The sequence below is a fragment of the Bufo gargarizans genome, chromosome 6, assembly GCF_014858855.1.
Source record: "Bufo gargarizans isolate SCDJY-AF-19 chromosome 6, ASM1485885v1, whole genome shotgun sequence".
In the NCBI taxonomy this organism is placed as follows: Eukaryota; Metazoa; Chordata; class Amphibia; order Anura; family Bufonidae; genus Bufo; species Bufo gargarizans.
The window spans coordinates 323,941,770-324,230,127 of record NC_058085.1 but is presented as its reverse complement, the minus strand read 5'-3'; the positions used below and the strand labels follow the sequence as shown (position 1 = coordinate 324,230,127).

General features: G+C 45.6%; 3 protein-coding genes across 3 annotated transcripts; 1 reads left to right on the top strand and 2 right to left on the bottom strand.

The window, feature by feature from the left end:
- Nucleotides 1-32,181: 32,181 nt before the first annotated feature.
- On the bottom strand, nt 32,182-33,693 carry LOC122942187 (E3 SUMO-protein ligase ZBED1-like). The gene has a single exon (XM_044299687.1). It carries the CDS (start codon nt 33,691-33,693, stop codon nt 32,182-32,184), a length of 1,512 nt encoding a protein of 503 aa, XP_044155622.1.
- An 11,864-nt stretch (nt 33,694-45,557) lies between these two features.
- Nucleotides 45,558-171,793, top strand: LOC122941471 (DNA replication ATP-dependent helicase/nuclease DNA2-like). Its single transcript, XM_044298768.1, has 22 exons — nt 45,558-45,686; nt 51,122-51,289; nt 55,725-55,911; nt 71,375-71,520; nt 83,658-83,751; nt 87,698-87,749; nt 108,366-108,556; nt 110,684-110,801; nt 112,395-112,560; nt 114,711-114,905; nt 131,419-131,649; nt 131,741-131,857; nt 134,720-134,829; nt 135,826-135,935; nt 137,713-137,937; nt 146,363-146,556; nt 148,697-148,786; nt 148,880-149,081; nt 149,295-149,384; nt 160,311-160,493; nt 168,049-168,195; nt 171,004-171,793. Exons 1-22 carry the CDS (start codon nt 45,604-45,606, stop codon nt 171,046-171,048), a joined length of 3,144 nt encoding a protein of 1,047 aa, XP_044154703.1. The 5' UTR covers nt 45,558-45,603; the 3' UTR covers nt 171,049-171,793.
- A 26,226-nt stretch (nt 171,794-198,019) lies between these two features.
- On the bottom strand, nt 198,020-288,123 carry LOC122942186 (polycystic kidney disease 2-like 1 protein). The gene is made up of 15 exons (XM_044299686.1): nt 287,850-288,123; nt 276,034-276,147; nt 232,259-232,386; nt 230,391-230,644; nt 228,747-228,971; nt 225,228-225,456; nt 219,565-219,735; nt 217,926-218,107; nt 215,888-216,008; nt 215,072-215,170; nt 213,370-213,491; nt 207,058-207,175; nt 204,737-204,873; nt 201,995-202,142; nt 198,020-198,190 (listed from the first exon to the last, which is right to left on the bottom strand). The coding sequence occupies exons 1-15, from the start codon at nt 288,121-288,123 to the stop codon at nt 198,020-198,022; spliced, it is 2,493 nt and encodes an 830-aa protein (XP_044155621.1).
- Between the last annotated feature and the right edge of the window lie 235 nt (nt 288,124-288,358).

Genomic DNA, 288,358 nt, shown 5'->3' with positions numbered 1-288,358 from the left:
ATTGTGACATCATAATGGAATCCTAGATACTATTATCTGCTGACCATACATTGTGACATCATAATGGAATCCTGGATACTATTATCTGCTGAGTAAACATTGTGACATCATAATGGAATACTGGATATTATTAACTGATTACTATTTATTGTGACATCATAATGGAAGCGTGGATACTATTATCTGCTGACTATATATTGTGACATCATAATGGAATCCTGGATACTATTATCTGCTGACTATATGTTGTGACATCATAATGGAAATCTGGATACTATTATCTGCTGACCATATATTGTGACATCATAATGGAATTCTGGATACTATTATCTGCTGACCATATATTATGACATCATAATAGAATACTGGATACTATTATCTGCTGACCATACATTGTGACATCATAATGGAATTCTGGATACTATTATCTGGTGACAATACACTGTGACATCATAATGGAATCCCGGATACATTATGACATCATAATGGAATCCTGGATACTATCATCTGATTACTATACATTATGACATCATTATGAAATCCTGGATACTAATATCTGCTGAACATACATTGTGACATCATAATGTAATCCTGGATACTATTATCTGCTGACCATACATTTTGACATCATAATGGAATCCTGGATACTATTATCTGGTGACAATACATTGTGACATCATAATGGAATCCCGGATACATTATGACATCATAATGGAATCCTGGATACTATCATCTGATTACTATACATTATGACATCATAATGTAATCCTGGATACTATTATCTGCTGACCATACATTGTGACATCATAATGTAATCCTGGATACTATTATCTGCTGACCATATATTGTGACATCATAATGGAATCCTGGATACTATTATCTGATGACTATACATTGTGACATCATAATGGAATCCCGGATACATTATGACATCATAATGGAATACTAAATACTATTATCTGATTACTATACATTATGACATCATAATGAAATCCTGGATACTAATATCTGCTGAACATACATTGTGACATCATAATGGAATCCTGGATACTATCATCTGATTAATATACATTGTGACATCATAATGGAATCCTGGATACATTATGACATCATAATGTAATACTGGATATTATCATCTGATTACTATTCATTGTGACATCATAATGGAAGCGTGGATACAATTATCTGCTGACTATACATTGTGACATCATAATGGCATCCCAGATACATTATGACATCATAATGTAATACTAATTATTATCATCTGATTACTATTCATTGTGACATCATAATGGAAGCGTGGATACTATTATCTGCTGACTAAACATTGTGACATCATAATGGAATCCTGGATACTATTATCTGCTGACCATACATTGTGACATCATAATGGAATCCTGGATACTATTATCTGCTGACCATACATCGTGACATCATAATTGAATCCTGGATACTATTATCTGCTGACCATATATTGTGACATCATAATTGAATACTGAATAATATTATCTACTGACCATACATCGTGAGATCATAAAGGAATCCTGGATACTATTATTTGCTGACCATATATTGTGACATCATAATGGAATCCTGGATACTATTATCTGTTGACCATACATTGTGACTTCATAATGGAATTCTGGATACTATAATCTGCTGACAATACATTGTGACATCATAATAGAATCCTGAATACTATTATCTGCTGACCATACATTGTGATATCATAATGGAATCCGGGATACTATTATCTGCTGAGTATACACTGTGACATCATAATGGAATCCCGGATACATTATGACATCATAATGTAATACTGGATATTATCATCTGATTACTATTCATTGTGACATCATAATGGAAGCGTGGTTACTATTATTTGCTGACTATATATTGTGACATCATAATGGAATCCTGGATACTATTATCTGCTGACCATACATTGTGACATCATAATGGAATTCTAGATACTATTATCTGCTGACAATACATTGTGACATCATAATGGAATCCCAGATACTTTTATCTGCTGACCATACATTGTGACATCATAATGGAATCCTGGATACTATTATCTGCTGACAATACAATGTAACATCATAATGGAATTCTGGATACTATTATCTGCTGACCATACATTGTGACATCTTAATGGAATTCTGGATACTATTATCTGCTGACCATACATTGTGACATCATAATGGAATCCTGGATATTATTATATGCTAACTTTACATTGTGACATCATAATGTAAACCTAGATGCTATCACCTGCTGACCATACATTGTGACATCATAATGGAACGGTGGATACTATTATCTGCTGACTATACATTGTGACATCATAATGGAATCCTGAATACTACTATCTGCTGAGTATAGATTGTGACATCATAATGGAATCCCGGATACATTATGACATCATAATATAATACTGGATATTATCATCTGATTACTATTCATTGTGACATCATAATGGAAGCGTGGATACTATTATCTGCTGACAATACATTGTGACATCATAAAGGAATCCTGGATACTATTATCTGCTGACCATACATTGTGACATCATAATGGAATCCTGGATACTATTATCTGCTGACCATACATCGTGACATCATAATTGAATCCTGGATACTATTATCTGCTGACCATATATTGTGACATCATAATTGAATACTGAATAATATTATCTACTGACCATACATCGTGAGATCATAAAGGAATCCTGGATACTATTATTTGCTGACCATATATTGTGACATCATAATGGAATCCTGGATACTATTATCTGTTGACCATACATTGTGACATCATAATGGAATTCTGGATACTATAATCTGCTGACAATACATTGTGACATCATAATAGAATCCTGAATACTATTATCTGCTGACCATACATTGTGACATCATAATGGAATCCGGGATACTATTATCTGCTGAGTATACACTGTGACATCATAATGGAATCCCGGATACTATTATCTACTGACCATACATTGTGACATCATAATGGAATACTGGATATTATCATCTGATTACTATTCATTGTGACATCATAATGGAAGCGTGGTTACTATTATTTGCTGACTATATATTGTGACATCATAATGGAATCCTGGATACTATTATCTGCTGACCATACATTGTGACATCATAATGGAATCCTGGATACTATTATCTACTGACCATACATTGTGACATCATAATGGAATTCTGGATACTATTATCTGCTGACCATATATTGTGACATCATAATGGAATACTGGATACTATTATCTGCTGACCATACATCGTGACATCATAATTGAATCCTGGATACTATTATCTGCTGACCATATATGGTGACATCATAATTGAATACTGAATAATATTATCTACTGACCATACATCGTGACATCATAAAGGAATCCTGGATACTATTATCTGCTGACAATACATTGTGACATCATAATGGATTCCTGAATACTATTATCTGCTGACCATATATTGTGACATCATAATGGAATCCTGGATACTATTATTTGATTACCATACATTGTGACATCATAAAGGAATCCCGGATAAATTATGACATCATAATGGAACCGTGGATACTATTATCTGATGACTATACATTGTGACATCATAATGGAATCCCGGATACATTATGACATCATAATGGAATACTAAATACTATTATCTGATTACTATACATTATGACATCATAATGAAATCCTGGATACTAATATCTGCTGAACATACATTGTGATATCATAATGGAATCCTGGATACTATCATCTGATTAATATACATTGTGACATCATAATGGAATCCTGGATACATTATGACATAATGTAATACTGGATATTATCATCTGATTACTATTCATTGTGACATCATAATGGAATCCTGGATACTATTATCTGCTGACCATACATTGTGACATCATAATTGAATCCTGGATACTACAGGGAGTGCAGAATTATTAGGCAAGTTGTATTTTTGAGGATTAATTTTATTATTGAACAACAACCATGTTCTCAATGAACCCAAAAAACTCATTAATATCAAAGCTGAATATTTTTGGAAGTAGTTTTTAGTTTGTTTTTAGTTTTAGCTATTTTAGGGGGATATCTGTGTGTGCAGGTGACTATTACTGTACATAATTATTAGGCAACTTAACAAAAAACAAATATATACCCATTTCAATTATTTATTTTTACCAGTGAAACCAATATAACATCTCAACATTCACAAATATACATTTCTGACATTCAAAAACAAAACAAAAACAAATCAGTGACCAATATAGCCACCTTTCTTTGCAAGGACACTCAAAAGCCTGCCATCCATGGATTCTGTCAGTGTTTTGATCTGTTCACCATCAACATTGCGTGCAGCAGCAACCACAGCCTCCCAGACACTGTTCAGAGAGGTGTACTGTTTTCCCTCCTTGTAAATCTCACATTTGATGATGGACCACAGGTTCTCAATGGGGTTCAGATCAGGTGAACAAGGAGGCCATGTCATTAGATTTTCTTCTTTTATACCCTTTCTTGCCAGCCACGTTGTGGAGTACTTGGACGCGTGTGATGGAGCATTGTCCTGCATGAAAATCATGTTTTTCTTACCTTGCAGACTTCTTCCTGTACCACTGCTTGAAGAAGGTGTCTTCCAGAAACTGGCAGTAGGACTGGGAGTTGAGCTTGACTCCATCCTCAACCCAAAAAGGCCCCACAAGCTCATCTTTGATGATACCAGCCCAAACCAGTACTCCACCTCCACCTTGCTGGCGTCTGAGTCGGACTGGAGCTCTCTGCCCTTTACCAATCCAGCCATCTGGCCCATCAAGACTCCCTCTCATTTCATCAGTCCATAAAACCTTAGAAAAATCAGTCTTGAGATATTTCTTGGCCCAGTCTTGACGTTTCAGCTTGTGTGTCTTGTTCAGTGGTGGTCGTCTTTCAGCCTTTCTTACCTTGGCCATGTCTCTGAGTATTGCACACCTTGTGCTTTTGGGCACTCCAGTGATGTTGCAGCTCTGAAATATGGCCAAACTGGTGGCAAGTGGCATCTTGGCAGCTGCACGCTTGACTTTTCTCAGTTCATGGGCAGTTATTTTGCGCCTTGGTTTTTCCACACGCTTCTTGCGACCCTGTTGACTATTTTGAATGAAACGCTTGATTGTTCGATGATCACGCTTCAGAAGCTTTGCAATTTTAAGAGTGCTGCATCCCTCTGCAAGATATCTCACTATTTTTGACTTTTCTGAGCCTGTCAAGTCCTTCTTTTGACCCATTTTGCCAAAGGAAAGGAAGTTGCCTAATAATTATGCACACCTGATATAGGGTGTTGATGTCATTAGACCACACCCCTTCTCATTACAGAGATGCACATCACCTAACATGCTTAATTGGTAGTAGGCTTTCGAGCCTATACAGCTTGGAGTAAGACAACATGCATAAAGAGGATGATGTGGTCAAAATACTCATTTGCCTAATAATTCTGCACGTAGTGTATTATCTGCTGACCATACATTGTGACATCATAATGGAATTCTGGATACTATAATCTGCTGACAATACATTGTGACATCATAATAGAATCCTGAATACTATTATCTGCTGACCATACATTGTGATATCATAATGGAATCCTGGATACTATTATCTGCTGAGTATACACTGTGACATCATAATGGAATCCCGGATACATTATGACATCATAATGTAATACTGGATATTATCATCTGATTACTATTCATTGTGACATCATAATGGAAGCGTGGTTACTATTATTTGCTGACTATATATTGTGACATCATAATGGAATCCTGGATACTATTATCTGCTGACCATACATTGTGACATCATAATGGAATCCTGGATACTATTATCTACTGACCATACATTGTGACATCATAATGGAATTCTGGATACTATTATCTGCTGACCATATATTGTGACATCATAATGGAATACTGGATACCATTATCTGCTGACCATACATCGTGACATCATAATTGAATCCTGGATACTATTATCTGCTGACCATATATTGTGACATCATAATTGAATACTGAATAATATTATCTACTGACCATACATCGTGACATCATAAAGGAATCCTGGATACTATTATCTGCTGACCATATATTCTGACATCATAAAGGAATCCTGGATACTATAATCTGCTGACTATACATTGTGACATCATAATGGAATCCTGGATACTATTATCTGCTGACCATACATTGTGACATCATAATGGAATCCTGGATACTATTATCTGCTAGACCATACATTGTGACATCATAAAGGAATCCCTGATACATTATGACCTCATAATGGAATACTGGATACTATCATCTGTTTACTTTACATTGTGACATCATAATGTAAACCTAGATGCCATCACCAGCTGACCATATATTGTGACATCATAATTGAATCCCGGATACATAAGGACATCATAATGTAATCCTATATACTATCATCTGATTAATATACATTGTGACATAATAATGGAATCCTGGATACTATCATTTTATTACTATACATTGTGAAATCATAGTGGAATCCTGGATACTATTATCTGCTGACCATACATTGTGACATCATTATGGAACCGTGGATACTATTATCTGCTGACTATACATTGTGACATCATAATGGAATCCTGAATACTATTATCTGCTGACCATACATTGTGACATCATAATGGAATCCTGGATACTATTATCTGCTGAGTATACATTGTGACATCATAATGGAATCCCGGATACATTATGACATCATAATGTAATACTGGATATTATTATCTGATTACTATTCATTGTGACATCATAATGGAAGCGTGGATACTATTATCTGCTGACTATATATTGTGACATCATAATGGAATCCTGGATACTATTATCTGCTGACTATACATTGTGACATCATAATGGAAATCTGGATACTATTATCTGCTGACCATATATTATGACATCATAATGGAATACTGGATACTATTATCTGCTGACCATACATTGTGACATCATAATGGAATTCTGGATACTATTATCTGCTGACAACACATTGTGACATCATAATGGAATCCTGGATACTATTATCTGGTGACAATACATTGTGACATCATAATGGAATCCCGGATACATTATGACATCATAATGGAATCCTGGATACTATCATCTGACTACTATACATTATGACATCATAATGAAATCCTGGATACTATTATCTGCTGACCATACATTTTGACATCATAATGGAATCTTGGATACTATTATCTGGTGACAATACACTGTGACATCATAATGGAATCCCGGATACATTATGACATCATAATGAAATCCTGGATACTAATATCTGCTGAACATACATTGTGACATCATAATGTAATCCTGGATACTTTTATCTGCTGACAATACATTGTGACATCATAATGGATTCCTGGATACTATTATTTGTTGACCATACGTTGTGACATCATAAAGGAATCCCGGATACATTATGACATCATAATGAAATCCTGGATACTATCATCTGATTACTATACATTGTGACATCATAATGTAAACCTAGTTGCCATCACCAGCTGACCATACATTGTGACATCATAATGGAACCGTGGATACTATTATCTGCTGACTATACATTGTGACATCATAATGGAATCCCGGATACATTATGACATCATAATGGAATCCTGGATACTATCATCTGATTAATATACATTGTGACATCATAATGGATCCCTGGATATTATTATCTGCTGACCATACATTGTGACATCATAATGGAATCCTTGATACTATTATCTGCTGACCATACATTGTGACATCATAATGGAATTCTGGATAATATTATCCGCTGACGATACATCGTGACATCATAATGGAATCCTGGATACTATCGTCTGCTGACAATACACTGGGACATCATAATGGAATCATGGATACTATCATCTGCTGACCATACATTATGACTTCATAAGAGAATCCTAGATACTATCATCAAAATTTCATTCATTATGAAATCATAATGGAATTCTGTTATCTATTGCTGCAGCTATTGACTATTTTTGTAATCGATTATTTTATTGATTAATCCAACGTAGGGGTGGGCGATATGGCCTAAAATCTATATTGCGATATAATTTTAAGCATCTGCGATATGCGATATATATCGCGATATATTGTTTTCTATATTTGGGGGGGCGTGTTAAAACTTTTTTTTTTTTTTTTTACTTTTTATTTAATAACTATTAGCCTCCTTAAGGGCTAGAACGTAGAACCCTTGTCATATTCACCCTAATAGAGCTCTATTAGGGTGAATAGGACTTTACCCTCTCCCTGCTGCCCTGTGCACACAACAGCAGGGAGCCCCCTCCCCTAAACGGTGCCATCCACAGATCCCCCCCCCTCCCCTAAACTGTGCCATCCACAGATCCTCCCCCCTCCCCTAAACTGTGCCATCCACAGATCCCCTCCTCCCCTAAACTGTGCCATCCACAGATCCCCCCCTCCCCTAAACTGTGCCATCCTCAGATCCCCCCCTCCCCTAAACGGTGCCATCCACAGATCCCCCCTCCCCTAAACGGTGCCATCCACAGATCCCCCCCTCCACTAAACGGTGCCATCCACAGATCCCCCCCTCCCCTAAACGGTACCATCCACAGATTCCCCCTCCCCTAAACTGTGCCATCCACAGATCCCCCCCCTCCCCTAAACGGTGCCATCCACAGATCCCCCCCCTCCCCTAAACGGTGCCATCCACAGATCCCCCCCTCCCCTAAACTGTGCCATCCACAGATCCCCCCCTCCCCTAAACGGTGCCATCCACAGATCCCCCCCTCCCCTAAACGGTGCCATCCACAGATCCCCCCTCCCCTAAACGGTGCCATCCAAAGATCCCCCCCTCCTCTAAACGGTGCCATCCACAGATCCCCCCCCTCCCCTAAACGGTGCCATCCACAGACCCCCCCCTCCCCTAAACAGTGCCATCCACAGACCCCCCCCCCCACCTCCCCTAAACAGTGCCATCCACAGATCCCCCCGACGCTCACAGGAATACATTTAAAAACTAATCAGTAACTTTATTAATTGGTGATGTCTTTACTGTATACCTTACTAGGTCTTAGCTCCGGTAACAGCAGGCAGTGCAGGGGGCGGCGCTCACTCACTGAAGTCACGGGCCTGTGTCGCCTAGTGGGAGGAGCAGGCGCGTGACGTCAGTGAGTGAGCGCCGCCCGCCCGCACTGCCTGCTGTTACCGGAGCTAAGACCTAGTAAGGTATAAAGAGATCACCAATTAATAAAGTTACTTATTAGTTTTTAAATGTTCTACTGTCAGCGGCGTGGCCTTGTATATTCTAACCCCCAGGCAAGCGTCCCTGTCACCATGGGAACGCCTGGGGGTTAGAATATACTATTGGATTTGAGTTTTCACGCGCTCACTTAAATCGTGAAAACTCAATGATTTACTGTCAGTCCCTCCCCTCCTCTTTTCTCATTGGTTGTCAGCGGTAGCCGCGCATAGTGGGGAGGGAGGGACTCTCTCCTTCTCCACTGTGCCGGCTCAGGAGAAGATGGTGCGCGCAGAGAGCGCGATCATGGCGATATGCTCAAAAGTCATATCGTGGCACAAATTTATATCGCATATCGGCTATATCGTCTACCCCTAATCCAACGATTAATTTAGTACTGTAATAACAACAAAAAAATTAAAAGTATGTTTTTCTAAAAACTCATCAGCCCCCCCATGCCACCAGCTGCCCTTTCAGTGCCATCAGCTTCCTTCCCAGTGCCATTAGGCTCCCCCCCCCAGTGCCATCAGCTGCCGCCCAGTGCCATCAGCTGTCCCACCAGCTTGCCACCCCAGTTCTATAATCTCCCCCTCATAACCATGTCCCCAGCTCCAGTGAAATAAAATACTTACCTCTCCCGTAGGGGCGCCGCCCCACAGCTCGTCCATCTTCTCCGCATGCTGCAATGTCGCCCTGACGTCACACAGCGTCAGGTCATAGTGCACTCTTATGTGCACTACGTCCTGACGATGTTTCAGGAGGAAGGTGCAATGCGTTTTGGGCCGGCGGATGACCGCGGTGAGTAATAGCAAGCGCTTCAATCAAGCTCCGTGGTCACATAACACAAACGAATACTTGATGCAAAAAATTTGCATCAAAGATTTGTTGTGTTGAATTACTCGGCTCAATCGTGTAATCATTTCAGCCCTACTATCATCTACCAACAATACATAGTAACATCATAATAGAATCCTGGATACTATCCCCTGCTGACCTTACATTGTGACATCATAATGGAATCCTGGATACTATTATCTGCTGACCATACTTTGTGACATCATAATGGAATCCTGGATACTATTATCCGCTGACCATAGATTGTGACATCATAATGGAATCCTGGATACTATTATCTGCTGACCATAGATTGTGACATCATAATGGAATCCTGGATAGTATCACCTGTAGACCATACATTATGACAGTGATGGAGAACCTTTTAGAGACTGAGTGCCCAAACTGCAACCCAAAACCTACTTATTTATCACAAAGTGTCAACACGGCAATGTAACCTGAATACTACAGTCCAATATAGTATATCTTCCATGTACTTTATCATTTAGCTATAATAGCCTGCCTGCATTCAGTGCGCTGCCTGTGCTGTTCATAGTGCGCCCTGCCCTGATGAATAGTAGGAAAAGTCTAAGGCATACTGGTACACCATATAATTTTTCCAGGGGGTGGGTGCCCACAGAGAAGGCTCTAAGTGCCACTTCTGGCACCCGTGCCATAGGTCCACCATCACTACTCTAAAGGAACAACATTTAGCAAATTAGGCAGTTTTCGCCTCAGGCAGCAGAATGGCTAGGTGCACCCCTCTTCTACTGGAGATGAAAACTTGGACAGGACTCTACCGTCTAAAGGAACAACTTTTAGCAAAAGAGGCAGTGGAAAAATGGCCCAAGGGTCATTGAAAAGGGTTTAGGCAGAAACCCTACTGTCCTATGTGGGGGGCCTGAATTGATCCTTGCTATGGGGCCCTTACTTCTCTAGGTACGTCACTGACAATCATGTCTCCTTTCAATGATGGCCACATTCACCACTCACCATCACAGCGCAGGCTCTTCCCTAGGATACTCTATTGTCGCCCTATGTGATGATTTTCTGATCTAAACTGTATTATTGAAACCAACACCAATTACGAGACATAAAGGTTTATTGATAACACAAGTCTCAATGGGGGAGGGAAATCTCATCCTCAGCTCATGGTTTTACTAATTGGTATGTGAGAAGTGTCGGACTGGGGTACCTAGGGCCCACCAGTAAAATTAATTTTGGGGGCCTACAGTACGTATTCATTAAAATATAATAAATAATCTAACAAGTTTTTTATATGAACATAGGCTGGTTGAGGTGGTGTACATTGAATATATGTATGTAGTGCAGTAAGTCTACTGTGTTATTTGCCACTTGTGCAGGGGGTGGGAGACTAAGGGCCCACCTTGCTCAGGGGCAACTGGGGGAATCACCCGTACCCCTGTGGGCCAGTAGGAGCCTGTACGTGAGGTACACGTACAGACAGAATATGTGGCAAAGAAGGGGGAGAGGAGCTCATAGGGTAGTAAGTTCTTTTGATAAGTTGGTTGAAAACAAAAACCGTTCACAGGCACAACACTCATGAAGACAAGTGGTCGGTGCTGCCGGTATTGTTCAGTCCTCACTTGTGTAGTTGCCAGTTCTCCGGTGGAGGGATAAAGTGAACAATGGAGAGATGTGGACTAGAAAGACAAGTCCATTTATTGAGATGTAGGTCACCTACATCTCAATAAATGGAATTGTCTTCAATACATCGAGGTAGAGTTTTTGCGCCAAGCTATATCAAAATTTGTGGCTTCTCCTAGTCCACATCCCTCCATTGTTCACGTACAGACAGAGGACGTATCCTGTCAGGGTTTTCATAGACATGGCCGACCAGTGGCCGAGCTCAGATATCACAAGCATAGAGGTCACTGTCAGGAGAATGGCCAACAGAACTGGAGTGATGGCACATATAAAAGAAACTACCACTAATCCTCTCCCCCCGCGTCTGTGCAGCGTTCTGGGGAGATAGACGTTTTCTGTGTCTCTCACTAGGTGGCAACCAATGAACACTGCATCCGCACTGCGGCAGTTCTTGGAAACCGTCAGAATGTGCAGAATTAAATGTCCCAGGGAAATAAGTACAATCAGAGTGAAGCTGTCGGGATATGAGGAGCTGGGAAGAGCCGGGATACACAGGCCAAGGGTGGAAACTGAAGAAAGCAAGCACAGGACCCAGAAAAACATCTGCGGGAGGTTTATTATCCAATAGCCACTAGGTTTCCTCCACATGATCAGCCGGGAAAGGATTTTCAGGCGCTTGAGAATCTTCAGAAGTAAAGAATAAAATCCTGTTGAAGAAGAGATGCCTCAGAAGAGTCTGGTACATCTCACAAATCAACAAGTACTGGTGGGTTATGAACTAGGCAATTGCTGGTTGTTTCATTGTATGTAACCCACGTGACTTAATATAGTCACATGACCATGTGGTTTCAAAAGGTCCTTAACCCCTTAAGGACCCATAACGTACATTTACGTCATTTCTTTCTGGGACTTAAAGACCCGTGACGTACATGTACTTCATGGGGATCGGGCGGGTGCAGGAGCTGCGCCACTCGATCTGCAGCAGGTGTCTGGCTGTCACTGATAGCCGGACCCCTGCTGCATGCCGGCGCATTAACCCTTCATGTGCCGCGGTCAGCGCTGACCGCGGCACGTGAGATGTCGGGCAGGGATCTGAGCTGCCATCAGGTCCCCGTGCTGCTGTGACGGGGACCTGATGGCATGGAAGGCAACCCGATGCCTTCCTTAGGCATCGGGGCTGCCTTCCGGTGAAGAGTCTGTGAGATCCAGCCCCCTAGATCTCACAGGCAGGAAGCTGTATGAGTAATACACACTGTACAGCCAATGCATTCCAATACAGAAGTATTGGAATGCATTGTAAAGGGGATCAGACCCCCAAAAGTTGAAGTTCCAAAGTGGGACAAAAATTAAGTGAAAAAAAAGTTGAAAAAATAAGGTTTCCCCCCCCCAAAAAAATTAAAAGTTTCAAGTAAAAAACAAAACGTCATTTTCCCCAAATAAAGTTAAAAAAAATTTGTAGAAAATAGGGAAAATGAGAAAAGTAGACATATTAGGTCTGTATCGACCAGCTCTATATAAACATATCACATGAACACCGTAATAAATAAAAAAAACCTAAAAACTGTGCTAAATAAACCATTTTTTTTGTCACCTTACATCACTAAAAGTACAACACCAAGCGATCAAAAAGGCATATGCCCGCCAAAATAGTACCAATCTAACCATCACCTCATCCTGCAAAAAATAAGCCCCTACCTAAGACAATCGCCCAAAAAATAAAAAAATATGGCTCAGAATATGGAGACACTGAAACATATTATTATTATTTTTTTTAAATGCAGTTATTGTGTAAAACTTAAGTAAATAAAAAAAGTATACATATTAGGTATCGCCACATCTGTAAGAACCTGCTCTATATAAATATCACATGACCTAACCCCTCAGATGAACACCGTATAAAAAAATTAAAACAGTGTGAAAAAACCAAGCGATCAAAAAGTCATACGCACCCCAAAATAGTGCCAAATCAAACCGTCATCTCATCCCGCAAAAATCATACCCTACCTAAGATAATCGCCCAAAAAATGAAAAAACTATGGCGCTTAGACTATGGAGAACTAAAACATGATTTTTTTTTTGTTTCAAAAATGAAATCATTGTGTAAAACTTACATAAACAAAAAAAAAGTTGACATATTAGGTATCGCTACGTCCATAATAACCTGATAACCACATGACCTAACCCCTCAGGTGAATACCGCCTCAAATTTTTTTGACACCTTACATCACAAAAAGTGTAATAGCAAGCGATCAAAAAGTCTATAATAGTACCTATAATAGTACCAATCAAACCGTCATCTCATCCCGAAAAAAAATGAGCCCCTACACAAGACAGTCGCCCAAAAAATAAATAAAACTACGGCTTTCAGAATGTGGAGACACTAAAAAATCATTTTTTTTCAAAACAAACAAATAAACCGAAAAAAGTTGTCATATTTGGTATTGTCGCATCCGTAACAATCTGCTCTATAAAAATACCAATGATCTAACCTGTCAGATGAATGTTGTTAATAACAAAAAATAAAAATAGTGCCAAAACAGCTATTTATTTGTTACCTTGCCTCACAAAAAGTGTAATATAGAGCAACCAAAAATCATATGTACCCTAAAATAGTACCAACAAAACTGTCACCTTATCCCGTAGTTTCCAAAATAGGGTAACTTTTTTGGAGTTTCTACTCTAGGGGTGCATCAGGGCGGCTTCAAATAGGACATGGTGTCAAAAAAACAGTCCAGCAAAATCTGCCTTCCAAAAACCGTATGGCGTTTCTTTCCTTCTGTGCAATGCCGTGTGCCCGTACAGCAGTTTACGACCACATATGGGGTGTTTCTGTAAACTACAGAATCAGGGCCATAAATATATATTTATTTTCTTTATTCATCTCAAAAAAACACTTACAGAATTAGGAAAGAGAAAATCCATACATTCCCACCCCCCCATCCAGCTCCCTCCCCCCACAATGCCGCCATCCCTGAAGGAAAAAATAAATATATATATATATATCTATAAAAAATAAGTCACCGTAAGGTCTTTTCCAATTATTCTTTCACCCATTCCATACTGCCCAAACCCTAAGCCATTTATCATATGAACCGCTCTGCCTGTACAAGATGGCCTCATAGTCTTTGATTTTATTGACTAGTTTCAGGCACTGGTTGACGTAAGGAGGGGTGGCTGCAAACCAGGACCTGGAGACCAGGAGACGGGCCAAAAACATCACCCTAGTGAAAAAGCACTGCTTTGGCTTCTGGCAGTTTAAAGCCGACAGATCCCCAAGGATCCACAGCTCCATCTGCAGTCGCCGAGCAAGAAGTTCTTGTATTGCTCCCCAATAACCATCTAGAAGGGGGCAATCGTATGCAGTTGGAGTTATCTCGTAATCCGTGCCTCTGAAGCCACACCGGTGTTACATGTGCATAATATTAAACTGAACAACCATGTGGTTAAAACTAAAAGAAACTAAACCCATATTCTTCAATACACTTTCCCAAACCTCAGAAGATAAGTTAGGGTAAGTAAGTCTCCAGGACTTTTGTCCAGACGAGAGACAATCCAAAAAGCGTGCCCTGATTAGGTGTTTATAACAATAAGCTATCTTAACCTTTACGTGGTTCTTTTTCTTTATTACACTGTGCAAAAAACTAGACGTGTCTATACTTAATAAAGTTCTATCCACAATACTACAAAGTGCCAATCGTAACTAAAAATATCTAAACCAAACAATGTATATATTTTTGTGTATAGTTTTGCCCTTGTTACTTGATGACCTGATCTATGCTAAGAACTCTGTCCTCAGAAGACATACTACCAAATAGTTTTATTTTTATAAATTGTTAATGTACTAGCTAGGTTGCAAATAACCGTTTCGTCCCTTTAGGATTAGCTAGCCGGGGTCTCTTCGCCCCGATTCAATACGAAGAGTGGTGGCAGCAAATTAATTTGTGATTGCATCCTGTCTGGGCCCACCAACCAATCTTAAACGTCTTCTGTGCTCACAGTGGATTCGCCTCCAGAAGTCTCTAGTGGAGACCTGTATGCAGGGGCGTACATAGAAATCATGGGGCCCCATAGCAAAACTCAGAATTGGGCCCCCCCCCAATAAAAAGTACAATTATTAAAGCTGATAGTTGTTGCTGGGTGTTGCAGTGATATTGATGAAAAAAAATGGAATAAATGCTTATGCACACGACCGTTTGTATTTTGCGGTCTGCTAAATGCGAATCCGCAAAAAATACGGATGATATCCGTGTAACATTTGTCTTTTTTGGGGGGGAACCATTGTAACAATGCCTATTCTTGTTCACAAAACAGTGCGATACTATTAGACATACGGATGCAGAGAGCACACTGTGTGCAGTCCGCATTTTTTGCAGACCCATTGAAATGAATGGGTCAGCATTCTATCCGTAAAAAAAAGGAATGGACACGGAAACAAAATACATTCATGTGCATGAGCCCTAATTGAGAAAAAATTATTTTGTGGTTATTTTTGCTTTTTTAACATTTTTAAAATTTTTATGTGTATTATATATTATGTTTGCAATTTTCAAACAGAGCATCGTAAGTGTTAAAATGGTGTAATTGGAACTAGCTCCAGTCCTGACAGTTAAAGCAGTGTGTTATACCAGCATCTGATGGCGCAGGCTCAATTTTTGAGTCTTCGCCATCACAATGCTGTTTATGTACATAGCAGAGCAGGGAGGGGAAAAAATAAAAATATATACATACATAGAGATATGTATGCTTCAAGTTCTCTGGGGGGATCCAGCCCATTTTTAAAATAGGATATTTCTAATAGGGCAGGGAATGGATCGTCCCTCAGAACTTTAAGCATACCAGGATGGTGGGTTGTATATCTATGGGGGTGCTGGGTCTATGAGGGAAGGGTTGTATGTCTATGCCAGAGATGCTGTGTGTCTTGCACTTATAGTAAGCTATTACTAATAGTGCAAGCTACACAGACCTCCCCATATTCCTCCCTCCATATTGCAGCGCAGTCACTCACACAGATGCCGACTGCTGCACTTTCGTCTGCTGTTTAAATCCGTCCATACTCTCCCGTCTCTCCTGCAGGTAACTAGGATTTAGGACCTCGGCCAGGGGCTGCATGGAAGAAGGATGAGCTGAGGGGCTCTAACATTGCCCTCATTCCAAAGGCACTGGACTGTAACAGCTCACGCCGGCAGAGCACAGAGCAGAGGTCAGGTGTCAGCTGGCCAATAAGCGGCGCGGGTAGCACAGCATCTCCCTGATTATTGGCCAGCTGTACTTGACTTGTTCTGGCAGACAGGGGCCAATTCCATTCATCAGCAGAGGCAAGGAGGAGGGGGAGGAATCAGGAGGGAAACACAGGACTGGGGCCGATATTTATTTCTCTACTTACTGTTATGCAGCGTGTATTCAGGTCGGAAAGGGGGCGGAGCCATGCAGCCTGGCCGGGCCCCCTAATCTCGCGGGCCCCATAGCCAGTGCGTGGTCTGCCTATATTGACGGTACGCCACTGCCTGTATGGCAACTGTGGCTTAGTACGACGGGATTGGCGGGTGGTTGTCACAGGGAGGTTCAAACCCCCCCGTTCCAGCGGCATTGAAAAATAGTCCAGTTTCAGCCTTACCCGCTTTCTCCCCCATAGCAAATCATTAATCATCTTCTCTATCAGTTTAAAGAATTTGTCCTCTATCCAGACCGGAGAGTTTCGGAGAACATAAAGCAGTTGGGGAAGAACTATCATTTTCACCAAGGAGACCCTATCTCCTCTCGAAAGGGTGAACCGATGCCATTTTTTTATTTTAGACCTAATCTTCATAATGACCGGGAGTAGATTAAGTTGAACATAGTCCTAAATATTACAGAGATAGCTATCCCCAAGTACTTCATGGAATCCTTGACCCCCCAGGTCCAGAGGTAGATTCTCCACTGACCATTGTGGCTTATCTATAGGGGGAGGGGGGTGGTTTTGGACCAGTTTACCTCCAGGCCCGAAAACCTGGAGTACAATTCTACAATCTCCATAACTTTTGGCAGGGTAGTATTAGTCTGTTGCATGAAGAACAGAATATCGTCTGCATATAGAGAAATCCGATCATAATCTCCCGCAATCCCAAATCCAAGAACACCCGAGTCCTGTCTGATTTTTATACCCAAAAGCTCAATATAAATGTTAAATAGGAGTGGCGAGAGAGGACATTCTTGGCAGGTGCCTCTCTCCAACATCAGACTCCTGGTCAGGGTCCCATTGATCCTGAGTTTGGCTGAAGGGGATTTGTAAAGCAGACGAACCATGGCTATGAACCTCGGACCAAATCCCATTCTTCCCATCACCCTCCAGAGGAAGCTCCACTCGACCCTGTCAAAGGCCATTGTGGCATCTAACGACAGGATCGAGCGGGCAGTCCCCCTGTTAGCAAACAAGCGATGTATATTATAATGGGTACCCCTCCCAGGCATAAATCCATTTTGGTCTGGGTGAATTAACGATGTGATCACCTTGGAAAGTATATTGGCCAGGACCTTGGAGAGCAGTTTAATATCAGTGTTAAGTAAAGAAATAGGTCTATAAGCACCCATCTCCAAAATATCTTTATCTTTTTTTAGAATTAGAACTATCAGTGCTTCATACATGGAGGTCGGGAGGCCCTCTCCCTGCAGCCCCTTTGTAAATACTTCTGAAAGATACGGGAGGACTATATTTGCGTATTTCCTGTAGAATTCATATGGAAGGCCATCCAGCCCCCGGGGACGAACTACCCGATATTGACCCAATGGCCAAATGGATTTCCTGGACGGTAATCTCCCTCTGCAGGAAGATCCTCTGGCTTTCTGACAGAACCGAAAAAGAGAGACCATTCAGATACCCGTCCACGAGGCTGTCCGGCACAGGAGGAGCCGCCCTGTAGACCGCTGCAAAGTATTCCCAAAAGACCTCAGTTGTACCCTCCAAATCTCGCACGATCCTACCGTCAGGCCCACGAATGCCAGTTATTTCCTTCCTCCTATTCTCTTGTTGCTTAACTATCCTAGCTAAGAGCCTGCCTGGTCGTCCTGACTCAGAGAAATATTTATGTCTCTTAACCACTTCAGCCCCGCTAGGTGAAACCCCCTTCATGACCAGAGCACTTTTTACACTTCGGCACTACACTACTTTCACCGTTTATCGCTCGGTCATGCAACTTACCATACAAATGAATTTTACCTCCTTTTCTTCTCACTAATAGAGCTTTCATTTGGTGGTATTTCATTGCTGCTGGCATTTTTACTTTTTTTGTTATTAATCAAAATGTAACGATTTTTTTGCAAAAAAATGACATTTTTCACTTTCAGCTGTAAAATTTTGCAAAAAAAACGACATCCATATATAAATTTTTCGCCAAATTTATTGTTCTACATGTCTTTGATTAAAAAAAAATGTTTGGGCAAAAAAAAAAATGGTTTGGGTAAAAGTTATAGCATTTACAAACTATGGTACAAAAATGTGAATTTCCGCTTTTTGAAACAGCTCTGACTTTCTGAGCACCTGTCATGATTCCTGAGGTTCTACAATGCCCAAACAGTAGAAAACCCCCACAAATGACCCCATTTCGGAAAGTAGACACCCTAAGGTATTCGCTGATGGGCATAGTGAGTTCATAGAACTTTTTATTTTTTGTCACAAGTTAGCGGAAAATGATGATGATTTTATTTTTTTAATTTTTTCTTACAAAGTCTCATATTCCACTAACTTGCGACAAAAAATAAAAAATTCTAGGAACTCGCCATGCCCCTCACGGAATACCTTGGGGTGTCTTCTTTCCAAAATGGGGTCACTTGTCGGGTAGTTATACTGCCCTGGCAATTTAGGGGCCCAAATGTGTGAGAAGAAGTTTGCAATCAAAATGTGTAAAAAATGACCGGTGAAATCCGAAAGGTGCACTTTGGAATATGTGCCCCTTTGCCCACCTTGGCAGCAAAAAAGTGTGACACATCTGGTATCGCCGTACTCAGGAGAAGTTGGGGAATGTGTTTTGGGGTGTCATTTTACATATACCCATGCTGGGTGAGAAAAATATCTTGGTCAAATGCCAACTTTGTATAAAAAAAATGGGAAAAGTTGTCTTTTGCCAAGATATTTCTCTCATCCAGCATGGGTATATGTAAAATGACACCCCAAAACACATTCCCCAACTTCTCCTGAGTACGGCGATACCAGATGTGTCGCACTTTTTTGCTGCCAAGGTGGGCAAAGGGGCACATATTCCAAAGTGCACCTTTCAGATTTTGCAGGCCATTTTTTACACATTTTGATTGCAAGGTACTTCTCACACATTTGGGCCCCTAAATTGCCAGGGCAGTATAACTACGCCACAAGTGACCCCATTTTGGAAAGAAGACACCCCAAGGTATTCCGTGAGGGGCACTGCGAGTTCTTAGAATTTTTTATTTTTTGTCACAAGTTAGCGGAAAATGATGATTTATTTTTTTTTCTCTTTTTTCCTTACAAAGTCTCATATTCCACTAACTTGCGACAAAAAATAAAAAATTCTAGGAACTCGCCATGCCCCTCACGGAATACCTTGGGGTGTCTTCTTTCCAAAATGGGGTCACTTGTGGCGTAGTTATACTGCCCTGGCAATTTAGGGGCCCATATGTGTGAGAAGTACTTTGCAATCAAAATCTGTAAAAAATGACCGGTGAAATCCGAAAGGTGCACTTTGGAATATGTGCCCCTTTGCCCACCTTGGCATAAAAAAAGTGTCACACATCTGGTATCGCCGTACTCAGGAGAAGTTGGGGAATGTGTTTTGGGGTGTCATTTTACATATACCCATGCTGGGTGAGAGAAATATCTTGGCAAAAGACAACTTTTCCCATTTTTTTATACAAAGTTGGCATTTGACCAAGATATTTTTCTCACCCAGCATGGGTATATGTAAAATGACACCCCGAAACACATTCCCCAACTTCTCCTGAGTACGGCGATACCAGATGTGTGACACTTTTTTGCAGCCTAGATGCGCAAAGGGGCCCAAATTCCTTTTAGGAGGGCATTTTTAGACATTTGGATCCCAGACTTCTTCTCACGCTTTAGGGCCCCTAAAAAGCCAGGGCAGTATAAATACCCCACATGTGACCCCACTTTGGAAAGAAGACACCCCAAGGTATCCAATCAGGGGCCTGGCAAGTTCATAGAATTTTTTATTTTTTTTGCATAAGTTAGCGGAAATTGATTATTATTTTTTTTTCTCACAAAGTCTCACTTTCCGCTAACTTAGGACAAAAATTTAAATCTTTCATGGACTCAATATGCCCCTCAGCAAATACCTTGGGGTGTCTTCTTTCCAAAATGGGGTCAGTTGTGGGGTGTTTGTACTGCCCTGGCATTTGAGGGTCTCCGCAATCATTACATGTATGGCCAGCATTAGGAGTTTCTGCTATTCTCCTTATATTGAGCATACAGGTAATGAGATTTTTTTTTTCCGTTCAGCCTCTGGGCTGAAAGAAAAAAATGAACGGCACAGATTTCTTCATTCGCATCGATCAATGTGGATGAAAAAATCTCTGGCAAAAAAAAAAAATGGAGGGGAAAGGCGTCTGCCAGGACATAGGAGCTCCGCCCAACATCCATACCCACTTAGCTCGTATGCCCTGGCAAACCAGATTTCTCCATTCACATCAATCGATGTGGATGAATAAATCATTGCCGGGATTTTTTTATTTATATATATATATATATACAAAGGGCTTGCCAAAGCATAGGAACGCCGCCTCCTCCTCAGCTCGTATGCCTCGGCAAACGTATCTGTCACTGCAGAGGAGAAAATCCCGTCTTGCAGCGCCGCATACACCGACTTGCGTGTAATCTGACAGCAGCGCAATGCTTCTGTCAGAATGCACATCGGTGCTGCAGCTGGTCGATCGGTTGGTCCACCTGGAAGGTAAAAAAACAAAAAAAAAAAAAAAAGAAAAAACCAGGCCACAACGCAATAATTTTATTAACTTTGGAACAGAACATGTAACTTTAACTTTTGGAACTAAACATTAACCTGTTTGCTTACCTGTTTTTTTTTTTTGTTTTTTTACCTTTATAGAACAAACCTCTCCTTCCCCATGGGACAATGTGCAAAGCGCAAATCGCCCAAAGATGTGGCGAAGTGCGTTATGCACTTTGTCCCATGTGAAAGGAGACGTTTGCAGCAGCAGTGAGTGAATGGGCCCTAATAGCCCTGTGTGCCTATCCTGGTGAGATGATCCCTATGCTAATAGTGTACCTGTGAGTGGTACTTCCGGAAACACTCTCCAAAGCATAGGGCAGGGTGGTCCGGACAGTCAGGACAGAAATAGCGGGTGTCACGCCTTATTCCACTCCTGCTACAGACACGACATCTTTTTCGGGGTGACGGTTGGGTTGAGGTACCAGGAACGACATTGGGGAAATGTCGCTCGTGTAGACGGCTAACTACACTGGTGGTTGGGGCCACGGAACCTCCTGGATACAGGAGGTTCTCGATGATCTCTTCCTGAAATTTGAGGAAGGATCCAGTTCTCCCAGCCTTACTGTAGAGAACAAAACTATTGTACAGAGCCAATTGAATTAAATATACAGACACCTTCTTATACCAGCGTCTGGTGCGTCGGGAAACTAAATACGGAGACAACATCTGGTCATTGAAGTCGACCCCTCCCATGTGGAGGTTATAGTCGTGGACTGAGAGGGGCTTTTCAATGACACGGGTTGCTCGCTCAATTTGTATTGTCGTGTCTGCGTGAATGGAGGAGAGCATGTAAACGTCACGCTTGTCTCTCCATTTCACCGCGAGCAGTTCTTCGTTACACAGTGCGGCCCTCTGCCCCCTTGCAAGACAGGTGGTAACGAGCCGTTGGGGGAAGCCCGCGCGACTAGTTCGCGCGGTACCACAGGCGCCAATCCGTTCTAGAAACAAATGCCTAAAGAGGGCCACACTTGTGTAAAAATTGTCCACATAAAGATGGTACCCCTTGCCGAATAAGGGTGACACCAAGTCCCAAACTGTCTTCCCACTGCTCCCCAGGTAGTCAGGGCAACCGACCGGCTCCAGGGTCTGATCTTTTCCCTCATAGACCCGAAATTTGTGGGTATAGCCTGTGGCCCTTTCACAGAGCTTATACAATTTGACCCCATACCGGGCGCGCTTGCTTGGGATGTATTGTTTGAAGCCAAGGCGCCCGGTAAAATGTATCAGGGACTCGTCTATGCAGATGTTTTGCTCTGGGGTATAAATATCTGCAAATTTCTGGTTGAAATGGTCTATGAGGGGCCGAATTTTGTGGAGCCGGTCAAAAGCAGGGTGGCCCCTGGGACGGGAGGCGGGGTTGTCACTAAAGTGCAGGAACCGCAGGATGGCCTCAAAACGTGCCCTGGACATGGCAGCAGAGAACATGGGCATGTGATGAATCGGGTTCGTGGACCAATATGACCGCAATTCATGCTTTTTTGTCAGGCCCATGTTGAGGAGGAGGCCCAGAAAAGTTTTAAGTTCGGAAACTTGGACTGGTTTCCACCGGAAAGGCTGGGCATAAAAGCTTCCCGGGTTAGCGGTGATAAATTGTGTGGCATACCTGTTTGTTTCGGCCACAACTATGTCTAAAAGCTCCGCAGTCAAGAACAGCTCAAAAAATCCCAGGGCCGAACCGATCTGAGCCGTCTCAACCCGAACTCCAGACTGGGCAGTGAAAGGGAAAACTACAGGTGCGGCTGAAGTTGGGGACTGCCAATCAGGGTTTGCCAGCACCTCTGGGATTCTAGGGGCTCTACGGGCACGTCTTTGCGGTGGCTGCGACGGGGTCACTACTGCACGTGCCACCGTACCAGCTTCAACTGCCCTTCTGGTGCTCGCTACTTCACCAAGTTGTACGGCAGTGCTGGTACTAGGTCCAGGGAGGGCTGGGCTGCTGGTGTATGCCTCACCACGTAATCCGACAGCACCAGCCCCACTCTGCTGCTCTTGAAGCGGATCCTGCGCAACCTGCGGTCTAGCGACACGGGGCCGGGTACGCCTGGTGGTATCAGGGACCTCAGCCTCCTCGTCCGAACTTTGGGTCAGAGAGCCACTGCTTTCTACAGGTTCGTATTCTGACCCGCTGGATTCATCAGATGAGGGTTCCCACTCCTCATCCGACTGGGTCAGAAGCCTGTAGGCCTCTTCAGAGGAATACCCCCTGTTAGACATGTGGGCAACTAAATTTAGGGGTATTCCCTGAGACTACCCAAGAAAAAAAAAGCAAGCCTGTCTTACAAAGGGGAGGCTAGCGAAGTACCGGAGGCCGCTGCGGTTGATAAAAAATATCAAAACTGATTTTTTTTATCGCCGCAGTGCGTGTAAAGTGAATGTGCAGTGATCAAAAAAAAATTTTTTTTTTGTCACTGCGGTGGGGCGGGTGTGGGTGAACGCACGTGTGGGCGACCGATCAGGCCTGATCGGGCAAACACTGCGTTTTGGGTGGAGGGCGAACTAAAGTGACACTAGTACTATTATAGATCTGACCGTGATCAGTTTTGATCACTTCCAGATACTATAAAAGTACAAATGCTGATTAGCGATACGCTAATCAGCGAATAACGGACTGCGGTGCGGTGGGCTGGGCGCTAACTGATCGCTAACTACCTAACCAAGGGACCTAAACTATACCTAAAACCTAACGGTCAATAACAGTGAAAAAAAAAAGTGACAGTTTGCACTGATCACTTTTTTCTTTTCACTTGTGATTGACAGGGGTGATCAAAGGGGTGATCAAAGGGTTAATTGGGGTTCAGGGGGGTGATCAGGGGCTATAGTGTAGTGTTGGTGTACTCACTGTGATGCCTGCTCCTCTGCTGGATCCAACCGACGAAAAGAACCAGCAGAGGAGCAGGCAGCCATATAACAGATCATATTTACAAATATGATCTGCTATATGGCTCTGTGATTGGCTTTTTTAAAAATCAGCAACCTGCCAGCCACGATCATTGGCTGGCAGGTTGCTGACGAAATGGTCCTGAACGAAATGCCGGCGCGAACTGCGCACGCGCGGGCGCATACTCGCGTCATCTCGCGTCTCGCGAGATGACGCGTATATGCGTGACTGTGCGCAGCGCTGCCACCTCCGGAACGCACATGTGCGTTAGGCGGTCCGGAGGTGGTTAAAAAACAAGCTATGGTGGACCTTATCAAAGAGAAAAATTTTAAAGGTCCTGACTGGCTTTCTGTATTTTTTCTCTATTTTGTTTCGTCTTCTCAGGGCTCCAGATGGTGACCAAAACGGTCGCCAATGCGCCTTAAAATTTGCAGATGGCGACAAGACTTTTTAGTCTTGTCGTCATTTGCGACTGTACCGCCGCGATCCTGCGCAGCCCAAGTTCTCTTCAGTAGCACAGTCAGTGGAGAAGGAAGGAGTCCCTCCCTCTCCACTGTGACGCGGCCGCCACTACCACCAATGGGGAGATGGAGGGGAGGAGCTGTCGCCACTGCGCCGCCGATGAATGTAAAACATAAGTATAGGCAGCGGTATCACAGACCCGGCACCCGGCCTCAATAACAGGGCATGACGCGGCAATTAACCCCTCAGGTGCCACAGATCGCATGCCCTGTTATTGAGGCCGGGTGCCGGGTCTGTGATACCGCTGCAGACAATTGTATAAAGGAGTTAGAGGACCTTTCATGGGTCCAAAGAATATGAACTTAGTAGCAGGCTGCATAGAGCGGCGCCCAGGGATCTAAGTGCACTTACTATTAGTCCTGGGCGCCGCTCCGTTCACCCGCTGTGGCCCCCGGTATTTTCAACATTCAGAGCAAGGAGGAGGAGACGCCAGTGTCTGTCCTTCCCCCTGACAGCAGCGCTGTCCAATCACAGCGCAGAGCTCAGAGCCAGGGAGAAAGAAAAACTCCCTGGGTCTGAGCTCTGCGCTGTGATTGGACAGCGCTGCTGTCAGGGGGAAGGACAGACACTGGCGTCTCCTCCTCCTTGCTCTGAATGTTGAAAATACCGGGGGCCACAGCGGACGAAAGGAGCGGCGCCCAGGACTAATAGTAAGTGCACTTAGATCCCTGGGCACCGCTCTATGCAGCCTGCTACTAAGTTCATATTATTTGGACCCACGAAAGGTCCTCTTTAATTACATTAATTGCTGATGCAGTGCGCCCTCCCAAAGCCTCATCACCCCCCATTATCACTGGGCACAAGTCCCGTGCCTCTTCCCCCCCCCCCCATTGTATTATGGTGGCCACAGGGTCCCATCCCCTCCATTGGTGGCAGTGGCAGATTACACTGCTGGGGCTCAGATCGTTACCATGGCAGCCAGGACACTACTGAATCCCTGGCTGCCATGGTAACCTCCTTGCTGCTGTGTGCACAAAGCACAGGGAGATGTGTGAGATCCTATTCACCCTGATAGATCTCTATCAGGGTGAATAGCATAAGGGATGAAAAGATCCAGGTTCTAGTCCCCAAGGGTAGAAATGGTTATTAAATACAAAGTTAAAAAAAACAAAAAAAATACCAAAATACTAAAAGTTTAAATGGCCCCCTTCCCAGTTTTACATATAAAATTTACAAACAATAAAGAATAAACATATTACATATCGCCACGTCCCAAAAAGTGTGAGCTATTAAAATATAAAAAAATATTTCCGCTCGGTGAAGGCCGTAACAGAATAAAAAACTAAAAAAACTCTAAACCACGCAATTCGTCATTTTTAGTCACCTTGTCCTCTAGAAGCTGTCCCTGGATGTGAGAGCTATGTGGTTTTCTCCTATATGTAGTGCTGGCTCACTACTGTGACCTGCGTCTCATCTTCTCAAAGTCCTTTTTTTTTAAATTATATGCATTTTAAATTTGGCGACTAAAAATGTAATTTGGCTCCTAAATTTTTTAGTTTAGGAGCCAATGGCTCCTGGTCATTTTTTTTTGTCTGGAGCACTGCTTCTGGGTACTAGCTACTAAATTAATTAATTCCTTCTCTCTTCTCTTGAATGATCCTCTCAGTGCAGAGATATTGCTGATAAACAGCCCCCTCATATAGGCCTTCAAAGTATCTTATACACATCCAATACCAGCTTAGGGGTAGTTGATCTCGGCAGAATCGTGACAGCAGCGTCTCAGTCCCACTAATTGTGGTGCTGGGATCTGCAGTCAACCTGTCTCTACTGGGATCCATCACATTGTTAAAGTCTCTGTCACAACCAGACAGCTGAGAAGCTCTGACAGAGGCCTTTCAGAACCTCCTCCTTGAGTTCTCTTTGTTGTGCTGTTCAGTTCCTCATCTCGTTAGCCTCTCTCAGCTGTCATGGAGTTGGACTGATTGCATCCCTTTAAATTCTGCCCCATAATGCATTACTAGGCGGCTTATACTTCTTCCTGGAGTGTGTGTGCATGCTGATCTTGTTTTCCAGTCTGCTACAAAAGTTAAGTGCTGAACATTTATCTGTTATTTTCTGTTTGCTGGATCCCAGGTGACCCTGACTCCCTCCGTGTCTGGTGTAGGGAGCCGGTGGTCGTGTCCTCTCACTATTGTAGGGTGTTCAGGGGTTATATAGTCGAGGTACGTGGCTATGCAACCTTCCACCTCTGGGGTCGTTGCATAGGCTGAGCAGCCAGGGAAAGTCTCAGGTCTTGTGCAGGGGTCTCCCTTTTAGTTCCTTAGCTTTGGATCCACTCAGTCATATATGCATGTTGCTTTGTCTTGTTTCCTGTACACCGTCCGTGACAGTCGCCTGTCAGAACAACCCGACAGTCTGGCCACCGTTCCACAAAGGACAACAGGCAATTGAGGGGGTGAATGGAGAATGAAGGGGGGGGGGGGAGGGGGTATGTAAAAAAAAAAAAGCAAGGATATATGGCTGACCTAAAAAACAAATCTTCCCTGGGGGGGGGGGGGGGGGGGGGGGGTCACCGTCCCTGAAAAATTAGTTTCAACTAAACAGACTATTGCACGGAGATAGCTCCGAATTGCATCCATCACTGCTTGTCTCTTAGCTCTCTCTCCAAGGCCCCTGACGTTCCAGGATAAAATCGTAACCATTAATCAACGACGACCAAAAAAAAAAAAAAAAACGGGCAGACAGCATACCCCCATGTTCCTCCCCCCTCCCTCCCAAAACCCTGTGACCCTCTTGCTCCATCACTACCAGTGACATACCTTAACCACCTCCGGACCGCCTAACGCAGATGTGCGGTCCGGAGGTGGCAGCCCTGCGCAGAGTCACGCATATATGCGTCATCTCGCGAGGGCCGGGATTTCCTGTGAACGCGCGCACACAGGCGCGCGCGCTCACAGGAACGGAAGGTAAGCGAGTGGATCTCCAGCCTGCCAGCAGCGATCGCTCGCTGGCAGGCTGGAGATCTGATTTTTTTAACCCCTAACAGGTATATTAGACGCTGTTTTGATAACAGCGTCTAATATACCTGCTACCTGGTCCTCTGGTGGTCCCTTTTGTTAGGATCGACCACCAGAGGACTCAGGTAGCTCAGTACAGTCGCACCAAACACCACACTACACTACACCCCCCCCCCGTCACTTATTAACCCCTGATCACCCCATATAAACTCCCTGATCATCCCCCTGTCATTGATCACCCCCCGTCATGCTCCGTTCAGACGTCCGTATGATTTTTACGGATCCACGGATACATGGATCGGATCCGCAAAACGCATACGGATGTCTGAATGGAGCCTTACAGGGGGGTGATCAATGACAAGTGGGTGATCACGCATATAGACTTCCTGATCACTTCCCTGTCATTGATCACCCCTCTGTCATTGATCACCCCCCCTGTAAGGCTCCATTCAGACATCCGCATGATTTTTACGGATCCACTGATACATGGATCGGATCCGCAAAACACATGCGGACGTCTGAATGGAGCCTTACAGGGGGGTGATCAATGACAAGGGGGTGATCACGCCTATAGACTTCCTGATCACTTCCCTTTTATTGATCACCCCTCTGTCATTGATCACCCCCCTGTAAGGCTCCATTCAGACATCCGCATGATTTTTACGGATCCACTGATACATGGATCGGATCCGCAAAACACATGCGGACCTCTGAATGGAGCCTTACAGGGGGGTGATCAATGACAAGGGGGTGATCACGCATATAGACTTCCTGATCACTTCCCTGTCATTGATCACCCCTCTGTCATTGATCACCCCCCTGTAAGGCTCCATTCAGACGTCCGTATGATTTTTACGGATCCACGGATACATGGATCGGATCCGCAAAACGCATGTCTGAATGGAGCCTTACAGGGGGGTGATCAATGACAGGCGGGTGATCACCCATATAGATTCCCTGATCACCCCCTGCATTGATCACCCCTCTGTCATTGATCATCCCCCTGTAAGGCTCCATTCAGACGTCCGCATGATTTTTACGGATCCACTGATACATGGATCGGATCCGCAAAACACATGCGGACCTTTGAATGGAGCCTTACAGGGGGGTGATCAATGACAAGGGGGTGATCACGCATATAGACTTCCTGATCACTTCCCTGTCATTGATCACCCCTCTGTCATTGATCACCCCCCGTAAGGCTCCATTCAGACGTCCGTATGATTTTTACGGATCCACGGATACATGGATCGGATCCGCAAAACGCATACGGACGTCTGAATGGAGCCTTACAGGGGGGTGATCAATGACAGGCGGGTGATCACCCATATAGATTCCCTGATCACCCCCTGCATTGATCACCCCTCTGTCATTGATCACCCCCCTGTAAGGCTCCATTCAGACGTCCGCATGATTTTTACGGATCCACTGATACATGGATCGGATCCGCAAAACACATGCGGACGTCTGAATGGAGCCTTACAGGGGGGTGATCAATGACAGGGGGTTGATCACCCCATATAGACTCCCTGATCACCCCCCTGTCATTGATCACTCCCCTGTAAGGCTCCATTCAGACGTCCGCATGTGTTTTGCGGATCCGATCCATGTATCCGTGGATCCGTAAAAAATCATACGGACGTCTGAATGGAGCCTTACAGGGGGGTGATCAGGGAGTCTATATGGGTGATCACCCCTCTGTCATTGATCACCCCCCCTGTAAGGCTCCATTCAGACGTCCGCATGTGTTTTGCGGATCCGATCCTTGGATCCGTAAAAATCATACGGACGTCTGAATGGAGCCTTACAGGGGGGGTGATCAGTGACAGGGGGGTGATCACCCTGATCACCCCCTGTCATTGATAACCCCCCTGTAAGGCTCCATTCAGACGTCCGCATGTGTTTTGCGGATCCGATCCATGTATCCATGGATCCGTAAAAATCATACGGACGTCTGAATGGAGCCTTACCAGGGGGGTGATCAGGGAGTCTATATGGGTGATCACCCCCCTGTCATTGATCACCCCCCTGTCATTGATCACTCCCCCTGTAAGGCTCCATTCAGACATTTTTTGGGCCCAAGTTAGCGGAAATTTTTTGTTTGTTTTTTCTTACAAAGTCTCATATTCCACTAACTTGTGTCAAAAAATAAAATCTCACATGAACTCACCATACCCCTCACGGAATCCAAATGCGTAAACATTTTTAGACATTTATATTCCAGACTTCTTCTCACGCTTTAGGGCCCCTAAAAAGCCAGGGCAGTATAAATACCCCACATGTGACCCCATTTCGGAAAGAAGACACCCCAAGGTATTCACTGAGGAGCATATTGAGTCCATGAAAGATTAAAATTTTTGTCCTAAGTTAGCGGAAAGTGAGACTTTGTGAGAAAAAAATAAATAAATAAAAATTTCCGCTAACTTATGCCAAAAAAAAATTTTTCTATGAACTTGCCAGGCCCCTCATTGAATACCTTGGGGTGTCTTCTTTCCAAAGTGGGGTCACATGTGGGGTATTTATACTGCCCTGGCTTTTTAGGGGCCCTAAAGCGTGAGAAGAAGTCTGGGATCCAAATGTCTAAAAATGCCCTCCTAAAAGGAATTTGGGCACCTTTGCGCATCTAGGCTGCAAAAAAGTGTCACACATCTGGTATCGCCGTACTCAGGAGAAGTTGGGGAATGTGTTTTGGGGTGTCATTTTACATATACCCATGCTGGGTGAGAAAAATATCTTGGTCAAATGCCAACTTTGTATAAAAAAATGGGAAAAGTTGTCTTTTGCCAAGATATTTCTCTCACCCAACATGGGTATATGTAAAATGACACCCCAAAACACATTCCCCAACTTCTATTGAGTACGGCGATACCAGATGTGTGACAATTTTTTGCAGCCTAGGTGGGCAAAGGGACCCACATTCCAAAGTGCACCTTTCGGATTTCACCGGTCATTTTTTACAGATTTTGATTGCAAAGTTCTTCTCACACATATGGGCCCCTAAATTGCCAGGGCAGTATAACTACCCCACAAGTGACCCCATTTTGGAAAGAAGACACCCCAAGGTATTCTGTGAGGGGCATGGCGAGTTCCTAGAATTTTTTATTTTTTGTCGCAAGTTAGTGGAATATGAGACTTTGTAAGAAAAAAATAAAATCATCATCATTTTCCGCTAACTTGTGACAAAAAATAAAAAGTTCTATGAACTCACTATGCCCATCAGCGAATACCTTAGGGTGTCTACTTTCCGAAATGGGGTCATTTGTGGGGTTTTTCTACTGTCTGGGCATTGTAGAACCTCAGGAAACATGACAGGTGCTCAGAAAGTCAGAGCTGCTTCAAAAAGCGGAAATTCACATTTTTGTACCATAGTTTGTAAATGCTATAACTTTTACCCAAACCATTTTATTTTTTTTGCCCAAACATTTTTTTTTTATCAAAGACATGTAGAACTATAAATTTAGCGAAAAATTTATATATGGATGTCGTTTTTTTTGCAAAATTTTACAGCTGAAAGTGAAAAATGTCATTTTTTTGCAAAAAAATTGTTACATTTTGATTAATAACAAAAAAAGTAAAAATGTCAGCAGCAATAAAATACCACCAAATGAAAGCTCTATTAGTGAGAAGAAAAGGAGGTAAAATTCATTTGGGTGGTAAGTTGCATGACCGAGCGATAAACTGTGAAAGTAGTGTAGTGCAAAAGTGTAAAAAGTGGCCTGGTCATGAAGGGGGTTTCAGCTAGCGGGGTTGAAGTGGTTAATGCACTTGTTCGGGCAGCCTGGCTTCTCTTTTCTTCTTCTTTGCTGTGCAGGAGGAAAAGGACCTGTGGTGAAGTCACTGCACTCATCACATGGTCCATCACATGATTCATCTCACATGGTCCGTCACATGATCCATCACTATGGTGATGGATCATGTGATGGACCACGTGATGAGCGCAGTGACGCCACTACAGGTCTAGGGCTGCAGCTAACGATTATTTGAATAATCGATTAGTTGCCGATTAATATCTACGATTAATCGGAAAAACGACAAAAACTCAAAGTAATGGGATTATGTCATTTTACTTGTAAAAATATGTATAAAAGCCATATTAAAACAATTTTAAGAGTTACATAATTATAAAAATTTGGCATTGCAATGTAAAAAAGACAACATATCCACATGGTCAGGGCTGAGGCTAGCTCTCTTCTTACACGCTATGTTGCCCGTTGCTGAGAAGAGGCGTTCCGATGGTGTGGATGTACTTGGGATACACAAGTATGATCTTGCAAGTTTAACCAATGTAGGATACCTGTCTTCGTTAGACTTCCACCAGCTCAAAGGGTTGCCATCATTGTGGAGAGGCTTCTCCGCAAAATAGGACTGTACTTCATTTCGGATGACTGTGTTAATATCCTCCTCCATGTGTTGTGCCTCGGTGTCCTCTTCACTGCTGCCACCAGACTCGAAGAGACTCTCCAGTATTGATGTTCTTGATGTTGAAGGTCCTGGCTCAGCGTCAGCTGTCGCAGTAGACGTGCTAGTTTCCTGCTGCTCTCCCAGGAGCTGGGTTCTTCTTAGCGCAAGCAGCTCTGTCTGCACTTTTGCCTGCACATTTATAATTTGTTCAGGTGTCAGAAACTTCAGCTTCCTAAATCTTGGGTCCAGTGCAGCGGAAAATATGACAGGATTTAGAACCTGTTCTGATAGGATATCATGCCATCTGCTGTGAAGCTGGTCCTTTACTGTAGCTTGGAAGCTCCTCATGGCTGCAGTTTCAAAGGAAGCACGCTCAGTGGACCTCAACAACCCCTTGACAATTGCAGGAAGTGAAGATAGAGATGGATACTCTTGCCCACTCATGAACACAGTGGCACACTCAAAAGGCTTAAGTGCCGTACAAAGCTCCTCAAGAACAGTCCACTGTTCTGGCTTTAGATCACGATAATGTTTGGCCTTTAAAGTAACTGATGGGTCTGACAGGGTTGCAGTAACTGGCCACCTTTGCTCAAGGAGTCTGTCAGCCATATAGTAAGTGCTGTTCCATCTGGTGCTGACATCTTGCACAAGCTTATGATCTGCTGTACCCATCTGCTTCTGCTTCTCTTTCAACTTGGTGCTGGCTAATTCACTTTTTTTAAAGTGTTCAACCAGTCCTCTGGCAGCACTGACAGCTCTATCAATAACTGCATTTTTCATTGCACCATTAATAACAAGCTGCAAAGTGTGGCCAGTGCACCGGATACTGGACCATCCATGCTTCTCCTCCAGGATGTTCGCAGCAGCCACCATGTTTGCAGCATTGTCATGGACAAGGGCAATAATTTTTTTAGGTGGAATTTGAAATCTCTCCAAAACCTCCTCTAACCATTCTGCAATGTGTGCAGCTGTGTGTCTCTCCTCCAGGGGCATGGTTGTCAGACAGATGGAATTCATCTTCCAATCATCCCCTATGTAGTGGCATGTTATGCCAAGGTAAGCCTCAGTTGCTACGCTGGTCCATATGTCTGCAGTCAACGCTATTCTGCTCTCATTATGGTTAATGGTATCTGTCACATGCTGAAAGGTCTCCCTGTACTTCCTCTCCATTAGTGTGGTGAAATGGGTTCTTGATGGGAGCTTGTATGAAGGATTTAGTGCACTGACCATGCTCTGGAATCCTTTGTCTTCAACCACTGGACAGTGGTCGCATGTCAGTGACTAACATTTTTAATACAGCATCTGTGAGAACAGAAGCTTGTGCTGGTGTACATGGGGGATTTACATGCAGAAATTCACTTATGGAGCGCTGCTTCTTACTGAAAATGATTGAAAAAGAAATATATTAGTAAAAATCTATTTCTGTCTAACTTACTCACATAAATGAGTAGGTTTGACAGAAAGAGCTTTTTACCTGCATAAATTAATACAGATCATATTATTACTTACGGGGTTATTCCTTCCTCTGTGACTCCAACGTGTTTCCTCCTCAAGTGCTCGTTCATCACGGTTGTGCTTCCGTGCCACGCCAGCGCTGCTTTGCAGATTTTGCAGACAACCAACTTGTTAGACGGATGTTGAGTGAAGTGCTCCCATGCCTTGCATGACTTTGTCCGCCTGCTTTTCTCAGGGGTCACAGTCTCACCAGCATCAGCCATAATGCAGTTCCTAAGGACAGAAAAAAGAGCAGCAGCATATTAACAAAAATGTATGATCCACTTCTGACTCCCCACACCTGACCCACCACAGCCCTGCCTCACCTTGAAGTGTCTCTCTCAGGGGAATTCTCGTACTGCACCGCACCACTGTTCTCTGGCACAGTAGACCTTACTAGACCGTCGCCTATAGGGACAGAAAAAAAGAGCAGTAGCAGCATATTAACAAAAATGTATCCACTACTGCTTCCCACACCTGACCCACCACAGCCCTGTCTCACCTTGCAGTGTCTCTTTCAGGGGAATTACTGCACAGTAGACCGCAGTCCGCACCACTGTTCTCTGGAAGTAGTAGACCAGGTAGACCTGACCTTACTAGATCGTCGCCTAATAGGGGCAGAAAAAAGAGCATCAGCATATTAACAAAAATGTATCCACTACTGCTCCCCACACCTGACCCACCACAGCCCTGCCTCACCTTGCAATGTCTCTCTCAGGTGAATTACTGCACCGTAGACCGCAGTCCGACTCCGCACCACTGTTCTCTGGAAGTAGACGTAGTAGACCTAAGTTACTAGACCGTCACCTAATAGGGACAGAAAAAGCAGCAGTGACATAATGAGCCCTAAGCAGGGCACATTATACAGCGGGCAACTGGCCTACCGAAGGCAGCGAGGGGCTTCGAGACAACAACATTACATTACTGTATATGGGGGACACAAGGAAACATGGAGAGTGGGTCAGCAGACACGCACAGACTGCTACTGCTGCCCTCATAATATGTCTCCTTGTGGCCCCCCACACAGTATACAGTAGACCGTCTGCGTGGCTGCTGGCCTGCTGCCCCCACCGTCTCCTATTGTGGCTGCTGCGCTTATGCCTCATGTGTGCAGTCCTTTTGCTCCCCCCATACAGTAACTGCAGAGTGCACTGTTCATGGCAGTCACTTGTCTGACGAGACTCATCCCCATTCCCACTGCCTGCTATTTCAAATTTGTGGTGGCTAGTTGCAGGCAGGCAGGGAGCATGGACGACAGGGCGGACATCACATAATCATTCATAATTGGGGCCACGTGCAGCCCGTCATAATACATGTAGAGTTGCACCAGGACAATTACCTTGAGAGCTAGTCCGAAGGGAGTGGGACTGAGCTGAAGGAGCCTAGTTTCGCGCCCTGAGCTGAGGAGAAGAGACTTTCGCGCCGCTCAACACACTGCGCTCAGAGGCTCTGTGACACGTGACTTCAGCGTCGGTGGGCGGAGTCTGCAGCGAGCGAGGAGGAAGAGGCTGAGCCTGGGTGGCTGAGGACGGCGATGATGTGTATGAAATTTATGCAAGTCTGATGAAGGGGCGGGCGAAAGCGGGTAAACGGCGCCGACAACGAATCGGACGATTATTCGATAACTGGATTCGTCGGCAACGAATCCAGTTATCGAATATTATCGATTAATCGTTGCAGCCCTATACAGGTCCTTTTCCTCCTGCACAGCAAAGAAGAAGAAAGAAGAGAAGCCGGGTTGCGCGAACAAGTGGATTAAGGTGAGTTAAATTATTTTTAATTTTTTTTAACCACACGCATCTTATCCGGCCCAAATCCATGACGCCCGTGTGAAAGAGGCATTAGACTTCCATCTACCCATCGTTTTAATCTCCCCTTCAGACATGCCTGACAGGAATTCTATAGTGACAGCTCCTATCCAGAAAGAGTGTGTAGTAAAAGAGGGTTTTGACAAACTTGCCAGGTAACGACTGGAGACCAAAATGTGACAGAAAGTTTTTAATGAGAGGCATGAACTGCTTGTGAATGTACAGAGAGCCCTGTCTATCAGGCCTAACTTCCAGATAAAGGCTGAGGTTTAAAATGGGCAAGAGAGGCCGTTAATGGTGTATAAAGGTAGACCCGACCGTGTCCCTCTTGATCAGTTTAGATTTGGGCAGCCAGGTCAGCATGGCGTTGGCTCCTTTGGAAAATGAAAGGCGGAATCTGATTGCTTGCTATGGACAACTAAGTCAGTTTTCCTTTACACCAGTTTTGATAAATCGCCCTCATTGTCTTTTAACAAACTGCCCGAAGAGTCTGTTCTTCTGCCTACTAATTCGCTGATGTGAAAGGTCCCAAAAAAAAGGATAAAGGGCAAACGGAAGAGGGGTGTTTCAAAGGAGTCCGAGCACTCTGACGGGAGGGTGTCCAGTCATTTTTCCGGGATGGCTGGAGAAATGGTCCTTCTTTTGTCTTTGGTAGCATGAGCAGACCTTCTCCAACCTTGAACAATCTTTTTAGCGAGGAAATTCTCCAGTCCATCAACTGACCTTAATGGCCTTCAATAAAGCAAGGGTGGCAATCAATCTGGACACAAGTCTCAATGGGGGATGTCATCCTCGGCTCATGGCTTTACTAATTGGTATGGGAGGTACACGTACAGACAGTGGACGTATCCTATCAGGGTTTTTATAGACATGGCAGACCAGTGGCCGAGCTCAGATATCACGAGCATGGAGGTCACTGCCAGGAGAATGGCCAAAAGAACTGGAGTGATGACACATATAAAAGAAATCACAACTAATCCTCTCCCCCATGGTTGTGCAGAGTTCTGGGGAGATAGACGTTTTCTGTGTCTCTCACTGGGTGGCAATCAATGAACACTGCATCCGTACTGCGGCAGTTCTTGGAAACCGTCAGAATGTGCAGAATCAAATGTCCCAGGAAAATAAGTCCAATCAGAGTAAGGCCGGCGGGATATGAGAAGCTGGGAAGAGCCGGGATACACAGTCCAAGGGTGGAAACTGAAGAAAACAGGCACAGGACCCAGAAGAACATCTGTTGGGGGCTCATCATCAGACGGCCACTAGGTTTCCTCCACATGATCGCTCTGGGGATGTCCTGCTGCTCCATTATAGCAACAACTTCCTTTACCAGCCGGCAAAGGGTTGTCAGGCGCTTGAGAATCTTCAGAAGTGAAGAACAAAATCCTACTGAAGAAGAGATTCCAGACAGAAGAGTCTGATGCTTCTCCCCAATCAACAAGTAATGGTGAGGCAAGTCATCTCCCAGTACATGAGCACCACCTATTAAGATGCGGTTGCTTCTATGGATTATGAGGCGGCCGGGTTCCATCAGGAGGCCAGGTTCCATCAGGCGGGCGGGCCCTACGGTTATGATGCAGCAGGTTCTATAGTTCTAATATGGCAGGTTCTACATTCACTGAGTATGATACGGCCATGCTGAAAGAGAGTGAAACTTAGTAAGCTGTGCTGTGCCTAGAGGAGAATACATTTACTTCTGCTGCATCTTTTCAGGGGAACATAAATGAGCAGAAATAAAAAAAAAAAGGAGGGCAGATTTATTGGTTTTATGTCGGTGATCTGGCATAAACATGCAAGTGGGGAAGGAGACCTCTTGGAACGCTTTGCTAAATTATGAATGGGGATGTCCTTTCTACCTCTGGAGGAATTGTTCGGCGTGTGTCCATGTAATTACATCACCCATGCTGGATTCCTCTAAAGGTGGGGAGTGAAGGCTGAGCGTGCCCCAAGCAGTATCTGTCAGGGACGGTCGGGAGCTCCCTATATACTTTAGACTGTTGGCTGAACCGCAGAAAAAGGCTGGTACAGCCAACAATAGTAGCCATAACAACCAGAGCCATAACTTTTTTATTTTTCTATTTACATAGCCGTAGCCGTAAATAGCTTTATTTGCCACCAGCAGGCCTCCATAGGAACTGCAGCTCTGTTACGTTGGGTTGCTTCAGAGAGAAGGACGAGCTCGTAGAGACACCCAGTGCTTCAGAGAGAAGGAGCGGCTCGCTGATCGCTGCATGGAGGAACTAGTCCTAATCCAGAAGCACGCTTCTGGTTTTTGGATGCCGCAGTCACGCTGGACCACGGCATCTTAAGAGTTAAATGTATGCAATCGGCATTATTGCCAGTCACAGACATTATCCCAGAGCCTCTGCCGTTTGAAACAACAGAGACCCGTCAGCTATGGCGCCCACTGCTTGAGAGCAGGCACTATATTTAAAACATCTACTTCTACTATACATGTACGGCGGTGGTACTCAAGGCGTCATCTGGGAATTCATAAAATAAAATTACTGAAAATAGATAAATATTACTTAATTATAAATACATTCCCGAATACCTTTCATTGGTTATAACTGGCTTGTTTATTCATACGGAGCAATCATCAGGAGAAATAAAATGGCCGCCGTCCTATTAGTACACACAAAACCTGTCCTAATCACACAGGAGGACAAGTTATTTCTGAACACTGAGGTAAAGAGCTGCCTCATCCTCCTCTCTGCTCTACTTGTCAGGGATTATGATCCTGAACACAGCTGATAAGACCTTTAGCTGAATCTCTATAGGAATGGAGAAGACATGAAGTACAGAGAGGACGACAGGACAGACTGTGGTAATGTTGGGCTGTGGTAAGGGAGACTGTATACAAGTGCTGCTGCTGCTCATTACCCACATCCCCAGCTCCCCTCTGTACTTTATGTCTCCTCATGGACTCCAATCCTACAGAGATTCAGCTGATATCCGTCATAGGGGCTCAATATCGGGAAATAAAACGCTTCAGTTTTGTCCCCATTCATTGTCAATGGGGACAAAACTGAACAGAGCGGAATGCTCCAAAATATTTAGTCGTGTTCTCATACAGGAGAGCAAACCGCAACATGTTGTAGTTTGCTTTCCTTCCTGGGATGCGGAGCAAGACGGATCCGGCATGACCCCTAATGCAAGTCAATGGGGACGGATCCGTTTTCTCTGCCACAATAGATAACGGTTCCATCCCCCATTTTTAATGGAGTTCATGACGGATCCATCTTGGCAATGTTAAAGATAATACAACCGGATCCGTTCATAACGGATGCAGATGGTTGTATTATCAGTAACGGAAGCATTTTTGCTGAACCCTGCCATATCAGGCAACATTTATTTATCATCTGTATTCAGGATCAGTATAGCAGAGAGGAGGATTAGGCCACTTTTTAGCTGAATGTTGTGATAATTCCCGCTTATGAAATTCGTTTGCGATTCGTTTACTCGGAAAAAGCAGAATTGCGTTATGGATTGCATTACCACCGACCATAACGCAATTCTATGACGGAATGCATTTAGAGGCATTCCATTATTTATTCCGTCATAATGGAAGTCTATGGGCTGCATAACGGATCCGTCCCGTTTCTGTTATGCAGGGCAGTAGAGTTGTTGCGATACCAAATTTTTTATTCGATGTTGATACCATAAAATGTATTGCGATACTCGATACCACGTGAAAAAAATAAACCATAAAAGCCACGTGCATTCCACATTTTTTTTAAATGGCGAATCGCGCGTTTTTTTTTTTTTCTGTTCCGGCATTCACTGCATATATTTTTTTCTATTTTAATAGTTTGGAGTTTTCAGACGTGGCGATGTGTTTATTTATTTATTGGTTATATATTTTATATGTAATTTATACTTAGGGCTCTTTCACACTTGCGTTCTTTTCTTCCGGCATAGAGTTCCGTCGTCGGGGCTCTATGCCGGAAGAATCCTGATCAGTTTTATCCTAATGCATTCTGAATGGAGTGCAATCCGTTCAGGATGCATCAGGATGTCTTCAGTTCCGGAACAGAACGTTTTTTGGCCGGAGAAAATACCGCAGCATGCTGCGCTTTTTGCTCCGGCCAAAAATCCTGAAGACTTGCCGCAAGGCCGGATCCGGAATTAATGCCCATTGAAAGGCATTGATCCGGATCCGGCCTTAAGCTAAACGTCGTTTCGGCGCATTGCCGGATCCGACGTTTAGCTTTTTCTGAATGGTTACCATGGCTGCCGGGACGCTAAAGTCCTGGCAGCCATGGTAAAGTGTAGTGGGGAGCGGGGGAGCAGCATACTTACCGTCCGTGCGGCTCCCGGGGCGCTCCAGAGTGACGTCAGGGCACCCCACGCGCATGGATGACGTGATCGCATGGCTTGTCATCCATGCGCATGGGGCGCTCTGACGTCACTCTGGAGCGCCCCGGGAGCCGCGCGGACTGTAAGTATACCGCTTCCCGCTCCTACTATGGCAACCAGGACTTTAATAGCGTCCTGGATGCCATAGAAACACTGAAAGCATTTTAAAGACGGATCCGTCTTCAAATGCTTTCAGTATACTTGCGTTTTTCCGGATCCGGCGTGTAATTCCGGCAAGTGGAGTACACGCCGGATCCGGACAACGCAAGTGTGAAAGAGGCCTTAATATTTTGGTGGTGTTTCTTTTTTACTTTTTATTTAATAACTATTTCCCCCCTTAGGGGCTAAAACCTGGGATTTTTTCATCCCTTGTCCAATTCACTCTCCCTGCTGCCCTGTGAATAGTACACAAAGCAGCAGGGAGCCGACTATGGCAGCCAGGGCTTCAGGAGCGTCCCGGCTGCCATGGTAACTGATCGGAGCCCCAGGCTTACACTGCTGGGGCTCCGATCAGAACTGCCACTGCCACCAATGAGGAGGGGCGGGAGGGACCCTGTGGCCACTGCCACCAATGATTTTAATACTGGGGGGGTTGAGGGGGGAGGGGGCACTGAGCCACCAATGATTTTTTATTTTTTTTGGTTAAAGCACTTTCCAGAAAAATAACGGAAGGGGAGGTACTGGTAAGAGCCGATCCACCAATGATTTTAAAGGGCTTCTGTCACCCCACTAAACAGTTTTTTTTTATTTGGTTTACTTATAATCCCTATAGTGCGATTTCTGCATACATAAGCTAAATAATCATTTCGGTTCAGTAGAATTTGTTAAAAACGTAATTTTAAAATATGCAAATTACCTTTCTACCAGCAAGTAGGGCGGCTACTTGCTGGTAGCAGCCGCATCCTCCGATCCTAAAGACGCCCCCTCCGCATGTTGATCGACAGGGCCAGGGAACGGGATTGTTCTCTGCTGGCCCTGTTTGAATTCAAAATCTCGCGCCTGCGCCGTACCTGTCTTCAATCGGCGCAGGCGCACTGAGAGGCGGCCGCTCCATCCTCAATGCGCCGGGTGTAAATGTGACGTCATCGGCGCAGGCGCATTGAGGATGGAGCGGCCGCCTCTCAGTGCGCCTGCGCAGACTGAATACCGTTACGGCGCAGGCGCGAGATCTTGATAGCAGTCAGGGCCAGCAGAGGACGATCCCGTTCCCTGGCCCTGTCAATCAACATGCGGAGGGGGCGTCTTTAGGATCGGAGGATGCGGCTGCTACCAGCAAGTAGGGGTGGGCGGTATAGGCAATATAGGCGATATGAATTTGGGCCACGATATGGATTTTCGCCATATCGCCGAACCGCGATATGATCGCGCGCACCATTTTCTCCTGAGCCGGCCGGCACAGCGAAGGGAGGAGTCCCTCCCTCCCCACTGTGCGCGGCTGCCGCTGAACACCAATGAGGACAGAGTAGGAGGAGGAGAGGGACTGTGGCCACTGCGCCACCAATGATTGCGCCGGCCATATCCCACAGGGTCCCCCTCTTCCCCCCCATCATTGGTGGCAGTTTGCAGTTCCGATCGGAGCCCCAGCAGTGTAATGCTAGTGCTCCGATCGGTTACCATGGCAGCCAGGAGTCACGCTACTGAAGCCCTGGCTGTCATGGTATGTTAGTGAGCAGAGAGCAGCGCATTATACTCACGTGCGCTGTGGCCGCCGGTCGCTCCTTCTTCTGTCTGTGCGGCGGATTGCTAATGCTTACATCATTAGCAATGCGCCGCACAGACCTATGAGAAGAAGGAGCGACCGGCGGCCACGGCGCACGTGAGTATAATGCTGCTCACTAACATACCATGGCAGCCAGGGCTTCAGTAGCGCGACTCCTGGCTGCCATGGTAACCGATCGAAACGGCACCAGTGATGGGGGGGAGGAGGGGGACCCTGTGGCCACTGCCACCAATGATTATTACTGGGGGGTGAGGGAGAAGGGGGGGGGTTGCGTTACCAGAGGGGGCAGATCAGAGGATGAGGGGGCAGATTAGAGGCTGGGGGGAGGCAGATCAGAGGCTGGGGGGAGGCAGATCAGAGGCTGGGGGGAGGCAGATCAGAGGCTGGGGGAGGCAGATCAGAGGCTGGGGGAGGCAGATCAGAGGCTGGGGGAGGCAGATCAGAGGCTGGGGGGGGGCGGATCAGAGGCTGGGGGGGGGCGGATCAGAGGCGGGGGGGCAGATCAGAGGCGGGGGGGGGGGCAGATCAGAGGCTGGGGGGGGGCAGATCAGAGGCTGGGGGGGGGGCAGATCAGAGGCTGGGGGGGGGCACATCAGAGGCTGGGGGGGGCACATGAGAGACTGGGGGGCACATGAGAGGCTGGCGCCATGGTCAGCTCCCTGCTGCTGTGTGCACAAAGCACACGGCAGCAGGGAGAGTGTAAAGTCCTATTCACCCTAATAGAGCTCTATTAGGGTGAATATGACAAGGGTTCTAGCCCTTAAGGAGGCCAATAGTTAATAAATAAAAAGTAAAAAAAAAAAAAAAAAAAAGTTTAAACACCCTCCCAATATAGAAAACAATATATCGCAATATATATCGCATATCGCACATGCTTAAAATTATATCGCAATATAGATTTTAGGCCATATCTCCCACCCCTACCAGCAAGTAGCCGCCCAACTTGCTGGTAGCAAGGTAATTTGCATATTTTAAAATTACGTTTTTAACAAATTCTACTGAACCGAAATGATTATTTAGCTTATGTATGCAGAAATCGCACTATAGGGATTATAAGTAAACCAAAAAAAAAAAAATGTTTAGTGGGGTGACAGAAGCCCTTTAATACTGGGGGGGGGCGCACTGCGCCACCAATGATAATTAACCTTTAATACAGGAGGCGGGTACTGGCAGCAAATCAGCGGCAGTTAACCCCTCAGGTGCCGCACCTGAGGGGTTAACTGCCACTGATGGCAGTTCCCTGTGAAAGGCAGGGTGCCGGCACCTGCCTCCTGTATTAAAACTTTTTGGAACACCCAGGAGAGAAGCTGATGTCTCCTGTCCATCGCTCCGATAGTAGTAATAAGTATACGGAGCAGGAGACTGTAACTGGGGCACCGCGGGCGAATGGAGCGGCACCCAGGAATAATAGTAGGTGCAGGGAGATCCCTGGGCGCCGCTCTATGTAGCCTGGTAACTTAAAGAGGACCTTTCACTAGTATACAAACTAACTCTATCTGTGGGCAGAGCGGCGCCCAGGGGTCCCCCTGCACTTACTAGTATGCCTGGGCGCCGCTCCGGTCGCCCGGTATAGGCTCCGGTGTCTCAGCTCCGTCTGTTGTATTGGACTGATTTTTTGTAGGAGGCGTGTCCCTTGCTGCAGCACTGGCCAATCGCAGCGCTCAGCTCATAGCCAGGCTATTAGTTGTGCGCTGCGATTGGCCAGCACTGCAGCAAGGGACACGCCTCCTACAAAAAATCAGTCCAGTACAACAGACGGAGCTGAGACACCGGAGCCTATACCGGGCGACCGGAGCGGCGCCCAGGCATACTAGTAAGTGCAGGGGGACCCCTGGGCGCCGCTCTGCCCACAGATAGAGTTAGTTTTTAGTTTGTATACGAGTGAAAGGTCCTCTTTAACTAAGTCCGAACCCATAAAAAAGGTTGTCCTATCATTGGTAGTGCAGTGCACCCTCCCCTCCTCTGCCCCTCTCTCCCCATTGGTGGCAGCTGCAGCAGCGGCACAGGGGGAGGGAGAGACTGCTTTCTTCTCCCCTGTGCTGCTGAGGGAACATGAGCGCACTGACAGCAGCGCGCTCATGTTTAGAGATCCTAGACTGCGCAGCAGTGCAGGCCAGTATGGAAAAAAAAATGGAAATCCCGGTATCGTATCGATACCGGGACAAAAGTATCGATTAGGCATCGAAATTTCGATACCCGCAACAACCCTACAGGGGAGTCCTCTCCTCTAAAGGCATTCCGTCATAGAATTGCGTTATGGTCCATGGTAACGGAATCTATAATGCAATTCTGCTTTTACCAGTAAATGAATCGCAAAATATAAAATTCGCTCATCTTTTGTCCTCCTGTGTGATCAGGACAGGTTCTGTGTGCACTAATAGGACGGCGGCCATTTTGTTTCCCCTGATGATTGCTCCCCAGACAAAACGAGCCATTATAACTAATGAAAGGTATTTGGGAATATATTTATAATAAAGTAATATTTAAGTATTATTTTATTTTCTTAATTCCCCTTTAAGGAGAATCTGCACCAATCTGTGCTTCCTCGGAGGACCTATCTCAGAAATGTTGCATCAAACTGTGTCAGTGCCATTTTCCTAAAACTGCAACTCTCTTGCGCCAAACTTCTACATGGGGATGTCCCAGGGGGATATGTGGGTCCCAGAGGTGGGACTCACACCTAGCAGACACTGGACTGCTAGGATATGCCACCAATTTCTGAGGCGATAACCTCTTAGGGGGCATTATACTGTGTGTGTGTGGCACCATATTATGTTGGGGGCACTAAACGGGCATCATGCTGTGGGGGCAATAAGAGAGCATTACTGTGTGTCACAGCACTGAAGGGGCATCATAATCTCTGAGGGGCACTATGATGGTCTCATTACTACCTAGAGAGCACTTTTAGGGCTCATGCACACGGCCGTATGCATTTTGCGATCTTCAAAAAATACAGATGACGTCCGTGTGCATTCCGTATTTTGCGGAACGGAACAGCCGGCCCCTAATAGAACAGTCCTATCCTTGTACGTAATGCGGACAATAATAGGACAAGTTCTATTTTTTTGTGGAACGGATATACGGAAACTGAATGCACACGGAGTAATCTCAATTAATTTTTTTTGTGGACCCCTTGGAATGAATAGTTACGCATACGGTCCGCAAATAAACCAGAACGGACGCGGAAAGAAAATACCCTTTTTTATGGTGGGATTGCTTACAATCTCATCCACTTCGCCGGTAATGTACAACGCTGGGATTTGCAGTTATAGCCGCCACGTGTGAATTACCCGCAAAATTTCGTGTTCATGTCCAATTAGTGCATGTCTTATTAACCCTATAGGTCTCACGAAGACAAGCTCTATGTGTAATTGGAAGCAGTGCAATAATAACATTTCCCCCCGATGGCACATTGGTCAACACATGCAGCGGGGCCAAAGATCGCAGAATACTCAAAATGAATGGGGCCACATTCAGACTGACACGTTTCCTGAAATCCAGCAGCTTTACGTGCCTGGCAAGTGACCAACACACCGCAGCCTCACAAACACTAACCATATTCCAGTCAGTGCACAACAGTGCAGTACTCCTTCCCATTTCCCGCGCTGAATCCTACCTTCGCGTTTTCAGTTTTGGACCCTGCAGGCCGCCGTCTCTGACAGCGCGGGATGGTTGAATGGGCGGTCGCTAAGTGACAGCCTGTGTGCGGGAACGACTAGAGCACAGCCGGCTTCTTGTCTCGGCGTACACAGTGCATGAGCCATGGAGACTCCCGGCGAGGACGAGCTGCTGGAGATGATGATGGAGAGAAGCTTCACAGACTTAGACGAGAAGGCCAGGGACAGGTAATGGTCTCGCTCCCTCCTTATGTACAGAGACCCCAAATAACTATAGACAGCCGACTCCTTATACAGAGAGAGACCCCCAGAATAACTATAGACAGCCCACTCCTTCTTATACAGAGAGAGACCCCCCAGAATAACTATAGACAGCCGACTCCTTATACAGAGAGAGACCCCCAGAATAACTATAGACAGCCGACTCCTTATACAGAGAGAGACCCCCAGAATAACTATAGACAGCCGACTCCTCATGTACAGCGAGACCCCCAGAATAACTATAGACAGCCGACTCCTCATGTACAGCGAGACCCCCAGAATAACTATAGACAGCCCACTCCTTATACAGAGAGAGACCCCCAGAATAACTATAGACAGCCCACTCCTTATACAGAGAGAGACCCCCAGAATAACTATAGACAGCCGACTCCTTATACAGAGAGAGACCCCCAGAATAACTATAGACAGCCGACTCCTTATACAGAGAGAGACCCCCAGAATAACTATAGACAGCCGACTCCTTATACAGAGAGAGACCCCCAGAATAACTATAGACAGCCCACTCCTTCTTATACAGAGAGAGACCCCCAGAATAACTATAGACAGCCGACTCCTTATACAGAGAGAGACCTCCAGAATAACTATAGACAGCCCACTCCTTATATACAGAGACCCCCAAATAACTATAGAGAGCCGACTCCTTATACAGTGAGACCTCCAGAATAACTATAGACAGCCCACTCCTTATATACAGAGACCCCCAAATACCTATAGACAGCCCACTCCTCATGTAAAGCGAGACCCCCAGAATAACTATAGACAGCCAACTCCTCATGTACAGCGAGACCCCCAGAATAACTATAGACAGCCGACTCCTTATACAGAGAGAGACCCCCAGAATAACTATAGACAGCCCACTCCTTCTTATACAGAGAGAGACCCCCAGAATAAATATAGACAGCCGACTCCTTATACAGAGAGAGACCTCCAGAATAACTATAGACAGCCCACTCCTTATATACAGAGACCCCCAAATAACTATAGAGAGCCGACTCCTTATACAGTGAGACCTCCAGAATAACTATAGACAGCCCACTCCTTATATACAGAGACCCCCAAATACCTATAGACAGCCCACTCCTCATGTACAGCGAGACCCCCAGAATAACTATAGACAGCCAACTCCTCATGTACAGCGAGACCCCCAGAATAACTATAGACAGCCGACTCCTTATACAGAGAGAGACCCCCAGAATAACTATAGACAGCCGACTCCTTATACAGAGAGACCCCCAGAATAACTATAGAGCCGACTCCTTATACAGTGAGAGACCTCCAGAATAAGTATAGACAGCCCACTCCTTATACAGAGAGAGACCCCCAAATAACTATAGACAGCCCACTCCTTATACAGAGAGACCCCCAAATAACTATAGACAGCCCACTCCTTATACAGAGAGAGACCCCCAGAATAACTATAGACAGCCCACTCCTTATACAGAGAGAGACCCCCAGAATAACTATAGACAGCCCACTCCTTATACAGAGAGAGACCCCCAGAATAACTATAGACAGCCAACTCCTCATGTACAGCGAGACCCCAGAACAACTATAGACAGCCGACTCCTCGTGTACAGCGAGACCCCCAGAATAACTATAGACAGCCGACTCCTCATGTACAGCGAGACCCCCAGAACAACTACAGACAGCCGACTCCTCATGTACAGCGAGACCCCCAGAACAACTACAGACAGCCGACTCCTCATGTACAGACAGACTTCCCTTCCCCCCCCCCCCCAAAAAAAAAAAAAAATAATACCGTGCGGCCATACCCTTCGATTGGCGTGGAGACACCGCTGCGCACTGCACTGCACAGCACAGTAGTGCAGCCTGATACCAGCGAGTATTGGGTCTGGTTTCCTTCACATGGTTTTTTTTTTTTCTTTCTTTCTTTTCAGTCATAAATTGTACGGGGGGTTTTTTGGTCATGTTTTTTCCCCCAGCTTTTTTCATTCAGTGTGCTGACACTTCAAAAACTGCAGTTTTTTTCCTTAAACGCCGCATGTAACCACCTTTAGGCCAGCTTTACTTCTGCCGCGAAATCCCCTCTTTCTGTTCAGTATGTAGCTGTAATCTGCGATGGAGCCCCCCTACCAGAACCCAGCAGTAATGGGGTCCTTGGCTGCTGTCCCACTCAGCATGACGTGGTGTCTCTCCATGTCTTACTTATTGTGTGGGGGGGGGTCTACGTGGACAAGACCTGCATCAGTAAATTATCTATGCCGGTGACCAGGAGTGCAAGGGCTGGCTGGAATTTAACCCCTTAAGGATGCTGTCTTCCTTGCACTTTCTTTTATTGGCATGACCAACTTGGGTCTGTGACTCAGTACCGTTACAGCATTGCCAGATTTATAGTCCCCTTTCTTTTTTTTTAACTTGTGATACATATGACTTTGGTCACTTTTTATTGCATTATTCAAGAGGTGAAATGAACAAAATAACAGCAGTTTTGTCTTTTATTATTATTTTTTTTTCCCCAGTGTTTACAGATGGGGAAAAATAAACAGATAATTTTACTGTAGGGGTCGTTACAGACGTGATGACACCAATTATGTGTTGTTCTGCAGGACGTTAAAGGCCTTGGTCCACTGCAGGTCTGGAGGCCATTGGCAGACCCCCGTGCTGCCATGACAATCCCTCGGCACCCTGCGATTGCCTCACAGGGGGTCTGATGGGGTGAGATGGAGCTCTCTCCCTCTAATCACATGGATGTCGCAGTCAGCATTGATAACTCCGTTCCTGGACGTTAGAACAGGGTAACACAGCTGGCACCTGCAGGAAATGAGACGGACACAGCTCCCAAGCCAGCAATAACTTCCTTACCACTCAGCCAGAAGGTCCTAAAGTGAGCTGGTGCTGGCACTGGTCTTCCCATACACACACAGCACTTGCCTGGGCTTATGAGATTGTACAGAAAGGTGCTAGGAGACACAAAGGGCTTCTGTCAAATGTAGTTTTCTCAGTGGGAAGCAGCAGTCACCTGCTGTGAACAGGAGCATCGGCCTGCTGAAGCCGAGACCACCAACAGCATTGCTGACACAACAGTGCTCCAGACTAAAAAAAAATACCTAGTTGTCATTGGCTCCTGAACTGAAAAATGTAGGAGCCAAATCGAATTTTTTGTCACCGAATCCAAATTTTGGTATTGTGACAACGCTACGCCGATCAGATCGGCGTAGGGTTGTTTTGATACCAAAATTTTGTTTCGCTTTCATCACCATAAAAAAGTATTGCGATACTCAATACCGCGAAAAAAAATAATTAAAACACCAAAAAAAGCCGTGTGCATTTTGCATTTTATGAAACGTTTGGCCCATAATAGAACAGTCTTATCCTATTTTTTGGGGTGACAAGGTGACTAAAAAATGGCAAATGCTCACCGCATAAGGGATATTTTTTAATAGTTTGAACTTTTTGGACGCAGCACTATGTAATATGTTTATTTATTGTTTATATATTTTATATGTAAAATTGGGAAAGGGGGGATTTAAACGTAATATTTTAGGGTACTTTCACACTAGCGTTTTTCTTTTCCGGCATAGAGTTCTGTCCTAGGGGCTCAATACTGGAAACAAACTGATCAGGCATATCCCCATGCTTTCTGAAGGAGAGTAATCCGTTCAGGATGTCTTCAGTTCAGTCATTTTGACTGATCAGGCAAAAGATAAAACTGCAGCATGCTACGGTTTTATCTCCGGCGAAAAAAACTGAAGATTTGCCTGAATGCCAGATCCAGCATTTTCCCCCATAGGAATGTATTAGTGCTAGATCCGGCATTCAAAATACCGGAATGCACCCGCACTAAATCCGGACCCATTCACTTCTGTGGGGCTGTGCACATGAGCGGTGATTTTCACGCGTCACTTGTGCGTTGCGTGAAAATCGCAGCATGCTCTATGTTGTGCGTTTTTCACGCAACGCAGGCCCCATAGAAGTTAATGGGGCTGCGTGAAAATCGCAAGCAAGTGCGGATGTGGTGCGATTTTTTTCACGCATGGTTGCTAGGATGAAAGTCTATTCACTGTATTATTTTTCCTTATAACCAATAGCATTCTTTAATACAGAATGCTTAGTACAAGGTCAATATAATAAACATTATATACACCCCAGTATAATAAACATTGGTGGCGCAGTGCACCCCCCCCCCCAAATATAATAAACATTGGTGGTGCAGTGCGCCCCCCCCCCCAACACCCCAGTATAAACAACATTGGTGGCGCAATGTGCCTCCCCCTCAATATAATAAACATTGGTGGCGCAGTGGGCAGTGCCAATGAGGGTTAAAAAATAATTGGCTACTTTCACATTAGCGGTTTTCTTTTCCGGCATAGAGTTCCGTCACAGGGGCTCTATACCGGAAAATAACGGATCAGTTTTATCCCCATGCATTCTGAATGGAGAGTAATCCATTCAGGATGTCTTCAGTTCAGTCATTTTGACTTAACAGGCAAAAGAGAAAACCGTAGCATGCTACGGTTTTATCTCCGGTGAAAAAACTGAAGACTTGCCTGAATGCCGGCTCCGTCCTTCCGGGCTGCGCATGCACAGACCTTTTAAAAATGAGAAGGAAAAAAAAACTGATTCGTTTTGCCTGATTACACCGGAAAAACGGATCCGGTATTGCAATGCATTTTTCTGACTGATCAGGCATTTTTCAGACTGATCAGGATCCTGATCAGTCTGAAAAATGCCTGATCAGTCAGAAAAAATGACATCCGTTTGCATACAGTTTGCCTGATCAGGCAGTCAGTTCAGGCAACGGAACTGCCTGCCGGAATCAAACAACGCAAGTGTGAAAGTACCTTAACTCGCCTCCTCCAATTGATCGTCTCCTGTTCTTCTCATCAAATAGCCGGCACCCGACCTCTATGACAGGGAGCTGCGATCCGCTGCAGTTAACCCCTCAGGTACCGCACCTGTCGGATGCCGGCTATTTGATTCCGGCACCCGCCTCCTGTATTTGTATTAACTGGTCAGTTATATAAGTTATATATAAGTAACAGGTCAGTTATCTTTATTGGTGGCGCAGTGGCCACATCCCCTCCTCCTCCTCCCGTCTCTCTCCTTATTGGCGGAGGCGGCGGCAGCAGCACAGGGGGGGAGGGAGAGACTCCTTCTCCACTGCGCTGCTGAGAACAACATCGGCGGCGGGGCAGAGAACTATTAGCTCCTGTGCCCCGCCGCTGTATTCGACTGCAGAGCAGCGGCGGCGGGTATAGTCGCAAATGGCTACAAGACTAAAAAGTAAATTTGTAAATTTTAAGTCGCATTGGCGAAAGTGTACCCCTTTAAGTTAATCTCTAGTGTAACATCAGAGGCCGCTTTGTGCTGGGTTTTTCTATATGATTTGTGTGAACACTTTTTCTATTTCTCTTCTGTAGGCCTCCTAAGAAAATTATTCCCAGGACTAAACTGTGCAGAGGTCTGCACAATAGATATTGTGTTCTGGATGTGAAGGAGGTGTATGCGCCCAGAGAGGAGAAGCACCTCACTATTACAGCTCACCAGGAGGGAGAAGACACAGAACTCTGCATTCTTAAGGATGACTGGTAAAAAAAAAAATACATCCTCAAAGGGAATGTGCCATCCGAAAATGACCTGCTGTTTTAAATAACTTTTTTATGTCTAACATATTATTTATAAGCATTTTTTATTTCCTTTTTTAATTTTCTAAATCAATATCTATATTTAAACAATAAAAAATTGGCTGGCTCACAGAAATTTGTTCACGGAAAGAAAGGGAAAGTGAGGTGTATAAAAGAGTAATTTATTGATATACACTAAAAACAGGGGAAACAGGAGTGGAAACCTAATAAAACATTCCCCGTGTGGAGTGATGCAACACTTGAGCGCTCAGAGGACTAAGGCTGGGTTCACACCTGAGCGTATTTGATAAGCGATTTTTGCATGGCGTTTTTTATCGGGTGTTTTTAATGGGCGGAAACAAGCAAACGCCCATTTAGACTCATACCCGCTGAAGTCTATGGGCGGGAACGCACGACAATACGCCCCAAAGAAGCTCCTGTACTTCTTGGGGCGTAAGGCGTTTTACAGCGCGTAGGAACGCGCTGTAAAATGCTCAGGTGTGAACCTAGTCTTAAACAAAAAGGTCACAAGCAGCAGGGGTAGGCTGGAGATGGATATAAGCAAAAACCTACACCACCTGCTATCGCCCATGCTCAACTAGTGAGAAATGACCCCCACTTCGTTCAGATGGGTGTGATACTATAGGCACACCACTTGACGTGTACTGAGCTAAGGGGGTAACAACACCAGTGATGCACATATATATATATAACACTGCAGCCAACTTCACTCCCCCCGTGTATCAGGGGAGGGAACTGGACAGAGTTACCACAGTGCAATGTTGAGTCCCCCAGTAAGGTGTGTGTGTGTATATATACACACGTACCCACAAGTATATTGTCACTGTGGGGCACTGTACATGCAGACCATACTCGGGATGCTCCCTAACCACCTGCCTGGTATATAATATTGGACGCAGATGGAGGGAAACACCCCAGGCCTAAGGGACTCACAAGCTAAATAGCTAATCAGGCAGGTAGCTAAGCTTCATCGGAAGCAGCAATTGCCAAGGTGTAACATCTCAAAATCTATCATCAGTAAGTAACTCTGCTCACAGAAATTTGCATCAACTTTTACTAATTGGTAAAAACATTTCACATAGTATATTCACATAAAAAACCCTTATAAAGCAGAAATAGACAAAAATAAACTTCAATTTTATATACTGTCCCTTTAAATTCGGAGCTCATGCTAAAATAATAAAAATATATAAAATAGCAGCTTCCTTATAGTTTGTTCGTTCTGGGCGTGTGATTAGTAATGTTACTTAGTATATTGTTGTACTGGCTTTCCTATGCTCGCAGTACGCTCTGTTGAATAATTAGGTTGTGTCCATACTGCGGGGCTGATTGTTATTAGTTTGCGGTTGGATAAAAATGCATACACGTATGCTCAGTTGATCCCAAGTTTGGTTGGTCCGCAACTTGTTTCACAGTTAGACACTATCGTGTGTTGCTCACGGCTGGTATGTACGCTCCCTCTATGGCTTGCCTCCTGTACTGCCAGTTTGGCTATGCCGCTTCTCAGAGCATGTTTCCTGGCGCATGTGCAGTTTGCCCAATGGGACGCCAACCTTGTACTCGTGTCTTTATTCGCCAAAGTATATCTTTGTTCACACTGCCCGTTCCTCAGCTGCTAAGCAGACGCGTTTCTGAACCATATAGTTCCTTCCTCAGTGGTATAAAAATTCATTATTATTTTTTTAAATCACTGAGGAAGGAACTGAATGGTTTTGAAACGCTTCTGGTGAGCAGCTGAGGAACGGGCAGTGTGAACAAAGATACTTTGGCAAATAAAGACACGAGTACAAGGTTGGCGTCCCTGCGGGCAAACTGCGCATGCGTCAGGAAACGCGCTCTGAGAAGCGGCATAGCCGAACTGGCAGTACAGGAGGCAAGCCTTAGAAGGAGCGTACATACCAGCCGTAACTGGCTAACGGTGAAACAAGTTGCGGACCAATCAAATCTGGGATCAACTGAGCATAAGTTTATGCATTTTTATCTAACCGCAAACTAATAACAATTAGCCCCGCAGTATGGACACAAACTAACCATCTAACCGAGCATGCTACGAGCATATGTGCATGTATTTCTATTTAACCGCAAACTAATACAACAATTAGCCCCGCAACATGGACACAATCTAATTATCCAACAGAGCGTGCTACGAGCATATTAACAGAAGATTGCATAAGAAAGCCAGTACAACAATATACTAAGTAACATTACTAATCACACACCCAGAACAAACTATAAGGAAGCTGCTATTTTGTATATTTTTATTATTTTTGCGTGAGCCGCGCACTTAAAGGGACAATATATAAAATGTATGTTTATTTTTGTCTATTTTTATGTGAAATGTTTTTACCAATTAGTAAAAGTTGATGCAAATTACTGTGAGCCGGACAATTTTTCATTGTTTTATATTTGTAATTTTACTGGGGGGTGGACAGTGGGCTGGGCTCCAGTGTCACCGGTGAGTATCCCCTATACTGTACAATATCTATATGTAAACAAAAACCATAAAATCCTGCAGTTTTTTTTAGCACTGGCCGCTAAGCCTAAGGCCAGTTTTCCGCGCGGGTGCAATGCGTGAGGTGAACGCATTGCACCCGCACTGAATTTGGACCCATTCATTTCTATGGGGCTGTGCACATGAGCGGTGATTTTCACGCATCACTTGTGCGTTGCGTGAAAATCACAGCATGCTCCTCGTTGTGCGTTTTGCATGCAATGCAGGCCCCATAGAAATGAATGGGGCTGCGTGAAAATCGCAAGCAAGTGCGGATGCGGTGCGATTTTTCACGCACGGTTGCTAGGAGACGATCGGGACCCGATCATTATTATTTTCCCTTATAACATGGTTATAAGGGAAAATAGCATTCTGAATACAGAATGCATAGTGAAATGGGGCTGGAGGGGTTAAAAAAATAAAAATAAAATTTAACTCTCCTTAATCCACTTGTTCGCGTAGCCCGACTGCTTCTCTTCTGTCTTCATCTGTGAGGAAAAGGACCTTTTGATGACGTCACTACGCTCATCACATGGTCAGTCACATGATCCATCACCATGGTAAAAGGTCATGTGATGAGTGTAGTGACGTCATCAAAGGTCCTATTCCTCAAAGAAGAGATGCCGGCTGCGCGAACAAGTGGATTAAGGTGAGTTAAATTATATATATATATATATATATATATATATATATATATATATATATATTTTTTAACCCCTCCAGCCCTATTTCACTATGCATTCTGTATTCAGAATGCTATTATTTTCCCTTATAACCATGTTATAAGGGGAAATGATACAATCTACACAACCTTGAACCCAAACCTGCACGTCTGTGAAGAAGTTTGGGTCTGGGTACCACATTCAGTTTTTTATCACGCGCGTGCAAAACACACCTTATCCGGACACGCTTGTCTGCAGGGGGCCTAACAGTCTTGGATTGCATGGATTTTCCTCAGCATTTCCGAGCCAAATATCTCCTAAAGACATATGAATCAAGCACCTTTATAGGTGCTATTAAGTGAAGTTGTTCAGTTGAGACAATATCACACTGTGATGCAGCCTTTAGTGTCCATAAGCCATAAATCAATCACCAATAATTTTATATAGTGGAAATAACGAGTGACACAAGAAAGATTATATCACTTACTTAGTCCAGTGAGAGATGCATTTGCACTCTACTAAGATACAGGGGTTTTCTCAGGACAACCTCTATCACCGTGGACATAGATTTGAAACCTATTGGAGTCCATTTTGGGGGAGTAAGGCCAGTTCCACATGAGGGTGTTCAGTCCAGGAAACACGCCCCATGTGGCAGCAGTATTTCCTAGTCCGAACACTGCTCCTCTGTAGTGAACTAAAAGTATCATGAGGATTTAATGCTGTGAATTCCGCTCTCACCCCAAGTCTACTTAACAGTTCTGACATAATGCCGTCACTACAGTTCAGTAGACCTGCGGTGCCACAGAGATTCACAGCATTCCAAATTATGATGCTGCGAGTTTACTTCAGAGGATACGATTTGGATTTTTTGTGATTCAGGGATCACGGTTGCGGCAGACTTGCGCCTCGTCTTCTATGAGATCACCGGTACACTGTGATGCCCTTGCAATCCTGGCAGTGGTCGTTGTGTAGCCCAAACCTCTAATTCGGCCTTGTTTCACGGTGTAATAAGAGGGCCACTTTAATTTTTCCAGAGCAGACATTAAAGCTGAGCTCACAGAGTGAGTTCCCGGACCGAATACACTTATGTGAAACTGGCCTAAGAAGTGAGAGCCGCTGATAATCAATGACTCTCGATCTGCTAGACTCTGGTAAATTACTTTACTTTATTGGCGTCACGGCCATGTTTTGAATGTTTGGTCTGATACATTCTTCTTCCATACAGGGTTGGAATTCAAGTGAAACCGGGAGATGTTATTCACCTGGAGGGTAATGCAGCACTGCCAAATACATGGACTGTGGACAAGGATTCTGGATATATCGTATTATTCCCTGACCTTCTCATATCTGGGACCAGCATAGCAAATGGTATTCGATGCTTACGGAGATCAGTGCTGAGTGAGAAATTCAAGGTTTGTTTCTTTAGTATGGATATGTATATAAAATTATTAACAAACAGGATAGGTGATAAATAACGGATGGCGGGGTCCAATTTTGGGGACCCTCTGCAATCCTGGGAAGGAGAGATCTGCTGGTCCCCTTTTCTCAATGGAGCGATAGTGCTCCTCTTTGTCCACCACTCCATTCTATTTTATGAGGCTGCATGATTTAAATAGACTGTGGTAGAGCTGAACAATTTTGCCAAAAAATAATTTTTCCCTTACGCACATGATAGCACCCTTGAGAGACCGCCTCCATCCAGGACAGGAAACAGGAACTTTCGTGGAGAGCTCTTAAAGAGGACCTTTCACTAGTTTACAAACTAAAAACTAACTATATCAGTGGGCAGAGCGGCGCCCAGGGGTCCCCCTGCACTTATTAGTATGTCTGGGCGCCGCTCCGTTCGCCCGGTATAGGCTCCGGTGTCTGCAGCTCCGTCTGTTGTACTGGACTGATTTTTTTGTATGAGGCGTGTCCCTTGCTGCAGCGCTGGCCAATCACAGCGCACAGCTCATAGCCAGTCTATGAGCTGTCAGCGAACGGAGCGGCGCCCAGACATACTAGTAAGTGCAGGGGGACCCCTGGGCGCCGCTCTGCCCACTGATATAGTTAGTTTTTAGTTTGTAAACTAGTGAAAGGTCCTCTTTAAGGAAGGAGTTCCTGTTTCTTGTCCTATGGATAGGACTTCTATGTGGAAAGCTAGGATCAGGCTGCAGGCGCCCCTGAGGTGCAACATTCATAGTGGTTACCTGGTGCGTCATAAGACTCCACTAGGAGCCGCCTGCTAAGTCTGGGGCCAATCCTTCTGGGTCCTGGATGTGTTCTGTCGGGCCAGTGTTCCTGGGCAGTCCCACCATAACCGGGAGGTGATGCTGGCACGATGGATCCTCCTGGCGATGTTCAGGAGGTCCGGAGCCTTTTCTTTGCCTTCCTCCCGGCCTGAGCAACTTGCAGAGGCAGGGGTATTTGGAACGCATGTGGTACAGTGAAGGAGCGTTCCAGAAGTAAGGGACGATACATCCTCTGCTGCAAGGGCCGCATGGGAACGCCAGCAGGGACCCGACCTAGGGTTATTAAACCCTTCAGCGCACGGCTAGAAGGATCCCAGCCAGCCTGCAAGCATCTGTGGAACCACTTATGGAAAACACTCTATCCTGGTCTGGTACAATGGATGAAGAGGCTAGTTAGCGTGCTGATGTCCAGGAGGGTCATGATGCCAGACCGGTATTCCTGGTGGGGTAAGGGAGTCAATCCTCACCTTTTTATTTCTTCCTTCAGTGTCTAATAGGGGCTTATTCTCTTATTTTAGAATATCAAAGAGGGCCCTAGGAAAGCTACCGCTAAATCTAAAGGAAGAGAGTGCTGTATGCAAGAAAAAACTCGCTCCTTCCTGGTCTGTTATGTCAGCATTTTGTGAACAAGGTGGTAGAGGAGGAATCCCTGTCACTACTTCAGGGTATCAAAGGTGTTGTCAATTCTGAAGTTTCCGATTCAATGAAAATGTTTAAAAAGTGCCTCACTTCCTCGGGCAAGCAGGGTCACTCTAATATAGTATCCAATTCGGAGTCTTCAAATGAGAATGAGCAAGGACAAATCCTAGAAGATTCTAACTCTTCCTCAGATGAAGAAACCACGGGTAGACCTTTTATTTTCTCCTGAGGATACGGATTCTCTGCTCAGGGCTATTAGAGCCACTATGAGGGTGGATGAATCTAGGGAACAAAAATCTATTCAAGATATAATGTTTGGTGACCTGGGGCACAAAAGATCAAGTCTTTCTGTTAAAACGAAAATATAAAATATTTAAATCAGAAAAAGTGGGAAAAAAACCACGCCTGCGCCGAATACTGAACGGCGTGAGATTTCACCAGAGCACAGGGCTGGCAGACAGATGCGAGCGCTGCCTGGCCCTGTCAATCAGGACTTGGAGGGAGGCGACAAAGGTGGGAGAACGGAGCCTCTAGGAGCAGGAACAAAGCCCCCCCCCCCTTTGCTCCTAGAGGCTAATTAGCATATTATAAAAGTTTGTTTTCTGGCGTAACGAGGGCATAGATAAAAGTAGGAATAGGCTAGTTAGGTTTATTTGACACTGGCACATCGCTAATGTGAGCTAGCTTAACCACTTCAGCCCCGCTAGGTGAAACCCCCTTCATGACCAGAGCACTTTTTACACTTCGGCACTACACTCCTTTCACCGTTTATCGCTCGGTCATGCAACTTAACACCCAATTGAATTTTACCTCCTTTTCTTCTCACTAATGGAGCTTTCATTTGGTGGTATTTTATTGCTGCTGACATTTTTACTTTTTTTGTTATTAATCAAAATGTAACGATTTTTTTGCAAAAAAATGACATTTTTCACTTTCAGCTGTAAAATTTTGCAAAAAAAAACAACATCCATATATACATTTTTCGCCAAATTTATTGTTCTACATGTCTTTGATAAAAAAAAAATGTTTGGGCAAAAAAAAAATGGTTTGGGTAAAAGTTATAGCATTTACAAACTATGGTACAAAAATGTGAATTTCCGCTTTTTGAAACAGCTCTGACTTTCTGAGCACCTGTCATGGTTCCTGAGGTTCTACAATACCCAAACAGTAGAAAACCCCCACAAATGACCCCATTTCGGAAAGTAGACACCCTAAGGTATTCGCTGATGGGCATAGTGAGTTCATAGAACTTTTTATTTTTTGTCACAAGTTAGCGGAAAATGATGATGATTTTTATTTTTATTTTTTTTCTTACAAAGTCTCATATTCCACTAACTTGCGACAAAAAATAAAAAATTCTAGGAACTCGCCATGCCCCTCACGGAATACCTTGGGGGGTCATTTGTGGGGTAGTTATACTGCCCTGGCAATTTAGGGGCCCATATGTGTGAGAAGTACTTTGCAATCAAAATGTGTAAAAAAAAATGGCCTGCAAAATCCGAAAGGTGCACTTTGGAATATGTGCCCCTTTGCCCACCTTGGCAGCAAAAAAGTGTCACACATCTGGTATCGCCGTACTCAGGAGAAGTTGGGGAATGTGTTTTGGGGTGCTATTTTACATATACCCATGCTGGGTGAGAGAAATATCTTGGCAAAAGACAACTTTTCCCATTTTTTTATACAAAGTTGGCATTTGACCAAGATATTTATCTCACCCAGCATGGGTATATGTAAAATGACACCCCAAAACACATTCCCCAACTTCTCCTGAGTACGGCGATACCAGATGTGTCACACTTTTTTGCAGCCTAGATGCGCAAAGGTGCCCAAATTCCTTTTTGGAGGGCATTTTTAGACATTTGGATCCCAGACTTCTTCTCACGCTTTAGGGCCCCTAAAAAGCCAGGGCAGTATAAATACCCCACATGTGACCCCACTTTGGAAAGAAGACACCCCAAGGTATCCAATGAGGGGCCTGGCAAGTTCATAGAAATTTTTTTTTTTCCGCAAAAGTTAGCGGAAATTGAATTTTTTTTTATTTATTTTTTTTCCTCACAGTCTCACTTTCTGCTAACTTAAAACAAAAATTTCAATCTTTCATGGACTCAATATGCCCCTCAGCAAATACCTTGGGGTGTCTTCTTTCCAAAATGGGGTCAGTTGTGGGGTGTTTGTACTGCCCTGGCATTTGAGGGTCTCCGCAATCATTACATGTATGGCCAGCATTAGGAGTTTCTGCTATTCTCCTTATATTGAGCATACAGGTAATGAGATTTTTTTTTTCCGTTCAGCCTCTGGGCTGAAAGAAAAAAATGAACGGCACAGATTTCTTCATTCGCATTGATCAATGTGGATGAAAAAATCTCTGCCAAAAAAAAAAAATTGAGGGGAAAGGCGTCTGCCAGGACATAGGAGCTCCGCCCTACATCCATACCCACTTAGCTCGTATGCCCTGGCAAACCAGATTTCTCCATTCACATCAATCGATGTGGATGAATAAATCATTGCCGGGATTAATTTTTTATTATATATATATATATATATATATATATATATATATATATATATATATATATATATATATATATATATATATATATATATATATAATATAATATATATATATATACAAAGTGCTTGCCAAAGCATAGGAACGCCGCCTCCTCCTCAGCTCGTATGCCTCGGCAAACGTATCTGTCACTGCAGAGGAGAAAATCCCGTCTTGCAGCGCCGCATACACCGACTTGCGTGTAATCTGACAGCAGCGCAATGCTTCTGTCAGAATGCACATCGGTGCTGCAGCTGGTCGATCGGTTGGTCCACCTGGAAGGTAAAAAGACAAAAAAAAAAAACAGGCCGCAACGCAATAATTTTATTAACTTTGCAACAGAACATGTAACTTGAACTTTTTGAACTGAACATTAACGTGTTTGCTTACTGGTGTTTTTTTTTTTTTTTTTTTTTTTTTTACCTTTATAGAACAAACCTCTCCTTCCCCATGGGTCAATGTGCAAAGCGCAAATCGCCCAAAGATGTGGCGAAGTGCGTTATGCACTTTGTCCCATGTGAAAGGAGACGTTTGCAGCAGCAGTGAGTGAATGGGCCCTAATAGCCCTGTGTGCCTATCCTGGTGAGATGATCCCTATGCTAATAGTGTACCTGTGAGTGGTACTTCCGGAAACACTCTCCAAAGCATAGGGCAGGGTGGTCAGGACAGTCAGGACAGAAATAGCGGGTGTCACGCCTTATTCCACTCCTGCTACAGACACAACATCTTTTTCGGGGTGACGGTTGGGTTGAGGTACCAGGAACGACATTGGGGAAATGTCGCTCGTGTAGACGGCTAACTACACTGGTGGATGGGGCCACGGAACCTCCTGGGTACAGGAGGTTCTCGATGATCTCTTCCTGAAATTTGAGGAAGGATCCAGTTCTCCCAGCCTTACTGTAGAGAACAAAACTATTGTACAGAGCCAATTGAATTAAATATACAGACACCTTCTTATACCAGCGTCTGGTTCTGCGGGAAACTAAATACGGAGACAACATCTGGTCATTGAAGTCCACCCCTCCCATGTGGAGGTTATAGTCGTGGACTGAGAGGGGCTTTTCAATGACACGGGTTGCTCGCTCAATTTGTATTGTCGTGTCTGCGTGAATGGAGGAGAGCATGTAAACGTCACGCTTGTCTCTCCATTTCACCGCGAGCAGTTCTTCATTACACAGTGCGGCCCTCTGCCCCCTTGCAAGACGGGTGGTAACGAGCCGTTGGGGGAAGCCCGCGCGACTAGTTCGCGCGGTACCACAGGCGCCAATCCGTTCTAGAAACAAATGCCTAAAGAGGGCCACACTTGTGTAAAAATTGTCCACATAAAGATGGTACCCCTTGCCGAATAAGGGTGACACCAAGTCCCAAACTGTCTTCCCACTGCTCCCCAGGTAGTCAGGGCAACCGACCGGCTCCAGGGTCTGATCTTTTCCCTCATAGATCCGAAATTTGTGGGTATAGCCTGTGGCCCTTTCACAGAGCTTATACAATTTGACCCCATACCGGGCGCGCTTGCTTGGGATGTATTGTTTGAAGCCAAGGCGCCCGGTAAAATGTATAAGGGACTCGTCTACGCAGATGTTTTGCTCTGGGGTATAAATATCTGCAAATTTCAGGTTGAAATGGTCTATGAGGGGCCGAATTTTGTGGAGCCGGTCAAAAGCAGGGTGGCCCCTGGGACGGGAGGCGGTGTTGTCACTAAAGTGCAGGAAACGCAGGATGACCTCAAATCGTGTCCTGGACATAGCAGCAGAGAACATGGGCATGTGATGAATCGGGTTCGTGGACCAATATGACCGCAATTCATGCTTTTTTGTCAGGCCCATGTTGAGGAGGAGGCCCAGAAAAGTTTTAATTTCGGAAACTTGGACTGGTTTCCACCGGAAAGGCTGGGCATAATAGCTTCCCGGGTTAGCGGTTATAAATTGTGTGGCATACCGATTTGTTTCTGCCACAACTAAGTCTAAAAGCTCCGCAGTCAAGAACAGCTCAAAAAAATCCCAGGGCCGAACCGATCTGAGCTGTCTCAACCCGAACTCCAGACTGGGCGGTGAAAGGGAAAACTACAGGTGCGTCTGAAGTTGGGGACTGCCAATCAGGGTTTGCCAGCACCTCTGGGATTCTAGGGGCTCTACGGGCACGTCTTTGCGGTGGCTGCGACGGGGTCACTACTGCACGTGCCACCGTACCAGCTTCAACTGCCCTTCTGGTGCTCGCTACTTCACCAGGTTGTACGGCAGTGCTGGTACTAGGTCCAGGAAGGGCTGGGCTGCTGGTGTATGCCTCACCACGTAATCCGACAGCACCAGCCCCACTCTGCTGCTCTTGAAGCGGATCCTGCGCAACCTGCGGTCTAGCGACACGGGGCCGGGTACGCCTGGTGCTATCAGGGACCTCAGCCTCCTCGTCCGAACTTTGGGTCAGAGAGCCACTGCTTTCTACAGGTTCGTATTCTGACCCGCTGGATTCATCAGATGAGGGTTCCCACTCCTCATCCGACTGGGTCAGAAGCCTGTAGGCCTCTTCAGAGGAATACCCCGTTAGACATGTGGGCAACTAAATTTAGGGGTATTCCCTGAGACTACCCAAGAAAAAAAAAGCAAGCCTGTCTTACAAAGGGGAGCCTAGCGAAGTACCGGAGGCCGCTGCGGTTGATAAAAAAAATATCAAAACTGATTTTTTTATCGCCGCAGTGCGCGTAAATAGAATGTGCAGCGATCAAAAAAAAATTTTTTTTTTGTCACTGCGGTGGGGCGGGTGTGGGCGAACGCACGTGTGGGCGAGCGATCAGGCCTGATCGGGCAAACACTGCGTTTTGGGTGGAGGGCGAACTAAAGTGACACTAATACAATTATAGATCTGACCGTGATCAGTTTTGATCACTTCCAGATACTATAAAAGTACAAATGCTGATTAGCGATACGCTAATCAGCGAATAACGGACTGCGGTGCGGTGGGCTGGGCGCTAACTGATCGCTAACTACCTAACCAAGGGACCTAAACTATACCTAAAACCTAACGGTCAATAACAGTGAAAAAAAAAAAGTGACAGTTTGCACTGATCACTTTTTTCTTTTCACTTGTGATTGACAGGGGTGATCAAAGGGTTAATTGGGGTTCAGGGGGGTGATCTGGGGCTAAGTGTGATGTTTGGTGTACTCACTGTGAAGCCTGCTCCTCTGCTGGATCCAACCGACGAAAAAAACCAGCAGAGGAGCAGGCAGCCATATAACAGATCATATTTACAAATATGATCTGCTATCTGGCACTTTGATTGGATTTTTTAAAAATCAGCAACCTGCCAGCCACGATCATTGGCTGGCAGGTTGCTGACGAAATGGTCCTGAACGAAATGCCGGCGCGAACTGCGCACGTGCGGGCGCATACTCGCGTCATCTCGCGTCTCGCGAGATGACGCGTATATGCGTGACTCTGCGCAGCGCTGCCACCTCCGGACCGCACATCTGCGTTAGGCGGTCCGGAGGTGGTTAATAGGGTTAAATCTGGTGACAGAAATCCTTTAAAAGCTCTCCACGAAAGTTCCTGTCCTGGATGGAGGCGGTCTCTCAAGGGTGCTGTCATGGGCTCATGGAAAAAGGATTACCGGTAAGTGTAATCCTGTTTTTTTTTTTTTTGTTTTTTTTTGTTCCCCCTCCCCCCAAAAACCCTATTGGCGATTTGAATCTTCATTTTCCTATTTTTGGTAATTAAACTATAATGACAAGACTATATAGACTTACAGTGCAGGGTTACTGTACGTAGACCGGCGGTACAGGGGTGTGTGTGTGTGTGTGTGTGTGTAATAAATACCATATATAAAGGCAGTCCCCGGTGTGACAAATCCCCCTCTTTTGAGTTTGCCACGAGTACTTGGAGAGGACTACTTGCCAGCCTCTTACCATGTGATTACGGTCCCATGTTGAATGTACCTGTTTTATGTACTAGCTGCATAGTTATATAAGTACAGGTATTTTGCTACCATGTGGCTAATGGAGTCTGGCCTCTGTCCCCTGTCCCTGGGAGATGTGGATCACTTCTTAATTGTCTCCAGGACAAAAGACTGTGTAGGACCGGTTTTGGGCAGAAAAGCCATCAGTACAGCCAGGCCAAAGAGACTTTTACAAACTTTTGAACCCCTGGTCTAATTCGTGCCATTTTGGGATGTTAAATGTCTGTGTACTATAAAGGGTGGGACATTGTATATTTAAGTAGTGATGTCTTTCCTATTGTCTCCCCGTGTGTATTGGTGAATTTCCCTTTGTCCTGAGAGATAATTGAATTACACCTCGGTTGTCTCCAGGACAAAAGACATTGTGCATGTTCCTGCCTGTGGTAATTATGTTAACCATTGTGTGCCATAATTATATCACAGGCAGAGGGGAGGATTCTATGTGGGTTGTACCTTTGTGTTATTGGTTAATGTTTTGTCGGTGTCTCCCTTGCATGGGAGCAGGGCATAAAAGAAAGTGTAGTTCTGAATGCCTGTGTTGCTTCCAGTAAAGGCTTGTTCCAGCATTCAGGTTTGGCTCATGTATGGTCTTATTTGGCGATACTAGCGATTTATTGCTCTGTGGATTATTTGGCTGTGCTATTTCAAGGGAAGAAGGGAATACTAGACGGTGACACGGATGATACCGTCACACCCGGGTTAAGTACATTTGAGTTAAGTACAACTCGTACTTGCGTACACTGCCTCATGGGACCGAAAGTGTACTCCCCCATCAAGCTCTCTGCAAGCCGTTTAGAGACATCCAGAACTCCCCTGCCTGTTCTCTGCAGCTGGGAGTTGAAAACCACATAAGAGGCTGATACACGTGGGGCCAACAGTGTCTGTCCCACCACCCACCATCTCCAGACAGTGATCAGTGACCCTCTGTCTGTGTTTCCAGGGGAGCGAGTGGCTGTCACGCTGCTCTGTGCAGCAGCACCCGAGCCTCCGTCTGTGTTTGCAAGAGGGAGGGAAGGGGCAGCGTGTGCTGTGTAAAGCAGAGCAGAGCTCACTTAACACCTTCTATCGCGGGCCTGTTTTCACCTTCCTGCCCAGGCCATTTTTTGCAAATCTGAAGTGTCACTTTATACTTTATGTGGTGATACGCCTTTTTTTTTTCAGTTTTTTATTATAAATATAGGGGAAAGGGGCGGGTGTTTTTTTTTTTTATTTTTTCTTTATAAATTTTATTAGACTTTTTTTTTTTTTTTTACTTTATGACATTCACTTTTGGGGGTCTGATCCCCTCGGCAATGCATTACAATACATCTGTATTGTAATGCATTGCCTGTTAGTGTATGAGTCAGTGTCCTACACTAACAGGTTGCCTCGGAGACCCAGCCTGAGGCTGGATCTCCTCGGCACCTGTAGAAGGCAGTTCCCGATGCCGTGCAAGGCATTAGGCAGCCTCTGCACGGCATTGGGCTGCCTTGTGTCGCATCGGGTCCCCGCCACAGCAGCGCGGGGACTCGATGCTCTCCCTCGCCTGACACAAACCTCTTCTATGTCGCGGACCGCGGCATAGAAGGGGTTAATCTGCCGGCATCGGCTTTTACAGCAATACCAGCGGATACAGCAGGGGCCCAGCTACCACGAACTGCCGGGCCCCTGCAGTGATCGTGCTCGCACCGCTCCGGTGCCCGCGCGATCACTATGACGTACTATTAAGTCAAATTGCGGGAACTCGTGGGTCCCATGACGTTACAGTACGTCAAAGGTCGGGAAGGGGTTAAAGAGTAAAAAACATTCCAGAGCAGACAATCAGACTGCTTTAGGGACAAGTTTTATTAGCCTGAGCAACAGTTTAATTATTCATTAAAGGAAATCATCACAGGGTTCTCTGACAACTGTACCCTGTTTTGAATATTGAATTTGATATTTAAGCATTTACATGCAAAGAAAAAAAAAATATATATATTAAAGGGGTTGTCCCACTTTGCTTTTTTAATCTTACCAGCAGTAGATGTCCTGATAACTTCCTGGTTTGGCTCCTGTAGTTGAGTGAAGGCCGGCCACGCCTCCTCATGACTCACCCTGAGAGCTCAGTCCTTGCGTGCTCGTTCATGTGGATGAGTCATCCACATGGAGCCGTATGTGAGGTCCCCCCCCCCCCCAGTATAATAAACAGAGTGTGGCCCCCCCCAGTATAATATACATTTAGTGCGCCCCCCCAGTATAATATACATTGAGTGCGTCCACCCCCCCCAGTATAATATACATTGAGTGCGGCCACCCCCCCCCCCCCAGTATAATATACATTGAGTGCGCCCCCCCCAGTATAATATACATTGAGTGCGTCCACCCCCCCCAGTATAATATACATTGAGTGCGCCCCCCCAGTATAATATACATTGAGTGCGGCCACCCCCCCCCCCCCAGTATAATATACGTTGAGTGCGGCCACCACCCCCCCCCCCCCCCCCCCAGTATAATATACATTGAGTGCGGCCCCCTCCCAGTATAATAAACATTGGTGGCGCAGTGGGAAGTGCCAATGAGGGTTAAAAAAATAAATAAAAAATTAACTCACCTCCACCTATTGATCGCGCAGCTGCCGGTCTCCTGTTCTTGCTTCAGGACCTGTGGTGACGTCACTGAGCTAATCACATGGTCCATTACCATGGTGATGGATCATATGATGTACCATGTGATGACCACAGTGATGTCACCACAGGTCCTTTCACAGGTCCTAAAGAAAGAACAGGAGACCGGCATCTACGCGATCAATTGGAGGAGGTGAGTTAATTTTTTATTTATTTTTTTAACCCTCATTGGTACTTCCCACTGCGCCACCAATGTTTATTATACTGGGGGGGGGGGGGGCGCACTGCGCCACCAATGTTAATACAAATGCAGGAGGTGGTTGCCGGAGTGAAATAGCCGGCACCCGACCTCTATGATAGGGGGCTGCGATCAGCGCCAGTTAACCCCTAAGGTCCCGCTCCCTGTCATAGAGGTCGGGTGCCGGCTATTTGATTCCGGCACCCGCCTCCTGTATTTGCGCATGCGCGGACGTGCGCGTACTTGTAGGAATGGAGAGGCGGCCCGAGTACTTGTTCAGCTGTTGTGCGCAGGCGCGGCACAGCGATGCGGCCGGACGAAAGAGGCCGTATCCATGGGATACAGAAAACAACAAAGGAATCGCTTTACATGATTTTTTTAATGAAAGGTAGCTTTTGGATAATAACATGGATAGGAAGATATGTTGTGTGTGGGTAAATAGATTAGATAAAACCTATTTTATGAAGTGGGACAACCCCTTTAAGACAAACGTGTCCAAGTTGCATTTCCTATGTAGAACACCATGCAATTTAGTTTTAAGGAGTATGGAATGAGTTTAGAGCCACTTGAGATTTTACTGCTTTCTGTAACCTTATTAGAAAGATGTAATCTAATATCCTGTCCTTTGGCTAGTGGTTAGTACTTTAAAAAAAAGTGCCCGATTTGACTTATGAACAAATTCAACTTATGAACAAACCTACAGTCCCTATCTTGTACGTAACCCGGGAACTGCATGTATACAGTGGATATAAAAAGTCTATACACCCCTGTTAAAATGTCAGGTTCCTGTGCTGTAAAAAAAAAATGAGACAAAGATATAAATAATTTCAGAATTTTTTCCACCTTTAATGTGACCTATAAACTATACAACTCAATTGAAAAACAAACTGAAATCTTTTAGGTAGAGGTAAGAAAACAAATAAAACTAAAATAATGTGGCTGCATAAAGTGTGCACACCCTCTTATAACTGGGGATGTAGCTGTGTTCAGCAATCACATTCAAAATCATGTTAAATAGGAGTCGGCATACACCTGCCATCATCTAAAGTAGGGGTGCACCGAAATTCCGGCGGCCGAAAATGCACCTAATCCGTTTCGGCCGATATTGATACATATCGGCAGAAAATAGCGGGGAGGGACTGGGAGGAGGAGCTGGGGGCCGGTGCGTTCACTGTGCTCCGGCCCCCAGCTCCAGTAGTTATAAAATGTGTACAATTAATAAGGATTCTATTCATGAGGCCCCCTCTGCAGTAGAACATTCAATATAGCCACATCCTACTCACAGGGCTGTTATCTTAATGCTGGCCGGCCGGGCAGAGGAGCTGCAGCGTCACGACTGACGTCATGTGCCCGGCCTACTTTCTGAATGAAGGAGGCGGCGCAGGCATGTGGCATCCAAGCCAGGCTACATTTTGCAAAAACACATCTGAAGTCTCCCAAAAGCATGTGGGAAAAGGTGTTATGGTCCGATAAAACCAAGGTTGAACTTTTTGGCCATAATTCCAAAAGATATGTTTGGTGCAAAAACAACACTGCACATCACCAAAAGAACACCATACCCACAGTGAAGCATGGTGGTGGCAGCATCATGCTCTGGGCTGTTTTTCTTCAGCTGGAACTGGGGCCTTAGTTAAGCTAGAGGGAATTATGAACAGTTCCAAATACCAGTCAATTTTGGCACAAAACCTTCAGGCTTCTGCTAGAAAGCTGAACATCAGCATGACAACGACCCAAAGCATACATCCAAATCAAGACAGAAATGGCTTCACCAGAAGAAGATTAAAGTTTTGGAATGGCCTAGCCAGAGCCCAGACCTGAATCTGATTGAAATACTGTGGGGTGATCTGAAGAGGGCTGTGCACAGGAGATGCCCTCACAATCTGACAGATTTGGAGTGTTTTTTCAAAGAGTGGGCAAATCTTGCCAAGTCAAAATGTGCCATGCTGATAGACTCCTACCCAAAAAGACTGAGTGCTGTAATAAAATCAAAAGGTGCTTCAACAAAGTATTAGTTTAAGGGTGTGCACACTTATGCAACCATATTTTATTTATGTTTTTTCTTCCCTCTACCTAAAAGATTTGTTTGTTTTTCAATTGAGTTGTACAGTTTATAGGTCACATTAGAGGTGGAAAAAGGTCTGAAATGATTTCTTTGTCTCATTTTTTTGCATCACAGAAAGCTGACATTTTAACAGGGGTGTGTAGACTTTTTATATCCACTGTATATTAACTTCTTACGGACACAGGGCGTACAGGTATGCCCTGATGTCCCTGTACTTAAGGACACAGGGCCTACCTGTACGCCCTGTGTATTTCCGATCACCGCTGCGTGGCGGGTGGTGATCGGAACTGGGTGCCTTCTGAGATCGGAACTGGGTGCCTTCTGAAATCAATCAGCAGGCACCCTGGGTCAATGCCAAGGGGGGTCCTGTGCCCCCCCCCCCCATCCCGTATCGGCGATCATTGGGGTTTGTGTTTGAGGGAGCCAATCGAGTCCCCGCGCTGCTGTCTCAGAAGGCAGCCCGATGCTGTGCAGAGGCTGCCCAATGCCTTGCACGGCTTCGGGAACTGCCTTCTACGGGAGCCGAGGAGCTCTACCCTCAGGCTGGGTCTCCTAGGCAACCTGTTAGTGTATTACTTTGTGTAATACAGTAACAGTTAATGCATTGCAATACAGATGCATTGCAGAGGGGATCAGACCCCCAAAAGTGAACATCAGAAAAAAAAAACGCCCCTTTCCCCTTATTTTATAATAAAAAAACTGAAAAAAACCCCACACATATTAGGTATCGCCGTGTCCGTAATGACCGGCTCTATAAATATATCACATTATCCACCCTGTCCGATAAATACCATTAAAAAAAACACAAACACCAAGTGATCAAAAAGTTGTATGCCCCCTAAAATAGTACCAGTCACCTCATCCTGCAAAAAATGAGCCCCTATCTAAGCCAATCGCCCCAAAAATGAAAAAACTATGGCTCAGAATATGGAGACACTAAAACATGATATTTTTTTGTTTCAAAAATGAAATAATTGTGTAAAACTTACATAAATAAAAAAAAGTTGACATATTGGGTATTGCCGCATCCGTAATAACCTGCTCTATAAAAATATCGCATGACCTAACCCCTCAGTTGAAAACTGTAAAAAAAAAAATATAATTTAAATAAAGCCATTTTTTGTCACCTTACATCACAAAAAGTGTAATGGCAAGCAATCAAAAAGTCATACGCCCCCTAAAATAGTGCCAATCAAACCGTCATCTCATCCCAAAAAAAATTAGCCCCTACACAGGACAGGCGCCCAAAAAATAAATAAAACTATGGTTTTCAGAATGTGGAGAATCATTTTTTATTTTTATTTTTTTATGCTTTATGTAAAACAAACAAATAAGTCATATTTGGTATTGTCGTGTCCGTGACAACCTGCTCTATGAAAATACCACATGATCTAACCTGTCAGATGAATGTTTTTAAATAGCAAAAAATTTAAACTGTGCCAAACAGCCATTTCTTGTTACCTTGCCTCACAAAAAGTGTAATATAGAGCAACCAAAAATCATATGTACCCTAAAATAGTACCAACAAAACTGCCACCCTATCTCGTAGTTTCCAAAATTGGGTCACTTTTATGGAGTTTCTACTCTAGGGGTGCATCAGGGGGGCTTCAAATGTGACATATTGTCAAAAAAACAGTCCAGCAAAATCTGCCTTCCAAAAACCGCATGGCATTCCTTTCCTTCTTAGCCCTGCCATGTGCCCATACAGCAGTTTACCACCACATATGGGATGTTTCTGTAAACTACAGAATCGGGTCCATAAATATTGAGTTTTGTTTGGCTGTTAACCCTTGCTTTGGAACTGGGAAAAAAATTTATTCAAATGGAAAAGTGAAATTTTGAAATTTTAGCTCTATTTTCCATTAATTCTTGTGGAACGCCTAAAGGGTTAACAAAGTTTTGAATACCTTGAGGGGTGTAGTTTATAAAACGGGGTCATTTTTGGGTGGTTTCTAATATGTAAGCCTCACAAATTGACTACAGACCTGAACTGGTCCTGAAAAAGTGGGTTTTAGAAATTTTCTAGATTTGCTTCTAAACTTGTAAGCTTTGTAACGTCCCCAAAAATTCCCCAAATGATCCAAACATGAAGTAGACATGGGGAATGTAAAGTAATAACATTTGGAGGTATTACTATGTATTATAGAAGTAGAGAAATAGAAATTTGCTAATATTTCCAAATTTTTGGTAAATTTGGGCATTTTTATTTTTTTTTTGACATAAAAATGATTTTTATTTTTTTTTACTCCATTTTACCAGTGTCATGAAGTACAATATGTGACGAAAAAACAATCTCAGAATGGCCTGGATAAGTAAAAGCGTTTTTAAAGTTATTCACACATGGTGACACTGGTCAGATTTGCAAAAATTGGCCTGGTCCTTAAGGGGTTAAACCTCTGCACTCCTGGTCTGTGTACAGTAACCCCTGCTAGTGTGTGTCTCTATGGCAGTTTGGGGGTTACTACAGAATCGTCAAATTGATTTGCCTGGTCTGTGTAGTAACCTCTGCATTATATATTTTTTTATTATAGTGTGTGTGTATGTATATATACATATAGCCCTAGACTGTGACATTGTATGAGGCAGAAGACATGACACATAATGATGCTTCACTCATTGCTTTTAGGTTTGTGAAAAAGGTTCAAGGCAAATGTTGATCGGTACAATGTTGCATGACGTCTTCCAGAAAGCAACAACTTGTGGTTTTGGGGAGGAAGTTTTGCAAAACCTCGCTGTCCAGACTGTTTATGGACCCAAATATCTGAAAGAAATGTAAGTAGTGGATTAGATTCCTGTGTGATGAGTGACCCCATCTTAATAGGTAGGGAATGCTCATATAAGCAGTTCTGCAGATGTGTGGTACATTTATAGCACATGATCAGCAGATGGCCTCCCTTTGGCTGCATATACAGTTTAAACGTGTGAGAAAATGGAGTGACCCTTAAAGCAGCTACTTTGATGTAAGCTGGTTCACACTTGCAGCCGATTTATTTATTTTTTAAATTTTTTTTTTTTTTTTTTTTTTGCAATTCAGAGTTCACAGTTGCCTCACACTTGTGGCCCACGCTGCGACCCCATTAATTTCTATGGGAGTTCTGGAGATAGCTAAGTACAGCGCTTGGCTAGCTTTAGAATCCCCATAGAGGTGAATGGAGTGGCTGCACGCATGCCCGACCGGCCACTCCCTTCATTTCAATGGGGCTGCAGGGGATACGGTTCTTATCATGGCGGACCCAGCTGTCTGATAGCTCCTATCCTGTGGATAGGGGATAACCTCTAATTACCGGAATACCCCTTTAAGGCTGAGCTCTGATTAGATGCTAAGGGCACAAAGGCCTTTTTTCTATTGGACAGTTTCCATGAATGAGGCCCAATGTAACCCTATTTAACTGGCATATAGGTACTGCAAAAATGGCTGATCAGTTAGGCTCCAACTGCTGGGACCCACATATCTGCCTCTTTTATGACACTGAACACACCCTACCAAGGCAGTGTTAAGCTTCATTCACACGTGTCCGTGCTCAAATTTGTGAAAAGGTGGTCAGTGATGTCCATGAAGGATCAGTGTTTGGTCCATGTGTCCCTTTTTTTGCTGTCCGTGTGTCATCTGTGTTTCACTGACACTGAACAGCTGAAAAATTATTATTTTCAGTGCATCTCTTCCTAATGATCCTCGAAACACAGATGGCATCTGTGGTTTTCATGGACCCATAGACTATAATGAGCATAAAGGATCCGTGAACACAGACAAAATAGATCATGCTTCCTTGCTAAAAACACGGACCCACAGACTGTAGTAAAAATCTAATGTGGGAATACGCACATTAAAATGAATGGGTACATGTGCCGTCCGTGGAGAACACGTACAGCACATGTCTGTGGAATACTGATGTGTGAATGAGGCTTTACAGTTCCTAATGCAGTATTTGGTTGGGAATGGCAGTTTGTCTAACTGGTGGTGGAGATCTCGATAATGCGTCGTGTGGAACACATTGGGGGGGGGGGGGGATCAATAGTTTGTACATTACAGGTGAAACTCGAAAAATTAGAATATCGTGCTAAATTCATTTATTTCAGTAATGCAAATTAAAAGGTGAAACTAACATATGAGACTCATTACATGCAAAGCGAGATATTTCAAGCCTTTATTTGGTATAATTCGGATGATTATGGCTTACAGCTTATGAAACCCCCAAAGTCACAATCTCGGGTCCCCTTTGCTCAGGGGCTATGGATTAAAGAGGACCTTTCACCGATTATGACAATGTGAACTAACTATACAGACGGGGATCTCACTGCACTTACTATTATCCCTGGGTGCCGCTCTGTTCTCCTGCTATGCCCTCCGGTATCTTCACTCACTAAGTTATAGTAGGCAGAGATTTCAGTCACTAAGTTATGGTAGGCAGAGCCTGCCCTTGTTCTGCTGTAGCGCTGGCCAATCGCATTGCAGAGCTCACAGCCTGGGAGAAAATAACCCAGCGATTGGCCAGCGCTACAGCAGACAAGGGCAGACTCCGCCTACCATAACTTTGTGACTGAAGATACCGGAGGGCATAGCGGGAGAACGGAGCGGCGCCCAGGGATAATAGTAAGTGCAGTGAGATCCCCGGGCGCCGCTCTACATGTCTGTATTCTTAGTTCACAGTGTCATAATCGGTGAAAAGTCCTCTTTAACCACCTCCGGACCGCCTAACGCAGATGTGCGGTCCGGAGGCGGCGGCCCTGCGCAGTGTCACGCATATACGCGTCATCTCGCGAGGGCCGGGATTTCCTGTGAACGCGCGCACGCTCACAGGAACGGAAGGTAAGCGAGTGGATCTCCAGCCTGCCAGCGGCGATCGTTCGCTGGCAGGCTGGAGATCTGATTTTTTTAACCCCTAACAGGTATATTAGACGCTGTTTTGATAACAGCGTCTAATATACCTGGTCCTCTGGTGGTCCCTTTTGTTAGGATCGACCACCAGAGGACACAGGTAGGTCAGTAAAGTCGCACCAAACACTACACTACACCCCCCCCGTCACTTATTAACCCTTTATGAACCCCTGATCACCCATGATCACCCCATATAAACTCCCTGATCACCCCCCTGTCATTGATCACCCCCCTGTCAGGCTCCGTTCAGACGTCCGTATGATTTTTACGGTCCATGGATCGGATCCGCAAAACACATGCGGACGTCTGAATGGAGCCTGACAGGGGGGTGATCACCCATATAGACTCCCTGATCACCCCCCTGTCAGGCTCCGTTCAGACGTCCGTATGATTTTTACGGATCCACGGATACATGGATCGGATCCGCAAAACACATGCGGACGTCTGAATGGAGCCTTACAGGGGGGTGATCAATGACAGGCGGGTGATCACCCATATACACTCCCTGATCACCCCCTGTCATTGATCACCCCCCTGTAAGGCTCCATTCAGACGTCCGCATGTGTTTTGCGGATCCGATCCATGTATCCATGGATCCGTAAAAATCATACGGACGTCTGAATGGAGCCTTACAGGGGGGGTGATCAGTAACAGGGGGGTGATCATCCTGATCACCCCGTCATTGATAACCCCCTGTAAGGCTCCATTCAGACGTCCGCATGTGTTTTGCGGATCCGATCCATGGATCCGTAAAAATCATACGGACGTCTGAATGGAGCCTTACAGGGGGGGTGATCATCCTGATCACCCCCTGTCATTGATAACCCCCCTGTAAGGCTCCATTCAGACGTCCGCATGTGTTTTGCGGATCCGATCCATGTATCCATGGATCCGTAAAAATCATACGGACGTCTGAATGGAGCCTTACAGGGGGGTGATCAGGGAGTCTATATGGGTGATCACCCCCCTGTCAGGCTCCATTCAGACGTCCGCATGTGTTTTGCGGATCCGATCCATGGACCGTAAAAATCATACGGACGTCTGAATGGAGCCTTACCAGGGGGGTGATCAATGACAGGCTCCATTCAGACATTTTTTTTGGCCCAAGTTAGCGGAAATTTTTTGTTTGTTTTTTGTTTTTTCTTACAAAGTCTCATATTCCACTAACTTGTGTAAAAAAAATAAAATCTCACATGAACTCACCATACCCCTCACGGAATCCAAATGCGTAAACATTTTTAGACATTTATATTCCAGACTTCTTCTCACGCTTTAGGGCCCCTAAAAAGCCAGGGCAGTATAAATACCCCACATGTGACCCCATTTCGGAAAGAAGACACCCCAAGGTACTCCGTGAGGGGCAAATTGAGTCCATGAAAGATTGAAATTTTTGTCCTAAGTTAGCGGAAAGTGAGACTTTGTGAGAAAAAAACAAAAAAAAATCAATATCCGCTAACTTATGCAAAAAAAAAAATAATTTCTATGAACTCGCCAGGCCCCTCATTGAATACCTTGGGGTGTCTTCTTTCCAAAGTGGGGTCACATGTGGGGTATTTATACTGCCCTGGCTTTTTAGGGGCCCGAAAGTGTGAGAAGAAGTCTGGGATCCAAATGTCTAAAAATGCCCTCCTAAAAGGAATTTGGGCACCTTTGCGCATCTAGGCTGCAAAAAAGTGTCGCACATCTGGTATCGCCGTACTCAGGAGAAGTTGGGCAATGTGTTTTGGGGTGTCATTTTACATATACCCATGCTGGGTGAGAAAAATATCTTGGTCAAATGCCAACTTTGTATAAAAAAAATGGAAAAAGTTATCTTTTGCCAAGATATTTCTCTCACCCAGCATGGTTATATGTAAAATGACACCCCAAAACACATTCCCCAACTTCTCCTGAGTACGGCGATACCAGATGTGTCACACTTTTTTGCAGCCAAGGTGGGCAAAGGGGCACATATTCCAAAGTGCACCTTTCGGATTTCACTGGCAATTTTTTACACATTTTGATTGCAAGGTACTTCTTACACATTTTGCCCCTAAATTGCCAGGGCAGTATAACTACCCCACAAGTGACCCCATTTTGGAAAGAAGACACCCCAAGGTATTCCGTGAGGGGCACGGCGAGTTCCTAGAATTTTTTTATTTTTTGTCACAAGTTAGCGGAAAATGATGATTTCTCGCCCAATTTCCTTGGGGGACACAGAAGACCTTGGGTATAGCTCATCTCCATAGGAGGCATGACACTAAGTGAAAGCTGTTAAGCCCCTCCTCCATCAGCTATACCCTCAGCCTGGAGAGAGAGACTGACAGTTTTTTTCTTAGTGTCCAAGGAGGCAAGACACTCCCTGCTCTGCAGGGCTGTTTTCTCCTTGTTTAAATTTTGATTTTTACATTTTTTTTTTTTTTTTCTTTTCTTTTTGTTCCAGATCATCAGGGACAACAGAGACGCACTAGACCTCTCTGTTTCTCCCGGGGTTGAGCTGCGCCAGTGCCGGTCACCCACTCTGCTGCCTCCCCCCACAGAAGGCAAGGTGGATCAGGGCAGCCCAGCTCCCCTACATCCCGCCAGCGCAAGGGTCGCCCGCACGCCAAGTCCTTCTTCCAGCGTCCTGCCACTACGGTGCCAGTAGCTGAAGGGGCGACCCTGCTGGAATCGACCGAGGGTGAAGACGACTATGGTGAGAGAGTGGCTTCTCCAGCCCTACGTCCCCCACCCCCCACCCTGGTCTCCTGCGTGCCTGACCCCCATACTCCCTTCTGTCACTGCTGGACCTAGGCTGGCCCCTGAGGTGCTGCAGGGCGACAATCTACTCCCTGCTTCCTCTCCTCCCTTTCTGGCCTTCATGGGACATTGCAGCTCCCACGCTAGCTGCAGAATGCTGCGAATAGGTTCAGCCACATCGCCTCCCTTCACCTATCAGCGTCCCTCCTGGGAACGCTGTACTCGCATCCGCACGGGCACCCGGTCTCGGGGTCCCCCCCATTCCCTTACCGATGCGCTGCTCTGGGCCGGGGGCCCGTTCCTGACGGCAGTGCCGTAAATTTTGCAGGCTTCCCGGCCTGCTGGGCCGCACCTCCGGCGCTCCTTCCCGGCCTGCTGGGCCGCACCTCCGGCGCTCCTTCCCGGCCTGCTGGGCCGCACCTCCGGCGCTCCTTCCCGGCCTGCTGGGCCGCACCTCCGGCGCTCCTTCCCGGCCTGCTGGGCCGCACCTCCGGCGCTCCTTCCCGGCCTGCTGGGCCGCACCTCCGGCGCTCCTTCCCGGCCTGCTGGGCCGCACCTCCGGCGCTCCTTCCCGGCCTGCTGGGCCGCACCTCCGGCGCTCCTTCCCGGCCTGCTGGGCCGCACCTCCGGCGCTCCTTCCCGGCCTGCTGGGCCGCACCTCCGGCGCTCCTTCCCGGCCTGCTGGGCCGCACCTCCGGCGCTCCTTCCCGGCCTGCTGGGCCGCACCTCCGGCGCTCCTTCCCGGCCTGCTGGGCCGCACCTCCGGCGCTCCTTCCCGGCCTGCTGGGCCGCACCTCCGGCGCTCCTTCCCGGCCTGCTGGGCCGCACCTCCGGCGCTCCTTCCCGGCCTGCTGGGCCGCACCTCCGGCGCTCCTTCCCGGCCTGCTGGGCCGCACCTCCGGCGCTCCTTCCCGGCCTGCTGGGCCGCACCTCCGGCGCTCCTTCCCGGCCTGCTGGGCCGCACCTCCGGCGCTCCTTCCCGGCCCCCGACTGTTTTGGCCTGCGGGGTAGACTCCCGCGGCCGGCATTTGGCTTGAGCACGATGCTCCAACGATTCCGGCCGGCTGTCGGCGAATTCCGGTCGGCCGGGCGCCGCAAATTTTGGCCCAGGCTTCGGGCCTACTGGCCGCATTCCGGCGCTCCACCCGGGCCCCTGACTCTCCGGTCCGCGGGGTGGGCTTCCGCGGCCGGTATGTACAAGCAGTCTGCTCCGGTTTCCTGTGCGGCCCCGGTCAGCCGGGTGCCGCAAAAAATTTAGGCCCCGGCTTCACGGCCTACTAGGCCACAAAATTCCGGCCTCTTTGGAGGGGGCGGGAACTTCTCCAGGCGCGAATTCTTCCCGCCTGGAGGTTTCCCCGCCCCCAGGGGATCGCGGCGCCGCCTCCTCCCCCCTCCCCAGGTCGGATGTCTGTTAACCCTTCGGGTACCGGCGGCTCCCGATGGGCCTGTATGGCTGCCCCCCCCAAGATGCTGTGCACCTGTATGGTGGCCCCTCTTTCTGCCTCAGAGAGGCTGTTTTATTTAAAAATAAATAAAATGGATAACTAACGGATTTCTTGTGGCGCAGGACGCTGCAGCCTTATCTCAGTAGTGCTGCCTGTATGCATGCTCCTTCCATAGGCGGCATGGTGTCGCACTCCCCGGCTGGTGCATGATTCCCTTCTAAGTGGTTCTTGCCCTCTCCGGGATACAGCGCTGGCCAAGTGCATGCGGACCCCTTTTTTTCTGTAGGCAGAATTCGTCACCCTCCAGCTATGGTGCCTGCCATGTGCATGACAACCCCTTCCTAGGCGGGATACTGCACTCTCTCTGGCTGCAGGCTTGCCTGGTGCATGACCCCCTGCTTAGGCGGAATACTGCACTCTCACCGAATACGGTGCTGGCCATGTGCACGAGAACGCTGCACTCACTGGATTCGCTGCAGGCCATGTGCACAACCCCCTTCCATAGGCAGAACGCTGCACTCACTGGATTCGCTGCAGGCCATGTGCACAACCCCCTTCCATAGGCGGAATGCTGCACTCACTGGATTCGTTGCCGGTCTTGTGCATGACCTCCTTCCATAGGTGGAATCTGCACTCTCACCAGATACGGTGCTGGTCTGGTGCACGACCCCCTCCCATAGGGGAACGCTGCACTTTCACTGGATTCGCTGCCGGCCATGTGCGTGATCCCCTTCCATAGGCGAAACGCTGCACTCACTGGATTTGATACCGGCCATGTGCATGACCCCCTTCCATAGGCGGAATGCTGCACTCACTGGATTCGCTGCCGGTCTTGTGCATGACCCCCTTCCATAGGCGGAATACTGCACTTCATCGGTTATGGTGCTGGGCATGTGCTCGACCTCCTTCCATAGGGAAAAGCTGCACCCACACTGGATTCGTTGCCGGCCAGAAAGCATGACTCCTTTCCGTAGGCAAAATTCTGCACTCTCACTGGATTTGCTGCCGGCCATGTGCATGACCCCCTTCGATAGGCGGTATGCTGCATTCTCATTGGATTCGCTGCTGGCCTTGGGCATGCCTTCTTCCCTCAGGCGCCATGCATACGCCCTCAATGACTGGGGTCGTTCTCTCGCCGGTAAGTTGCTGGCCATGTGCATGACCCCCTTCCATGGTGGGGTGCTTGCAACTCACCGAATCCGCTGCCGGCCATATACATGTTCCCCCTTCCGTGGGCGGTGTACGGCACTCTCACTGGATTCGCTGCCGGCCATGGGCATGTCTCCTTTCCTCAGGCAACATACACACACTCTCACTGACTGTTTGTTCTCTCGCCAGTATGCTGCTGGCCAGGTGCATGACCCCCATCCATGGCGGGGTGCTCGCATTCTCCCTGGTTGCAATACTGGCCATGGGCATGGCTCCCCCTTCTGGGCAGCATACTGCACTCTCACCAGATACGTTGCTGGCCTCTGAGATGGGTGGAGTACTTGCACTCCCATTGGATACGGTGCTGGCCTTGTGCGTGACCACCCCTCATTCCATGGGTGGAATTTTGTACGCTCACAGGACTCACAACTGTCCTTGTATATGCTGTGCTGGACTTGTACTTGTCCCCATTCATTGGCGGAGTAGTTGTACTCTCACGAAATTCGGTGTTTGGTGGATTATTGCACACTCACTCAATGCTAGGATAACCCTGTGCATGTCCCCATTTCACTAGGTGGACGTCCTGCTGGATGCTGTGTGGCCATGTGCATGGCCCTCTTCTGGGCGGAATATGGTATGTCCTACTTCTCTGAAGTAGGTACTGGTCTTGAGCATCACCCCCTTGTGGGGCGGGCTTTGCACGCTTGATGTTTGCCAAGTACATTTCCCTCTCTTCTGGGCGGACTGCTTGCGTTCCATCGCATGCAATACTAGTCTTGTGTATATCCCCCCTTCCGGTTGCACTTTGAACTTCCGTGGATTCTGTGGGACTCTGTGGCTGGCCCTCTTCGTTGAGTGACTGTTTTGCAGTGAGCGGACGCTCTTGTGCACTCTGTGCGTTGTTGGGCCGTGTATGCCTTCTCCTTCCGTAGGTGGGTTGGCTTTCTCACTGCTTACGGGGCTGCTTGTACGTATGCCTCCATTCTTCCTGCGACATACCGTTTTCTCTTGGGATACGATGATTGCCGCAAGCCTGGCACTCTTCTCTGAAGAGATCTTTCTGTTCACCTGACCTGGACGGGCTCTATTTGCTCTCTACTGCAGCGAGCTGGGTGGTATCCATTCTCTGTTCGGAGGGTATATTGTGTTTCCGTTGTGACGGTATCCACCACGTTCGTTGGCCCTTCCGCCTGGGGAGTGTTCGTGGTTCCTAGATGCGTACCCATTAGTTCCCCTGTGGCGTTGCTTCCCAGCGCAAGCGGTCACATGGTCGAGAGTGCTGTCTCCAGCGTCCCTCGAAGTCTACGTTGGCTCTGGCGGGATTACGGTTCCCTCGCCTATTGCCATTCCTCCTCTTTGGATGCATTTTGGTATGACCAGTTTTACCAACCTTTTTGCCCGTGTCACTGATCTGCGCCTACTCGCATTGGGTTTCCTCCCGCCTGCCCAGACGAGTCCAGCGAGCACACTAGTGTTCGCTCCCGGCCGTGCTTCGTCCAGGTTCTGTTGTCTGACTTAGGATCTTACCTGGGGTTCTTTAGGAAGCTGGGCATTCCCCCACTCTGCCTTTCTCTTCCAATGATTCTGTCTTCTCCAGTCTGGCCTGGACCTGCGACTGGGACTCTGTTACTTGAAGTGTCATGTGTCGGCGCTGTCCTTCCTATTCCGGCATTCCCTGGCCGTGGAGTGGCTCTTTGGTTCCTCTGTACCGTCCCCCGGTACCGCCCTGGGAACTACATACTGAGCTCTTGGCGCCTCACTCTTTCCAAGTTCTCTCTCTACTCCTTCTATCCTGTACGGTTGTGTTTCTGTAGCCATCGTGTCTGCAGTTTTTTACTTGGACATCTCCGACTCGTATCGACGCTCGGTCTCTTGTGTTTCCAGGAGGTCCGTGCAAAGGTTGACGGCTCCTGGGTGGCTTTCCTCCGCTTTAACCAAATGGCTATTGCTGAGGTTACTGCATCAAGGGCAGGGTTCTGTTTTTGGTGTCACCGTTCATTTCACCAGAGCGGTTGGTGCCTCCGGGGCCGGAGGCATTGGGCTTCAGCCATGCAATTGTGCAGGGTGGCCACGGTCTTCCTTGCACTCCTTACCAATTTCTACAGGGTGCGTACTCTGGCTTCGGCGGCTGCTGCCTTGGGCCGCCTGGTTTTGCAGGCGGCATTTCCTTGCTGCCTACGGGTGCTTCGCCTTGGTGCTGTGGTCCCTCCCCTCTTGGACTGCTTTTGAACGTCCCAAGGTCTTCTGTGTCCCCCAAGGAAATTGGGCGAGAAAACGATATTTTTGTATAACTTACCAGTAAAATCTTTCTCGCTCTTTCCTTGGGGGACACAGCACCCACCCATTCATTGTTTTTTTCTGCACGGTTTCCGAGTTTTTGTTTACCCGTTGGGTAGTTGGCTTGTTGTTTCCACTTGTTGGACTTTGCCTTTTCTCACTACTTGGACACGCAACTGGCAGTCTCTCTCTCCAGGCTGAGGGTATAGCTGATGGAGGAGGGGCTTAACAGCTTTCACTTAGTGTCACGCCTCCTATGGAGATGAGCTATACCCAAGGTCTTCTGTGTCCCCCAAGGAAAGAGCGAGAAAGAGATTTTACTGGTAAGTTATACAAAAATCTCGTTTTTTCATTTTTTTTTCTTTTTTCCTTACAAAGTCTCATATTCCACTAACTTGCGACAAAAAATAAAAAATTCTAGGAACTCGCCGTGCCCCTCACAGAATACCTTGGGGTGTCTTCTTTCCAAAATGGGGTCACTTGTGGCGTAGTTATACTGCCCTGGCAATTTAGGGGCCCAAATGTGTGAGAAGAACTTTGCAATCAAAATGTGTAAAAAATGGCCTGCGAAATCCGAAAGGTGCACTTTGGAATATGTGCCCCTTTGCCCACCTTGGCTGCAAAAAAGTGTCACACATCTGGTATCGCCGTACTCAGGAGAAGTTGGGCAATGTGTTTTGGGGTGTCATTTTACATATACCCATGCTGGGTGAAAAAAATATCTTGGTCAAATGCCAACTTTGTATAAAAAAATTGGAAAAGTTGTCTTTTGCCAAGATATTTCTCTCACCCAGCATGGGTATATGTAAAATGACACCCCAAAACACATTCCCCAACTTCTCCTGAGTATGGCGATACCAGATGTGACACTTTTTTGCAGCCAAGGTGGGCAAAGGGGCACATATTCCAAAGTGCACCTTTTGGATTTCACCGGTCATTTTTTACACATTTTGATTGCAAAGTTCTTCTCACACATTTGGGCCCCTAAATTGCCAGGGCAGTATAACTACGCCACAAGTGACCCCATTTTGGAAAGAAGACACCCCAAGGTATTCCGTGAGAGGCATGGCGAGTTCCTAGAATTTTTTATTTTTTGTCGCAAGTTAGTGGAATATGAGACTTTGTAAGAAAAAAAGAAAAAGAAAAAATCATCATCATTTTCCGCTAACTTGTGACAAAAAATAAAAAGTTCTATGAACTCACTATGCCCATCAGCGAATACCTTAGGGCAGTGATGGCTAACCTTGGCACTCCAGCTGTGGTAAAACTACAACTCCCAAGATGCCCCCCTTGCTTGGCTGCTCTCAGAACTCTATAGAAATAAATGGAGCATGCTGGGAGTCGTAGTTTCACCACAGCTGGAGTGCCAAGGTTAGCCATCACTGCCTTAGGGTGTCTACTTTCCGAAATGGGGTCATTTGTGGGGGGTTTCTACTGTTTGGGCATTGTAGAACCTCAGAAAACATGACAGGTGCTCAGAAAGTCAGAGCTGCTTCAAAAAGCGGAAATTCACATTTTTGTACCATAGTTTGTAAACGCTATAACTTTTACCCAAACCATTTTTTTTTTTTTTTGCCCAAACATTTTTTTTTTTATCAAAGACATGTAGAACTATAAATTTAGTGAAAAATGTATATATGGATGTCGTTTTTTTGCAAAATTTTACAGCTGAAAGTGAAAAATGTCATTTTTTTGCAAAAAAATCGTTACATTTCGATTAATAACAAAAAATTTAAAAATGTCAGCAGCAATAAAATACCACCAAATGAAAGCTCTATTAGTGAGAAGAAAAGGAGGTAAAATTAATTTGGGTGGTAAGTTGCATGACCGAGCGATAAACGGTGAAAGTAGTGTAGTGCAGAAGTGTAAAAAGTGCTCTGGTCATGAAGGGGGTTTCAGCTAGCGGGGTTGAAGTGGTTAATTAGCTGACTAGAGTGTGACACTTTGAGCCTAGAATATTGAACCTTTTCACAATGTTCTAATTTTAAGTTGCATTACTGAAATAAATGGACTTTTGCACAATATTCAAATTTTTCGAGTTTCACCTGTATATGTGGTGTGTTTTTTTTCTGTATAATGAATTTTTTATAGTCTTTTATGTGCACCTTTTCTTTTTTGTAATCTGCTAAAGTATGGATATACAGGAAGAAGAAAAAAAATCTCAATGCTGTAGGTGAATATTTAGGATGTACCACATTTGGGGAGATTAATCAAAACCGGTGTAAAGGAAAATTAGCTCAGTTGCCCATAGCAACCAATCAGACTCCACCTTTCATTGTTCAGAGCTCCTTTGGTGGAATCTGATTAGTTGCTATGGTCAACTGAGCCAATTTTCCTTTACACCAGTTTTGATAAATCTCCTGAACTTTGCAGCAAATTTGTTCCTGGAAAATTTCTATTTATTTATTAATTATTTTTTTATGCATGTTTTTCTTTTTCACCAGGTACCAATTAAACTTAAATCAAGCTGACGTTTTCCAAGAAATTGAGGAATATCTTCCATCATTTCAAAGATGGACAAATGACTATATGACACCTGTGTCACAAACGAAGAGGACACTTGGCAAGTAAGCCCACCAGAAATATTTTCACAAGCCGTTTTTAAGCTTCGTTCACACTTGCATCATGGCTTCAGCTTTTAATGTAATCCAAGATGCTATTTCAAAATTGTCACACAGTGAATCCAAACAATGGTCACCAGACACCATTGACTTTTTAACAAATCTCTTTTTATTGGAGTTTTGTGACAATAATAAATGAGCTTGCACTTACAGTATACAGACGGTCCAGATATGAACAGGAGACAAGTGACAATGTATTGACATAAAGCAAAAATCAATTTCCATGCAAGGAATGGGCAAAGTAAACAATGACTTCAGAGGCTATATGCCTGACAACACAGGAGGCATGGAGTACATGCCATCTCTGACAATACACATAGCAAACATGCTGGACATCTGAATAACCAGGCCTTATAAGAGCAAGAAATAATGATTAGACTTTAGAGGGGGTGGGGGAATGTCGACTAAGAGCTTACTCTAATCTGAGGTAGTGATCCCTAGTAAAACATAGTCACTTGGGTACCCCTAATTCACCACTTGACTTAAACCTGTGCATCCAACTCCATTTTCCTTTTGATATGTGCTAACCATGGTTGCCATACTTGAAGGAAATTCTTTCTAGCTTTGTTCTCCCAACCAATCATTTCTTCCATACGACCTAAATGCGTCATATTTTCATACCACATTGGTAGCGACGGAGGACTGTCATCTTTCCACCTTAGCGGGATTAATAGTTTAGCTGCAGTAATCATATGAGTGGCTAAATTCGATTTATTTGGTTTAAAACCCTCTTCCGGTAACCAAAGCAGTATTAATGAGGCAGTAAGCTTTACCTTCTCAGGGCATACATTATTAATTATATCCTCAATTCCTGACCAGAACTCTCTCATTTTGGGGCAAGACCACCAAATGTGAGAGATGTTACCAACACATGATGAGCATCTCCAACACTTTGTCTCAGGGGGATAGGTTTATTCGGTGAAGGAATTCTGGAGTATACCACCTCGATAGTATTTTATAGGAATTTTCTTGGACTCTGATACAGGTGGAGAACCCATGGGAGTTGGCCAAAATACATGCTCTGCTACTATCATCTAATTTTATATTCAACTCTCGTTCCCAGTTATTTAGGTAGTTGGGGTCCTGAGAACTCCTATAACTGGACACCTGTCTGTATATCATGGATAGGCATTTAGCTGGCAGAGTGGTGAGCATTGTATAGTTCTCTAACCATGTAGGGTCTGGCAGAGGTAGGTGGTTGGATCTCTTAAATCTGGCACATGATTTCTCAAAGTCCCAGATTTGCAGGATATTGCCTGGTATGTCACTACTGCCTGTGATATCATTGTAAAAACCTCTATTAGCCTTGGAACGACTCGGGTCCCCTAATCGAAGGTGAGCCACAGATGACCAAATTTTTGTGACTTCTAAAGGGCGTTTGGCCAGTATCTGTGGAAGAATATGGAGGGGCATCAGGGGTGACCATTTATCCTTCCCCATGTTGAGCTCATCTGAGTTTTGGCATCTATAGATCGTACTTCTGATTGGGTCAAATGGCAAATCCTGTTTACTCGGTAATGGTGATTTATACTAAAGCAAGAATTCCCTATGCCCCCCCCCCCCCCCCCCCCCCCCAGTAGGGATTTTTCCATGTCAACATGAATAGGGACTGGTTCAGGTTGCGTCAAGGTTAACCATCTCTCTAAGTGTATAGCCTGTAGGTACAGGTTAGTGTCTGGTAGAGAGATGCCCCCCTGTTTCCTTTTCCTAGTAAGGAGTGAATAGGGAAGTCTTGCCTTTTTTCCATCCCATAATAACTTACCAAAGACTGAATTCAATTTAGTTTGAAATGCACCAGGAATTGAGATCGGGAGACGTCTAAATAAATACAACTGGGGAAGGATGAATGTGACCAATGCATTTTTTCTACCTAGCCAAGAGAGCATCTTCTTTGAAAATCCTGCTAAGGTAGTTTGTATTCTAGCTAGTAAGGGGGCATAATTGAGTTGGTATAGTAGGTTCAGGTTGGCAGGTATCATGATCCCTAAATACTTAAAGGGAGTCTGTGACCTCCATATGGCTATATACAGTGCTTACATGGCTCTGTAGCACACCTATACAGGATTGTAATGGTACCTTTGTCTTAGTTTTTCCTGCTGGTGCAAGTCTAAAGACAAAGTTTAATTCGTATGCAAATGAGCACTCGCAAGTGCCCAGGGGCGGCGTTCAGTGTGTAGGTGCCCAGGCTGCTCTGCCTTCATTTCTTTACTCCTCCCCAGCCTCTGCCTTTGCAAGCCCTCAAAGTCTGGACCTATCGATGAGGCAAGAGACTTGGAGGGTGGGCAAAGGCAGAGACTGGGGAGGAGTAAAGGGAAAAGAAGGCAGAGCAGCCTGGGCACTTGCGAGTGCTCATTTGCATATTAATTAAACTTCGTTTTTCCTGCTGGTGCAAGTCTAAAGACAAAGGTACCATTACAATCCTGTATAGGTGTGCTACAGAGCCATGTAAGCACTGTATATGGCCATATGGAGGTGACAGACTCTCTTTTAATGGCCATGGTAGGCCATTTAAAGGGAGTCATATCTCTAATTCTTCTCATCTGGGGAGGAGAGATAGAAATCCCTAAAGCTTCTGACTTGTCAAAGTTATTCTTGAAATCAGACGTCTTCCCAAATGCCTCAAAAATATTCATATGTGGCATAGCTTCTTCTGGGTTCGAGATGAACATCAACAAATCATCGGCAAACGCTGCCATTTCTCGCCCAATTTCCTTGGGGGACACAGAAGACCTTGGGTATAGCTCATCTCCATAGGAGGCGTGACACTAAGTGAGAACTGTTAAGCCCCTCCTCCACAGCTATACCCTCAGCCTGGAGAGAGAGGCTGCCAGTTTTTTGCTTAGTGTCCAAGGAGGCAAGACACTCCCTGCTCTGCAGGGCTGTTTTTCTCCTGTTTGGTTTTTAGTTTTGATTTTTGCTTTTGTCTTTTTCTTCAGATCATCAGGGACAACAGAGACGCACTAGACCTCTCTGCTTCTCCCGGGGTTGAGCTGCGCCAGTGCCGGTCACCCGCACTGCTGCCTCCCCCACAGAAGGCAAGGTGGACCAGGGCAGCCCAGCTCCCCTGCATCCCGCCAGCGCAAGGGTCGTCCGCACGCCAAGTCCCTCTTCCAGCGTCCTACCACTACGGTGCCAGTAGCTGAAGGGGCGACCCTGCTGGAACGGACCGAGGGTGAAGACGGCTGTGGTAAGAGAGAGGCTTCTCCAGCCCTACGTTCCCCTCATTCCCTCCCTGGTCTCCTGCGTGCTGGACCCCCATACTGGTCCCTGCTGGACCTAGGCTGGCCCCTGAGGTGTCGTTGGTGAACAGCCATTTTTCTGGCTCCAGGGCTGTCTCTCATATTCAGCTGTTGCCCAATAATCATATAGCCCCACACCACCACCATACTGGTGACCGCGGGGCGACTATACACTGCCCCTCCATGGGGCATTGCACAGGGGTGAGCATGGGATTGCTGTGGAGGAATTCTGCTTTAGGGCCGGAGACCCGCTCCTAGCTGCCCCTGACACAGGGGTTATGCCGGCCCTCCCCCTTACCGGTCGCAGATTCAGTACAGGGGGCCCGCGCTGGCTGCCCTGTCCCTCCTCCTCGGGCGCCTGGTCCGTTAGGGCAGGTGGTGCAGTGCTGGACTTCAGGGTCCCCCCCGCCCTCCTTACCGGTGTCTAGGGCCAGGGGCCCGCTCCAGAAGCTGCCGGATGCAAGGCCCTCACGGCCTGCATGTACTGAGTGCGATGCTCCAGCAGGCCCCGGCTGACCGTTGAGGCTTCCGGTCGGCCAGGTGCCTCAAACTTTTGACCCAGGCTTCGGCCTGCTCGGCCGTTTGTCTCTGCCGGCCCGCGGGGTGGGCACCCGCGGCCGTTAGTACATGCGTCAGCCGGCTCCCTCCCGGTCCCGGCCGACTGCCGGTACTCCCGGTCGGCCGGGCGCCGCAAAAATCTAGGCCCCGGCTTCACGGCCTACTAGGCCGCAAACTTCCAGCCTCGGTTGGAGGGGGCGGGAACTTCACGCGGCGCAAATTCTTCCCGTCTGGAGGTCCCCCACCCCCAGGGGATCGCAGCGCCGCCCCCTAGGCCGGATGTTTGTTAACCTGTTGGGTACCGGCCATCTCCAGGGGCCGGCTCCCATCTAGAGGACACCCTCTATGTTCTGGGCTTCCTAGTAGGCCTGTACGAGACTGTGCCCCTGTATGGTGGCCCCTTTTTTGCCTCAGAGTGGCTGTGTTTTAAAAAAAATAAAATATATAATAATAAAATAAATAAAGTTAATAAATAACGGAATGGCTGCGCAGGACGCTGCAGCCTGATGCAGTAGTGCTGGCCCCACGCTATGCCCCCCTTCCGTAGGCGGCATGTTGCGCTCCTCGGCTGCGGTTCTGGCCAGCTACATGTTCCCCTTCTAGGCGGACACTTGCCATCTCCCGGGATACGGCGCTGACCAAAGGTAGGCGCCCCGTCTATAGGCAGAACGTCGCCTCTCCAGTTACAGGCTGGCCATGTGCATGACCCCCTTCTTTAGGCGGAGTGCTACATTCACCAGATCGGTGCTGACCATGTGCTCGCCCCCCTTCCATAGGCGGAACGCTGCACTCTCACTGGATTTAATGCCGGACAGGTGCATGACCCCCTTCTGGGGCAGAATAATTGCACTCTCACCGGATACGGTGCTGGCTATGTGCACGACCCCCCTCCTTGAGGAGCGCGGCACTCTCACTGGATTCCTGCCGGCCATGTGTGTAACCCCCTTCTATGGCGGTACGCTGCACTCTCACTGGGTTCGCTGTCGGCCATGGGTATGAAACATGTGCACGTCCCCCTTCCATATGCGGAACACTGCACTCACTGGATTCACTGCCGGCCATGTGCACGTCCCCCTTCCATAAGCGGAACGCTGCACTCTCACTGGATTCGCTGCCGGCCTTGTGCATGACTCCCTTCCATAAGCGGTAGGCTGCACTCTCATTGGTTTCGCTGCCGGCCTTGAGCATACCTCCTCAGGCGGCATACATACTCTTCCTGGCTGGGGTTGTTCTCTCGTGGTAGGTTGCTGGCCACGTGCTTGACCCCCTTCCATGGCGGGGTGCTTGCACTCTCACCGGATCCGCTGCCAGCCATATGCATGGCCCCCCCCTTCCTTGGGCGGTGTACCGCACTCTCGCTGGCTTTGCTGCCGGCGTGGGCATGCCTCCTCTCCTCAGGCGACATACATGCACCTTCACTGACGGTGTTTGTTCTTGCGCTAGTACGTTGCTGGCCATGTGCATGGCCCCATCCGTGGCGGGGTGCTCGCGCTCTCCTGGGATGCGATGCTGCCGTGTGCGGTTCATTGCACCCTCACCGAATACGTTGCTGGCCAGGAGCATGGCCCTCTAAACATGGGTGCGCTGCTTGCACTTCCTTTGGAAACGGTGCTGGCCTTGTGCATGACCACTTCTCATTCCATGGGCGGTAATTTGCGCGCTCATGAGATTCACGGCTGTCCTTCTATATGCTGTACTGGACGTTCCCCTTTCATTGGCGAACTACTCGTTGCACTCTCACAAAATTCGGTGTTGGGTGGATTATTGCACAATCATTTAATGCTAGGATAATCCTGTGCATGCCCTTCCCCCTTCACTAGGTCCTTTTGGTGCGGGCCTTTGCACTCTTGCCGTCTGCAGAGTTTGCCAGGTGCCTTTCTCTCCCCTTTTCTGGGCGGACTGCTTGCGTTCCATAGCATGCCTCCTGTACTAGCCTTGTGCATAACTCCCTTTCGGGTTGCACTTTGCACTTCCATGGATACTGTGGGATGCTGTGGCTGTGCGCTCTGTGCGTTGTTTGGGCCGTGTTTGCCTTCTCCTCCCGTGGGTGGGTTGGCCTTCTCGCTGCCTGCGGTTTGCTAGTACGTATGCCTCCCTTCCTCCTGCGACATACTTTTTTCTCTTGGGGTGAGGCTGCTTGTCGCTAGCTTTGCACTCTTTTCTGAAGAGGTCATTCTGTCCACCTGTATGAGCCTAAGGTGTTGTCCAACACACAACAAAGGAATGCCCAATGTATTCACCGCTGTATACCTTGTATATATGTAGACGGGCTCTGCTAGCTCGCTACTGCACCGAGCTGGGTGGCACTCATTCTCTGGTGTGGTCCCGTTGTGACTGCACCAGCCATGTTCATTGGCCCTTCCACCTGGGGAGTGTTCGGGGTCCCTTGATGTGTACCCGTTCGTCCTCCCGTGACATTGCTTCCCCGCGCAAACCGTCGGGGTCGAGAGTGTTGTCTTTGGCGCCTTCTGCACTTCAGTCTGATCTGCTACCAGGAACAGACCGCTCCTCTCGGGTAGGTCACCCAACTTCTCTTGGGTGCTCGTCTATCCAGGTCTGAGGGACCTCCACTTTGGGTTCTTCAGGGTATTCGCCTTCTGCGAGGCGATGTGCAGGTCGTCTCACAGAGTAGCAGGTATTCGGCTTTTGAACTGTCCTGTGGCTTCCCTGTTTGCCATTCCTCCTTTCGGTTTGGAGGGTGTTATGCCGGCCTCTGTCTCGACTGCTTTTCCTCGCCGGCCCGGTTTTTTGGCTTCCTCTCTGAGTTTGTCACTCCGAGGTGGCGTCTGCACCGGCCAGGCCTCAGAGGCTGTTTCGTCATTGCCCCCTCCCCCTCGGGGGTGAGCATGGTTGTTCACTTGGATGGTTCCGGTGTTACTTGTGGTCTCGTACCGTCTCCCTCGTTTTCGCTGGCAGTACTAGCTGTGTGCCTGTTTGCCGGGCCTATTGCGGTCTGTCCTCCCGCTGGGTGCAGATTGCCTTTCCATTCTGGGCATATGGTCCTGCTGGACTTACCTTTTCGCTAACTTGGGAGGACTACCCTTCGGTCACTATTGTCCTTGGATCTCCCTCACCAGGACTGTAGAACTCCTTCCTGTGGTGGCTATGTCGACTTGGACTTTGGCCTGTCTTGTCCTGGCATCTGTCGGCTGCTGGGCGGACCCTTCCGGTTTCTTCCGTCTGTCCTTCTGCTCCCCCACTCCGGTTGGATACGGGACTATGTTGTTCGGGGGCCGACGAGACAGTTTTTTTTTCTGACCCTTGGGCCGTGTTACTGGTCTGCGCCTGATCACGTTGGGTTTTCTCCCGCTTGCCAGGCGATTCCTGCGAGCGCGCTAGTGTTCGCTCCCGACTGTGCTTCGTCCAGGTTCGGTTGTCGGACTTGGGGTTCTTGCCTGGGTTTTGTGGTAAGCGGGGCATTCCCCCACTCTGCTTTTCTCTCCCTTGGTTCTGTCTTTCTCTAGTCCGGCCTGACCCTGGGACTGGGACTCTGTTACTTGAAGTGTCAAGTGTCGGCGCTGTCCTTCCCCTTGCAGCGTTTTCTGGCCCTCCTGGGCCTGTCATGACCTTCTTCCACAGAGTGGCTCTTTGGTTCCTCTGTACCGTTCCCTGGTACCGCCCTGGGAACTACACACTGAGCTCTTGGCGCTCCACTCTTTCCCTTGGTGCCGTTGTAGAAGTTCTCCCTACTCCTTCTGTCCTGTACAGTTGTGTTTTCTGTTGCCATCATGTCTGATGGGTGGCCCTTCGTGTTCTGTGCCTTCTGTCCTTTTCCAGGACAGGGCTGTTTCTCCATCCCGTCCCTTCCTTCTGAGGGTGGTATCTGCCTTCTTATCTACGAGGCTTTGGTCATCCCCTTCCCGTCTCCGGGAACGGGCGCTTCACCGCTTGGAGATTGTTTGGGTTTGCAGTTGTTACTTGGAGATCTCCGACTCTTGTGCTTTTGGTGTCACCGTTCATTTCACCAGAGCGGTCGGTGCCTCCTGGGCCGGAGGCATAAGGCTTCGGCCATGCATTTGTGCAAGGCGGTCACTGGTCTTCCTTGCACACCTTACCGAGTTCTACAGGGTGCGCACTGGGGCTTCGGTGTATGCTGCCTTGGGCCGCCTGGTCTGCAGGCGACTGTTTCTTGATGCCTTCGGGTGCTTTGCCTTGGTGCTGTGGTCCCTCCCCTCTTGGACTGCTATTGAACGTCCCAAGGTCTTCTGTGTCCCCCAAGGAAATTGGGCGAGAAAACGAGATTTTTGTATAACTTACCAGTAAAATCTCTTTCTCGCTCTTTCCTTGGGGGACACAGCACCCATCCATTCTTTGTTTTTCTCTACACGGTTTCCGAGTTTGTTTTACCCGTTGGGTAGTTGGCTTGTTGGTTCCACTTTTGGACTTTGCCTTTTCTCACTACTTGGACACGCAACTGGCAGTCTCTCTCTCCAGGCTGAGGGTATAGCTGATGGAGGAGGGGCTTAACAGCTTTCACTTAGTGTCACGCCTCCTATGGAGATGAGCTATACCCAAGGTCTTCTGTGTCCCCCAAGGAAAGAGCGAGAGAGATTTTACTGGTAAGTTATACAAAAATCTCGTTTTTGTGTTCAGTTTTGTCTATTCTCAAGCCTCTAATATCAGGGGTCTGTCTAAATTTAAGCAGCAGCGTTTCCATGGCCAAAATGAAAAGTGAAGGAGAAAGCGGGCAACCCTGTCTGGTACCATTTCCAATGCCAAAGGAGTCCGACAGTGTGTTGTTAACCAATATACGTACTGAGGGAGAGGAGTACATCGCAAATATTGCCTGTACAAATCTATCTGGGAACCCAAACGCTTCCAAGGTTTTCCACATAAACTTCCAGTTAACTCTATCGAATGCTTTTTCTGCGTCTGTCCCCAGTAGAACTAGGGGCATTTTTTGGGAGTGAGCATGAGCAACCGCACATACGACTCTACTAACATTGTGTCTACCCTCCCTGCCCAATACAAATCCCACCTGTTCTTCACCAATCAGGCTAGGAAGCAAGGAGGCAATCCTATGGCTTAGCAGCTTGGCCCACCACTTTAATTCTGTGTTTAGGAGAGATATGGGTCTGTAGCTACCGCACAGCTCCTGATCTTTCCCTTCCTTATGGATGATGGTAATATGTGCTTCTTGTGTTTGGGCAGGGAGGGTAGAGCCCTGCAGCAGGTCATTACAGAGTCTCACAAAGTACGGGGATAAGATATGTTAAAATTTCTTGTAGTAATAAATGGGATACCCATCTGGACCTGGGCTCTTACCCGTTGGTATAGACCCAAGGATTTTATCAACCTCCTCAGTGGTAACGGGCCTCATCAGTGCAGATCTATTTTCCTCTGATAAAGTGGGGATTGTGATGGATTCAAGGAAGAGGGAGTCTATGTATCCGCTTAAGAGGCTCTGATCAGACACTGCTGTCTGTTTCTCTCGTTCAAGGTCATATAGTGAGGAATAGTTGAATTGAGTTTTTTCCCCTCCTTATTTTTAATAGCCTGTATAAAAGTTTTACTCCTTTGAGCTCTTAAAAGATTAGTCATTACCTTAGATCCCTTATCTGCATGACAGAAATACTTAAATCGTAGCAATTGCAATATCTTGGCTGTTTTAATATTTAACAGATCTTTAACCTGATGGAGCAGCGCCTTAAGCGTACATTGCACTTTTTCTGACTTTCTAGTTTTATGTAAGGTTTACAGGGTAGAAATCTGCGTCAGCAGAGAGTTTAACTGTTGGGATCTTTCTTTCTTTACTCTGGAGCCTAAGCTGATCAGTTCACCTCTAATAACCGCCTTTTGAGCCTCCCAAATCATGGGCATGGAGGTTTGAGGACTATCATTTTACATTGAAATAGTTTTGGATCTTCTGCTCTATCTGGGTCTTATTAACCTCATCCTCAAGAAGCGTGGTGTTGAGCCGCCACGTCCATAATTTTGGGGGTAGGTCTTTCAATTTCCATTTAACTTTGACCAGAGCATGGTCAGAGACAGTGGAATTTCCAATTTCTGCCTTTGTAACAGAGGTAAGTGAACTGTTAAACATAAAGATGTAGTCTAACCTCTGGTAGGTGCCATGTACCTGCGAGAAAAACGTGTAGTCCCTCCCCTCCGGGTTGAGAATCCTCCAAACATCAGAAATTCGCAAGTTCGAGAGAGATAACTGGAGTCTACGTATCTGTCTCTTAGAGATGGGGTTTTTGAGGTGGAGTCTATGTTGTGGTCTAAAGCAAGATTAAAGTCACCCCCCTAATATCAATAAGCCTTCCACAAACTCCCTGAGAGTGTCTAACATCTGCATGAACCACGGGACCTGTTTAACATTCGGGGCGTATACATTTGCCATAGTGATGGTACTGTTAAGGACTTTCCCCATAACAAATAAATACCTTCCAAGAGGGTCCTCCATCTTAGCCGTTAGGGTAAATGGTACATTTTTGCTTATACCAATAGAGACACCTCGTGCAGCTGAGGGATAGGTAGAATGGTACCAGACAGGGAAGCTTCTGCTGTTCATATTAGGAACATGTTGATGCCGAAAGTGAGTCTCCTGTAAAAAGAGAGTGTCAGCGTATTCTCTTTTAAGGGTGTGATACACCTGGCTTCTTTTCTGGGGTACATTCATCCAATTAACATTAAGTGTGCAAACAGTTATTTCCATAGCATCATCACGACTGCATACAAGGAGATTGACCCCTGACCTCTGTAGGGGCAGGAACAGAGAAAGGTTAAATACCCCCCTCCCACCACCAACACCAGTGTTTCCTGTTCCTACAAAAGACAGGGCAGAGAAAGGTCTCCCTGTATGCAGGGAGATGAAGCTAAGGTTGATTCCTCCTTATTTTTTGTTCAGTTACCTTGGGAAAATCGCCGGCATCTTGCAGGCGTCCCCCTGCCCTCCCACGGTCCAGTACTAACGCTGGGCAGGGGGTGTGGGGTTTTGTCTCGTCCCGGTAAATCTGGGGCCTGTTCCCTCGGCGTCGACTCCCTCCTGGCCTACTGAGGCTTCAGCTGGGTTGCGCGCCAGCGTCCCCGAAGTGACGTGGACGGCGTTCAGCGTGGGGCCCGGCTTAAAGACGAGGCCTGAACTCTAGGAAAGCGGCCCTGTCCTGGATGCTTCAGAGGATCGGCAACGGAACCCTTACCGCCCGGGAAAAGTACGAAGCATCCGGCTACAATGTCTGGGACAGAGCGGTCCCCTAGAGAGCCTGAACCGTCACTGCCTCCATCCGTGAGTCCCCTTTGGGGGTATTAGTTTGTCAGGGAGTCTCCTTTGATCCCCCTCTCTTGCTGTGAGGAAATGGAGGGGGGGGGGGGGGGTTAGATCACCGTCCCCTTCTGACTTGGTGGCTATAGCAGACGAGAGTGTCCACTCCGCCAGATCATGGGAAGAGGGGGGAAAGATTCTCTGATTCGGACTCAGTGGATAGTGGTCGTAGATATTTTTCTACTGAGGATATGTCCGACCTATTAAGGGCGGTCAGGTCTACCATGGGAGTTGAGGAGGTACAACGAACCCATTCCGTACAAGAGGAAATGTTTGGGGGTTTGAGAGTTAAAAAAAACTCGTGTGTTTCCAATAAATGAGAAGAATTAAGAATATGGTCCTTGATGAATGGGCAGACCCGGAAAGACGATTGGGAGTCTCAGCTTCGTTTAAAAATAGATTATTTGATTCTGAGGAGTCCAAAATTTTCAATGAGATCCCCAAAATTAATGTTCAAGTTGCTAAAGTGAACAAAAAAACATCCCTTCCTTTTGAGGATGCCTCCCAACTCAAGGATTCTATGGATCGTAAAGCTGACAGCCTTCTCAGGAAGTCTTGGGAAGCTACCATGTTTAATATTAAAACCAATATTGCGGCTACCTCAGTCGCCAGATCCATGTATCTTTGGTTGGGAGAATTAGAAGCCCATATAAAGGATAAAACATCTAGAGAAGAGATCCTCAATTCTCTCCCTCTTTTAAAATCTGCCACGGCCTTTCTGGCGGATGCCTCGGCCGAGTCGGTCTGATTCTCCGCCAGAGATGCAGCACTTTCCAATTTGGCCAGACGAGCCCTTTGGATGAAGTGCTGGTCTGGGGACAAGACTTCTAAATTGAAACTCTGCTCTATACCCTTTTCTGGAGAATATGTGTTTGGCCCGGTCCTAGATAAAATTCTAGAGAAGGCCGCGGACAAAAAAAAGGGGTTTCCGGAAGATCGTCCCTTCAGGCGCCGGTTTCCTTTTCGCTCCTCCTCGAATCAAGAGAAAAGCTACAGGGGGAAAGGGAAATCGGGGCGCTGGAGTTATCCAAAAGGGGGAAGAGGCCAATCCTCCTCCCACCAAAAATCCTCCGATAAGCAATGACGCCGGAGTGGGGGGGAAGACTCCTCAGAATTCCTGGGGACATGCAGTGCTCCAGGCTAAAAAAAATACCTAGTAGCCATTGGCTCCTGAACTGAAAATTTTTTGTCGCCAAATCGAAACCGAATCAAAATTTTGGTATCCTCACAACGCTACGCCGATCAGATCGGCATAGGGTTGTTTTGATACCAAAATTTTGATTCGCTTTCGTCACCATAAAAAAGTATTGTGATACTCAAGACCGCGCAAAAAAAAAACACCAAAAAAAGCTGCGTGCATTTCGCATTTTATGAAACATTCAGCCCAAAATAGAACAGTCCTATCCTATTTTTTGGGGTGACAAGTTGACTAAAAAATGGCGAATGCTCACCACATAGGAGATATTTTTTAATAATTTAATAGTTTGGACAGCGCTATGTAATATGTTTATTTATTTATTGTTTATATATTTTATATGTAAAATTGGGAAAGGGGGGATTTAAACTTAATATTTTAGGGTACTTTCACACTAGTGTTTTTCTTTTCTGGCACGGAGTTCAGTCCTAGGGGCTGAATATCGGAAAAGAACTGATCAGGCATATCCCCATGCATTCTGAATAGAGTAATCCGTTCAGGATGCATCAGGAGGTCTTCAGTTCAGTCATTTTGACTGTTCAGGCAAAAGATAAAACCGCAGCATGCTACGGTTTTATCTCCGGCGAAAAAAACCCTGAAGATTTGCCTGAATGCCGGATCCAGAATTTTTTCCCATAGGAATGTATTAGTGCCGGATCTGGCATTCAAAATACCGGAATGCACCCGCACTAAATCCGGACCCATTCACTTCTATAGGGCTGTGCACATGAGGGGTGATTTTCACACATCACTTGTGCGTTGCGTGAAAATCGCAGCATGCTCTATGGGGCTGCGTGAAAATTGCAAGCATCCGCAAGCAAGTGCGGATGCGGTGCGATTTTCACTCATGGTTGCTAGGATGAAAGTCTATTCTCTGTATTATTTTCCCTTATAACATGGTTCTAAGGGAAAATAATAGCATTCTTAATACAGAATGCATAGTAGAAGGTCAATATAACAAACATTGGTGGCGCAGTGCGCCCCCCCCCCACACCCCAGTATAATAAACATTGGTGGCGCAGTGTGCCCCCCTCAATATAACAAACATTGGTGGCGCAGTGCGCCCCCCCCCCCTCAATATAATGAACATTGGTGGCGCAGTGGGCAGTGCCAATGAGGGTTAAAAAAAATAAAATAAATTAACACCTCCTCCAATTGATCGTCTCCTGTTCTGTTCTTTCTTCGGGACCTTTCAAAGGTCCTGTGGTGACATCACTGTGCTCATCACATGATACATCACGATTCATCACCATGGTAATGGACCATGTGATGAGCATCACCACAGGTCCTGAAGAAAGAACAGGAGACCGGGAGCTACGCGATCAACTGGAGGAGGTGAGTTAATTTTTTAAAATTATTTTTTAACCCTCATTGGCACTTCCCACTGAGCCACCAATGTTTCTTATACTGGGGTGTTGGGGGGGCACACTGTGCCACCAATGTTTCTTATACTGGGGTGTTGGGGGGGGGGGGGGGCACACTGTGCCACCAATGTTTCTTATACTGGGGTGTTGGGGGGGGGGGCACACTGTACAGGGAGTCTAAGAAAGAATTAAATGAGTCACTAAGTCGGATCTTTAGTTCTTTTCACCTGTGACTCATTCGATTCTTTCTCCCTGTACTTGTCAGTGACTCAGAGCTGCTAGTGCTTGCCTTGCCTTGCCTCAGCTCTGATTGGTTGGTGGGCGGGGAGGGGAGGGGCTGGCAGAAGCAGCTTCCACTCTAGGATCAGATTACACTCCTCCCGAGCCCCTCCCCTCCCTGCTGCCAGTGTCTCTGCTGTTGTGTGCTGTGACCGAGCTGACTCAGACTGAGAAGAACATCGGCGGCGGCGGGGCAGAGAACTATCATTTCCTGTGCCCGTCGCTGTTCTACTGCAGAGCTGCCGCGGAGGGTCTAGTCGCAAATGGCGACAAGACTAAAAAGTCTTGTCGCCATTTGTAAATTCTAAGTCGCATTGGCGACCATTTTGGTCGCCATCTGGAGCCCTGGACATGGGAATCTATTTCCCAAAATCCCTGGATCTCCAAAGTAGTCGGCTCAGGCTATCAAATAGAGTGGTCTTCAAAACCCCCAAACAAATTTTCACTGACACTGTTCCAAACCAACCTTTGGCAGGGAGTCAAGAAACTTCATCAGATGAATGTAATCTCCCCAGTTCCACCTCCAGAAAGAGGCAGGGGCTACTATTCAACATTATTTCCCCTCACCCATGACGGCACCCAGTGCGACTCAGGACCTCCCATCATGACAGGAAACCTGAGAAGATAAAAAGGACACACCTCCACCCAACACCAGTTCAGGTTTCCTGTCCTCCGGATGGGAGATCCTGAGAAGCACACAGCTGATGCTGAAGACGTACCTCCAAGACACCGGTGAAGCTGGGGAAGGTCTGTGGCTGTATGCCGTGGGAAGGCCTATCCCTGGGGAGCGGTAGTTCTGTGGCCGTGCCGGAAGCCGCTCCCCATAAGTGTGCCTGCGCCTGCCCTCTCTCCGGCCCTGCGGGGAGCCGCTGTGGCCGTGTTCAGGCGGCTCCCCATGCTGTTCCTCGTCTCCCCGGTCCCAAGATGGCGTTCATGCGCTTATGCGCATGCGCGGGGCCGTCTCCTGTGGATGACGTCGGCGGGGAGGCGGAGCTTCAGGCAGGACCCGGAAGTAGAGGCCGGAGCGCGTTTTTTTAAATACAAGTCACGGCGGCAGGTTCAGGCAGCCAGCTGGGGCACAAAAGTGGATGTGCTGCGTAGCGATCCCAGTTTGCAGCATGTCGGAGCCTACAGAAGGACGCGCTGAACCCCAGGAACCCTTGAGGCCTCCAAGTCCGGTATTGGTCTGAGGGTGGGGAAAAAAGGAAGAAGCTTCAATGGGTGAGAGCGTTCCTTTTTATTTCTAATGTGGTGTTTCATATGATTGTCTCCCTTTAGATCCCTAAGCCACCTAAAAAATCGGCTTCCAAGACAAAGCACAGGGAATGTGCGGAATGTAAAACATCCCTATCTGCATCTTATCAGAAGGCGTTATGCTCAACATGTATAGATAAGTTGGTAGCGGAACAATCCCAGACCCTCACTAAGTCCATGAAGTCTATTATCAAAGCATCCTTTAAAGCATTCAGTAAAGGCCGTGCTAGGTCCCCAGATAGACCAGGGAGGGATACGGAGTGTGACAGTATTGAATTTGATTATCGGACTCTTCGGATGAGGATTATTCAGGGAGATCTTTCTTTTCCCCTGAGGATACGCAACCATTACTAAAAGCGGTCAGGGCAACTATGCAGTTGGAAGACGTTAAGCAGACTAGATCAGTTGCGGACCAGGCATTAGGCCCTAAAAAACCAAAAGACAAGCAATGACGCCAGACTCCAGGTTGGGGGAAGACTCTCTGCCTTTCTCCCGACTTGGGCGAACGTCACCCAGAACAAGTGGGTTTTGGGGGGGATAGCGGAGGGATTCAGGTTGGAGTTCCGCTCCTATCCCCAAGTTTTTTTCACCCATACTCCAACTCCAAAGGATCCTCTAAAGTCCACAGTTCTGGAGAGAGAGGTTCAGTTATTGTTGGACAAAGGGGTTGTTTGCCAAGTCCCAAAGAAGGAGGGCAGGGGGTTCTACTCCCCACTCTTTTTAGTAAAAAAAAACCAACGGTTCCTTTCGAATGATTCTGAACCTAAAACGGCTAAACAAATTCCTGAGATACAAGAAGTTCCGGATGGAAACTATAAAGTCAACTTTAGACCTGTTATACCAAGGTTGCTGGATGGCAAGTATAGACTTAGAGGATGCCTATTATCACATCTCAATTCACTCTTCCTCCCAAAAGTATTTAAGGACGGCTGTTCAAGTAAAGGGCCAGCTTCTACACCTACAATACAGGGCACTTCCGTTTGGGGTCTCTCAAGCCCCGAGAATTTTCACCAAGGTCGTGGCGGAGATGGTGGCATTCCTTCGATCGTCTGGGATAGTAGTTGTACCTTATTTGGACGATTTTTTGTTCATGGCCCAAACAAGGGAGCAGTTACAAACAGAGCTCGTCCTGGTGTGCTCTCTGTTGAAGGATCTGGGATGGAAAATGAATCAGGAGAAGTCTTGTCTAACCCCTTCTCAAACTTGCACCTTTTTAGGAATGCAGCTAGATTCCACGGCTCAGAAGACATTCCTCCCTCAGAAGAAAGTGTCCTCAACAATAGAGCATGTGTGGTTCCTTTTCCGGTCCTTCCGATGTTCCATCAGAGAGGCGATGACAGTACTGGGGCACCTGACGGCTACAATTCCAGCCGTACCATTTGCACAGATCCACACAAGACCGTTACAGTCGGACATCTTGAAGAATTGGAATGGTCTTCCTCAAACACTAGAGGAAAAATTTCATCTCTCCTCCAGAGCAAGGTACTCCCTTCTGTGGTGGACGTCCGAGAAGAACCTCTCGGTAGGAATGCCTTGGTCCTTCATGGAACCCATGTTGATTACGACAGATGCCAGCCCGTGGGGTTGGGGAGCTCATTCAGGGGGAAAATTCTGGCAGGGAAGATGGGATTTAAGAACCAGAGACTGCATGTCAAATTACAAGGAGCTCAAGGCGGTAGAAAGAGTACTAAAGGCGGCAGTTCCAGAGGTCTCCAACAGGAAGTTGGTCTTCTACTCAGACAATTCAACGACAGTGGCCTACGTAAATCATCAGGGCGGAACAAAAGTACCATCCCTAATCTTCCTCTGCCAGGAAATTTTCAAAATAGCGGAAGACAGGAACCTGACCTTATCCGCAATACATTTTGAAAGGGAAAGAGAATACGGTGGCCGACTTTCTAAGCCGAGTACAGCTCAGTCAGGCACAGTGGAGTCTGAACGAGGAGATTTTTTCCCAGATTGTAACAAAGTTTGGGACCCCATCTATAGACCTCTTTGCCACCCAGAAAAACAGGAAGACAAAGAGATTCTTCTCCCTAAATTATACAGAGAATCCTACAGCGGTGGACAGTCTGGCTCAGGATTGGAGCCAGGAACTCGGCTATGCCTTCCCACCTATTTCCCTAATTCCGCAGGTTCTGAAGAAAGTGCGGAGGGAGGCAGCCACCATAATCATGGTAGCCCCCAAGTGGCCCAAGAGAGTCTGGTACTCCACCCTCTTAAGCCTAGCCAGAAGCCCTCCCTGGGTGATCCCTCCAAGGGAGGATCTACTCTCCCAGGGGCCCGTATGGCATCCCAATCCGGGGATTCTTCAATTGGCAGTATGGAGATTGACAGGGACATCTGGTTGAAGAGAGGGCTTTCTAGCAAAGTTGTTTCCACCCTTCTAGGTAGTAAAAAAACTTCAACAGCTAGGAAGTATAATAGGGTTTGGAATGTCTTTTCTTCCTTTCTAGGTTCTAGCCCTGATCCATTTAGTCCTCCAGAGATCCCTAAGATCTTAGACTTTTTACAGGCAGGCTTAGACAAGGGGCTCAAGGCCTCCACCTTAAAGGTCCAGGTGTCGGCCTTGAGCTACTTTTTTGACTCCCAATTAGCAATCCATCCGTGGGTCAAGCGTTTCCTTTCTGCCGCTGCCAGAATCCGTCCTTCTGTTAGACCTCTTTCCCCTCCTTGGGACCTGAACAGGGTCTTGACGGCCCTAACCGATAGACCCTTTGAGCCCTTATTAGAGGTCCCTATTGACGTCTTATCCATTAAAATGGCATTCCTCCTGGCCATTACCTCTGCTAGGAGGATCTCGGAGATCCAGGCCTTCTCGGCATTTCCACCCTATACGATTATCCAGGATAACCAAATAGTTATCAGGCCCCTGCCTTCTTTCCTTCCCAAGGTTGTCTCCGATTTTCATAGGAGCCAAGACATTGTGTTGCCTTCTTTTTTTCCTAACCCCTCCAATAGCTTGGAGGAGAAGTTTCATTGCTTGGACGTTAAGAGATGCCTGTTAGTCTACTTAGATGTTACAGCTCCTTGGAGAAAGGATGAGAACCTCCTGGTCCAGTTTTTAGGAGGAAATAGGGGGAAAAAAGCATCCCGCGGGGTTATTGCTAGATGGGTGAAGAAGGCCATAGCTAGAGCTTACATTTCCCTGGGTCTCCCCCCTCCTTCAGGTTTTGGGGCCCATTCTACTAGGGCAGTGTCTACCTCGTGGGCTGAAAGAGCGGATGTTTCTTTAGCCCAGATTTGCAGGGCGGCTACCTGGAGCTCCCCGCATACCTTTCTTAAACATTAGATTGCAGCTCCATTCTGACGCCCTTTTTGGGGGAAAAAGTCCTTCAGGCTGTTGCCCCCCCAGGTTCTACTTATAGTTTATCTCGCACTGGGTGCCGTCATGGGTGAGGGGAAAACAACATTGCTTACCGGTAATCGTTTTTCTCGATACCCATGACGGCACCCGATATTTCCCTTCCCAGGTAGGTAGGTAGATAGAGAGAGATATTTATTTATTTCTAATAAATATATATATATTTCTAATAAATATATATTTATTTCTAATAAATATATATTTATTTCTAATAAATATATATTTATTTCTAATAAATATATATTTATTTCTAATAAATATATTTATTTCTAATAAATATATATTTATTTCTAATAAATATATATTTATTTCTAATAATAATATTTATTTCTAATAAATATATTTTATTTCTAATAAATATATATTTATTTCTAATAAATATATATTTATTTCTAATAAATATATATTTATTTCTAATAAATATATATTTATTTCTAATAAATATATATTTATTTCTAATAAATATATATTTATTTCTAATAAATATATATTTATTTCTAATAAATATATATTTATTTCTAATAAATATATATTATTTCTAATAAATATATATTTCTAATAAATATATATTTCTAATAAATATATATTTCTAATAAATATATATTTCTAATAAATATATATTTCTAATAAATATATATTTCTAATAAATATATATTTCTAATAAATATATATTTCTAATAAATATATATTTCTAATAAATATATATTTCTAATAAATATATATTTCTAATAAATATATATTTATAATAATATATATTCTAATAAATATATATTATATATATATATATATATTATATATATATATATATATATATTATATATATATATATATATATATATTATATATATATATATATATATATATATATATATATATATATATATATATATATATATATATATATATATATATATAGCATTTTGCCAGATCTGTATGAAGTAATATAGATATAAGCAGCAAAAAAAAAAAAAAAAAAGGGGGTCTTTAACCCTTTGCTACTTCTCTCCGGAGAACAATTTATTTCTTCCACTGGTGTTGGGTGGAGGTGTGTCCTTTTTATCTTCTCAGGTTTCCTGTCCTGATGGGAGGTCATGGGTATCGAGAAAAACGATTAACGGTAAGCAATGTTTTCTAATAAAGAAAAAAAGGCACGTTTCGAACTATCATAAACCTGAAACCATTAAGCAAGTTTATTCGTTATCAGAAATTCAGGATGGAATCCCTGGTATCTACAATCCCACTTCTAAGCAAAAACGTCTTCATGTGTACAATAGACCTGCGAGACGCTTACTACCACATTCCCATTCACACCGATTCACAGAGTTTTCTCCGGTTTGCAATCCAGGACATATCGGAGAAGATCCATCACTACCAGTTCAGAGCCCTTCCCTTCGGGATTTCATCAGCCCCGAGAATATTTGCCAAGGTAGTGGTAGAGATGGTCGCCTTCGTCCGGAGGAAGGGACTTATGGTAATTCCCTATTTGGACGACTTCCTTCTGATCAGCGAAGACCTCAGTCAAATCAACTCAGATCTGAGGTATTTTCTCTCCATCCTAGACGACCTCGGGTGGATCGTAAACAAAGAAAAGTCCGTCCTCATCCCCTCGAGGAAAGTTCGTTTTTTAGGCATGATTCTGGACTCCCGAAAGCAAGCGGTATTCCTACCCCTAGACAAAATATCGGTTCTTCAACAGAAAATCAGATCCTTTCAGAGAAGATGATCTTGCTCTATCAGAGAGGCGATGAGTATGCTAGGTCTATTAACATCCTGTATTCCGGCGGTTCCCTGGTGTCAAATCCACTTCAGACCTCTTCAGTCCTGGATCCTGAGTGTCTGGAACAGGTGCCAATCCTCCCTAGATCGTCAAGTGATCCCACCAACCCGGATACTGCAGTCTGCAGTGGAAAAACCACAAAAACTTATCCCGGGGAACTCCCTGGCAGAAAACTCCCCTATTACAAGTAGTAACAGACGCAAGTCTGTCCGGCTGGGGTGCAAAGGTGGGGGGGGTCATCTAGTCTCATCATGATATAAAAGTGCTATCGGACAACACTACGGCCATTGCCTACCTTTCCCATCAAGGGGGAACACGGTCAACAACCCTTCAAGCACTGACAACAAAAATCTTTGCATGGGCAGAGCAGAAGGTGGCCTCTATATCTGCAGTCCATCTGAAAGGAATGCTGAATCGGGAGGCGGATTTTCTCAGCCACCACAGGATCGATCATACGGAATGGTCCCTAAACCCAGAAACATTCAGGCTAGTGGTAGGAAAGTGGGGGATGCCCGACGTGGACCTATTCGCCACCAGGGCAAACTCAAAGGTAGAGACATTCTGTTCTTTAAACCCCAGGGACAGACCTCATGCATTGGACCCCTTCGCCATCCGTTGGCATTGGAAACTGTGCTATGCCTTCCCTCCACTTCCCTTAATTCCGAAGGTGATACAAAAAATTCACCAGGACAAGGCCACGGTAATTGATCGCTCCCCTATGGCCGAAGAGGAGTTGGTTCTCATCTCTCCAGAAATACTCCCTCCAGGATCCTTGGCCCCTTCCTGTGCGGGGGGGGGAAATCTACTCCAGCAGGGTCCGGTTCTGCACCCAAACCCGCAGTTTTTGAAATTAGCAGCATGGATCCTGAGTCCCAAACCCTGAAACTTCAGGGCCTGTCTGACAAAGTTATTACTACCTTGAAAGCCTCCAGAAAGAATATAACTTCAGCAATCTATCTTAAAATCTGGAAACGCTTCTGTTCCTGGAGTGGGGACAAGTCTCCACATTTACATAGACCCAACATCGAAAGAATTCTGGATTTCCTACAACAGGGTTTAGACCTGGGGCTTAGACCCTCTACCCTGAAGGTCCAAATCTCAGCCCTAAGTTGTTTTTTTGACCAAGATATAGCTAGTCATCGTTGGATCAAAAGATTCATTAGGGCAGCTACCAGGCTCCGCCCAACAATCACCGCGTGTCCCTTCCTGGGATTTGAACATCGTTCTTACAGGTCTTACTCTAGCACCTTTTGAGCCCATGTCTGATTGTCCAATAAAATTATTGTCCCTAAAGACTGCCTTCCTAATTGCAATAACTTCGGCCCGCAGAATAGGCGAGTTGCAAGCTCTTTCGATCAGGGAACCCTACCTCCGTGTTCTAGATGATAGAACCATTCTCCGACTGGACCCCGGTTTTCTCCCTAAAGTTGTATCCAATTTTCATCGGAGCCAGGAAATTACCCTACCTTCCTTTTGTCAACAGCCCTCTAATGACAAAGAATCCTCCTTCCACTCTCTGGATGTTAGACGGGCAGTCCTAAACTTTATTGCTGTGACTGAAAAGTTTAGAAAATCCGACAACTTGCTAGTTCTCTTTGGAGGAAGGTTTAAGGGCCAGAAAGCCTCCCGATCCTCTATAGCTAGATGGCTAAAAGAAACCATTGGTCTGTGTTACCAAATACAAGATCTTGCGTGTCCAGTCAACATTGGGGCCCATTCCACTAGGGCCATGTCTTCCTCTCAGGCAGAGAGAGCTGGGGCTTCCCTGGAAGAAATCTGTCGTGCTGCCACTTGGTCCAGAACCCATACGTTTATAAAACACTATCGCCTGGATCTTTCCAGATCCTCTGATCTGTCCTTCAGACGGAAAGTCCTCCAATCTGTAGCCCCCCCTTAACTGATATATTTTTTTATATCTCCTTGTATGCCGTCGTGATGATGCTATGGAAAAACCGGAAGTAGTCTTACCGGTAATTCTGTTTCCATGAGATCATCACGACGGCACGTTATTCCCTCCCTATTGTTTGTTTAAAATTTTACTTTAGAGGGTCTCTAGAAGGTATGAAGCAATTCCTTTTTTCACAGTTTGTCACCACCGGCCATATTACTTTTAAAGACTATATCTAACAAGACCACCTCAATGATATCATCTTGTAGGTCGACATATGGGGGGGACAGGGAAAAACAGTAATATAAACAGAAGAAGAAAAAGAGCCCTGAGGCTCTAACAGCGCGCCTCTGCGCAATAGTGCAATGACTATCGAATAATATAGGACCGGGAGGGGGAACATCAGTGGTAGAGCCCGATAGGACCAGGGACTCCGCACACCTCCGGCCAGTATAAGGGCCTTTCCAGACCTACTCGATTCAGAGAACATATAGAAACATATGGAAAACACATTAAAGCATATGAGAACACAGGAAGACAAATGCCTAGACTATTGCAGGGTCCGAGGGAGAGCACCGCCCCATGATGGTTAAATAAAGACTATTCGGAGGGTCTAGCCTAGCTAGTCAGACTCTCCCTCTCACCCAGCAATCTTTGTCTGCGTTCGGTTTTGCATTCCATATTTTCGCATGATACCTGTCCAGGTAAAGCAAATTTGCTCATAACAATTCTAACAGGAACTCAGCGGTTCGCAGACACATGGGCCAGAAGCCCAAGAAGGAGATCTTAATGCTACAACTGGTAGCTTTTTACTCCCTTCAAAATTAAACTTCAGTCCACGGAGGTCTGTTTCTTTCTTGTCGGCTTGGACTTAGATGAAAGTGCCCAAGGCTCAGATGAGGGCAGACGAGGGAGATCTTCTGCTGCAGACACTGGTAGCCACGATGGAATGTCCAAAGGCGATATCTCTAGGGCTTCCCAAATCTTCGGCAGGTCACCCGGGTGCCGCACTGTGTATTGCCGGCCCTTAATTGAAGTGCTCAGGCCAAAGGGGAAAAGCCATCTCATAGGCAATTTCTTTGCTCTTAAAGGAAACCTGTCACCAGGATTTTGCGCATAGATCTGGGGACATGGGCTGCTAGATGACCGCTATCACATCTTCAGTACCCAGGTCCCATAGCTCTCTGCGCTTTTATTGTGTTTAAAAAACTGTTTTGATTCTGGTCTTCCAGGTTAAGGTAGGCATTAATCAGCTGCGTGCGTAGCGATTTCATTTGAGTGTGCAGCCCTCTGCTGTGTTCAGTGATGGCTAACTGGGAGCTTTCGAGTGATTCAACTCAGGACCCCATTTGGTGTACCTCCATCTTTATGTCCGCCAGCTCCTTCATCACCGGAGATAGGGCCTGCGCCAGAGTGCTTCAGGAAGGACCTTGTGATCGGTAGCGTGTTGATAGCCCCTTGCGCTTCGGAGAAGGTGCATGAACTGCCTCCGTCCGAATCATCTTCCTGTGTCTCAGAGCGGGCAGCGGGCGCCGCCATTTTCTTCACTCTGGCTGTGGAAGGCATCGGCTTATTTAGGAATCTTGTCAGGTCCCCCTGCGATTTCTGGGGTCTCAGTGTACCCTCCGTATCTTTGCTTCTCTCCTTGGACAATTTGCCCTTGTTTCGAGTAAGCTGGGTGCTGTAAAAAGCTATTTGGCCGGGAGATGCGGTGAGGAGCTCAAGGTTAAGCGTCCACCACCATGCTCGGCTAGCTCCGCCCCCAGACACCATTGACTTTTAATGGGGGTTCCATTATTTTGACACTAAGAATCCTTTAAAAATGACAAAATTTGTCTGCGGTTCTAAACACTAGTTACATCTGGCATAAATACAGGTTGACAGCAAGGTCGGTACAGACATTGGACCAACAAGGAATGCTGGAGGATCTCAAGTCTTTGGCTTAAGGATTGTGAATGCAGCTCTGGCCTTAAATACAGACTGTAACTCTGGGTCCTTTAAACTTATTTCCAGTATTTGGATATTGAAGACTTATCCTCAGGATAAGTCATCAGTATCAAGTCGTGGGGGTCTGATACCCCCCACGATCAGCTGTTTTTGTTTAATGGTCTGCTGGCATACTTGCACATTTTGTTGCAGAGTCATAGATATTAATATTGGATATTCCAATTGTTTCGTATTTGACCATCATAATGCTAGATGAGTGGATTACCTGGGTTATGGGACTTTTTATTAGACTTATTTCTGGTTTCTAGATGCATGAATGTCAGGATAAATAACACTGCCTATATAAAATGATTTACATTCTTGGCGTTCTTATTTTTATTAGATCTACTGGAAGCATTACAGATACAAGAGCTGTTCAGGTGTCTGAGTTCCTGGACATTGAGGAAAATGTTTGGTCACCTAGATTTGGCCTAAAGGGAAAAATTGATGTAACTGCCAAAGTGAAGATACATCAGAAATCAAAATCTGTTAAAATAATGCCGCTTGAACTGAAGACTGGTAAAGAATCAAACTCCATAGAACACAGGAGCCAGGTGGGTTGTAATTAAAGTTAAGGATCTGCTGTCATAGATGTGCTGTCTGACTGTGTATAGTTATTCACAGTTCGGTGAAACTAAATTTCTGAAAGGGTTTTCCAGTTATATATCACCTCTGAACCAAACCCCCCCTCCCCCAAATGCCATTATTTGTAAATAGTTTTACATTAAAAGCTTCTGATTCCGAATCAATAATACAGGGGTGGCCAACCTTACAGACACAAAGAGCCCAAAAAAAAAAAAGGATGACTATTAGGAGCCACAAGCTATACATTTACACACAAGTCACCATATTTTTCGGCCTTCACGATGCACCTAGGTTTTAACTAAGAAAAATAAGAAAAAATATATTTTTCATCTGATCTGAGGTCTGCTAAAAATATATTTTTTCTTATTTTTCATTAGCAGAGAAAAAAAGAAAATATATATTTTTCCTCAGACCTCCAAAATAAGACCGCCCCCCCAATGCTCGAATCGGACAACACAAATCAGACTCCCAGTGCCAGACCCTCAGTGCTCAGATCCCACTTCTCAGATCTGACCCCCCCCCCCCCCCCCCCCATGCTCAGACCTGACAAACCTATGCTCAAACAAGGTCCCCCATGCTGAGATCAGACCCCCATTGCTCAGATCAGCCCCCCCCCCTCCTCCATGCTCAGATCAGAACCTGCCATGCTTAGATCTATAATTAAAAAAAGATCTCTTCCCTCTCCTGTTCAGGCGCTGGGCTCCTGCTCGGGCACCTGCTACTCTGCAGGTCTGACACGCTCTCCACTGTGACCTGATGAGCGCAACGTACTACGTTCTCACACTGTGTGCATCAGGACGTAGTGGAGAGTGAGCTGGAGCTGCAAAGTAGGAACAGTGCCCGATCAGGAAAAGAGAACTGAGCATGAGGTGGAGAGTGAGTCGGCCTGACTGCTTCCCGGCTCCACAGCTAGAGCCGCACTTGAAGAAGCAAAGAGCCGCATGAGGCTGAAGAGCTACGGTTTGGCCACCCCTGCTATAATATATATATATTTTTTTTTCTAACCACTTGCATTCCCCTTCCTGTGTGCCGTATAGCGGGCCGTGCATGCTGGTGAATGAGCCTTAGGACTGTTCATGATTATATTGTGAAAGCTTAGGAGACATCTTTACATAACTGCAAGCGCCACGTGACCCATTTGTAGGCAAATAGCAGAGGTATGCAAGTGATAGGAAGTAGAAAATGGTGTATTAGGTATAGGCATATTTTAAACTGTTTACCGATTATTGCAGTTTAGGGGGTTTCAAAGGTGAAAGAGTCTCTTTTAAAGTTAACCTGTCACTATGAGGGGGTGAGAACACTAGAGACATTTAGACATTAGACATTTAAGGCAATCCACAGGATTTGTAAAAATGTCTTGTAGATATTGGTCCCTCCTCTTCAGAACCCATGGGTGGCTTTCTACATTCTCTGCCAAGAGGCAGCAGGATGGTAGTCAGGGGATCATGTGCCAAAAAGTGTAAGTTGGGATTACTTAGAGTGGTAAGTTACAAAGATGTCCTTTTCTGTTTAGTGGGTGTTATGGTAATTATTAATGTACCTCTGGGAAGATGTGTTACTAATATCCTTTAACACCTGAACAAGTTCCCACCATCTTCTGATGGTGCAGGACGTCTTTTACCATTGCTATATTAAAAAGGGATTTTCAATATCTAATAAGCTGTTTCAGGAGGCCGCGGTGCTCCAATAAGCACATGCACAGTGCCATACATTGTATAGCAGTGGTGCTTGGTATTGCTTCCCAGCTCTATTTACTGGAATGGGATTGAGTTTGCCTAGGCCACGTGACGTCACTAGTCTAGGTCAAGCTGTGAGATGGTGTCAGCGCTCACCGGAGCACCAAGGCCTCCTCAAACAGCGCATAGTTGTCACAGCTTGTAACAGTGCATATTTAAATGTGTTGGGCATAGTGTCATCATAATAGAACACATTTTATCTTCTCCCTAGTCCTGTCTTTACTAGTAGGAACTCTGCTGGAAGGAATAGAGAGTTTGAGCAGCCATCTGCCTGCCATTCGCATATTCGCCGTATTTGGTGAGTTGCATTTTTACTTTTATTGCTGGTACTCACATTGTTTGCTTGTTTTTGTATTTTAGGTAATTTTGTATACTTTATTAAGTCAAGAAAGGAGAGAAGATCCTGAAGCCGGCTTGCTTTTATATCTGAAAACAGGAAATATGTATACTGTGCCTGCAAATCGTCTGGACAAAAGAGGTTTGTTACATGCTAGGTGGCAGATTTATTAAAGGATCTAGATATTGTCATAAAAAAGTGGTGATAATTTGGCACATCTAGTTTTAGGGATATTATTTTCGCCTAGCACAACGTGAGGGTGTGGTCTAAGATGCACCAAATTTGCCCCACAGTGTAAAATTCTGTTGTGATGACCAATAGTTAATATTAAGTTGGAAAAAATTGGTGCATGTCTAGACCATCTATCTTAAAGTCCTATTAGGTAATTGTCAGGAGGGACGCGTTCCTTCCCGGCAATCGTCAGAGGAGGAGAGCACTGCAATTACATCGCGTTTGCTCGTTAAGGCTACTTTCACACTAGCGTTCGATCGGATCCGTTCTGAACGGATCCGATCATAATAATGCAGACGGAGGCTCCGTTCAGTACGGATCCGTCTGCATTATTTTAGCATATAACAGCTAAGTGTGAAAATAGCCTCGTACGGATCCGTCCAGACTTTTAATGTAAAGTCAATGGGGGACGGATCCGCCTGAAGATTGAGCCATATTGTGGCATCTTCAAACGGATCCGTCCCCATTGACTTACATTGTAAGTCTTGACGGATCCGCACGGCCAGGCGGACACCCGAGCGCTGCAAGCAGCGTTCAGCTGTCCGCCTGTCCGTGCGGAGGCGAGCGGAGCGGAGGCTGAACGCCGCGGACCGACGAACGCTAGTGTGAAAGTAGCCTTATCGGGTATTGCACTGCCAAATCATCGCCAACGAGAGTTCCTATAAACACTAAAGGGGTTGGACACTTTCTGGGCTACTTGTGCCCAATGTGTATGTAAAATGACTATATGGCAATTGCTAATATAGATTTTGGTGATATTGTGTGCTATTTCCTATATTTCATGGGTCATTTCCCCTTGTTAAGCAAATCTTCTGTGCTGTCTACAATTTTTATGGTGGTTCATAGAAAACTGAAGAACTCTCGCTGTCTAAAGTCCTCTAAGAAATACTTTGTAACATAACTTCCGTGATCACATGACATTTGTCCTTTCTCCCCACTCTGCTGTTAGTGGCCTGAATCGTGCAGAGGCTGCTGTAATCACAGCACTTTGTTTGTAGAGAGAACATGCCAGTTAATAAAGAGCTTATAATTCCTTATATTTACCCATGTCTGACTGCTCCTGCAGTTAACGATAGCAGGGAGGAAGTAAAGGGCTGCAAGAGTCCTCACATTATCTTCCATATTCAAATGGAGTGCACAGCCTGCAAATGAATGAAACTAATAAATTGCATAAAGCACTATGGGGGTAATTTATCAAACTGGTGTAGAACTGGCTTAGTTGCCCATAGCAGCCAATCAGATTCCACCTTGTATTTTGGACAGCTCCTTTGGAAAATGAAAGGAGCAATCTGATTGGTTGCTATGGGCAACTAAGCCAGTTCTACTTTACACCAATTTGATAAATGACCCCCTATGTTTAGAGGTTTACACACTAAATACTTATGCTAAGGATTTTTTTATGCAAATTATTGTAGGTATGCTCTAAATATATACCATATATTTGCCAAATTCAATGTATGAATTACATTATTACACTATTGACTGAACCTTCTTTTTTTCCAGAATTATTGAAAATAAGAAATGAGTTGTCATTTTATTTAAAGAATGTGGTACATAAATCTGACAACGGAACCAGAGAAATTAAACTTGCCTCTCTACCCTCACTCATTGCTGACCAACAAGCTTGCAGATTTTGTTCTCAACTTCGGAATTGTGCACTTTACAGCAGGTAATGACTGGACTCTTTTAATGACCACGTCCTGGAAGGCCATAATACCAGACTTGCAAAATGATAGTCTTGTTTTGGCATAAGCTTGGTTATGTCCAAATACATTTAAATGCAAAATGTGTACAATTGTGAGTGTATGTAAGTAATGCATCTGTGACATGCACAGCCCATACAGGCGTGTGGAAATAAAAAAAAAAAATACACCGTACTTGTCGAAGGACTAAAGCGGGGACTCGATCTACTTGTCCCGATTTTTTTATTTTTTTTTTATGAAAAACATATTTCAATGCACCGCCACACTTTCTTATGCAGGGAGGTGGGTGGCTTACGTTATAGTCTTTGTGGTGTGAAATGACTCTAAGTTTAGTCCTCGTTCACACCAGATGATTCTGTCCAGAATGCACTACATCGCGGCCGGCTCTCTATGTTGTGGGGCAGGAGGGGGCGTCACGATCCATTGAAGTGAATGGCACCGTAGCCACAGCCGCAGGCGATCGGATGCATGGGATCGCAAGGCACAATTATGCCTGAGGTCCGGCCAAAATGCTGCTTGCAGCATTTTGTTTGTATTGGACCTCAGGCATAATGTGCTTTGCGATCCTGTGCAGCCGATCGCATTGCAGCCGTTGGGCATGGTTATGGCGCCAATCACTTCAACAGACCACTACGCCCCCTCCTACCCCACAATAGTTAGCCAGCCGCAATGCGGTGCAGTGCATTCTGAACTGAATCGGGCCGGAACGCACTGCCTGGTGTGAACGAGGCCTTAATGTGATCACAGCTCCCTGTCAGAGGTCGGGTGCCGGGAATGTTTCTACAATGTTTGCATTAGGCCCCCCACCCCGGTATTAAAATCATTGGTGGGCAGTGCAAACCCAAACTCCCCCCTCCCTGGTATTAAAATTATTAGTGTTAATATAGCAATGCGCCTCACAGACCTGTGAGTTACGAAAAGGAGCGCCGGGTGGCCACAGCGCATGTAAGTATAATGCTGCTGAGTAACTGACCATGGCAGACAGGACTTCAGTAGCGTCCTGGCTGCCATGGCATCCGATCGGAGCCCCAGCATTAAACTGCTGGGACTCCGATCGGAACTGCCGCTGCCACCAATGATGGAGGGGGGAGCGCACTGCCCACTAATGATTTTAATACTGGAAAGGGGGGGGGGGGGGCGGAACTGAAGCAGCAATGTGGGTTCTTTTTAGGTAAGTACTTATCTGTAGAGATGAGCGAACTTCTGTTTTAAGTTCGGCGTCTAAAGTTCGGGTTTGGATTAGCGGAGAATCCCGATCTGGAACCGGATATGGATTCCGACTTCCGTTGTGGTCCGTGGTAGCGGAATCAATAATGGCCGATTATTGATTCCGCTACCACGGACCACAACGGTAGTCGGAATCCATATCCGGTTCCAGATCGGGATTCTCCGCTAATCCAAACCCGAACTTTAGACGCCGAACTTAAAACAGAAGTTCGCTCATCTCTACTTATCTGTTCTTTATTTCAAGCTGATCCTGAGGGTTCTCCATTTTCCGCCTGAACCTGGTCAACCTTTTTAAGCAGCAGATGGAAAACAAACAAACTGATAAATAGAAATTATGGAACGATAGTGAGCAGATATTTAGATATTGTGACATTCACCAGGCGCCTAAATAACTTATTCCATGGGTCAGTGTGAAATACAGTGAGAAACTGTTAAACTGTCAGGAAGCCTCTTAGATCCTGCCTTTAGGCAAGGATTAACCGGCTAAAATACATTGCTGCTCATGGGAGCTTTGTGAGACCCCTGGATGTCTTGACGGTCCATCAGCACCCCAAGATCGTGTCCCATTGCTGCACAACCACTTAGTATTGTGGTTGCTATTGACTGTGACATCTAAAGGGTTTTACAGCTGGATCACTTGTCTTGCTGTCCCAGCTGACACCCCCCAATACGTATGATGTGGACACAGCTCCAAGTCCATACCATTCGTACATTATCATAGTAGGTTGTGGTGTAGGGACTGCCTTTCTTCCGATGCAATACTATAGCATTGCTAGAAGATAAGGACACTGGAGGACTGATGCTCTATACTATAGAAATGCCAACCTTTTTATATTTTTTCTAAAGTGATGTGCCTGTGACTTGCAAGCTCTTGCTTTTCTTTCTCTAGGTCTGTGGAGCAGCAGAGTGGTAGTTTCTACGTTCCGAATGACATGCTTCCAGTTATTGAGAGCGAGACTGCACATCTGAAAGCCTCTCATCTGCAGTACTTCAGTCTCTGGTATCTCATGTGCTCTTTAGAAACAATATCAAAAGATTCAAAAATGGGCCGAAAAAATATCTGGATGCTATCATCTGCAGAAAGGTAATGGATGTTTTGGGATTATTATTTTTTGGTTGTTTATTTTTCAGATGTTTTCTCGTTTTCTGTACAAAGTTCTGAAACTTTTGTAAATGAACCTTACAAGTGTGAGCCGGAAGAATTTAAACCTTGCTATTTTTCCTGGAATCAAGTGTTTCTCGTGCTTTTTTCCATTGGGGGACACAGACCATGGGTATAGCTTAGAGGTATTAGTAGGAGGGACACTATGCAAATGAAAGAGCTCCTCCTCCTCGGGCTATACCCCCAGACTCCACCAGGAGGAACTCAGTCTTTGCTTAGTGTCTGGTGAAGGAGGTTGACACTCTCTGATTCTACTCCTTTTTGTTATTTTTATTCTAGATGGGGACACAGGTCGGCATGGCGCCTTCCTGGTCCCCCGTGGAGTGCCCGCCGCCGTCTTTGGGACGTTGCCTGGCTGCCTCCATTTCCCCCCAAGAAGATAAGTGGATCCGGGCTCGACCTGTTAGCTCCGGCATCCCACCAGCTGCTGGGACGCCTGCTGCCTACCCTCCTCCAGAGCACTGTTCTCCTGGATTGGAGTCAGAAGTCTGAAGAGGCGCATCCCTGCTGGTCTGGACATCGAGGGAGCATGCTGAGCAGATAAGTGTTGCCCAATCCCTCCCCCTCCCTCTGTGTCTATTTGTCTGTGGCTACCTGGGTGAACTTGAAGAAGGATCCTGATGGGGCACTTTCTTCATTTTGGCACTGGAGTACTGGCATCTCTTCCCCCTTAAACTGTGGGCTTCAGCGCTTCTCTCGTCGGGCCTTGGCTGCTGCGCTCCCTCAGCGCCCGCCGGCAGGCCGCTCCTCCACGTGGTGTTTGTTTAAATCACGCGCGCGCTTATTTCCGCGCGCGTGCGCTTATTTTCGCGCATATTTTCGCGCGTGCGCTTATTTTCGCGCATATTTTCGCGCGCGCGCATATTTTCGCGCGCTTATTTTTCGCGCCATAATGACGCGTTCGGGGAGGCGGAGCCTCGGCATGCCGCTCTGACTCTCCTTACACCGGAGACTCTGTTTGCTCATGGCCGTGCAGCTCCTCATCACTCTACTCCGTTTTGTGCCAGGCAAGCTGGTAGCTCAGTGGTACTGCTGCTGCTGCCCCATGTCCAGGCTTTCTGAGTTCAAAGCCCCTTTCAGCCTTCAAAAATTGTTTATATTATTCTAGATGGGGACACAGGTCGGCATGGCGCCTTCCTGGTCCCCCGTGGAATGCCCGCTGCCGTCCTTGGACGCTGCCTGGCTGCCTCCATTGCCCCCCAAAGAAGACAAGTGGATCCGGGCTCGACCTGCAGCTCCGGTATCCCACCAGCTACTGGGTCTCCTGCTGCCACCCTCCACCAGAACACTGCACTCCTGGACAAGGAGTCAGAAGCCTGATGAGGTGCATCCCTGCTGGTCCTGGAGTCGAGGGAGAAGTTCTGCAGGAGAAGTTCTGCAGGAGCAGATAAGTATTACCTGCATCCCTGCCTTACCCCCCTCCTCCACCCCTCCTCCACGTCCCTGGGGGCCTGCGGTCCCCGCTTGGGCATCTGCCATGTCCAGCGCGGCCGCTAAATTGGTCTTAGTCGCCAAGGCAACCATGTCCTTTAATCCTGTGGCGCTAACGACTCCATCTCTCTCAGTGGTCCCCACAGTGGGTGACTGACTACGAAGAGGCAGCGTGAGCGGCAGCATCACACCTCGGATGTCTCCGTCTCTCCACCCCCCTCACCTCGCCGGTGGCGCTTGCGGACTGCTCTTCCCCCTCCCTAGGGAGAGTAATCCGAAGGAGAATTATCCGGCTCGGACGAGCCAGGTCCTTTTTGGACTATAGGGCATTTTCAAATCCTGTGACGCCAACCACCTCTCTAAGTGGTTTTCCACAGAAGACGCCCGACTACTAACAGGGAGCGTGAGCAACAGCATCCCTCCTCGGATGGCTCTGGCTCTCCCCCCCCCCCCCCTCGTCTAGAGGCGCGTTCGGGCGACTCTCCCCTCCCTTAGGGAGCGCAAGTCTGAAGGAGAATTTCCGGCTCTGATTAGGTCATGGAGCGGGACCCCTCGCCTAAGCTCTCCACCAGGGTGGCTGACTTAGTGGTGACTGTCAGAGACACCTTTATTCTCCAAGGGGATTCTCCTCCTTCCACTGGTCAGGAGTTCCCCCTTTTTCCGTCCAGGCAGTCGGAGACTACCATGTTCCCGGTCCATGAGGGATTTTTCCGCGGTCATGTCCAGGGCCTGGGGTGGTCTTAATAAGGTTCTCGACCACCCAGCGCATGAATATACTTTCCTTTTCCTGCTGACGGCGAGGAGAGGTGTCTCCTCCCCCTAAGGTGGATCCTCCGGTGGCCGGATTAGCCAATTATGTGGCCCTTCCTGTCTTAGTCAGTTCCTCTTTCCAGGATGCTGTAGACAGACGCATAGACTCTCTTCCAGGTCCTTTTTTCGCTGGCAGCGCGTCCCTGTGACCTACCTTTCACTCAGCAGGGGTAGCCAGTGCTCTCTCGGTGTGGTTACAACACCACCACCAGGAACTGGCGGTACGAGATGCGGCTACTAACACACTGGAGTTGGTTCTCCAGATGTCTCAGGCTTCTAAGATTCTTTGCGAAGCTTCTAGGGACATTGTTTCCCTCTTTGCCCGCAGGTTGGCCATCTCTGTCACTCAGCGCGAAGAGATTTGATTGAAGGTGTGGGATGCTGACGCCTCCACCAAGCGTTCCCTTGCTAATCTCCCCTTTGGGGTTTCCAGACCTTATGGGGATCAGCTGGACGAGTTCATCTCTGCATGCCTTTTGCCGTTTCTCATCTGGTAGGCCGTCGCCTGCTTCCTCCGCCGGGGGTCTCAGGTCGCCCGCAAAGAGCCCTTCCTTTGCACCAGCCTTCCCGGCACTAGAGGGCCCAGTCAGCCCGCCCTGCTGCTCCTAGGCCTATCACATGTCCCGATTGCGGAATCCCACCATCGATTCCTGCGCTTCGCCATTATGGGTCGACACTGTCAGTTTGTCGCCCTTCCTTCGGGTTGGCGACCACCCCGCGGGTCCTTGCCACGGTCCTGGACCGCTCATGGCGCTTCTTCGTACCAGGGGCATTCCTTTGCTGCCCTATCGGGACGATATCCGGATAGAGGCCCCCCTCTCTACCGCAGACCACGGACAGCGTCCGGATCACTGTTCAGACCCTGGAACGGTTCGGCTGGCTGGTAACTTTCCCAAACTCCTGCCTCTTCCCGTCCCAGAGGCTCTCCTTCCGGAGGGTGATTTTGGACACCTCGGCTGCCTAAGTATTCTACCAGCCTTCAAGTCCTCCCAGGGGCAGTGTCGCATCTGCTGCGCTCCCCGTGCCTCTCCATTCGGGAATACTTGCAGGTCCTGGGTCTTATGGTAGCCTCTTTCGAGGCCTTCCATATGCCCAGTTTCACACTCGCCTGGCGCAACAGGAGATCCTTTACCTTTCAGCGGGTTCGGGCAGCTCTCCCTTGGTGGCTGTTCCCAAGGTACCTGAGGTCGGGGAGTTCCTTTCTCGCATTCTCCTGGACGATCGCCGCCACCGATGCCAGCATCCTGGGTTGGGGGGGGCGTTTTCCAGTCTCGCACGGTTCAAGGAATTTGGTCGGCGGCAGAGTCTCGCCTTCCAATCAACTTTCTGGAACTGAGGGCGATTTTTTCCGCTCTCTCTCTCCTATTGGACCTCTCTCCTTGCGGGCCTCCCAGTGCGGGTTCAAACGGGCAATGCCGCGGCCGTGGCCTATATCAACCATCAGGGCGGGACCCGCAGCCGGATGGTGATGCAGGAGGTGAAGAGAATTCTGACGTGGGCGGAGACGCACGTTCCGGTGTTGTCAGCAGTTTGCATTCCAGGAGTGGACAACTGGACAGTGGACTTTCTAAAGCCACAACACGGTGGATCCAAGCGGGTGGTCTCTGCATCCAGAAGGGTTCGAGGAAATCTGCCACAGATGGGACCGTCCGGATGTGGACTTAATGGCGTCCGGGTTCAACAACAAGATCCCAGTGGTCCTGGCTCGCGCCCGAGATCCGGAGGCGTACGGATGGATGCGCAGGTGTCTCCGTGGCAGGACTTCAGCCTCCTCTGTTTTCCTCTCCTACCAAAGGGTCTACGCCAGTTCGAGGCGGAAGGGACTCCGACCGTTCTCATCACCCCAGAGTGGCCTCGCCGCGCGTGGTTTTTTCGGACGTGGCTCGGTTGCTGGCGGACGCCCCATGGCCTCTTCCCGACGGACAGGACCTACTGTCTCAGGGCCCGTTCTTCCACCGGAATTTGCGGTCTCTTCGTTTACCGGCATGACTGTTGAAACCGCCATCCTGATAAAGATGGGGTTCTCGGATTCAGTGGTTAGGACCATGATCAGTCCGGGGAAGTCTTCTTCCTCCCGGATTTACTATCGTACCTGGATGGCCTTCCTATCCTTTTTTGAGGGTTCGGGGTTCCCTCCCCTTCGGTTTTCCATCTTGATGGTACTGTCTTTTCTTCAGTCTGGGCTTGTGCAGGGACTGTCGCTTAGTTCCCTGTAAGGTCAGGTTTCGGCGCGGGCCGTCAGAGGTCCCTTGCTCTTAAGGGTCCGGTGGTGACCTTTCTTCGGCGGTGGCGCATTCGGTTCCCCGTATGTTCCCCCTTTGTCTCCTTGGGATCTCAATTTGGTTCTGCGCGCTCTGCAGTCGGCCCCCTTCGAGCCTTTGAGGAGGGTCTCTCTGACTGTTCTCATCTGGACTTCCTTGTGACCATAGCTTCTGATACAGCTACATAGCGTAGTGATTAAAGTTCTGGGCTATTATGCAGTGGCTGTGAGTTCACGTCCCATCACGAGCTTTTAAGTCAGACTGGTGTCGGAGCTGGCCGCTCTTTCCTGTCAGGAGCCTTTCTGGTTTTCCACCAGGATTAAGTTGTGCTCCGTCCAGTCCCCTTCTTTTTGCCCAGGGTGGTCTCTCCCTTCCGCCTTGATGAGGATCTTGTCCTGCCTTCCTTTTGTCCTTCTCCGGCTAACCCCAAGGAATGCACTCTGCATTCCCTGGATGTTGTACGGGTCCTGGAGGTGTGTCTCGCGGCTACTGCTTCCGTCCGCCGTTCTTGGCGCTCTGGATCTGCTTGGCTATTTCCGCGGCTTGTCACGCTTGTGGTGGAGTTCCCCCGGCTAGAATTGCCGTTCTCTCCATTGGGGCGGAGGGGGCTTCCTGGGCAAGACGCAGTCGTGCCTCTGCGTCTCAGCTGTGTACGGCGGCCACCTGGTCGTCCTTGCATACCTTTGCAAATTTTTGTCAGTTGCATTCACTGGCTTCGGCTGATGCGGCTTTGGCCGCAGGGTTTTGCAGGCTGTGGTTCCTGTTTGACCGTTGGGGCGTTCCTCCTGGCGGTGCTGGTATTTTTTCCCACCCCATGGACTGCTTTTGGACGTCCCATGGTCTGTGTCCCCCAATGGAAAAAAGCACGAGAAAAGGAGATTTTTGTGAAACTCACCTGTAAAATCTTCTCGTCTTTTCCATTGGGGGACACAGCTCCCACCCATTATTCCTGTTGCAGGAGGGGTCTTTAGTTCAGTTTTTCTGTTTCTGGTTGGACCTTATGGCTTGGTCCGATGGTTTCCATGATTTTTTCTTGCTCCTTCTCCTACTGCTTGTGCAACGCCTGAGTTCCTCCTGGTGGAGTCTGGGGGTATAGCCCGAGGAGGAGGAGCTCTTTCATTTGCATAGTGTCCCTCCTACTAATACCTCTAAGCTATACCCATGGTCTGTGTCCCCCAATGGAAAAGACGAGAAAAAGATTTTACAGGTGAGTTTCACAAAAATCTCCTTTTTGTTTGTTCGCTCTTTATTCTTGTGCTCATATCACACTGTTATTTTGCGGTCATTTAAAAGGGTTCTTTGAGACCGTAAACACCTTTTCTTATGTGCAGGCAGATTCACTTGTCATCGGCGCTCAGATTGCAGTGCCAAGCTCCCCTCTCCTCCACTTTCGGTCCAGTCACCACTGAGACCACGGATTGGCCAGCAGTGGTAGCATGTTTGTAGACAGCACGTCACAGTTCTGATGCAGCAGGGACCAGAAGCAGAGGAGAAAGGAGCTGTTTTTGTTTTTTCCTGTTTAATGCCTGCTCCCTGCCTGCACATTTCAAAAGGTGTTCATGGTCTCTGAAAACCTCTTTAAAGAAACCAGGGTCTCTGGTGCCGCCTAGTGGAAAGCGGCTTTTAAGGTTAAACATTGACATGTAGGATGGCTGCCTTTTAATAGGTGGCACCAGAGACGCAGCTTTATTTATTTTTTTTCTTTTGGCAAGAGAGCTAATTTACATACCTATTTCCCAGAGGAGCATTGAATGGCCTTTAAAGGGGTTGTGTCACTTCAGCAAATAGCATTTATTATGTAGAGAAAGTCAATACAAAGCACTTACTAATGTATTGTGATTTGTCTATGTTGCCTCCTTTGCTGGCTGGATTCATTTTTCCATCACATTTTACACTGCTCATATCCAGAGGTTACGACCACCCTGCAATCCAGGAGCAGTGGTCGTGCTTGCACACTATAGGAAAAGGCACCAGCCTCTCTGGTGGCTGGGACCGCTTAAGCGTGCATAGGCAGGCGCCTTTTCCTATAGCGTGCAAGCACGGCCACCGCTGCTGGATTACAGGGTGTTTGTAACCATGGATACGAGCAGTGTATAATGTGATGGAAAAAATAATCAAGCCAGCAAAGGAGGCAATATGGACAATCACAATACATTAGTGAGTGTCTTGTATTAACTTTGTCTACATGATAAATGCCATTTGCTGAAGTGAGACGACCCCTTTGAGACTCCCTATGTCGACTAGGCACTCTCTGTAGCGAGAAATATTACCCCCAGATCTCTGGCAAAGGCCTCTCACCCACCTAAGCAAGTATTCTCTGCTGTACAGTAATGACAATCACCCTGAAGGAGATGAGATAAGTGTCTTGGCTGTCATCCAACAGGTGGCATCTGTAAAGAGCTCATTTCCATTTCATCCACCATGACTATGGATTAGATTGACCCCTTGACCTCTGTAGGGGCAGGAATACACAGAGTTTAAAAGCCCCCACCCACTCTCACCCTTCATTGCTTTCCTGTCCCTACAGGAGCAGTGCACAGAGAGACCTCCCTGGGGGGAGGTGAAGAGATGTGTGTGTGTGTATGTATGTGTATATGTATATATATGTATATATATATATATATATATATGTGTATATATATATATATGTATATATATATATATATATATATATATATATGTGTGTGTGTGTGTATATATATATATATATATATATATATATATATATATATATATATATATATATATACACATATATGCATTTTTTTTTTTTCTCATCTTATTTAGCGTTAAATTACATTGGCTTACCAATCTGCTGAGCCCTCCCGCAGCTTATGCATAAGCTAGGTAGAGGAGATCAGCTTGATTCTCATCCCTGTGCTGAGGAGCCTGTTTTCTCACATCACCTGCCACATCAGGGTGCCGGGGGCGTAGCCCGTCTCACCGCTTGGTTTCCCGGCGAGGTCCGGAGGGGGCGAAGCTTGGAGTCACATGGAGAGACGCGTCCCCACGCTAGATGCAGCCTGATGACGTCAGACGCCGCACCAGGGAAAAGAAGCGTGGCAATTCGGTGAACATCGTCTCCTCTGACCCCAGCAAACGTGTCAGCTCCTGAAGCGCCCGGGATCCGCATAGACTGCGCAGATCTACCTTCGGCTGCTCCATCAGTATGTGTATGGGGCTGATACCTGGTTGCTCTTCTTTCCTCAGGGATCTAAAGAAGGAAAAATTAAACCCAAATATCTTAAGTGTACCACTTGTTCCAAAAAACTACCTGAGGGATATAAAAAGATGCAAGTCCTGCATTAGTGATCTTTTGAAAGCACAATCATCTATCCTGATGGAAGTAAAGTCCATGATTCAAGATGAAATTAAATCTTCACTGGCCTCCCTTACACCTGCTCAGCCCACTCCTCCTGCTAAAAAAACAAGGTTATCCGTTCCATTCTCTGACGCAGAGGACATGGACGATGAGGGGTCTGTTACTAGACACTATTTTGAAGAAGATCAATTGTCATAGGGTGAAGTAGTGGAAGACGATAAGAAATAATTTTTATTTATTTTTTCCTCAGAAGAAATGGAGGAATTACTTAAAGGGACACTGACAGACCCTATAAACCTATTTAGTTATTCCTATGCAGTCATAGATCTATTAAAGCGTGTTCCAATGATATTAGAGTACCCTCTGTCCGCATTGTAAACCATGTTAAAACAACTTTATATTCATCTGTCAATCACATTTCTTTATGCCCAAGGGGCGTTTTTTTCTCATACCTTTGTGCCCAGGCGCGCCTCAACTGTCGATTCCTAGCGCTGCCCAGCTCATTATTATTCACTGCGCTGGGCGGCTCTTACATTCCCCGATCCTGTCACCCGGGAGAAGAGTTTCTTGGCCGGCGCAGGCGCATTAACCATCTGAATTTTTGATGACATCAGCACCCTGAAGCGCTGATTACCAGTGCCTTGGAGGAGAGATCGGACGCAGGCGCATTCAATTACCGGCTTGGGAGGGTGCCAGCGCATGCGCAGATGGTCCGATTGAGGCCGATGCCCATAAGTATCTATCGGGCATGCGCGGGAACTGACAGGATCGAGGAATGTAAGAGCAGCGCAGTGAATAATAATGAGCTGGGCGGTTGTAGGAAACAACAGTTGGGGCGCGGCTGGGCACAAAGGTATGAGAAAAAACACCCCTTTGGGCATAAAGAAATGTGATTGACAGATGAATATAAAGTTGTTTTTACATGGTTTACAATGCGGACAGGGGGTACTCTTTTATCATTGGAATACACTTTAATAGATCTATGACTGCATAGAAATAACTAAATATGTTTATAGGGCCTGTCAGTGTCCCTTTAAGGCAGTGAGGGAGACCATGGGGATTGAAGTGATCGGTACAGGATGAAATGTTTGGGGGATTGCGTACAAAAAGATCCGAAGTTTCCCCCATTAATGAAAATATTAAGGAAGTGGTCCTTGACGAATGGGAGTCAAGGACGAAAGACGATTGGGAGTCTCTAGGGAGTTTAGGAATAGACTGCTTTTTGATCCAGCAGAAGCTAAGATCTTTAATGAAACCCCAAAAATAGACACACTGGTGGCAAAAGTTGTGAAGAAAACTTCCCTGCCATTCGAGGACGCTTTACAATTATGCGACCCAATGGAACAAAAGGCAGACGCCCTTTTAAGAAAATGATGGGAAGCTTCCATGTTTGGGGTGAAGGCAAATATTGCGGCAACCTCCATTCCTAGGGCCATGTATTTCTGGCTTAATGAGCTAGAAAACCACATAAGAAATAAAGCCTCTAGGGGAGAAATTTTGCATTCCGTTCCTCTCCTAAAATCCGCCACTGCGTTCTTGGCAGACTCTTCCGCGGAATCTGTCAGATTTGCGGCCAAAGATGCAGTCCTTTCAAACCTCCAAATGAAAATCGTGCTCCTTTGCTTTTTCAGGAGAATGTATTTGGGCCTGTACTAGATAAAATTCTAGAAATAGCCACTGATAAAAAGAAGGGCTTTCCAGAGGAGGTTAAAAGGAAATTCTTTCGTCCCTATAACCAGCAATCCAGACCCTACAGGGGAAAAGGGAAAACAGGGCGCTGGCATTATCAGAAAGGGGGTAAAGGTGGAGGTTTCCTCCTCAACCCCCAAAACGAACAAAGCGAAAAACAATGACGCTAGAGTAGAGTAGAGGGGAGGTTGAGGAATTGTCTGACCCAATGGGAGTCTGTAACATCGAACCCTTTGGCATTAGACATCATGAAAAAAGGCTACAAAATAGTTTGCCTCAAAACCCCCAAGAAGATTTCAGATCACCTCCCACAGTCCCACCACTGTGTCAAAGATATGGCAGGGAAATCGGTATTTAAAAAAAATCTGGGGTAGTAAGAGATGTTCCCAAGTCAGAAAGGAGACAAGGCTTCTACTCAAGACTATTTCTCGTCCAAAAACCAGACAGTACAGAGAGAACAATCATAAACTTAAAAAATCTAAACAAAACAATAACATACAGAAAGTTCAAGATGGAATCAATTTCGTCCCATGTTCCCCTTATCAAATCAGATCTAAATTGGTGGAAAAAAGAGGAACAACACAACAGTGGTCGCTTATTTAAAGGGAACCTGCCACCGGGATTTTGTGTATAGAGCTGAGGACATGGGTTGCTAGATGGCGGCTAGCACATCTGCAATACCCAGTCCCCATAGCTGTGTGTGCTTTTATTGTGTAAAAAAAAAATCGATTTGATACATATGCAAATTACCCTCAAATGAGTCCTGTCCCTGAGATGACTCCTCTCAGGTTAATTTGCATATGGATCCAATTGTTTTTTTTTTACACAATAAAAGCACACAGAGCTATGGGGACTGGGTATTGCAGATGTGCTAGCAGCCTTCTAGCAACCCATGTCCTCAGCTCTATACACAAAATCCTGGTGACAGGTTCCCGTTAAATAAGCGACCACTGTTGTGGTGGTCCTCTCTTTTTTTTCCCCACCAATTTAGATCTGATTTTGATGGTGACAGGTTCCCTTTAAAACATCAGGGGGGTACAAGGGCCCCAAGTTTGAAGTCCCTAGCAAGAGAAAAAAAATTCTGAGCAGAAAAAAATGTCCTGTCCATTACAGCGGTTCATCTCAAAGGATCCGAAAATTTAGAGGCAGATTTCCTGAGCAGAAAGCCCCTGGACCCAGGGGAGTGGTCCTTAATCGCTTGCCGTACACGTACGTCACAGATGGACGTCACTTAAGGACCAGAGACGTACATGTATGGCAGGCTAATCAGGTTGCAGGAGCTGCGCCCGCTTGATCAGCGTCACGGACCCGGCAGTCACTGACAGCCGGGTCCCTGCTGCATACGCCGGCAATGGTGAAAACACTGATACCGGCGTGTTAACCTGCTGACCGCGGCATACAGAGTGTTTGCGGAGGGTACGGGTGCCCTCCGCTTCCCCATCGGGTCCCCGCGCTGCAGTGGCAGTAACCCTATTGCAGAGAAGGCAAGCCCGATGCCTTTCATAGGCATCAGAGCTTGCCTTCTATGGAAGCCTGTGAGATCCAGCCCTTAGGCTGGGTCTCACAGGCAGGCTGTCGGCATAAAAGCTGACAGCCAATGCATTACAATACAGGTTGTATTGTAATGCATTGCAGAGTGGATCAAACCCCAGAAGTTGAAGTCCCGGAGTGGGACAAAAATAAAAAGTAAAAAAAAAGTTAGTGTTTTTCATAATAAAAAATTAAGTTTCAAGTAAAAAAAAAATTCCAAAAATAAAACACAAATTAAAAAGAAAACCAGACATATTGGGTATTGTCGCATCCGTAATGACTGGCCCTACAAAAATATCACATGATCCTCACCTGAACACTATAGAAAAAATTTAAATAAAAACTGTGCTAAAACCATCTTTTTTTTTTTTTTTTTTTTTTTTTTTTTGTCACCTTACATTACATAAAGTGTAATGCCAAGCGATCAAAAAGGTGTATGCCCCTCGAAATAGAACCAATCGGTCACCTCAACCAGCAAAAAATTAGACTCTACCTAAGACAATTGGCCAAAAAATAAAAAAAAACATGGCTCAGAATATGGAGACGTTTAAAACATGATTTATTTTTTGTTTCGAAAGTTATTGTGTAAAACTTAAATAAATAAAAGTATACATATTAGATATCGCCGCATCCATAAGAACCTGCTGTATAAAAATATCACATAACCTAACCCCTCAGTTGAACACCGTAAAAAAAAATAATAATTTTTTGGCACCTTACATCACAAAAAGTGTAATACCAAGCGATCAAAAAGTCATATGCACCCTAAAGTAGTACCAATCAAACCGACATCTCATACCGAAAAAAATGAGCCCCTACAGAATACAGTCCCCCCCAAAAATATAAAAAACCATGGCTTTCAGAATATGGAGACACTAAAAAATAATTTTTTAAAAAAAAATGCTTTATTATATAAAACTAAAACAAACAACCAAAAAAAGTCATTTGGTATTGTCGCGTCCGTAACAACCTGCTCTATAAAAATACCACATGTTCTAACCTAACTATCCCGTAGTTTCCAAAATGGGGTTATTGTTTTGGAGTTTCTACTCTAGGGGGTCTTCAAATGTGACATGGCAACTTAAAATTATCCCAGTGAAATCTGCCCTCCAAAAACCATATGGTGTTCCTTTCCTTCTGTGCCCTAACGTGTGCCTGTACAGCAGTTTACGACCACGTATAGGGTGTTTCTGTAAACTACAGAATCAAGGTAATAAATATTGAGTTTTGTTTGGCTGTTAACCCTTGCTTTGTTAGCGGAAAGAAATGGATTAAAATGGAAAATCTTCCAAAAAAGTGAAATTCTGAAATTTCATCTCCATTTTCCTTTAAAGGGAACCTGTCACCTCTACTATGCTACTCTCACTGAGCGTTTCTAAATGTTCATTGTGTTACCCTAAACATATAAATTACGCTTTTTTTTATTTAATTTGCAGACGAATTCAATAAGTATTATGCATTTTTCTACTTCCCGTATTTTATGCAAATTAACATGAGTCATATCTCACTTGTGTGACCAGAGAAGAGTCATATTTTCAAGCTCTGACTCTTCTCACGTTAATTTTGCATATGTATCAAATCGTGTTTTTTTACACCAGGCATGCGGCCCTCCAGCTGTTGTAAAACTACAACTCCCATCATTCCCGGACAGCCTACAGCTATCAGCCTACAGAACGGCATGGTGGGAGTTGTAGTTTTACAACAGCTGGAGGGCCGTAGATTGAGCATCCCTGTTTTACACAATAAAAGCACACAGAGCTATGGGGACTGGGTATTGCGGATGTGCTAGCAACCCATGTCCTCAACTCTATACCCAAAATCCAGATGACAGGTTCCCTTTAATTCTTGTGGAACACCAAAAGGTTAACAAAATTTGTAAAATCAGTTTTGAATACCTTGAGGGGTGTAGTTTCTAAAATGGGACCATTTTATGGGTGGTTTCCATTATGTAAGCCCCACAAAGTGGTTTCAGACCTGAACTGGTCCTTTAAAAAGTGGGTTTTGGACATTTTCTAACGTGTGTGTGTCGTCCGTCCGTCCCCCCCCCCCCCCCCCCCCAAAAAAAAAAAAGTCATTTACAAAATGATCCAAACATGAAGTTGACATGTGAAATGTAAAGTAGTAACTATTTTAGGAAGTATCACTATCTGTTTTGTAAGCAGAATTTTTTGGTAAATTTGGTATATTTTTTTTTATAAATAAAAATGAAATATTTGACTCAAATTTACCACTGTCATGAAGTACGGCTTGGATATGTAAAAGCGTTTTTATCACCACATAAAGTGACACATGTCGGATTGGCAAAAAATGGCCTGGTTTTGAAGGGGTTAAATCCAGGGATCTTTCAAAAGATATCAACCAGATGGGGCCTGCCAGAAATAGACCTATTCGCCTCAAAAAGGAATGCAAAGGTCAATTGTTTTTGTTCCTTAAATCCCAGAGGAAAACCATGGGCAGTAGACGCTTTCTCAATGAAATGGACATGGAATCTAGCGTATGCCTTCCCTCCTTGGGCCTTAATGCCTCACGTTTTACAGTAGATTCTAACAGACCCTGTAACACTAATACTGATAACCCCCTATTGGCCCAAAAGAAGCTGGTACCCCATTCTAAAGAAAATAGCGCTGGAGGATCCCTGGCTGATACTGTTTCAGGAGGACATTCTTTCACAGGGGCCAATTCTCCATCAAAATCCAGGCCTTTTCAAACTATCAGCCTGGATCCTGAGGGCGAGATCTTAAAAAGTAAGGGGCTTTCAGATAGTTATTCATACTCTAAAAGCCAGTAGACAGAAGGTCACCTCAGCCATCTATTGTACTTGGGGGGGGGAGAGAAAGTCTCTCGAAATCTGTCTTCGCCATGCATTCAAAATATTTTAGAATTCCTTCAAAGAGGGCTAGACTTAGGCCTTAGGCCAAGTACTTTAAAAGTACAGATATCTGCCCTAGGGTCTTCCTACGATACAAATCTAGCCAACCATAGATGGATTAGAAGATTCATAAGAGCAGCGTCCAGACTTAGACCATCTTAAAAACATAAGGTTCCCCTACGGGACTTAAACGGGTTGACAAGATCTCCCTTTGCTCCTATGGCCGATATTTCCATAAAGCACCTCTCCTTTAAGACAGCATTCTTAATAGCCATAACTTTGGCTAGGCACCTGGGAGAGATCCAGGCCCTCATGTAGAGAACCTTACCTTTCCATCTTTTTCAACAGGATTGTATTAAAATTAGAACCAGGTTTCCTTCCTAAGGTGATTTCAAATTTCCATAGAGATCAGGAAATTGTTTTACCTTCCTTCTGTAGTGCCCCCAAAAAACCCTACGGAAGAGCAATTTCATCTCCTAGACGTCAGGGAAACTATTATTCAGTACCTAGAGGCCACAGAAGTTTTTAGGAATGATAATGATCTATTACAGTGTTTTCCCAACCAGTGTGCCTCCAGCTGTTGCAAAACTACAACTCCCAGCATGCCCGCACAGCCAGAGGCTGTCCAGGTATGCTGGGAGTTGTAGTTTTGCAACAGCTGGAGGCACACTGGTTGGGAAACACTGATCTATTAATCCAGTTTGCGGGCATCAATAAGGCCTCTTTCAGACGGGCATTGCGGGAAAAGGTGCAGGTGCGTTGCGGGAACATGCACGATTTTTCTGCGCGAGTGCAAAACATTGTAATGCGTTTTGCACTCGCATGAGGAAAATCGGCATGTTTGGTACCCGAACCCGAACTTGTTCACAGAAGTTCGGGCTTGGGATCGGTGTTCTGTAGATTGTATTATTTTCCCTTATAACATGGTTATAAGGGAAAATAATAGCATTCGGAATACAGAATGCATAGTAAAATAGCGCTGGAGGGGTTAAAAAATAAAAATAAATAATTTAACTCACCTTAATCCACTTGGTCGCGCAGCCGGCATCTCTTCTGTCTTCTTTCTTTGCTGTGTGCAGGAACAGGACCTGTGGTGACGTCACTCCGGTCATCACATGGTCCATCACATGATCTATCACCATGGTAAAAGATCATGTGATGGATCATGTGATGACCGGAGTGACATCACCACAGGTCCTGTTCCTGCACACAGCAAAGGAAGAAGACAGAAGAGATGCCGGCTGCGCGATCAAGTGGATTAAGGTGAGTTAAATTATTTTTTGTAACCCCTCCAGCGCTATTTTACTATGCATTCTGTATTCAGAATGCTATTATTTTCCCTTATAACCATGTTATAAGGGAAAATAATAATGATCGCGTCTCCATCACGATCGTCTCCTAGCAACCGTGCGTGAAAATCGCACCGCATCCGCACTTGCTTGCGGGTGCTTGTGATTTTCACGCAACCTCATTCATTTCTATGGGGCCTGCGTTACGTGAAAAACGCACAAAATAGAGCATGCTGCGATTTTCACTCAACGCACAAGTGATGCGTGAAAATCAGCGCTCATGTGAGCAGCCCTATAGAAATTAATGGGTCGGGATTCAATGCGGGTGCAATGCGTTCAACTCGCGCATCGCATCCGAGCGGAATACTTACCCGTGTGAAAGGGGCCTAAGGGAAAGAAACTCTCCAAAGCATCCATAGGGCGTTGGATAAAATCTACTATTTCATGCTGTTACTCCCTAAATGGGTCACACTTGTCCTACGGGAATAAAGGCTCTCCACTAGAGCTATGGCTGCTTCATGGGCAGAGAAAGCTGGGGTGTCTCTTAATCAGATAAGCAAGGCAGCTACTTGGTCTAGTATCGATACATTCATAAAACATTATCGTCTAAATGTATCTGCTTCTACGGATTTCGCCTTCAGCCAGAAAGTTCTGCAAGCAGTAGCCCCCCCCTTCTCCACATTATAATCTGTTAGTTCTCATCCGTAGCCATCATGGTGGATAAAATGGAAAACCGTAATTAGACTCACCGTTAATTCTGTTTCCTTGAATGCACCATTCCCTCTCGTAAGGTAAAAAAAAAAGTGTATATATATATAGTGTGTGTGTGTATATATATATATATATATATATATATATATATATATATATATATATATATATATATATATATATTTTATTTATATATATATATATATATATATATATATATATATATATATTTTATTTATTTATTACCTTACGGGAGGGAATGGTGCATTCAAGGAAACAGAATTACTGAAAATGTCATTACGGTTTTCTATTGCCTGTCATTAGATATTAATGGTTTGTACTATGAGTAAATGCAGCAAGGGTTGCTCTTAGTAATGTCACAGAGTTTGACTAATGCATACTGTTTTTTTCAAAACCAGGAGAGCATCTAAGAAATGAGAAAGAAGAAAAGTTAGATAACCTATCACATAACTGTCCCTAAATTGAATGAGCCTGTCATTGTGTCATGTTAACTGTCTTTCAGAGAAGAGGATGGGCAGTGCGTTGGAAACCTCAATTGTATAGGAAGTGTACAGAGTATAAGTGATGGACAATACCTCCATTGCTTTCAGCGTCGGGCTGGTGATATTCCTGCTACAAACATAATGACAGGAGACAGAGTTGTAGTTAGCGGAGAGGAAATGAAGTTCCTCGCTCTCTCCACCGGTTACATCAAAGAGGTGAACAGAAATAATATAACCTGCATTTTGGACAGGTACGATGACCTATTTGTGGATGAGCTCTAATATGTCAAATGCTGCATAACATTAGCAAGCAAAAACTTGAATTATACGATTCTCATGCAGAAGTCTGGCCAAGATACCGCAAGGTACTGTATTTAGATTGGATCACGAGGAGGGAGGTGGTGGCATGGAATCTCACCTGGGGAACCTGTCCAAGCTGATGGTAAATTCACCTGCAAGGTTTGTTGCTGCTTTCTAATTTTTTAATGACTTTTATTTATTTTTTCACACGGATATATCTAAAGTGCGCCAACAAAATTCTGGTGAACAGACAAATTTTTGACGCACAAACAGAATTCTTGTGTAAATCTAGCACAGGATTTACAATAATCCAAATTTACAAAGGTCCACACCCTAGAATAGTAAATTTGTCTAATGTTAAGAATGTGATTCGTGTTCTTAGACTGTGCAAAGTATGACACTATTAGTTAGTAAATCGGCCCCACTATGTACTAGAAAGACAATGACCATATTCAAAAGCACCTGAACAGTTAGAGGCAATGTATTAAGACTGGTGTTTCTTACGCCACTCTGAATAACCAATCCCGCTGGCGTACAGTGAATAAGCTTATACTTTTTGGAGCATCTTAGATAGTTCTGGGTGCCATGAAAATAGCATCTATGCTATCAGCCAGTTTTCTGGCTCACATATTGGTTTGTGTGGGGCCATGGCCAGCTTACCCCTTCCTGCCCACTTTTACAAAAAGTTGCAAATGTTGCTACAAAACTGGTGTAGGCTAATTATAGTTTCCTCTTTAGGCCATAGACACACAAGCAAGTTCAATGTGATGAACTCGCAGTGTGTGTCAGTGAGAGGTCCTGTCACGAACTTGCTCCACTTGACAAAGATCGCACAGCTTTATACAGATTTATGATGCTATGTAACCCTTAGGCCCTTTTCACACGGGCGAGTATTCCGCGCGGATGCGTGAGTTGAATGCATTGCACCCGCACTGAATCCCGACCCATTCATTTCTATGGGGCTGTTCACATGAGCGGTGATTTTTCACGCATCACTTGTGCGTTGCGTGAAAATCACAGGATGCTCTATATTCTGCGTTTTTCACGTAACGCAGGCCCATAGAAATGAACAGGGTCGCGTGAAAATCACAAGCATCCACAAGCAAGTGCGGATGCGGTGCGATTTTCACGCACGGTTGCTAGGAGACTATCAGGATGGAGACCCGATCATTATTATTTTCCCTTATAACATGGTTATAAGGGAAAATAATAGCATTCTGAATACAGAATGCATAGTAAAATAGCGCTGGAGGGGTTAAAAAAAATTAAAAAAATGTTTAACTCATCTTAGTCCACTTGCTCGCGTAGCCGGCATCTCCTTCTGTCTTGATCTTAGCTCTGTGTAGCAACAGGACCTTTGGTGACTTCACAGTCATCACATGATCTTTTTCCATGGTGATGGATCATGTGATGACCGGAGTGACGTCACCACAGGTCCTGTTGCTACACAGAGCTAAGATGAAGACCGAAGGAGATGCCGGCTACGCAATCAAGTGGACTAAGGTGAGTTAAATTATTTTATCCTTTTTTTTTTTTTAACCCCTCCAGCGCTATTTTACTTAGCATTCTGTATTCAGAATGCTATTATTTTCCCTTATAACCATGTTATAAGGGAAAATAATACAATCTACAGAACACCGATCCCAAGCCTGAACTTCTGTGAAGAAGTTCGGGTTTGGGTACCAAACATGCGTGGGTACCCGAAAAAAAAAAAATAGAACGTGTCCTGTTCTTGTCCGCAATTGCAGACAAGAATAGGCATATTCTATTAGTGCCGGCGATGTGTTGTCCGCAAAATGCGGAATGCACATTGCCGTGTCCGTGTTTTGTGGATCCGCTAAACACGTTACGAACGTGTGAATGGACCTTAATGCTGTGCAATCCTGTCAAGAGGAGCGAGGTCAGGACTGGACCTCTCACTGACGCACTGTGCGAGTTTATTGCACTGAACTCGCTCGTGTGTCTCTGGCCTTAGTCTTTATTCTGTTGTTGAAACAGCTGTTTTTGTTAAATGGAACAGCATAAAAACCAAGTAGTTATAACCCCCCTTAAAACAAAAAGAAACATATCGGCTAGGACATTCTCTAAACAACACTTTAAAATGCTAGAGATGAGTAAGTCAATTTTGTACGAATTGATTCGCTCCTCAAACAGTTCTTGACCAGTGAGGGGCTGTCCCTGCTGCCTAAGGCTACTTTCACACCTGCGTTCAGGTGTCCGCTCGTGAGCTCCGTTTGAAGGGGCTCACAAGCGGCCCCGAACGCAGTCGTCTGGCCCTAATGCATTCTCAGTGGAGGCGGATCCACTGAGAATGCATCAGTCTGCCAGCGCTCAGCCTCCGCTCCGCTCAGTGAGCGGACACCTGAACGCTGCAAGCAGCGTTCGGGTGACCGCCTGGCCGAACGGAAGTCAATGGGGACGGAAGTCAATGGGGACGGATCCGCTTGAAGATGACACCATATGGCTCAATCTTCAAGCGGATCCGTCCCCCATTGACTTTCAATGTAAAGTCTGAACGGATCCGCTCAGGCTACTTTCACACTTAGAAATATTTCTAAGTTATAATGCAGACGGATCCGTTCTGAACGGATGCAAACGTCTGCATTATAGGAGCGGATCCGTCTGATGAAACATCAGACGGACCCGCTCCGAACGCTAGTGTGAAAGTAGCCTTAGAGGCTTCACCTTCATTGTCCATTGTACCCTCCTGTCCATCCAGCGCCTGCACCCCAGGTAGCGGTGCAAGGACAGAGGGAGGAGCCTCTTGAGCAGTATGGACAGTCCCTCGCTGCTCATGAACTCTGTATGAATCGATTTGCCCTCTTAAAAATACAGATAATCACACAAACATACACAGAAAAGGGAAATAATTACGTAGGCAGCAAGGGCATGGATTTGTCTTTTATGACGTGTTATCGTTGAAATTGCTTTTCATTTCTTGCTTTAATAATACAGTGATCATTCTGTGTGTTTAATACGATATGTTTTATCTCCAACTAAATTGTCTGCTCTCTTCCTCAGTGAGAAGCTTAGAGATTTAATTATCGATTTTAAAAATCCAGGCTTTATTCAACATTTAAGCAGCGTTCTACCTCCCGATGCAAAGGACACTGTGGCTAACATATTGAAAGGTAAGTGTGTTGTGTCCAGAAGGAGTCTTTGCTCAGCTATGTTTAAGGGGTATTTCCATCTCAGACATTGTTGGCATATCCATAGGCCTTTGGCCTCCGAATCCAGGTCCCAATTAGATGGACAGAGTAGCTCCTGTCCACGTCTATGGGAGTTACGTGAACAGTCTAGCGCGGAGAGCTTGGCTGTTTCGGTAACGCTGAGCCCCTCTGTATTCAGTCGTCACATGGATGCATCAACCAGAGGCCACCTTGGCAGGGTGGTGGAACCCTTATTTTCACTTGATCAGCATCTGTATCCACAGGATGTTTTATAAATGTCTTAGATGGAAATGCCCATTTAACTAAAATTTAAAGTAAGATAAATGACCGTAGATTGGCAATCATAAATGTATAAATTAACGATAGTAGGAAGTGTTTTGCTTGTTAGTTCATTCTGTTTGTAATAGAAAAATGTCATTTTAGTATGTTTAATCACTTATAACCCGATATTGCAGTGAAACTGTATTCTTGACTTTAAAGGGATTTTGTCATCAGAATTTAGGCCTATAAGCTAAACATATGGCGAGGTCCATACTAATACACAGAATCCTAAAGTGACCTCTTCAAATGCGCCTGTGGCTCTATAATCGTATAAAACAGGTTTATATCACCTGTCACTCGCGTCACAAATGTGTCCAAGGGGACGTCTCACGATGCAGAGTGCCCGGCTGCAGCCATCTCCTTTTGGTGCCCAGCGCCGCCCTCTGAATTGAAATCGCCGCCCTCCCTTTCATTAGAGCTGCCTCCTCAGCCAGATCGCACGGGCGCATCAGGTTATACCTAGTGCGCACGCGCGGGGACTCCTGGCAGTGGCCTCGTTATGCGAAGTGATAAGGTCACTTTAGGATTCTGTGTATTAGTATGGACCTCGCCATATGTTTAGCTTATAAGCCTAAATTCTGATGACAGATTCCCTTCAAAGTTGCAGTCCAGGTTTAATATGGTATCTTCCCCTAGGCCTCAATAAGCCTCAGAAGCAAGCCATGAAACGTGTTCTCTTATCTACGGATTATACACTGATTGTTGGCATGCCAGGAACAGGGAAGACCACCACCATCTGCACTTTAGTAAGTTAAACACAATTGTGATGTGACTTTTGTCTTTCTGCCTGGCGTATGGAAGCTAAGGCTGCGTAGGTATTCATCATTTATCTTTTTAGACAATGATTAAAGTGCTTAACACACTAACAATATTTATATCCTGTTGACAGCATAGGGAAAATCTGTATGATCACTGGGGGTCTCACACTGGGAACTCAACTGATCCCGGGAACTGGGCATACCTGTGTGAGTGAAGCAGTATTGCAAATACATGAGCACCACTCCATTCACTTGCATAGGACTGCCGGAAATGGCCAAGCACTGTACTTGGCAGTCCCGTAGACTGTGAATAGAATGGTGGTTGTGCACTACTGCTTCACTGACTAATGGGATCCCTATTCTCATGATCTGTGGGGCTGTCAGTGGTCAAAATATCCCCCCTTTCCTTCTAGCAACCATACATTTATCACCTATCATGTGGATAGATGATAAAGGCTGCACAGCTGCAAAATGGCAGGAGCTATATATCCATATCATCATTCGAGTGGGGGGGCTTTTCAAACTTTTATTTTTTATTTTTCTTGCATGAGCATGTATTTTTGTTTTATTAAAAGGTGCATGCCAATCTGCTTTTCCCAGCCCAAAACATTTTAAATAATAATAAAATTGGGTGCAGAGAGTTTTTGAATTGATAGCGTTATATGTTGCAGTTAGTGAAGTTTGCATCTTCTATACATTATAAAACTGAGGTATTGCAGATCAAGATCTCTCTCCGCACATCTAATTGTAGATATACATCTTTAAAGGGGCCAGTCCAAATTCCATTCTTTATATTCACTCCTGTTCTCCTGCTTTGTGTCCGCAAACTGAGCGTGCAATGCGTAGACAGAAATCCTGAGCATATGCACATAATGGGGAGGACTCCTGGACTAGTCTTCTACCATTCCAGTCCACTAGGCAGAAGAAAACCTGCTACTGTAAATATGCATGGCCTTCTATCCCTTTTTTTTTTTTTTTTTTTTTTTTTCCCCCAAGCTTTTTTTTTTTTTCTCCTATCTTGTAGATAATAATGAACTGTATTTGAAATAGTTTTTAGGTTCTCGCACACGCAGTTCTTTTTTAAGGCAAACAAAGGAGTGGAACAAAAGTAACCGGGTTCATTTAAACATCTATATAAAATTTATTACAGATCAAATAAGGGTGTCCAATATCAATCTTTCTTTATTTTGTTCTATTTTGTTTAGTGCTGCTTTTGTAAGATTGCATAAAATACAGACACAAAACAAGGAACAAATACACACATTATGGGTATGTTAAAGGGAACCTGTCACCGGGCTTTTGTGTATAGAGCTGAGGACATGGGTTGCTAGATGGCCACTAGCACATCCGCAATACCCAGTCCCTATAGCTCTGTGTGCTTTTATTGTGTAAATTTTTTTTAAAATATGCAAATTAACCTGAGAGGAGTCCTGTCCCTGAGATGAGTCAGAGACAGGACTCATCTCAGGTTAATTTGCATATGTATCAAATCGTGTTTTTTACGCAAAAAAAAAGCACGCAGACCTATGGGGACTGGGTATTGCGGATGTCCTAGCGGCCATCTAGCAACCCATGTCCTCAGCTCTATACACAAAAGCCCGGTGACAGGTTCCCTTTTAAGTATAAATAAACCCTAAAGACAGGACTTCTACTTCTCTTTTGTATCCATTTCTCTGGGTTAAAAAAAAAACAACAAAAAAACTGCACGTGTGATAATGGAATATCACAGCTTGTATTGGTATCTTTTTTTTAAATTCTCTTTTAGGTACGAATTCTCTATGCCTGTGGCTTTAGCGTCTTGCTGACCAGTTATACTCACTCTGCAGTAGATAATATTCTCTTGAAAATTAAAAAATTTAAAGTTGGATTTTTACGATTGGGTAGAACACAGAAAATACACCCGGAAGTTCAGAAATTTGGTGAGGAAGAAATCTGCAAAACTAAGTCCATAAAGTCACTAAGTGCTCTAGAAGAACTCTACAACAGTCAGGTGCGTTGGAGGATTGTTGTTTTTGCTTTTTTTTTTTTTTTGTTTCTTTTACAGAACATCTGTGGCAACTGGCTGAAAGTAAGTACAGGTATGCAGTTAGAGCCACACATTGCGCTTACGGTAGCACCGAAGTGGATGAGATTTTCACTAGTATCATCCACACGTTGAGGTCATTCTTCCGCACTGAAATCTGCACATATCTTTATGTGCAGTGCAGATTTTAATCCTTTCAAGACCAGGTGATTTTCATTTTCTACTCCCAGCCCTCCCAAAGCCATAACTTTTATTCACTTAGCCGTATGAGGGCATTAGCATTGGAGTGTATTACAGTTAGGCCTCATGCACACGACCTTTGTGTGTTTTGCAGTCCGCAAATTGCGGATCCGTAGAACACGGATGCCGTCCATGTGCATTCCGCAATTTGCGGAACGGTGCGGACAGCCATTAATATAACTGCCTATTCTTGTCCGCCAAACGAACAAGAATAGGACAGGTTATATTTTTTTTGTGGACCACAGAACGGAGCAACGGATGCGGACTGCACACGGAGTGCTGTCCGCATCTTTTGCTGCCCCATTGAAGTGAATAGGTCCACATCAAAGCTGTAAATACTGCGGCTCTGATGCGGACCAAAACAACGGTCGTGTGCATGATGCCTTACACTGTGTTCCTATGGAACCCTGCCACAGGCATGCTCTCGAGTACAGGGGCTGTTGCACACTACATCCAGCTCCCCCAATCCTCGCCCCAGGGGGACCAGAGCAATGCTTGGAGCGCGCATTCCCGTTCTTTTCTTCTCAGATGCCGTGGTCACATCTTAATGATTGAATGTATGCGATCAATATTCTCGTCTATCCAATACATTAGTCCCGGGTGCTTGCTGTTTAAAACAGCAGGCACCCAGTCGCTATGATGCCTGCTCGGCTTGCGAGCAGGCACCATTTGTAACCAGCTCAGCTCCCCTAGCTTAAACCCCCTTAATGACCAGATAACTTTTTACAATTCTGCACTACACTACTTTCACGGTTTATTGCTCGGTCATACAACTTACCACCCAAATGAATTTTACCTCCTTTTCTTCTCACTAATAGAGCTTTCATTTGGTGGTATTTCATTGCTGCTGACATTTTTACTTTTTTTTTTTATATTAATCAAAATTGACCGAAATTTTTGCAAAAAAATGACATTTTTCACTTTCTGTTGTAAAATGTTTAAATTAAAACTACATTTCTATATACATTTTTCTCTAAATGTATTGTTCTACATGTCTTTGATTTAAAAAAAAATGCAATAAGTGTATATTTATTGGTTTGGGTAAAAGTTATAGCGTTTACAAACTATGGTGCAAAAATGTGAATTTACGCACTTTGACTTTCTGAGCACCTGTCATGTTTCCTGAGGTTCTACAATGCCCAGACAGTAGAAACACCCCACAAATGACCCCATTTCGGAAAGTAGACACCCTAAGGTATTCACTGATGGGCATAGTGAGTTCATGGAAGTTTTTATTTTTTGTCACAAGTTAGCAGAAAATGATTTTTTTTTTTTTTCCTTACAAAGTCTCATATTCCACTAACTTGTGACAAAAAAATATAATTTTACATGAACTCACTATACCCCTCACGGAATACCTTGGGGTGTCTTCTTTCCAAAATAGGGGTCACTTGTGGGGTATTTATACTGCTCTGGCATTTTAGGGGACCTAAAGCGTGAGAAGTAGTTTGGAATCCAAATGCGTAAAAAATGCCCTCTGAAATTGTAAAGATACTCTTTGGAATTTGGGCCCCTTTGCGCACCTAGGCTGCAAAAAAGTGTCACACGTAGTATCGCCGTACTCAGAAGAAGTAGGGCAATGTGTTTTGGGGTGTATTTTTACATATACCCATACTGTGTGAGATAAATATCTCTGTAAAAGACAACTTTTAAAAAAATTGTTATTCAAAGTTGTCATTTTACAGAGATATTTCTCTCACCCATCCTGGGTATATGTAAAAATACACCCCAAAACACATTGCCCTACTTCTCCTGAGTACTGCAATACCACATGTGTGATACTTTTTTGCAGCCAAGATGCGCAAAGGGGCCCAAAATCCAATGAGTACCTTTTAGGAGGGCATTTGGATTCCAGACTTCTTCTCACACTTTATGGCCCCTAAAATGCCAGAGCAGTATAAATACCCCACATGTGACCCCACTTTGGAAAGAAGACACCCTAAGGTATTCGCTAATGGGCATAGTGAGTTCATGGAAGTTTTTATTTTTTGTCACAAGTTAGCGGAAACTTTTTTATTTTTTTTCTCAGTCTCCATTTCCGCTAACTTGTGACAAAAAGTTCAATCTTTCACGGACTCACTATGCCCCTCAGTGAATACCTTTGGGCTGTCTACTTTCCGAAATGGGGTCATTTGTGGGGTGTGTTTACTGTTCTGGCATTTTGGGCGGGGCTAAATTGTGAGCAACCCTGTAAAGCCTAAAGGTACTCGTTGGACTTTTGGCCCCTTTACGCACCTAGGCTGCAAAAAAGTGTCACACGTGGTATCGCCGTACTCAGGAGAAGTAGGGCAATGTGTTTTGGTGTGTATTTTTACATATACCCATGCTGGGTGAGAGAAATATCTCTGTAAATTGACAACTTTGTATGACCATTTTTTAAAAAGTTGTCATTTACAGAGATATTTCTCACACACATTGCCCTACTTCTCCTGAGTACGGCGATACTACATGTGACACTTTTTTTGCAGCCTAGGTGCGCAAAGGGGCCCAAATTCCAATGAGTACTTTTTAGGATTTCATAGGGCATTTTTTACGCATTTATATTCCAAACTATGTCTCGCGCTTTAGGACCCCTAAAATACCAGGGCAGTATAAATACCCCACAAGTGACCCCATTTTGGAAAGAAGACACCCCAAGGTATTCCGTGAGGGTCATGGCGAGTTCCTAGAATATATATTTTATTTTTTTGGCACAAGTTAGCGGAAATTTTTGTTTTGTTTTTTTCTTACAAGGTCTCATTCCACTAACTTGTGACAAAAAATAACATTTTACATGAACTCGCCATGCCCCTCACGAAATACCTTGGGGTGTCTTTCCAAAATGGGGTCACTTGTGGGGTATTTATACTGCCCTGGCATTTTAGGGTACCTAAAGCGTGAGAAGAAGTCTGGAATATAAATGTCTAAAAAATGTTTACGCATTTGGATTCCGTGAGGGGTATGGCGAGTTCATGTGAGATTTTATTTTTTTGTCACAAGTTAGTGGAATATGAGACTTTGTAAGAAAAAACAACAAAAAAATCTATTTCTGCTAACTTGTGCCAAAAAAAAAATAAAAAAATCTTCTATGAACTCGCCATGCCCCTCAAAAGTGATCTTTATAGCGCCGCAGCGATTTTACAGTGTTTTTGCAGCGATCAGAAAAAAAAATATTTCTGTCACTGCGGTGGGGCGGACTGAACGCAAGTGTGCGCACAAGATCAGGCCCGATCGGGCGAACACTGCGTTTTTTGTAGAGCCTATAGTACATGTCCTATTCTTGTCAAGAAAAGGCATTTTCTATATGGTTCTGGCAAAAAGCACATTGCCGGTGTCCGTGTTTTGCAGATCCGCGGTGTTCTGTGGATCCGCAAAACACATACGGACGTCTGAATGGAGCCTTACAGGCGGGTGATCAGGGGTTAATAAGTGACCGGGGGGGGGGTGGTGTAGTGTGGTGCTTGGTGCTACTTGCAGAGCTGCCTGTGTCCTCTGGTGGTCGATCCATGCAAAAGGGACCACAAGAGGACCAGGTAGCAGGTATATCAGACGCTGTTAACAAAACAGCGTCTGAGACACCTTTCAAGGGTTAAAAAAATCGCATCTACAGCCTGCTAGCGAATGATCACTGCATGACCACCCTGCCTCCCGGGCAGTGGAGGACCTCTCTAAGATATCCTAATCCACCCTTACTCTCATGGGTCGATAAATCTCCACCTGCGCAGTCCGCACCCTCCTCCGCAGGGCACCTTCGGGGCAGACCTGCTCACAAACTGCCTAGAACAGGACGTCAATCCTTCTTTGACGCCTCAGCATCAACAACCCCCCCCCCCCCCCCTTTTGTGTAACGCTCGGACGTGTCCTCCCTACCAGGGGAAGGATTGTCGGATGGGGAGATTGTTGATTCAGACTCTAATATGAATCTGGAACAATCTTCTAAGATTGCCTCCATGGTTGACAGCTTAGTTACTGCTGTCCGTGACACCTTCCAGGATGACTCCCCCTCCACCAGTCACCAGGGAGTCTCTTCTCCGTACTAGGCAAACTCCTAATGCCTTCCCCCTGCACGACAACTTTTCAGTTGTCGTGGCTCGGGCGTGGGACCATCCGGATCGTCGCTTTAGCACTTCAAAGCGACTGGATCTGCTGTATCCCTTTCAGGCACAATGGGTGTCTAAATGGTCTTCACCCCCTAAGGTGAATCCTCTGGTAGCACACCTAGCCAAGAACACCGCCATCCCAGTGGCTGATGGCTCAGCCCTTCAGGATCCCGTTGATCGCCGCATGGAATCTTGGGCAAAGTCCATCTTCGCGGCAAGTGTCTCAGCGCTCCCGACAATTTTTGCCTCCGCTTGGGTGGCTAAGGCGGTCTCGGACTGGGCACTCCGGCTAGACCAGGACATGACGGCGGATGTTCCACTCCCTGAACTCCATTCCTTGGCTCTACAGATCTCACCGGAGTGGAAGTACCTCTGCGAAGCGTCCTTAGACGCAGGGTCTCTGGTTGCCCGCTCATCAGCTCTTGCGGTTACCTTGAGACGCGAGCTCTGGCTGAAAGTGTGGACAGCGAACGCATCGTCAAAGCAGTCCCTCACAAGCCTTCCGTTTGCTGGCTCCCGGTTGTTTGGGGCCCGGTTGGATGAAATCATCTCCGAGGCCACGGCTGGTACGAGTACCCACCTCCCGCAGGGCAAATCCACACGCACGTTTCGCGTTAGACTAATGCCCGGACTCAGTCCTTTCGTCGCTTCACCGGCATGCGCCAGGCAGCAGCAGATCCTCCACGCAGGACCAGCGCAAAAAGCCATTCTTTAGGCCTCAACCATCCTGGCGCCCACGGACGCAGTCCGCCCGTCCTTCGTCCGGCAAGCAGCCCTCGGCATGAAGAGGCGGGAAGTGAGGTGGGCCCCACATCTCCGACGTATGGGCGCTCAAGATCGTAACCTCGGGTTACAAAATAGAGTTTGCATCCTCTCCTCCACATCGTTTCTTTCCCTCCCAACCTCCCAGGCATCCAGGTCAGGTGGCAGCCTTTTTCGATGCGATCCAGTCTCTCCTCGTGCGAGGTGTGATTGCCCCGATTCCTTTGGCGAAACAATTCACGGGTTTCTATTCCAACTTGTTTGTCGTCCCCCAAAAAAGAGGAGTCAGTTCGCCCGATCCTGGACCTCAAGTTGCTGAACCGGTTTCTCTGGGTGCAACACTTTAGAATGGAGTCCCTTCGCTATGTGATTGCTTCTCTGAAACGGGGCGAATTCCTCTCTTCCATAGACATTCGGTACGCATGTTTACATTTCCCAATTGCTCAGGCACATCAGCGGTTCCTCCGCTTTGCAGTGGGCCCCCACCACTATCAGTTCATCTCTCTTCCCTTTGGCCTGGCGATGGCGCCACGAGTCTTTACAAAGGTCTCGTTCCTCTCCTGGCACTTCTTTGTACCAGGGGAATCACCCTTATCCCGTATCTGGATGACATCCTGGTCAAAGTAGGCATCCTTTGGGCAGAACGAGGAAGCCTGCGTATCACCCTTGATACCATGGTGCGGTTCGGGTGGTTGGTGAACTTCCAAAAGTCTTCACTGCGTCCGGCCAGACGGATCGCTTTTTTAGGTATGGTCCTCGACACGGCAGTGGTGCGCCTGCCTCGGGAGAAGAGGCTGGCCCCTCGTCGATCTATCATTCTTTTACTTCAGCGCAGAATCCCGTCAATTTGGTTCTGCAGGAATGTCCTGGGGGCAATGGTTGCTTCTTTCGAAGCGGTTTCGTTTGCCCGCTGAAGTGACAGTGAAATTAGGCAATCTTGTCCCTTTGGGACAAGTCATCAGTCCCTGGACCGTCACATAGTCTTACCCCCAAAGGTGCGGTAGGCACTCAGGTGGTGGCTTTCGACCCCAACTCTGGAGTCAGGAAAATCCTTTCTTCCGATCTCATGGATGGTCATCACAACCGATGCCAGCCTCCAAGGCTGGGGCGGAGTCTTCCGGCCCTGGACGGTCCAAGGGGTGTGGTCTCGGTCGGAGCTCCGTGCCATTTCTGTCCCTTCTTCATTGGACCCCTCTTCTCCTGGGCGGTCGATCAGGGTACAGTCTGACAATACCACGGCAGTGGCCTATATCAATCATCAAGGAGGAACTCTCAATCGAGCAATGATGGCGGATTCAGCCAAGATCATGAGGTGGGTGGAGTCCCACGTGCCAGCTCTGTCGGCAGTCTACATTCCGGGAGTGGAAAACTGGACAGCGGATTTCCTCAGCCGGACGACTGTGGACCTGGGGGAATGGTCTCTACACCCGGAGGTGTTTCAAGAGATCTGCCTCAGGTGGGGTCAACCAGAGGTGGACTTGATGGCTTCTGGACTCAACCACAAGCTCCCAGTCTTCTTCTCTGGAACAAGAGATTCAAGGGCACACACAGTAGACGCACTGGTGCAACCATGGGACGGGTTCTCTCTGGTGTACGTGTTTCCGCCTCTCCCCCTCCTGCCCCTAGTCTTACGCAGGATCAAGATGATGGGTATCCAGACGGTCCTCTTCACTCCAGACTGGCCCCGTCACGCATGGTACACAGACGTCGTTCATCTCCTGGGAGACACTCTGTGGCGCCTTCCGCTCACACCGATCTTCTCTCTCAGGGTCCTGTCTTTCACCAGCATTTAGAGTCACTATGTTTGACTGTGTGGCTGTTTAAAAACCTCCATTCTGAAGCAACGTGGTTTCTCTGACAGAGTCATCCTCACCATGATTAAGGCCAGGAAGTCAGTGTTGTCCAGGCTCCTGTTAGGACATTCCTACAAGGGGTGCCCCACACTGTCCCTCCTTAATGTCCCCCCTTGCCCGTGTGGGACTTGAAGCTTGGTGCTGGGCTCCCTCCAGTCGGATCTGTTTGAGCCTTTGGACACAGTGCCCCACCATGTTCTCTCCTGGAAGGTGGCATTCATGGTGGCCATCACTTCCATCAGGCGCATTTCAGAGTTGGCAACACTGTCCTGTAAAGAACCCTTCCTTATTCTGCATCAAGACAAGGCAGTACTCTGTCCCATGCCCTCTTATCAACCGAAGGTAGTCTCTGCATTCCACGTCAACGAAGACATTATTTTTCAGTCATTCTGTCCATCTCCTTCGCATCCAAGGGAGCAGGCTCCCCACCAGCTGGACGTGGTTAGAGCCCCAAGAATTTACTTATCGGTCTCGAGGACTGTTCGCCGGACGGACTGTTTGTTATTCCGGAAGGTCTTCGTCAAGGTCTGGCGGCCTCCAAGGTGACGATTGCCAGGTGGATCCGGTTGGCAATTGCTGAGGCTTACCGCGCCCGGGGCAAGGCTCTGCCCCTCGGCGTCACACCCACTCAACCTGGGCTCGCTTCCACCAAGCTTCTGCCTCACAGCTGTGCAAGGCAGCGACGTGGTCATCCCTGCACACGTTCACCAGGTTTTACCAGGTGCATACGTTGGCCGCTGGGTCGCAAAGTCTTGCAGGCAGCAGTGTCCTGAGCTTCCGTGAGGCAGTTTTCATGAAGGTGTGTTTTGGTCCCTCCCCGTGGACTGCTTTGGAACGGTCCTGTGTCCCCCAATGATACGATCGAGAAAACTAGATTTTTGTGAACTCTCCTGTAAAATCTCTTTCTCGCTGAGTTCATTGGGGGACATGGCACCCACCCATTATTCTGTTTTATAGCCACAAGTGATAGCGGTTGGTTTGCCGGGAGGGGGGGGGGGGGGGGGGTTCCTCGGTTTGGTTCGGCCCGTCCGGCATTAATTGTTCTAGTGTTTTTTTGTTTTTGTTTTTTTTCTATGTTTCGTTCTTCTATCCTACTGCTTTGGCACAAACTGATATGCTCTCTCCTGGCTAGAGGAGGAGCTAACACTTTTTAGCCTAGTGTCGCCTCCTAGTGGCAGCAGCAAGCTATACCCACGGTCCTGTGTCCCCCAATGAACTCGGCGAGGTTTTACAGGTGAGTTCACAAAAATCTTGGTTTTCCACCTTATATCTGTGCAGAAAATAGCTGAAAGTTGTGCCTACGTACACCATTGGTTGAGTTTAAATAACTGCAGCCTATAGTGCTCCAGTTGTATTATTTCTCTCTTTAAAACACAAAGACCTCACTTATTCAGACTTACGGATTTGTTTATTAATGTACATTCTGTGATTAGCTCTACAATATTGTTTTCTTACCAGCCAGTAGTTGCGACCACATGCATGGGCATCAATCATCCAATCTTCACCAGAAGGAGGTTTGACTTCTGCATCGTAGATGAAGCATCTCAAATAAGTCAGCCAATCTGCCTTGGCCCCTTGTTTTTTGCAAACAGATTTGTGTTAGTGGGAGACCATCAGCAACTCCCACCACTCGTCCAAAGTGCAGAAGCCAGGTAACTGTATTATACGTTAATAATAAGTTAATAATCTTTGTACCATTTTTTTTTTTTTTTAACCCATTGCACTGGTTTCTAATTACCCTATTTAGAGGAATATATTTTTTTAGTTTTCTAAGGGGTAAAATGTAAAAAAGTAAAACAATTCAATTCATAGTTCTTCATTCTTCAAATTTTATATATTCAGTGTAAGGCCTCATGCACACGGCCTTTTTTTTTGCGATCCGCAAAAACGGTTTCCGTTGTTTTGTGATCAGTGTCCGTTTTTTCTTCCGTGGGTCTTCCTTGATTTTTGGAGGATTCACGGATATGAAAAATGAAGAAAAGAAAAAAAAAATCTTAGTCAAGTTTGCCTTTGAAATGATAGGAAAAAACGGACACGGATCACGGACACAGATCACGGACGTGGATGATAATCTTGTGTGCAGCCGTGATTTTTCACGGACCCATTGACTTGAATGGGTCCGTGAACCGTTGTCCGTGAAAAAAATAGGACAGGTCATATTTTTTTCACTGACTGGAAACACAGATCACGGACGCGGATGCAAAAACGGAGCACTTTACGATTTTTCCACTGACCCATTAAAAGTCAATGGGTCCGCGGAAAAAAAGGAACAACGGCCGCGGATGCACACAACGGTCGTGTGCATGAGGCCTAACTCCTGTTCCCTAAATTTGTATTCGAATGGGCTCCCTATATTGTTTTGGATGGCTTGACCCCTAGTATGTGTAGTGTCAGGTGAACGTGGCAGCTGTAGTGATTGTTTGCATAGGCAGAAGTGGTGTATGAGGTTTTATCTCTGTATTTGTATCTTATACTTCTCTGGGGGGTACCCAGCAATCGTGATCACAGGGTCCCATAGAGGCATAGATTGCATTGCTGATGCCATTATTTCTTCACTGAGTTCTCTGTAGGTTGAAAAGGCACATGCTGGTGTAAATCGCCTCTATCTACTCCTCTGGCTCACCAGCTGTCAGAAGCATTTTACATAAGAGTTTTAAGTCAGCAAGATAAAAGGACAATAGATGTGGGGAGGTTAAAATGAGGAACCAGCCCTGTACCTCACATGGATCCAGAGATCTCCACATTCATTGCTCTGCTAGATTTATATCAAGCTGACAGCTCAGGGGAGTGTCTTTTCTGCTGCAGCTCAGGGGGCGTGTCCATGCTCTCCCTATCACAGCTCAGGGGGTGTGTCTCAGCTCTCCCTATCACAGCTCAGGAGGCAGTTAAAGGATGATTCTGAGCATGTGAGACCATCCCAGTAAGGGTACTTTCACGCTAGCGTTAAAGTATTCCGGTATTGAGGTCGGTCACAGTGGCTCAATACCGAAAAAAACACTTTAGTTTTATCCTAATGCATTCTGAATGGAGAGCAATCCGTTCAGTATGCATCAGGATGTTTTCAGTTCAGTCCCTCTTACGGTATTTGGCCGGAGAAAATACTGCAGCATGCTGTGGTATTTTCTCCGGCCAAAATTTCGGAACACTTGCCGGAATGCCGGATGCGGCATTAATTTCCATTAAAATGTATTAATGCCGGATCCTGTTTCCCAGTGTGTGCATGCGCAGACATTTAAATCTGAAAAAAAATAAAATACCGGATCTGTTTTTCCGGATGACACCGGAGAGACGGATACAGTATTTCAATGCATTTGTCAGACGGATCCAGAAACAAATGCTACCCGTTTGCATATGGACTGCCGGATCCGGCAAGCAGTTCCGGCAAGTGTGAAAGTACCCTAAGCTGGACAAAGAAATAAGTATTAAAAAAACAGCAGGTGGCGCTATAAAGGTACATTTTATTGAATAACTCAGTGGCTATGCTAAATCTTTAATTACATTCAATTACAAAAGTATTCAGATCCAGGTGCTGGTTTGAAAACTGTAAAGTTAATTTTTTTTGTGGGACTACACCTTTTAATCTTTCTAGTTTTATAAGCGAAGTGTCAAGTTATCAGAATGTGGCTTTAGATAGATTTTGGCCCTGCAGAGCCCCTGTAATGTTCAAGAAAAGAGAATGATAGTGAGCCGTGAATGTCACAGACAGGCATGGTGCAGCTAACGCAACTATGTAATGTGATGACCTTACAAAAAATAATAATAATGTTTTGCACCTTTTTTATGTTTTGCCAGGGAATTGGGAATGAGTGAGAGTTTGTTCAAGAGGCTGGAGAGGAACCAGGATGCTGTTGTCCAGCTCACTGTGCAGTATCGTATGAATAGGTAATGGACCTGTCATACTGTTGGTTTTTGCACATATATGTAATTTGCTGCATCGGTGTTGACCTTTTTTTTTTTTTTTTTTTATTCTATTAGCAAGATTATGGCTCTGAGCAATAAGCTAGTATATGAAGGGCGACTAGAATGCGCCTCTGAGCGTGTGTCCGCTGCCATCATCCATCTACCTCATCTCCAGTCTCTGCAGCTGGAGTTGGAATTCAGGGAGTCCCCAGAAAATGCGTGGGTCAGAGATGTTTTACAACCAAGCAACCCAGTCTTCTTTCTGAATACAGAGGAGGTAGGTTTCATTGCAAGCTCATCTGTCTGATATCTGGACTAGAAATGTAGATTTCCTTCTGAATGCACTAACATATAATATTCCTTCAGGACATGGCTTTCAATGACTACTCTCATTCATTTGCAAATGTCAAGTTCTTCTTTTATAAAGTAAAAACCTGTAGAGACCGACCAGCTATGAAAAGCAAATAATGTCTTTTACTGTGCTTTCTAGATTCCTGCTTTAGAAACAGAAGAAAAATGCGGTGTCAGTAACTGGATTGAAGCCAAGTTGGTGTTCCTATTAACCTCTCTGTTCCTTAAGGTTGGTTTGACTACAAATATGTGTCTACCTTTTCATTTTTTTAATCAAATCTTTATTTAGATTTTCTGTCATCATAACATTAGCGTACATACAAGTGTACTTCGAGAACAAAAAAAATTGAACAGAACAGTACATCCATGATCTGGTACAGAATGTGTCTACCTTTTCAATGCTATCTTAGAATTAAAATATATATATATATATTGACACATATATATATATTGATATATATTGCTTGCTATATGGGAGATATTTTCTATGGATGAGCAAATCGACTTCGGGAGATTCGCATAAAACTTTGTTTAAATACTCTACGGAGCAGGCGCCACTTCGTAAGTAGTACCTTGGAACTAGAGTTGTCTTGGGTATCGAAATTTCGATACTTTTATAACAGTATCGGTTCGGTACCAGGATTTCCATTTTCTCGATACTGGGCTGCGCTGTCAGCGTGCCATGTTCCCTCTGCACAGGGGAGAAGGAGTCACTCTCTCCTTTCTCCCCCCCCCCCCCCCCCCGCGCGACGCGATGCCAATGAGGCGAGCAAGGGGGAAAGAAAATAGCCTGCATAGTATACATGCAACAGTTGATAACAATAGAATCATAGCATTACATGATCGGCCAAAGAATTAATTCCATGAGTATGCAATATGTCAGTCGGCATATCATTAGATACACATAAGATCAAGTAATCTAGTTACACAGTATACTAGGTACATACCACATTTCCATCCATTATAATTAAATGAACATAGGACCAACCCTCCCTACCCAACTAAACCCCCCCCCCCCCCCCTTCCCTTTACCTGAGCCATGGAATTTCTCCCAATTATCCCATATTTTGTTAAAACTTCGTTACACAGTCTTTTAACATATACACCTTTTTCAAAGTGTATTATATCTGACATACTACTGAGGAATTCTCCCCTATACAGTGGTTGAGGTCTACGCCAGAATCTGGCTATTAGTTTCCTAGCCTGGAATAGCAGACGCTGCACTCCCAGACGATGATGACGATTTTTTACATCTAATATTCCTACTATACATGTTCTCCGACCAGGCGGAATCGTGATATTAAATGCACCTTTTATTAAGGCCAGAACAGAGGACCAGAAATTCCGGAGCTCCGCACAATCCCAGAACATGTGCAGCAAGGAAGCAGGGCTCATGCCACATCTAGGACAATCTGCATCCTCCCGAGCACCAATCCAGCGCAAAAACTCTGGCGTCCTATACACCCGGTGCAATAAAAACAACTGGGGCATACGCTGCCCCTCACAAACTGACAATTGTGGCGTGATCGCTAAGAGCGACTTCCACTGCTCTTCTGAAATCGGCCCAACCTCGCTTTCCCATTTAGATTTAATTGCTAAAACCCCTTGTTTCATCAACTTCACATATAAGTTCCTGTAGGTAGAAGATATTAGACCGCTCGAGGAACTATTAGTAAGAAGTTGCTGAAACAACGGAACCGTAGTGCATTTCAATGATATAAATTTAGCCTGCGTCTGAAAGGCATGCCGTAATTGCAAAAATTGATAGAAGGCCGTGCGTGGGAGACCGAATTCAGTTCTCAACTGCTCAAAGGACTTAAAACCATCAGCACTCTGTAGTTGACGTAGATACCTCACTCCTTTACGCCCCCAGGGTGAAAAGGATAATTAACGTTTAATACAAATACAGGAGGCTGTGCCCAGCCTCTGACAGAAAGCTGCAATCAGCGGCAGTTAACCCCTCAGGTCAGACGGGGTGCCAGCTGTGTGATTCTGCCGCCGACACACCCGCCTCCTATATTAAACGGTATAAACAGTATTAAAAACAGTGGTGGCGCAGTGCGCCCTCCACCCAGTATTAAAGGAAACCTGTCACCTCTAGCATACCCTCACTGAGCATTTCTAAATGTTCATTGTGTTGCATCCAAATATATAAATTACATTTCATCTGCTTCCCGCCTTTTATGCAAATTAACATAAGAGTCATATCTTACTTGTGTGACCAGAGAAGAGTCATAGCTCCTCAGCTCCGCCTAAGAAACTCCCCTGTAGATGCGCAATAGTCAGTACGGGCAAGACAATGTTGCGTAAGTATTTTCATGATATTACGTGATCTACGTAGTGCCTGCAGTAATGCGCGCTCCCTAATTACTTCCCTTGAAGCGGAGTGACTTCCTCCAGTACTTTTGTACGTTTGCACAGCTGTGGTGCTTCTGGACAGCCTATGACCAGTGGCGTGCCAAGGGGGGGCGGGGGAGCTTGGGCGGTCCACCCCTGCTGTCAGATATACAGGCGGTGCAGTGCTGCCGGCATCAGGCAGTGAACTGTCAGTGGGAACGAACTATGCGCTATCTTCTGTCGTAGGGGGAGCGGGTAGTTGAGAACATTCCAGCACGTAGTGGCGAGAGCGGACATACACTATCTGATTGGCCTAACTAAGAAAGGGCAAGTGCGAGATTACAAGCAGTGACCGAGAAGATTCGCTGTCAAAGTCTAGGGCGAGGGAAGTAGGCTCTGATTGTGTGAGGGGAAGGAATTATTTATGCAAATGATCATAACGTCGGGAAATATTTAGAGGGTGATATAATAGGACATGTTAGTCCTGAGAAGGTTTATGGATGGATCACTAGGAACTATCAAGGTAGACAAGCTTGAAGGTACATTCAGTTTTATATGTGAAAACATGGTGACAGGTTCCCTTTAAAGTCTTTGGTGGCGTAGTGCGCCCCCCCAGTATTAAAATCATTGGTGGCAGTGGCCACAGGGTCCCCTCTTCATTGGTGGCAGTGGCAGCTTCTGATCGGAGCCCCAGCAGTGTAATCCTGGGGCTCCGATCGATTACCATGGCAGCCAGGACACTACTGAAGCCCTGGCTGCCATGGTAAGCTCCCTGCTGCTTTGTGTACTATGTACAGGGCAGCAGGGAGAGTGTAAAGTCCTATTCACCCTAATAGAGCTCTATTAGGGTGAATAGGAAAAGGGATAAAAAGTTAACATAAAAAAATTATAATTATTAAGTATAAATCACCCCCCTTCCCAATTTTACATATGAAATATATAAACAATAAATAAACATATCACATATTGCCACATCCGAAAATTCCAAACTATTAAAATATAAAAAGAATCTCCGATGCGGTGCACGCCGCAACAGGAAAAAAAAAAGAAAAGCTGCGCGATTCGCCATATTTTTCACTTTGTCCCCCCAAAAAATAGTATAGGACTGTTCCTTCCATAAAAGGCGGAATGCACGCGGTTTTATTTTTTCCGCAGGGTATCGCACTACTTTTATATGGTATCGAAACCGAATCAAAATTTTGGTATCGAAACAACCCCACCTGGAACCGAACCAGAGTTCGCTACATAGGCTTTTTTTTCCAAAGCATCACCACGACGGCAACACAAGGAGATTGACCCCTGACCTCTGTAGGGGCAGGAAGCAGAGAGGTTTAAATACCCACCACCAACACCAGTGTTTCCTGTCCCTACAAGAGGACAGGGGCGGAGAAAGGTCTTGTGTGCCACGCGCCGGGGAGATGAAGATGTGTACCTTAAACACCATATTTACATGGTGACTCCCTGCCCTCCCGCAGTCTCCTTACTAACCCTGGGCAGGGGTGCCTCGGGATGCCTCGCTCCGGTGTTATCTGGGGCCTGCTCCCGGGGTGCTGGTCTCCCGCCTGGGCTCTGGTAGTTCCAGCTGGGTTGCGTGCCCAGCGCCGGTCAGGCGCTAAATAAGTTGCGTCACTTCCGGTGCCGGGATGACCTCACCAGAAGTGACTAAGGCGGCACATATACGGCGGGACCTGGAGGAAGTTTTGAAATCTCTTTCTCCCCAGTGTTCTGTGTTGTGGTGAGTTGTTAGCTCCTCTATCCCTCCAGGATGTCTGCGCCAGAGCACTGAAGCTGCTGCGCCGCCTTCCATTCCTAAAGAAGCGCAAAGAAAGCCCAAGAAATCCACAAAATGTATTTCTTGCTAAAAACGATTAACAGACGATTATTTGAAAAAGCTATGCAGCGATTGTATTGCCAGGATTATACGGGACCAACAACAATCATTAATGGATGAGTTCAGAACCATGATGCAGGAGGAAATTAAATCTTCTTTGGCATTCGTGTCCGAATTACACAAAGATGCCCCTCCTCAAATTGAACCCCCACACAAGCGTCTGAAAACAGGGGATTCCTTTTGGAGATGGTTCTTCCAAAGTATGGGAGGAAGATGACAATCTGAGAGAGATATCCCCTAAGGTAGAAGAAAATTAAATTTTTCGTCAGAGGATATGCCCGAGTTACTTAAAGCAGTCAGGGCAACCATGGGGGTAGAAGAAATTCAACTAACCCCTTCTGTTCAGGAAGAAATGTTTGGAGGGCTTCGAGTGAAGAAAACTAGAGTCTTCCCTATTAACGAAAACATTAAAGGATTGATATTAGATGAATGGTCTGATCCGGAAAAGCGTCTATGAATCTCCAGAGCTTATCAGAACCGATTTTACTTTTTGATCAGGAGGAAGCCCAAATATTTTATACGATTCCTAATATAGATGCTCAGGTAGCAAAGGTCAATAAAAAGACCTCTCTACCTTTTTAAAGACTCGTCACAATTAAGAGACCCTATGGACAGGAAGGCTGATGGTCTATTACGCAGGTCCTAGGAGGCTGCTATGTACAATCTAAAATCTAACACAGCTGCTACCTCTGTAGCCAGGTCCATGTTTGTATGGCTTTCGGAGTTAAAAAATTGTGTCTCTGATAAAGAAGTTCTAAATGCGCTCCCCTCTTAAAATCTGCCATGGCATTCCTTGCTGATGCCTCCGCAGAATCAGTACGGTTTGCGGCTAAGGATGCAGGGCTCTCAAATGCGGCTCGGAGAGTCCTTTGGGTAAAATTTTGGTCTGGAGACAAGGTCTCTAAGTCAAGACTCTGTTCTATCCCTTTCTCAGGTGAATATGTATTCAGACCCGAACTAGATAAAATACTTGAGAAAGCTTCTGATAAAAAAAAAAAAAAGATTTCCAGAAGAAAAGGTCTACAAAAGGAAATGCCCCTTTCGTGCCCCCTCTAATCAGAACAGACCTTACAGTGGTAAAGGAAAAACGGGGAGTTATAGTTACCCTAAAGGAGGGAGAGGAAGGGGTTTCCTCGCCTCCTCTCAGAAGGGAAACGAAAATCGGTGATGCCAGAGTCGGGGGAAGACTGAAGACATTTTTTCCTTTCTGTGATCAAATTTCTTCAAACCCATGGGCTCTTATCAAATCGGGCTACAGGATTCAATTCTCTGCCCTTCCCCCAAGAAAATTTATAGTTTCAAAACTCCCTGCTCCAACGTATCAAAGCCCAATTTGGAAGGGTGTTCAGGAGTTAATATCCAAACAGTAGATAACAGAGGTACCCCCATTGGAAAGAGGAAAAGGTTTATACTAGACTCTTTTTCTGGTGAAAAAGAAAGAGGGATCCTTTCGGACCATTATAAACCTGAAGCTCCTAAACAAATTAATTTCCTACCAGAAATTTCGTATGGAGACGCTAAATTCAATAATTCCCCTGTTACAGGAAGAGTCAGTCTTGTGCACAGTAGATTTAAGCGACTATTACTACCATGTCCCAATACATCACAATTCCCAGCAATTTCTGAGATTTGCAATAAAAGATCACAAGGGCGATATTCACCATTACCAATTTACCTCTCTCCCTTTCGGCATATCCTCGGCATCACGAGTGTTCACAAAACTGATAATAGAGGTAGTAGCATATCTGAGAAAAAAGGGATTGACAATTTTCCGTTACCTGGATGATTTCTTAATAACCAACAACTCTGCTTCCCAACTACAGAAGGACCTGGAAGTTTTTCTACTGACCTTGGACAGACTGGAATGGCTGGTCAACAGAATGATATCAAACCTAGTACCTTCGACCAAGATCAGGTTTCTAGGGGTTATCCTGGACTCTCAAAAACAGTTAACCAATCTACAAGAGGGGAATACAAGAGGGGCCTGGATGTATTTCTGGAGCGTAATAATATTACAGGCTATAGCTACTAGAGAGGGGTCGTTGATCCAGGGATTTATTCTGATTGCCTGATTGGAGTCGGGAAGGAATTTTTATTCCCCTAAAGTGAGGAAAATTGGCTTCTACCTCACAGGGTTTTTTTGCCTTCCTCTGGATCAACTTGCAGGATGACAGGCCGAACTGGATGGACAAATGTCTTTTTTCGGCCTTATGTACTATGTTACTATGTTACCTTGGGACAAGATATCAGATATCCAAAGGAAGATCACAGTATTTTCTTCCAGAAGGACCTATTCTATCAGAGACTCAATGAGTCGTCTAGGTGTCCTCACTTCTTGCATCCCATCAGTCCACCGGTATCAGATTCACTTCAGACCTCTTCAAATGTGGATACTCATTTTTTTTCTCTAGATCAGTGTTACCATACCTCAGAGGATAAAATCCTCACTTCAGTGGTGGAGGATCCAGGAAAATATGACCAGAGGAGTAACATGGAAGAAGATACCTCACACCCAGATTACCACAGATGCAAGCCAGTGGGGCTGGGGGTCGAAAGTCGGAAAAGTATATTATCAGGGGCCATGGTCCAGTTCAATCAGGAGTCAGTCATTGAACTATCAGGAGCTGAGGGCGGTACGGGAAACTCTAAAGATTGCAAAATCATAACTTCGCGGCTGTCATTTAAAAATGCTTTCAGACAACACGACGACAATAAAATACCTTAATCATCAAGGAGGAACGAAATCTAGGAGTCTACTAAAACTATCCACCAAAATATTCAGTTGGGCAGAAATATAGAATCCATTTCAGCGGTTCATCTGAAAGGATCTCTGAATATAGAAGCAGACTACTTGAGCCAAAAAAAGATAGACCAATCGGAATGGTGCTTGAACAAAGCTCTTCCATATGATAACAAACAAATGGGGCATACCGGAAGTGGACCTGTTTGCCTCTCAGGAAAATTCAAAGGTTCCAATATTTTGCTCCCTAGACCCCAGGGACAACCCGTGGATTCTAGACGCCTTCTCCATCACATGGGACCAAGCGCTGTACTATACCTTCCCGCCGCTTCCGATAATACCAAGAGTGATACAGAAGATTCATCAGGATGGAACAAACATCATACTAATAGCACCTTGTTGGCCGAAAAACTGCTGTTTTCCCGTTATTCTGAAGATGGCCATCAAAGGCCCTTTGCTCCTCCCAAGGAGGAATGACCTTCTACATCGGGGTCTAATTTTTTATCCGGACCCGGACTTTCTAAATTTGACAGCTTGGATCCTGAAACTCAAATCTTGAAATTCCAAGGTCTTTCGGATTCGGTGATTTCTACTCTCAAGGCCTCCAGGAAGATAGTTACGTTCGCCATTTATATGAAGATCTGGAAGAAATTTTGTTCTTGATCGGGATCATCTTCTCCTAATAAATCCGCTCCCAATATACAATAGATTCTGGATTTCTTGGAGAATGGCTTTGATATAGGTTTAAGACCTTCTACCCTCAGAGTTCAAGTATCCGCCTTAGGTTGTTTCTAAATTCGCTAATCATAAATGGATCAAGAGATTTGACATCGGTTACCAGAATACGTCCAACATTAAAAATCTCGCATTCCTATCTGGGACTTAAATATAGTTCTCACAAGATTATCACGTCCCCCCTTTGAACCATTGCGTGACTGTTCTCTAAATGTAAAATCGTTCAAAACTGCATTCCTAGTGGCCATCACTACTGCCAGAAGAATTAGCAGGTCTGCTGTTATTTCAATTTTTTCCCTTTCTTTCTTTTTTCCCTTTCTTCTAGTGCAGCGGTTCTCAACCTAGGGGTCGCGACCCCTTTGGCGGTCGATCGTCCCTTTCCGGGGGGTCGCTTGAAGCTTCCTATTAGGGCTGCACGATTGTAGCGTTATACTACCCTACTTCGTGAGATTTCCCTTCCTCCTGACTTCCCGTCGCACTGCTAATGACGTGAAGAGGCGTTCCTGAGTTTTGACGATCTGCGCATGCGCAAACCGACAGTTTATGGAAAATCTCAGCGGAGTTCAGCTTCACACCGGGACACTGCGCATGCGCCGGCCGGAGTTAGCCGCGCTTGCGCACTGGGCCGTATTATTTCCCTACTAAGGCTCTCCTGCGCATGCGCAGTGTCCCGGTGTAAAGCTGAACTCCGCTGAGATTTTCCATAAACTGTCGGTTTGTGCATGCGCAGATCGTCATAACTCAGGAACGCCTCCTCACGTCATTAGCAGTGCAACAGGAAGTCAGGAGGTAGGGAAATCGAGAGATTGTTTCACACAGGAGTAACATACTTTACACGCAAAGACAGTTATGTGCGCAGTTTAGGACACATGAGGGGACACATAGGGCCATGAGGGGGACCAGCATAAGATGCTATATGTCTTATGCTGGCCCCCCTCATGGCCCTATGTGTCATAGCACACATCCTCTATAACAGCGTACTCCACAGATCCACCCCATAACAGTGCCATCCACAGGTCCCCCATAAGTGTCCTCCACAGATCCCCCATAACACTGTCCTCCACAGATCCCCCATAACACTGTCCTCCACAGATCCCCCATAACACTGTCCTCCACAGATCCCCCATAACACTGTCCTCCACAGATCCCCCATAACACTGTCCTCCACAGATCCCCCCCATAACAGCGTCCTCCACAGATCCCCCCATAACAGCGTCCTCCACAGATCCCCCCCATAACAGCGTCCTCCACAGATCCCCCATAACAGCGTCCTCCACAGATCCCCCATATAACAGCATCCTCCACAGATCCCCCATATAACAGCATCCTCCACAGATCCCCCATATAACAGCATCCTCCACAGATCCCCCATATAACAGCGTCCTCCACAGATCCCCCATAACAGCGTCCTCCACAGATCCACCATATAACAGCGTCCTCCACAGATCCCCCATATAACAGCTTCCTCCACAGATCCCCCATATAACAGCGTCCTCCACAGATCCCCCATATAACAGCGTCCTCCACAGATCCCCCATATCACAGCGTCCTCCACAGATCCCCCATATCACAGCGTCCTCGACAGATCCCCCGCAACACAGCGCCCTCCACAGATCCCCCCACAACACAGCGCACAACACAGCGCCCTCCACAGATCCCCCCACAACACAGCGCCCTCCACAGATCCCCCACAACACAGCGCCAATGACAGAACTACCTAACACCTTGTAATAGACTGGCATACATCCTGCATATCAGATATTTACATTACAATTCATAACAGTAGCAAAATTAGTTATGACGTAGCAAGGAAAAAAATTTAATGGTTGGGGGTCACCACGACATGAGGAACTGTATTAAGGGGTCACGGCTTTAGAAAGGTTGAGAACCACTGTTCTAGTGGGTTACAGGCAGCCTTAGCTACCTACGCAGGAGAGGAGGGAGTCCCCAGGGGGTCACCAAGCCCGCTGCTGGTCCCCAGTCTCCAGAAGACTACAAGGACCAAAGGTTCCTAAATCCTCTGTATCCCGCCAGCTTTCGGGTCTTCATGACCGCCCCACTCTAAGTTCCCTCTGTTACCGGTGTAGCAACTCTCCCCAGGGGGCAGAAAACACCAGACGGGTGAGTATTTTCTTCTCAGCCCCCAAAGCCTCCTTCCTCCCTCCTCCTTCTCAGGTTACTCCTTCGTGAATGACCCATACTGAGGCCTTGGTTTTCTGCAGGCACCCCCAACACCATCACCCCCAGTCCCCTCCTGAGGCCTCTTGAGGGGCACGTTTCTACGGGTTTCTTCCCCTGGGGCCACCTTCCGCTGTTCTCCACCGGGGCCCCCCATAATCAAGGCCCCGGCTCCTCTGCAGCCTACCTCCCATCCGCCTCCTACGGCAGATGGCTAGCACCTGGCCGGCTTCTCCATTCGGCCACCGCTATCTTGGAGGGGAGGGGGGAAGCCTTCCTTAGGGTGGCTGTGTGACCCTTCTTCCCCCTGGGGACAGAACGGGCCTGCTGCATCCCCATGTGATCACCGAAAGCTGACATTCATTCGAGGGGGCGGGGCATGAGGTTCTCCTCGCTCCCCCTACTTCGCCCTCTTTCATCCTTCTGGGGTAAGTTCTTGGCACTTTTTTTTGCGCTCCGCCCACTTTAGGAGGAACTCTGGCAATCGTCCTCTCCTCGTTTTGGACAAGCTACATTGAGGGACACAGGCCGGGTAAGCTACAACATGCCCCCCCTTCCTACAGGGTCTAGCCTACTCCCCTCATCCTCCTATCTGTCACTACTGGGCTTTCACTATGTCTGAGCCCAGGCCCCAAAACAGGCGGCGACTTCTGTGCGCCATTTTGCCTGTGCTTCTTGTCGCTCAAAATTCCCATGCGGTCAATTGGATCCCCTCTGCTCTACGTGCTCTGCCCCACCGCCAAGTGGCTCTGACCCTGACCCAGTTGACCCTCCTGCCTAGCCCATTGCAGAACCGGAGTGTTCCCTGTCAAAGATGGTACAAGACGTCTCCCATACCAACAAAGCCATCGTGGAAATGCTGGGGTGTTTGTCCGCAAGGCAGTCCTCTGATTAGTCCAACTCTGGGGATCCTATGGCTAATCCTCATCGTGGTCATCCTGCAAAATGGGCCAGGACTCCCTCCACCAGAAGGGGTGGGGGCCGGGCCACGGGCAGGAGTAGCAATATGCGCTCCTGCCTGTACTCACAGCGCTGCTGAATTTCACAGCCCATACACTGCTGAGCTGTGAGCGGTGTACGGAGAACTGAGTTTTAAGCGCACAGTGAATGTGGTGCGCTTTACGGATGTAAAAGACTAAGAAAAATACAAAATTGAATAATACAACTATTTCTAATGTACTTTATTAGGGACATCATATTTAAAATTGTTACAAAGGTTTAGTTACTCTTTAATTTACGAATCATACCAATTCCTTTTTTCTCCCATTTACCAGGCTGGAAGCAAGCCCTCCGACATCGGAATCATCGCTCCTTATCGTCAGCAATTGAAAGTGATCTCTGGCTATTTTACTAACTTGTCATACAGCGCTGTAGAGGTTAACACCGTGGACAAATACCAGGGAAGAGACAAAAGTATTATAATTTTGTCATTCGTTAGAAGTAATATTGACGGGAAAGTAAGTCTAATTCTATTCTGCATTTCTAAGTTTTTACCTGCAATTTTAGTAAAATTATTGTGACTGTAAAATGCATTCTGTTTTCCTAAGGCTGGGTTCAGACCTGAGCGTTCTGAAACGAGCGCTCTGTATGCGCGATTGTACGGGCGTTTACAATCGCGCATACAGAGACAGGCATGCACACATTGTCGCGCGTTCCCGAATATCTATGTGCGGGAACGTGCGACAAACGCCCCAAAAAAAGCTCAAGCACTTGTTTGAGCGTCGGGCGTTTTACAGCGCGATCGTACGCTCTGTAAAACGCCCAGGTGAGAACCATTCCCATAGGGAATCATTGGTTCTTGCCTGTTGTGCGTTTTACAGCGTGTAGGAACGCGCTGTAGAACGCTCAGGTGTGAACCCAGCCTAAGAGTACTTTCACACTAGCGGTTTTCTTTTCCGGCACTGAGTTCCGTCATAGGGGCTCAATACCGGAAAATAGAATGGAGAGAAATCTGTTCAGGATGTCTTCAGTTCAGTCACTGAACGGCTCTTTGGATGGAGAAAATACCCTAGCATGCTGCGGTATTATCTCCGTCCAAAATTCCGGATCAGTTGCCGGAATGCCGGCATTAATTTACATTGAAATATATTGGTGCCGGATCCGGCATTAAAAATACCGCAATGCTGGATCAGTCCTTCCGGTCTGCGCATGCGCAGACCGGTATAAATGTGAAAAAAAAATATATGTAACTGATCCGTTTCTCCGGATCAGTCTACAAATGCTGTCCGTTTGCATGCAGATTGCTGGATCACTTTGCCGCAAGTGTGAAAGTAGCCTAAAATAGATTTGAAATCAAATGATTTGTAGAAATTTCTAGGGTTGTCTTTATAGCAAAATGTATGTCCACGATGTAAAGAAATGGTGTTGATGTGTCACCTACGTGGAACTACACTAATCAATATGTAAGCACCCAAATATATTTATAAAATTGTCAGAGATTCCACAAGGGGTTAATTACAGTACCACACTATACTATAGTTAGCATAAGTTATTATATATCAGGTTTGTATAATGCAGCTTACAGTCACATCTACAGGTATCCTTTCTTGCACCATTTAAAGAGAAATGTTACTTTCTCGCCCAATTTCCTTGGGGGACACAGAAGACCTTGGGTATAGCTCATCTCCATAGGAGGCGTGACACTAAGTGAGAACTGTTAAGCCCCTCCTCCACAGCTATACCCTCAGCCTGGAGAGAGAGACTGCCAGTTTTTTGCTTAGTGTCCAAGGAGGCAAGACACTCCCTGCTCTGCAGGGCTGTTTTTCTCCTGTTTGGTTTTTTAGTTTTGATTTTTGCTTTGTTTTTTTCTTCAGATCATCAGGGACAACAGAGACTGACTAGACCTCTCTGTTTCTCCCGGGGTCGAGCTGCGCCAGTGCCGGTCATCCGCACTGCTGCCTCCCCCACAGAAGGCAAGGTGGACCAGGGCAGCCCAGCTCTCCTGCATCCCGCCAGCGCAAGGGTCGTCCGCACGCCAAGTCCCTCTTCCAGCGTCCTGCCACTACGGTGCCAGTAGCTGAAGGGGCGACCCTGCTGGAACGGACCGAGGGTGAAGACGGCTGTGGTAAGAGAAAGGCTTCTCCAGCCCTACGTTCCCCTCAGTCCCTCCCCGGTCTCCTGCGTGCTGGACCCCCATACTGGTCCCTGCTGGACCTAGGCTGGCCCCTGAGGTTCCCAATAATCATATAGCCCCACACCACCACCATACTGGTGACCGCGGGACGACTATACACTGCCCCTCCATAGGGCATTGCACATGGAGGAGTTCTGCTTTAGGGCCGGAGACCCGCTCCTAGCTGCCCCTGACACAGGGGTTATGCCGGCCCTCCCCCTTACCGGTCGCAGATTAAGTGCAGGGGGCCCGCGCTGGCTGCCCTTTCCCTCCTCCACGGGCGCCTGGTCCGTTAGGGCAGGGGGTGCAGTGCTGGACTTCTGGTCCCCCCCCCCCCCCCCCCTCCTTACCGGTGTCTAGGGCCAGGGGCCCGCTCCAGAAGCTGCCGGCTCCAGAAGCTGCCGGACGCAAGGCCCTCACGGCCTGCATGTACTGAGCGCGATGCTCCAGCGGGCCCCGGCTGACTGTTGAGGCTTCCGGTCGGCCGGGTGCCGCGAACTTTTGACCCAGGCTTCGGCCTGCTCGGCCGCAATCCGGCCGTTTGTCTCTGCCGGCACGCGGGGTGGGCACCTTCCAGCCTCGGTTGGAGGGGGCGGGAACTTCTCGCGGCGCGAATTCTTACCGCCTGGAGGACCCCCGCCCCCAGGGGTTCGCAGCGCCGCCCCCTAGGCCGGATGTTTGTTAACCCGTTGGGTACCGGCCATCTCCAGGGGCCGGCTCCCATCTAGAGGACACCCTCTCTGTTCTGGGCTTCCTAGCTGGCCTGTACGTGATTGTGCCATGTATGGTGGCCCCTTTTTTGCCTCAGAGTGGCTGTGTTTTAAAAAATAAATAAATAAGGTTAATAAATAACGGAATGGCTGCGCAGGACGCTGCAGCCTGATGCAGTAGTGCTGGCCGCACGCTATGCCCCCCTTCCGTGGGCGGCATGTTGCGCTCCTCGGCTGCGGTTCTGGCCAGCTACATGTTCCCCTTCTAGGCGAACCCTTGCCAGCTTCCGGGATACGGCGCTGACCAAAGGTAGGCGCCCCGTCTATAGGCGGAACGTCGCCTTTCCAGTTACAGGCTGGCCATGTGCATGGCCCCCTTCTTAGGCGGAGTGCTACATTCACCGGATCGGTGCTGCCAATGTGCTCGCCCCCCTTTCATAGGCGGAATGCTGCGCTCTCACTGGATTTAATGCCGGACAGGTGCATGACCCCCTTCTGGGGCAGAATAATTGCACTCTCACCGGATACGGTGCTGGCCATGTGCACGACCCCCCCTTCTTGAAGAGCGCGGCACTCTCGCTGCATTCCTGCCGGCCATGTGCACGACCCCCCTTCTTGCGGAGCGCGGCACTCTCGCTGGATTCCTGCCGGCCATGTGTGTAACCCCCTTCTATGGCGGTACGCTGCACTCTCTCTGGGTTCGCTGTCGGCCATGGGTATGAAACATGTGCACGTCCCCCTTCCATATGCGGAACACTGCACTCACTGGATTCACTGCCGGCCATGTGCACGTCCCCATTCCATAAGCGGAACGCTGCACTCTCACTGGATTCGCTGCCGGCCTTGTGCATGACTCCCTTCCATAAGCGGTAGGCTGCACTCTCATTGGTTTCGCTGCCGGCCTTGAGCATGCCTCCTTCTCTCAGGCGGCATACATACTCTTCCTGGCTGGGGTTGTTCTCTCGCGGTAGGTTGCTGGCCACGTGCTTGACCCCCTTCCATGGCGGGGTGCTTGCACTCTCACCGGATCCGCTGCCAGCCATATGCATGGCCCCCCCCCCCCTTCCTTGGGCGGTGTACCGCACTCTCGCTGGCTTTGCTGCCGGCGTGGGCATGCCTCCTCTCCTCAGGCGACATACATGCACCTTCACTGACGGTGTTTGTTCTTGCGCCAGTACGTTGCTGGCCATGTGCATGGCCCCATCCGTGGCGGGGTGCTCGCGCTCTCCTGGGATGCGATGCTGCCGTGTGCGGTTCATTGCACCCTCACCGAATACGTTGCTGGCCAGGAGCATGGCCCTCTAAACATGGGTGCGCTGCTTGCACTCCTTTTGGAAACGGTGCTGGCCTTGTGCATGACCACTTCGCATTCCATGGGCGGTATTTTGCGCGCTCATGAGATTCACGGCTGTCCTTCTGTATGCTGTACTGGACGTTCCCCTTTCTTTGGCGAACTACTCGTTGCACTCTCACAAATTCGGTATTGGGTGGATTATTGCACAATCATTTGGTGCTAGGATAATCCTGTGCATACCCTTCCCCCTTCACTAGGTCCTTTTGGTGCGGGCCTTTGCACTCTTGCCGTCTGCAGAGTTTGCCAGGTGCCTTTCTCTCCCCTTTTCCGGGCGGACTGCTTGCGTTCCATAGCATGCCTCCTGTACTAGCCTTGTGCATAACTCCCTTTCGGGTTGCACTTTGCACTTCCATGGATACTGTGGGATGCTGTGGCTGTGCGCTCTGTGCGTTGTTTGGGCCGTGTTTGCCTTCTCCTCCAGTGGGTGGGTTGGCCTTCTCGCTGCCTGCGGTTTCCTAGTACGTATGCCTCCCTTCCTCCTGCGACATACTTTTTTCTCTTGGGGTGAGGCTGATTGTCGCTAGCTTTGCACTCTTTTCTGAGGAGGTCATTCTGTCCACCTGTATGAGCCTAAGGTGTTGTCCAACACACAACAATTGAATGCCCAATGTATTCACCGCTGTATACCTTGTATATGTGTAGACGGGCTCTGCTGGCTTGCTACTGCACCGAGCTGGGTGGCACTCATTCTCTGGTGTGGTCCCGTTGTGACTGCACCAGCCATGTTCATTGGCCCTTCCACCTGGGGAGTGTTCGGGGTCCCTTGATGCGTACCCGTTCGTCCTCCCGTGACATTGCTTCCCCGCGCAAGCCGTCGGGGTCGAGAGTGTTGTCTTTGGCGCCTTCTGCACTTCAATCTGATCTGCTACCAGGAACTGACCGTTCCTCTCGGGTAGGTCACCCAACTTCTCTTGGGTGCTCGTCTGTCCAGGTCTGAGGGACCTCCACTTTGGGTTCTTCAGGGTATTCGCCTTTTGCGAGGCGATGTGCAGGTCGTCTCACAGGGTAGCCGGTATTCGGCTTTTGGACTGTCCTGTGGCTTCCCTGTTTGCCATTCCTCCTTTCGGTTTGGAGGGTGTTATGCCGGCCTCTGTCTCGGCTGCTTTTCCTCGCCGGCTCGGTTTTTTTGGCTTCCTCTCTGAGTTTGTCACTCCGAGGTGGCTTCTGCACCGGCCAGGCCTCAGAGGCTGTTTCGTCATTGCCCCCTCCCCCTCGGGGGTGAGCATGGTTGTTCACTTGGATGTTTCTGGCGTTACTTGTGGTCTAGTACCGTCTCCCTCGTTTTCGCTGGCAGTACTAGCTGTGTGCCTGTTGCCGGGCCTATTGCATTCTGTCCTCCCGCTGGGTGCAGATTGCCTTTCCATTCTGGGCATATGGTCCTGCTGGACTTACCTTTTCGGTAACTTGGGAGGACTACCCTTCGGTCACGTTTGTCCTTGATCCCACCAGGACTGTAGAACTCCTTCCTGTGGTGGCTACGTCGACTTGGACTTGGCCTGTCTTGTCCTGGCATCTGTTGGCTGCTGGGCGGACCCTTCCGGTTTCTTCCGTCTGTCCTTCTGCTCCCCCACTCCGGTTGGATACGGGACTATGTTGTTCAGGGGCCGACGAGACAGTTTTTTTCCGACCCTTGGGCCATGTTACTGGTCTGCGCCTGATCACATTGGGGTTTCTCCCGCTTGCCAGGCGATTCCTGCGAGCGCGCTAGTGTTCGCTCCCGACTGTGCTTCGTCCAGGTTCGGTTGTCGGACTTAGGGTTCTTGCCTGGGTTTGTGGTGAGCGGGGCATTCCCCCACTCTGCTTTTCTCTCCCTTTGGTTCTGTCTTTCTCTAGTCCGGCCTGACCCTGGGACTGGGACTCTGTTACTTGAAGTGTCAAGTGTCGGCGCTGTCCTTCCCCTTGCAGCGTTTTTTCTGGCCCTCCTGGGCCTGTCCTGACCTTCTTCCACAGAGTGGCTCTTTGGTTCCTCTGTACCGTTCCCTGGTACCGTCCTGGGAATTACACACTGAGCTCTTGGCGCTCCACTCTTTCCCTTGGTGCCGTTGTAGAAGTTCTCCCTACTCCTTCTGTCCTGTACAGTTGTGTTTGCTGTTGCCATCATGTCTGGCGGGTGCCTGAGGGGTGGCCCTTCGTGTTCTGTGCCTTCTGTCCTTTTCCAGGACAGGGCTGTTTCTCCATCCCGTCCCTTCCTTCTGAGGGTGGTATCTGCCTTCTTATCTACGAGGCTTGGTCATCCCCTTCCCGTCTCCGCTTGGAGATTGTTTGTTTGGGTTTGCAGTTGTTCCTTGGAGATCTCCGACTCTAGTCGGCGTTCGGTCTCTTGTGTTTCCGGGATGTCCGCGCAAAGGGTTGACGGCCTCCAGGGTGGCTTTCCTTCGCTCTCTGAGTGTCTATTGCTGTGGTTACCGCACCACGGGCAGGGTTCTGCTTTTGGTGTCACCGTTCATTTCACCAGAGCGGTCGGTGCCTCCTGGGCCGGAGGCATAAGGCTTCGGCCATGCATTTGTGCAAGGCGGTCACTGGTCTTCCTTGCACACCTTGCCGAGTTCTACAGGGTGCGCACTGGGGCTTCGGCGTATGCTGCCTTGGGCCGCCTGGTCTGCAGGCGGTGGTTTCTTGATGCCTTCGGGTGCCTTGCCTTGGTGCTGTGGTCCCTCCCCTCTTGGACTGCTATTGAACATCCCAAGGTCTTCTGTGTCCCCCAAGGAAATTGGGCGAGAAAACGAGATTTTTGTATAACTTACCAGTAAAATCTCTTTCTCGCTCTTTCCTTGGGGGACACAGCACCCACCCATTCTTTGTTTTTCTCTGCACGGTTTCCGAGTTTGTTTTACCCGTTGGGTAGTTGGCTTGTTGGTTCCACTTTTGGACTTTGCCTTTTCTCACTGCTTGGACACGCAACTGGCAGTCTCTCTCTCCAGGCTGAGGGTATAGCTGTGGAGGAGGGGCTTAACAGTTCTCACTTAGTGTCACGCCTCCTATGGAGATGAGCTATACCCAAGGTCTTCTGTGTCCCCCAAGGAAAGAGCGAGAAAGAGATTTTACTGGTAAGTTATACAAAAATCTAGTTTTTCCTGACATGTTGGATTTAGTTAAATGCTTGTATTTACCATGAAATAACAAGCGTATTGGAGTTTATTTTCTTAAAACGCAACCTTGTAGTGTTCCTCCATTATTCCTTGTTGACATTTCTGAATTAATTGACACCTGGGTCGTGTCCCTACACTGTTCAACAGAACCTTTCATCTGTTTGTTTTACTTAAAGGAGCTAAATACCTGTACTTGCGGGGTACCCCCCACTGATGCTGCCACACAGCTTTTTTTTTTTTTTTTTTAAACATCGCCCTGCTGCGCCCGCCTGAAGTTCTCGCGCTCAGTATGTAAATACTGAGCATCGAACAGGGAGGAGGAGACTCCAGCGTTTCTCAACGGGCGTCTCCTTCTCCCTGTCTGACTCTCTCCGATATGATTGGATCGCGGCACAGCCAGGTAGAAGGCGACACCCATTGAGAAACCATGGCGTCTTCTCCTCCCTGTTCCGATGCTCAGTATTAGACTGAGGGCAAAAACTTGATTAGGGCGCAGCAGGGCGTAGGAACGATGTTTAAAAAAATAATAATAATAATTATTGGGCGGCAGCATCGGCACGTACAGGTATTCAGCCCCTGTAAGTAAAACAGATGAAAGGTCCTCTTTCAGTCTGTGCTGTTATCCATTTTAATATCATCTCTCTAAGAGGAATAACAGAGGAACAGCACATTGCAGGAACGCATAAGAATTTTTGTGTGTTTTGAAATCTGTTCTGAATCTGTTCAACCCCCTTTTTCTCTGAGCAGCTTGGGGATCTTCTAAAGGATTGGAGGAGACTGAATGTGGCCCTCACACGAGCCAAGCACAAGCTCGTAATGATCGGCTGTGTTCCTACACTGTGTCGCTTTGAATCCCTGGAGAAGCTAATCTGCCATCTGCGGAGTGAAAACCTCATATCCTTTTTGTGATATTTGCACAGCATAAGCTTGTGATACATAAATCCAAGTGCTTAGGTAGCCATGAGTAAAACCTTTACGAGCTTGACACTGGTCAGACCGCCAGAGTTGTATATTGGGTTACGTTTTGGGCATCTGCGCATAAGAAGGACATAGCTGTACCAAGAAATTATCAAATTTAGTTTAAGGAAGACGGCTTGGGGTAATGGTGTTATGATTTACAATAAACAGAGATCTTTCTATTAGTCTTCGGTCCACGCAGTCCCAGAGATTAATCTTTAAAATGGAGTCTGCAAAGAGGAGAGTGTATCGGGCATGCGCGGTTGCCCTTTATTCATTTCTATGGGACTGCTAGCCGTGCGATGGTTTGGCCATTTCCGTCAGCCACTTAGAAGTGAAAGGAGCGATGGCCGCACTTGCTCATTGCCCTTCCCATTCATTGCTACAAGACTTCGAAAAATAGCAGAGTGTGCTGCTCTTATTTTTGGCACTCCAATAGAAATTAATAGAGGGGGTCCGTGAATGCGCGATTCGCTATCCTTCACGATTCACTATCCTAGCAAGATGGGCCAATCCCTTTTAAGGCTCTCAAACCACCCCATCTTTGACTCATTGTTGCACATCCCTGCCCACAATCAATTATTTTAATTGCCGCATTTGCTCATTCATCAGGGGATTAGTGGCATCTCTAGGCCTCATGCACCCAACTGTATCCATTTTGTGGTTTGCAAACTGCTCCCTGTTGCGTTGCTCAAAACATACGGCGGCGACTGCGGGGGGGGGTGTGGGATGCTAGCCAATTGCAGGCTACAAGGAGGACGAGCCAGCATTGCAGCTGGCGCTAGGGAGACTTGTCTCCGTTGCAGCATGCTATTGGCTGCCCCCTGTGTTGCCATATGTTTTGATGGGGAGATGCAGAGGCGGCCGTGCAGGGATCAGAAGCAACGTGGGTGTCGGGGACTGGGTTAAGTTTAACCCATATGAGGTGCCTGGGCATTGGGGGGTGGGGTCATTATTGGTATTGGATAACCCCCTTTAAGGCCTCTTTTTCACGGTCAGCATTTCGTCAGTATTTTTGCATTAGTATTTGTAAGTCAGAACCAGGAGTGGGTCCAAATCACAGAAGAGGCACAAATATTTATTTGATACACTTCCTCTGTAGGTTCCACTTCTGGTTTTGGATTACCAATACTGACTGTGTGAAACAGGCTTAACTTTAGAGACCAATGCCAGACAGACGCTGCCAAGGCAAATCAAATAATGGGATGTATCAAAAGAAGTATAGATGCTAATGACAGAATAGTGTTACGTCTATACAAATCACTAGTGAAACACATGGAAAATTGTGTACAATTTTTTTGGGCACCAGTGTATAAAAAGGACATAAACTGGAGCAGATACAGTGGAGGGCGACCAAGGTAATTAAGGGGATGGGTGGTTTGCAGTCCAAAGACAGGTTATCGAAGTTATTTATTCAGTTTGGAAAAAAGACTGATTAGGAGCAATTTAAATACAATATACAAATATATCAAGAATATCGGAATTCCCCCCTTGAACCCTTGCGGGAGAGGTCTCTCAGACTCTGGTCCTGGAATGTAGTTTTTTCTTGTGGCTATCACATTCATCAGACGGGTGTCCGGGTTGGGGCGCTCTCTTGCAGAGAACCTTCCTGGTTCTTCACAGGGATAAGCGATCCTCCGGCCCGTTTATTCCTTCTCCCGATGGTGGTCTCTGATTTCCATTTCAATGAAGAAATTGTCCTTCCATCACCGTGTCCCTCCCCTTCACACCCTAGCAAACGGGAGTTACACCATTTGGATGTTGTCAGGGCTCTGACAATTTATTTGCCAGCCTCCAGTTCCTTCCGGCATACAGGCTCCTCTTCTTTTTTTTTTTCCCCCGGAGGGTCCTCGCAAGGCATTGGCGGCCTCCAGGGTGGCAATTGTACATCTGGAATTGCTGGAGCATACTGCACCCGGGGCAAGGTTCCGCCCTTTGGTGTCACGGCTCACTCCACCAAAGCGGTGGGCGCTCTTGGCTCGGAGGATTCAAGGTTCGGCCGCGCAGTTGTGCAACGCGGCTACTGACCTCCTTACACACATTCACAAAAATTTGCCAGGTGCATACTTATGCATCAGCGGGCGCTGCCTTGGGCCGCATAGTCTTGCAGGCAGCAGTTCTTAGTTGCCTGCAGGTCCGCTTGCTCCATGTGTCTGTGATTTTCCCTCCCTGTGGACTGCTCTCGGACGTCCTATGGTCTCTGTGTCCCCCAATGAATATGGGCGAGAAAACAAGATTTTTTTTTTATAACTTACTAGTAAAATCTCTTTCTCGCTCTTCATTGGGGGACACGGCACCCACCCAGTATTGTTCGGCCACAGTTGTGGCTGTTGCTGGTTAGAACCTGGTTTGGTTCTCGGCATTGCTGCTGTTCCACGTTTTTTCGTTGGTTTACTTGCTTCTCCTACTCCTTCTCACAAACTGAAGCTCTCTCTTCAGGCTGGAGGGGGTATAGCTGCCAGGGGAGGAGCTAACAGCTTTTACTAGTGTCAACGCCTCCTAGAGGACATGGCTATACCCATGGTCTCTGTGTCCCCAATCAAGAGCGAGAGAGATTTTCCTGGTAAGTTATACAAAAATCAAGTTTTTTTCCTTTTGAACGATATAACTAAAGACTCCTCTTACATTATTTCACACTTTAAAGGGTCACACTGGTTTCACATTTCAGTAGTATTTTCAAGTCACTTGGTAATATATACAATACAGATGATCTTATTTTTAGTTTATGCTCCTTGACACCAGCACATTATGAATCTCCCTCCAGGAGCTCATGAACACCTTCCAATGTGATCCATGCGATTGCGTATACGGTGGATATCATTTCAAGATTTCAATAGGTGCTTTACTTTTCCAGAGGAGATTCTTTCTAAGAAAATCACTGGACCTAATGTGATTGTTGTTAATGCTGCTAGAAAATTCCTGTGTATAGAAGTGTCCTGTACGTGTAGTAACACTGCTTTATCGTTCCTGTTGTAACCTGGATATAAATGTAGCTGTTGCAATAAAATGGCTATTGAAGGGGTTCTCCCATAAGTGTCTGATCGGCTATGGACCAACTTCTGGGATGGAGCCTTGTATTTGAATGGACCAGTGGTCACTACTGCACAATTCCCCTCCATTCAATTCTGTGGGACTGCCGAAGACAGCCAACCGCGTGTACTCGGCTACTTATGGCAGTCCCATAGAGTTGAATGGGGGGTGGCAGTGTGCATACTTGACCACTGATGGCATTCAGACGTGATATCCAATGACTGGACACCCGCGAACCAGACCTTAAATACCTATCCTGAGGATAATGGGACAACCCTCTTAAGTGTTAGTTCATTATATTGATTATTTGGTAATCGAAGCACATTCCTGACCTCTATCTCATCCAGTCTCTTGATGTTAGTTTTAGATTAACCATCTCCTTTGTAAAAAGCGGTGTACGTTTCCGATACACTAAAGAGCCGTCACATTGATGTTGCGTGCACACATGTGGCCGCTCATTCATGTAAAGCAATACGCTATTATAATAATTTTGTTGTGACTAGAAAATGTTCAGATTTCAATCTTGCCTCACCGGTCTACAGTAATTAAGCTATGGTCTAAACTTATTTATGTGTTTGTTTGTTTTTTGTCTTTTTATGGAACGTCTTAAGTATTTTTCACATTTATACTACAATAAAATGTTGCTTTACATTGTGTTGTGTTAATTGGCACAAGTTATATCAATAACTCTTCCATGTCTTTAATATTTGAACATCCTTTCCTGCATAGCATACCAGTGTTTGCACTTCTGATGGCAGCGTTTTTGAGGTTTACATTTATTCATTGCATCCAGAATTTGACGCTAATCTTGCAAGGACAGAGGAGAACTTTATTTTGCAGAGGTAGATGGTGGGTTAGGGGCCAATCAATGTAGTAGCAACTATTAGCTTTGAAGAGAGAAGGTTGTCCTGAGGAGCTTCACGTTATAGGACCTTTTCATAGCAAGTATGTTATTGGTATATGTTGGGGCTTATTCAGACTCTGGCATGTTTTTTGTGGTCTGCAAAAATGCAGATCCTTTTTTCTTTTTGCTGTCAGTTGCATGTCCGCAAAAAAAAAAAGTATTGCAATCCGCATTTTTGCAGACCCATAGACTTCAATGGGGCTACGTCCCGATTTCTCGCCCATTCCATTGGGGGACACAGACCATGGGTATAGCCTAGGCCATTACTAGGAGGAGACACTATGCAAATAAAGAAGAAAGCTCCACCTCCACGGGCTATACCCCCAGACTCCCACAGGAGGACCTCAGTTCTTGCTTAGTGTCCTGTTTTGTTTTTTCTCAACAGAGGACGCAGGGCAGCATGGGGCTGCCCTGGTCTCTCAGTGGAGCGAGTGCCGGGGTCGAAGTGGCGTCCCCGGCTACCTCCAGATCCCCCCCCCCCCCCCCCAAGAAGATAAGTGGAACCGGGCTCAACCTGCAGCTCCGACGGCCTACCAGATCCAGGGTCACCTACTCCTGCCCTCTATCCAGATCACTGCCACTCCTTGTGCCAGCTGACTGAAGAGGTGTACCCGGCTGGTGTGGAGCAGAGGGTGAAGACTCCAGGACGCAAATGAGTATATGCGGCTCTCCTGCACCCCTCCCTCCGTCTCACTGTGTGACACTTAAGGCCTGCCTGATAGGCGTTGGTAATGGGGGAGAGAGATCCCTGTCTTGGGGCAGTGGCAACTGCGCACCTTCCGCTGCTGCGGTATGCTGCTTGCGCCGTTCAGTGCTCCGCTTGGCCGTTTTTTTTTCTCCTGCTGGGGGGGACGCCATTTCCGGGGGTTTACTTCCCGCGCGACTTGTGATGTGACTAGAGGGCGGAGCCTATTGCTTCAGCTCCGGCGCTTCTGCTCTCCTCAGCGTTTCTCCTCGCGTGGCTGCTCCTCTCAGGTCGCGGTAGGGCGCTTTTTAGCTTACCACCTGCTGCTGCAAACGGTAGGAGACCCTGACCCTTCAGATTTTTCTGGGTGTCGCGATCATGCCAAAACCAGGGGCCCCCCAAAAGTCCTCTAAGGCGGCTCCTCAGGCCCTACTGGGGTCCTGCAAGGTCTGCGGCTTGCCTCTATCTGTCTCAGGTGCCTGCAGTGCTTGCCTTGCCTCGGGACAGGATCATCCGCCTCCTCTCCCTCAGCCCAGTCCCTCTTATGCCCCTTCGGAGTACGCAGAACCCTCCTGGGCCTCTGCCATATCTAGGGCGGCCGCGGACTTAGCTCAAGTCTCGCGTGCGGCCATGGCATTTATGGAATGCATGGCAGCCACGGACCCTGTGGCTAGCACCCCTCCACCTCACATTGCTTCCCACAGGGGATGCTCTACTGTTAAAAGGCAGCGTGCGCAGCAGCATCCCTCTTCGGATGACTCTGCTTCACCCCCTCGCCTGGAGGCCAACTCAGACTCTCCCCCTCCTCGCAGGGACCATAGGTCTGAGGGGGAACATTCCAGCTCGGATGAAGACACAGAGCTGGAGCCGTCGCCTAAACTGTCCACCATGGTGGCGGACTTGGTCATGGTGGTTCGTGACACCTTTGATATCCAGGGGGACCCTCCTTCCACCAGTAGCCAGGAATTCCCCCTTTTCCATTCCAGGAAACCAGAGGCAGTCGCATTCCCCATCCATGGCAAATTTGCCAAAGTCCTTTCTAAGGCCTGGGACCGCCCTAATCACCGTTTTTCTGCCACAAGGCGCATGGATACTCTTTATCCATTTCCGGCAGAAAACGTGCAGCAGTGGTCTTCCCCACCCAAGGTCGACCCGCCAGTGCCCAGATTGGCCTTACCGGTCTTGGACGGTTCCTCCCTACAGGACTCCGTTGATAGGCGTTTGGATTCTTTTTCCAAAGCCATCTTCACGCTGGTGGGCACAGGTCTGCGGCCCGCCTTTGCCTCAGCCTGGGTGGCCAGAGCACTTTCGGTATGGTTGCAGTGCCACCATCAGGACCTCGTGGAGCAGGATGCCTCTGCGGACACTTTGAACTTTGTCCTTAAGATGTCTCAGGCGAAAAAATTCCTCTGTGAAGCTTCCTTGGACGTCAGCACTCTTTGTGCGTGTCTCGGCCCTCTCAGTCACGCAGCGTAGGGAAGTCTGGCTGAAGGTTTGGGACGCTGACGCTTCCTCAAAGCGTTCTCTCACTAACCTCCCTTTCTCGGGTTCCAGGCTTTTTGGTGCTAAGCTGGACGAGATTATCTCGGACGCTACAGGGGGCAAAAGCACCCACCTGCCCCAATCTAGATCCAAGCGCACCTTCAGAGTTCGGTCCTCTGGTCCTAGGAACCAGTCCTTTCGTCGCTTCTCCTCTTCCAGGTCTGCGACGGCCCCCTCCTCCAGTGGCTCTCAAGATTCCCGCAAGAAGCCTTCCTTTAAGCCCCAACCCTCCTGGCGGCCGCGGGCACAGTTCCAGGGGAGTTCTGCCTGCCCTGCGGCTCCCAAGCAGTCCTCCGCCTGAAGGGGCGCCCCCACCTCTTGCGGTGGGGGGCCGACTGCTTTCCTTTCAGCAGGTTTGGAGAGCTCACATCCAGGACGCATGGGCCCTGGAAGTTGTAACCTCTGGTTACAAAATAGTTTGTTTCCAGGCCTCCGGAGTGTTTCTTCCCTTCTCGGGTTTCGGGGGACCCGACTCAGACCTCTTACAGGCGGTCTCTTCTCTTCTGGACATTGGAGTAATTGCCTCAGTCCCTCTACAGGAACAAGGCGCAGGGTTCTACTTCAACCTATTTGTAGTGCCAAAGAAGGAGGGTTCAGTGCGCCCGGTACTGGACCTGAAGATGCTAAACAAGTCCCTGAGAGTGCGGAGGTTCTGGATGGAATCACTCTGCTCCGTTATCTCTTCTTCCATGGGAGTTCTTCGCGTTGGTGGACAGCCGGGACGCCTATCTGCATGTCCCTATCGCGGAAGCTCACTTTAGATTCCTGCGCTTCGCCATTGGGGACATCATTATCAGTTCGTCGCGCTTCCCTTTGGGCTGGCGACAGCCCCGCGGGTATTTACCAAGATCTTGGCGCCGCTCATGGTGCTTCTCCGTACCAGAGGCATATCTCTGTTGCCCTACCTGGACGACATACTGATAAAGGCTCCCTCCCTTCCCCAGGCAGAGGACAGCGTCCGAATCACTGTCCAGACTCTGGAACAGTTCGGCTGGCTGATCAACTTCCCGAAGTCCTCTCTTCGTCCTTCCCAGAGGGTGATTTTCCTGGGGATGATTATGGACACCACGGCAGCCCGGGTATTCCTTCCGGATGCCAAGTCCTCTCCGATTCAGGAGTCGGTGTCTTGCCCTTCTGCGCTCCCGGTATCTCTCCATCCGGGAGTGCATGCAGGCTCTGGGGCTGATGGTGGCCTCCTTCGAAGCCGTCCCCTTTGCCCAGTTTCACACTCTGCCTCTGCAGCAGGCGCTCCTTTGCCCTCCTGGGACAAGACATCGCGAGGTCTGGACTCTCTGATCCGCCTGCCTCCTCGAGTTCGCGCAGAACTCTCATGGTGGCTCTTTTCTCACAACCTGACTTCAGGGAGGTCCTTCCTTCCTTCCGATCTCCTGGACGGTCGTCACCACCGATGCCAGTCTCCTGGGTTGGGGTGGCGTTCTCTGGACGCGGACAGTAAAGGGGGTTTGGTCAGCGGTGAAGGCCTGCCTTCCAATCAACATTCTGGAGCTCAGAGCAGTTTTCCTCTCCCTTTCTCATTGGACGTCTCTCCTGGCGGGTCACCCGGTAAGGGTCCAGTCGGACAATGCCACAGCCGTGGCTTACATCAATCATCAGGGTGGGACCCGAAGTCAGATGGTGATGCATGAGGTGAGAGGGAGCCTTCAGTGGGCGGAGGCTCACGTTCCAGTTCTGTCAGCGGTGTACATCCCGGGGGTTGACAACTGGGTAGCAGACTTCCTCAGTCGCAACAAGCTGGATCCGGTAGAGTGGTCTCTGCACCCGGATGTATTCGAGGACGTCTGTCGTCGTTGGGGCAAACCGGACGTGGACTTGATGGCATCCAGACTCAACAACAAGGTTCCCACGTTCCTGGCCCTAACTCCAGATCTGGAGGCGTACGGGGTGGACGCTCTGGTGTCTCCGTGGCAAGATTTCGCCCTCCTCTATGTCTTGCCACTGCTGCCGTTACTTCCAAAGGTTCTTTGCAGGATCGCGATTGAAGGGATTCCGGCCATCCTCATCGCCCTCGATTGGCTGCGCCTGGTTCTCGGAGGTCACTCGGATGCTGGCGGATGTTCTGTGGCCTCTTCCTCTCAGGGAGGACCTGCTGTCTCAGGGACCGCTCTTCCACCAGAATTTACGGTTGCTTTGTTTAACGGCGTGGCTGTTGAGACCGCCATCCTGAAGAAGAGGGGCTTCTCGGACTCCGTCGTGAAGACCATGATCAAAGCCAGGAAACCAGCTTCCTCCCGGATATACTATCGTACCTGGAAGGCTTTTCTTGCCTTTTGCGAGAAGCTAGGCGTTTGTCCCCTTCGTTTCTCTGTTCCGGTGGTCCTCTCCTTTCTCCAGTCGGGCCTAGAGCTGGGAAAGTCCCTGAGCTCCCTAAAGGGTCAAGTTTCGGCTCTTGCCATTTTCTTTCAGCGGTCCCTGGCTCTGCTCGGGCCTGTGAGGACCTTCATGCAGGGGCTGACTCATTCGGTTCCTCTGTATGTTCCTCCTCTGCCCCCCTGGGATCTCAATCTGGTTCGGTCTTCCCTCCAGGTGGCTCCCTTCGAACCCCTGAGGGAGATTTCCCTGTCTCTTCTCCCCTGCAAGGTGGTCTTTCTGGTGGCCATCACCTCTATCAGGAGGGTGTCGGAGCTGGTGGCCCATTTCTCTAGGGTGCCCTTTTTGGTCTTCCACAAGGATAAGGTGGTTCTTAATGAGGACATTGTCCTGCCCACTTTTTGCCCTTCTCCAGCGAACCCCGTTGTCTGTGCTTTGAGGGTGTACCTTACGGTAACTGCCCCTTTGCGCCGTTCTGACTCCCTTTTCGTGGTTCCCGAAGGGCCTCGTAAGGGTCTGGCAGCCTCCAAGGTCCCTGTGGCTCGGTGGATTCGGTCGGCTATTGCCATGGCGTATCGCTCCCGTGGCAGAGTTCCCCTGCACTCCAAGGGCGGTGGGGGCCTCCTGGGCTAGGTGTAATCAAGCATCTGCATCACAACTTTGTAAGGCGGCAACCTGGTCGTCCTTACATACCTTTGCAAAGTTTTACCAACTGCACTCTTTGACATCGACTCTCCTACTGCTTTTGCACGCACTGAGGTCCTCCTGTGGGAGTCTGGGGTTATAGCCCTTGGAGGAGGAGCTTTCTTCTTTATTTGCATAGTGTCTCCTCCTAGAAATGGCCTAGGCTATACCCATGGTCTGTGTCCCCCAATGGGAAAAGATGAGAAAAAGATTTTACCGGTGAGTTTCACAAACAAATCTCCTTTTTTCGCTGGCAAGTATAGGACATGTTTTATTTGTTTTGCGGGGCCGTGGAGCTGAAGTAAAGATGCGGACAGCACACTGAGTGCTGTCTGCATCTTTTGGGGCCCCATAGAGCTGAATGGGTCCACATCTATTCCGCAAAATTGCAGATCAGATACGGAAAACATACAGCCGTCTGAATGACCCCTTATTGTGAGATTTGCACGTGTAAAATTTATGGACGAATTGAAGCAAGAGAGAACTGGAAAAATGGATAAGGTGATCTCTTCATATTGAAGGCTCATCCAAAATGTATGTATCCCACTTGTTAACCTTGATCATCACCGTGAGGCATATAAAAGAACAGCTAAAGTGCTAGGTGAAATTCAGACTGTCAGTGGGATTATCTAAAACGGCTGTACATTGTACATTTTCTGCTACTGTACTCTAGTAAATGTCATCATGAGTATGTACGGACAGATAATTTTGTTTCCCCCTCTTATGATTTATTCCTGGTTTTGGCTTAAACGTCATCAGAAATCCTGCGCCTGTGGCTGTATCCTTGGAATCCGCTGTAACACAGAGGGGTAGTATGTAGCTGTTGCTCTTTAGGGAATGTACATCTTTCAAAGTGGCCGTACATATTAGAAAAGAAATTCACTGGAATACACACTTTTTAATGAGATTGCCCAACTATGTAAAGAGTTTGGTGGTCTCCTGACTCTCTCCAGAGAGAATAGATGTTCTCAGAGGAAGTGCGTACACCAATTCACTGGCAAGCTAATAGTGGTATGTGTTCCACAATCAAAAATAATTCACTGTAGATAGGAATGCTATAGGGATTAGTTAAAAACGAATACTTTATTAAATATACAAAAAATGTGTGGAAAAGTAACCTACTAAATATATAAAATTCCAAGTGACCAAGATCTATCCACGGACCCTGAGACGGATTGAGGTATTGCGTGAAAAAAACATGGTCTGCAATACCGCTCAGGTGTGGGTACAGTCACTGAGAAATCCACTTCAGGTGCACTACAAAGGTTGCAAAACCATGCCAGCAGTCTGTAGTTAGCTATTCACAACCAAATGTGCGCACCGTGGCACTGACAAGGTGCTCAGCGCAATCACCCAGTCTGGATGGCCCTGGACTAAATTAACAAACTAATCCATTGATAAACATCTACTCACTAGGGCAGGCCTCCATCAAGAACCACCTGTTCAAGGGTATGAACCAGATGTCTGATTGCCGGCCCTGTGAGCACGAATCAAGGGACACTAACTGTAACGGATCTCCGAGCACCCGACCGGGTACCTCCGTCGATGGATGCTCCTAGTGCTTCCCGAGGACTCCAAGCACTCCACTTGACATCGTAAGCGCTGCAGACCCCACGAACTGCCGAAGCTTGGTTGAGGTCTCACCGTCTCCTACCCACCCACCCTGGACCTACAACAAGGCTCCAGTGGGTGAACCTCCTAAATCCAGAGAGCAGGAACAGCTCTTACAAGGGCTAATAGTTATAACCAGGGGAGTATAGCAAATCTTCAGCGTATAGCAATCCCCAGTGTCGATCAGTTACCCAAACACCAGCCTCAACATGATTAAGGGTAAAACAGGAACTCTTTAATGGGTTATTTTTCAGCCTTTTATGTAGGTCTCCTAGCAAGGGACACTCCCCCTGGGGCTCTTGTAGAAGACTGTGACAGTTTATATTTTAGCCAATCACATGCATTTACAGTATTGAAACCTTCCCAGCAATTGTACACAAAACCCCCTTCCCTCTGTCTGTAACGCAATCAACAAAATACAATGAGCATTGTCTTTGACGCAATTAACAAACACACTGGCATTGTCTGAAACGCAATTAACTAAATACAATTACCAATAACACAAAGGCTACAACCCACATAGAATCCTCCCCTCTATGTGTGATATAATCATGGCACACCATGGTTAACAATCATCACAGGCAGGAGAATACACCATGTCCTCTGTCCTGGAGACAACCGAGTTGTAATTCAATTATCTCTTAGGACAGAGGGCAATCGCCAATACACACAGAGAGACAGTGAAACAGACCTCACTACTCAATGTATACAATGTCCTACCCTTTACAATACACATAGACATTTAACATCCCAACATAGCACAAATTAGTTGTAAAAGTCTCTTGGGCCTAGCTGTACTCATGGCTTTTCTGTCCAAAACAGTTCCACAGATTTAAGCTGTGCGGCCGGTCTGTCTTCTCCTTCAAAGTTAGTATGGGCCATAATCCTGGGGCAAGAGGCTGGAAACCAGGCCCCTCCAAAACCCAGTGGCGAGGTTGGTTTCGTCACACTTACTAACTGGGTGTGAGCAAAGAAGCTTGAGTGCACCTGTTCACATACTACAGAGGGTTCGATTGACGCAGGCCACTTCTGTTGTATGAACGCAAGTCAAGCAAAATTCAAAAACATGGGTTTGCCCCCCCACTAGTCGCTCAATGTGTTTTGCCATGTTTGGCTCGTCAGGAGCATAGAATGTGGGTAGAAGGACAAACAATCAAACCAGCTGCTAACCGCCGTGACAGAGGCTGCAGCTATCAGCACTGAGTGACCGTACGCGGCCGCAAAGACACGCGCTATATAAGGAGGAAACTCCTCCCCTCTTCTGGATCAAGCCCCTAGGGAGGCAGGAGGTGCGGCAACGCTGCAGCAAACAACCCGCCCAACTTGCTCGCCCCCTCTATCAGAATGTCAAAACATTCGCATATTAATATTAGAGCGACCAAACAACGCTTTTGAAAAATAAGGTAGCACTACAGGGACAGGGATCGTGTCTTGTTCTAGTAAGTGGTTGCATGTAGTAAATAACTACTGTGGTTGTGGTAACTAAATTATGATTACTCTGAAATGTGAGGAGTCATGAGTTGTCATAATATATAGAGATGATGCATCATGTGGATTACCGTAATGCATCAAGGTGACACACAACGTATTCAACTCTGAGATACAAATGTAGGGCAGAGCAGAATGTGTCGTGTCCTCGTTTACATGTGGACCGGAGACACTCCCCATAATAATGTGAGACAATTACATGCATGGGGACTCAATGTGTTGATGGCTGCTGTCAGGGTGCTGATTGGTGTGGGGAGAGAGGCGGGAGATTCAAACTCCCGGCGCTCCTCTCTCCACTCCTCTTCCTGTTTCAGCACCGTCCTCACCAGGCTCCTGCGATCCCCCTGTCGGCACCCGTTACCCTCCAGGTAGGTTAGGGTCAGTGAGGGAGAGGCACCGTTAGGCAGGGATAGAAGGGAAAAGTTAGTTAGGGAAAAAAATATATATGTACAGGGAGTGCAGAATTATTAGGCAAATGAGTATTTTGACCACATCATCCTCTTTATGCATGTTGTCTTACTCCAAGCTGTATAGGCTCGAAAGCCTACTACCAATTAAGCATATTAGGTGATGTGCATCTCTGTAATGAGAAGGGGTGTGGTCTAATGACATCAACACCCTATATCAGGTGTGCATAATTATTAGGCAACTTCCTTTCCTTTGGCAAAATGGGTCAAAAGAAGGACTTGACAGGCTCAGAAAAGTCAAAAATAGTGAGATATCTTGCAGAGGGATGCATCACTCTTAAAATTGCAAAGCTTCTGAAGCGTGATCATCGAACAATCAAGCGTTTCATTCAAAATAGTCAACAGGGTCGCAAGAAGTGTGTGGAAAAACCAAGGCGCTAAATAACTGCCCATGAACTGAGAAAAGTCAAGCGTGCAGCTGCCAAGATGCCACTTGCCACCAGTTTGGCCATATTTCAGAGCTGCAACATCACTGGAGTGCCCAAAAGCACAAGGTGTGCAATACTCAGAGACATGGCCAAGGTAAGAAAGGCTGAAAGACGACCACCACTGAACTAGACACACAAGCTGAAACGTCAAGACTGGGCCAAGAAATATCTCAAGACTGATTTTCCTAAGGTTTTATGGACTGATGAAATGAGAGTGAGTCTTGATGGGCCAGATGGATGGGCCCGTGGCTGGATTGGTAAAGGGCAGAGAGCTCCAGTCTGACTCAGACGCCAGCAAGGTGGAGGTGGAGTACTGGTTTGGGCTGGTATCATCAAAGATGAGCTTGTGGGGCCTTTTCGGGTTGAGGATGGAGTCAAGCTCAACTCCCAGTCCTACTGCCAGTTTCTGGAAGACACCTTCTTCAAGCAGTGGTACAGAAAGAAGTCTGCATCCTTCAAGAAAAACATTTCATGCAGGACAATGCTCTATCACACGCGTCCAAGTACTCCACAGCGTGGCTGGCAAGAAAGGGTATAAAAGAAGAAAATCTAATGACATGGCCTCCTTGTTCACCTGATCTGAACCCCATTGAGAACCTGTGGTCCATCATCAAATGTGAGATTTACAAGGAGGGAAAACAGTACACCTCTCTGAACAGTGTCTGGGAAGCTGTGGTTGCTGCTGCACGCAATGTTGATGGTGAACAGATCAAAACACTGACAGAATCCATGGATGGCAGGCTTTTGAGTGTCCTTGCAAAGAAAGGTGGCTATATTGGTCACTGATTTGTTTTTGTTTTGTTTTTGAATGTCAGAAATGTATATTTGTGAATGTTGAGATGTTATATTGGTTTCACTGGTAAAAATAAATAATTTGAAATGGGTATATATTTGTTTTTTGTTAAGTTGCCTAATAATTATGCACAGTAATAGTCACCTGCACACACAGATATCCCCCTAAAATAGCTAAAACTAAAAACAAACTAAAAACTACTTCCAAAAATATTCAGCTTTGATATTAATGAGTTTTGTGGGTTCATTGAGAACATGGTTGTTGTTCAATAATAAAATGTATCCTCAAAAATACAACTTGCCTAATAATTCTGCACTCCCTGTATAAACTTTATCTAAATTTATTGTTTTCTAGCTTTGAGACCCTAGACCCCCCTGCCACTAAATTTATTGTTTTCTAGCTTTGAGACCCTAGACCCCCCCACGTTCCTCTTGTCATCCGCATCCTCCTCATCATCTGATAACGATGAGCCCCTAAGGCGGCGGATATGCCGCCAGGCGGAACCAGGGGCCCCACATGCTAGGGACACTGTGGCCCACCATAGTATGAGCCGCCCTGGGGCTCGTACTGGTTTCCCGGCCCACCAAATAAGCCCACCGGAGCCCCCTGCCGGTGAACTTAGCTGGTGTCCCCCAGTGGATTTTGAGCCCGAGATTCCGGATTTTGTTGGCAATCCAGGAATCCAGATTCCCACAGTGGGGTTCACTGAAATGGACTTTTTTTTTTTTCAGTGACCCATTTGTGAATCTGATGGTGGAGCAGACGAACCTGTACGCCCAACAGTTCGTTGCTCAGCACCCGGGCTCCTTTTTGGCTAGACCCAGTGGCTGGACACCGGTCAATGCAGCCGAGATGAGGACATTTTGGGGCCTCGTGCTGCGGATGGGTCTAGAGCAAAAACCCAGTGTCAGGCAAAACTGGAGTCGGGACGTCCTCTACCAGACCCCACTCTACAGTATGGCCATGACATGTACCCGGTTTAAGGCCATCCGGAAATGTCTGCATTATTCAGATAATGCAGCATGTCCCCCCGAGGTGATCCTGCCTATGACCGTCTGTATAAGATACGGCCGGTCATCAATCACTTCGGGGCCATATTTGCGCAGGCATACGTACCTGGAAGGGAGGTCGCGGTTGATGAGTCTCTCGTTGCGTTCAAGTGGAGACTCAGTTTCCGCCAATACATTCCCACTAAGTGGGCGAGGTATGGCGTGAAGCTGTACAAAATTTGTGAGAGTACCTCAGGGTACGCTTACAAATTTTGTGTGTACGAGGGGCGAGATTCCCGTATTCAACCCCCAGAATGTCCCCCCACTCTGGGTGTTAGCGGGAAACTCGTGTGGGACCTTATGTACCCACTGCTAGATAAGGTAAGGGTTACCAATTGTACGTGGCCAACTTTTATACTAGCATTCCCTTGTTCAGGTCCCTTGCCGCCAGATCCACGTTCGCATGTGGGACCGTGCGGAAAAATCAGCGCAGCATACCCCCTCCAGGTACCTATCCCCAGGGGTGAGACCCGTGCTCTTACTAGTGGAAACCTGTTGCTGGTCAGGTATAAGGACAAGAGGGATGTCCTTGTACTGTCCACAATCCACAGTAATGGCATTACCCCTGTCCCTGTGCGAGGTACCGCGGCAATGGTCCTCAAGGCCGATTGTATCGTCGACTACAATCGGTATATGGGAGTGGTTGATCTCTCTGATCAAGTCCTCAAGCCATATAATGCCATGCGCAAAACCCGGGCATAGTGCAAAAAAGTTGCGGTCTAGTTGGTACAGGTTGCCTTGTACAACTCTTTTGTACTATTCCGAAGCGCTGGCAGCACAGGGACATTCCTCCAATTCTATGAGGCAGTCCTCAAGAGCAGGCCGGAGTACCTTGGGAATTGGAGGTGCCTGGATCGTCCCTGGCCAACATTTTCCAGGTGTGGTCCCCCATACTGGAAAGAAGGGACGAACCCAAAAAAAGATGCAGAGTGTGTCACAAGAGGGGGATACGGAAGGACACCACCACTCAATGTAACACTTGCCCCGATCATCCGGGCCTCTGCGTTATCGATTGCTTCAGGGAGTATCACACTTCCATGGAGTACTACATTTTTATAATCCCCAACAGTCCCCTAGAGAACATAAAAAACTATGGCTCTCAGACTTTGGAGACAAGGAAACTATTTTTTCCCCAAAAAATATTAGTTTTAGAGCAGGCATCCTCAAACTGCGGCCCTCCAGATGTTGTAAAACTATAGCTCCCAGCATGCCCAGACAACCTACAGCCATCAGCAGGGTATGGTGGGAATTGTAGTTTTACAACATCTGGAGGGCCGCAGTTTGAGGATGCCTGCTTAGTGTCTCGAAAGTCTGAGAGCCATACATATTGGGCATCGCCGCGTCTATAAAAATCTTCTCAATAAAAATAACATTTAACCCAACCCCCCCCCCCCCCCCCCCCCCCGGATGAACAGCGTTAAAAAAAAAAAAACGTGTAAAAAAAAAAGCCCTTTTTCCAGGACGTCCCTCCATGACAGCACCCATGGAGGTTGTCCTATTGGTCTCTGTAGGGACAGGAAGCGAGAGAGATTAAAAGGCCCCCACCCCTCCCACTCTCCAGTGTTCTTCCTGTCCCTACAGGGATGGGAGCCGAGAGAATCTTTTCCCTGCCCTGGGAATCTATATGGGGCCGAGCCTGGTCGGGGGGGTCTCCCTCTCCTCTTCAGGCTTCGGGGGCCCTAAAAGCTAGCACCTCTCTGGGTAGAGGTCCCCTGGCTTCCCCAGATACCTTCTTTTCTGGCCGCATCGGCGAGGAGCTGAAAGCGGTCGGGAGCGCTGTGTGGTGGCCGCGGTATCAGGGAGCCGAGGCCGCTTCTTCCGGGTTCGGGAGCTCTGGGATCGGCTGCGGCTCCTGCGCTCGGCGCTCCTCCCGTTCGGCGTGCAGCCCATGTGACCGGAAGTGCGGGTCACATGGGCGAAAGAAAGATGGCGGCGCCCAGGGAACGCCGAGCCCGGCGGATGCACGCAGGGGGGGTCGACTCTGCATGGCATTGAGTCCCCCCCCACCTGGAAATAAGGAGGCGGAGCCGCGCGGCAACGAGTGGACCAGGTAGGACTTAAATTGAATGTCAGTTTGCTGTCCAGGTGTGGTATGGAGGTCCAGATGTCAGCTACGCAGGACACTAGCGCAGACATCCCTACCCCGAGTCATGGGGAGAAAGACACCACGGTTAAGTCGCTGGGAGAGCCTAAAAAGAAACCCAGAAGATGTGCGCTATGCTCAAAGAGACTGGGGGAGGCATATATAAAAGCCCTGTGTAGTGACTGCCTAGCAAAGATCCTCAGAGACGAACAATCCTCCCTTCTGGCAGACCTGAGAGTGATTGTGAAAGAGGAGATCCAGGCGGCCAGCTCTAGTGTAGCGCAGAAACCCTGTGCCGTCTCCCCTCCCCCCAAAAGACCCCGTGTGCTCAGGGAGTCGGATTCTGAAGAAGAAGGCTTATACCTTTCAGAAGGGGAAACCTTAAAGGGGGACGACGATCAGGGTTCCTCCCATATGGCCGACGATCAGAGAAGATATCTCTTCTCACAAGAAGATCTAGATCCCCTCCTGTCGGCTGTAAGAGAGCAGACTCGCTCGATACAGGACGAGATGTTCGGCGGCTTAAAAGCTAGGAAGAAAAAATTGTTCCCGGTGAACGAGAATTTGAAGGACCTAGTCATAGACGAATGGGCTGACGCCGATAAGAGATTGTATATACCGCGGGAATTTAAGAACAGGCTTTTGTTCAACCCGGAGGACACAAAACTGTGGGATGTAGTCCCTAAAGTCGATATCCAGGTGGCGAAGGTGGTAAAAAGAACCACCCTCCCCTTTGAGGACTCAGCCCAGTTAAAGGAGCCAATGGATCGGAAGATCGACGGTTTGCTCAAAAGAGCATGGGAAGTTTCGGCCAATAGCATTAACACCAATATTGCTGCTACGTCCGTGGCCAGATCTCTGTGTCTTTGGGTGAACCAGCTGGAAGAACATCTTAGGCAAGACACCCCTAAGGAAGAGATCCTGGCGTCATTACCCCTATTTAAGATGGCTGCATCCTTTGTAGCAGACGCCTCAGCAGAGTCCATAAGATTTGCAGCAAAAACAGACTCCCTAACCAATACGGCAAGGAGAGCCCTGTGGCTAAAACCCTGGTCGGGGGATATAGCCTCCAAGAATAAACTATGCGCCTTACCCCTTAAAGGTTCTCACCTCTTTGGTCCGGTACTGGATGAGATCCTGGAGAAGACAGCGGACAGAAAGAAGGGGTTTCCGGAGGAAAAAGGAAAGAAACCTTTGCCCTTTCGTAAGACAACCAGCAGCTTCCAGGGCACTCCCAGAGGTAAAGGGAAGACTGGAAGGTGGAGCTACCCCAAAGGGGGAAAAGGTCGAGGTTTCCTTTTTAACCCCAATTCCAAGCCTGAGAAACAATGACGCCAGGCCAGTAGGGGGCAGACTCCAGTTCTTTTGGGAAGAATGGACCAGGATAACCAAAAACCAATACATCCTGGAATCCATCCGAACGGGGTTCAAGATAGAGTTTCGCCTTCCTCCTCCTCATCTATTCCAGACCACAGTCTTTCAATCGACCTCTCTGCAGGACCAGCTCCTGACGGACATCCAAAAACTTCTGACTTTAGGCGCAATTGTACAAGTCCCTCCTTCAGAGGAGTTCAAAGGTCACTACTCAAAACTCTTCCTCATCACAAAACCAGATGGCTCCAAGAGAACCATCATCAATCTGAAATTTCTGAACAAATGGATAACACATCATCATTTCAAGATGGAATCAATAAAATCGGCAATTCCGTTGATAAGCCCAGGGGCGTTCCTATGCACCCTGGATCTAAAGGACGCATATTATCACGTCCCCATTCACCCTCATTGTCAGCAATATTTGAGGTTCGCAATCAAGAAGGACGGAAGGATTATGCATTTCCAGTTCCAATGTCTCCCGTTTGGAATTTCATCAGCCCCACGCATCTTCACAAAGGTAGTGGCGGAGATAGTTGCCTATCTAAGACAGAGACAGGTAACTATAGTCCCCTACCTAGACGACTTTCTGCTTGTGGCAGACTCAGAGGAGGAGTTAGAGCTTCACAAAGGAAGGACTCTATCTTTACTCACTCGTCTAGGATGGAAAATAAACCTGGAGAAATCGGACCTACAACCAGCAACGCAAAAGAAGTTCCTAGGAACCCTCCTAAATTCCGTGACCCAGTACTCTCTTCTTCCCCAAGACAAGCAGGTCAGCATAAGGGAAAGAATAAGAGCCTTCAAACTAAAGAAAAAACGGACTCTGCGGGAAGCCATGCAGGTCCTAGGACTGATGACCTCATGCATCACAACTGTTCCTTGGGCCCAGTTCCATACAAGAACCCTCCAGGCGGAGGTCCTCGCTTCTTGGGACAAGGACCACAGATCACTAAACACCAAGGTATCTCTTTCAGACGGGGCGGTAAACTCCCTCTCCTGGTGGTTGGTAACAGAAAACCTGTCCCGAGGAGTTGCCTGGAACACGATACCGCTCAAAACATTAACCACGGACGCAAGCAGCCATGGTTGGGGAGCCCACCTAGGGGACCAGTTCTTTCAGGGCAGTTGGTCCGACGCAGACGCCCTAAGATCCTCAAACTACAGGGAATTGAAAGCGGTCTGGGAGTCCCTAAGAGCGGCAGAACATCTCCTCATAGGTCATCATGTCCGAGTGCTATCGGACAACGTAACAACAGTTTGCTACATAAAAAGACAAGGAGGGACGAAGAATCCTCATCTCCAGGACCTAGCGAATCTCATCTTCAGCTGGTCAGAGGAGAAGATCTTGTCCATTTCAGCCACACACCTGAAGGGATCTCTCAATTACACAGCGGACTTTCTCAGCCGACAATTAGTCAGGCCAGGGGAATGGAAGTTGAACCAGGAGGTATTCCAAATGATTTGCCAACAGTGGGGGAGACCTCAAGTGGATTTATTTGCGTCCAGCAGAAATACTCAGCTGGACTATTTCTTCTCGCTAGACCCAAGAGGAGGACCACTTGCGGTGGATGCTCTTTCCCAACCTTGGGATATGGGCCTAGCCTACGCTTTTCCCCCACTTCTCCTCATACCGCTAATCCTGAAGAAATTGAGAGGGTGCTCATCCACGCTGATCTTGGTAGCTCCAGCTTGGCCCAAGAGAGCCTGGTTTTCGGTTCTAAAGACCATGTCCATCAGGGAACCAATAACCCTTCCAAGAAGACAAGACCTACTATCACAAGGTCCTCTGTTTCACCCCAACCTGGACAAACTGAACCTTACAGCATGGATCCTGAGAGGCAAACCTTAAGGAACAAGGGACTCTCGGACAAGGTAATTTCAACTTTACAGAGCTGCCGCAAACCTATTACAAGAGCAATATACAACAAGATTTGGAAAAAGTTCTCATCCTGGTTGTCACAGAACCAGGCAGATGCCAGATCCCCCACGGTGGGTTGCATTTTAGAGTTCCTTCAGGAGGGGTTTGATGCAGGTCTGAAACCCAGCACACTCAAAGTACAGGTCTCGGCACTCAGCTGTTGTCTCGATACTCCCCTTGCAGATCATAGGTGGATTAGAAGCTTTCTAAAAGCAGCTTCCAGATTGAGGCCCACTTTAAGACAGTCGGTTCCCCCCTGGAGTCTGAACGTAGTTCTAGAAGGATTATGCGATCCTCCGTTTGAGCCGATTGGGCAGATATCCGAAAAATTTCTGTCTCTCAAAGCAGTGTTTCTTCTGGCTATAACCACAGCCCGCAGGATAGGGGAAATCCAAGCCTTGTCAATTAAACAACCTTACTTAAGGATTTTGGATGACCGCATAATCTTGAAGCCAGACCCAGCCTTTCTACCTAAGGTGGTCTCTGCTTTCCATAGAGAACAAGAGCTAACACTCCCTTCATTTTGTTCCCTCCCCAAAAATATACAGGAGGAAAGATTCCAGAGGCTGGACGTTAGAAGAGCAATCCTGGCCTATCTGGACAGAACCAGTTCCTGGAGAAGATCAAGTAATCTGTTCATCCAGTTCGGTGGGAAGAATAGAGGCTTGAAGGCCTCAAAACAGACGCTGGCTCGGTGGATTAAGGACACCATCAGAGAAACATACAGGCTGCAAGAAATAGCCTGCCCCTTAAATCTGAAGGCACATTCCACGAGAGCAATGGCAACTTCCTGGGCCGAAAGGGCCGACGCTACAATTGACCAGATTTGCAAAGCGGCAACCTGGTCTAGCTTCCTGACTTTTGCCAAACATTACAGGCTAGACGTTTTGGCCGGACAGGACTTGGCCTTTGGGCGGAAAGTCCTTCAGGCAGTAGTCCCCCCCTAGGAGATTCAGTTGTTAGTTCTCCATGGGTGCTGTCATGGAGGGACGTCCTGGAAATACTGGTTTAGTTTACCGGTAAATCCTTTTCCAGGAGTCCGACATGACAGCACCCATGGAGGTTGTCCTATTGGTCTCTGTAGGGACAGGAAGCGAGAGAGATTAAAAGGCCCCCACCCCTCCCACTCTCCAGTGTTTTCCAAATTACTACACCGGATAGGATCCAACACCTTTATTAATACAATGTTATATTCACACTGCTTACAAGGCTGGAACCAGCATAACGGGGAGGGTAGTACAGGGTGCTGTCATGTCGGACTCCTGGAAAAGGATTTACCGGTAAACTAAACCAGTATTTTTGTCACCTAACATCACAAAAGGTGTAATAGCGAGCGATCAAAATGTCATATGCACCCCCAATTAGTGCCAATAAAACCGCCATCTCATCCCGCAAAAAATGAGCCTCTACATTAGATAGTCGCTCAACAAAAGCAAAAAAAAAAAATGTAGCTCCAAGGCTATGGAGATACTAAAATAATTTTTTGGGGTTCCTAAAATGATAATATAGTGTAAAATCTAAATAAATTTTAAAATGTAGACATATTGGGTATCGCCGCCTCCGTAAGAATCTGCCCTATAAAAATAACATTTGACCAAACCCCTCGGATGAACAGTGTTAAAAATATAAAATAAAAACGGTGCCAAAACACCTATTTTTTTGCAAAATTTCCATTTGAATGCTTTTTTTCCGGTAATAAAGCAAGGGTTAGCAGCCAAACAAAACTAAATATTTATTGCCCCGATTCTGTAGTTTGCAGAAACACCCCATATGTGGTCAGAAATGGCTATATAGCCACACTGCAGGGCATAGAACGAAGGGAACGCCATATGGTTTCTGGAAGGCAGATTTTGATGGACTGGTTTATTTACACCATGTCCCATTAGGAGCCCCCCTGATGTAGCCTAGACTACAAACTCCAAAAAAGTGACCCCATCTAAGAAACTACACCCTCAAAGTATTCATTAGTTACTTTACAAACTTTGTTAACCCTTTAGGTGTTCCACAAAACTAAATAGCGAATGTAGAAACAATTTTAGAATTAAAATGTTTTGTTACCTTGCCTCAAAAAAGTGTAATATAGAGCAACCAAAAATCATATTTACCCTAAAATAGTCCCAAAACAACAACCACCTTATCCCGTAGTTTCCTAGATGGGGTCACTTTTATGGAGTTTCTACTCTAGGGGTGCATCAGGGGGCTTGAAAGGGTACATGGTGTAAATAAACCAGTCCAGCAAAATCTGCCTTCCAAAAACCATATGGTGTTCCCCTTCTTCTATGTCCTGCCGTTTAGCCAAATAGTAGTTTACGACCACATATGGGGTGTTCTGCAAACTACAGAATCGGGGCAACCCATATTGAGTTTTGTTTGGCTGTTAACCCATTTTTTCCAGTAATAAAGGAAGGGTTAAAATGGAACATTTTCCAAAAAATAGAAATTCCAAAATTGTTTCTCCATCTGCCATTAACTCTTGTGGAACACCTAAAGGGTTAACAAAGTTTGTAAACCCAGTTTTGAATACCTTGAGGGGTGTACTTTCTTAGATGGAGTCACTTTTTTGGAATTTCTATTCTAGGGGTGCAACGGGGGGCTTGAAATGGGACATGGTATAAACAAAACCAGTCCTGCAAAATCTGCCTTCCAAAACCCATATGGCGTTCCCCTCTTTCTATGTCCTCCCGTTTAGCCAAACAGTAGTTTACGACCAGATATGGGGTGTTTCTGCAAACTACAGAATCAGGGCAACCTATATTGAGTTTTGTTTGGCAGTTAACCCTTGCTTTGTTTCTGGAAAAAATGGATTATATTGGAGAATTTTCCAAAAAATCTAAATACTTAAATTTTATGTCCATTTGCCATGAAGTCTTGTGGAAGACCTAAAGGGTTAACAAAGTTTGTAAAAAAACGTTTTGAATACCTTGAGGGGTGTAGTTTCTAAAATGGGGTCATTTTTGGATGGTTTCTATTACGTAAGCCTAACAAAGTGACTTCAGACCTGAACTGGTCCATAAAAAGTGGGATTCGGAAAATTTCTGAAAAATTTCTAAATTTGCTTCTAAACTTCTGAGGGCTCTTTCACACTTGCGTTGTCCGGATCCGTCGTGTTCTCCATTTGCCGGAATTACACGCCGGATCCGGAAAAACGCAAGTGAACTGAAAGCATTTGAAGACGGATCAGTCTTCAAAATGCGTTCAGTGTTACTATGGCAGCCAGGACGCTATTAAAGTCCTGGTTGCCATAGTAGTAGTGGGGAGCGGGGGAGCAGTATACTCACCGCCCGGGCGGCTTCCAGGGCGCTCCAGAATGACGTCAGAGCGCCCCATGCGTATGGATGACGTGATCCATGCGATCACGTCATCCATGCGCGTGGGGCGCCCCCTGACGTCACTCTGAAGCACCCCGGGAGCCGCACGGACGGTAAGTATACTGCTCCCCCGCTCCCCACTACACTTTACCATGGCAAACAGGACTTTAGCGTCCTGGCAGCCATGGTAACCATTCAGAAAAAGCTAAACGTCGGATCAATTGCCTTTCAATGGGCATTAATTCCGGATCCGGCCTTGCAGCAAGTGTTCAGGATTTTTGGGCGGAGCAAAAAGCGCAGCATGCTGTGGTATTTTCTCCGGCCAAAAAACGTTCCGGTCCTGAACTGAAGACATCCTGATGCATCCTGAACGGATTTCTCTCCATTCAGAATGCATGGGGATAATCCTGATCAGGATTCTTCCGGCATAGAGCCCCGACGACGGAACTCTATGCCGGAAAAGAACAACGCAAGTGTGAAAGAGCCCTAAGCTATGTAACATCCCCCAAAAATAAAATATCATTCCCAAAATGATACAAGCATGAAGTAGACATATGGGGAATGTAAAGTCCTCACAATTTTTGGGGGTATTACTATGTATTACAGAAGTAGAGAAACTGAAACTTTTAAATTGGCTAATTTTTCAAAATTTTGGGTACATTTTGTATTTTTTTATGCAAAAAAAAATTTACTTTTTGATCAATTTTAGCAGTGTCATGAAGTACAATATGTGACGAAAAAACAATCTCAGAACGGCCTGGGTAAGTAAAAGCGTTTTAAAGTTATCAGCACTTAAAGTGACACTGGTCAGATTTGCAAAAAATGGCCTGGTCCTTAAGGTGAAATAGGGCTGAGTCCTTAAGGGGTTAATATGTAAATCCTGGAAAACCCCTTTAATTTGATATTTAGATTGTGCGCTCCAATGAGGACAAATGCTATTTTGAGTGATGTCCTCTATAGAGTGCTTTATAAATAAAATTATATGGTGGCATCATACCCATTACCTGACGTTTGGAGGAAACTCCACTCTCCAACTCAACAGTTGTGTATTTGCCATCATTAGTTTGAATCAGGAAATATTCATTTAGTGAAAGGCAAGGAAGCTGCTCAGATTTATTCATCGGACGCGTCAGAATATACCTTGTATTACAAAGTAACTTATACCATGTATGTTTTTTTTTTAATTAAATTGCAGTTTAATGGCATGCTGTATGCAATATACAAAAATATCCATTTGGTATGCATGTTTAAATTTTTTTTAAATAACGAGTATTAAACCGATTCTCTGACAAAGTGATCTGGCTAAGCCTTTATTATAATTCAATATCCACCATGTTATAACAGGTTTCTATTTTCATAGCTCTAATTTTTCATTTAGTTAATTACATTTCCTATTGCAGTCATGCTTGTCAGCTAGAAATATACATTTCAGTCTAATTATTTTACGCGTTTTTGTCTAAAATGTATACAGTACTGGTTAATACAGTAGGCGGCACATGACGCAGAATTATGTGCAGGGTAGTCAGGGAGTTTAATAGTGATTAGATGTACAACCCAAACAGAAAAGTAGAGAATATAATTGTTGATTTCAGAAATTAATCTTAAAACTTTTATGTGTGTATATTTTTACGATCTAGTAATCATGTTGGCAACTTTAGTGCCATCAGTACTTGGACAGATGTCTTCCTACCAATGCAGCAGCTGAGGACTATATGGACAACAGTAATGGGGAGACTGTCACCTTTTGTTAAAAAGTATCACGCAGGAGTTACCTATAATTAATCAGTTTTTTGCAAAGGAACATTTTAAAAAAAAATAACCTGGAATCAGTCAATTGCTACGAGCAGGGAGACATATTCTAGAGCCATTTGACTCGGCTGCTGAGGGGCACCAACAAGCCATTTTGTCATGACTGGAGTATATAGATTCAGGGCTAGGGCAAAAAACAACCTTTTGTGACCGGTGAAAAAAAGCCTAGCTACAACTCTGGTTATAAGCTACATTGTTTTGATAAATCTTCCCCGTTCAATTAGCCTAAAGCAGCATTGAGTAGATTTAAGAATACAGTGCTATACTTTAAAGGGAACCTGTCATCAGGCAGCATAAAGTAGAGACAGGTGAGTTGATTTAATCGGTCTGTCATTCAAAAGTTAAAAATAAGTGGTTGCCGAGAACCAACATCACAATCATTGCAGACTGGGCCTGGAAAAGAGTCACGGCCACCTGAGAAGAGTCATGGTTAGTCATGAATTCCTGCCCACCTGCTGATGACTGACAGTCTTCTACCGGGTTTTCTCCCTTTCTCTCTAGGAGAGAACTGCCAATCATCAGCAGATGGTCGGGGAGAGCAGGAGATTATGGATAACCAGGACTCTTCTCAAGTAGATTTGACTCTTTTCAAGGCCTGGGCTGCAATGATTATGATTCCGGTTCTCAGCAACCACTTAAGTTTAGCTCATGAGTGACACACCGCTGACATCAGCATGTTTGTCACTAATTAAAGAGGACCTTTCATCGGTCCAAACATTGTGATCTGTACAGCGGCGCCCAGGGATCTCACTGCACTTAGTATTATCCCAGGGCGCCGCTCCGTTCTTCTGCTATACCCTCCGGTATGTTCGGTCACTTGGTTATAGTAGGCAGAGATTTTGGACTCTTGGTTATAGTAGGCGGAGTCTGCCCTTGTTCTCCTGGGCGTCTTCTTCTCCCAGGCTGTAGCGCTGGCCAATTGCATCGCAGAGCTTACAGCCTGGGAGGTTTTTTTCTCCCAGGCTGTGTGCACTGCTCTGCGATTGGCCAGCGCTACAACCTAGGAGAAGGAGACGCCGAGCAGAACAAGGGCAGACTCCGCCTACTATAACCAAGTGACTGAACATACCGGAGGGCATAGCAGGAGAACGGAGCGGCGCCCAGGGATAATAGTAAGTGCAGTGAGATCCCTGGGCGCCGCTGTATATGTCTGTATACTTAGTTCACAATGTTTGGACTGATGAAAGGTCCTCTTTAATACTGCTCTCCGTAAGGTCAGCATAAAGTTGATGATAGATTGCCTTTAAAGACATCTGTCAGCAGATTTGTACCTATGACACTGGCTGACATGTTACATGTGCACTTGGCACTTGAAGGCATCTGTGTTGGTCCCATGTTCATATGTGCGCATTGCAAAGAAAAATTAAATGTTAATGTATGCAAATGAGTCTCTAGGTGCAATGGGGGTGTTGCCATTACACCCAGAGGCTCTGATCTCATTGCAACTGCTGCGCCCTCTGCACTTTGAGAGGGCCAGGCCTGATGACCTGTCACTGTCAATCAAAGTGCAGAGGGCGGCAGTTGCAGATTATGCTGCGCTTTTAGGTGAAATGGCAATGCCCCCATTGCTCCTAGTGGCTCATTTGCATATATTAATACATCCATTTTCTCAGCAATGCGGGCACATATGAACATGTGACCAACATGGACCTTCAGCTGCCAAGTGCACATGTAACAGGGCAGCCAGCTTCTCCTGCCTGATTCCCTTTAAAGGGCTTCTTTCACCCCCCATTGTGCAATTTTCATTAGCCGACATTAGCTATTTGCTAATGTTAGCTGAGTGCAATCATACATGTCCTACCTTTTGTCTGTGGCTTATTTTTTGTAAAAATCATACTTTTATCATATGCAAATTTCTTCACCACCAGCAAGTTGGCCGCCGCATCTTCTAGACACGCCCCATCTCCTCTTGATAGACAGGGCCAGCGAGCGCTCTCCTCCTCCCACTGGCCCCGTCTGTTGCTGAATGCCTGCGCCGTAACGTTACTCGATTGGTGCAGGCGTACTGAGTGAAGGACGCGTGCTTGCCAGCTCCTTCCTCAGTGCGCCTGCGCCGATCACGTCACACTACACCCGAAAGAGAAGACTGTCGGCATCAGCGATAATCGGCAGTCTTCTCTTCCGGGTGTAGTGTGACGTAATCAGCGTAGGCGCACTGAGGAAGGAGCTGGCAAGCGCGCATCCTTCACTCAGTACGCCTGCGCCGATTGAGGAATGTTACGGCGCAGACGCGGGAATTCAGCAGCAGACGGGGCCAGCGGGAGGAGGAGAGCGCTCGCTGGCCCTGGCTATAAAGAGGATATGGGGCGTGTCTAGAAGTGGCAAATGCGGCGGCTCAACTTGCTGGCAGTGAAGAAATGATAAAAGTTTGATTTTTACAAGAAATAAGCCACAGACAAAGGTAGGACATGTATGATTGCACTCAGCTGACAGCAAATAGCTAATGTCGGCTAATGAAAATTGCACAATGGGGGGTGACAGAAGCCCTTTAAGGCCTCTTTACCTTGGCCGGCACAGCTGACAATTATCAGGAACTATCCATTCATTCCCAATAATTGCCGCTTGGCGGAGGAAGTGAGAGCTGCATTTACATGCAGCAATCATCTTCTCTGCATGTGGATGAGGGATCGCTACAGTCATTGCTCATCCCTATAGAGAATCATTGTTTCTGGGCTGTTTAGACTGCCTGATCTGCTGCCCAGAAGCGATGATTTTAAGTGACCGTACCAGGGATGCTTTCACCTGCTGAACGAGCATTTAATCAGCATCACTTTTATATAAGACAGTTATTAAGAATGAGTGTTCCTAGGAATGCCCCTTCCCGGCCCATGTAAAGATGCCTTTACCTTTTCCTTTCCACAGTTCAGGTTATGTGAGCCAGCCATAATGTGCTCATGCCTGATATTCAGTAGCTGGAGATTTCTCCTTAAAGGGGTTCTGCACTTTGTTAAAACTGATGATCTATCCTCTGGTCAGCGTTTGTCCGACACCTGGGACCCCCGCTGATCAGCTGTTTGAGAAAGCAGCGGCGCTCCAGCAGCACCGCGACATTCTCACTATGTATTATCGCTGGCCGAGTGACGTCACAACTAGTATCACTGGCCTGGGCGCGGCTAAGCGCCGTTCCCCTGAGCGCAGCTGCCTTCTCAAACAGCTGATCAGCGGGGGTCCCGAGCGTCGGACCCCCGCCGATCAGATGCTGATGATGTATCCAGACTATAGATTACCAGTTTAAACAAACTGCAGAACCCTTTAAATACATTAGCTGATGATTAGCTCTCTGAATCCACCATAAACCTGCACACTCATGTCAGCCAAGCATAGATGTTGGCAAATCTCATCTACATGGAGTGGGGGGGGAAAAAATCTACCGGTATATCATAAATTGACCTACGGTTCAGATTTTAAACTGTTGAAACTTTCCACTGCAGATTTCACTCTTTGCAATGCAAATGGTAAAATCCACAACAAATGTGTATGTAATGCATGCTGATTATGCTGTGAAAATGCAGCAAAATACTTAGTGGAAATTCCACTTGGTGTGGCCAAACGGTAAGGCACTGTTCACATCTGCCTAAGAGCTCATGCACACATGCAATTTGGGGTCCCCAATGCACGGGACAAAATCCGTCCAGATTCTGCAGACGGATCCAGATTGATTCAACTTGAATAGGTCCTTGGTCTGTCCGCACCACAAAAAAAGAAGTGCATGCACACCTTTTTTTTTTTTTTGCAGTGCGGAGGCACGAACAGAAACCCCATGGAAGCACTCTGTGGGGTTCCAAGCCTCTGTTCCACTCCGGACCTTGCGGATTGCGGACTCATTCATGAAATAGGTCCACATCTGTGATGCAGGGTGCACATGGCCGGTGCCTGCATATTGCAGACCCGCTGTTTGCGGGCCGCAATATGGGCATGGAGTGTGCATGAGCCCTAATTGTAGAAAAAGCCACATCATACACAACACAAACACTAGTGGTGCCCCTACTCCATTACTAGACAGGTGCCTTCAATGCAGATGTGAACACGCACCAGTTAGCAAATAGGCACGAATAACCAGTAGGGTTGGGGGGGAGTGAAAGGTAATAGAAAGCTGTGCACAGGACGACTGCTAATGTCATATTCCGAATCCAGATAGAACTATATTGATCCACAACACAGAACAGACAGGTACTTTACAGTAGATTACAATTTTTTTTTCTTTCTAATGTAGAGGTAATGGGTAAAAGTCACACACTCAAGTAACGAGTAACTTGGTCTCTAAGTGAAATTTAAAGAATTCTGTGAGCCATTCGTATGTGGATAGATGGCGTTACTGTTTCTGTACGATGGTTCTGTGATGTTCCTGGGCTTGTACTCAGATTCCCAGCCTTCTTTGTCTTCCTTCACCAGATTGCTTGGATGGATTTCTTCCCAGCTTAATTGTTTCTCCTTAAATAATAAAAAAAAATATATCTTTCTCAATAAAAGAAAAAGTCCTGATTAAAAATTAAACTGGTAAAATGCTAGTTTTGAATTGTATGTATTAATTTTAGGCTCCCTACAGAATGATTGCTGGCAGATACCTAGCAAAAAGTTCAAGGATTGCGTGACACCAAATCTTCTCATATGGAAATGCCTTGATGTCACTGTAAGGCTGGTTTCACACGGGCATTGCGGGAAAAGATGCAGGTGCGTTGTGGGAACATGCACAATTTTTCTGCGCAAGTGCAAAACATTGTAATGCGTTTTGCACGCGTGTGAGAAAAATCGGCATGTTTGGTACCCAAACCCGAACTTCTTCACAGAAGTTCGGGTTTGGGTTAGGTGTTCTGTAGATTGTATTATTTTCCCTTATAACATGTGACTGTGACGAGGGGACATCCTCTGCGTCTGGAGGAAAGAAGGTTTGTAGACAAACATAGAAAAGGATTCTTTACGGTAAGAGCAGTGAGACTATGGAACTCTCTGCCTGAGGAGGTGGTGATGGTGAGTACAATAAAGGAATTCAAGAGGGGCCTGGATGTATTTCTGGAGTGTAATAATATTACAGGCTATAGCTACTAGAGAGGGGTCTTCCTCTGGATCAACTTGCGGGATAACAGGCCGAACTGGATGGACAAATGTCTTTTTTCGGCCTTATGTACTATGTTACTATGTTACTATGTAACATGGTTATAAAGGAAAATAATAGCATTCTGAATACAGAATGCATAGTACAATAGGGCTGGAGGGGTTAAATATTTTTTAATAATAATTTAACTCACTTTAATCCACTTTTTCGCGCAGCCCGGCTTCTCTCCTGTCTTCTTTCTTCAGGACCTGGGTAAAGGACCTGTGGTGACGTCAAAGCACTCCTCACATGATCTTTTACCATGGTGATGGATCATGTGACGGGCCATGTGATGAACGTAGTGACATCATCAAAGGTCCTATTCCTCACAGAACAAGACAGAAGAGATGCCGGCTGCGCGAACAAGTGGATTAAGGCCAGTTAAAGTATTATTTATTTATTTTTAACCCCTCCAGCCCTATTGTACTATGCATTTTGTATTCAGAATGCTATTATTTTCCCTTATAACCATGTTATAAGGGCAAATAATAAAGATCGGGTCCCGATCGTCTCCTAGTAACCGTGCGTGAAAATCGCACCGCATCCGCACTTGCTTGCGGATGTTTGCGATTTTCACGCAGTCCCATTCACTTCTATGAGGCCTGCGTTGCGTGAAAAACGCAGAATATAGAGCATGCTGCGATTTTCACGCAACACACAAGTGATGCGTGAAAATCACTGCTCATGTGCACAGCCCCATAGAAATGAATGGCTCGAGATTCAGTGCGGGTGCAATCAACTCACGCATTGCACCCGCGCGGAAAACTCGCCCGTGTCAAAGGGGCCTGATGGCTCTTGCACACGACCGTTGGATGTTTTGCAGTCCGTAAATCGCAGAACGGAACAGCTGGCCCCTAGCAGGACAGTTCGATCCTTGTCTGCAATGCGGACAATAATAGGAAATGTTCAAATATATATATTTTTTTCAGAACAGCCATGCGGACATACGGAAATGGATTGCACTACATTTCCGCAATAAACTGAAGACAGGAAAAAAAATCAGTTTGTGCTGCCTGCGCCCATATTGCGGCCCGCAATATGCGGGCACTGTGTGTGCAATGTTTCACAGATACGAAAGCTATGGAGCGGAAGGCCACGGAAGCACTGCCTCCTCACTGAACATAAAAATAGAACATATTCCGTTTTTTACAGTGCAGACAGATCGTGGACCCATTCAAGTTGAATAGGTCTGCATCCGTCAGCACCGCCCACGTGGATGGTGCACGTGCATTGAGGGCCGCAATTTGCTTTCCCCAATGCATGGCACAGGTGGAAGATGTTCATGTGCATGAGTCTAAGATGTCTTGCTACCATCACCTCTCTTTGTATCATATGGGGGTCAGCCGAGTGCCATTTTGGGCACTGGTCAATGGCTCCTCCTCAAAAGGGTTCCCTCATATAGATAATATAATGGTCATACATCTTATAGGACACATGAATGTCATGGGAAAGATGTTGGGGTCCTCTGCATTGGATCTTTTTCAATGCACCAGAAGGAGCTGTGGACCTGGTTGTTGAACTATCACGTGGCCAGATCATCTATTTAAAGTAGTAATATGTAAAGGATACGGTCGGCACTGCTGTAGGTGTGGGATTTCATTTGGTGCTGCACTGATCGAATGTGAGAAGTGGTGGTGCTCAGCATAAAAAACAAGTAGTATTTGCAACAAAGGAGAGAAAAGAAAAAAGAATGCGGCACTCACCAAAAAATACTCTTTGCAGCTTTAGGCCTCATGCACACGACCGTTGTTCTGGCCCGCATCCGAGCCGCAGTTTTTGCGGCTTGGGTGCGGACCTATTCACTTCAATGGGGCCGCAAAAGATGCGGACAGCACTCTGTGTGCTGTCCTCATCCATTGCTCCGTTCCGTGGCCCCGCAAAAAAAATATAACATGTTCTATTATTGCCCGTTTTGCGGACAAGAATAGGCATTTCTACAATGGGCCGCCTATTCCGTTCCGCAAATTGTGGAAGGCACACGGGCTGCGGACCGCAAAAAACAGAGTGGCCGTGTGCAGAGGCCTTATTCACGTAAAAAGGTCAGCGACATGCGGGCAAAACACAGCTAGAAGGCAACAGCCGTTTCGCGCCTGTTGAAAAAGCGCAACAAGCGCGAAACGGCTGTTGCCTTTTAGCTGTGTTTTGCCCGCATGTCGCTGACCTTTTTATGTGAATAAAGCTGCAAAGAGTAATTTTTGGTGAGTGCCGCATTCTTTTTTCTTTTCTCTCCTTTGTTGCATATTCTATTTAAAGGGCTACTCAGAGATTGGGATCCCCTTTTAATATTGCCAGACAGTGTACAGGGATAAAAAAAAAAAAAAACAAGCTCCTAACACCAGCATCCCAGTTCCCTTCTCCACTTCCAGCATTGTGGTGTGTCGTCTATGTGGACATCACCACTGCAGGCTTATCGGTGGTCTCAGCAGTGACATGCATATAAATGGCATGCCGCGTTTCTGGTCCAGCTTGGATTGGAAGTGGAGGGGAAGGGAGTTTTTTTTTTGTTTTTTGTTCCTTGGACCCTGTGGCAGTATCAAAAGGGGTTCTCTGTCTCAGAAAACCTCTTAAATCTAGCAATATGGCATCTGATCTGAACATTTACTCCTGGCAATACGATTTTCCATGTTTATTTTCCGTTCTTCCGTTCATCAGTTATGCACGTTTGAGCCATTTCCGTCTGAGATCATTTTATTTTTTACGGAACAAAAAAGTACTGCATGTCGGAAATGTGCGCGGTTGCAGCATTTACTGTATATCAGGGGTGCACAAAGTTTTCTGGGTGGGGGACACATTGTCAGACTGAACCAACGTCAAGGGCGGAAAATAAAATTTAAAGGGGCATTAACTGAAATACTGTATTTACGGCATATTGGAAATACAGTATATACCACTAATGTCTACTTACAGTTCCTTGACTCCCATCTAATGGGAGAATGCATGAAAAATACATTTGAGCAGCCACCAGACATAGACATACATGTCTGTTACCAGATAGTTGGGGGTGGCACAGAACTGTATCGAGGTCCACATGTGGCCCCCAGGCCACAGTTTGAGCACTCCTGCTGTATATCGTCTAGTGCTGTATATGGCATCAGAGCAGGTGTGTTTGTAGAAGCTCAGAAGTCAATGACCACAAAACTCACCTTTGCTATATTGTTCGGCAGATTATCCGTCAGGTTCGACTGCTTTATCTTGTTTGTTTCCATTGTCTCCAATTTCATCTCCACAGTTTCTACTTTTCTCATTATTCGGCTGATGGACATTTCAAGTTGCTGCAGTCTTATCTGAAATCTAGAACATAAGCACGAGTAACACGTTTATGAGGCATTTGCTGGTTTATTTCATATATCATCATGTAGCGACATCTATGTAGATTTTATATTAACACTGCATCTGTCAGAAATGAGAAAGGGACACCTTGTCATCAGAACCTGAATAGAACATGTCCTTTTCTTGACCTCAAAATGCAAACCACAGGCCCATTGACATCAATGGGTCTGAAGAAAATGCAGATGCAACACAGACAGTATCTGTATTTTGCTGATCTGCAATTTGTGGACCGCAAAAACACCTACGGTCGTGTGCATCAGGCCTAACTCAGAACAGCAGTAGGATATTAGAATTCGTTTTCACATTTTTATGGTACATTACAGGACCTTTTTAGTTTCTTATAGATGTTGGGCTTGCCTATCTTTCCATTAAAGGCTATGAACACCTTCGGATGCAATTTGTTTATGTTTACATTTTACTCATTACGGGTTAAAAATCTTTTTCTCAATTAGTCAGTATTTCAAATTTCCAGCAAATTTTGACCTCCAGGGTTAACTTTCAGCCTAGCTTTAGAGCGAGTCCCGTCATGTTCCTGTTCTAAGGCTATGTACAGACTTTATCTCTTATCTCCTGACCGCTCATAAACACTCATTAAGCTTGAATTATAATAAAACTGATAGGACTATGGCTTAAATGAGTGTTTATGAGCCGTCAGGAGATCAGAGCTAGGGCTACAGATCCAGCTGTCAGAACAGGAACAAGACAGGACTCATTCTACAGCTAGGCTGAAATTAAACCTTGTAGGACAAAAACTGCTTAAACGTTTTAATAAAGACCAATTGAAAGAATTGCTTAAAATGAGTAAAATGCACTCATAAAAAAAGTTGACCGCGAAGGTGTACCTAAACATTAATAAACACTGTATGCGAAGAAAAAAAAAACTGCGTAATTTAAATAAAATTACTTTTTCTATTTATATTATCTATTTAGAGAATGGTTTACCTTATACATGGCTACAGCACTATTAACTGTTCAGAATCTCTGCACTCACTGAAAAATAACCACAACTGAGACATGTCATGGGAGCTTTGTGTTTGGACAGTTTCATTCTCATTCTTTCTTTTTCTCCCTATTATAATTTTTATGAAATCTCTAACGTCACGTTAGATACTGGTTCTTTTTATGTGTTCAATAGGCTTAATGTATCTCTCAGTCAATTGATTCTCTAGCACACCATAGTACGGGTGTAATTTATGGGTATTATATCGTTTCCATTTTCTCTGCCATACCTTCTGTAGCGCTAGTGAAACCTATAGCCAAAAACCCCAAAACAAGAAGAAAAGTAATGTCCTTAAAACTAAATTAGAGCTGACTGGATTACCAGTATAAGATTCATGCATATTGCTCAGCCCGAAAATCATTATCGGGGAAACAAAGCATAAGAGTCACTTTGTGCACAAAATTCAGCGACTGAGTGGTGTGTTCAATACGTGACCTCAGAGACTGTGGTAATAGATGAGGCTGTGTTTACTCGTTTCTGTATGGTAGTCTATATGGATGCACTGTGTACACAGAAACCAATGTACATACCATGTAATGCACACCCATTGATGCTGCTATATTGATGTACAGTATTGTGCAAATGTTTTACGCAGGTGTGGAAAAATGCTGAAAAAGTAAGACTGTTTTAAAAAACAGAAGTGTTATAACCTATTTTTATGAATTAACAAAATAACTGGACAAAACTGAAATCTAATTCCAATCAATATATCAATATTTGGTATGACCACCCATTTCCTTCATAACAGCACCAATTCTTCTAGGTACACTTGTGCTTTTGAAGGAACTGGGCAGGGAGGTTTTTCCAGACAACTTGGAGAACTAACTACAGATCTTCTGTGGATGTAGGCTTGGTCATAGTCTTCTCTTCCTCTCTTCATGTCATCCCAGGCAGACTCTGTGATGTTGAGATCAGGGTTATGTTGGGACCAGATCATCACTTCCAGGGCTTCTTATCCCTCCTTACACTGAACATAGTTTTTAATGACAACACTGAATGTTTGGGGTCATTGTCCTGCTGCAGAATAAATTTGGAGCCATTCAGATTCCTCCCTGATGGTACTGCATGACGGATACGTATCTCAGCACTGAGGACACCATTAATCCTGACCAAATGCCCAACTCAGGTTGGTAAAATGCAGCCCCAAATTTGCAAGGAACCTCCACCATACTTCACTGTTGCCTGCAGATACTCATTATTGTACTGCTCTCTAGCCCTACGTGAATAAACTGCCCTTTGTTTCAGCCAAATATTTCTGAGCACCTGCTGTCATTTTTTTTCACCCCAGTTCCTAAGTTTTTTTGCATAGTTGAGTCGCTTGGCCCTGTTTCTATTCTACTATTTTTTAAAACATTTTTAATTGCTTTTTTTTTTTTTTTCCACACCTGCAAAAAAAATTTTTTTGCACAGTACCGTATGTATGTAAACACCCCCCTGCTTCTTCGCCCAAGCAAGGTTCCTGAAATTGATACTTGGAGAGCAGATTTTGCACAAACTGTAGCACATTTGTACTCTTATCGGAGTGTTATTTGTGTACATTAATAAAGCTTCATACATTGTAAATTCTTCTTGTGAAACCCAGCTTGGCTTGCTGGACAGGTCATTCCTCAGGTCTGATAAGTTCACCACTGTGTCCAAATCTGTGTTCGCTTGAGATCTGCCCAAGTTCTCAATTTCAGCATTCAGAGCCAGCTGTAACAAAAATTATAATAATAGTGTATTAGATCAATAAAAAAACAAGTAAAACATGATGGATTTATCTGGGTACGTTAACATGGGTAAAGGAAATGTACACCAATCAGCCATTATATTCCAAGTGCCTAAAGACCAGGAACACCACTAAGAAGGACAAGTCATAAGGTTATGCAAATCGAGGGAGTAGCAGGTGTCACTAAGGCTCCATTCACACGTCCGCAATGTGTTTTGCGGATACACGGAGACACGGATCCGCAAAACCAGAAAGCGGCAATGCGCGTTCCGCATTTTGCGGACCGCACATTGCCGACATAATAGAATATGCCTGTTCTTGTCCGCAATTGCGGACAAGAATAGGACATGTTTTATTTTTTTGCGGAAACGGAAGCACGGATGCGGAAGTGCGGATCCGCAAATGTGGATGCGGACAGCACATTCCGTCCCCATAGAGAATGAATGGGTCCGCACCCTTTCCGCAAAATTGCGGAAAGGATGCGGACCCATTTTGCGGACGTGTGAATGGAGCCTAAGATATGCAATCACATTTTCAAGCACCTACTGTATCTCCAATCTGTCGTGTGTGGAAGGACTATAAAAGCTAGATTGAAAGCAAAGTTATTTAGCTGCAGAAACCTCATAAATCTGATAAAGTTGTATGGGATGACTGTGCAATGCTTCCTGTTTGTCAATGGGCCAGTTATTGCTACTGAGAAGGATAGAATCCGTGAACTGATAGACTTGGTTTAGCACTCCAGAAGATCGATATGCGTCTAGGCCGAGATGTTCAACGTTGTGTGTCCGGGTGGTTGAGGAGAACCTCTACACAGATGGATCGTATGATTAGAAAAAAGGCACATGGTGATCCATTCTGTACTGCAAGTGAAATTGGACGTCACATCTTAAGTCTAGGGAGGCAAACAGTGTTTACACAAACTATCACAAGACGTTTGCATGACATTGGGCCACGAGCCAGACATCCAGCCACAGGCGTTCCACTTACGTCAGACCACTACTCTCAAAGGTTTTCAAGGTGCACAGCAAGACAGCAATGGAGGTCTGTCCTCTTTAGCGATGAGTCCACTTTTGTTTCAGTTAGTATTGAGCGAATCGGGAAAATTGGATTCGCCGTGAAGCTGAATTTCTTCATCCTTTGTAGTAGCGAATCAATTTTCCCTGAAATAGCATAAAAAAAAAAATATCCTACTTACCTCATCCATTCGATCGCAGAGAGCCAGCCACCTCCATCTTGATTGAAGATCCCACTTAAAATCCCGTGCTCGGTGACGTGTAACGTCATCATGGGCAGCACAATCTTTTGCGCTAGATCTTCAATCAAGATGGTGGCAGCCGGCTCTTTGTGATTAAATGGATGAGGTAAGTAATATTTTACCTATGTCAGATGCTGCGATCAGCGATAAAAGCGGCATCTGAGGGGTACAATGACAGGGAGCAGAGCAATCACCATTCCCTGTAATTGTACCCACTACTTTCAAAGAAATGCGCTTTGTGATTAAATAATTTGTCATGGAGCAAATTGTTTTGTAAAATTTGGTGAAGCATCAGAATCGAATTTTCAAATACTCTGCTCATCTCTAGCAATAATACATTTGCATATCATTAACATTTCTATCAATCCTGTGATTTTCCATAATTCCATGACTTTTCCTTCTTGGTGTTGCAATTTAAATGTTGATGAGTGTATTAAGGTAAGGACTCCACAAGGCCTCTGAAAGTGTCCTGTGGTATCCAGCACCAAGATGTTATAAGGCCTCCGTGGATCTGATGAGTGATGCAGGCTCCCAGCAGCTTTCCAAGGATAGCGCTGTACATCGTATAGTGGCAGTGTTTGGTATTGCAGCTCAGCCCCATTGACTTGAATGGAGCTGAGCTGCAACTAAGCCACGTGACCGATGTACAGTGATGTCACAAGATCTAGGAATAGGCTGCGGTGCTCAAGGCTCAAGTCATAAATATCTTTTCCTGGATAAGCGCTAAGTGACTTGGTCATACTTTGATATGTGTTCCCTTTTTTAGAACCATGTAGTTTACTTATATCACACTTTTGATGATCCTTCTTGCATTAGTTACTTCGAAGTAGACAGAGTGCTCTGTAACTGCTACCATTAAAACAGAAGCATAGAGAATTCTTTCATACTTATCAAAGACCTATCCTTTACGTACTCTATTTCTCTCCAGAATATCTCTCATTCTATTCTGTTCATCTTCATCCAGAATCCGGTTACCATCCTGGTCAAATCTGGAAAAGGCAGCTGTAATTTCATGATCATCATGACCCATCCTACAAAACAGTAGGTTGCCAAATGTAATAGATAAAAAACATGTTATGATTTAATTGTATTTTTTGCTGAATAAACTTAATTGACTTTATTTCATATAGGGTCTATCTATATCTATCTATCTTTTTATCTCTATTAATCTATGAAAAAGGAAATTCCACGGTACTTCCCAAAGATAGATACGTGTTTATTACACCAGATGCAACGTTTCGGATCTCCCTCTGGAACCTTTCTCAAGCAGTGATATCTATCTATCTATCTTTATCTATCCATCTTTATCTATCTACATCTATCTATCTACACTGAACAAAAATATAAACGCAACACTTTTGGTTTTGCTCCCATGTTTTATGAGCTTAAAGAGGACCTTTCACTACTCTACAAACGAAAAACTAACTATACCTGTGGGCAGAGCGGCGCCCAGGGGTCCCCCTGCACTTACTAGTAAGTCTGGGCGCCGCTCCGTTCGCCTGGTATAGGCTCCGGTGTCTCAGCTCCGTCTGACTGATTTCTTGTAGAAGGCGTGTCCCTTGCTGCACTGCTGGCCAATCGCAGCGCACAGCTCATAGCCTGGCTATGAGCTGTGCGCTGCGATTGGCCAGCAGTGCAGCAAGGGACACGCCTCCTACAAGAAATCAGTCAGAGGGAGCGCAGACACCGGAGCCTATACCGGGCGAACGGAGCGGCGCCCAGACTTACTAGTAAGTGCAGGGGGACCCCTGGGCGCCGCTCTGCCCACAGGTATAGTTAGTTTTTCATTTGTAGAGTAGTGAAAGGTCCTCTTTAACTCAAAGATCTGAAACATTTTCTACATACACAAAAGACCCATTACTCTCAAATATTGTTCACAAATCTGTCTAAATCTGTGTTAGTGAGCACTTCTCCTTTGCCGAGATAATCCATCCCACCTCACAGGTGTGGCATATCAAGGTGCTGATTAGGCAGCATGAATATTACACAGGTGTGCCTTAGACTGCCCACAATAAAAGGCCACTCTGAAATGTGCACAGTTTTGCCTTACGAGGGGGAAACCAGTCAGTATCTGGTGTGGCCACCATTTGCCTCATGCAGTGCAACACATCTCCGTTGCATTGAGTTGGTCAGGTTGTTGATTGTGGCCTGTGGAATGTTGGTCCACTCCTCTTCAATAGCTGTGCGAAGTTGCAAAATATTGGCAGGAACTGGAACACGCTGTCCTATACGCCGATCCAGAGCATCCCAAACATGCTCAATGGGTGACATGTCCGGTGAGTCTGCTGGCCATGCAAGAACTGGGATGTTTTCAGCTTCCAGGATTTGTGTATAGATCCTTGCAATATGGGGCCGTGCATTGTTATGCTGTAACATGAGGTGATGGTCGTGGATGAATGGCACAACAATGGGCCTCAGGATCTCGTCACGGTATCTCTGTGCATTCAAAATGCCATCAATAAAATGCACCTGTGTTCGTTGTCCATAACATACGCCTGCCCATACCATAACCCCAAGGCTGCACACCATTATACATACAAACCATAGAGCTAAGAAATGGGGGTAGCTGGTCTCTACACTGCGCTGAATATTGTAGGCTAAGTAAGTCCAAATAGAGGCAGTATATTTAGTGTTAGGGACCCATCTGCGGAAGCCATCTTGACGCCTGGTAGATGGGCCCGACACATGTTTGAGCAAATATGTGCGCTAAATGCTTCCATTAACTCCTTTATAGTCAGTATTGTACCACTTTTATTTAGAATGACCCCCATTTCTTAGCTCTATACTGGGACTCATCTGTGAACAGAACGCCTCTTCAATGTGCCAGACGCCATCAAATGTGAGCATTTGCCCACTCAAGTCGGTTACGACGAGCATGCAGATGAGCTTCCCTGAGATGGTTTCTGACAGTTTGTGCAGAAATTCTTTGGTTATGCAAACCGATTGTTGCTGCAGCTGTCCGAGTGACTGGTCTCAAACGATCATGGAGGTGAACATGCTGGATGTGGAGGTCCTGGGCTGGTGTGGTTACACGTGGTCTGCCGTTGTGAGGCCGGTTTGATGTGTAACACCCCAGAGTTGTGTTCCGAAACTCTTTTACCCTGCTGCAACCTGTTAAGAGTATTTGCCTTGTCATCTTGTGTAATTTCACATAATTTCCTCACATATGTGCATTCTAAGCCTTGCTAAATGTATATTATTGTCATTCTTCATGTTCTCCAGCAGGTGGCAGCTATGTGTTAGCAAGGAGTTAAAGTCAGTTTAGTGTTTCTGAACTGGAATAGTTCATTCCAGTTCAGCTCCCCCTTCTATGAGCAAAGTGGGCTGCTCCCACATCCTGCCTCATGGGGAGGGAAGGAAGTTTATAGGGATCCAAAGCCAGGATCTTGTCTCGGCTGAGACAATTGATCATCATTCCCAGCCTGAGTGTAACGGAGTGCCGAAGGCGCACTCGGTCTCCCATCAGCCGCAGACCTGCTGCTTAGCTTCGGGAGCGAGGATCTGTGTTTGACCTCGTTCCCAGGGCGGCTTTGCTAGCTGGGAGGCTCCCTGCTCCTAGGTCTGCCTTGAGCGCCGAGCTGATCACTCAGTGCTCGACTGGTCTGTCTGTCGGTCATGTGACGCTGGCCACACCACATGACCCTCACTCCCCACTATAAATACAGGCAGCCTGCTGGCCACAGGTTGCCTGTTAATTTAGGTTCCTGGCAGTTGTTGGATACCTGTGTACTTACCTGATCCTGTTCCCTGACGATCCTTTGCCTGCTCCTCCTGTACTGCGCATCCTTCCTGGTATATTGACCTCAGCTTCCACCTGACTATTCTTTGCGGACTCCTTTGGTACTTCTTGACTCTCCTGGTATTTATGACCCCGGCTTCTCCTGACCTTTCTTTGCTTATCCCTCTGTACTGCGTTGTCCTCTTGGTTTTGACCCGGTCCGTTCACTATCCTTTATTTGTTATGTCTGTCCTTCCCGCATGTATCCTAAGTTAGGGACTGCTGTCCAGTTGTCCCCTGTCATCAGGACTTGTGAGGCAAGTAGCCAGGGCCAGGGATGAGGGTAGAGCGCAGTGGTCACTATCCTCCCCCCTGTGTGTGTGTGTGTGTACGTGACCGTTACACTGAGGCTTGCAGCCTCAGCTGGTAAAAGCAAGCAGCCACCTCCAGTTACAGGAAGAAGCATACCCTGAGACAATAACTGTGAGTCAAAGTCCAGAGACCAGGAGAAGCCATATTCCTCCTCAGCTAGTCAGTCCCCAAGACAGCAGAAGAAGCCAAATTACTGCCACACATTGCCAATACCTGCTGAGACTAAAGACTATTGATGTACCTTGTTTGGATGAAAGCTGCAACTAGTAAAGACAAGTTTGAACTTTACCAAAGGTCTGGATCTCAATTACTGCTACCAAATCCCTCAATTACTTCTACTAGCACAACACTCATTTTATTGCAAGTGAGCCAGGATCCAGGAGTCCAGCCGTACCAAGGTAGGAGACACCGTTAACACTATTGCCATTACCACACACAGACATTACACCACTCTGGCATTCCTAGCCTGGTACGTGAGTTACAACACCTTAAAGGGCCCTGTGTTAGTACCCTGCGCACGCTGCAATTGTGTCAAGAACAAAACCATAGACTATTATACCCATATCCTGACCCACTGCATAAATGGCATCCGTGTAACTGCACCCACGGTCCGGCTCATTGCAGATCTACTGCCAAATTCTCTGAAACGCCTTAGGAGACGGCTTATGGTAGAGAAATGAACATTCATTGCACGGGCAACAGCTCTGGTAGACATTCCTGCAGTCAGCATGCCAATTGCACGCTCCCTCAAACGTTGCGACATCTGTGGCATTGTGCTGTATGATCGAACTGCACATTTCAGAGTGGCTTTTTATTGTGGGCAGTCTAAGGCACACCTGTGCAATATTTGTTCTGTCTAATCAGCACCTTGATATGCCACACCTGTGAGGTGGGATGGATTATCTGGGCAAAGGAGAAGTGCTCACTAACACAGATTTAGACAGATTTGTGAACAATATTTGAGAGTAATGGGTCTTTTGTGTATGTAGAAAATGTTTCAGATCTTTGAGTTAAGCTCATGAAAAATGGGAGCAAAACCAAAAGTGTTGCGTTTATATTTTTGTTCAGTGTATCTATATATCTACAGTCAGGTCCATACATTTTGGGACATCGACACAATTCTAACTTTTTTGGCTCTATACACCACCACAATGGATTTAAAATAAAACAAACGAGATGTGCTTTAACTGCAGACACTCAGCTTTAATTTGAGGGTATTTACATCCAAATCAGGTGAACGGTGTAGGAATTACAACAGTTTGCATATGTGCCTCCCACTTGTTAAGGACCAAAAGTAATGGGACAGAATAATAATCATCAATCAAGCTTTCACTTTTTAATACTTGGTTGCAAATCCTTTGCAGTCAATTACATCCTGAAGTCTGGAACACATAGATCAAACCAGACGCTGGGTTTCATCCCTGGTGATGCTCTGCTAGGCCTCTACTGCCACTGTCTTCAGTTCCTGCTTGTTCTTGGGGCATTTTCCCTTCAGTTTTGTCTTCAGCAAGTGAAATGCATGCTCATTCGGATTCAGGTCAGGTGATTGACTTGGCCATTGCATAACATTCCACTTCTTTCCCATTAAAAAAACTCTTTGGTTGCTTTCGCAGTATGCTTTGTGTCATTGTCCATCTGCACTGTGAAGCGCCTGTCCAATGAGTTCTGAAGCATTTGGCTGAATATGAGCAGATAATATTGCCCGAAACACTTCAGAATTCATCCTGCTGCTTTTGTCAGCAGTCACATCATCAATAAATACAAGAGAACCAGTTCCATTGGCAGCCATACATGCCGATGCCATGACACTACCACCACCATGCTTCACTGATGAGGTGGTATGCTTAGGATCATGAGCAGTTCTTTTCCTTCTCCATACTCTTCTCTTTCCATCACTCTGGTACAAGTTGATCTTGGTCTCATCTGTCCATAGGATGTTGTTCCAGAACTGTGAAGGCTTTTTTTAGATGTCGTTTGGCAAACTCTAATCTGGCCTTCCTGTGCCCTGTGAACCCTCTGTATTCACTCTGGTGAAGTCTTCTCTTGATTGTTGGCTTTGACACACATACACCTTCCCCCTGGAGAGTGTTCTTGATCTGGCCAACTGTTGTGAAGGGTGTTTTCTTCACCAGGGAAAGAATTCGTCGGTCATCCACCACAGTTGTTTTCCATGGTCTTCCAGGTTCTTTTGGTGTTGCTGATCTCACCGGTGCGTTCCTTCTTTTTAAGGATGTTCCAAACAGTTGTTTTGGCCACGCCTAATGTTTTTGCTATCTCTCTGATGGGTTTGTTTTGTATTTTCAGCCTAATGATGGCTTGTTTCACTGATAGTGACAGCTCTTTGGATCTCATCTTGAGAGTTGACAGCAACAGATTCCAAATGCAAATAGCACACTTGAAATTAACTCTGGACCTTTTATCTGCTCATTGTAATTGGAATAATGAGGGAATAACACACACCTGGCCACGGAACAGCTGAGAAGCCAATTGTCCCATTCATTTTGGTCCCTTAACAAGTGGGAGGCACATATGCAAACTGTTGTAATTCCTACACCGTTCACCTGATTTGGATGTAAATACCCTCAAATTAAAGCTGACAGTCTGCAGTTAAATCACATCTTGTTCCTTATATTTCAAATCCATTGTGGTGGTGTATAGAGTCAAAAATGTTACAATTGTGTCGATGTCCCAATATTTATGGACCCGACTATCTATTTATCAATCCCCTGACAAATCTAGAGGGAGTGGACCTGGCTTGCTCAATATCTTACCATTCATGGGTTCTAATTTCTGTGCAAAAGTGACACTGAATCCTGCCATAGTCCACTGCATTACATTACTTCATCTGCAAAGAACTGTAGTGAGGACATCTTGAAACAACCTTTAGATGACAGCATCTTCAGTCGCCAATACTGAATGCTAGAGCAGACTTTGGAACTAAGGATGGATCTAGTGTATTTCTAGCCACGGACATGTGGAGGTAACAAAAATATATTCATGTCTCTGGTTGCACTAATAGTTTTTGTAAAGGATTGATAATTTTATATAGGGAAGTCATTCTACTTACTACTGAGCTAGTAAAGAACTCATGCCATATAATGGGCTTCTTCACCTAGCCGTATTCATAGCACTCACTCTTTTAGACTGTTCTTGAACTCTTCAAATGACATTTCTTTGGAGCCGTTCTGCAGTGCTTTCTGTACATCTGATATGCGCTCCTTCTTCAGCTTAAGCTTCATTAATGTCTTCTTATAACCCTAAAAATAATAGAAATGACAATTAGGTCCTGATATAGTCTAATCACCGGTGGCAAAATAATGGACGCTGCATACATCAAATGTTTGATGGCTTCGAAACAGAACATTTTTTTTTTCTTTTCAGTTTGAAGGCTGAAAAATGTTATACCAAGTGACATAATGTATAAATTTAAAGAAGACACTGGGGTGCCTTTACAAAAAAAAAATGCAAAAAGAAAAAAAGGTGAGTAACTTTTTTAGAACCTGCTTTTTGAAAGCTCTTTCCCCATCTCAACATTTATGCTATACTGCTAGGATAATGCTCAGATGTGAGATACGTGCAGATCCCACCTCTAGCTCTTAGACCCTCTCCTATTTCTAGAATGGGGTTCTGACGTGAAGGAAGAGCAGCTTTTCATGTGTGGCACCCTCAATTTATTTCTATGGGACGTCCGAAAATAGATTATGAGGAGCCAGAGCTGAGGATGTTGCTCCCTAGGGTCATACAGTGAAAGGAGGGTGCACGGTGCACCCTTTCTTTGCTCGGGGCACACCCTTTTTCTGGGGCTCCTGTCAGATGGTAGTTGGGTTGCTGTGATGTTAATTGTTTTTATGAGTCACAGAGTTGCCACTGAGCACCCATCTATTTCACTTTGATGGACATCCTCCTGTCTGCTTCATGTCATCCCTGGCACAACTTAAATCTTGTGCATGTTCCATAATAACTTCTCCTGTCCTGACATGTGCAGGGGGTTCATGAAGCCGAGGTTTATACACCAGGAGAGGGGAAGGAAAATAGTTGGTTTGTAAAGTGAGATGGGCAGGCTTGCAGTGACTACCCTGTGACTTGGTAATTATATTTAAACAGAAAATCAGAGAGTTTTGAAGAAGACAGCTATAATTTTGCCGAGTTGTGATCTACTGTGCCAAATAATTTGTTGAATGTGGCTATCTGTGCTACATGTTCCCTTGAAAAAACTGGCTGTAATGCTGTCCAGTTTCATTTACAGTAGCTTTTGACATTTCCCTTAAAATGATTAAAGAGCAAAGACGGATGTGGTTGCAGAGGGCGCATTACCCTCCTACAATATAGGGCGCGCCACTTGTAGCACTGTAATGGCAGACAGTGCACATCACAGACTAACTAATACAGTGACACTGCTGCTGTCATTCGTGGAACTACTGGGGCCAATGTCGATGTGTCCTGCAGTATGAGGGATGGGGGAGAGGAGCTGTCTTTGTTTGTATTGGTGTTTTACTGGTGACCTAGCTGTTATAGGAAGAATATGAAGACTGAATGATCGCTCTGCATGTGTTCTCAATAGGGAGTGGGATATAAGCTGCTGCCAGATACAACTAGCAATGGTTTATGTCCTTTGTAATAAAAAGGATCCACCGTGTTGAAATCCGGCTTTCTGTCTCTGGGGAGGGGTGGAACACCCCATACACATTAGATGGTCGGCTAGTTCTGCCAAAAATGTTTTTATGAGAATTTTATAAATTGTATTAGTATTATATGATTGTTTATGTTTATTCTTTAAATTATTTTAAAATGGGGAGGGGGGTGAGACCAAGGGACCCCATTCTGCCACTGTCCATACCTGCTTTAAGATGTCTGAAAATTGCAGTTCATTTTTCTGATTGGAGAGTTCTTCTTTCACTTCGGAATATGTGTCATTAATGATAGCCAAAAACATGTTCTACAAAGAAAAGCACATTAAACGGAGCCTAAATATCACTGGGCAATTGTGGTACATTACAAATACAGGCTATGCTACGGAAACAGTTTGTGAGACTTCCATTATATAATGGGGCAAGGTATATTTTGGGTGAGACTATTTCTAGATTTATATTATATCTAGTGATGAGCAAATCGAAGTACACGATTCGCTGCAAAGCCTGATTTCCTCGTTCTTAGCGGTAGCGAATCGATTTAAACCGAAATAGTGCAAAAAAAAATAATACCTGATCCATTTGCTTGTGACGGGATGCGATCAGATGCAATCATGTATGAACCCGGCATCTGAGGGGTACAATGATGGGGCTGGCGCAATCACCACTCCCTGTCATTGCACCCACTACTTACAAAGAAATGCGCTTCATGACTAATTCGTCACAAAGCAAATTTTTTTGTAAAATTCGTTGAAGCAGCCGAACGTTGCTCATCTCTAATTATATCTATACCAAAGTCAAAGTAAAATTGCTTCATACCGATCCTAGAAACTCTTCTAAGTTTTCTTTGGTTGGTTAAAAAAAAAACATTTCCATGCATTACCCTCTAAGACTGTATGAACCTTTGAAAATAAGGTTGCTTTGATTACTCTAGAAGAGCTCACCCAAATCACAATAGGCACAGTTGGGTCCATTTGGGATCCTGGTAATATGGCCATGATATTTCAATAATAGAGAAAGCTTACCAACAGCACGAAGAAGACAAAGAAGACGTAAGTGACAAAGTAGATAGGTCCTAGAATTCGGTTTGCATTGTCAATAGCGTCATAGTCAAAATCTCCTAAAATGATTCTAAACTGGGTGAATCTAGAGTAAAAAGAAATGATATTTTAAATGGATATTGTATTGATAAAATAAAATAAAAACCTATTTAATCAACTGCCATGCCAGTGCTGCTACTTCATTGGTGTCCAGCAGTCTGTTTACTTGTCCTGTTGTGATGACATCACCCACATAGCTGCTGCAGCCAGTCACTGACATCAGCGGTCATGTGCAACATCAACTACATGCAAACATCACCACTTAAGCCAGTGACTGCTGCAGTCTTGTAAGTAAAGCCCAGCTGGGAGAACCAGGGCTGGATCTTCGAGATAAGTACTGCTCATTTATTTTAGGTTATCCCACAGTGTTGCTGAAAGTAAACAACCCCTTTAATGTTCTGTTCCTGTTATACACCAATATTTTCCCAAGTCTCAACCAGGGTGGCCTCTAGATGGGTCCTTGGGGAACAATGTCACCCTTGGCTTTAACATATCACCATGGTCTCTATCTAGCCCTGAAGACCCTAGTTCCAATCCCCACTCTTTTCATGTCTCCTACACTGTCTCCCCTCTGTCGATATGAAAGTAGACAGTGTCATGAGAAAAACAAAGTACAGCTTCTTTGAATTATATGGTTTTACGTATCAGAACATAATAAAACATCTGGTCCTTAGGTCGTAAAATTATGTAAATACAACCTCAGATCAAATACACAAAAAATAAGGCAAAATGGAAAAGCCATGTGTGAAAAACTAAGTACACCCCATGGATCATTATAGAACCACCTTTAGCAGCAATAACTTGAAGTCATCATTTTTTAATGACTTGATCAGTCTCTCACATCGTTCTGGAAGAATTTTGGCCCAATCATCTTTACAATGTTGCTTCAGTTCATTGAGGTTTGTGGGCTTTCATTTATGAACAGCTGTCTTAAGGTTCCACCACAGTATGTAGGTTGGGTTAAGGACTGGACTTTGATAGGGCCATTGCAACACCTTGACTTTATTTTATTTTTCAGCCATTCTGTTGTAGATTTGCTGGTGTGGTTGGGATCATTCTTTTGTTGGGTGACCCAGTTGTGGACAACTTTAAATATTGGGTAGATGACCTCGCATTTGAATATAGAGTATTTTGGTATACAAAGGAGTACATGACTGCAATGTGCACAGGTCCTGTAGTTGAAAAGCAAGACCAAAAAACAGAACGCACACAGAAACAGAATACGTTTGTGTGAAATGTAGCCTTAGATGTCTTCTTTTTTTTTATTTTATTTTTTAGTTTCTCTGAGCATTTGTTACTTTTATACAGGTGGTGACACTTGCTGATAATCAATAATCAAGGGCACCTGACTGCTACTTTACCCTCTTAATTCCTATGGAAGCAGTAAGGATGTACTTAATTTTTTACACACAGAATCAGAAATTTTGGCCTAGTAAATAATGACACAGTATAATTTGTCGTGTTGTATTCACCTCATGTTTTTTGTTACGTCCTCATACGTAAAACCATAGAATTCAAAGAGGGTTTGTTTTTCTCATGACTTTATGTACGTAGCTGACTTGATTTTAATCTTTACACAAAATAAGTGGAAATCTATGAATATACCCAACATGACTGTTGAAATGCAACAAAATGCCCATTATGCAAATACTTATAAACAATGGAGCAGATTTACTAATCTAGTGCAAACTTAGTCTATGAATGCACCAGATTTATCAAAGTGACTGATGCTGGATGATAAATAGTATACATTTATGCCACCTATTTGGATTATTTACACCAGAATTTTGGTATATTGTAAGTTACCCCCCTTTCCAGCAGACCATGTCTTTTCCCCAAGGCACACTCACTTGTTGAGTCCAAAAAAGTCTTAAATACTTTAAAAAAAAATATGGTGCAAAGCATGTACGCTTGTTTTTGGATCAAGTTACGCCAGAAAATCTTTACTAATGCATTAACTTACATGCACTTTACAAACGTGCTGAAGTTTTCCACTTGGGTTCCAAACAGAAGATATCCCAGCTGGGCATAGGCAAAAAATACTATGAAGAACATGATAGCAAAGCCCAATATATCCTTCGCACAACGAGCAAGAGTGGATGAAAGTTGTGTCATTGTCTTATTGAAGCTAATGTACTTGAAGATCTGGGGACAAGAAGGGCACAATGGATGTAAACACTGTAACAATCAATAGAGAATACAACAAAACTATATGTCTGTATAATTCTGGTTGAGTTATACTTTCAGAAATTTCAATAAAACCAAGTTATGTGACTCTCAGGTACAGGCGTACAGAAACTGCTCCATAATTGACTTGAAATCTAAGGCCTTTCCTTAACTTGCAGTTACGCTCTATGCTGTCAGCTGTATTAATTGAACAGAATTTGCATTAAAAAAATAAGAATAATAGAATTGATCTAGCATCAAGTAAAATGCAATTCATTGAAAAAATATTAAAACATGATCTCCTGTAAGACTTCTAGGCCAATGCATTTCCATGGCATAGCGCTCTTACTCATGGTCTGTAAAAAAAAAAGCTATTCTCATGAGACTATGGGGGACATTTATCAAGACTGGTACTTTCTGCGCCTGACTTGATATCCCCTGCGCTGACAGAGAATGCACCTTATTTATAAATTAGGTGCATCCTCCTGCAGTCCGTGCACCTAACCAGAAATCTATGACAGCTCAGAGCTGCTGTAGCTTTCTGGCTTCATTTACGCCAGAAAACTGGAATAAATGAAAATAATTTTGCCGCTGTGGTTGGCCATGCTCCCTTCCCTGCCCTTGCCACACACCCTTTTAGAAAAGTGTTGAGAACGGCGAAAAAAGGGGAGATGTGACCATTTTTAAAAATGCAATTTTTTAGATGTAAAGGGAATGATAAATCTCCCCCTATTACTCTTTAAACTTCTCTTCTTCCATGGTTCAGTTTGATACCTTCCCGCCCACACCACATACATTTACAGACTAATGCATGGCCCCTTTGCCAGAAATGCATTACTTTAAATGACCCTGTGGTGTCATTGCTGATGTCACAGGGATTCCTTGTGTAGGGGGGTGGAAAACATGCAGAGAAGAGGCAATCTGTGTCGTCTCTTCATATTGGTGTATACAGATCACTGGTAACAGAGACCTACTGGACCATTACTGCCATATAGTGTCTGCAGCTTCTAAGTGGTTAGACAAAAGGGAGGTGGCTACCTCTGTCACCCTATCAATGTCTTCCAGTTGGTTATAATCGGTCTTAATGGTAGCCAGGAGTCTAAAGAAATCCCGGAGTCTTCCAGAGGCAGGGCTTAATAAGCAGCCTGTTATTGACCCCCTCTTTCTCTAGGCATCTTAGACTTTGAATGGGTCATTCAGCTGCCACTCCATTCAAACTCCTCCTAGCTGTATTATTTCTGCTGAACGGACTGGCAATCGGTGGGGATCCTAGCGGTCAGACCCCTAGTGATCCATTATTCATCACCTACACTTCAATTATATCTATATAATTGCATTTTAGTTTTTTTTGCTATCGCTGACCACTGTGGTGTCATCTAGCCACTATTTATCTGCCAATGATCCTTTCAGCTTCTAGATCAGAATTGTCCACTTACTTTAATCCACGCGAAGAATAGATTGACAGCATTCATGTTGTTGTACTGTGTTTGCCAAAATGCTAAAAACTCAAAGTCGGCATATATTTTGGGATTTTCCAGCAGCGATCCCATGAGTCGATTCACTTCAATAGTCCGAAAGATATGAAAAGCAATGGCTACAAGAGAAAGCTGAAGAAGATGGAATCAGTCACTTAACCATGGATATGTCATAGGTGTAATCACATTCACTTCCAAATAAATGGGTGTCTTTTAACTTTTTTTTTTTTTTTTCACTTATGATTATGCTTTTTGTAACCTGTTATTTTCATTCCTAAATGTTTTTGTAAATTATTTCTCTGGTGAAAATCACTTTTTTCTCTTGGTTCCCTATTACGTAGCCGCACAGCTTTCATGTGCTGCTAGACAGTCTCCGTTGGTTGCCATATGTATTGATGGGAGAATTTTGTACATATGGTATGCAATGCCATGATTTTTTACAAAAAGAAACCATAACAACAACTTATCTCCTATCCACAGGGGCTCTAATATGGCTAACAAAGTTGTAAAATGGCTATGTACATGACACCTTAGAGTCACTATAATCATGTGAATGAATCCAACTGCATAAGACCTCAAACTAACATCTGGATCACATCTGAACTTTCTTAACCTCAGTTGGCGTCGATACAACGAATAGGGCAAAAATTAGGCAGTAACAGCGGCTGGGAGGCGCTGCTGTTCCCCCGCTTACCGCTGCAGTCCTGGGTTTTGTTGGGGTTCTGCTATTCCTTCTGAGAATTCCGCTCCACAGCTTCCACTCAGCCCTGGTCACAGCCTGTGTTCGGCTGGTTTCATGTTTCACTGCTCTAAGGGCGGAGCGCATCACTCCCTGGGCTGTGTGGGTTAGGTCAGGTAACCTCGCTGACCAACCTTGGCTCTCCTGCAGGTACTAAAGTGGCTCAACCCTTCTCCCAGATGCAGTGGCGTACACACAATCCACGGGGCCCCGGTGCGAAACTGATCCATGGGGCCCCCTTCCCGTCGACGCCCCCCCCCCCCAACCCGCTGCCGCGCGTGTATGCATGTGTGTGTGTGTGTGTGTGTGTGTGTGTGTGTATATATATATATATATATATATATATAGATATATATTATATACTGTATATTACTATATACAAGAGGATGATATTCGGTATAACCAACGGTATTCCCACGTAAAACCAGCTCTGCTACATTATGTAGCAGTGCTGGTTTTGTCATGCATTTCTTTTGCCTTCATATAGTAAAATACTTCATTGGCCTATCAATGGCTTTATAACTAACTCTGCTATATTTCTGTAGCCTACAACCTCTGACTGCCCAGTTGAAACTACTACACCCAACATGTTCTGGCAGTAGTAGTAAATGGATATTGGTGCAATTCTGAGCTACTAGTCTATATAATAAATATGTAGGCTACATATGTATTATATAGACTAGTAGCACAGAATTGCACCAATATCCATTTACTATTACTGCCAGAACATGTTGGGTGTAGTAGTTTCAGTCCAACTGAGCAGTCAGAGGTTGTAGGCTACAGAAATATAGCAGAGTTAGTTATAAAGCCATTGATAGGCCAATGAAGTATTTTACCATATGAAGCCAAAAGAAATGCATGACAAAACCAGCTCTGCTACATCCAAGCATATACTAGAAGCTCAACAGAAGTGCCTACACAAAAGAGCTGCACCCCAAGACAACAGAAAAAAACCATTACTTCAAAGCACAAGTCGCCAGTCATAACTTTACATACATTGCCCAACTCTCAGCCCCCATCAGACCTCACTCACTCTGAAAGCCGGACCGGCTTCTTTGCGCAGCGCTCTCCCTCTCCCTTTCTTTTCCGGCGCCTTCTCCCTGTCCCTGCATCTCAACGTCATGTCCGGCACGCTGCACTGCCGGCCGGACATAGGGCAGGGGCAGGAGCGTACATAAAAATCACTGGGCCCCATAGCAGGAATCTAAATTGGGCCCCCATTCCCCTTTAATAGCCCCTCCCTTTGTTCCATGAACTATTCTTGCTGCTGCGTTTTATAATTTATGCCATCAGGGCCGGATTGGGATTACAAAACAGCCCTGGCACAGAAAAGAGGTATAATAGATGCAGTGTGTACAGATGTATATTATATACAGCAGTGTACAGTTATATGAGGTACGCGGTATAATATATGCAGTGTCTACAGGTATATAGTATATTCCCTAGTGTTCTGATATGTGAGGTACAGGGTATAATATATGCAGTGTGTACAGGTATATAGTATTAACAGCAGTGTACTGATATGTGAGGTACGGGGTATAATGTATGCAGTGTATACAGTATATACAGTAGTGTAATATGTGAGGTATAATAGATGCAGTGTGTACAGGTATATAGTAAATACAGCAGTGTATTGACACCTCGTACCTCACATATCAGTACACCGCTGTATATACTATATATCTGTACACACTGCATCTATTATACCTCATACCTCACATATATAGTATATACAGCAGTGTACTGATATCTGTACACACTGCATCTATTATACCTTGTACCTCACATATCAGTGCACTGCGGTATATACTATATATCTGTAAATATTGCATGTATAATACTGTGTAATATATGCAGTGTGTGTGTGTATGTCTATATATATATATATATATATATATATATATACACACACACAGAGCAGTGTATTGATGTGAGACATAGAAGGTATAATACTGTAGATGCAGTGTTTACAGATATATGTGGTCAGTTATACATTATGGTCACTGTGTGTGTGAGGTACATGAGGTAGTGGTCACTGTATCTGTCTGAAGTATTATACATGAGTGAGCAATGAGTAAAAACAGGGCATGGAGGGGGGGGGGTAAATGATGAAAAGTGGAGGACCTCCTCTTACCACTCCAGTCCAGTCTGTATGAATTAACGCAGAGCTGATTGTGAACTTCTAATACTTGCTGTTAGGGGTTGAAGGACCTGGGATGATGTCATCACAGGTCCTGGCAGATATACCTTTGAAACCTAGGAACTACACCATTTTTGGTGCAGTTCCTTTGCTAGATTCTGCAGGACCTGTGATGTTGAATATGATGTAATCACAGGTCCTGGCAGATGCACTGTTCTAACCTGGGAACTACACTTTACACTGTGCAGTTCCCTTACAGGACCTCTGATGACATCATCAAAGGTCCTTTAGCTTTAGAAAGATAAATAGGAGCAATTAGGGGGCGGGGCCTCTCCTCCACTTCGGGCCCCGTCTGCCTATATGGTAGGTAGCCACTGCTCAGGGGGAGGAGACTCAAGGGAGGGTAGGGCTGGCAGCAAGGAAACTCAACACTGGGGGGCGGGCCCCGGGCCGGCCGCCCGAGTTATACAGGCACAGCACTACTGCAGGGCGGGTCCACAGGCGGCCGGGGAGGAGACTTAGGGGGAGGAGACTCAAGGGAGGGTAGGGCTGGCAGCAGGGAAACTCAACACTGGGGGCGGGCCCCGGGCCGGCCGCCCGGGTTATACAGGCACAGTACTACTGCAGGGCGGGTCCACAGGCAGCCGGGCCCCCTGGAGTGCCGGGCCCGGTCGCAAGTGCGACCCCTGCGACCCCCTGTATGTACGCCACTGCCCAGATGCCTCAGTGTCAAAGTCCTTGTCTTTTGCTTAAGAGCCTGATAACCACTTGTGTTCCTGACTTGTACTTCGTTCCTTGACTCTGCTTATCGTCTGATCCCTGCCTGTTTGATTCATCTCTCCCGTTGCTGATCCGGATTGCCTGACCTGTTCCTGTGCCGCCTGCTTTGATCTATTGCCTGTCTGACCATGTCTCTGCCTTATCCTTGTGTCCTGCACCGTTGCTCCTGGTAACGTCTCTGCTCATCTGACTACCCCCCTGCCTCGTCCTTCGGTACTGCACTGTTGCTCCTGGTAATGACCCCGCCTGCCTGATTACGCTTATACTTGTGGTACCTACTCAGGTACCTCCTGGTCCGCCGGGACCAGCTGCCACTGACTCAGTCTATCCTCACCACCAGAGGCTCTAGTGAAAACCAGGTAGTTGCTTAGATACGCCCCTCCAGAGTATAGCCAGTCAGTGGCACAGTTGGTTTACATCCACTGATCTGTGACATAGGCCATATAGAGATAATATTGAGCTGGAAATGTTTAATATAATAATCATATCCTTCCTCATTGGAAAGGCAATGGTCCAAGCACTGTTGCTCCAGAGATTTGACCTGCCCACATATGTATGTTCAGACATACTGTATAATTTATTGCTTATGTGTGCTTTAAGTAACTTAGCCAGACATTAAAGGTGTTTTTTGGTTTCTTGATATTGAATTGATGACCTATTCTAGCTCTCCTGGCCCTGCTGAACATGTATGTGTATTTAAAGGTAGTTGGTCACCTACTTTACACATATTAAACTGTTCATCATTGTCCTGTAGGTAATATGAACAGTTAACAGACCATACCTTTCTTCCTGTTTTCTGTGTATCTCATTTTGAAAAAACAAAGTGTGATGATATATGCTAACGATTTGCAAGTGCCCTGGTGGCGATCCCCACTGATGCAAGTGCCCAATCCCTCCAGAGACTGCTGTTGATTTCTCCTCCCATGTTTCACTGTAAGACATCCCAGTGTCCTTACGTCACTGAAACATGGGAGGAGAGATAAATAGCAGTCTCTGGAGGACATGGGACTTGCATCAGTGGGGATCGCCACCAGGACACGTGCAAAACATTAGCATATATCATCAAACTTCATATTTTCAATATGAGATACACAGAAAGCAGAAAGAAAGAGTACGGGAAGTTAACTGTTTATATTACCTAGGCTACAGGACAATGATGACAGTTTAAAGGAGTTTTCAGAGATTTTTTTTACTGATAGCCTATCCTCAGGATAGGTCATCAGTATCTGATTGGTGGGGGTCCAATACTCTGAGAAGGCAGTGGCCTTCTATCATCTTTTCCTAGGCCGATTGAAAAACACGTTCATGTGTCACGTGGACAAGGAGCTGCTCAGCCCCATTTAAGTCAATCGGTCTGAGCTACAATACCAAGCACAGCCAATATACAATGTACAGCGCTGTGCTTGGTGAGCAGAGAGAAGGCAGCAGTGCTCACAGGACAGCTGATCGGCAGGGGTCCCGGGTGTCGCCCCCCCCATTGATCAGATACTGATGACCTATCCTGAGGATAGGTCATCAGTATAAAAATCTTGGAAAACCCCTTTAATAGGTGTAAAGTAGGTGACAGACACCCTTTAATGGTTGGAGAGAAAAAGCCACTGCCAGAGACTTCCCTTCAGGGAAAACAAAAGATCAGGCGAAAATAATAATTTAATCCAATCTTTCTCTCCCCCGACAAATTAGTTGACATTTCCCCATACACTTGAAACTGCCGACTGAATCCATCAAGAATGGTGGGTTCGAGCAACAATATGCTAATGTATATGGAGGACTTTAAAGAAAAAAACAAATAAATGATTTAAAAAATGGTGAAGGTTTTCTTTACCTACCCTCTAATTGAGCCAAAGACAACAATGAGTATTTCTAGGTAAGAAATAGCATTAGAAAATATTTATATACTCTAGATAGATAGACATCTGGGCAACACGGGGTATATATGCTAGATGATTTAAAAAGTATCCTCACCATTATAACCACAACATCCAGAATGTTCCAGATACTTGCGAAATATTTAAATCTATGTATTCTCAGCTCCAGAATCTCCTCCACCACATAGTAAAAGATGAACACGCAGAAGATAATTTCACAGGCAATGATAAAATAATCCCAGTTGCTGACGTATCGAATTAGCTTGACTGTACGAATCTGCCAAGATGGTATGGCACCGCCGGTAGCTGGAAACTCCACCACAAGTCTGTAGAAAGAGGCACAAATATGGAAATATAAATTGAAGGTTCTTTCTATACTTGTATTCCCCTTCAAACGAAAATTTTATGTTTCCTGACCCCACCGCCTATACTCTTAGGGTAGGATAAATGCACATGGCAAGCTTCACCCAAAGCTCTACCCACCTGCATGAGCCAATAGTCCCATGATTTTACTGCAAAACCATGCAGGCGTTCCTGTTGTGGACGGAACTGGTTTGGTTGTGTGCGGTCAGCCACATGCATTATCTCATCCTTGAACCCAAAGCCTTCTTTCATCAGTAAATTGACCAACACATTGGCCACATTTACAATACAGTTCCCATCTGATATTGGTAGAAATTGCATCTAAGATTTTCAAGAAAATTACTAAACTTTAGGACATTTATTTTCTCTAAAAAAGAAAAAAGTTGCAATGGTCAAGCTTTAAAGGTTTTTCTTTTGCTGGAAGAACCACCTTTCCCCTCTCCCGGCTAGACCTGTAAAGAGAAGCATACTTATCTGCTCCCCGCTGCTGGGTTCTGGTTCCTTCACTTTCTGACCTTGGCTGCCTCACTCAGGTCATCTGCTGTCAACATCTGCTTTGACGCCGCTGCAGCATCATATCAATTGGTCAAGTGATGCAAGAGAGGCAGGTCACCGCTGCAGCTAGTCATTGGCTGCAGCACCATCAAAATGGATGATGACGGGACGCAAGATAAGCAGACGATGATGGGTGGTGCAGGAGCCAGGACCTAGTGGCAGGGAAGTATGCTTCCTTTTACAGATCTAGGCAGGTGGCCAACCCTTTTAAAGAGGACCTTTCATCTGTTTAACCCTAGTCTAATCAGGGTCTTACCTTTTAGGGCGGCCCCCACTGATGTCATTGCACAGTTATTATTATTTTTTTTAAAGAACCTCTGTTCGTCCGCTGTTGTCCCTGTTGATTTCGGCGCCTTATATTATAATTAGCGGACTTGGTTATACTAGGCAGAGACTGGAGCGGTTCTCTTCTCCCTAGTTGTGAGCGCATCCAATCAAAGCGTACCGCTCATAGCCAGGGAGAATGAGCTCCTTCCTGGCTATAAGCGGTGCGCTCTGATTGGATGCGCTCACAGACAGGGACGAACGGGGGGGGGGGGTCTTTTAAAAAACAAAAAAGTTAGGCCCTAATTAGACTAGGGTTAAACAGATGAAAGTTCCTCTTTAAGTATACATTTAGGGTAACTACAAACTAAAATTAGCATTTTGGGGGGGCTGATAAAACACCAGTATAAGCACATAGGTTTTTTTTGTGCTGCTTTTTGTTTAGGCATTTTTTTGGCGTCAAGAACCTGCATAAAAAATCTGTCTAAAAAGTATAAAAAGTTGGTGCAGTTTAGCGCATCTAGGGTTTCTCCTCTTTTTCTGATATGCTTGACAAAGGACGTGCTGGTTTGATCCAAAATTGTGCCACAATTCTGTCATTAAAATCTGTCTCAAAGTAAGGCTACCAATAGTTGGTATAGAGTTAGAGAAAAGTGTCTCTTCCTGCACCAGATTTATCTTCCAGACTGAGCCCCTGTGATAAATCTGGAGCAGGTCTAGACCGCCGGCCAAAGCTTACACCATCTTTAGGATTAGTAAATCTGGCCCATTGTATTTGCTGTCTTTGCCCACTAGCATTTTCTTCATAGCATTTTTTCCCTATAAACAAGGTAACGTTAAAATACCTTAAAAAGGGTACTTTCCCACTAGCGTTTTTCTTTTCCGCCATAGAGTTCCTAGGGGCTCTATACCGGAAAATAACTGATCAGTTTAATCCCCATGCATTCTGAATTGAGAGCAATCCGTTCAGAATGCATCTTGATGTCTTCAGTTCAGTCTTTTTGACTGTTCAGTATGGAGATAATACCGCAGCATGCTACGGTTTTATCTCCGGCCAAAAAAACTGAACACTTGCCTGAATGCCGGATCCAGCATTTTTTTCCATTAACAATGTATTAGTGCCGGATCCGGCATTCAAAATACCTGCACAGACCGAAAAAAAGGTGAAAAATAAATAAATCCCGGATGACACCGGAAAGACGGATACGGCATTTCAATGCATTTGTAAGATGGATCCTGATCAGTCTTACTAATGCCATCAGTTGGCATACATTTCGACAGATCCGGCAGGCAGTTCTGGCGACGGAACTGCTTGCCGGATCACTCTGCCGCAAGTGTGAAAGTACCCTAAGAGCACCAGCATGCTGCGTTTCTGAAAAGAAGCCAGAAAGATGAACACCACCTAATAACAAAGACAACAGGAGCAAAAAAAACTCTTGTGTGTCCTGTGCTGCATATTCGCTATAGACCTTCAGCTAACATCTGGAGCTAGTATTTTTACCCCCCAAAAAAATTGCACCAAAAAAGCCACTAAAAGCACAAAATTGCGAAAAAACATTCAGCTCTATGCGTGAAAGCAGCCTCAACCTCATTTATCAAAGGGGACGGTTAAAGAAGGTGCAAATTATCAGATGTAAAAGAGAAAACCAAACAATTCTAAAAGCTGATTTTTTAAGAGACGTGAGTCTTTTATTAAATTAGAAAATACGAGAGAACTAAAGCTCATAGACGTCCAATAATGTAGAATAGTATACTTTATTAGTTACAAAATCAATTAATAATAAATACCATAAAAAATGTTATAGTATTTATTATTAGTTAATTTTGTAACTAATAAAGTATACTATTTTACATTATTGGACGTCTATGAGCTTTAGTTCTCTCGTATTTTCTTGTACCAATAAAAAGCTTGTCCAGTTACATATACCGTAAATGTTGGGAAGTCTGATTATATAGCCGCACTACTGTAGTGTATATTTATCCGGCAATTGACACCCATGGTTGTTTTTTTTTATTTTTTTTATTAAATTAGGTATAATTGTCTTCAACTGTCCTCTCCTATTTAATGGGAATCTGTCACCAGAGACCTCCCTGCCCCTTGCATGGACACTTAGCTTTGGTTCACCTGACTAAAATGCTGTTTTTCTTTTTTTGATCCGAGGCTCTGTTCCTGAGTTCTGATACTTTTTCCTAATATGCAAATTAGGCCTTTAGTGCAATGAGGGCATCACCGTTGCTCTTGTTGTACTCAAGCTCTACTCACTTCTATGCCCACAGCTAAGTGTCTGTGCAAACAGTTGGATAGGTAGACCGCTGGTGACAGATTCCCTTTAATTGGCGCAGAATACGGATAACAGCATGCTCTGCACCTAGTAGTAAACACCTAATTGTCTTTTATTTCACATTGGATCATGTACGATGTGTACTTACTTACCTTAAAACGCAGAATAGATTGATGTTGGCATTATACACTGAAAAGTCAATAAAAATTGCTCGAGTTCCTCTGTCCAGCCACAGGTTATGTTTTAGAGTTTGCAGAGTCTTTAATGTTGCTTGTTTTGTCAGCTGAAAATCTATGTAGTAACCTCCTCCACTGTAAGTTGCTATTTTACCCCAGTGGGAAGAGCCTCCTAGTTCTTTCTCTGTAAAATATGTCCACCTGGCAAGAAAAAAAAATATATAAAAGATCTCAGTTACTTTCCAATTTTTTATATGAATGACATAAAATTCATGTTATCTTTCCTTTCCCCTTTATTGTGGCCAAAACATATGTCCCCAAGAACACCTCCGAGGTCACATTCAGCAGTGCAATACATGTCAACTCCATTTACATAATTAAGTGTTTTGCGGTCCGCAAATTGCGGATCCTGGCCGAGTGCATGCTGCCATTTTTTTTTACTTCTGCAGAAATGTAAATGCAAAACAGAGAAGAATAGGACATGTTCTATTTGGCGGGGCCACGGAACGGTCGTGCGGATGCGGACAGTACGCGGTGTGCTGTCGGCATCTTTTGAGGCCCCATTGAAATTAATGGGTCTGCATCCAATCCGCAAAAAATGCAGATCGGATGTGGACAGAAACTTCTGCCATGTTCATGAGCCCTTACCAATATTTTTGTTGGTAAATTCAGGGTATTTAAGTCCAAACCCACTGGGGGGTTTACAAATGCCATGTCCATTTTTGGGCCAAGACTGGCCAAATTTGCTGTGATTGTCCCCAAAGAAAATTTGGGACTTTTGGCAGCTATGCTGATTAGGGCCAAACTGTGCAGTAGGTAATTACTGTACCTGAACTCACCTAAAAAAAAAACACAATGCAACAGCACTCTGCAAACCAAATAACCTACAATACCACCATAGTTGTAGAAAATATTCTGGTGCTAATGCTACGCTTGTTTTATATTTGGGCCCGTCTGCCAAACCTCAAGGCGATCTCTGTCTGGATGGTCAAAACTGCTGACAGACCTCCTTTAAGGCCTCATGCACACAACCGTATCTATTTTGCTTCTTTTTTTTTTTTTTTCAGACTCATTGACCTTAATGGCTCTGTGATCTGCATTTTATGGACATATTCTATCTTTTTGGGGAACAGACATACGGACGCGGAAAGCACATGGATGATCTGTGTGCTTTCCTCATCTGTATGTCCGTTCTGCAAAAAGATAGAACATGGCATATTTGGCCACCAAGTGTGGACGACAGACCCTCTGAAGTCAATGAGCGTTTTGCAGACTGTGAGATACATGCAGTCATGTGAATTCCCCCTAGGAGATAGCAGCTAAAGATTGTGCATGGCAGATGAGTGTGTATTCAAAGAAAGCAGCTCATATGGGCTTTAGATAGAAAGGAAAGCATACCCAAGGCTGTTTGCAGGGAGAAGACAACAGCATCCTGGACACACAGATCCATCATGTATTACTTTATTTTGTACAGTTAACCACGAACATAAGTGAAAATTAAGTGACATTATTACATGCCTTCCCAAAGGTTGGTACAGAATAATGTGTATTACTGATAAGCCAGCAGTAATGTACAGTATATGTAACAGTAATGGCATAGTACTTCAGTGTAGTACTTACGCTGTCCCATTAATTAACCCAAATGGATTTTTGTCCTCTTCGTCCTCAGAATACGTATCATAGCAGCCAAAGATATCTTCTCTAAAATCCTTATACACAACGCACGAATTGTTTTCGACTTTCAGCTGTCGCATTCGGGGGACTCCAAGCAGCAGGTTTTCATAGTATATAAATGAGTTCTGAGAGTTGTCTAGAGAAGCGTTATTGTACCAATTTGTCCAGTAAAGGCCGTTAAGTAATGGTCCCTGTGCATACTGGTAGATAGAAGTGGGGAAACAGTTAGTGTTCTGATTACCCGATATAATAGAGATTTCATTGGTTATCATTATTACTGCTACCTAGTACCACATTAGTGCTGGTTACTTGGCGATACACCTGTTATAATACAAGTGGCATTGTCCCCTGAGATCCCCTACGATCAGTAGAGCGCTGGTCCCAAGTGCCCACGCTCAGGCATTTATCACCTCGTATAGGTGAAAACGATTGTGGGAAAACCCCTTTATGGGTATGGCCACACGGGATGGATTAGGTGCAGATTAGCCATGGTGCAGAAAAAAATCTGCAGCAAATAATAATCTGTGATATGGATTTTATACTCACAGTCTCTGGATCCATGTGAGGGACAGGGCTGGTTCTAGCTTTGTTTGAAAGATATTGGCATGCAGTATAATGACGTCTGGTTTCCATTTTTTACATTCAACATGGGATAACCCCATTAATTGACACTAGACACCATCCTGATAGACATACTATATATTAACCAGGCTATTTTTATGTCTTCACTTTAGGATCCACACCTGAATGTGGTTAAAAAAATGCTGTTCTTGACATTGGCCTATATTAGTATGTCTATAATCATTTATAATACAGGTGTAAATATAATTTACAGGTAATTTAAAAAGCATATACAGGTTATATGGTTGCTCAACATCCCATAACAAAACATATAAAACCTGACAACCAGTATGAATTCAAAATGAATGAAAGCACTACATGGAACATTGTGTAATCTTGTGTGTACAGGACTATGAATAAGAAGTTCTCAATGCAACGAAACTTTCACCCACATGCCTTACAAAGTAACATTTCAAAAAAAGATAATAAAAACAGCAGGGCATAAATAGAGACCTATGGATCTCAGAACAAAGTTTTGAAGCTGTCCCACCCCTTCACCAGCTTGCTGCTTTATGGTATGGGCTCCAGGGATGTTGTTTGGGTCTCTATTGGTAGTGCCACAGACGGTAATCACACCCACCTTGGCGCCTTACTGTATCTGAACTGCTTAGGATAGGTTCACATGGACATTTCAATTCTGCTATAGGATAGGAACATAATACCAGACTTACTGGATCCGTCTTTATGACAGACACCACCGGCACTCGATGGGTCCCATTCACTATAATGGAGTTCACTGGGTCCATTCCGCTGGACAAAATGCAGCTGAACACGGGGGTTGGCATTTTTTTGGGGCAGAATCTGAGACGGACTCTCTTGCCGAAACCTCTGCACCGGATGTGCATCAAGCCTATCCTAGCCTATAATTATGACAGGATGGGAATATTTATTTATACCATGGGTGCTCTCCCTGTGGCCTCTGGCTCTTTAGTTTGTGTATTGTACAGTGTGCATAGCACACAGCTCCACATGTACTTGCTGATATCCTATGCTTTATGGCATAAATGTTTGATTTGGTAATGTTCAACTGTGGTTACCAGGATCCCTGTTTCCACACCCAAGTCTGGTCACACTGGAAAGTCTAGTACAAATTTTGCCCAGGAGCCTCGAGCATACTTGAGTGTTGAGTGCCCTTACCCCATGAGTGTTATTCTAATGGGAACTGATGAAAATTATAAAATATTGGTACTCACCGACCAAAAATCTGTCATGCTGCCAATATTCTGGAATGTAACCCCAGTATCAGATGGCGTGTTCAGGAAAAGTGTAGACATGACATTAGTGTAATAGTAGGTGTTAGAGCTCGTCATCCCATACGTCACTACAAAAGTAATAGATTGTAAAGATTATCTCATTGTCTAAGCACAACATGTAAATATTGCTACTATTTCATATTTGATTGAATAATTTCCATAATATGGGGCGGCGTTCAGGCTGAAAGTGCTCAGGCCCTCTTCTCGCATAACCCCTCCCTAGCCTGTTGCTTGGCCCATCCTGTAAGCCTCTTGCGTCATCCATTGTACTGGCCGAGATCCCACCGGCGCATGCGCACTGTGATGACCATTGTGGGCAGCAGCATCGCTCCATGCAGTGCGCCGGCCGGATCTCGGCCAGTAGTTTGCATTATATCAGAGAAAAACTGCTCTTTTTCCACTTATCAGCCCCCCCCCCCCCTGCACTCATCATTCAGCCTCAATTCGCTGCTATAATCCCTGTTGAAAGAGGCAGAGAAAAGACAGTTTTTCAGCTTCACTGATTGATCAGATTACAGCTGCTGTCCACAGAAGTCTATGAAGAGGAGAAGTAGAGGAGAAAGCGAAAGGAGTTTAAGTGAGAAAAAGAGGCAGAGACTCTGCTGGTTACATTGTGTTTAACTGTCTCACATCAGTGCTGAATTCACAGCTACATTGCTTAGTACTGTTTTATATTGCACTCTGTGCTGCTGCTGCTGCTTCTGAGAATGTGCTACTGAGATATAGGTGGAGGATCTCCTCTTCTCTGTGTGCAGTGTAAGTGAGGCATCAAAGCTAGGGATGAGCGAATCGACTTAAGATTAAACATCTGAAGTTGATTCGCATAAAACTTTGTTTCAATACTTTACGGAGCTCCGTACAGTATTAGAATGTATTGGCTCCGATGAGCCGAAGTTATTACTTCGCAAAGTCTCACTCGCTCCATACAGTATTGAAACAAAGTTTTATGCGAATCGACTTCGGATGTTTCATCATAAGTCGATTCTCTCATCCCTAATCATAGCAGTTAGTTTCTGCCCCTACTGGAGCTGAGTTTACAGCTAACTAACAATTAGGTTTAGTGCACAAGAAAAAGGAAATTGCGGCACTCACCTTCGGATGTAAAAAACTTTTTTTATTCTTCCATTGTTAAAAGCTGGGTCAGCGGGACAGACAACATAGAATGCAAATGTAAAAAAGCGGCAACAGCCGTTTCGCACTTGTATGACTGTCTTACTGCGTCCCACCTCAGCAGCGATGGCGCGCTGTGAGAGACCCTGCTTATGCAGTTCAACAACCCAACGTTCAGAAAGGGAGAGTTTTTTTGCCTTTGCCATCACAACGTGTGACTACCTGACAGAAAATGACGATGAATCTACATCTTTGCACAGATTTGGCCTTTTAAAGGCAGGTGGTCCTAAACTTTTGATCAGCTGAAAAACAACCTTTTTTAGTTTATTCATTGTTTTCATTAATTTGAATGCTCAAAAAATGTTCTGTCTCACTCCCATTTCTTCTTGTTGCAGGTTGAAGCTCTACTTGGAACCTTGTTAAGATCCAGCCATGCTAAATAGGATTTTTTGCCATTTTTCAAGTGGTCTTAAACTTTTGATCAGAACTGTATCTTGTATATGCGGGAGATTCTATATTGGGAAAACCATCTGCAGTATGTTTGAGAGGTTCCGTGAACATCTAAATACCTTAAATACTGGCAGAGGGGTTCCCCGTCTTATACAACATGTGAATGAGGCCCACGGTGGAGATCATAGAGTTCTGAGGTTTGCAGTAGTGGAGGTAGTGCCACCTCCACCACAAGGGGTCGACAGAGAGTGGGAACTACTGAGGAGAGAAGGAAGGTGGATACTCCGTTCCGGAACAACAGGACCCCTGGGACTTCATGAAAAATTGGACATGGGAGTGTTTTTGTAGATAGTTTTTTTTGTGTTGGTTTTGGATATCAGGTTGGCGTTCTTTTGTGTAAAGGGTCTGTGGATATATGTGGTTCACTCCGGTCTTTACTGTTAGTAACCTCCCAGTATAGAGAGTGACGACCTCACCTGTGGGCGAGTTGAGCACCAGGTGAGGTATTAAGACCTGCATTGCACTAACATACAGACCGAGGCCAGAGGAAGCGCATACAAGTGTGAAACGGCAGTAGCATGGGTTCACTTGAGTCCCATCAAAAAATTGCAATGTAAAGGGGTCCTAGGTTCGAATCTGACCAAGGACAACATCTGCACTGAGTTTGTATGTTTTCCCCGTGTTTGCGTGGGCTTCCTCCGGTGGCTCTGATTTCCTCCCACACTCTAAAGACAGACTTAGGTTGTGAGCTCCATTGGGGACAGCAAGTGATGCTAATGTCTGTAAAGCGCTGCGGAATATGTCAGCGCTATATAAATGGGGATAATAAATAAATAATGTGCATTATTGCTATTATTACAATCCTGTACACAGCTGTAGGCACTGTGTAAAATATATATTTTTTTAATGTTTTATCACATAACGACAATTTAAATAAATGACTGGACAAAACCAATTCTTAAACAATACAGAGGAGAAGAAACAGGTGCTTCTTCAATGCGGCGGGTCTATAGCATGCAGCTATATTTAGTTTGTCTGAAATGTTTGTACAGAACACAGAGTAAACTCAGTTATGTAAGTGCATTGCCAGCCACCGTTCATTACAGAAGGCTACCATTACATATGGGCGGACTGGGAACTTAAACTGGCCCTGGAAAAAAAAAAACACCTAAAAGTAAGCGAGTCCATATTGACAGAAGGTGGGGCAACACAAGTAAGCATGGCCAACAGAAGTAGGTGGAGCCTGCAATACTGGAGTGCAGCACAAAACACTGCCTCAACAGAAGCAAATACCTCAGTGCAGCACAATGTACCGCCTCAACAGAAGCAAATACCTCAGTGCAGCACAATGTACCGCCTCAACAGAAGCAAATACCACAGTGCAGCACAATGTACCGCCTCAACAGAAGCAAATACCACAGTGCAGCACAATATACTGCCTCAACAGAAGCAAATACCACAGTGCAGCACAATGTACCGCCTCAACAGAAGCAAATACCTCAGTGCAGCACAATGTACCGCCTCAACAGAAGCAAATACCACAGTGCAGCACAATGTACCGCCTCAACAGAAGCAAATACCACAGTGCAGCACAATATACTGCCTCAACAGAAGCAAATACCACAGTGCAGCACAATGTACCGCCTCAACAGAAGCAAATACCACAGTGCAGCACAATGTACCGCCTCAACAGAAGCAAATACCACAGTGCAGGACAATGTACCGCCTCAACAGAAGCAAATACCTCAGTGCAGCACAATGTACCGCCTCAACAGAAGCAAATACCACAGTGCAGCACAAAACACTGCCTCAACAGAAGCAAATACCACAGTGCAGCACAAAACACTGCCTCAACAGAAGCAAATACCACAGTGCAGCACAATGTCCCGCCTCAACAGAAGCAAATACCTCAGTGCAGCACAATGTACCGCCTCAACAGAAGCAAATACCACAGTGCAGCACAATGTACCGCCTCAACAGAAGCAAATACCACAGTGCAGCACAATGTACCGCCTCAACAGAAGCAAATACCACAGTGCAGCACAATGTACCGCCTCAACAGAAGCAAATACCACAGTGCAGCACAATGTACCGCCTCAACAGAAGCAAATACCACAGTGCAGCACAATATACTGCCTCAACAGAAGCAAATACCACAGTGCAGCACAATATACTGCCTCAACAGAAGCAAATACCACAGTGCAGCACAATATACTGCCTCAACTGAAGCAAATACCACAATGCAGCACAATATACTGCCTCAACAGAAGCAAATACCACAGTGCAGCACAATATACTGCCTCAACAGAAGCAAATACCACAGTGCAGCACAATGTACCGCCTCAACAGAAGCAAATACCACAGTGCAGCACAATATACTGCCTCAACAGAAGCAAATACCACAGTGCAGCACAATATACTGCCTCAACAGAAGCAAATACCACAGTGCAGCACAATGTACCGCCTCAACAGAAGCAAATACCACAGTGCAGCACAATGTACAGCCTCAACAGAAGCAAATACCACAGTGCAGCACAATGTACCGCCTCAACAGAAGCAAATACCACAGTGCAGCACAATGTACCGCCTCAACAGAAGCAAATACCACAGTGCAGCACAATATACTGCCTCAACAGAAGCAAATACCACAGTGCAGCACAATATACTGCCTCAACAGAAGCAAATACCACAGTGCAGCACAATATACTGCCTCAACTGAAGCAAATACCACAATGCAGCACAATATACTGCCTCAACAGAAGCAAATACCACAGTGCAGCACAATATACTGCCTCAACAGAAGCAAATACCTCAGTGCAGCACAATGTACCGCCTCAACAGAAGCAAATACCACAGTGCAGCACAATATACTGCCTCAACAGAAGCAAATACCACAGTGCAGCACAATATACTGCCTCAACAGAAGCAAATACCACAGTGCAGCACAATGTACCGCCTCAACAGAAGCAAATACCACAGTGCAGCACAATGTACCGCCTCAACAGAAGCAAATACCACAGTGCAGCACAATGTACCGCCTCAACAGAAGCAAATACCACAGTGCAGCACAATATACTGCCTCAACAGAAGCAAATACCACAGTGCAGCACAATGTACCGCCTCAACAGAAGCAAATACCACAGTGCAGCACAATGTACCGCCTCAACAGAAGCAAATACCACAGTGCAGCACAATGTACCGCCTCAACAGAAGCAAATACCTCAGTGCAGCACAATGTACCGCCTCAACAGAAGCAAATACCACAGTGCAGCACAAAACACTGCCTCAACAGAAGCAAATACCACAGTGCAGCACAAAACACTGCCTCAACAGAAGCAAATACCACAGTGCAGCACAATGTCCCGCCTCAACAGAAGCAAATACCTCAGTGCAGCACAATGTACCGCCTCAACAGAAGCAAATACCACAGTGCAGCACAATGTACCGCCTCAACAGAAGCAAATACCACAGTGCAGCACAATGTACCGCCTCAACAGAAGCAAATACCACAGTGCAGCACAATGTACCGCCTCAACAGAAGCAAATACCACAGTGCAGCACAATATACTGCCTCAACAGAAGCAAATACCACAGTGCAGCACAATATACTGCCTCAACGGAAGCAAATACCACAGTGCAGCACAATATACTGCCTCAACTGAAGCAAATACCACAATGCAGCACAATATACTGCCTCAACAGAAGCAAATACCACAGTGCAGCACAATATACTGCCTCAACAGAAGCAAATACCACAGTGCAGCACAATGTACCGCCTCAACAGAAGCAAATACCACAGTGCAGCACAATATACTGCCTCAACAGAAGCAAATACCACAGTGCAGCACAATATACTGCCTCAACTGAAGCAAATACCACAATGCAGCACAATATACTGCCTCAACAGAAGCAAATACCACAGTGCAGCACAATGTACCGCCTCAACAGAAGCAAATACCACAGTGCAGCACAATATATTGCCTCAACAGAAGCAAATACCACAGTGCAACACAATATACTGCCTCAACAGAAGCAAATACCACAGTGCAGCACAATGTCCCGCCTCAACAGAAGCAAATACCACAGTGGAGCACAATATACTGCCTCAACAGAAGCAAATACCACAGTGCAGCACAATATACTGCCTCAACAGAAGCAAATACCACAATGCAGCACAATATACTGCCTCAACAGAAGCAAATACCTCAGTGCAGCACAATGTACCGCCTCAACAGAAGCAAATACCACAGTGCAGCACAATATACTGCCTCAACAGAAGCAAATACCACAGTGCAGCACAATATACTGCCTCAACAGAAGCAAATACCACAGTGCAGCACAATGTACCGCCTCAACAGAAGCAAATACCACAGTGCAGCACAATGTACCGCCTCAACAGAAGCAAATACCACAGTGCAGCACAATATACTGCCTCAACAGAAGCAAATACCACAGTGCAGCACAATATACTGCCTCAACAGAAGCAAATACCACAGTGCAGCACAATATACTGCCTCAACTGAAGCAAATACCACAATGCAGCACAATATACTGCCTCAACAGAAGCAAATACCACAGTGCAGCACAATATACTGCCTCAACAGAAGCAAATACCACAGTGCAGCACAATGTACCGCCTCAACAGAAGCAAATACCACAGTGCAGCACAATATACTGCCTCAACAGAAGCAAATACCACAGTGCAGCACAATATACTGCCTCAACTGAAGCAAATACCACAATGCAGCACAATATACTGCCTCAACAGAAGCAAATACCACAGTGCAGCACAATGTACCGCCTCAACAGAAGCAAATACCACAGTGCAGCACAATATATTGCCTCAACAGAAGCAAATACCACAGTGCAACACAATATACTGCCTCAACAGAAGCAAATACCACAGTGCAGCACAATGTCCCGCCTCAACAGAAGCAAATACCACAGTGGAGCACAATATACTGCCTCAACAGAAGCAAATACCACAGTGCAGCACAATATACTGCCTCAACAGAAGCAAATACCACAATGCAGCACAATATACTGCCTCAACAGAAGCAAATACCACAGTGCAGCACAATGTACCGCCTCAACAGAAGCAAATACCACAGTGCAACACAATATACTGCCTCAACAGAAGCAAATACCACAGTGCAGCACAATGTACCGCCTCAACAGAAGCAAATACCACAGTGCAGCACAATGTACCGCCTCAACAGAAGCAAATACCACAGTGCAGCACAATATATTGCCTCAACGGAAGCAAATACCACAGTGCAACACAATATACTGCCTCGACGGAAGCAAATACCTCAGTGCAGCACAATATACTGCCTCAACAGAAGCAAATACCACAGTGGAGCACAATATACTGCCTCAACAGAAGCAAATGCCACAATGCAGCACAATATACTGCCTCGACAAACGCAAATACCACGGTGCAGCACAATATACTGCCTCAACAGAAACAAATACCACAGTGCAGCACAATATACTGCCTCAAGAGAAGCAAATACCACAATGCAGTACAATATACTGCCTCAACAGCGGCAAATATCACAGTGCAGCACAATATACTGCCTCAACAGAAGCAAATACCACAGTGCAGCACAATATATTGCCTCAACAGAAGCAAATAACACAGTGCAGCACAATATACTGCCTCAACAGAAGCAAATACCACAGTGCAGCACAATATACTGCCTCAACAGAGGCAAATACCACAGCGGAGCACAATATATTGCCTCAACAGAATCAAATACCACAGTGCAACACAATATACTGCCTCAACAGAGGCAGATATCATAGTGCAACACAATATACTGCCTCAATAGAAGCAAATACCACAGTGCAGCACAATTTACTGCCTCAACAGAGGAAAATACCACAGTGAAGCACAAAAAACTGCCTCCCTTACCACAGTATTAAACTGAGTCACTGTCCTAAGGATGGTGATACAGTTGTATTCAGGAGGGCACCTGCAGCCACTCGATAGGTGCATAAGTACTTAGTGCATAGCTTGCTGCTTTTCCAAGACTGCTTTACCAAGAGCTGATCTACAAGAGCATTGGAGATACTCAGGAGGTAATCTGGAGGTGGATACAATCTAAACAAGTAAGATTTGTTTGTTTAAAATCTTTCCCCTCTTTACAATGGCAGACCTGGTTCTGTGCAGGAATTGTTGTGCTTTTATTTCAGGTTCCACTCTTCAGAGGTTTGGATACTGTCTGATCTGTAGACAGCTCTCCATAATGCAGCAGGAAATTACCTTTTTGAAATATGAGATTTTTAAATTAACCACTAAACAAACTCAGGCTGAGAACATTGCAATGCCACTGCCACAGAGGCCCCCTAGAAATGGAAGATGGGTTACTGTATTTTCTGGTAGACAGAGTTGTGGATAGAAGGCATGTCCCACAGTCTGTGGCTCTCCATAATTCATTTGCAGCACTTTCAGAGTGCAAGAGCAACATGGGGGATGGCTCAAGCACAGTGGGTGAGAAACAATCATCTCCCATGCCTAAAGTATGTAAGACTGCAGCCAAAGACAAAAAGGAGAAGGTGAGGATTGATAGTAAGCAGCTGTTGGTGGGCGATTCCATCATAAGAGGTGTGAACTTTTGAGGAGAATGGTGTTGTGAGATGTCTCCCTGGTGCTACCGCTAGCAGGGATAGACGACGGATACTCAATATTGTTAGGCAAGCAAAGCAGGAAAGGGAAGTGGATGTTATTCTCCATCTTAGAACAAACGATTTGGCTTGCAATGAGGTTTCAAAGGTGAAATAAGCTTTTCACACACTTGGAAAGGATATACGGGAGGTTGCATCAACTGTTTCATTCTCTGCAGTTTTGCCTGTGCATAACCTTCAGCATGACAGGAAAATGCTCATTAAGGAATTCAATATATGGCTTGGTGAATGGTGTCTGAACCAAGGGTTTGGCTTTGTGTCTCATGTTAGCTCTTGTTGGAATGGAAAAGAACTGTACAAGAAAGATGGTTTGCATCTTTCTCTCAAGGGAACGACTGTCCTCGGTGAACAGTTCCAAGTATTTGCTAAGGAGCATTTAAACTAGGAAAGGGGGGCAAAAGAGTGATAATCCAGCAGTCCGACTGCCCCCCGGAACAATGCCAGAAGAGGCCAGTAGCACAAAGGTTAAGAAATGACAAGCTCAGAGTCTTGTCTACAAATGCTCGCAGTCTAGGGAATAAGATCAATGAACTTGAGGCTATAATGGCATCTGAGAATATAGATGTATTGGCTGTTACTGAGATGTGGTTCAAGGGGAGTAATGACTGGGATATATCAATACCAGGGTTCTCTCTATACAGGGGAGGGGCAAGAAGGGGGAGGGGTGGCCCTGTATGTGAAAGATAGCATAAAATCTAATTTGATAAAAGTTAGCGAGAACAATTTAGAGTCAGTTTGGGTTGCCTTGCAGCTTGATAATCATAAGGTAACTCGTGTAGGTGTGATATATAGACCACCTAGCCAAGTCAATGAATTAGATGAGCTACTAGTTGAGGAAATAGCTAAAATGACATTGAAGGGGGAAGTTATCATTATGGGAGACTTCAATCTTCCAGATGTAAACTGGAAAACCAAAATAGCTAGTTCTGCCAGGAGTACAGATATTCTAAATTCCCTACTGGGATTATCTCTACAGCAAGTAGTGGAGGAGCCAACCCGGAAGGAGGCCATTTTAGATTTAGTATTCACAAATGGGAATTTGGTATCTGATATTACTGTAGGGGAAAGCTTGGGATCTAGTGATCACCAGTCAGTGTGGTTTACTATAAGTACAGTGACTGAGTCACACCACACAAAAACTAAAGTTTTAGATTTTAGAAAAACAGACTTTTCTAAAATAAGATTACTGCTATACGAGTCCCTATTAGACTTTTACAGTTTCATTGGAGTCCAGGAGAAATGGGACTACTTAAAAGTGGCACTATTGAAGGCAACAGAAAATTACATTAGGCTTGTCAGTAAAAGCAAAAAAAGGAAGAGACCACTGTGGTACTCAGCAGAAGTGGCCAAAATCATTAAAAACAAAAAGATAGCATTTAGGAATTATAAAAAAAAAACACAAAACGAGGATGACAGGCAAATTTATAAGATTAGGCCGAGAGAGGCCAAACAAGTTATAAGAGCTTCTAAAGCACAGGCAGAAGAGAAATTAGCTCAGTCAGGGAAAAAAGGCGATAAGGCATTCTTCAGATACATAAATGAAAAAAGGAAACTAAAACAAGGAATTACCAAATTAAAAACAAAAGAAGGAAGGTATATGGAAGAAGATAAAGAACTAGCTGACTGCCTCAATGAATACTTCTGTTCAGTTTTTACAAAGGAAAATGAAGGAGAAGGACCTCAGTTAGGAAAGAAGACTAATGAATCTTTTGATGCATGTGTCTTTACAGAGGAAGAGGTTCTAAGTCAACTGTCTAAAATTAATACAAATAAGTCACAGGGGCCTGATGGGATACACCCAAAGCTATTAAAAGAGCTCAGCGGTGAACTAGCAAAACCATTAACAGATTTATGTGACCAATCACTGGCAACAGGAGTCGTCCCAGGAGATTGGAAATTTGCAAATGTTGTGCCCATTCACAAGAAAGGTAGTAGGGAGGAATCGGGCAACTATAGGCCAGTAAGCCTGACATCAATAGTGGGGAAATTAATGGAAACCATACTTAAAGGGAACCTGTCACCGGGATTTTGTGTATAGAGCTGAGGACATTGGTTGCTAGATGGCCGCTAGCACATCCGCAATACCCAGTCCCCATAGCTCTGTGTGCTTTTATTGTGTATAAAAACCGATTTGATACATATGCAAATTACCCTGACATGAGTCCTGTATGTGAGATGAGTCAGGGACAGGACTCATCTCAGGTTAATTTGCATATGTATCAAATCGGGTTTTTTACACAATAAAAGCACACAGAGCTATGGGGACTGGATATTGCGGATGTGCTAGCAGCCATCTAGCAACCCATGTCCTCAGCTCTATACACAAAATCCCGGTGACAGGTTCCCTTTAAGGAGAGGATTGTGGAACATCTAAAATCCCATGGATTGAAAGATGAAAAACAGCATGGGTTTACTTCAGGGAGATCATGTCAAACTAATCTTATTGATTTTTTTGATTGGGTGACTAAAATAATAGATGGCGGAGGTGCAGTAGACATTGCTTATCTACACTTTAGTAAGGCTTTTGATACTGTCCCACATAGAAGCTTATCAATAAAGTGCAGTATTTGGGCTTGGACTCCCATATTGTTGAATAGATTAGGCAGTGGCTGAGGGACAGACAACAGAGGGTTGTAGTCAATGGAGTATATTCAGACCAAGGTCTTGTTACCAGTGGGGTACCTCAGGGATCTGTTCTGGGACCCATATTGTTTAATATCTTTATCAGCGAAATTGCAGAAGGCCTCGATTGTAAGGTGTGTCTTTTTGCTGATGACACAAAGATTTGTAACAGGGTTGATGTTCCTGGAGGGATACACCAAATGGAAAAGGACTTAGGAAAACTAGAGGAATGGTCAAAAATCTGGCAACTAAAATTTAATGTTGATAAGTGCAAGATAATGCACCTGGGGCGTAAAAACCCAAGAGCAGAATATAAAAATAGGATAACAGTCCTAACCTCAGTATCTGAGGAAAGGGATTTAGGGATCATTATTTCAGAAGACTTAAAGGTAGGCAGACAATGTCATAGAGCAGCACGAAATGCTAGCAGAATGCTTAGGTGTATAGGGAGAGAAATTTCCAGTCGAAAGAGGGAGGTGCTCATGCCGCTCTACAGAGCACTAGTGAGACCTCATTTGGAGTATTGTGCTCAGTACTGGAGACCATATCTCCAGAAGGATATTGATACTTTGGAGAGAGTTCAGAGAAGAGCTACTAAACTGGTACATGGATTGCAGGATAAAACTTACCAGGAAAGATTAAAGGACCTTAACATGTATAGCTTGGAAGAAAGACGAGACCGAGGGGATATGATAGAAACTTTGAAATACATAAAGGGAATCAACAAGGTAAAAGAGGAGAGAATATTTAAAAGAAGAAAAACTGCTACAAGAGGACATAGTTTTAAATACGAGGGGCAAAGGTTTAAAAGTAATATCAGGAAGTATTACTTTACTGAGAGAGTAGTGGATGCATAGAATAGTCTTCCTGCAGAAGTGGTAGCTGCAAATACAGTGAAGGAGTTTAGGCATGCATGGGATAGCCATAAGGCCATCCTTCATATAACATAGGGCCAGGGGATATCCATAGTATTTAGTATATTGGGCAGACTAGATGGGCCAAATGGTTCTTATCTGCCGACACATTCTATTTTTCTATAAGTGATGCCCCTACATTAATTTATGCTGAGAGCATCAGGTCATTATGTACCTGGCCAGCAGCTGTGAAGAGGGCTTGGGCAGCCACATGGGCATTTGCCCACTGGGAAATTTCCCTGTAAGTTCTATGGCTGATCCGCCCCTGCCATTACAGCAGATTGTCTCTGCTTGGGTGTGTAGCATGCAAGGTGACGTAGAGAGAGACTACATGATTGAAGTATTTCAACTGAATATTCAATTTTCACTAGCATTTTAGATATTTGCAATGGCAGTTCTTAAACGGGTATTCCAGGTTTTAGTTATCAATGGCCTATTAGTATCTGATCGCTGGGGTCTGACACCCTGCAAACCTGCAGCTGTTTCTGGTGCCTGAAGTCAGCAGCAGAACTACTGTGTATTGGACGTAACTGGTTACTGCAGTGCTGCTCCCATTGAAGTGAACGGGAACATGGTCAGGAGCAGCACAGTGCAGAGAAAATTTCCTGTGTCTAATTTCCCTTTATTCTAGGGAAGTAAAACTTAAAATGGAATAACTTTTCGGAAATGCTCAGAGTGGGTTGAGAATAATAAAACAAGCAATCATCTCAATGATCCCCCGCTGCTCCCATTCTGATGTTTACCAGGTCACCACTGGTTTCTGCTTCTTGATCCTGTCTCGACGCACAGCAAATGCCAGGGGATGCAGAGACCAGCGGTGATCCAGTAAGCATCAGAATGGGGAGAGGTGGGAAAGCGGTGTTTCATATTTTTTTTTTAGCCTACTCTGAGCCCTTTATTGAAGGGACACTGACAGGCCCAAAAAGCATATTTAGGGGTATATATATGACAGTATAGGTCTTATAAAGGGTATTAGAATCATCTAAGTATCCCCCCTGTCCACCTCATAAATACAGTAATCTGAAGTTTTATAACCTGCTTTCCTGGTGTTCAATCTGCCCAAGGGGCGGTGCTTCATATCAACTTGCGCCCAGCCAGCCTCGCCACAACTGCCGTTTGAAGCGCCGCCCAGCTCATCAATATTCACTGAGCTGGGCGGCTACTCTGAAGCGCTGTACTAGTGTCCCCGGCCATCTTCAGCGCATGCGCCCGGCACCCTCACTGGCCGGGATCGCATTGCGCGTCTGCTTTATGCGCATGCTGGGCGCTGCTGTGCCCAGCGCATGCGCATAAAGCAGACGCGCGATGCGATCCAGGCCAGTGAGGGTGCCGGGCGCATGCGCATAAAGCAGACGCGCGATGCGATCCAGGCCAGTGAGGGTGTCGGGCGCATGCGCTGAAGATGGCCGGGGACACTAGTGCAGCGCTTCAGAGTAGCCGCCCAGCTCAGTGAATATTGATGAGCTGGGCGGCGCTTCAAACGGCAGTTGTGGCGAGGCTGGCTGGGCGCAAGTTGATATGAAGCACCGCCCCTTGGGCAGATTGAACGCCAGGAAAGCAGGTTATAAAACTTCAGATTACTGTATTTATGAGGCGGACAGGGGGGATACTTAGATGATTCTAATACCCTTTATAAGACCTATACTATTCATATATACCCCTAAATATGCTTTTTGGGCCTGTCAGTGTCCCTTTAAAGGGAATCTGTCACCTGGTTTGAGAATATTCAGCTGTCACCATTGGCAGGTACAATAAATTACCTTATTTCCTGCAGCGGTCTTCTTATTCTTTTCATGGTTTCATTTTGCGCATGCCCAGTGACACTTTTGAAGCTGTTGCCCTCAGGAGCTATTTGATCGCACAGGCGCAGGCAGTCGGCGGTACTGCGCCTGCGCGAGAAAGAAAGAAGCCAGGGTTGTAGCTTGAATGTATTAGTTGACGTAGCGGAGGGGGCGGCGCCGTTCACCTCAGCTGTGGGACGATATTTCATAATGAGTAGGCGTGCTTTGGCTGGAAATTAAGGTGGGATTGGCACTGCAGGGGGAGCGTTACTGGGCTCAAGAGATGAAGAATAACGCCCCTCTGGGGACCTTGGAGGTTCATTTGCATAACACAAAAAGCGCTTTTTTTATCAAAATGAAACCATGAAAATAAGAAAGAAGCAGGAACTAAGGTAGTTTATTGTACATGCCAATGGTGACAGCTGAATATGCTCAGACCAGGTGACAGATTCCCTTTAAAGAATATCCCATGCTGGACAACTCCTTTAAGCCATACACAGTAATGAAAGTTTGACCACAGCATGAGGGGTGAAATGTTGATCGCATACATTATTCCCGGACGTTTTCTGTTTTAAACTCGAGCAGGCACCATCTTTAAACTCCCACCGCCAACGTAATTTTGCATTGGAGCAGAGGGAAAAGGGTTAAACATGAACACAAGTAATTGTTATTAAATCATCCCAAAAAATTTACATTTACTGCAGTGTAGCCTAGAAACAATACCCCATAAAAAAGCTGATAAAGGAGTTTTAGATAAGTCAGATAATAAATCAGAATGTACAAGAAACTACCCGGGGAGTAGAGATCCCATAATGTTCTGTACGATTAAACACCTTCTACTTCAGCTTGTATTCTCGGGGGTTGTCTGCATATGCACACTAAAGGCGATCCAATCAAACACACAGTAAAAATAAGACATATACCCTCAGTATTTTCAATAGGTTACCAAACATTATAAAGCAGACACAATATATAAGATATTAAGAGACAAATATTATAAGGCCTCATTCACATTATTCTTATATTTGCCTTTTTCTTCCCTCTTTTGACCTGTAGTGACCAAAGAGACTTTACAAAGGAAGATAATCGGGTGAACGATTACAATTTCAAATGCTTGTCCCAGATCATTGCCCTGTGTAATGGTGCCCAATGATCAGCCAACGGACGAGCAAACGCAGGTTTGCTGGCTGATTGGATTTTAAAAGTGTCGGCAGCATATCACCCCGTATAAATGTGCTGCTGACAAGATATAGAATGAGGGGCCATATGCGCTATTGCAAGTAGTGACAATCGTGGCAGCCATTGGTTTGGGCAGTTATCTGCCTGTGTAAGGCTAATTTCACACCTTCCTTCTCTGCCAGAACAGCCTGCCGTAAGACAGAATGTCCCCAGCCCCATTAAGTATGGGACACATACTGTGGTTTGCATCCGCCGATTCTCTGCTCGTCTGCCTGAACAGCCATGTCGGAGTTTCACACCTTAGGTGTGAAAGTAAAAAGTTCCTTAAAGTTGTAGAAGGACTCTAAAAAGGAGTCTGTCACCAACCTGACCGGTTTTATATTGGTCACATAGTTCATTGCAGCACAAAGCCATGACACAGATGTTACCTGTGTTTAGTTTTTCAGATCCTCCAAATCGGCCAAAAAAGTAGTTTTTATGATATGTTAATAAGTAGAGATGAGTGAAGTTTTGTAAAATTCGATTCGGCTGCTTCCTCAAATAAAAAAAAAAAAAGTTGCTGCAGTGCAATGACAGGGAGCGGGCGTGTAACACCCCAGAGTGCTGTTACCACTTCTGCACCTTGCTACTGTCTTTATTGGTCTAACCCAGTGGTCGGCAAACTGTGGCTTGCGAGCCACAAGCAGCTCTTTAGCCCCTTGAATGCGGCTCTTACAGGTGACCTGTGTGGCGGCGCTGCTAAGATTTGTAACATCGCTACTGTCGCTCCGCTAAGCGCAGCTGCCCATGGAGTCCTGGGCGGTGCGCTGTCCGGACTAATATGGGAAGGAGGAGCCCCCCCCCTGAGCTCTGAGCCCCGCTCTGCCTGCCTCTTTAATAGACTCGACGAGCAGTGGCTGTGAGTGAGCGTGCCGCGTCTGTCTGACATTGCCACAGCTCTGCCCACAGAACAGAGAAGAAGAACCAGCGGCAGCCAGTCACAGCCCACAGACTGCCAGGGAAGGCCCGCAGCCCGCCGCCCACACACAGAAGACTTAAGGACTGTGACAGGAGGCAGACAAGTTCCAACATTTACTGGTAGGTAGGTTGGTTCGTTATAACAACTTAGTTACTGGATCCCATTCCCACCATCTCACCCGTCCCAGTAGTGCCAGCCAGTGTACTGTAACTAGCCTGCCCTGGTTCTGTTTTTTGGACTGGACTGGAGAAATGTGCATTGGATTGTGGGTGGGGGGAGTCATGAGAGAGATGTCTGTACATGTGCTGGCACTGCTGGAGAAATCTGCCATGGGGCCGCCCTGGTTCTATTTGAACTGGAGAAATGTACATGGGGCATTTCTCCAGCAGTGCCAGCACATGCACAGACATCTCAGATTTATGAGAGAGATGTCTGTGCATGTGCTGGCACTGGAACTGCTGGAGAAATGTGGCATGGGGCCGGGGCCGCGGCCGCCCTGGTTCTGTTTGGACTGGAGAAATGTGCATTGGGGGACCCTTATTGGTTTTCACCCCAGGGCCCTATTTCACCTAGCAAAGCTGGAGAGGGTGTGTACATCTCATATCACCCATATTTCCTCCAACTATTAGGAACCTCCTCCTTCCAAACGTCGGAACGTGCTGCGTCACAACAGAAAGTGACGAGGGTAGTGAAAGTTCCCGGGTAGGGAAAAAATGTGGCTCTTAAAAGAAATTTCAATTGCGGTTTTGTTAATATTTGGCTCAGTTGACTAAAAACCACCACTGGTCTAACCTCATGTCATTTTATGCACTTATTCCAGGTCCTTCACACTGTGCACTCCTATTTTGTTAAGCAACTGTTATGTTCACATGTAATGTGCCTGGTTCACCAGCGGGTGGCAGCAAACATGGCAGAGCTGGAATTAGATAGAATGGAACTTACCATTCCATTCTAACCCCCCTCTGTGGAGAAGTGGGCGAGTCCTACTTCCTGCAGGAAGGGTGGGACAGAAGTTCGAGTCAGTCTAGCTTATCGCCTGCTAGGGGACAGCTGTGAAGGGGCACGTCTCTGCTGGACGTTCCCAAGCCAGCCAGAGCCCCTCAGCTCTGCTGGCCATGGAGGCCAAAGCTTAGAGCCTCAGGAGCCAGGAGGAAAGTACCCTGGCCTAATCTAGAGACAGACCATACAGAAGTGCAGCATACAAGAAGAAGCAAAGTCATACAGTTAGCCTGTCAGTACAGCAGAGCCAGAGAGAAACAGATGCAGTCGAGTTTGCCTGCCAGTTTCATGCTACAGCCTGCTGGGACCAAGACAAAGTCTGTAAACCATTTTGGAGAATGTTTATGCAAAGTAAAGCTGTTGTTCAACTACATACAAGGTCTGGATTCAATCTTTCTTTTAGAACCCTTAATTATTCCCCCTATTTATTGCTTCGGAGCCAAAGCCTGGGGTCCAGCCATATCCATGTAGGAGCACCGTGACACACATAGAGAGACATTTTAGGCCGCACTATATTACTCGGCATTCCTACACCTGAGTCGTGTTATAGAGGGCCCTAGGGGGAGGCGCCTGTTGCAGGTGCAATGCGGGTGCAAATACAGGGAGCTGCGATAGTGCTGCTCCCAATCATTGTACCCCTCTGATGCCGCGTTTAATGCATGATTGTGGCATCTGAGAGTAGATACAGTGTGAAATTACCAAAAAAAAAATTAAAATCATACTTACTGCCTCCATTTGCTCGCGATGGGCCGGCCACTGCCATTTTGCTTAAAGATCTTGCGCGGCCTGAGATGACGTTGTCACACCAGATGGGATTTCAGCTGAGATCTTCAATCAAGATGGCAGTGACCAGCCTGTTGCGAGCAAATGGAGGAGGTAAGTATTATTTTGTTAGTTTTTTACACTATTTAAATTGATTTGATACCACGAAGCACAAGAAAATTCAGCTTCGCGGCAAATCAAATTTATCCTGATATTCAGATCGACTTCCACATCAGAGATTTTGATGAAAGTGCCCAGTTCCCCTGCCTTACTCGAACCTACTCAAACCTAACTCCGCCCTTCAGTAAGTTTCGGCCAGCCCTGTGTCTCTGTGACATCATATTTCCATGTAGCCCCTTCGCACATCACCGCCGGGCCCGGGCATGCACAGTGTTCTGCCCACTGTAGGCACAGAGATATGCAGTGCGCATGCACCAATTTTGTACCAGTAACCGGCCCATGCTTACTAAGGGGTGGAGTTAGGAGCGATTAAGGCAGGGGAACCTGGGCACTTTCAGCAAACTCTCCACCCCTTGGCACTTGTGATGACTAATTAGCATATCATAAAACAACTTTTTGGGCAATTTGGAGGACCTGAAAAACTAAACGCAGGTAACATCTGTGTCATGGCTTCTTTTTTTTCTTTTTTTTCTTTTTCTGTTTTCCTTTTTTTAATAGTTTATTTTTATTAAATTTCAAAGAGTACAACAAACTCTAAGATAAAACAATAAACAGACAATCACACTAGCACAGTTAGTCCAGTAGTCTCCACTGAGTAGAATCAATGTCACAGTACAGGATTGACTTTACATAAAGCCCCGCTCTGAGTAAACGGTTGCAAAACCCTGGCATTAAATATAAAGTGCACAAAACACAGTCAAAACAGTCCCGCCCCCACGGGACCTGACAAGAGAGTCCTACACAATCAAAGAATTACTGTTTAATCGTTGATCCAAGGATCCCATATCTTAAGGAAACGGTCAGGGATCCCCCTATGTTCATAGACAAGCTTGTATAGCCCTGAATCAGAGTTAACCAATTGTATCCAATGTTGTATGGTGGGTATTTTGGGGGTCTTCCAATTCAGAAGGCTGGTTTTCCTTGCATAATATAGAAGTAATGGTAGGGAGAAAATAGCTGAAAACAGCGGCACTGCTCAAGTAGGTGAGTCACCTTGACCCCTTATGATAATGGAAGTCCTTAGACCAGCGGCTCCACTAACAGACCCGTAATGCGGTGCTCAGCGTGTGTAGGGATACAATGCATGGACGGTAGATAGAAAAGACCCGGCACTCACTAGGGTCTGGAAATCTTCAAAAGGCTTTAATGTTTACACAATAGCATGGCTGCACAGGCTGGGGAGCGGGATGGCCACGGTGCGGATCGGCGGTGACGGCCGTTTCGCGCGGATGTCGCGCTTCCTAAGACCGCCTATGACGCACGAACGTACTTTTAAGAGCAGCTCGATAGAGTGCATCGATCACGTCCCTCCTCGGGTGACCCGTTTCAAGCAGCCTCTCCTTAAGTTGGTGGGCCTGCCTGAAATAATCTTGGTCTGTGCTGTTAATTCTGCGTAGGCGTATAAATTGCCCAAATGGGACAGCATCCTTTACTGCCGGGGGGTGGAAGCTGGTCTGGTGGAGCAGCGAATTGGTTGCAGTAGGCTTGCGAAAGCCTGTGGTGCGCAAGACCCCATCAACGACGGTGACCTTTACATCCAGAAAATATAGATTGTTGCCACCGAAGTTGAGGGTGAACTAGATTATTTCAGGCAGGCCCACCAACTTAAGGAAAGGCTGCTTGAAAGGGGTTACCTGAGGAGGAACGTGATCGATGCACTACATCGAGCTGCTCTCCGTCCACGAAATAGTCTCTTTAGTGACAAGATTCAGGATAACAACCAGGATAGGTTTGCGTTTATCTTCAAATTTAATCCTGCTGCGGACATAGTGAGACGAGCAGTGTTGAATAACTGGGACCTTTTGAAAGGTGAATCCTCTTTGGGGGGTGTTGTCTCAAGAAGACCCCTTATCACCTTCAAAAAGTGCCACACCTTAAAAGACAGATTGGTTCACAGTGTGTTGAGGCATCCAAAGCAGTCTAATTGGCTGCAGAGTAGAAGACCCCAGGGTAACTTCCTTTTGTTCCTATAATTCACAGGGAAAGTTTCTGTCATTGGGGGGCGTATCACACAAGGTCAAAGAGTTTATTACCCATCAGAACGGGTGCCATGGGATGCCATGGTTTGAACGATAAAAATGATATGGCTGTATTTCTCTAGGCCTCTCGGCCTTTGCATCACTGATGCCACTGGTTCCGTCACGGACCCATTTGTCAGTCTCTGGATGTCCCTTGTGGGGTTGCCCCCATTTATCACTTGATTCCTTCTTTCACCTCATCCCCATTACCAGCATCGGCGCTTTAACATACACCCCTTTGGGAGGGGTTACCTGCCATTTCTGGGATGTTTCCCTGAACAACGGGGTGTGCTATTGGTCTGTACGGGCTTAACTAAGCTATTTAGAGACCTTGTTTCTCTACATATTATTTGTATCGCATCACTCCATAATTATGTCATGCTTTTGGAATTTGTCGCCTCCAGTAGAGATTTTGTGTTGCCATGTTTTCCTTTAGTGCTATTTTGTATGCACTTGTAATGTTTCCATGTTTCCTTTGTATCTGCTACAGCTGCGCACCTGTAGAGCGTCCGTGGTCACTATGGTGATGATCGGCGGCCGCTCTTAAAAGTACATTCGTACGCCTGTGCATCATAGGCGGTCTGAGGAAGCGCGACATCCGCGCGAAACGGCCGTCACCGCCGATCCGCACCGTGGCCATTCCGCTCCCCAGCCTTTGCAGCCATGCTATTGTGTAACCATTACAGCCTTTTGAAGATTTCCAGACCCTGGTGAGTGCCGCGTCTTTTCTATCTACCGTCCATGTAATATAGAAGTAACCTGTATAGTCGTCTACCGTATTTGGTGGGTATAACATCGTTAACTAATCCCAAAAGACTTGTCATCGGCGTGCAGACATCTGACAAGCCAAGTTTAGTGTTTATATAAGCATGCACCTCTGGCCAAAAGCTCTGAATAATCAGGCACTGCCACACCATGTGAAAGAAGCAGCGACTATCGTACCCCCAGCGGGTGGCATATAGACTAGTTAATTTACGCATCTTAAATAATCTGCCAGGTGTATAGTACACCCTATGCAACCATTTCACCTGTATAAGTTGGCCCCTGGCACTAACAACTGTGGATCTCCATGTGTTGCTCAGTTCTCTCACATGAGAGGCCTCCAAATCTACTATATCGTGTTTCCATTTGGTAAAAGATTTGTCAATCGGAGAATCTTGCTCAGCCATCAGTGTTGCATATAAAGGGGACACTGGTTTAGCTAATTGTGCTCTTCTCACCACCGCCTCCAGACAGCAACATTCCAGCTTCAGTGGACCCTTACCAAATTGAGTAAAATGTCTAAGCTGGAAGTATCTATACAGGCAGTGTTGAGGTAAATTAATTCCTGCTTCAGACTATTAAAAGACCTGAATAGACCCTTGTCATAAATTTGTGTGAAATACTGCAAACCTTTCTGTGGCCAAAATTCAAAGTCTGTCAGAGAGAATAATTCTGACAAATCTTTAATCCTCCATATGTCATGCCCGGTTCTGACTATGTGCGGAGGTCGGCCAGAATAGCAGCACGTGTTTAGTATTTGTTTTGGAGTCGTGCTGGATCCGCCTCCCATCAGGTGCACTGGGTGGGGTCATTAGTTTAAATGGCTCTCAATTCCAGTGCTCTGAGCGGGTTATAGAAATCTGGCCTAGGAAGCAAGGAAGGAAGGTTTTCTGTCCCAGCTCTGATAAGATAAGTGTGGTTTCTGTTTTTGTTGTTTGCTGTTTTAGTTGTGCTTGTGTCATCTCTCCCTTCCAGGTTCTGTGCGAGCAGGCTGCTCCTATTTCCCCTTTTCACCATCTCAGGGAATTTAGGGTGTATTAGCCCAGGCACGAGGACACAGCATTCCTACCACCAAGGTCTGCCTGTGGGCTGAGCAGTGCAGGGAGAGAGGTCAGGGATTAGCTAGGAGGTGACCCTTCCCCTGCTTCTCGCTCAGAGCCTGGTTGTTGGTTTTTCTGTGTGTCTGAGTGCTTGTCCGCCGTGACACCATAATGGCATATACGGCAACCATCCCTCTCCACCATCCTGAACTGTATGTACGCTCCCCCACTTAACCCAGATCGTAGCAGCCGTAGTAGGGGTATAATGGCGCACTGCATAGGCTCTCTTCCCATACACTAGGTTTGTGAGGGCTTCATAATATCCCACCAAAGCTGCTTCCAACACCACTGCTGGGTAGCCTGCATCGGCTTTGATCCACCATGTTGCATAGCTCAGCGGTACTGCCGCATAGTAGAGGGAAAGATTCGCCAGTGCCAAGCCTCACCGCCCATACGGCGTCTGTCACAACCAGACAGCTGAGAAGCTCTGACAGAGGCCTTTCAGAACCTCCTCCTTGAGTTTCTGTGTTGTGGTATTCAGTTCCTCCTCTCGTTAGCCTCTCTCAGCTGTCATGTGTTGGACTAATTGCTTCCCTTTAAATTCCTCCCCAGAATGCTTTTCTGGGCGGCTTATACTACTTCCTGGAGTGTGTGTGCATGCTGACTTTGTTCTCCTGTTTGCTTCAAAGCTAAGTGTTGTACCTTTATCTGTTATTTTCTGTTTGCTGGATCCCAGGTGACCCTGACTCCCTCCGTATCTTGTGTAGGGAGCCGGTGGTCGTGTCCCCTCACTATTGTAGGGTGCTCAGGGCTTTATAGTCAAGGTTCGTGGATATGCAAATCTCCACCATTAGGATCTTTGCATAGGCTGAGCAGCCAGGGAAAGTGCCAGGTCTTCTGCAGGGGTCTCCCTTGGTTCCTTAGCTTTTGGATCCAGCGAGTCATTTATACATGTTGCTTTGCCTTGTTTCCTGTACACTGTCCGTGACATTATAAGCCGCCATAACCGTCTCAAGCATGGATCCGGTTTCACTTTTGGCTGAACGCTTCCAGGGTCTTTCATTGGAGGTAGCTGATCTCCGTAAGACTTTTCCTCAGCTTCAAGTGACCGGTTCAGCTTGCGTTCATGGAGTTTGTTCTGAGCCTAAGATCTCGCTCCCGGATACGTTCTCCGGGGGTAGTGAGAATTTTGTGCGTTTTAGAGAGGCTTGCAAACTCCATTTTCGCCTTCTTCCCCACTCCTCTGGTGATGAGGAACGGAGGGTGGGGATCATTATATCGCTGCTCAGAGGTAACGCTCAGTCCTGGGCCTTTTCGCTGCCGGAGGGGGCACGGCCTCTCCATTCAGTGGATGAATTCTTTTTAGCCCTGGGTCAGATATATGATGATCCGGATCGTATTGCTCTGGCTGAGTCTAAACTACGTCTATTATGCCAGGGTAAACAATCCGCAGAAATGTACTGCTCAGAATTTCGGAGATGGGCAGTTGATACTGGTTGGAATGATGCTGCGCTCCGAAGTCAATTTTGCCATGGTCTTTCAGAGGGATTGAAAGATGCATTTGCCTTTCATGAGAGGCCTATTTCTTTGGACTCTGCTATGTCTCAGGCCGTTCGTATTGACAGGCGTCTTAGAGAGAGAGGAGAGATGTCCCCTTCCTGTCATACTCAGTCCCAGGACAGTGCAGCGGTCCCATTCTGTGCGCAGGGGTCTCAGTCGCCGTCAGCCCCTTCTGAGCAGGAGCCCATGCAGCTGGGGTTGATTGCTTCTTACAATAGAAGATTCAGCTCGCATGGGAGGGTTTGTTTTTGTTGTGGAGGTATAAATCATTTGGCAAATATTTGTCCCTCTAGGAGATTCAGGCAGTTTTCTGGGAGTAATAAAGAAACAAACAGGAAAAAATCTTTTAAAAATGTTCCGTCTGTTACTATTGGCAGGGTTGAGGCGGAAATTGAAGGTTTTCCATTTGCTTGTAGTTCCCATTTTGTCCTGCCGGCTAGGGTGGCGCTAGAGAGCAAGAACATTTTTTGTGAGATTTTTGTGGATAGTGGAGCAGCGGTCAATCTCATTGATAATCAATTTGCGATAACTCATGGTTTCCAGGTGCGCACTTTGGGAAAGGATATTCCTGTTTTTGCTATCGATTCCGCTCCACTTTCTCAAAAATCATTAAAGGGCATAGTTCACAATATCCGTTTAATTGTGAGTGATGCTCATGTTGAGGATGTGTCATGTTTCGTTCTTAGCGGTTTACCTACCCCTCTGGTGTTGGGGCTGCCCTGGCTCACTAAGCATAACCCCACCATTGATTGGCAAGCGAGGCAAATAAATGGTTGGAGTGACTTTTGCAGAGAGAATTGCCTCATGACATCTGTTTCTGAGGTTGCTACTAAGACTGTACCATCTTTTCTCTCTGAATTTTCGGATGTCTTCTCTGAGAGTGGAGTTCAGGATTTGCCCCCGCACAGGGAGTACGATTGCCCTATTAATCTCATCCCAGACGCCAAGCTGCCTAAATCTCGTTTATACAATCTTTCCCAACCTGAGAGGATCGCTATGCGTGCTTATATATCTGAGAGTCTGAGAAAGGGACACATACGACCCTCGAAGTCATCTGTTGCCGCTGGTTTTTTCTTTAAGAAAAAAGATGGTTCTTTAAGACCTTGTCTGGATTTCAGGGAGCTGAACAATATCACAATTCGTGACCCTTATCCGCTCCCTCTGATCCCGGACCTATTTAACCAGGTTGTTGGGGCTAAAGTCTTTTCCAAATTAGATTTAAGAGGGGCATACAACCTGGTCAGGGTCAGAGAAGGGGACGAATGGAAGACGGCCTTCAATACCCCTGAGGGCCATTTTGAAAATTTGGTTATGCCTTTTGGTTTGATGAATGCCCCAGCCGTTTTTCAGCATTTCGTGAACAGCATTTTTTATCATTTGATGGGAAAATTTGTATTGGTGTATTTGGATGACATTTTGATTTTTTCTCCCGATTTCAAAACTCATAAGGAACATTTACGTCAGGTCTTGCTCATCCTGCGGGAGAATAAATGATATGCGAAACTGGAAAAATGTGTGTTTGCGGTTCCAGAAATTCAATTTCTGGGGTTTCTTCTCTCCGCTTCTGGTTTTCGCATGGACCCCGAGAAGGTCCGCGCTGTGCTTGAGTGGGAGCTTCCTGAGAATCAGAAGGCGCTGATGCGTTTTTTGGGCTTTGCCAATTATTACAGGAAGTTCATTTTGAATTATTCTTCTATTGTTAAACCACTCACTGATATGACCAGAAAGGGGGTAGATTTTTCTTCTTGGTCAGTAGAGGCGCGTAAGGCTTTTTCTGATATCAAGGAGAGTTTTGCTTCCGCTCCCATCTTGGTGCAACCTGATGTTTCTTTACCCTTCATAGTTGAGGTTGATGCTTCTGAGGTGGGTGTGGGGGCGGTCTTGTCTCAGGGTTCCTCTCCTGCCAATTGGCGACCGTGTGCCTTTTTCTCAAGAAAACTCTCCTCCGCAGAGAGAAATTACGATGTGGGAGATAGGGAATTGTTGGCCATCAAGTTGGCTTTTGAGGAATGGCGCCATTGGCTAGAGGGAGCCAGACACCCTATTACCGTATTTACTGACCATAAAAAGCCAAGCGTCTGAACCCGAGACAGGCCAGATGGTCTTTGTTCTTTTCTAGGTTTTATTTTGTTGTCACGTTCCGCCCTGGAGTTAAGAATGTGAAGGCAGATGCCCTGTCACGTTGTTTTCCGGGAGGCGGGAATTTTGAAGACCCGGGTCCCATTTTGGCTGAAGGTGTGGTGGTCTCTGCTCTTTTTCCTGAATTGGAGGGGTAAGAGCCACACTGGATCTCATCGCTCGGAGATTCTGGTGGCCTGCGCTTCGTAAGTCGGTTGAGGGTTTTGTGGCAGCCTGCGAGACTTGCGCTCGTGCCAAAGTCCCTCATTCACGGCCATCAGGTCCTCTCCTTCCCTTACCCATTCCTTCCCGTCCTTGGACACATCTGTCCATGGACTTCATAACGGACCTGCCTCGTTCCTCGGGGAAGACCGTGATTCTGGTGGTGGTGGACCGTTTTAGCAAAATGGTGCATTTCATCCCTTTTCCTGGTTTGCCCAATGCTAAGACGCTGGCGCAGGCATTTATTGATCACATTGTCAAATTGCACGGTATTCCTTCAGAGATAGTCTCTGATAGGGGCACGCAGTTTGTTTCCAGATTCTGGAAGGCTTTCTGTTCTCGCTTGGGGGTTCGGTTGTCATTCTCTTCTGCTTTCCACCCGCAGTCGAATGGCCAGACAGAGCGCGTCAATCAGAATCTGGAGACATATCTGAGCTGTTTTGTGGCGGAGAATCAAGAGGATTGGTGTTATTTTTTGTCCCTTGCTGAGTTTGCTCTAAATAACCGTCGTCAGGAGTCCTCTGATAAGTCACCATTTTTTGGTGCATATGGGTTTCATCCACAGTTTGGGACTTTCTCGGGAGAGGGGTCTTCTGGTTTACCTGATGAGGACAGATTCTCCTCCTCTTTGTCATCTATTTGGCAAAAGATTCAGGATAATCTAAAGAGCATGAGTGAGAGATATAAGCGTGTGGCAGATAAGAGACGTGTGCTTGGTTCGGACCTGAATGTTGGTGATCTGGTGTGGTTGTCTACTAAGAATATCAAATTGAAGGTTCCCTCCTGGAAGTTGGGTCCTAGGTTTATTGGGCCTTACAAAATCCTGTCTGTCATCAATCCTGTTGCATACCGTCTTGATCTTCCTCAGACTTGGAAGATCCATAATGTTTTTCATAAGTCCTTATTGAAACCTTATGTTCAACCCATTGTACCCTCGCCTTTGCCTCCTCCTCCGATTATGGTTGATGGGAATCTTGAACTTCAGGTCTATAGGATTGTGGATTCTCGTCTTGTCCGCGGTTCTCTTCAGTACCTTGTTCATTGGGAGGGGTATGGTCCTGAGGAGAGGATGTGGGTCCCAGTGACGGACATTAAGGCCTCTCGTCTCATCAGGGCTTTCCATAGGTCCCATCCTGAGAAGGTGGGTTCTGAGTGTCCGGAGTCCACTCGTAGAGGGAGGGGTACTGTCACAACCAGACAGCTGAGAAGCTCTGACAGAGGCCTTTCAGAACCTCCTCCTTGAGTTTCTGTGTTGTGGTATTCAGTTCCTCCTCTCGTTAGCCTCTCTCAGCTGTCATGTGTTGGACTAATTGCTTCCCTTTAAATTCCTCCCCAGAATGCTTTTCTGGGCGGCTTATATTACTTCCTGGAGTGTTTGTGCATGCTGACTTTGTTCTCCTGTTTGCTTCAAAGCTAAGTGTTGTACCTTTATCTGTTATTTTCTGTTTGCTGGATCCCAGGTGACCCTGACTCCCTCCGTATCTTGTGTAGGGAGCCGGTGGTCGTGTCCCCTCACTATTGTAGGGTGCTCAGGGCTTTATAGTCAAGGTTCGTGGATATGCAAATCTCCACCATTAGGATCTTTGCATAGGCTGAGCAGCCAGGGAAAGTGCCAGGTCTTCTGCAGGGGTCTCCCTTGGTCCTTAGCTTTTGGATCCAGCGAGTCATTTATACATGTTGCTTTGCCTTGTTTCCTGTACACCGTCCGTGACAGCGTCTGAAGGTTATGTCTCGCTATTCTGGGACAGAGTTTGCGCCACAGACAGGGGGTAAACTTAGTGTCTCTTCAGTAGTGCCAGCGGTGCTGCTCTATAGAGATATAACAAATATTTAAAACTGTTCTACAACTTGGAGTTTAGACTGCAATGAAATATGAATGGGATCAAAATCATCAATCAAGCAGAGACTCAATTTAGCCCAGTTTACCCGCAGACCAGAGAAACTACCAAACTAATCTACAGTGTCCAAGAGGGCATTAAGAGAGCTTCTTGGGTTTGCCAGGTAAACCAACATGTCATCTGCATAAAGGGACAGTTTCTCGGTTATACCCGCCACCTCCCAGCCTTCTATATATGAGTTAGAAGAAATTAGTAGGGACAAGGGCTCCATTATCAGTGCAAAGAGTAGGGGGGAAAGAGGGCAACCATGTCTGTTGCCCCTTCCAAGGGGAAAAGAGTCAGAGACATACCCATTTACCTTGACCCTGGCTGTTGGGGACTTATAAAGTAGTTGCAACAAGCGAAAGAAGTTCTGGGGGAAATACATCCGTCGAGCGTAGCCACTTAAAGTCCCATTCTACTGAGTCAAATGCTTTTTCATTATCTAGTGACGTCAAGTTGAACCTGGAGATTAGCATACAAGCGTCTCAGGTTTATATCAGTATTTTTTCCCGGCATTAAACCCGACATAAAACTCCCACTACAGAGAGGATCACATCTCTTAGTCGCAATGCCTGTTCTGCCCAGCTGAGTTTGTGTATCATTACAGATCATGTCTGCCTCAGTTTTGGTATTTCTGTAGTAATTAGTGTGGTTATAGCACCATCTAACGGTGTTAAGTTGCAATACGTTTTATCTTTCTTGTTACAAAGACTGCTGCATTGTGGGTGGTGCACTGCATTGTGGGAGGGCAAAGCATCCTGGGAAAGAGGACCCTCCAGTTACCAGGGCACATCAGCAGGGCTGTCTTTCTGCATATTTCCTTCTTAAACTTCACCATCCTTGTAAAATCATATCTGGTGAGAGATCTACCTTTTTTTAGGGGACATTATGTTATGCAGAGCTGTTCAGCTAGTTATCATTGTTACTCAGGAAGTTGTTACTACAGTTAGCTAGACATGCAATCTCATGTACAGGCAGCCATTTTACCATGTGCTTCAGTGTTAATGTAATGTTATAGTACATGCTACGCTATGCTTAATACTTATACATGTTATTTGTAGTGATGAGCGGCAGGGGCAATATTCTAATTCACCAAATATTGTGATTTCATGATACTCGTGATAATCTTTTCGATTGCGCTATTATGCATGTACGCACGCACTATTCGCTACATAAGTGATGAAAATGGTCAGCAGCAACTTTCGAGATAATGGTATTCAGGCTCCTCTCTCTCTCACATGAAACATCACAAAATGCCTGCTGGGGAGTGTCTTAATTTATATAGTGAAGGGTAGGCAACTTTTCTATTGGTTGCTAAGCTGTAACAAAGCCTTCTCATTGTCCCACAAGCTAGAAGAAGGGAGGGATGATCACCTGATGTGTACTGTGCTAAAAAAAAATAATATATATATATATTCGTCATTACGAATATATAGCACTACAGGGAGTGCAGAATTATTAGGCAAGTTGTATTTTTGAGGATTAATTTTATTATTGAACAACAACCATGTTCTCAATGAACCCAAAAAACTCATTAATATCAAAGCTGAATATTTTTGGAAGTAGTTTTTAGTTTGTTTTTAGTTTTAGCTATTTTAGGGGGATATCTGTGTGTGCAGGTGACTATTACTGTACATAATTATTAGGCAACTTAAAAAAATAATAATATATACCCATTTCAATTATTTATTTTTACCAGTGAAACCAATATAACATCTCAACATTCACAAATATACATTTCTGACATTCAAAAACAAAACAAAAACAAATCAGTGACCAATATAGCCACCTTTCTTTGCAAGGACACTCAAAAGCCTGCCATCCATGGATTCTGTCAGTGTTTTGATCTGTTCACCATCAACATTGCGTGCAGCAGCAACCACAGCCTCCCAGACACTGTTCAGAGAGGTGTACTGTTTTCCCTCCTTGTAAATCTCACATTTGATGATGGACCACAGGTTCTCAATTGGGTTCAGATCAGGTGAACAAGGAGGCCATGTCATTAGATTTTCTTCTTTTATACCCTTTCTTGCCAGCCACGTTGTGGAGTACTTGGACGCGTGTGATGGAGCATTGTCCTGCATGAAAATCATGTTTTTCTTACCTTGCAGACTTCTTCCTGTACCACTGCTTGAAGAAGGTGTCTTCCAGAAACTGGCAGTAGGACTGGGAGTTGAGCTTGACTCCATCCTCAACCCAAAAAGGCCCCACAAGCTCATCTTTGATGATACCAGCCCAAACCAGTACTCCACCTCCACCTTGCTGGCGTCTGAGTCGGACTGGAGCTCTCTGCCCTTTACCAATCCAGCCATCTGGCCCATCAAGACTCACTCTCATTTCATCAGTCCATAAAACCTTAGAAAAATCAGTCTTGAGATATTTCTTGGCCCAGTCTTGACGTTTCAGCTTGTGTGTCTTGTTCAGTGGTGGTCGCCTTTCAGCCTTTCTTACCTTGGCCATGTCTCTGAGTATTGCACACCTTGTGCTTTTGGGCACTCCAGTGATGTTGCAGCTCTGAAATATGGCCAAACTGGTGGCAAGTGGCATCTTGGCAGCTGCACGCTTGACTTTTCTCAGTTCATGGGCAGTTATTTTGCGCCTTGGTTTTTCCACACGCTTCTTGCGACCCTGTTGACTATTTTGAATGAAACGCTTGATTGTTCGATGATCACGCTTCAGAAGCTTTGCAATTTTAAGAGTGCTGCATCCCTCTGCAAGATATCTCACTATTTTTGACTTTTCTGAGCCTGTCAAGTCCTTCTTTTGACCCATTTTGCCAAAGGAAAGGAAGTTGCCTAATAATTATGCACACCTGATATAGGGTGTTGATGTCATTAGACCACACCCCTTCTCATTACAGAGATGCACATCACCTAATATGCTTAATTGGTAGTAGGCTTTCGAGCCTATACAGCTTGGAGTAAGACAACATGCATAAAGAGGATGATGTGGTCAAAATACTCATTTGCCTAATAATTCTGCACGTAGTGTATATTCTAAATATTCGTGAATTTTCGAAGTGCCGATATTCGAGACAAAAATTTGTGATACGAATATTCACGCTCAACACTAGTTATTAATATTTTTGAATTTTTACTGCATCGCGCAGAGAGTACAACTGCAATAGAGCACAGCAGCACAGGATTTGGGTACACTGATGCCTCTTATGCAGTGGGTCAGGATATGGGTGGTTAATAGTCTATAGTTTGTTCGTGATGCCAATTGCAGCATGCGCAGGGCCCTTCCAAGGTGTTATAATGCACGTCCCAGATTAGGAATGCCAGAGTGGTGTAATGTCCTCTAAGGTCTCTGTAGGATAGTGGTAGTAGTGTCAACGGTGTCTCCTACCTGAGTACGGCTGGACTGGCTCACTTGCAATGAATTTGAGTGTAGTGATAGTAGGAGTAATAGAGGAATTTTGAAGCAGAAATGATGTCCAGACCTTTAGATGAAGTTAAAACTTTTTTTTGCTGAAGATAACTTGTATCCAAGCAGTATACAGCTTTGGTCTTTGGTCCCAGCAGGTTTTGGCAATGGTTGGCAGTAATAAATCTTCTGCACTATAAATCTGGAGCTTGCAGGATAATTTGTCTGCTTAGTAGCTCTGTAACTGTGGCAGGAATTAATCTTCTGCGCTTTTCTATACTTCTGCTTTGTGGGGACAGACTAGCTGAGGAGAATATTGCTTCTCCTAGGTCTCTGGACTTACTCTCAGATGTTTTCTCAGGGAATGCTTTCATCCTCGAACTATGGAGGTTGTCTGCTTTCTTCTCATCCAGCCGAGGCTGCAGGTCTCAGACTGGGTAATTGATCAATGTCTCAGCCGAGACAAGATCGTGGCTTTCTTCCCAATACAGGGGATTTCCTACACACACACCCTACCTCTAGCAGGGGGTGGGCTACACTCACTCTAACTTCCTTCTCCACCCAAGGTGCAGGATGTGGGGACAGTCCACACCTCCACAGAGGGGAAGTAAGGCTGGAATAATCCATTCCAGCCTAGATATACTAAACTGAACCTAATACCTTACCAATGCATTGCTGCCACCTGCTGGTGGACCTGTAAAATTACAAGTAAATTTACATTTAACATAGTTTTAAATGGACAGTTGTGAAAACATGAGCAAAATCATATCTGATGACAATGTAAAGGCTCTTAGGAGCAGGGGCAGATTAAGTGCATGATAGGCCCAGGGCTTTTCTTTTCTGTATAAAGAGGCTACGGTGCTTTGTAAGTGCCAAAGTCTCTTCCTAGGCCATATGACATCATTCACATGGTCTAGGTGCAGCTCTGTCCCATCTGAGTGATTGGGCTGAGCTGTAATACCAAGCACAGTGCTATCAAATGGACAGCGCTGTGCTTGGTAAGGAGCAAAGAGGCTGCAGCGCTCACTTTAACATCACGGTCTCCTCAAACAGCTGATTTGTGGGGGTGCCAGGAGTCAGACCAGCACCATCTCATAACTCTTTGAGTACAGATTTCATAGATGTTACCTGCAGTCCTATGTAACACCCCACATAACACAGTGAACTGTTGTGTTATGTGGGGTGTTACATAGGACTGCATGGAACATCTACAGTCGTGGCCCAAAGTTTTGAGAATTACATAAATATTGGAAATTGGAAAAGTTGCTGCTTAAGTTTTTATAATAGCAATTTTCATATACTCCAGAATGTTATGAAGAGTGATCAGATGAATTGCATAGTCCTTCTTTGCCATGAAAATTAACTTAATCCCCAAAAAACCTTTCCACTGCATTTCATTGCTGTCATTAAAGGACCTGCTGAGATCATTTCAGTAATCGTCTTGTTAACTCAGGTGAGAATGTTGTCGAGTACAAGGCTGGGGATCATTATGTCAGGCTGATTGGGTTAAAATAGCAGACTTGACCTGTTAAAAGGAGGGTGATGCTTGAAATCATTGTTCTTCCATTGTTAACCATGGTGACCTGCAAAGAAAAGCATGCAGCCATCATTGCGTTGCATAAAAATGGCTTCACAGGCAAGGATATTGTGGCTACTAAGATTGCACCTCAATCAACAATTTATGGGATCATCAAGAACTTCAAGGAAAGAGGTTCAATTCTTGTTAAGAAGGCTTCAGGGCGTCCAAGAAAGTCCAGCAAGCGCCAGGATCGTCTCCTAAAGAGGATTCAGCTGCAGGATCGGAGTGCAACCAGTGCAGAGCTTGCTCAGGAATGGCAGCAGGCAGGTGTGAGCGCATCTGCACGCACAGTGAGGCGAAGACTTTTGGAAGATGGCCTGATGTCAAGAAGGGCAGCAAAGAAGCCACTTCTCTCCAAAAAAAGGGACAGATTGATCTTCTGCAGAAAATATGGTGAATGGACTGCTGAGGACTGGGGCAAAGTCATATTCTCCGATGAAGCCCCTTTCCGCTTGTTTGGGGCATCAGGAAAAAGGCTTGTCCGGAGAAGAAAAGGTGAGCGCTACCATCAGTCCTGTGTCATGCCAACAGTAAAGCATCCTGAGACCATTCATGTGTGGGGTTGCTTCTCATCCAAGGGAGTGGGCTCACTTACAATTTTGCCCAAAAACACAGCCATGAATAAAGAATGGTACCAAAACACCCTCCAACAGCAACTTCTTCCAACAACAGTTTGGTGAAGAACAATGCATTTTCCAGCATGATGGAGCACCGTGCCATAAGGCAAAAGTGATAACTAAGTGGCTCAGGGACCAAAACGTTGACATTTTGGGTCCATGGCCTGGAAACTCCCCAGATCTAAATCCCATTGAGAACTTGTGGTCAATCCTCAAGAGGCGGGTGGACAAACAAAAACCCACTAATTCTGACAAACTCCAAGAAGTGATTATGAAAGAATGGGTTGCTATCAGTCAGGAATTGGCCCAGAAGTTGATTGAGAGCATGCCCAGTCGAATTGCAGAGGTCCTGAAAAAGAAGACCAACACTGCAAATACTGACTCTTTGCATAAATGTCATGTAATTGTCGATAAAAGCCTTTGAAAAGTATGAAGTGCGTGTAATTATATTTCACTACATCACAGAAACAACTGAAACAAAGATCTAAAGGCAGTTTAGCAGCAAACTTTGTGAAAACTAATATTTGTGTCATTCTCAAAACTTTTAGCCACGACTGTACTACATTATCTGTACACAGAAAGTTATCACTGTTATCTAGGCTGTTACATAGCACTGCAGGTGACAAATTAAAATTTTAGTTGCCAAATTTAAAATACATACGATTATGATAAAAAAAAAGACTTGGAGGAGAAGATGAGACATGGGTCACAGTAGTGAGCCAGCTCTACATATAGGGGAATACAGCACCATATACCTGTTACATCCAGTGACTTCTCCTGTCATGAAGATCTTCTCTTTCCTCTTCTCCTATTCTTACACAGACACGTTAGATTTCTCCTAATTGGGGTCATTTATCAAACTGGTGTAAAGTAGAACTGGCTTAGGTGCCCATAGCAACCAATCAGACTTCACCTTTCATTTTCCAAAGGAGCTGTGAAAAATGAAAGGTGAAATCTGTTGCTATGGGCAACTAACCCAGTTCTACTTTACACCACTTTGATAAATTACCCCAAAGGTCCCTATAGTGTCTACAGCAATTATAATGTCCCCTAGAGCTCCCCCAGTAGTAATAACACCCTATATTGTGCTTCAGGTAATAATGTCTGTATAGTGTCCCCATAAATAATGTCCCCTAATAGAAACGCTCCCACACTGCCCCGTATAGTAATTTCCCCCACACTACACCGATATAGTAATTTCCCCCACACGAACCCCATATAGTAATTTCCCCCACACAGTAATCTCCCCACACTGCTCCATACAGTAATTTCTTCCACACTGGCCTCCCATGTAGTTATTCCCCCCACAAAGTAATTTCCCCCCCACACTGCCCCCATCAAGTAATAACCCCACACACTGCACCCACTAGATAATTTGCCCTGACACTGCCATCCATTAACTAATTTGCCCCGACACTGCCATCCATATAGTAATTTGCCCCGACACTGCCCCATCAGGTAATAACCCTCCACTCTGCCCCCATTAGATAAATTGCCCCGACACTGCCATCCATTAAGTAATTTGCCCCCCACACTGCCCCCACAGTATTAATTTCTCCACACTGCCCCCACAGCATTAATTTCTCTACACTGCCCCCACAGTATTAATTCCCCCCATGGTAGTAATTTGCCCCCACAGTATTAATTGTCTCCCACACTGCCCACAGAGTACTAATTTCCCCCACACTAGTAATTTGCCCCCACGTAGTAGTTTGCCCCCCACTGTCCCTTCAGTAATGTCCCTCAAAGTTGGCAGTTGGCACACAAAAAACAAACAAAACAAAAGCTAATACTTACCTGTGTGCCAGTCGGCGCTCACTCGTCGATGGTGAAGGCGGACTGCGCACACATGTCAGTGTGCTGCATCCCTGCACAGGCACGGTGCAATGACGTCATCACGCTCGCCTGCGTCGGGATTTTACTACCACATAGGCTTCAGGCCTACTAGGCCTACGATGCGCTCCTGTGCCCCGCCATAGTTTGTGGGTGTTTGGGTCAGCGTTGGGCCCCCCAGCGATGCCGGGCCCGGGGCAACCGACCCAAATGCCCCAATTATAATCCGCCACTGCTTAGGAGATAGTAGTGGGGTAGAGGCGTGTCGTAACACAACTTTGGGATGTTACATTCCCCCTTACTTCGAGTTAAGCCGCCCTCGGCTTATGCCTAGGGTGAGAGGAATAAGCTCTGGGGTACCCAAATTAGTACAAAGTGTCTGCTTGATAAAGACCAACTGAGGTCGAAACGTCGCTGTATACTGGCTGCTTGAGTGAATAAATCACCACTATTTTTATCATTTACCGGCGAGTGCTGTGGATTATTGAATTGTCTGGATGAGTTGGGACCCCCAGCCAGGATCCCTATCTGCGCGCACCATTTGGCTTGTAAGCCATTTCCTGGTCAGTACCCAAATGAGTGGGATGAGTAGTGCTGCCAACCCCTGAATTTTCTAAGGTTAAGTCCTACACCTTAGGCAAAGGCACAGAAGGGGAGGTATTAGCTTCTCCATGCACTTCTGGCAATGTCACAAGAGGAGGGTATAATAATCCCATCAAACTCCTGGAAGACACACCAGGATGGGGGTGTAGTAGTCCCATTACCAATCCTGGCGCATATAACAAACGGGAAGGAGGGGTAAAAAACTCCTCTAACCATTCCCGAAGCAGCGGGGTTACCCGTTTAGTTACTGGACCTGCTGGGACTTACCACTTGGTCCTACCTGGGTACCCGGGATATATGACTCTAGATGTAGGCCATTAGTATTAAGCGTCCAGATAGGCAGTCCGTTTAAAGGAGGAAGAGACAAGAGCTGTAAAGCAAGGCAACCAAAAGCAAGGTGCTATATATCTTCTGCACTATAAATCTGGAGCTTGCAGGATAATTTGTCTGCTTAGTAGTTCTGTAACTGTGGCAGAAATTAATCTTCTGCGCTTTTCTATACTTCTGTTTTGTGGGGACAGACTAGCTGAGAAGGAAATGGCTTCTCCTAGGTCTCTGAACTTACTCTCAGATGTTTTCTCAGGGAATGCTTTCGTCCTGGAACTCTGGAGGTTGTCTACTTTCTTCTCATCCAGCTGAGGCTGCAGGTCTCAGACTGGGTAATTGATCAATATCTCAGCCGAGACAAGATCCTGGCTTTCTTCCCAATACAGGGGATTTTCTACACACACACCCTACCCCTAGCAGGGGGTGGGCTACACTCACTCTAACTTCCTTTTCCACCCAAGGTGCAGGATGTGGGAACAGTCCACACCTCCACAGAGGGGGAGCTAAGCTGGAATAATTCATTCCAGCCTAGCAGTGGCGTAGCGTGGGTTGCCAGCACCCGGGGCAAGCCAAAAATTGCGCCCCCCCCCCCCGCGCCTACCCCAGGCACGCCACTTTTAACAGATACTGTAGTAGATCACTAGCAGTCCTATGTTACACCTCAGATAACACAGAGATAACTCTCTGAGTACAGATAATGTAGTAGATGGGTGTGAGGCCCCAGAATTCTGAACACGTACAGTGTGACCTGAAGTCTGGGGCCAGAATGCGGCAGTATGGGCCAAATTCTCAATCTTCTCCCTCAACCCTACCATGAAACAGATATGTGGATGGACATTATTATTACAGTAGAATACCGCACCATACCTGTTACATCCAGTGACGTCTCCTGTGATGTAGACTCTCCTCGACGTCTTCATTCAGAGATAAGACCGCCATGATAACTTCTTTCAGCCGCTTCTCGTCTCTGCAGAGTTTCACCGAAAAAAATTTAGGTTCCTCACTTTACTATCATGCTCTCCTTCCTTCAACACTGTCATCCTGCTGCCCCCCAATACTGAGCTAGAGCCAGACAGATAGCTTTCATTCCCCCTGTATATTATAATGGCCCCCTCTTTATTATTAATGTAATGGCCCCTCTTTATTATTAATGTACTGGCCCCCTCTTTAATAATAAAGAGGGGCCATTATATTAGCAAAGAGGGGGTCATTACATTAATAATAAAGAGGGGGTCATTACATTCATAACAAAGATGGGGTCATTATATTAATAATGAAGAGGGGCCATTACATTAATAATAAAGAGGGGCCATTACATTAATAATAAAGAGGGGGTCATTACATTAATAATAAAGAGGGGCCATTATATTAATAATAAAGAGGGGGTCATTACATTAATAATAAAGAGGGGCCATTATATTAATAATAAAGAGGGGGCCAATACATTAATAATAAAGAGGGGGTCATTATATTAATAATAAAGAGGGGGTCATTACATTCATAACAAAGATGGGGTCATTATATTAATAATGAAGAGGGGCCATTACATTAATAATAAAGAGGGGCCATTACATTAATAATAAAGAGGGGCCATTACATTAATAATAAAGAGGGGGTCATTACATTAATAATAAAGAGGGGCCATTATATTAATAATAAAGAGGGGCCATTACATTAATAATAAAGAGGGGGTCATTATATTAATAATGAAGAGGGGGTCATTACATTAATAATGAAGAGGGGGTCATTATATTAATAATAAAGAGGGGGCCATTATATTAATAATGAAGAGGGGGTCATTACATTAATAATAAAGAGGGGGCCAATACATTAATAATAAAGAGGGGGCATTACATTAATAATAAAGAGGGGGCATTACATTAATAATAAAGAGGGGCCATTACATTAATAATAAAGAGGGGGCCATTATATTAATAATAAAGAGGGGGTCATTACATTAATAATAAAGAGGGGGCCAATACATTAATAATAAAGAGGGGGCATTATATTAATAATAAAGAGGGGGCATTACATTAATAATAAAGAGGGGCCATTACATTAATAATAAAGAGGGGGCCATTACATTAATAATGAAGAGGGGGTCATTACATTAATAATGAAGAGGGGGCCATTACATTAATAATAATAATGTACTGGCCCCCTCTTTATTATTAATATAATGGCCCCCTTTTTATTAATAATGTACTGGCCCCCTCTTTATTATTAATATAATGGCCCCCTTTTTATTATTAATGTACTGGCCCCCCTCTTTGCTAATGTAATGTCCCCCTCTTTGCTATTAATGTACTGGCCCCCCTCTTTGCTAATATAATGTCCCCCTCTTTGTTATTAATGTACTGGCCCCCTCTTTGCTAATATAATGTCCCCCTCTTTGTTATTAATGTACTGGCCCCCTCTTTGCTAATATAATGTCCCCCTCTTTGTTATTAATGTACTGGCCCCCTCTTTGCTAATATAATGTCCCCCTCTTTGTTATTAATGTAATGGCCCCTCTGTTATTAATGTACTGGCCCCCCTCTTTGCTAATATAATCGCCCCTCTTATTGCTGTGCCAATGCCATTGAAGCCTTTCTGCTCCAGTCCTCTCCTCTCCTCTCCCACCCCCCATACTGCCGCCAGAGCCTCTGCAATTAGGTAAGTTAACATAAAAAAAAATACTTACCTATCTCCATCCCCGCTTGTTCCCGCCGCAGGCGGTCACGAACGCCTCACTGTGCCTTCCTGCGCCGCGTCATCGCGTCATCTCGCGAGACCCGACGCAGGAGGTCACAGTGAGGTTATCGTGACCGAGTCCTGCGTCGCTCGCCTCTACTGCCTTATAGGCTTCAGGCCTAGTGGCCTGAAGCCTATGGGGCATAACGGAGGGGACGGGAGCCATAGGCTCCCGTAGCCCTCATTGAAATTTCGGATGCCTGGCGCCCCCTGCAATTTGGCGCCCGGGGCAACGGCCCCTCCGGCCCCCCCCACGCTACGCCCCTGCAGCCTAGATATACTAAACTGAACCTAATACCTTACCAATGCATTGCTGCCTCCTGCTGGTGGACCTGTAAAATTACAAGGAAATTTACATTTAACATAGTTTGAAATGCACAGTTATGAAGACATGAGCAAAATCATATCTGATGACAATGTAAAGGCTCATAGGAGATAGTAGCAGGGTAGAGGTGTGTCATACACAACTCTGGGGTGTTACACAACCTGTTGACCAATAAACAAGTTAGACTACAAAGAACAGTCCACTTATTTAGAAGACAGGAATGGTTTATGCTGAATGTCAGACTGCACACTGTGTGAACGTGTAGGAATATAGAACAATGCCAGTACCTTTGGCAAAATTTTACCATCAAGATTTAAGAGTGAGATAGGTCTGTAGGAGCTACATTGGTCCAGTGGTCTCCCCGGCTTGTGTATCACCACAATGGTCGCCTCCGAAAAGGAGGGGAGGAAGAGAGCCATGTTCAAAAGCATAATCAAAAATCTTCCAGAGTCTGGTGCTATGCTCCTTAGAGTGGAGTCTTTACCATTCAGCTGGAAAGCCATCCGGACCAGGAGCTTTCCCCACGGCCGGGGATTTAATAGCCAGCTCAATTTTAGCATCTGTGATGTGCACCACCAAGGCCCCCCTTCCTCTCGTGCAAGAGTGGGAAGTGGAATCCCGGCTAGAAAATGGGTTATATTTACTGGAGTACAAGTGGTTTTAGAAGCATATAGAGCAGAATAGTAGGAAGCAAATTGGTTACAAACATCACAGGGCTCAACCATCAGTTCACCGTGGTCAGACATAACACTGGCAATCACTGTTTGGGGGGTTTCTGAGCGAGCAAAGTATGCCAAAGCCCTACTATTTTTATCCCCATCAGAAAAAACTATTTGCCTCTGGGCTAGTAGTTTCTGTTGTGTATAGTCAGTAAGGTGTAGGCAGAACGGACACTGTGCTTCCAGCCAATCCCCCTGCTTTTCGCTACTCAGATCTTTTAGAAATTCCTGCTACTTGTTGGAGACCGCAACTTCTAACTTAGTCCGTGTTATACGCAGTTCCTTCCTGTGTGACGCTATCGCATGGATTAATGCTCCCCTCATCACGGACTTAAAGGCATCCCATTCTAACAGAGGATTTGAGGACCCTTCGTTCTCTGTCCAATAGGACGCAGGGACGAAGGAGCCCGACAGGCCCCGAATTGCGTAGGAGGTTTTTTGTCCCACGGAGGCTACGGTATCCACAGAGGTGACGTCACCGAAGCGGTTTCCAGGACGACCGTAACAACAAGCTCCCTCGCACCACGCTTGCTTCCGGCCGGGGCAGCGTCCGTGCTAGCAGGTGAGCCAGGAGGACGCATTTACTCCAAGAGACTTACAGGATAAAGAAACACAGAACAAAGAACCGGTAAAAACATAGGAAAAGAAAAGGATGCATCATTGAATTTAGTAAAGCAGGAACTGACCAGGTATAGTTTACACTTTATATTGTACACTGGAGATTTGTGCTCACACCGATTGTGTTTGCATTTTTAACATACCTTCTCAGCACAGATAGCGATCGCCACGGACTGCCCATTAATGCTCTCTATTTATAGTCTTTTGCATCCTCTCTTTCCCTTTTAACACTCACTCACACACTAAAAAAACAGAGGGAGATAGCGGTCGGGTTTGCTATTCCAGCGCTTGTGTCTCACGTCACCTACGGGTGATATATCAGCTACTTATATCACAATGTTTTTCAGCAGCCGGGACTGGGAAACTAGTCAGAGTTGAGGGAAAGATGGATGGTGCTAAATACAGGGATATTCTTGAGCAAAACCTGTACCACTCTGTGTGTGATCTGAGGCTAGGACGGAGGTTCACCTTCCAGCAGAACACACTAAAGCAACACTTAAGTGGTTTAAGGGGAAACATGTAAATGTGAACAGATTGCTGTTCACAAGTGCAAACTATAAAACTTGAAGGAGCTGGGGCAAAAATCCTAGTGGTGGAAGTGGGCAAAAATCCTAGTGGTAAGATGTGGCAAGCTCATAGAGACTTATCCAAAGCGCCTTGTAGCTGTGATTGCCTCAAAAGGTGGCTCTATAAAGTATTGACTTTAGGGGGGTGAATAGTTATAACAAAATAATAGCAAAGACAGGTGCACTCTGCGGTCTTACTAAACCCTCAAACTGATTTTAAAATTGAGAGATTAGCCAACATGTCCTACGGTGTACCTTGGCACGGTGCCCGGGCTCAGACATGTTCTACACCGTAGGACATGTTGGCTAATCTCTCAATTTTAAAATCAGTTTGAGGGTTTAGTAAGACCGCAGAGTGCACCTGTCTTTGCTATTATTTTGTTATATTGTTATATTGATTATCACATCCACATAATTGCTATCTTGTGTAGGATGTCTATTGTGGTACTTGTGGTTCGCTGCGGGCATCCTCCACCGTATGCATTTTTGCTGGGGATCGTCATTAGCAACGGGCCACAAGTGCAGGATTTGCTCCCCTATATATATATATGCACAACTACATGTGGGTTTGAGCACCTCCTGCTAATACCACGCCATTCTTTTCAGTTTGTATATATAGAATTGTCTGGAGGTATATAAACTCCAATTTAAATGTGCCTGCTACAGGCCACATTTAGGTGCACCTGTGAGGCCTGGGCCATACCAGCCAGCCAGTCTTGAGTGGGACTCGCAGACTCCTCCCTCCTCCCATTGCAAGCATGGTTACATGCTGGAGGTAACTGGTGAGTTGTTTGTAAGTCGGCCTCATGCTCCTGTAATTTGCCCACTGGCTCCTGGTATTGCCCATACGGCCCAGGTAGGAGAAAGTCCACAATCCCCGACAACCCCTTTAACTTGCTGCTGCAGTTGTCTAGTGTCAGTCTCACCTGCTTGGGTCATATCTTCCACATCACTTAATCTGCGCTCCACTTCGGTGGTTCTTTTGCGTATTTTATCAAAATCATGCCGCAGACAGCTAAGATCAGATTGAAGATGGTCAATTTTTGCGTTGAGAGCTGGTTGGCACGTGGCAATTGCCTTCTTAATTTGGGAGGCCTCTGCTGAGGTTTCCAAGGGATGAGGCTCTCCGTCTCCCTGCTCTGTTTGACTCATGGCATCCATATACATTTTTTCAGCAGGGGGAGCAACAAGTGTCGTGGTTTTGCGACCCATATAAAAGCCCACAGCTGCTGTCCCAATAGAGTATAAGTAAAGACAGCACTTGTAGCGCAGCAAACAATCTTTATAGGATAATCCCCAGAGTATTATCAACAGAAAACGTACAGTCTGTCTGTAGTAGGTAAAAAAAAGAGGATCTAGACTGATAGGGAGATAAAGCAGTGGGTTTAGCAGGAACAGTCCCTTAGGTCTGGGGTTCCATTCAGGAGTAAGGTTGGTCACACAGATGTAAGTAGGCCTGGGTGCTCTGCTCACAGTGGCTAGGAGAATAGGCCCCCTCCAAAATACAGTGTCTGTATCCCAATGTCCCTTATTGGGGAGATGAGTTCCTGGGACCTTCCTCACCTCACTTCCACACAGCCTCTTTCCTCTCCTGTCGGCACAGAGCAGCGGGGTCAGCTCACAGCTCCCTGCATCCAGGATGGCGCCCACCACGTGTCTCTCCCACTGCCTTCACCTCCATCCTCTCTGCTCTGCAATCAACTGTACAGGTCCCTGGCAGGGCTCCTGGGGGTGCCACTCGACAGATGACCTAGGCAGGTAGCTATATATGCAGTTTACTAGTTTTTTCCCCCGGCAGCGTGGCTTCCCGCTCAGGCGCAACTCTCTGTGGCGGGGCTCTGGTCCCCACAAGGCAGCACTGATTTCCATTGTGCTCTCCTACTTCCCGGGGTCCAGGCACACTGGGGCTCAGGATGGAGGCGCAAAAAGCCAGAAAGTTACTGGGTGATGGCAAGATATAAGCAAGGTTGCCAACGGAGCTCTTCACAGTTGCTTCTTCACGCCATGCGAGCTAGGCCATGCCCCCTGTGTCATGTCTTTGTGCCCCACTGAACTTGTGATTGGTTTAAAAGCAGTCAGGTTGGTGACAGACTCCCTTTAAGTACCCAATGCAATGACAATTATTGGAAATGAATCAAACATTCGCGATAATTCATCCCCTCTATATGTGGATGAATGATCGCTACTGTGAGAAATAAAATCTCGGAAAACCCCTTTTATATACAATAGATGCTAACGGTTTTCATTGACTGATTGAAATATTTTCTTAGTTATTCTAATTTTTCCAAAAATGAAGAGGACTCCAAGAAATTCCTTAATAAATCTTGATCTGGTCCTGACCAGATATATGGGGAATACAACCAAATTGCAGTGACAACCCACTCCCCCTACTACACCCCGATACAACTGTTTGTGAAACAGTGGTGGTAGCTGTGGTACTTTGATAACCTTGAGAACCATATATCAAGCAGTGCGCCTGACACTATCATGACACCACATCCAACACTTGCTGGGTTCATCTCTACCCCTCTTGCAGTGTTACTTGCCTTCCCTGATTGCCAGCAGTCAACTGATACCAGGAAAATCACTGTTCCTCAGAATTAATGGGAAGCTGCTGTACCGGTACATTTTCCTCCACAGTCAGCCCTGTCATACCACCCAATGGTTTACCCATTGTTGCTCCCCCGAGGTTGACTCCATGTGAGTAAAGTATGTAGCCTAATATAACTTATTTTTCAATTAATAGTCTAGGAGTAAGGAATATGCCGCCCAGTTATAGGAACTTTATTCCACCTGGTTTCTCGTGGCCCTTTTAACCCTAGCCTTATAGTTATAACCTTTATATTTTTCTGCCATTCTTCCACCAACTTTGTTCAAGCCCACTCCTTCAGACATCTTAAAGCCCATAGCCATACAACGATCATGCCCTAGCCTCACCCCTTGATGCTCCTCAGGGGTGCCCTCACCCAAGTTGTTGGAACTCCCATTGGTTTTCAAGCATGGACAACCACTATGGTCAGTAGCATACCAGTGTGTTTTTTGGAATGAGCCCCTATATTTTATAACCCCCCTTTACTGCCAGAGAAACATGTTAACTACGTATACTTTCAAATACATCATGAACCTTCCTGTAGCTTCAAAAAGCATTCAGAATAAGAAAATTCATCCTTGTGACCAGACTTACAGAGACAGATATCCACCAAAAAGATAATATAGACCAGTAATTCCCTCAGTGTGGTTTTCACAAACAGCTCCCGGTTTTCTGCTGTGTCTTCAGTTAAGGTTGTTCCCCAAAGTCCTGTCAACAAGAGAACATGAATAAGAATTAAAACTTTCCAGACATTTTCTTGTCATAAATTCTGTAAAGATTTGCCAAATTTTGAAGGTGTTCTCTTTTGGGAGAGGATGCTTGAATTTCTATGCAATGCCTGTCATATACCATTACAGTATGTATATATTACCCTTCATGCATATATAACGCCAAACAGAGCTGAACTACAGGAAGGGATTAAAATGGCCATAGAGCTGGCACCTCAACCATCTTATCCCTCCTCAGGATAGCTAATACTAACTACACCTTGTTTCAATTGAATTTCTGGACTAACCCAGCACTGAGCACTATTATCTGGACACTGGAGCACTAGTGTCAGAACACTGTATGGCAGTGCTATTGTCTTACATTTTACAGTCAATAAAAAAAATTTCTAGGACTTTTTTTTACTGATCCTTGGATAGGTCATCAGTATCTGATCGGTGGGACCCCCACTAACCAGCTGTTTTGAGCAGACAGCGGTGCTCCTGTGAGCGCTGCGGCCTTCTCTCAGCTCACCAAGCACAGTGTTGTACATTGTATAATGACTGTGCTTGGTATTGTGCTCAGCCCCATTCACTTCTATGGGTTTGAGCTGCTCCTAGGCCACATGACACATGAACGTGTCATAACTGGCCTAAGGAAAACAGGGAGAAGGCCATGGCACTCACAGGAGAGCCGCTGCCCTGTTTAACAGCTGATCGGTGGGAGTCCCGGGTGTCAGACCCCACGATCAGATACTGATGACCAATCCTGAGTATAGGTCATCAGTAAGAAAATCTCGGAAAACCCTTTTTATATACAGTAGATGCTAAAGGTTTTCATTGACTGATTGAAATATTTTCTTAGTTATTCAAATTTTTCCAACAATGAAGAGGACTCCAAAATTTCCTCAATAAATCTTGATCTGGTCCTGACCAGATATATGGGGCATACAGCCAAATTGCAGTGACGACCCACTCCCCCTACTACACCCCGATACAACTGTTTGTGAAACAGTGGTGGCAGCTATGGCACTTTGATAACCTTGAGAACCATATATCAAGCAGTGCGCCTGACACTATCATGGCACCCCATCCAACACTTGCTGGGTGCATGTCTACCCCTCTTGCAGTGGTACATGCCTTCCCTGATTGCCAGCCTGCAGTCAACTGATCCCAGGAAAATCACTGTTCCTCAGAATTAACGGGAAGCTGCTGTAACCGGTGCATTTTCCTCCACAGTCAGCCCTTTCATACCACCCCATGGTTTACCCATTGTTGCTCCCCCGAGGTTGACTCCGTGTAAGTAAAGTATGTACTCACTCCTAGACTATTAATTGAAGGGTAAGTTATATTAGGATATAACTTACCCTTCAATTAATAGTCTAGGAGTGAGGGATATGTGTCCAGTTAGAGGAACATTACTCCACCTAGTTTCTCCTGGACCTTTTAACCCTAGCTTTCTAGTAATAACCTTCATATTTTTCTGCCATTCTTTCACCAACTTTGTTCAAGCCCACTTCTTCAGACATCTTGAAGACCATAGCCATACAATTATTATGCCCTAGCCTCACCCCTTGATACTCCTCAGGGGTGCCCTCACCCAAGTTGTTGGAACTCCCATTGATTTTCAAGCAGGGACAAACACCATAAACAGTAGCATACCAGTGTGTTTTTTGGAATGGGTGAGGAAACATATGAATACAATGCCACCTCCATGTATGTTCAGTCCTGGTCAGGTTTGAAACCATAACGAGCTGCAAGGCTACACTTTTATACAGGAGTTACTAGGAAGCATAATATTGGAGAAATCAATTTATTCTTGTCATCAGTTTTTCCATTCTGCCTGCAGATATTTTATGGAAGTCATTGAGTTTGATTAAACAATGAAAGCAGCAATTAGAGGTTATTCTGCCCTTCACCCGGTCTGTTCTCCATCATCATCCTCCTCTCTATAGAAATAACTCAACCAATTTACATCCAGAAGATAGTGTTTAAAGGGGTTGTCCCACAAAAAAATTCTATAGTTTTCAAACCAGTGCCTGGATCGGAATACTGTCATAATTGCATATAATAAAAAAATTGCATAGCCACTGAGTATTCAATAAAATTTATCTGTGTAGCACCACCTGCTGTTTTTTTTCTCAATTCTTTGTCCAGCTCACTGAGATGGCCGCAAATGCTAAATTTTATCCTTCAACTGCCTCCTGAGTTGTGATATGGAGAGCATGGACACACACCCTTAGCTGCAACAGAATAGACACTCCCCAAATGGGAATACCCCTTTATGTTGGTACATCAAGAGGGCAGTATTTTGGCACATATTTGGCCAACTGTAACCTATGAGTAGATGACAGGATATATGTCTGAATATTTTCACACATGTGACGAGGTGGAGGTAAAGTGGTCCGCTAAGCGTACTTTCACACTAGCGTTATTCTTTTCCGGCATTGAGTTTCGTCCTAGGGGCTTAATACCGGAAAAAAACTGATCATTTTTTTCCTAATGCATTCTGAATAGAGAGCGATCCGTTCAGTATGCATCAGGATGCATCAGTTCAGTCCCTCTTATGTTTTTTCTCTCCAGCCAAAAATCCTAAACACTTGCCGGAATGCCGGACCCGGCATTAATTTCCATTGAAATGCCGGATCTGGCCCCAAGTGTTCCGGCAAAACGGATCCGTTCTTCCAGTCCGCGCATGCGCAGACCTTTAAATCTTTGAAAAATATAAATACCGGATCCGTTTTTCCAGATGATACTGAAGAGACGGATCCAGGATTTCAATGCATTTGTCAGACGGATCCGCATCCGGATCCGTATGACAAATGCCATCCGCTTTCGTCCAGATTGCCGGATCTGGCAGGCAGTTCCGGCGACGGAACTGCCTGCCGGAATCCTCTACCACAAGTGTGAAAGTACCCTAAGGGGCTAGCATTGCCCCTCAGTGCTCCAAGCACCTAATTAGCATATTATAAAAGTTAGGATTTCTATACAATAGACCATCCGATGGCAGAAGGCAAGGTAGTACGACATCGCTAGGCACTTATATGTACATTTACATTGAGCTTGTCTATACATTCCCTATCTATGTGTAACAAACCTACCTGTCCAGGCTCCAGCAGTGCAACCCTCAGCCTCTGCACAGGTGAGTCGGGAGAGACGCGATGATGAGCCAAACCCCCTGGTGCAGCGACCGCATCCTTAGCAACAGGATGCAATGTTTCTCTGTTTCTCCCAGCAGTGGGCGTGTGCTGGAGGAGACTAGCAGTGGACTGATTGCTCTGCCTAGCTGTGTTCCTGGTTCTTACGCCTGTGCTTATTTGGATTGCTTGTGCTTCTGACCCCGGCTTGTCTTCTGACCACTCTCCATCTCTCTTCTGGTACTATGAAGTCCATCTGGTTCTGATCTTAGCTTGTCTTCTAACCACTCTTTGTCTCTCAGTTGGTGCTGCATAGCCCAAATGGTTTTGACCCATTTACATACTACTCTGTATTGTGTTTGTCTGTCTTTGTTTGTAGTCCATTTCTGCACTTATATAGTGTAGGGACCGTCGACCAGATGGGGTCTAGCTATCTAGGGCTTGTACTGCAAGCAGTTAGGTAAAGCTGGCTGGGTACTAGCCTGAGGGCTCACTGTCCTTGTCTGTCCCTACCTACAGTCATTGCTTTTGCAAACTCATTCATAACCAGTGATCAAATTCAACATCTTCCATGAAACTGGATGATTAGACTGCACAAAAAACATCAATTGTGGAGATTAATGTTTTTAAAGGGAACCTGTTAGGTTGAACATGGAGGAGCTGATATATGCTTTTAGGATGAAAACTAGAATTTTTTTAATTGAAATCCCTGCTCTTTCTATGCTTAGGTGTCCAGTGGGTGGCCGTAGTTAGTGATTTTGTTTTATGCACAGTCATATAGGCAAAGCTGTCAATCACTGAGTAGGACCGCCCACTGGACTCTTAAACATATAAAGAGTAGGCATTTAAACGAATGAAATGTAAGTTTTAGTAAACATTTGCCCACAAAACCATATATCAGTTCCTTCTGCTTTGTACCGTGCTGCTGAAAGAAAGGACTGCATGTGCAAAATGGCGGTTTTATTTTTAAAAAGGTTTTGCATGTTTGCCTAACCTACACTCCCCCATGCAGACCTGCGAAGGTAAGCCTACTTTACCTGCTTCCCGGCATTGGCTCTCCGGCTCCTCCAACTTCCGGTCTCCGCTGCTCCTCCTGGGTCTCTGGATGTAAACTTCTGGTTTGACGCTGCTGGTGACCTGTTTACCTTCCATCATGTCAAATGGTCAAGTGACACAAGGGGATCAGGTCACCACAATGTCAAACAGGAAGGTTATATTAATTGGCCCAAGCAGAGCAGTGGAGACCAGTAAGGAGTCAGCGTCGGGAAGTAGGTAAGTATGCTTCCCTTTAAGTTACCTTTCTTAGATGAATACTGTCTGAGAGAATGTCAAAGGGTTGACCTTCAAATACAGATTCATATATATATATATATATATATATATGTATTTTATATATATAAAAAAGGGAATGTGGGCAGCACCACTGTCTGTGTAGTATAATCGGAGTGCCAGCGGCTGAGTAGGCGATCCACCTCCAAAAATGTAGAATGAAAGAATTCCGCAGCACATCCACGTAGTAAGGAAGTAAAAAAAAATTTATTCACCAAGCATGCGACGTTTCAATCCTCTCAATGGGATTTTCCTCAAGCAGTGACTTGAGGAAAATCCCATTGAGAGGATTGAAACGTCGCATGCTTGGTGAATAAAGTTTTTTTTACTTCCTTACTACTTCCTTACTTACGTGGATGTGCTGCGGAATTCTTTCATTCTATATTATATATATATATATATATTAAGTGGCAATTAGGACATATGATGGTATTAGAAGACAAATCAAGCATTTCAAAGTCTAATTAAAGAGAATACAATGTTTATTTTTAGGAGATTTTATTTAGATCATTATAACATGGGTAGGAAAAACTACAGCTATGACTTGTAGTGATATATTAAGCAATGAAACATAAAAAAACATTAAGTTCTTTAGTTACCAGAGCCAGCTATTGATATGTTTTATGTTAATGTTCCTTTTCATAATAGCCTTCTAATGTGAGCATGTGGTGCATCAGGGACTATTTACCCGTGGATGCTCTTTGAAGGTCAAACACTGCTCTGTTGTTGTAACTAAAGCTTTTATTATAGGAGCGCACCATATTAAATATGGGTTTCATGAGAGGCTCAGGACCGCTAAAGACCTTGGCCTTGACTGACTTGTTGTGGGAAGGAGGTACCACAAGATTTCTCAGTACAAAATTTCTCATTATGGGGTTCTCTGCATGAAAAAGTAAACTGTCTGTATAGGATTGTTATTAAGAAGGCAATTTATGCATTAAATAATGGGATGGGCCAGGGACACTTTCATAAAATTATTTTTTTATTACATATTAACCACCTCTATGTGAAATTTCGATGTAACTGTTTTAAATAAAAAATAGGTGGATATTCTTCTGGATATTATATTTTTTTTAAGTCATCACATGTATTCTATTTCCTACTACCACCAATACCAGAAAGACTATACAAACAGGCTGCACATCCTATGATAATTAAAATATAAATTAATCTTTATTCAGCACCACAACATTAAAATACTGTATACAAAAAAAGAAACCTTATCTGGGACTTGTATATGTCCTCACATGAATGTGGTCCAAAATAAGGAAAATCATGAAGACCTGGACCTCTAAAATGAACTGATTTATACAAAGATTATAACGTGACATCTAATCATAAACAAGAAATAACGATACCCATAATGCAGCAATAAACGTCCAGGGTGGTGCGCACACAAGTTGTCGCCCCACAGAACCCCTGAGAAAGCAGTTTTTTTCCGGCGATACACATGGGGCAAAAAGTTATGTCCAGGTCTTTATGATTGTCCTTTTTTTGGACAAGTTTCCATACATTTTTGTGAGGACATATACAAGTCCCAGATAAGATTTCTGTTTTTGTATACAGTATTTTAATGTTGTGGTGCTGAATAAACATTCACTGGATGTGTGGCCTGTTGGTATAGTTTTTCTGGTATTTGTGGTACTACATGGTTTGCATAGACTATGGACCGGCACTCCAGGTCACTTTAATAGGCCTCCTTAGTTTTGTATTTTTTGGGACACAAACAATCTTGCTTAGTGACTCAGTTAGCGCATCACACATTACACTAATCAATGCAGTGCTCTTCTATGGGCCTCATTATATGGGCCTACCAAGAGAACAACAGACCCAGGGTTGGACTGGCCCACCAGAGTAGCTTCCCATAGGTTCAGGCCCTAATGCAATAGTGGGCCCCAAAGGACCAGAAGAAGAAAATAATATTTGGCTGCCGTTTAATTAGCCAGTCACTTGCCACTAGGGTCTATTTCTTTGATTAAAACCTGTAAGACTCTATTGATGATATAGGGCAGGGGTACCAAGATTAATTTCCTCTGGTGGGCCCAAGGAACCTCAGTTCGACACTGAAAAGAGTGTCATACGGGTATTGCATTTTTGCACCTACTGTTATCAAGAAGATTGCCCTTCCAATAACATCTTCCTCTCTCAGCATCAGTAAACTAACAATAGGCTCCCTATGTATATAGGAGGTTTATCTCTCTGGACTGACTGCTACAGAACGACATTATTTTGTATTACATTTTTAGTGGTGTAGTACTACCGGAATGAAATAGTAAAACAGCCAAAAATTCTAAAAAATTTGAATACTGAGTTTCCCTTTTTGATGGAAGTGTCCCTTTCAAAGATACCTACAAGACATAAGGTTTCATAACCTATTCTATAATATTACATAGTGAGTCTACTTCTAGGATGCAGAACCTGTATATCATTTCTCTTTTATAGTAATTGCAGTCCATATCGAATTTCAAAAAGCATAATTCAGTACGTGTCTTGAGAATGATGTCCTGCATGGGAGCAAATGTCTCTGCAAAGCTACAAAGAGACTTTTGTGAATTAATTCCTGGTCTCTTCCACTGTTTACAGAAGCTCATATATCCAACCAAGCACAAAGGGCTATGCCGTGTATGTGTACTAGTGCAAACCATTGATCTGTGCAAACAAAAACTCCACCTCAGCGGCAGGCAGTCACTTTTATCACCGCAGCACTGATAGGCTGAATTATGATAGGGATAAGATGGTCATAGACATCCAGAACAGTATGCTCCAGACATTTTCCAGGCTGTATGTAAATAATGGCACCTTTTGCGAAAATCAAAACCAGAAAAGTAAAGATGGCCATACATGGGCAGATGGCATTGGGCCCTATGATTGCACAGAAAATCTGTGACTGGTGAAGGTAGGTGCTGATAGTTGTGTGATAAAAGCTAATCTCATCCAAATGTGGAAACCAAGGGGGACATTTATCAAATGTTGTATGCCAGTTTTCTACCATTGAAATGTTGCAATTGTTGGTGCACGTGACAAATTTTTGCAACTTTTTGGCCTCCTGCACTCCCTCCTGGGATTGAGGCCAAATTTAATATAAGATAGAGGGGGTCATTTATTAATCTGAAGCTAGCCGTATTTTAGGTGCAGATTGCAGCACAATGGTTAGTTGTGCCGCAATCTGCGACTTCTCCCCGATTACACCAGGTCTAAAATTGTAGGCGTAGCATGGGAAGAGGACGGGCCTGTCGCATTTACCATTTTCGGAAGCTGTCTTACATTTAGAACTGGCGGAGGATCCACCGAAGTCAGCGCCTCTTCATAACCTCGACGGATCCACCGCCAGCTTAGGGTCTTAATAAATATGCCTCTAAATCACTGTTAAGTCTCTTTTATCTTCTGTGACATTCACGAAACTTCACAAAAAAAAACACAGGTGTACTTAAAAGATATAGGCGTAAACCACATTGTACTTGAGCCACATTTATTATTACTGTGCGCCATTTAATAAATTAGGCTCGCTGTCACAAACCAAAGACAGACTTAAACAGGTTGTCTCACCAATGTCAGATAGGTCCCAGAGTGCCTAAAGTAAAAGAGGGGGCACCGTGCATAGGATCATCCCCACCCCCAATAATTTCTATGGGACTTCTAAAAATAGGCAAGTGTGTTCACTCTGCTGTATCTTCGGAACTCCCATAGAAGTGAATGGAGAGCACACCGGACACGCACCTACAGTCAGGTCCATAAATATTGGGACATGGACACAATTCTAACATTTTTGGCTCTATACACCACCACAATAGATTTGAAATGAAACGAACAAGATGTGCTTTAACTGCAGACTGTCAGCTTTAATTTGAGGGTATTTACATCCAAATCAGGTGAACGGTGCAGCAATTACAACAGTTTGCATATGTGCCTCCCACTTGTTAAGGGACCAAAAGTAATTGGACAATTGGCTTCTCAGCTGTTTCATGGCCAGGTGTGTGTTATTCCCTCATTATCCCAATTACAATGAGCAGATAAAAGGTACAGAGTTCATTTCAAGTTTGCTATTTGCATTTGGAATCTGTTGCTGTCAACTCTCAAGATTAGATCCAAAGATCTGTCACTATCAGTGAAGCAAGACATCATTAGGCTGAAAAAAACAAAACAAACCCATCAGAGAGATAGCAAAAGCATTAGTCGTGGCCAAAACAACTGTTTGGAACATTCTTAAAAATAAGGAACGCACCGGTGAGCTCAGCAACACCATAAGACCTAGAAGACCACGGAAAACAACTGTGGTGGATGACAGAAGAATTCTTTCCCTGGTGAAGAAATCACCATTCACAACAGTTGACCAGATCAAGAACACTCTCCAGGAGATAGGTGTATGTGTGTCAAAGTCAGCAATCAAGGGAAGCCTTCATCAGAGTGAATACAGAGGGTTCACCACAAGATGTAAACCATTGGTGAGCCTCAAAAACAGGAAGGCCAGATTAGAGTTAATCTGCCAAACGACATCTAAAAAAGCCTTCACAGTTCTGGAACAACATCCTATGGACAGATGAGACCAAGATCAACTTGTACCAGAGTGATGGGAAGAGAAGAGTATGGAGAAGGAAAGGAACTGCTCATGATCCTAAGCATACCACCTCATCAGTGAAGCATGGTGGTGGTAGTATCATGGCGTGGGCATGTATGGCTGCCAATGGAACTGGTTCTCTTGTATTTATTGATGATGTGACTGCTGACAAAAGCAGCAGGATGAATTCTGAAGTGTTTCGGGCAATATTATCTGCTCATATTCAGCCAAATGCTTCAGAACTCATTGGACGGCGCTTCACAGTGCAGATGGACAATGACCCAAAGCATACTGCAAAAGCAGCCAAAGAGTTTTTTAAGGGAAAGAAGTGGAATGTTATGCAATGGCCAAGTCAATCACCGGACCTGAATCCGATTGAGCATGCATTTCACTTGCTGAAGACAAAACTGAAGGAAAAATGCCCCAAGAACAAGTAGGAACTGAAGACAGTTGCAGTAGAGGCCTGGCAGAGCATCACCAGACTTCAGGCTGTAATTTACTGCAAAGGATTTGCAACCAAGTATTAAAAAGTGAAAGTTTGATTTATGATTATTATTCTGTCCCATTACTTTTGGTTCCTTAACAAGTGGGAGGCACATATGCAAACTGTTGTATTTCCTATACCGTTCACCTGATTTGCATGTAAATACCCTCAGATTAAGACCTCATGCACACGACCGTGGTGTGTTTTGCGGTCCGTGCACGCTCCGCAATTTGCGGAACGGCACGGACAGCCTTCAATATAAATGCCTATTCTGTCCGCATCTTTTGCGGCCCCATTGAAGTGAATGGGTCCGCATCCGAGCCCCCAAAACAGCAGCTTGGATGCGGACCCGAACAACGGCCCTGTGCATGAGGCCTAAAGCTGACAGTCTGCAGTTAAAGCACATCTTGTTTGTTTAATTTCAAATCCATTGTGGTGGTGTATAGAGCCAAAAATGTTAGAATTGTGTCAATGTCCCAATATTTATGGACCTGACTGTATCTGACTTTGGTGGCATATCCTAATGATATGCCACCAATGTGTGAGGTGACACAACCCTGTTCAAAATGACACAAAAAGCACAGTGAATGATAAATTCCCTCTCCATGTTTATTGGTTTAGCTACCTCCAAAAACTGGTGCAGATCCTTCAGGAAATAGTTGATTAGTCGACCCTGATAGTAATGGTAACTCTGGTAATCTGAGTGTGCATGCTATTGTGTAAATGACATATTACGTAGGTTCAGCCTCCAAATCTAGAGTTAAATCTTTTTGTAATAATGAGCATTCATTAGTATTACTATCCCATATATTTCAAGGCTCCACAAGCCTCAAATGAACATTTGATAGTAAAAAAAAAAAGTAGTACGGTAATACCTAGAAACAGTGATATGAAAAGTACAAAGATAAACATAACGTTGAGCTGGTTATCAGAAGTGAGAAAAGGCTAATTGTGATTGTGAGACAAGATGTCTTAATTACTTCCAAATTATTTTTTATGAACCTGTTTTAGCGGATAAATGTTATCCCTCCCTTCATTGTAAGAAATGGATAATAAAGGGTCTGCAGTAAATATGTCTTATAGGTGCGGGTCCCACCGCTGGGAACCCGCACCTATATCGAGAACGGAGCCCGGCAAGGTGGTGGGTCGAAGACTACGGTCCGGCCACCACAAAGCCGGCTCCCCATAGAAGTTAGAGGGAGCCTACCGCGCATGCACGGCCTCCGCTCCTATTCATTTATATGAGGCCAACGGAAATAGCCGACCGCTCGGCTATTTTCGCTGGCCCCATAGAAAATTAATGGAGGGCTGCTGCGCATGCGCAGTGTGCCCTCCTTCACTTTCGGGGCTCCGTTCTTCCACTGCTGGGACCCACAGCTATAAGGCAATGGGGGCATATCCTAGCGATATGCCCCCATTGTCCATGAGACAACCCCTTTAAATCAGCTCTAAATGTAGAAGAACCCTATTGGAGAGCACAGCAGTGCCCAAAACTAAGAACACCTAGCCCAAATAGTGTTTCTCTAACAATTCAGAAGTGCTGACTCACATACAGAACACATATAAAACGGAAGACGAGAAACGTGTCCGCAGTGACTGTAAGTATAGACGCTCCCTTTGGTACTCGGTGGTATTCATAGTAAGTATCTGTTGGCATTTTTTATAACAAAATAATTGTATCATCTGATGAGTGATGTAAATAACACACAATATAAAATATAATAATAACAATGATAATAATAATATTATAATAATAATATATCCAAGGTCCAGTTTAACCCTTTTTATTAGTTCACTAACATATTATATAATCTAAACTTCATTATATAAATGTAATTATTTTTTTTGCCTTTCCATCACGCCCTATAGATTTATTTATTTTTTTAACAAACCATAATGTCAGTGCAAACAAAAACCACCTCTGATGATATAATTCTACTTCATAAATCCAATATCAATCTATGTGCAGTCATGAAGCAGACATACCGTATATATACTGGTAGAGTGTGTGAGATTTACTAAGATGTGATGCTCCTTTCTAGCTATTCTAAATACTGTATGACTTTGCCATACTTTTACATTTATGAACTGAATTTTAGACATTCTCATACTAATTACCAGCTGATAAATGTAATCATTCTAAAAAGAAACAGCAAATAATTTCATAAGCAATAGGCAATTGGGATCTTAAAGCCACCTACCTCGAATCCCGTGGGCAATGTGGGCACAGCATTGTGAGCACAGGTTACCCCTCTTCTTTTTTTCCTGGTAAGGTGGTGGGTCTCCCAAATTGTCCATGCTGTCATAAGGGTTTTCCAAAACAGTTTTGGGGTTGTATATGGCTTTGATCTTTGGAGATGGAGAACCGTCGTAGGCTGGGTTATCCCAAGCCCTTTTCCCTAAATTATCCATTTCTTGTTCCTCGTGAGCCTTGAACTGATTTTCTGTGCGGCTTCTCAGCTTGGCAGGGTTCATATTTCTTTTTATGTGGCTGGCTCTTGTACACAGGTCAGCTCTGATATAGATTAGACTCAGCTCTGACACCAGACTCTAACAGATCCGGGAGTACACAGGTCTTTTTATAGTGTCATTCATACTGGCTATTGTCTATAGGATAGAACAAGCAATTCTAAAAAACAGGTTGTCTCTGATGATAGCAGAGGGGCAGCAGATCACATTTACGTATATCCCTCATGAAACCAGTGGGAAT

Bases quoted from the DNA above. Each gene is read 5' to 3' on its own strand.
- LOC122941471 (XM_044298768.1), top strand. From the start codon at position 45,604: ATGGAGACTCCCGGCGAGGACGAGCTGCTGGAGATGATGATGGAGAGA. The intron at 45,687-51,121 runs GTAATGGTCTCG...TCTCTTCTGTAG, and splicing joins GACGAGAAGGCCAGGGACAG to GCCTCCTAAGAAAATTATTC. The intron at 131,858-134,719 runs GTTTGTTGCTGC...TCTCTTCCTCAG, and splicing joins ATGGTAAATTCACCTGCAAG to TGAGAAGCTTAGAGATTTAA.
- LOC122942187 (XM_044299687.1), bottom strand. From the start codon at position 33,693: ATGGTCAGTGCACTAAATCCTTCATACAAGCTCCCATCAAGAACCCAT.
- LOC122942186 (XM_044299686.1), bottom strand. From the start codon at position 288,123: ATGAACCCTGCCAAGCTGAGAAGCCGCACAGAAAATCAGTTCAAGGCT. The intron at 215,171-215,887 runs GTAAGCTTTCTC...TTTTCTTTGTAG, and splicing joins TTGTCTTCTTCGTGCTGTTG to AACATGTTTTTGGCTATCAT. The intron at 207,176-213,369 runs GTGAGTGCTATG...ACTGTTTTGTAG, and splicing joins TTCAAGAACAGTCTAAAAGA to GATGGGTCATGATGATCATG.